Genomic DNA, 282875 nt, shown 5'->3' with positions numbered 1-282875 from the left:
AAATGGTTGCGTCTAAAGAGTTTTTAACTGTAGTGTATAGTCAAGAAATGATTGATGCTGTGCGTGTGTGTGCAACTGTGCATAAGTGTGCACGTGTGTGCGCTTGCTTTCTTCTTAGCTGTTCCATCCACCCACCTCTAATTTACTGCCACGTCTGGCACCAGGTCTCCCTCCTACATGCAGTGCCAGTAAAACTTTATGACGTGGACTGGCAGTAGCAGACATATGCATAAACACACACACACGTGCACACAGCACCCACTTTCAACACAGCAGAAACGACACAGATGCATGACTTCATATCACACTCTGCTCCCACTAAGCTGGCATGACTTGGGTTTGGCTTGATCGAACATCCTGGTGGAGCAGCCCTGTGTCTTTCTGTCACCAGGGCATGAAAAAGTGCTGATGTCTGCTCAGCCATGCTAGCGCCACAGTTAGAGGACCAGTGAGGAATTTAGAGCTTCACTGGAACTCAGGGTGGAGAAAGTGTTTTAAGTTTGCTGTCTTCCTGCCGAGCTTGACCGTCACAGGGAGAGGGAATGAGGGTGTGTCTGAGTATGTCAGACTCTTTCCAAAAAGTCGGCATTGCAGTGGCTTGACAAACCACATCAAAGAAAAAGATTTGGAGAGTGCAGTCGTAAAAATCAGTCCAAGCCAATTAGCAGCCAGTTAAAGTATTTCAGATAATAATGAAGCAAACCAACTCTGCTTTGATATTTTACCACTCATGTCTCCCTTTTCCCTCTTCTTCCCCTTCTGCCGTCCCCTCTCTCTCTGCCTGACCTCACGCCTCACACGTCATCTTTTTCACACTCCCTTCTCTCTTTCTCCCTTCCCACTTCTTTCCAGATGATACTCTGAAGCTCCACAACGGGCCAGCAAAGAACAGCTACATGGAGCAGAGCTTCCACGGCCTCAACCCAGTGCTTAACATCCCCGTCAGCCTGGGCTTCGTGGAGCAGGCCAAGAAGAACGCAGCCCTGACCGGTCCGGAGCTGGAGCGTTGGTTAGATAGTCTGGTGGGCGAGTTGTGGGAAGCGGCTGACATCTGTGCCGTAGGCCCGACCGCCTGTCCTGTCATGCAGGCCTGCCCCAAGAACCCTTGGAGCTCCCTGAGCCCCGACCCCAAATCCCATCTAGGAGCACCCCGCGCAAATGGGCGCATCAGGTAGCAACGAGGCCTCCAGCTGGACGGGAGGCCACGATACTGTTGAATTTCTATTTATTTATGATGCTTGATGCAGACTGGGAGAAGGCACAGTCTTCTTCCTGTGTCTCGGAATGAGAAGGAAACAAAAGAAAAGGTCTTTTTTGAGAGGTTGGTTTAGGGTGTCTGGACAGAAAACAAGCAGAATGATTTTCAGATCCTCCCACGGGGTTCCTCCTTTTAGGGGATTATGCTGGCTTTACTATTTCTGTTTCTCAGTGTATTTATTTTTCCTCTCATGGCTGAGTTCTACTGTGATCAAACATTGCAATTTTTCTGCATTTGTGTTGCTGTTGAATGAATTATGAAGACAGCTTTTAAGGCTGTACACGGGGCACAGCAGTCATGTGAGCGAGGATTGTTGACACTGGCAGGAGACAAAGTTCTGCTGCAACAAGGCCTTAGTTGTCAAACATATTGAAAACGGAAGCCTGCTATTGAATTGAATGTGCCTCATTTAGGGTATGTCAACATATATAAAAAGAAAACTATGTCTGAGTGTTCAGATACGCCAAAACTGTTGAAAAATAATTGTTTTGTAATAATTACAGTACCATATGAAGCAAATTTCCCATTTAGGAAAAACAAAAACTTTGGAGGACAAATACTTCTGCATTACTGAAAAAACAATTATTGAAATGAGTTTCTGATAGTCCAGTGATTCAGCTTGTAGATCAGTAGAATTAATCAGAAACAGCAGCACAACTTCATTCAGTTGAGTGCCTGATCAGGATGTGAAACTGCTGTGGCCGGGCTTACCATCTGCTGCAGTCACAGTGTTGAAATAATAAAAAGACAAATGCAAATCCAGAGGCCTTCTCAGAACAATTAAACATATTTGGATTATAACAGAAATGTAATATAGCCGTTGTAGTGTTCTGAATCCATGAATGCCTCATTTGTGGTTGTGGTACAATAGTATTTAAAGACTTAACATTCACATAGTAGAGTTTTCTTTGTTTTGTTTTTTTAAGTAAAAGAATCAAGATGTAGTGACAGGCAGAGGACAAGAGAGTTGATTTGTTTACCTGCCTCAAACTTGAAAACACAATTATCTTAAGTTGACCTTAAAAATTCTCATTCTTTTTTTTCTACTTTATTCCAGAAATTTTAATGACACTCTGTGTACATGATTATACATGAAGTCTGTGTGAATGGGGGGGGAGGGAGGGGGAGTCCATGAGTCGCTATTTATTTATAAGTTTATATAAATGCTGATATTTTTAGTCAGTGACTAAATAATTGCGACGCTGCCTTGGCAGCATGATACATATTTTTTTGTAAAGAAAGCCGCCTTTATTTACAAAGGCCAACACCCTAAACTTAGACTGTACCTTCAAGGCCCACATCTGTGTGTTATCTTCAGTGTTGTCCTGTCTGAATAGATCCTCTTGTCTTGGTTACTGACACGGCTGTTTGCCAAGTGCATCACAAGAGACAGTCACCTCAACCTGTGAGGTCAGAGGTCAGCTACCTGACAACCTCACCAAACAGAGAAGGTGCACAAAAAACACTCTTCACAACCAAACACCCTGGACAATGTCTGACCATTGAAGGAGGAACTGTGCGGTTAGGTGTTTAACAGTTCTTACGTGTTACAGAAAGATAGTGAGTGGTGGTGAGCTTCATGCTGTGACAACAATGAACAATCCCAAGTGAATATTGTACGGCGACTTTATTGAAAAATGCATCTTATTTTAGTCTGGGTGAATGACACCTTTTCAACGCTATTTACATCCAATGATCCCTTCTGCCATCAAGACAATCTCTGGACAATTCAGATGAGTTTATTATACGGAGAGCAGCACATCCAGAACAAGAAGAGTGGTGGCATATTTGTTTACTTTGAAATAAGTTTCATCTCAAGCCAATTAGGACTTCAATCTGCGATTGTCAACATTGTTTAGCCACCACACGAGCTAAGTGAGTGTTTTTGCACTGGCTAATTAAGAGACATTACTGTTCATTAATGTCAAGTTCACCTTGCCTCTCTGTCGGATGTGTCCATTATAATCACTCCTTCCCTCTCAAGCCCTAACTGTTTCCAAGGTTTGGTTGAAAAGGACTACTTTGTTTTTCACTGGCCAGTTTGTGTTGCCACCTTTTAACTTCTAGTGCCACCATTGCTCAGAACAATTACTGCACATAATACATATTATTATGTAAGCTCAATGACAGTTTTGGAAAAAAGGTGAATAAAAAAATTATAAGTCATTGTGGAAGTCCTATTTTGTAACAAAATAATGAACAAGTGAAGAAGATGTACATAGGTATTTTATATTGAAATGTTGTTTAAAAGGTATTGTACATGTAAATACAGATGTGGTAAAATGACGTTGAATTATAAGAGTTGTTGAAGTCCCAGTCAGTGGACACAGAGTGGATTGGTGGTGTTATTTGATTAAAGTGCATAACCTGTTTGTGTGTTTCTGGACAGCTGTGACAACACCTTTGTCCTATTTGCCTCTCAGAGAAAAATCACATGCCAGATTGTTGTTGTTCTTGCTGGAATGTATTGTTGAGCAACTGTTGCACAAAATTTATCTGAACTGACGTTTCCCCCGTTATTTCTTTTTTTATTTGTTTTTTTCAGGGGAGGCTCTGTGTGCCTTAGCTGACTTTTAGAACCTTCTCTTTTCATTAAGGGAAAATAAAACCTTATTTTGTTGTTTTTGTTTTGATCTTTAAGATTACCATGAGTTTGATGAGTGATTCACTGGTACTGCAACACCAAAAAGATGTCTGCTGTTGTATATATCATCAGGCCTTCTGTCTGTATCAGCTGTTTTTTTCCCTCTTCCCTTTGGGGGATTTGTTTTGTTGTACTTGACTGGCTTGTTTTACTTTTCTCTGACTGCTTTTTGGAAATAAAATTCTATGGAAAAACATCTCATGTGCTCCAGCAGTGGTTAAATATCAAACATTCTGTCTGCTAAAGCATCTTTCCACCAATACTCTTCAACATTATCACTTACTTGCTTACATTCCTTTGTGTGTAACACCATGCCCATATAACACATATATATGTGTGTGTGTTATAATGCATTAACCAGAGTTCATGTTTATTCACATGCAGGGATCACAGAACTCCTCTAATTTAATTAGTTACATGTGTGTGATAATAAAGTATGATCGGCAGTGCATTAACTTTGGCTCCACTCCTTGTATGTTTCAAAACCTAGCTTAAAACTAAAGCTATACTAATCAAGTGATTTATATTAATTGTTAATTAAATAACTACGTCATGTAAAATCACTTTGTCAAACCAACAGTGAGTTAACACCTTTGTAGATCCCCTTTGCTTAAAACTTGGTTGCAGCGCCTTCGACTTTGTGTACCCCTCGTTTCATCACTAACATTGTAATGCATTTGTTTTCAGCAAAAAAAAAAAAAAAAGAAAAGCTTTAAAAATGATCTAACTTCTCAGCAGTGTGGAGCATCTAAATGACAAAGTATTTCCAGCAGGGGTTTGAAAGAATGGGTCTACTTGTTTGTCAGTTTTTTTCTACAAGGCAATTAATGCAGAACAATTCTCATTAATTGGTGTTTCCATATTCACAAGTTGGAAGTGGTACGAGAAAAACAAAACTATTCCATCCAACTTATTTGCTACCCTTCCATTACGATACCAAGTGTACCAATCAAATTTAGACAGTGGAGCTCGACACACTGCAGTCTGTTGATTGTTTGAAGAATTGACACTTCCCATGTGATCACGTTACTAAAGGATTTCAAGAGTTTTATCTCAAGCCTGATTTTTGTGAATAAGTCAGCGCTGAACTCTGTCCCATGGACAACCTCAGACCTCTGTCTGATCTCCTCTATGTTTGCCCTATGTTTACTGTGACGTGTTCTCCTTCTGCATTGAATTTATTGGCAAACAATTGGCTGTGAAAATGCCAGCAGGATCACGTTGTACCAAACTGTACTGAACCAAACCGGACCAGTCAGTGGAAACGGGGCGTAAGTGAGGGGTAATGTTCACTGTCTGCTGGATTGAACACAGTCTTTGCTATGTTAGTGTGACAACTTTACAAGTTGAATTTCTATGACAACACCATTTAAAAAGAGAATGACTATCCAATTCTTACTTGATAAATATGAATGGACCAAATAGAAAATAACACTAAAAAAGCTCTTCCTGTTTTATTCAAAGCATGTGAGACGTCTCATGTTTTGAATAAACATAAGAGTCTATGCAGCTCACAGTTGGAAGTCATTTCGGGCTTTTACCATCACTTCATGCTTTAAGTATTTTCTTCAGTCAAACTGAAGAAGTTGAATTGTTAACTGTGGGTACAGCTAGTTGCTCCCATATGTTTTCCACCAAATTAGCATCAAGAATTGTCCTCTCGCAGGGATTCTCACCCAACAGCCACACTATAACACAGCTCTTAAATATGCAGCCACAGGGAAAGTTTAAGCATTACAAATGAATAATTACTTCCTATAAAACAGAAAGTACAAGGCATTGTGTTCTCTCATAAATAGACTATGGAGTGCAGTTAGGCTACATTTGTGCAGAATCTCTGAACAAAAGCAGAGATGTGTCAAAAGGAAGACAAATAAACCCTCAGTTTTTAAGTTCACTTTCTACGTGTATGTTAGTTTGTGAGTATGTTCCCTGTGGGCTCTCTGCAACATGGCAGCACAGTGAGTGTTTGACATGTCTTGATCAAAGGAACACCGCAGTGTCAACAGATCTCATTTACTGTCCCAAAAGACTCGGGACAGCAGCCTAATTAGTCCTCTCTTTCGGTGTTTCCTGAGTAAGCGAGCAAGTCAAAAAGTGAGAAAGCACAAAACATTGCGTGCAGGTTTCCATGCGTGTGTGGGTGTGCCAGTTAAGATGAACGTGGGAAGATTTGTGCAGCCTTGTGCGGCTCACTTCACAAGGATTCTCATTGTGTTTGTTCGACTATGATGTGAAACGTTAACGGATATCCTGCTGATGTTGGGAGGAAATGACTCAGATAAATGACACGTAAACACATTGATGAGAATGTGTGGCTTTTAGCTTCAGCTCACTAAAACACATGCTGCTTTATTAATAAGTACTGCTGAAACAGAGAGATTATAATAACATTGATGAGCATCTCTCCCCACTGTCACATGTCACCTCTGAATCCCTTTTTATAATTAATCCATAATTGCTGATTATACAAATAATGTCCTGTAAGATGCTTGGTTTTGCTTTGTGTAGCTTACTTTTACACTGTACTCTTTAACCAGGGGGAAAAAAAGATTACAAATCCATTTTTCAAGAGTCTTGTGGCCAATACAGGCAACAACACAACTAGCAGAGTTTCTGACAAATAAGCATACACACATTATTTTACAATACATTAAAAGACACAAAATAACAAATTTAAAAAGCAAATAATTGACAAGATTGCCAACAACCATAAATAAATACATCAGGTAGAACATAAAGATCCAGATATGACTGCGTTCAAGTCATCCTCTTAAAAGCATCCAATGAAAGCAGCTTGTTACGTTTCAGATCTTTTTGTAATTTGTTCTCATGAAAGAGAGCTGCAAACTTAAATCCCTTTTTTTTCCCCAGTTTACTGCCTTTTAGAAAAAAAAGGTAAGAAAGGTCCTGGAGCCACAGATTTTAAGTCCTTGTTCTCTGATGGATGTAGGTAAGAAAGTAAGAAGAAAGCAGACCTAAATTAGCCTTTTAGATCAGTGTTAGTAGAGTTTGAGTCTGTGATTGGACAAGGTAGACGATCCAACCAAGCATACAGTAAACAGTGATGAGGGCTTAGAATACAATAAGTGATGAACCTGAGAGCTGAGCAGTGTGCAGAGAGTGAAAAGTACTACCAGCTTACTTGAAGAATGTTTTTCAGGGTGTTTAAATTTATTGTTTATTTATTTAACCAGGTTGGTCTCATTGAGATTAAAAACTTCTTTTCCAAGGGAGACCTGGCCAAGCTGGCAGCAGCCAAATAAAAAAACAAAGTTACAGACGGAGACACAAAGAGATGAAAAAAAGTTCACAAAAGCACAGCACGGTGGATTAAAATAGACCCATCTACGAATCGTAAAATCACATAGAATCACAAATAATGCTCATAAATATCATAGATAAATATATATGTTAAATATATTAGAAGATTGGGGTTAAAGGAAAAAAAAAACAAGTAGTCCAAAGCAGTGTTTCTCAGCTGGTGGGTCAGGACCAAAAAATGAGTAGCGGAGCCATTTTCAGTGGGTCACTAACATTAGTGCTTGGAAAAAATATAGCATCAAAAAAGTCTATGAAGCTCTTTTCCAAAAGGTTTGTTTTGTTTCTTTTTCTTTCGTGTTGAGGTCCAAACTGTACAATTTCACATACAACACAAACAAATCTGACTGGTTGAAAAGTATCTGAAATTCAGGTCACTATTTTTGGTGGTGGTGCTGAGGCTAATTGAGAACCACTGGTCTAAAGTTCCTTACTGGGGCAGCAGGGCAGCAGACAGTCTTCTGTCCTAGAGTAAGACAATTGCTTTGAAAGTAAAGTAAACATTTGAAATGTATAGGTTACTAACTAAACATAGTAGCTCATGGCTCAGCACTTTTCCTTTTTCAGTGTGAGCTACATTGGTATACTGTGATTTACTGCCTTTGTTACACAGCAAGTCCAACAAATTAAACAGCAAAATATATCAGTGAGTCATACAGGCATTTCCTGTATCCAGCAGTGATATCTGCTGGGCAACATGGTTTCCCTTTGCCCTACAAAAGACAGACAACAAATGTTTGAAAAACAAACATTTTTTCTCAACACAACACATTTTGATTAAGTTGAAGGCATACAGTATGAACAAATAGGTGACATATTTGTTGTTGTTAGTTTGAAATGGTTTTTCTTACACTTTTTTTCTTACACTGATTAATAATGCTTTCAATAGGCTTTCTTCCTTTTATTACTCAGTTGCAACATTATCTAAGTTAATGGAAGAAAGCCATGATTTTTATGGTTCTTTTCTTCGCTCCTGACTATTTAAAGTGTCTTTGGGTCCCGTGTCAAACCTACCTGTTCACACACTGATGAAAGTATAATAGAAGTAATATTAAGCATTCATACGAAGCAGCTGGAGCAACTTGGTGCCCAAGGACACATTGGACATTTGGCTGGAGATCGAACCCTCAACCTTCCAATTGAGAGACTGCCGACTCACTAACTGAACGGCCCAATAGAGATCTTTGTTATTTACAATACTTTTCTCTGGTCTTCAAATTCTCTCCTTAACTCATCTCTCAGCTTTCTTTCCTGTATTCAAATGAATAAATGGCTTGCAATTTATCAGTGTGCACAATACAGCTCTTTTCCAAAGATATTTGTTTGACTTAATTTGACTTAATTAATACTTGATGGAATCTCACCCTTTATCTCAGTGGCCTGTAGTTCTCAAATCATCAATACATATTAACTTCCCTAAAGCTGCTTTGCCTGCCTGCCTGCCAGTGCAACATCAGAAAATATCATTACAAATTTTTATTTTAGCGTTCTTTTCAGCAAAGAAAAAAACATGCGTAATGTGATATTTAGTGTGAAAAATGGTAATAGAGCCTTCTTATTCCATGGGAAAGCATATTGGTAATTTCAAATAGACAGACTGAATCTGGAAATACAAAGGAAGTTATAGAAATGGTTACACACACCAAAAGAAAGAATTTTATGTCCATGCCTTGAAAAGCCACTTCACATTTGGAAACAAAGAAGACTTTATCAGTAAAGCTTCTGGAGACCTAACTGTGAAGCTCACAGCCAAGGCAAGTGTCAATCCGAGAAGCTTTAAGTGTCCATCTGGCCACTACTACCAGCTGGCCTGCTAACACACGCACACACAAACACAACCAAACACACACACACAAACGCAGAAGCCGATCCATATTTGAAGAGTCAATCAACTGTTACTCCAAGCCTGAACTGTTTCTAAAAGCACATTAGAGCCATTTCAATCTATCTCTTGCCAATCCAATGTGTTTTGTTTCCTCATTCTTTGAGCCTTGCATTAATTCAGGCAGGTGTGACCACAGACATAATATACCTAGACGCCTCATAGACAGAAGCTGCCAATTGGAGCTGACGTATCGGGGCCGCCATCTTGGATGGGTCTCCGATTTTTTCACATGGTTTGGTTTGTTACAAACTGTAGAGATTTAGCTATGACATCATATTATAATTGGTAAAATAACCAAAATAAATTTTCAATATGAAAAAGTAATCCTACGTGATCTGCCGTCATCAGTCTGACTGGGAGCACCTGGACCCGTGCTGTCACCTCAGTCTGCTCATGGTGACTTTCTACATGCTACCTGTTTTGTTACTTTGTCTTTCTTTTCCGTCCAACACATGCTCAATACACTTTCACACATCCTCTCACTTACACTATTGATTCTACTGACAGCCTACTTCATTCCTTTTGAAATTTAATTCATATTTTTTGTAAATAAATGATTTAATTAAGATTTATTTTGGATGTCTCTCCCATTATTTGCATTGGCCTTTGAGCCGGTTATGACACAGGCCACAGAGCTAAGTTCTTTGATTGTTCAAGAGTCCGTGTTCAAGAGTCCGTGTCAGCTGATGTCATGCAATCCTTGTCAGCTGATGGCCAGCTGATCTGCTGAAAGCATCTTATTGGCCAAACAGTTCTTATGCCGCCTTATTGAAACTGCTCTTTTATATGCTTCTCTGTTCCCTCTGCATGCCGCATTTGCAAACGCATTAGCATCCCTCCTCCTCCCCTGCTCCTCCATCAAACAGCCAAAGCTCAAAGTCAATAACTCCTAACAAATATCATATATTTGAAGATGGAACTAAATATGTGTGACATGTTTTAAGAGGTTCCGGAAGAACAAAATGGCTTGGTGGTGAGTTCATTGGATACAGGCACGCTCATATTGTTGGTTTTGGTCTTTTCATGGTATTCGTTGATTTTCACTTGAACAGAGAACGTTGCAAGCCAGTTATCAGAAGAATGAACAAACAACATTGTTTACATGTATTTTAATTTAAATATTATGACAAATACATCTACTTCCTGTTACATATTACTCCATTTTAGTCTTAAAATGTACCCCTCAGTCACTTTCAATCTAAACAGTTTTTAGGCAACACCTCCATTGATGCATCCGGGAGGTAGAAATTTAATCTGTTTGTGAAGAGTTTGTGAAAGCGTTAGCATGCTTTCTTTCATCTGCTACAGCTCCAATGACTTTTTGTTTTTCATGGTCCTACCCCGCTGTTCTGCCTTTTTGAACAATTCCTCCTTCAACATCCAGCAGCACCACTGAAAAATGTTGTTGACTGTGACCAGGGAAACACTCAAGCAGAGATGAGAATCGATCTGAAACCCTGGGTTGGGGAAACTACCATTTGAAGCCACAAAGAGATTCAAACCAAATGGAAATGGTGAGATTTTGATCACCAGCTGGCTGGTAATGACACTTATCGCTGCTATCTATTTTCTATCACACATTATAATGACATCATCTCTTACAGTCAAATCCGATTTGAAGGACCTAAACACTGCAGCCCCAAATTATACTGCAGAGCCAATATATTTCCAGCCAGGCAGAAGAAAGGCAATACATGCTTGTGAGTGGGTGCTAAATATTTCAATAACAGCTCACTGACAGTGAGAAAGAGCGGGAGAGCAGGAGGTGCGGCAGGGCTCGCTGTGACTCTCTGTGGGAGCAGCAACCAGAGGTGACAGGTCGGTGCTGGTGTTACATGAGGAAGTGTCTGAAAACATCAGCAATCAGATGGATAACAACACCAGAAACGTTAAGAGCAAGAAGCGGGCCAAGGACACTAGATCAAAGAAGCGAGGAGGAAGTAAGAGGGGAGGCTCCATTTATACACCTGCTGGAACAAGGTGTTTGTGAGTATCACAGAGGTATGATGAGAAAAGCTTTTATGCTCCCAGACATGACTACACGTGAGGAAACCCAGCTGAGAATTGTCCGTTCATGCACAATTTTCCATAAATATATGTATGTAAGACGAGTGGATAGTGTCTGCCCTCTGCAGAGATCTACAGCACATAAAGCATATACAACAAAAACACCAGAATAGGTCTACTGATGTATTCCTATTCTATGAGGAGTCTATAACTACCCCAACTTGACAGGAGTCAGCCTGGTTAAGGTCATGTTTTTGTTGTTCATTCAGATTTACGTTTCCTTTTGTGATACTTACCCTTGTCTCTGTGTTACAGATCCTCCTCTCGTCTCCACCGTGTGTGTCAAGCTCCGCCCCTGATTACCCGCACCTGCATCTGTGTTACTTAAACCCAGTGTTTCCTCCCTCATGTTGTCAGTTGTTTCCCTTGTGTTACCTAGTCCTAGCGTTTCCTTGTTCTTGATCTCGTGTATGACTCCTGCCTGCGTTCCGTTACCGACTTTCCTGCTTACAATAAAGGACTGATTATTGAACTCTCCACCCACGTCTGCATTTGCTTCCATACTATACCTGGCCTCATGTCACAAAATAAGAGGGGGAAATTGAACAGTAACTTCCTTTCACATCCCCATGGTCTTTTTTTATGCTTTCCAAAGCAGGGCTGGTTAATCATTATGATAGCTCTCATTCTTACTTATTACAACAGCAGTTAAACAAAATAAAAAATACAGTGCTTTGTCAAAAAATACAGATACACACTGTTCACCATCAACACTTAAGATTTACCATTAATCTGAGAATTAGTTCATCCATGTTTCCTGACAAACCAGCAGGTCATGTGACAGTATGGTTCGTAGTAGCAATAATCCATAGCAATGCACAGAGAGGAAAAGTTGAAAGGATGGTTTCTTTAGCTAGATGTGTTAGTTTCCATGTCATTGTGATTATGGCACACTTCTGTTTGGGTCCATTCGGTCATGAATGCTTCATTTTCATGTCACCAGTGATTTTTACAGTCATGGATAAATAAATCCATATTTGAACACTTTAAGTCCATCTCTCGTCAGTGTAACAGATGTGGAACACAGGACATGGTGTAATATTATTCCTGTCTGAAGTTTAATGAGCTGTTATATTTTTTGTTATTTCCAGGCTTGTAAAAATAACATCACACTTCAGAAGAATATTTCCAAATAAATCTGACACTCCATAAATCTGTACAGTAGGTAATGACTGCACAGTTTTCAAACATTATAAATCCGAAGCATTAGTTAGCTTGGCTCGTCACACACTAGCTAGCTAAATAGACCCATTTGTGCATTAAATCTGATGATTAACATTTTTTGTGCTTGTGATATTAACAAACTAAAGGTCAACCGGTGGGAAGATGTTTTACTTTTCTTCTTGTGCTGCCGTATATGATGCCTATGATTCAGAATATGGTGTAAACAATTAAAGAATCAAGTCATTTGTAAGAGTAGCCTATTATGGAAGTGACAGGACCTTTCAATATTTCCACATTTTTTTAATCAGTAATCTTTTATTAAGCACAAGTCAGTCTAGCACTAAATGTGCTCTTGTGCCTGACCAGCATGTTGTGGAGTATAATGTGGGACATTGTCCAAGATTCAACACAACTTTGACAGCATCAGCCTCTCTGGATTGCTAGCCTTAAACTTATCAGACCAGGATTGGTTTATTGTATGTACCAGGCTAAAACACAACTATTTCTGCAGTAAAAGATGACATTTTAGTACAGGGTGTGTAAGGGACTGCCAGGTCTTTTGGAGCCAGCCACAAGAGGACACTCAAGGAAATGTATTTTTTGCACTTCACACACTATATATTTTCAGAACAGCTTGCTACAAACCTTCAATTCACCAGCTCCATCCAGTGAGTCATGGGAAAGTTGGGGTGTCATTGTTCAACTGTGTCTGGCGCACATAAGTTGTGTGATTTTGTGATGTCATAAATCACAAAAAAATAGCTTTTAGGTTATAGGGGTTATTGTTAATTGACTTATTATAGTGTCTTCTAGTCTTATTTCAGAGTCAAGACATTTCTCGCCGGCTGTTTACCAACTAATTGAGCGAATGAACTAGTTTCGCTTTTTGGATTTGTTCCTTGATCAGTACTAATCATGGATGGAGGCTGTCATGTCTGTGGGCATTACAGCTTTGTACAGGCTTATATACAGTAGTTAACCTGACAATACAGTAATGCAGTAATATTCTGTTAATATAATAAAAGTATAACATCAGAAAAGACTCCAAAATATAACACCTGAACAGGAGAAAGAAACTTAACTGATTTTGTCCTAAAACAAAGCAGACGTTTTCCCCAAACCCACGCTGTTAAATTAACATATCAGGATTATTCAGTCCCAGTCTAACTCAACTATTGATTCTCTCCGAGCAAAGAGCTGGAGGTCGATTTTAAAATGCTGATCAGCTGTGTGTTCGAGTTAAGATGTACAGTGGAAATAAGTCAGGAGGGGGAACAGCAGGAGGGAGGCATAAGAGAAAGAGACAGAGAGAGACAAGGAAGGTGTGCATGTTTGTTGTGTGTGTTTGTGTGTTTGTGTGTTTGTGTGTTTGTGTGTTGTGTGTGTGTGTGTGTGTGTGTGTGTGTGTGTGTGTGTGTGTGTGTGTGTGTGTGTGTGTGTGTTTTGAGGAGGAGAGTAAGGCAACGCAGAAAGAGACAGAGACAAGGAGACAGCTCCCAGCAGAACTCTAAAACAACAGCGCGTCTTGCTGACGGATGATACTCCAAGGCCGGCTGGCCAACCATGCGAGCAACCCATTCCCTCTCGAACAACCCGCCACAGAACAAGATCCACATCAGCAGTGCACAAGAGAGGAGCAGAGGAGCAGAGGAGAGGGAAGAGAGATGAGGATTGGAGGGAAGGTCAGAGGGAGGGTAGAAGGTTGCATTAGGAAGGAGGTGAGAAGGGAGGAGATGGAAGGATAAAGGAGTGATGTAGTTCAGGAGGAAGAAAGATGAGAGGGGAGGAGACAAGGTGGATTAGAGAGGAAACGAGAGGGTTTGAAAAGGGCAGTTAAGCCGACATTCTTAATTATTCATTTGGAGATCAATACATCCCCCCCATCCCCCTGCATCAACCACGGAGGTTAAAGAAAGAACATCAGAGGTGATGATGATAGATTCAGTTTTTCATTTCACTAATTGTTAGCTTTGGATGCTTTTGATTTCATTGCCTTGCTGTACTGTATCTATGGTGGGAAATGTTGTAGTCTGGCAGGTAGCACTGTCCTTATAGCTGTTTTATAACAGAGATTGAGTTAAGCAACTGAAAGACAAGTCAGTGTTTTGTGAGGAATGTGTTCTTAAATGGCCTAGATAAGAAAAAGGGCTGTAAAAAGGGAAATAGTGGTAAGAAGTAACAATAAAAATGTGTCAAGGGAAGTCATTGATTTATGTGTTCTTATTTTTAGCTGAGAGTTAAGCCTGCAAAGAGTGGTGGTACAACAAGAAAACACACACATTAGGTGAAGGCAATAAACGTTTTGTTTGTGATCAGATCAAACCATAAGCCCCCCAGAATCATCAGGTTCCCCTCAGCTTCCTCCTACAAACTTTCCCATTGTGTGCAGCGACCACATGGATGGAGGGATAGATCTCTTAAATGTCATGAAGACTGATGGCGGGTGTGTTAAAGTGTGGTGACATTACTGCCTCCACTCTCCCTCTTCCTAAGTCAGGGTTGTCTGCTTTCCGCACTGACATTTCACCGGCCGTGTTTACGTGGGACTCGCCGGCCAAAATGCCACTCCAAGATTTATAGCTGTGAACACTGGCCACTGGAGCAGAGAGAAGGTGTGTGCAGCCAGGTAGAGAGAGGCCGAGAACAAATGAATTTGAGCATTTACTGGTTCTCCGTCACCTCCCTTTCCTTTTTTTTTTTCCTTTTCATCTCCTCCTCTTTCACTTGATATCCACTGTCATCTCCTCTGTACTGTGAAATTCTCTGTTTAGCCAAGTTGTCCGGTTTCTCTCTTTTCTCTTTGCCAGAAACAACTTTAAGCTTGTTTCCTTTTTGCCTTGTCTGATAGCGAGAAACTTGCAGGAGAGACATCAGGGATGATATTTAGCAAAGGGCCTTTGGCTCATGTGGATGTTGTTTAGACATATAGATTGAGTTTTATTGTAAGACTTTAGTGTAGTATTACTATTTCTTCATTTCTGTATTAAGTCCAATGTTTCTTTTTTAATCCCAAAGTCTATCTTGGAATATGTGTAGTAAGTATAAAATACTTCAAAGAAGTAAGAGCCAAATCTAATTTGGGCTACATAACTTAATAGAGACACGTCATAGAAACAGCACCTCTTGTCAGGAACACTGAGGGAGGGATGGGAAGGAGGGGAGGTAATGTACTTACTGGGCAGCTTTGTTTTGGTTTGGGAGAGTGGTGCTACAGCGCAACATCTATTCTGAAAATCACATAATACCTTTAACATACTGAAACACACTGCACGACTCTGTCTTTTAGGACTTTCAGTGTTTACTTTTGGCTGCACAAAGGTGACATGCAGGTTGAATAATGAGCCAAGTTGTCAAGCTTGTTGGGCTTAGAGTTCTTCGTCAAAAGCTGTTCATGCGTTTCTTTCTTTCTGTGCATGAGCGTTACAGGCAGGGTAGGTAATTAAAAAAAAACTAGCTTGATTTTGAAAGAACCATTCTCTCAGCGCTCCATCCCCCTCCCCTCAGTGCTCTCTCAAAAGCCATGCCTCTCTCTCACATGCACAAGCGCAATCTCTCCAGAAGCTTACCTCCGCTACTCAAATAACATTGTTTCAAGTCTCATTTCCCGGTAATAAACACTAAACTTTATTATAAATCAAAGATCAAAACAAAATCAAAGTATAAACTGAGTCATTGGTGACGCGCTTTATGTGTGTGCTAGTGCACGCAACAGGTAAAGAACAAGCAGTGAGGCATTAATGATTCATCACATTAGTATTATTTACGCATTACATTTTTACATGCTTACAACTGCTACAGATGACAGATGTTCTTCATTTATATCTCAGGATGAATAATTAACAGCACGTTAATTATTAATTTCTGTCAGGACCTAAAGACCATTTCAACCAAACTCTTAAAAAATGTACATGGGGGAAATTACCAGCCTTTCCTTTAACGACCACTTTGTATTTTGCTGTTGGCATTTTTTACTTTTATTTTTAAATAAAGATACCAAAAAGCTATTCAAGCTGTTGCTTACTTTTCCTCAGCTTCTTAATTAGCTTGGATGATAACTCAAAAGACTCATTTGTGTCATCCACCCCTATCAGATAAATGCACAAAAAACTATTAATGAACTATTGAAACTGAAATAAAATGCTGGATTTAGATCAGCCCCTCAGCCAGGCCTACAGATGACACAGTGAAAGCATCCTCATCAGTGGCACCACAGTGTGGTTTGGAATCCCTACATTGGCAAAGACGAAGTTGCATTAAAACTGCACATAGGATCATCTGCTCTAACCACCCCACCTTGGACACAGTGCTGGAGGAGAAAACACTGAGCCGCCTGAGGGACAGGCATCACCCAGCTCGTGCTCTGTTCAGATGAAAGGCTAAACTGAGACACCAAAGGCCAGAGAGCAGCACAAGAGCCACTTCCACAACTGCTTCTTTCCTGCATTGACGTGGGAAGGAAGTGCTTATTGCTTGTCCTATTCTATTCTGTTTTATTTTATTCTACTCTATACTTTTCTGTTCTATTTTTGTGTTAAATTTGAGCTTTTTAAAGGTGAGGCCGAACTTAAACTGCTTGGTGCAGTTTGGACTCTCCCTCAAAGGTCAGGTCAGCCATCGGTTATTGGTCTACCACTTAAACGTGTGTCAAAGCACAAACAAAACTAACAACATTTTAACTGAATTTACTGTTGAATGTTTACATACACTATAATATAATATTACATGATACTGAAAGAGTTTTTTTTCTTTTCTTCTGTTATTATTATCTCTCATTTATTTCCTCTTGCTTTTTTGTTGTTTTCCTGACAGAGTATTTCTGTGGTTTTGGATTCTGTAATCTTTTTCTTTTTTTTTTAAATCCAACACATTTTCCTTGTCCTTATTGTAAGTTGCCTCTTTCATTTCCTCCAGAGAACCACAAACAATATGGCAGGAAATGTAATGCTCACACTGAAAATTCATTTTCATTTCTTCGATTCTTTTTCCTTTCTTGTGAAAGATACTTGTAACATTGCTATTCAGTAAAATGAGATTCAATAAAAAGGGGAAATAGTCAGGAAATGTCACAGAATTTAGGGTATAAAAAAAGAACATGTACAAGACTTTTGTCACGGCTCAATGTCACCGGAGTGCACCACATAGCTCTGCATGATGATTTCCTGTGAGACAAGAAGTCACATCTCAAGGGCATTATTTTCCTTTCTTTATAGGTTGCATGAAAAACGTCCTTTCTCCCCCGCTGCGCCCCACTACACCCTGTGTGACCCACATAAAACCGTCAAAAGGAGCAGCCGCAGCGGCCTGCGTGCTTACTGTTTGTACACACATCATATGTCACAGCACACCAAGCGTCATCATGGCACGGTGGGGACATCAACCTCCTCTGTGGGAGCAGCTCTGCTGTAAAATGTGTGGGATGCATCATTCCTCAGTCGCTGCGCCAACCTCCAACCAACACCATCTCTCAGTGTGAAGAAGTGATCTGTCAAGCTGGCAAGGTGGCACCCAGAGTCCCACTAAACATGCACTGTGCATTGTGTCGGTATGGAATGAACTACATTTCACTGACACCATGTGTGCCTGTGAATATAAACAGATGTTACCTTAATGCTAATTGTAAGAATCTGGATTTTTGACATTTTTAACAACCTTTGGAAAGATTTTACAAGCACAGTGGGTCATTCAAAAATCCTTAGTTTGCTCCTATAAAATGTGAAAACCTGAAAACAATTAAGGAAACTGAAAAACAAGGTTTCAACACACAGCACAATGATGAGTTAATATTGGGAAAGTATAGACCAAGGGTTCGCAAACTTTGCCATGTTAAGGGTTAGGGTTATCAACCCAAGGAATCCACTTTATTTATTGGACAGATGTTAGATTTTCTCTCACACACACACACACACACACACACACACACGCGCGCGCGCGCACACACACACACACACTCTTTCTTTCTTTAATTACTGTTTTACTTGTAAAGCAGCATTTGTACAGCTACACGTGCATATTAAGTCTCCTCAAGATATCACATATGTTTTTTTCATCAATTACATTAAAAGTGTATTAAATAATGGACTTCACAGTAGCTATCATACCTTACTCTCATTTCCCCCAAGATCCATTAATTCTTGTCCTTGCTCCAAAGCATTACAGCTAACTTGAGAATCCTTGTGACTATGGAAGCCAAACATCGTAATCCTCCTTCATCCCTGAGGTTTCTTCTCCTCTGTCTTCTCCTGCATGCCAGGTTGTACGGGTCTCTCAGTGCTGCCTACTCTCCAGGCACACACACCAAACCACTAATGATGAATGTGGAACAGAGCCGACCCAGGCTCCTGCCATTACCCCATGACAATTTATTACCCTTTATCTGTAGGCACAATTAACCCAGGCCCAGGAAATAGGGACTTATCAGTCCTTCATTACCAGGACCTGCCCATGTTCCCATCCTTCCCTGTCACCTGACTCACACTCTCACACACACACACACACACACACACACACACAGACACACACACACACACACACACACACCTCAGTCTCAGTTGGCTTTCAGTTTCTCTTTCTGTGTCTGGCTTGCGGCTTCTTTCACCGTGTCTTTTCAGCACATACAGACTCTCTCTCTCTCTTTTTCTCTCTCTCTCACACACACACTTTTTGCAAGTTGTTCACACACACTTCCTTAAAGATCATATTTAAAAAAAAGAACGGAAAAAAAAGGATTATGAACATGCAGAGCGGCATGACAGTGTGATTGTGCTTCAGTTTAAATATCTATATTATTAACCAAAGGCCTATAATCTAAAACAGAAAGGTCTTCACTGTGGATCGTTTTCATCCGTTTTTCACATAAGCAGTATAGTTCTTGTGATATGTGTTATTGATGTTTTCTGTGGATTATCCAGAGAGATGGAGACAGTGTTTCTGAAAACAGATGTTTCGTGAGATTGTTTTTCAACGCAGTGAGCATGAGAAACTAAACCAATTTCTGTTGTAATGGGTATTGGAGTGGAAGCAGAAAGCTGGAAGCCTGAGCAAATTAAACCCAAGATATCTTATTTGCCAGATTCCACAGCAGCAAGTGGGAAAACTGAATTTTGTTTTGTTTTTTGACATGAGCTGAACCTTTGTGATACAGGGGAAGCGCACATATTTAAGAGCTCTGTGGTTCCACATGTAATGGTGTTGACTGAATTGATTGATGTTACTTAAGTGTACATTTTTCACATTAGGTATTTTCTGAGGTTATCTTGAAGAGAGTAAATAAAGCTTGTGTAAGGAACCTTTGGTTTGTGTTGATTTTGGCATCCCATTTGGAAAAAGCTGTATTTATTATCACATTGTTAATTGGTCCTATACATGTGAAGCTTGTTTTTTCATAAAAAGAAAAAAAAACCTCTCTTTCTTTTAACAGTCACAGAGGAAAAAAAACCAAAGAAGCTGTTTTTTTAAGAATACAGCGACACAGAGCAGATTGTCTATTACTTTAAAAAAATACTGCATTATTACTGCTGTAAGTGGTAAGTCTGTCACTTCATTTTACACCTTCCTGGAAGCAGTTGCAGGCATTTAAATAATCAATCTTGTCGCTGATGGTCTTATTTGTATTTGTCAAGCGGCATCCCTAATAAGTCTTTAAAACTATTCACAGGAGCCAGAAATTATCATTTTGCATATTTATTATCAAACCAATACAGAGTTATCTTATAATAATACAGATTCACTTGGGCCCAGTGTTGGGACAGATTGTTCCAGATTCATAACATTGTTACAATTACTGACATTTAAAAGCACTTGTTAATCTATGTGAAACAGTCGACAACAACTTGGCTAATATACTAGCGTTAGCGCAGTAGCAACGTGGAAGAAAAGACGAGAAAACAGCTCATCATTTAGCCATGAGCGTTCTGTCTCTTAAAAACCCAAATTAATTTTGCGCTGCTTGAGTTAAACAACAAAGATATAGCAGTGAGTTGTAGTCTCGGCATATCTTCAGGAAGGAATCAAATGAAGTGATTTCCAACTTTCCAAGTTGTTACTTTCGTAATGTAGTAACTCAGACAGTAACTAAGTGGCTTTTTTATGATAGTAACACAGCTAAGACTTTAATATTAAGTTTATCAAATGTTCTGTTCAACTCAACAGTTGATGCTGCATTTTGGTTTAGTTTGTCTGCACTCATGAAATCCTTTTCCACCACAGCAAGCTGCATTATTTATAAAGCTGTTCAATCTAGTGTTCACCATATGGTTAGCACACAACAGAGAGACAAAGTGAGCAACAATTTGGTGAACATATTCGAGGAGACGTAAGAGAGTCTGTAAATTCTCTTGTGAGATGGTAGACCCCCCCCAACAAAAGATAAAAGAGAAGAAATGTTGGTCAGAGAAATTCTGTAGTTAGCATATAGGCTGTAAATGTTACAATGCTTGGCATTGTTTTAAATGTTTCCTAAACCTGAAGAAAATATATTTATTGCACTGTAAAAGACGACTGTTTAAAGAAGTCACTGACAAAAACATTGGCTTAGAAAAATTGTTCACATTTTAATTGAGATAATGCTTTAACGGGGACATAATGTGTTGTTATGATGTGACAACACAAAGAGAAACCCAAATACAAAGCCCTCATTTAAATTATAAAGCATTGTTCAAACTTTCATATTTTTTTAAGCTACATCAAGCGAAGTATATAGTTTTAAGGAAAAAAATGCAAAGGTGCTTAACAATAAGAAATCATGACACTGAAAGGTTACATATTATGACAAATACAATTTCAACCATATTTTTCCAACATTTTTTTTTTTTTTTTTAAAGATTTATTTTTGGCCCTTTTGCCTTTATTGATAGAGTCAGAGGACAGTGGATAGAGTCGGAGGGGGGGAGAGAGTGGGGAGAGGCATGCGGGAGGGAGGCCACAGGCCGGACGCGAACCCGGGCCGCCCGCGCGAGGAGCAAAGCCTCGCAACATGGTACGCGCGCGCACGCTGCCGCTGCGCTATCGGCGCCCCCATATTTTTCCAACATTTTTATGTGTCCAGAGTCTGTCAACAACCCAATTATGAGAAAAGTCCACTCCATCTTTTGTCTGCTCCACTTCTCAGAAAATGTGCTCAAACAGGCTGTTTGGAGATTTTCCCTATATGACATCACAAAGGGCAGTAATCCCTCCCCCAGGAGGGAGACTTCCACAGCTAGGTGTTTGTTTTGCCCTCTGAGTCTGCAGTCTGCCTAAAGCATGGAGCGAGAAATCCTGAGCCACGCAAGCCCTTTCAGAGAGGGTCGTGATCAGACAGCCTGTTCTGAGCAGGGTCTTAAAAATTGAAGCCTGCAATTCGTTGAGTGTCCTCTTGAGGCTGGCTCCAGGAACACCTGAAGTCACATACACTCAACAGGCAAAAAAGCAGTTTTTACAGCATAAATAAATGTGTTTTACAGCCTAGTCCAAAAAAAAAAAAAAAAGAAAGTTCTGAATAGTTATTATTTTTGATTTCGAAAACAACATCCACAGTAAGACCTGTAACTGACATGACTGAAAGGTTTGACTCCTAGCCTGTGGTTAGGTTGACTGAAAGTTAGGTTGAGACTGCATATTTCCAGCAAGGTGGCTGCCGCCAATGAGCCTCTGGAGCACCATGGCTTAACAGATGATTGACGTCACTCAGGCTTCGTCCATTTATAGCTACAGCCTATAGTTCTGAGCAGGGCTAAAACATAGAGGTTTACAGGCAAAATAAAATACAGATGGAATGGATTTTTAGCAAGAAACTTTACAAACAGGGCCGCTGAGACTTACTTAAACTTTTTGAAAGGGAGGATAATGTGTGACCTTTAATCTACATCACAATGTTATGATGAGCAGAATCTCAGATGACACATGGTTTCACGCCACGGTATGGATAATATATGGGTGTAATACTTTTGTCTTTGCAGGTGCAGCATGGTAACATAATCTGCAGGAGTCCTTTTGTATGAATGATAGGACTAATCTGTCTACATTATCCATGCATGTCAAGGGGATATTCTCCCAGTGTTCATCCAGGCGTCACACAATAGCCCACTATGTACACCACAGAGCATGTTGCCATTCAGGCTTATTCAAAGCTAATCAGTGCCAGCCTATGAGCGATTGCCTTTGGCAGCCACAACTTGTGACTGCTGACATTTTAGGTTGTGCTGCTCTGCTGTGAAATGGAGGAACGGTATAAAAACCACAGTATATCAAGGTCTGAGGTAAGCTAGCTCTCCTGCAGTAAGACGCCAGGCAGAGCAGACAGACTTTTGCTTGTAAATATTATGTAAGAATATGAAGTTGCCCAATGAATGAAGCCCTGTCCAGTTTGCCAGGAGGACGATGATGGCCAACAATATGGACTTTAACAGGAGCAGTTCAGTGTTTGTGTGTAGGTTTGAGTTTAGGGAGGTGTTCTGCATTTAGCAGCCTAGCCGGTTTGAATTTGAGGAAAATTAAATGTACTGTATATCTTACATAAACCAGATATGGTGGTTAGTTTATTAAAAAAAATCACCTCTTTTTTGCTCTGTGACTAATACATTCTGTTAGTAACAGAAGACAAAAATGGTATCCCACTGGAAATCTCTAATAGCTCTGCTTCCTATAGACAGCATGTGTGCGCCTGTATATGTCGACATCCATCAGAGTCACATATGCTATCTAAATTCGTTATGACAGGGATAACTTTCCGCTGTTAAAGCTGGTGGCGAGCTGACGGAAAAGCCGGAGTCCGTGTGGGGGTTGACTCTGGAGATGCAGAACTGCTGGAAGCAAAGAGTCAGAAAAGCCAAGACTCCTGCTGTAAACCGATAACAACATGAACAAATAGTCTCAGTTATATGTCCCTCTTGCCTCCTCTCCGCATCATGTGTTTGACTTTATGTGGTTTATAAAATACACTGACTGGAGGACAAATATTTCAAACATTAGAGGGGTTTGAGTATGCTTATGCATCTGTAGAAGAACATTGGCCCGATTCACTGACTTCAAATAATCTTTTAAAAATAAAAATCATAAGTTATCACAGAGTTTACTGTGTCTTTATCTCTGTATGCAGCAAAAAGACACAAGGATTTCTGAGAGGAGGCAGGTAGTCACAAGGAGCACATTCAACCCCAGAAAGGACCTTGAGAGCCACAGCTTATTATTCTGACTGAGATGTTTCCTCAAAGATGCTGTTTGTGAGAAATACGATACCTCAAATATTATCATGAAATGAGCAGTATCAAGGCAGGAATCTCCTGAGAGGAAACAGACTTCTTAATAGAGCACTTATCCTGTCTCCAGACCTCTGAAGTCGAGTGTCTTCACAAACATTAAAAAAGGATCCTAAAGCTCATAATGCCTTCCCCAGAGGCCCCTCACTAACACGGCAACAGCTTGTGTGTTACTTGGTTGTTTCGCCGGAAGAAGAAAAGAAAGCAGGCATCAAGGTGGGCTGGAAGCAGCATGCCCAAACAAACGTCCGCTGCTTTCTTTACAACTTACAAACTGCATCTTTAAGCAAAGATTAGTTCAGGGATTACAGGGCTGGATGCTTCTGGCTCCTTGAGAGTGCTCGATCTCTTCCCTCAGAGAGTTCTCCTCCCTCCCTTTTCACTCATCCTTTATAGTCATTAAACAGAATGGAGATGTGTGATAGAGCAGGAAGGGAGAGGGAGAGCAAGACACGGGGAGAGGGTGAAAGAGAGAGAATTAGAATCTCTGACACCCAGCTAATTGAGCGATCTCCTTTGAGCCCGGCCCAGCCTGCCAAGTTTTAATTAGCAACTAATCAAATCAATATGGAGGCTGCCAAGCGAGGAGGAAGGTACCTCGATTGTGTGATAGCGGCCTGGATCTCTGCTGCAGCTGACCTTTGCACCTGTAGGTAGTTTTCCAAGGCTGTGGAAGATGAGGGCAAGCAGCAGTTATGGTGGACAGTAGATCTCTTCAAGAGAGAAAGATGAAATCACTCTGAAATGTCCATGGCTAAAGCTGCTCCTTAAATACAGCAAAATGGGGCGCGATGACAGTTGCGGCTTTTTTTTTAAAATGCAATCAATAAAACAAACGTTTTTTATCTGAATGAGATTTTTTCTTTTTTTGTACACTTATATTTTTATCTATTTTAATTTTTTGCACTGTGTGATTTTCTTCTGCTATCCTGCTTTGCTGCTGTAACACTGTAAATTTCTCCGCTCGCGAGATGAATAAAGGTTTAGCTTATCTTATTTTAGATTTCAAAGATGGGGGAGGATGCACATTTACAAATTGTCATCCACTTTGACACCAAATGAAGACACCTTCCCTGCCTTTCCTGCACATAGACACCCTCCAGACACACCTACCCTTCAATAAACCCTTGACAAGTGTTAATTACAGAGGAGCCTGATGTGATGTGTTGTGCCATCTTCAGATACAAGCAGATAAGCTGGAGATGAGAGGCAGGGCCACTTTTGCTCTTTCCTGAGCCCCAGGAAGTTGTCAACACGTCCTGACCTCCCCCCGAGGCTTCCAGCTGGGGCTGACGTCTTCTACAGCTCTGGGGGGCCCCGAGCTCTTCCAGCTGCTACCAATCTCCCACTGTCAGACACGCACACATGCATAAACATCAATTCACGCAAACATGAAAACACACAAAAGCACAAACGTTCACTTGTGCCCAAGAACAAGAACATCCTTCCAGTTGTCCTCGTGCTTGTTCACGGCTGTGTCTTGTCAAACAGGCCCTGAGAGCACGAGAATTCTTCACTATAATCAAACAAAGTCAGTTTATTTGCTGGCGACATTTATGTGTTTCCTGTGCCCGCAAAGGCAGGGTGATGTAATAGGGAAGTGATGTCATTTCAAAGTCTTGGTGTCAGCAGTGCAAAGGCCAAATGACAAAAGCATCCTTGGTAAAAAAAAAAAAAAAAAAAATCTTACCACAAATAGACCTGTCAACAAAGTTCCGTCTGGCTAAGTGGTTAGTTAGAGAGAGAGAGAGAGAGAGAGAGAGAGAGAGAGAGAGAGAGAGAGAGAGAGAGAGAGTCCTGTGAGTCTATCAAATGCCAGCCTGGAGTCCAAATGTCCCTGAAAGAGACACCAGCCCACTGTGAGTTATTCTGTATAAAAGTGGTAACAAATCAAACAATAACTGTCATCACACCAATGACAAAACAGCATCAAGTTTACCCGTAGCATATTGTTCTAAAGAAGAAAAAAGATTCAAGCAAGAATGAGACGTCAGACTGGGAAAAAATAAGTTTTCCTATCATGACCTTTAATATATGATTGTAAGAATTTGATGCTGTAATAACCCAAAATCGTACAATTGCTTTGAGGAATGCTGAACCCATTCAAATATTTAGTGAAATCCTTAGGATTCTAAAAGCTGTGTTTAATTTAAAGTGCTAATCATGATCTGTGTAAAAGAAATGCTTGTGTTCAGTCAGCATGACAGGAAGAAGGTTTCAGATCTGCGATGCAAAGAATACAGAACCTTAAAGACGATGATTCACCACCTGCGAATAATAAACTGACTGTGGTATTGGCAGATGGGAGCCTGCGGCTGTGACTGCACAGAGAAATGTCCATCAAGTATGTGATGCAAATAGAAGCTGAGAACTTGCAGGAGGTGCAAAGAACAGCTTTCTGACTCCTCATCCAGATTTTATGCAAACCAAAAATAATACAGAAATCCTCTGGTGTATTTAAATGGATATTGATTGTAATATATATGAGGGTGTAATGAGATGCAGAGACCAGGCGCAGTGATTTATGATTTGGTGCTATAGGTACTTTGTTCAAAGGCTTGAAACCATGTCACCATCTCCTTGAAAAATACCTCTTGTGTCTGTGAGTTACTCGTGTGAAGTACTGTAAGGAGCTGAGGTGGAAATAGTGTGATGTAGCTCTAACCCTGCAAAAGCTTTTAAGGCAGAGGTCAAGACGAATGGTCTGAGCACAAAGTGTACGACATGCACACAGGAGACCAACCCACACACTCCTTCTGCCACCAACTCTAGAGACAAGCAGCCTGTGACTCAGTGCACCGCATTGGTCCAGACTGAAATATATCATCGACTGCAAATAAAAGTGGGTTCCAGTTGTCTTGGTCATGTCCTGTAAGGCCAGATGATGATGACGTTTGGTTTCGAGTGAAACGTTTTATGTTTCAACATTGTTTGAGTTGCTATGAAATGCTGGCAGGGTTGTACGTCAAACATCAGAAGAATAAGGGGAGGCTGGTTTAAATGGGCTACATAGCAGAGCAGACGAAGTACACCACAATACGCTCATGTCAGAATGCTGGTTTAGATAAGATTGTGAGCATTGTACATGCTTGATAAAAGTCAGGATATATATTTTGAAAAGAAAGGCATTTAGATAACAGAACTAAACAATTAAGCAGCATGAATATAGACCACAAGTTTAGTTTTCTCCCCTCACGCAATATTTTCCCAACATTACCCAGCTGCTTATTGATCAGAAATCAGTCAAATTATTCAGAACAAGCCATGTGACATTAATAAATATGTAGTAGTGCTGTTAAATCAGAGAATGTTTGCTTCAAAGCAGATTACGGTACAAGGCATGTTTTACTGTTTTGTTTGAGCTAATTGTATCATGTGATATTTTAAGTATGCATTAAGTAACATCGCATGCTCATTTATTATTCAAGCCTGAACGGTAATCACGTCGAAGGCTGAGATTTACTGCGGGGCATACTGTACATCATCCACATAAGGGGGCCACACTGCTCTGTTACACTCAAGGTGATCTATAGCGAACAAATGAGGGGCCTAATTAATAACGGCAGCTTCTCGCTGGGCCCTTTTGGCCTCCCTGTTATTATATGTACATTAACAGCTTGTGCTCATTGCCTGCTAATTTACCATTACTTAACATGCCCTGGGAGGAGGAGGGGGCTGACTGGCTGTTGCTGGTTACCTGAGCAAACCAGACGTTCCCTCTGTAGCAGCAGCAGCAGCAGCAGCAGCTGTGGAATCCCCTGTTAGCCCCCCAAGATGGGACCAGGAGGAGCATGGTGCCCTTGAGGACAGCCACAGATTGCAGGGCAGAATGGATGGCTGCATTCATAGCCATAAATTCACCACCTACTAACTATCTAATTCATCATCTGCACGCAAGACTCCTCCACAATGTGAAAACACCAACACACGTTCACACCGTCCACCCACCACTTTACCCTCCCTGGTTTGTCCTCGGAAATAAAGCAGACAGAGAGAGACAGGGCACAGAGTGAATAACATGAGATAAGTGTATCAGTGAAATGACCATATGACAATGAACACCCCGCTATTTCACCTTGGAATGTGTGAATTCATTCGTAATGGCGGGAACAGTTCTCCTCTGTCTATCCTCACAAAAGAGACATTTTCATATCTTCTTCTCAGCCGGTCACCATTTATTCCAGTATTTCCTCGGGTCTTTGTAGATACGGCGTCTGTCAGAGCTGTGTTGTGTGCAGGAATAAATCACATGGCTTGATATAGAAGTGCGATGCAGAATAGGATCTTGTGCAACAGCAGTATGGCAACATGAACAAGATGTTTTTGCTTTGTACAAGAAACAGTCCTGTTTGTTCTTTAACACTGAGATCACTTTAATCATGTTGTGTACGCTAATGCAAAGAGTAGTCTGCTTTGATAGCTGTGCAGGATTCATGGCAACAGAAGACAACTCTAATTAGGGAACTCAGAAGAAAAGAAACTCTGCTTCTTTTATCACAAACTGAACTGTTTTTGTTCCTCACACAGCTCAGGTTTAATACCCACAGACATGCTTTCTGGGTTTGATTCTTTATATTAATATTTAATAAATACATTTATCAGCCAAGAATTGCCTCAATTCAGCTTTTGCACATTCCTTCTAAATTTTCTAATCGCCTCTGTTTTCCCCCTCATTTCACCATGACCCACTAAAGAGGTTCATGGCAGAGGAAGACAATGAAGAGCTGAGCTGCAAGAAATGTCTTTTCTCTTTAGACTGAATGCACGTTTTATACTTTTACTGCTTTTCCAATATTAATTCTGTTATCTCTGGATCAATCATAATTAGTCTTGCTGCTTGCCAACCAGCCTGGCCTGAATGCAATATGAGGACCAGAGGATGATGAGACATAACTCTACTGCCCTCAAGTGTCCAGGGGAGGAATTTCAATCACAGTACCACCGCTTGAGTCCTCACTGACCCCAACAAATATCGACAGCACAGCTACACAAAGAGGCTTTATGAAAAGTGATGCAACACTTGCATGCAGCTAATAACTTTCCAGAGTCAAGCGGTCGGTCAGTGGGTTTTCTGTGGTAATGAGTGTGATGTTTGCACAAGACCCTCCCTGTAAACTGTAGAATGCATTCCTCCTGCCAACAATTTGCAGCTTGGAGTTGGGGTTTCTTTTTGCGGGCTATGTCAATAGACCCTTTAATATTTCCCACCATTTTTATTTCATCTTACCAGCAGGCGAAATGGTTTGTTTCAGTTTGTTTCTATGTCAAACACATACAATGTGTCATCTTGTTTTGGTAAGAATGATCTACAGCAGACAAGCAACAAAGCTCCTGCTCTTCTCCGCCTCTGGTTGTCTCTATCAAAAGGGGCCAAGCATCATACTTTTTGTTTGGGTATTAATGTATTCTGTTTGTTTCTAGAGTTGCTCATCTCCTCCACAGCGCTGCTTTAAAGCCTTCAGGGGAATCCAGCTGACAGATGGTGAAGACTGGAGGAACATGTTGGTGACTGCCAGGCTTGTGAACTCCGATGCCCAAATGTAGGCTGGGATGTTGTCTTCAAACACACTCTGTCACTGGGGCAGACACTCTGAGAGGTTTGGAGCAATGAAGGACACATTGAAAATGCATTTCTAACTTGTTACGTTAATTTTACATTTAACACAGCTTGTTAAACTTCATTCTCTCCTGATTCCTATAAAATAACTCCTTTAGCGCCTTCTGACTGTACCTATCATTGTTTGTACAGATGACTTTAAAGTGTGTATATTCTGCAGTACCGTCACATAGTGTGTGCTAAGTGCTAACGGAACCATCACTCATTAGCAGAATTCAGGTGATGTTACATGAGGGCTTAAAACAAGCTGTGAGTCCAGGAGCTTCTGTGACTATGCTAGCTCTTATATAGCTATTTTAAGCACTCCATCAGCCTTCCTAAGGGACAAAGGTGTGGAACCTCATGGTAAATGGATTTGAGCTTGCACGGTATACACATTCACACCCAAACACAAAGGTTGCTAAATACAGTGACCATCAGAGTTAAAGGTAGGGTTGGGAATTTTCTCCAGATGTTGAAATTGTCTTTAGGTCCTGACAGAAGTTAATTCATGTGCTCTGAAAATCCATCATCCGTAACAGTTGCAAACACTTGTCTGCACTCGGTGCAAGTTTAATGAAGAAATCATTGGCACCCTGTCTCCCTGCTCGTTCTCTACTCCATGCATTCATGAGCCCACACTCACAGCACAAGATGAAATCCGCTTCTGGACCAATGGTGCTAGTGCATTTAAGTGAGGGGTGTGGCTTTTGAGGGAGCACAGAGGGGAGGAGGTGGGTGATAACATAGATACACTGTATATCTAGCTATGGGGGTAAAGACAGAGCATGGAGGGAATGAATTGTTTTTAAATCCCCAACTCTGCCCTAACTAATCTATTCATACACATTTATACACCACAGATGAAGCAGTGGGAGAAACTTGGAGTCTTTGCCAAGGATACATCGGACATGTGTATGCAGGAGCAGAGCATTGAACCAGCAACCTTGTGTTTAAGTGATGACCAATGCTAACACAGTTGCCCCACAGAAAACAAAATGAAAAACTATTTTAGTAAAAACAAAAGTGCAAGATAATACAAAACATACTGTAAGTCAAGTGTGTTTGTGAAAAAGAATCAAGTCAGTCACGTGAGGAGTATAACAAATGTCAAAAGATTGAAAATAAAAATGGAAAGAGAAAGGACACAGAAAAGACGACTCAAGAGAATAAAATAAATACATTTAGCGTTTCAAGTTAAATAATCCAAACTTTGGAACAGCAATTGTTAGAAGTTTAACCCTACACATTCCCAGGTATATATGCTGTAGGCTATACATTTCATTTCAGAAAATTTAAATTGCTTTTATATTAATCGTATGGCAGTGTTTATTATTAGATTCAGATTTCCCCCCTAACCCACAAGATCTAATTAATGTAGATTTTATCTGTATAACTTTACATCTTTTATCTCTGCGGTAAAAAAAAATTGCCTTAATCGTTGAGTCCATCTGTGTCTCATCAGGAAGTTAACCAGAGCACGGCCTAGCAAGTACAGTTAGCTCAGTGTGCTAATATACATCTACAACTTTAGGTTCATCAGCTGTGCAGATTAAGGTTTGAATTCAAGCAAACCTCAATAATTTCTGAATAGTCTGTGTTTCATTAGTGTGATTAGAATGTTGGAATACACTTTTAGAAACTAATGAGAATTTTTTGGGAAAAAAAGTCCCCTGACAGTTGTCAAAGTTTTCACAAACCATGTAAAGAAGAATGCTTCATTCTGTGAGGTTTACAGCATGCTTTGATTCCAGGCTGAGAGTAAAATGTTCATTTCACACTGCTTAAAACAAATTGTATATCAACTAAGGATACTTTTTAGAGGTCAAAGTAAACAGAGTAATGTATTATAAAGCCAGATTTTAAGTACTTTATAAAAATGTTTAAACCTTTTTCAGTCAAAATCCTGTTACCGTAAAACTTCAGATAAAGGCTCATCCCAATTAAAGGCCCAGTCCTTTTTTACTAGCCTGGTGTTGCTGCACGTTTTGACCTGAGTATGAATGCAGGTCTCCATGAGAGGCCACGATGTGTTAAGTGTTGAAGTAAATTGCAGATCAGAAATAGTAAGATAAAGGAGCAGGACACACTAAAACAAATATGAACAAAAACATGTCCTGTATTATTGCAGAAGTTTTCTGTATGTCATCTTTTTTTTTCTACTTGGTTTATTTGTGTTCCCGCTTTTATGCTACGACCTCAACTAAATGATGTCTAAATGAGATTTGCATACTGTTCCATAAAACTAGATCAAACCTGTGGTTAATTCATTTGTGTATTGATATGTTTATTTTGGACAACAATATTCTTTCTGGTGTGAATTTCCCATCTTTGCTGTGAACGAGATTTGTTTGCAAATAATCAACGGCCTGTCTCTAATAAAGATGACATAGACTCATATAAATTAAAGACATTTTACAGTAGTATGTATGGAGGTTTTTGTCCAGTCTTAAACTTACTGGTTAGACCCTTTTATCAAATCAAGTGTATGGCACCGTCTCTCTCAGCAGGTGAACGCTCAAGAAGTCCTCAAATTGTTTACAAGTTATGTGAACATTTGACTTACTTTTAGCATCCAACATGTCAAAAGGCTCAGTCCTATCAGAGCATGAAAGCTCTTCTGAAGTCCCATCTCTGTTTCCTGGCTGGTTTCCATAACAGTCAGAACAAGCAGCATAAGAGCTTGTCCCTTACAAGGCAGCGCTGTAAGTGCTGTTAACCCATTAGGGAGGCAGGCAGTCTGTACTCTCAGCCCACAAGGAATATTTTGGACAGAGCTGTTGCATTAGCAGGCTGTTACCTTTCCTCTGCGGAGTCTGATACGAGGTCAGCAGCCAGACTCTAAAGAGTTAGGGGACATTACAAAATACACAAGGGGACCCCAGTAAAGGTCACACTGCAGAGACAGAAAGGCAGCACATTTCACAAGCTGGCAAGTGTGTCTTCATATCTGCTGGACACACGGCTACAACATGGATGTGCTTATTAAAGAATTTGTGCAGCTCAGAAATGAGCCAGGTTTTGTGCGATGGATAAACCTTCTGAAGGCTCGGCCAAGGTCAAGACACATGCAGGGAAGTGCATGTCGAATGTCAAGTGTTGAATGTCAAGTACCATTGACATTCAACAGCATTCATTGTTGAGTTGACTGGCAAATTGTGGACTTTAAAGAGCCACTTCAGGCTTTGACAGACAGGTTGAATAAGATTTGCTTTATTGATTGTCCTTGAATGAACAATGAATATGGACACATGTACCTCTGTTCCTCCATTCACACAGCATCAGAAGAGCATGATTTTACATGAACCTTCATCAGCCTTTTGCAGTATTTGAACCATTGTCTCAGGCTGCTGTTTAACACGTCTTATAACAGCTAGTAGTCCATTATTCCTCTTTAGTTCTACTTTAACACATCTTTGCTCATTTTAAAATTCTTTTATTATTCAGTTGGGGACACTGTTGACCAATGGGTTCTTCATAATTTTACAATTTCTGGTTAACTTGGATTTCAGTCATTCACAGGTTAGTGTAGGAAACGGCTGCGCACTGAATCATGTGAGGCCTCAAACAAAGATTTGTGAGATACACGAGCGCGTCTAGAGGCATGACCGTTTCAGTCTGGAGACCTGGTTGGTTGACTTTGGCACAATAGCTGTAAAGTTTAGTATCATTTTTTAAAACTTCAGTCCAAAATCACTGCAGTTTGTCATTTATCAGTGTTCAAGCTGAGCAATGATCGGTCCTTCATATTGCACTGATTTACTTATTTTACATGTGAAATGATGCACATGCAACCATTGGTGCAAGGACTGTTCTATAGCAGTCCTCCGATTGAGGTTTCACAGAAACTAAACAGATACCTGGTGACCTAGCTGTCTGAATGACTGCTATTGAACAAACCGTATACCCATAAGAACCCATCTCCCCACAGAGACCCGTTTGTATGAAATAAGTCACAGCAGACAAGCAGCTTTCTCCTGGTTGTTTTTTATTTGCCGTGTTACATTTTAGAAAAAGAATCCAAGGATTTTGCCTCCTGTGTGTTTCCGTCTGGCCTCTTCGTGGTCCATGATGCCAGCTGAGGTGGTCAGCACAATGTATCTGTGAAAACAGAATCAGCAGGTCAGAACAGAAACCTTCACTACTTTTACTGAGAAATGGCCTTCCTTCTAAAAGAACATTAAGAACCACTTAAATTATAGGATTTCAAAAATGTTGAAGGGAACAGACGTGTTACATGTGACTCAATGCTTTATCTGCAGACTGCTGAGGCAGGCGTTTACTTAGGCAGTGTGTAGTGATAGACTGAATCAAACTTTTTCAATTTTAATGCGTGACATCTTCACGCTGCCTCTTTTGCGGTTTTTTGTTGTGCTACTCAAACTGCCACACATCCCTCACGTAGCAGCCTGCTCTTTGTTTTACATGCTGAAATTATAAAGTTGCTTTTCTGCTTCAAGTTGACAAACTTTAGACAGCCACTTCTTTAAAGCAGGCCAAATGAGGAGCCTTTATCTTAGCAACATTATCCTTTTTCGCATTAGCACAAGCTGCCATGCTGGAATGAAAACAAAGCGCTCAGGTAAGGGAGGGTCGTTGTGCAGCTTGGTTGAGTGAGCTAAAGTGAGAATGGAGTTTGAACATTGTCCTGAAACAAGAAGTCTGTTGAATTGTTAATATCCAATTTTCCCTCAGCTCTCCTCGAGTCAGACAGCCTTCATTGAATCTCTGTCGCATACACCCCGTCATAACAACACAGCCGGTCAATTAAGAAGTCTGAACACGAGAGTCAATAGCCGTACAAGCGGTACAGTTTGTTTTGGAACGGCACACATTTTTGTCCAGACTCAAGCCGAGAGATCCCCAAATCACTGACCGTTACTGTACACCCTTCTGTTTGGGTGCCAAGTTCATCGATCGACCCTAAAAGGTGGAGCTAAACGCTACCATCTGTTGATTGGTCGAAAGAAACTTCACTTCCCGTGCAACAGCAGCAAACAACCCTGCTGTGTTTAAATACACTGTCGATTGTTTACGTTTATCTTGCCTCACACATGCTTCTCTGGAACAAAGCTGGACTGAGCTTAGTAATAAAGAGTCACATGCCAGTGATAAAGCAGATGAACTGCTGGATGTCTTCCATTGTTGCCATTTGTTTACTGTATCGCGGTTTTCTCCTTTGTTAACTCTATTAGCGAGGTAGCCGTTAGCTGCTATCGGCATCCAGCTTACACACCGCTGACCAAATAAACAGGATCAGGCTTTACCCAACCATACTGGTCCACAGCAGTGGATTGGTGGAAATTGGGCTATATTACAGTGAGACAACACAGATACAGAGCAACTTAACAAGAAGCTGGTCAACCAATCAAACAATATTTATTTGTGTAATCACGAGACACTACAAAACGCAGGTAAAAGACCTTACTCTTTCAAGTACAACAGTCTGCCTTAAAATAACAATCTATTAGTGTTTAAATCCAGTGTGTGACACTTAGACCGTGTTCTAGAAGCATCAGGCACAAAATCAACTTGATTCTAGTCAGGCGTCCTAACAGCTGATGAGCGTCTCAGTGTGTCCACACATCCCGTTTCTATTTTCCAGTCGCTTGATTCGACAGACGAGGAAGGAGGAACTCTCTTTTCTCACTCAACAGAGCATGTTAGCTTCACAGCACACCTTTCAGAAACAAGGCAACAGTGAAAGACTAACGGAACACAGTTTGAGACTCAAAAAACTGCACAAATACCACAGAAAAAAAATATTTTCTTATGGTAACTAAATTCCCTGCATGAAATGACAAAACGACTGAAACCTTTAACAAAGTTCTTATGAAACAGGACACAGCACTGTAATAAACATTTGAAGGGATATAAAGTGTCCAGCCTCCGATCCTTTGCAAAGCAAACGGACTGAAAACAAGGACTGAGCGCAGTGTTTGAGAGGGCGAGCACTTTGTTACAGTGCATCAAGCTTACAGAACCACCTTTACATGATTACAAACCTAAACAATAGAAAAAGGACAAGAAAACAGTTGGTCGAAAATCAACCTGCACCGTTCGTCTATGTCTGGGAAAAACGTTTTCAATTCAACTTTTAAGACTAAAAATAAAGCTCAGGTTATCCATCCATTGTGTTTAAAGTAACTGAACACAAACTAAACTTGGACACAGTCACTAAAAATGACTAAATATAAAATCAGTGATCACTGCCTGCACGTGAAGGAAAGCTTCATACATTTACAGGCAAGTTTGGTTTTTGGTAGCCATACACAGCAGCACTCATCATGATGTCTTTGTACACTCATATTGACTCTATAACAGCGTAATAAGCGTGTCCCAGTCTGGATTCACATTACAGCCTTGCGAAAGCGCCGAGTCTAAATAAATGGCAAAAACTCCACAGCGTTTCTCTCCCCCCCCCCCCGATGAAGCTAAAGAGGTGTGATCACTTCTCTCCCTAATACACCTCAGTGACTTTAAGACCAAGTCAAAGATGTCACAAAGACATGCACATCACACTTTGAACAGGCACATTGTGTAGAGCCACACAAGCAGAGATTCTTCATTGGCTTTATTCTGAATGTTTTGGTTCTCAGATAAGTTTGTTTTGGTTTCTAAGTGATGCAGAAATTCACTGCCCATTCTACTTTGTCAGTTAATATCTTTAAAGAAACAATGAGCCTCCTTTTAGATGCATAATGTTCACTTCATATTCACTTGACAACTGAAGGAAACCTTAAGCCTCTTAATTTTAATTTGAAAACCATCAAACATTTATGTAAAGTTAGGTGCAGATTTTATGACTTGAACTTCCCTGAAGTAAACATTAAAGAAATTTTATAAAGTAACGTCATTCTTGGCCAGTTATGAAGAGTTGTTCTTCCTCAATGCTACTTTTCTAAAGTTTGAATGTGATTCTTACCCAAACTGTCTTGAAGGCAGCAGGTTGTTCTGCCACTTCTCCAGGTCCTTGAGCTGGAGATCAAAACGTGGACTAATCACGCCGCACTGAAAGGGAAAACAAAACACTATTAGATACTTTGTTGATCCCGAGGGAAATTCAAGACATGCAGTTTGTTCCTGTCTTATCACTGAACTCCATGACTCTCTCTCCCCCGTCTCGTTTGAACCAGATTTATGTTTTAGAAATGCATCTTTTTCATACGACTTTATTTTATAAAGATATTACGAGGGAAAAAAAAAACAAGAGTCCACTTTGGAGTAATAGTTGACATCTTTTCATCCCTGATAACAGATTCATTGTAAACTGTTCATTCATATGACATCAATGTTTTCGCACTATTGATTGACAATTGATTTCGCTTCGTTTGCCTGAAAATAATAACAATGCAGTGTTGATGAATTAATACAGCCTGATTTTAAAGAGGCAGCATGTCATTCACAGTTATTGTATGTTTACAGTTGATCATTAATGCCAGTAGAATGTTTAACTCAATAAGGTCATGTTTAGACAATCAAAGCCTTTAGAACATGAACTATAGCATTAAGTCAAAGCTGCTCGAAATGGTTCAAATGTCTGAAAGGTGTGTATATTACAAAGTCTACATTATTTTTAAACCATGAGGAAACATCTCCCATTCTCAGGGTGTAAAACAAAAGCAGAGTTGTTGGAAGTTTTTACAGGTAATTTCTGATGATTGATTACGATGGTCTGCACGTGTCAGAATACTTTTAATCGGATTAAATGCTGATGCATGAACACGCACGACAATCTCATCATGTTATTTTAGCGTCCACGTAAACAGAATCTGATTAATTAATTGGTGTTTTATTCTATAACATGTTGTAGAGTCCATGATCATGAAAGGACTTTACCTTATTCAGCCTGCCTGTGAGATTGACGACAATTTTTCCAGCTCTGTGGTCGTCAATGATCTCAAACTCACCAATGTAACCTGCAACCAATGACAACAATTTAATTGAGTTCAACAGCCACGAACACAAGAAGCACCTCTTAACCATCAAGATACGATTGTGATCACAACTCAATCAACAAGTAACTTCCCTGCAACTTTATACCTACAGGTATAAATGAATATGCAGTCACTCACCGTGCTTCATCATGACGGTTAGGAAGCGCACAATAACCTTGGAGCAGGGCCTGATGAGGACCTGGCGTTTCCCACGCTTCTCAGCATTGTTGATGCTTTTCAGAGCATCTGCGAGAACGTTCATGCGCACCATGATGCCTGGAGACAGACAAAGTCACTTATTAGACCATTATTATTGACACTTCATTTTCAGGACACAGCTCTGTAAGCCGACTGGTGTTCACATAGTTGAGACTTCCTGTCAACTACAGACTATAAAGACAATGATCCTGCTGTATCAACACAAGACTTCCCATCATTAACAAATAGATTATGCTTTAAAAAAAAAACTCGCTACAGCACACGCGTACAAACATACATTTGAAAAGAAACCTACAACACAGCTACCGTACAATACAATGGTTTTTTCACCAATTTCCAGCTAACCGTTAGCATCTTATGCTATTCTATGATACTAACACCTTAGTCAGTATTGTGGGTTTACGAGGCGATTACTTCGAGTGCTAGGTTCACATTTTCTCGCAGCATTGATCCTAACGTGCAGTTTAGTAACGATGAGTACGAGGACTCTCACTGAAGCATGGTCCTCTACAAACTCACAGATAGCTACTTAGCCTAGCCTGCTATACGAGCAAAGCGTCTCTCTACACAGGCAGTACAACACCGCGCCCACTGCATATGAAAAAACAAAATACTATAAGTAATAGTAAACGTGCAGTTTTAATTACTTTAAAGCGATAATGTGCGCTATTAGTCGTAAACAAAGTAGTTATCAAGGCGCCTGAAACGCGCTGAAGCCCAGGCCGGGCTGACGAGCCGCAACAGGATATTTATAGCTCAAATGTTCTTTCCTCGTTTCATTTATCACGACGATAATGAGCCCAAATCATTACTTTGTACCTCCGCTTACAGATGATCACAAAAATGTAATATTTAAATAGCAGATGCTTAAGATACTTTGAGGATTGAAGTCTACAGTGTAAAAAAGGCACCTTACCGGTTCTGCAATATGGCGGAAAGAGGAAGTAGAAAATTCCGCAAGTGCATTATGGGAGAAAATCAAAGACTTTTTCAAATGAAGATGACCGACACCATCACGAAATAATGTGTTCTAAATATCAACGTTGTGCCTTCCTCGTTCCTCTATAAAACTACATTTATATTATTGATACATCCAAAACCAGATGGTATTTATTTTTATTTTTTGATAAGGTTTGTATCATAGTTTAATCCCACAGGATATGTTTCTGATATTTTGATTGAGCTAAAGAAGGTCAGTCTTCGACTGTAAATTGAGCCTGGCGAGCAGTCTTCAAAACTGTCTTATAAAACTCAATTTAATATTGGCCTATATTTGTTTTTATTGTAGTCTACTATCACTGTCACTAAAAATACAGACAAGAACACGATCAAAAAAAGATCAGGGTCAGAAAAACAGCTTTGATTGAAAAAAAAGTAAAGGACAATTTCTCACAAGTTTTTTTTTAACATAACTCCAAGTCCAATGGGCAAAAATGACTAAAACACAACCTAGCTCTTTAAGTCATCAGTCAAGTTTAAAGCAGCTCACCCTAGCGTTCTGGATGAATAACTGCATGAATTGATAGCAACCTTTCAGTTTAACATTGCTTGAAGTAGATGTGTGTGTTTTGCTGAAAATAAAAACAACTTAACATTTTTAGCACTTAAACTAAAGTACTAAAAGAAACGAAAATGTTTAGAACTTAAACTATGCACAAAGTGCATCTGTGTCTATATCAGATCGGATTTGGTTTTTAATGTAAGCTCTGATCTGAATAACAACCTAATCAAGGCAGTATGGCTGGATGTTTAACTACCAAAACCTAAACACATCTTATTTGGAGCCTGCTATCATCCACTGGACTAGTATCATTTTTACGAGCTGTTAGAGGACAAATTCAAAAACTGGTGATTTTACAAAATCAGAGGTCATAATTGCTGGGGATTTGAATACAGACGTTCGAAAGCAGGACAAAAATATCTGTAAAAGCTTTAGAAACTTTTGTCTGATGTTTGGCCTTCTTCAGTTAATTTCTGATCCCATAAGGGTACATATACTATAAACAACTATTGACCTAATTCTTCTAATTATGAAAATCTGTAATTGTGTAATTAATGTTCTCTAAGTGATCCTTTTCTTATCAATGCCACTCGTAAAATTCAGAGAAATTTTTCAATGTCCCAATTCTATATCAATTAAATCCCTTAAAAATTACAGTCCTTCTGCTCTATGTGAATATAAACTGGTCTGAAGTTATGAATTGTGACAACATTGACATATTGATATTTTTAAATTAAGCTTTCTATAAGCTGTAAAAAAAAAACATAGCAACCTTTAAGACCACCACAATAAAGCAAAGAGCTGAGCCTTGGATGTCAGATGATATTCTAAAGGTCATGAGATTTGACCTGTAGCTTTTAAAGAATTTCAGAAGAACCGGAATGAGAGTAGTTTTATTCAATATAAAAGCTTGTGAAATGAAGCACACAGGCTTATCAACAATGCCAACAAATCTTACTTTAAAGATAAGATAATTGAACAAAAACACCTCCAGTTTGGAGGTATTAGTTATCTCAGACAAAAAAGTGGTTGATTATTTAAATATATACTTTACTGCAGTATACTGTCAGAAATATGAAGGGTACATTTATGTACCTCCAGGTACAATTTTCAGTATTGGACCCACTATGGCTAATTTTTGGACTCCAAGTTGATTTTTTTTACCCTCATTAGGTACATTTATGTTCTCCAGTAGTACATGGTACATTTCTGTACCTTCTTTAAACATTTAGGGTACAATAGCTTGACACAGTTTTAGTTAGGGCAACATTTTGATAAATGGTAAAGTTAAAGAAAGGAATATAGTCTTAGATTTAAAGGCTTTTTAACTAATCAATGTAAATGTTATTTTTGTAAGATATGGTTAGTGTTTTTATGTAAATAATAATAAAAAGGAAATAAATTATCAAGTAAAAAAAGTGTGATTGATTCCTACTTTCAGTAAAAAGTAACACTAACAAAATGCATTTTTATCTATATTTTCCAGCCACTTGTCTTGAAGGTTATCACTTAAGTAGCGTTTTTTTAGTAGTTTTAACAGCAACTTTACAGGTTAAGAAAGTCACGTCACTGAGGGGTGAATGAAATATACTGCTAAAAAAATAAAGGGAACACAATGTAATTCTAAGTCCATTATACTTTTGTGAAATCAAACTGTCCACTTAGGAAGCAACACTGGCTGCAGTTACATGTGCAGAATTTCTTCAATCTGATTGAAATCATTCCGATTGGGCATTCCAATTTCACTGCTCACATGGACGCTAAATAACATGATCAGATTATGCCGTGCGTGTTCATGCATTGGCATTTAATCAGAATCAAACCCTTGTGACATGCGCAGACTGGTCCTACCTGTCATATCTGCTGGAAACGTCAGAAGAACAAGTGACATCTCAGTTTGTGTTTGGAAACAATCATCACAAATGAATCGTAAAAATGTTAAACTGTGCTTTGTTTTACACCCTGAAAATGGAAGATATACAGTATTTCCTCATAGTTTAAAAATAATGTAACCTTTGTAATATACGCACCTTTCAGCCATTTGAACCATTTCCAGCAGCGTTGTTTAACTTTTTAACTTGTTATAGTTCATGTTCTCGAGGTTGTGACTGTCTAAACGCGATCGTATTGGTTAGATTATTGAATTAAACATTCTACTCACATTAATGATCAATTGTAAACATACATTAAATGTGAATAAGTTGCTGCCACTTTTCGACATTAGGCCACTTTAAAATCCGACTCAGTTTTTTTAGGCAGACATAGCGGAATCAGTTTTAATGCTGATGTTGTTTAATGCGCGACAACGTTGATATCATATGAATGAACAGTTTACGATGAATATGTTGATACAGTGGTATGCAAAAGTTTGGGCGCCCCTGTAAATTTTCATGATTTTCATGATTTTTCATTGGTTGTTTTGATAAGAAATCTCAGTTAAATATATCATATAGGAGACAAACACAGCGATATTTGAGAAGTGAAAAAAAGTGTATAAGATTTACTGAAAGTGTGCAATAATATTTAAACAAAATTAGGCATGAGCATAAATTTGGGCACCCTTGACATTTCATTGATTTCAATACCATTAGCATTAATTATTGGAACTCAAAATTGGTTTGGTACCCTCAGTGAGCCTTCAGCTCCATACACAGGTTAAACTAATCACGAGAAAGGGTATTTAAGGAGGGAAATTGTAAGTGTTTCTCCTCTTTGCATGTTCTCCGAAGAGTGGCAACATGGGAGCCTCTGCTGCCATGGGAGCCACAACTCTCAAATTACCTGAAAACAATGACATACCACTGTATCTGAGATGTTACTGTAGCTCGCTGGGAAGACACCAACTATCGCTCCAAAGTGGACTCTTTTTACCGCAATGTAATATGGATCCTGATCTGGACAACGATCGGCATAAACCACCCCTCTTGATCGGAATGAAATTTGTTTCGGAATGAGCCTGATCGGATCAGTCTGTTCTGATTGACATGTTTACATGCAGCGTTGTAATTCGGATCAGGCTTTTATTATGATTATTTGTGTCATGTAACCGCAGCCACTGATTGACAATCAATTTCACATGCTGTTGTGCAAATGGAGTAGACAACATGTGGAAAATATAGGCAATTAGCAAGACACCCCCAATAAAGGTGTGGTTCTGTTGGTGGTGACCCCAGACCACTTCTCAGTTCTGAGCTGATTTTTTGGTCACTTTTCAATGCTAGGGGTGCTTTCACTCTCGTGGTAGCATGAGACGGAGTCTACAACAGACACATGTGGCTCAGGTAGTGCAGCTCATCCAGGATGGCACATCAATGCGAGCTGTGGGAGGAAGGTTTGTTGTGTCTGTCAGCGTAGTGTCCAGAGCATGGAGGCGCTACCAGGAGACAGGCCAGTACATCAGGAGACGTGGAGGAGGCCGCAGGAGGGCAACAACCCAGCAGCAGGACCGCTTTTGTGCAAGGAGGAACAGGAGGAGCACTGCCAGAGCCCTGCAAAATGACCTCCAGCTGGCCACAAATGACACAGACTCCATGAGGGTGGTTTGAGGGCCCGGCGTGGGGGTTGTGCTCACAGCCCAACACTGTGCGAGACGTTTGGCATTTACCAGAGAACCCAAGATTGGCAAATTCACCACTGGTGCCCTGTGCTCTTCACAGATGAAAGCAGGTTCACACTGAACACGTGTGACAGACGTGACAGAGTCTGGAGACAGCGTGGAGAACGCTCTGCTGCCTGCAACATCCTCCAGAATGACCGGTGCATTCCGATTCCCTTATTTGCATCGAGTGTGCTCCAAGTTGTCTCCTCCACTTGCATCTTAATCCCGCCCACCAGAGATGCACAGAGGAAAGGAAGTTGAGGAGAGAGGCCCGAGGAAATCAGTTTTAAGAGACATGGGACGTCTCTATGTGTTCTATATATAAATATATGGTCTTTTCCTCGACAGCGTCACGTGACGCGACGTCCGTTTGTGATGCCAAAACCCCATAATTTCTGAGCGTGAGATGCTGCTGCACATCGGATGACAACATTTATTGGTGATTCTCCCAGAAACTCAAGTGTGGTTGTGTGAGGAAATAAAATAAAAACTGAAGTTGTGAGAGGCATTTGTTTTAACCAGAAGATGATGAAAAAACTACAATTTTTTCGCCTTCCCAAATCCATCCCACTTAGGAATTGTTGAGAAGACAGCAGTGTTTGTGTGTGTACAACAAACTATTCACAGTGCTTCCAATAGTATCACTCACTCCAACTGTATTGCCTCCATGCATTTAGCCTCTGCATGCAGTGTGTACAAGATCATAACTGAATGAATTGTGTCACACTTTGTCACGCTCTGAGCCATCTGTATTATTACATAAAATTCATTCATGTGAATCACATCATTCTTCCTGTCCTCATGTGCTGCCACTCACAACAGTTGCTAAACACCTTTTGCCAACTCTTTTGACAACTCAATGACAATAAAGACTTTTCCTAGATACCGATCTTTCAGCGTGTCTGCTGTTCAATCCAACCATGTAATTCATGCCAGCTGTGTCCTGTCAGCTCATTGAGTTAATTAGGAAAATGAAGCGCCATACCTATATAAGTGTCAGATAATGCTTTACCCAGATAGTGTGAACTATGGAGGAACATCCCACAACCACGGATGCCATTGCGGCCACCAATTGTACAACTTCATCAAGAGCATCGTCACAGAAGACGAGCAAGGCTGCGACATGCAATCCAGTGTTTTGAAGAGGTAAGAATCAAGCAAACTTCTGAATTAAAATCATGTCACTCACATGCATCACACACACCGTTACCTGTAGCCAGAACAATAGCACATCATGGCATTTGTGAAAACATTACAAAAGTGCATGCTCAAGCAACATTAGCTACATTAGACATTGGCTATGACTATTTGTAGACTTTAGGCCATGGAAGGCCCGGGACACTGACCACCACACTGCATCATAGGCCTTTTTATTTTCCTTTTTTCGTCAACCAACTTTTGTTATATTATTATTAATATATTAATTTATTTAATATAATTTAATATTATTAGTCGATGAAACAACAAACAAACCATACAGTCAGAGTATGTGTGTGGCGAACTATATTTACTGTCCAGGTTATTCAGATAAGTGTTGTAATTATTTAAAGGCAAACATGAACATTAAACTTGTATCCTTTGTGTACTGCTCATATAGGCTTTCAAGGCCGTCCTTGGAGGCTCTAATGAGGATCCTGCTATCAAAGTTCACTGGTCACATGAGGTCAATATCCTCAACAGTGTACTTACTGGCTGGCACACGGCCTATCGTACAGTGTGGTGTCCCGGGCCTTCCATGTCCCTAAAGACTACCGACTGGTGAACAGTGGAGTGGAGAAGATTGCAGCCCTTCGCCAGGAGGTCATCAGGTTGCCCACCGCTGGAGAACTTGATGTGGTTGGACTGGCGTTTGCACAGCTGGCCAACTCACAAGTGTTCTCCAGATGTGTGGGCTCCAATGATGACTGCCATGTCCGCATCAAGACCCCCCCCCCAGGACCCGGGGGCCAGGATTACCTCAACAGGAAGCTCTTCCCGTCCATATAGCTGCAGGCTGTATGTGGCGGGAAGGGCTTGTTTATTAATACCTTTGTGGGGTATCCTGGCTCCATCCATGACACGAGAGTCTTGAAGAACAGCAGGTTGTACATAGAGGCTCTGTATCCTCCCCCAGTTAAGACTAATACATTCTACTAATACTATTCCCTATTCATGCTAATAATGTTTTTTTCTCTCTTTCGGCAGGGTACTTTATTGTGGGTGATGGTGGCTACCCCTGCACAGAAACACCTGTAGCCATCATCATCCCATATAGAGAACCACTGCAAGGGAGGGTGCAGAGCCGCTTCAACCAACATCATGCCAAGGCCCGTTGTGTGATAGAGCGGGCCTTCGGCATGTTGAAGACACATTGACGATCGCTGTTCTTCAAGGCTCTAGAGGTCAACCACACCTTTGTCTCCACAGTCATCACCGCCTGTGCAGTCCTGCACAACATTTGCCTGACAGCAGGGGACATCCTTCAGCCTGTGGAGGACATTGTGGACATTGGTGTGGTTCCACCACGTCCAGTGAGGGGGCCACGAACCGGAAATGGCCAGTGAAACTGACTGGCAGGGCTGCTCTCTGCTCCTCTTGTGCACCCTGTAGCACTACAGGAGCATGACTATTTGTAGACTTTAGGCCATGTAAGGCCCGGGACACTGGCCACCACACTGCATCATAGGCCTTTTTATTTTCCTTTTTTCATCAACCAACTTTTGTTATATTATTATTAATTTATTTAATATTATTAGTTATGTAATTCCTGAGTTATTATTTATATTACTTTAGACAAGCTACATATCATCATCTGGCTAGAATCCTTGACAGGCATTTAAATGTGTTTAAATGTTACAGTGTTTAAATTGTTTGAATCGGCAAGTGTGTATTTATATATATATCAAGGGTGTCAAACTCCAGTCCTCAAGGGCCAGATACCTGAGACTTTGGTTTTTTTTCAAACCATCCACTACACCCTACCCCTACCCACTACCCCTCTGTTTGTGCGTCCACGCGGAGGTCCCGCCATATTAAGTCCGTCCCAAACTGATTAGCGGGGAGTGGTAGTGAGAAACCATGATAACACACAGTTCCTGTTTCTGCCTGAGAGAATGAAGTTTGTTCCAAAGCCTGCCGCCGTATTTCTACCCTACACCTGGATGGAGAGGACTTCATGTGACTTCTGATGGAGTGCACTCCGTCACGAAGGGAGAATGTGTAGGGGTTGGTTTGAAAAAGGCCCTTTTTGATGTCTCCCTGCTCCAACACACCTGCTTTAAACCAGTGTGTTGTCATTAAGCTCTACATAAGCCATCATGAGTCGCTCATTGGATTCAGCTGCGTTGTAGCAGGGAGCCTTCTATGGCCTTGTTCACATTGCACCTCCAAATCCAATTTTTAGCTCATCCAGATTGTATGTGGTTTGATTTTTTGCCAGTCTGGACACAATAAGTCACATGAGATCCTATTTTTCCAAATCAGATTCAAACCACTTGAGGAGGTGGTTTTGAATCTGATTAAAATCTGATTCCTACAGATCCGACTCAATCTGAATGTGTCGGTCAGACTGCTCTGTAAAATTGTTTGCATCAGAAATAATCACAATTCTCTGTCATCCATTTTACTGTTGTTTTTGCTGGCCGTAACCTGTTACCATAGAAACCAATGTGGATCGGACCACGTCAATATGGACAGGCAGATCGGATCTGGTCGCTTGCAATTTCTAATGTGGACAGTCAGTTAGATCAGATTTGAAATGCATCTTCTCATTGCATCGTCTCACAGATAACAATTGCATTTAAGCTGATTAAGTCTGGAGAATGAACACATTGAGTTTGAAGAACCACCGAAGTTTACAATTTCAGATCCAGTAAATATTTTTACAACTGTTTTGACGTGCAAAAATTAATTGTTATTAACAGTAGATACATTTCTGGTCAAATCGGCTTCTGTTGACACCGTATAAAAAGTACTTAAATGAAATAAAAGACAGGATTACCTGTGAGAAACGCAATAAAGGATTGCTATATAGTCTTTATATATGTATTTAAATTAATAAATATTTTCCAATGCAAAGGATGCGTGATAAATAACCACAAGGTTGTGTTTTTCTCTTGAGGTTTTTTTTTTTAATTACAGACTTCATATTTTAAATAGGCTAACACTTGCCAAACTACATCAAAACATATTATCCACTTACACTTCTATTACATGCACAAAAAATATGTTCTATACAAAATGTATTATGTTTGTATAAGTTACATATACATACATCATCAGGAGCTACAGAAAAAAAGAAGCAAAAATCACAGTCTTTGGAACTGTGTGTGCAAAACAACCAGTGACAAAGTGTGAGTGACATATTTGTATTTTCTTTTAACATACAAACCAGAATATGAATACTCATTCATCATAAATGTTCGTCTGTAAAATATATGACTAGAGGGAGAAAATGAGTCTTGATTAAAAGTAAATGCAGATGCTAACAACTACAGCATATGAAGTGCAAATGTTACACGGTAAGTATCCAACTCTACTACCTTAGTCCAGAGTTTGGTTTCATATAGAGTTATCAGGATAAAAGTGTGTGACAACAGGTACAGTGTGTCTGCTGGTCACTAGAGGGACAGCTAAACCACTCAGACTCAGTTAAAAAGCATGATGGAACGCTGAGCAGCATGAGACATAGTTATCAGATTTCTGTACTATTTCTGTAGCAATATTATAATTTAAATACATTTTTCCACCATTTAGCCTTTGCTTGCTATCTCTTCAGACGCAATCCACATTAACACTTAGCCACCATTGCTGACTATGCTAGGCAAAGAATGTTCAGCGCCTTGAGTATCCAGGCCTACTTTCTGGAGGTCAAGACCCATCGCTACTAGCATCTGGAGCAGGGTGAGCTCCTGCTGTGTGGCCTGGTCCACCAATGCAGGGCAGGTGGGGTTGCACTGGGGCCACTGGCAGGTGTCCAACAGGTGGAAAGGACAACCTTTAGCAGGGGTTCTGTTGTTGCGGGAGGCCTCCAAACTTCTGTCCCAGCAATGCAGAGCGCGGGGCAGAGAGTTGCCTCTAACTTGTAAACTTTTCCAGTTACTTAAAAATAAAATAAAAGACAGGAATTCAAGTTTTTTAAAAAGTCAAAGTTAGAGGTCACAAATGAAGCCCAAATCACACATTGGCTCTAAAAACTAGTTAATCCTGGTAAAAAAAAAAAAACTGGTTAAAACCATAGCTTTAATCTGACAATTACATAAATCCACTTCGCTGCCACTACACATGTCACTATGGCTATATTCATAATGTGTACAGTCTATGGTCATTTCAAGTCATGTCACTTTTGGCAAACACTTTTGCTGAATCAAGTGAAAGTTTACAGAATTACTGAACCAATATTGATTTAAATGATCGTGGCTTCTCTAAAAACAGTCACCATCCAAACTGAATTAATGGTCTCTGTAAAGCTAGCCAAAACTGCAGTGACACTTCAGTGTTCAGTCTCAGAACATTGACATACTGGGTATCTGGTGAAATGAAGAATGCTGCTGATGACAGACGGATAAATGTTATATATATGTTTCTTACCTTTTGGTAATCAATGTGTGGGAGAGGCAGGACGGAGCAAAAACAGCCCTATAAAACCCACAAAGGAATACAGGGTCCATCTTTTATATCACTTGGTGGTCTATATTACATGTATTGCTATGATTGTAGGATTAGAAGCTTCTCCTTGAAGCATGTTTTCAGACACTTACGTGACATCTCTCAGTGAGTTCCTGAGCAACCTGCCCAGGTTCCGTATGTACTGCCACTGCTCCTCGGACAGACTCTGTCCTCCCATGTATATGTTTTCAACTCTCAGCTGCTCCTCATCAAACAGCCACTGCACAACAAACAGAGGGGCTACGGGTGGGGGGTAAAGATCATAATTTTGATCAGCTGACTTACAACTGAACAGAAAAATCAATTTTAGAATTACTAAATTGACTTTCACTTTAGAATAAAAAATTTGTTCAAGTTGAGGGTATATATATATATATACATATAATAATAATAATTTTATAATTTACACTTTATTAATCCCACGAGGGGAAATTCAGTTTTTACACTCTGTCTAACACACACATAGGCCGAGATACACACTCATGCACAAACAGGGTTCTAGTGACATGCATTAATGGAGAGGTCTCAGAGTGAGGGGGCTGCCCACAGCGAGCGCTCCAGAGCAGTTTTGGGGTTCGGTGCCTTGCTCAGGGGCACTTCGGCAGTGCTCAGGAAATGGACTGGCACCTCTCCAGTTACCAGACCAGTTTCCGGACTTGGTCCGTGCCGGGACTTGAACCGGCAACCCTCCGGTTCCCAACCCAAGTCCCTACAGACTGAGCTACTGCCGCCCATATATACATATATATACAATTTCAATCACATAGGTGTTTCCCAAACCTAAATATAACCAAGGAAATTTCTAAATGTTAATGTCCGGAACAACTGCCATGTTGCAAATCCTATCTCAAGCTAACTTCAGTCGACCTAGCAGCCTAGCAATAGCTGGAGCTGAGGACAATAACTAATTTGACCTATTTTGTTTTTGTACCAGGCTTTAACTGGGTTAATTTCTGCTGCAATAATCAGTCTTTTTTTTAACATAGCGTGTATTGAACCCCCTTGAGCCAGCCTCAAGGGGGTTCAGCATTGGAGTTTGCCACTTCAAACATCACATTCCATTGCTAATGATTTTTGTGGATTAATAAGACACTAGCTAGTACTCACAGGTCAAAGTAGAGTACAGTTTCTGACCAAATAAGCAATGCCACTCCTCCCCTCTCTTATAGAGCTGCCGACATCTATCAGGAACAACCCCGTTCCACAGCCTGAAAGAACAACTCACTGTCAATACACACAGATCAGACTCTTCAAATAACACAATTCCAGCCGCATCTAAAACACAATTTGTAAGTCTAAGTCCATCGTCTAAAAAGGCTTTTTTTTCATAAAATCTGTAATCGTTAGACAAAAGCAGCACAACTTTACCTGAGTCCTATCTTGATAGCATCTTCAGGTGAGCATGAAACAGTCTCAGGGCAATTGGGAGATCTCTGCTGTTGACTTTCGAGAAACCATCCGGAGTCCACAAGGCCTCGGACCTGAGTCTCTGCACCAAGCTGTGCCAACTGACTGGCCAGCCTGTCAATGTTCAGCAGAACACCTGTTCCACCAGCGCTGCAAAGACAGCCAAGAAACTCAATAATAAGTGTGACTTTTGTCGAGGAAATTATCAAGAGTTGACTCCACACAATAAGACTCTTTAGACTCAGATGGCTCACGTTGATGAAAGTTTATACATCAGATGAATACTCGAGGAGACATGATTCAACATCACACTTGTGGTTAAGTGCCATGCTCAAACATAACTGCCAGACACTTCCAAAGACTCTGCATATATTCAAAAGACTTTACCATTATCAGGGTCATGCCACATTGACCCACCTAGACTAATCTAGGACATCAAGAAACCTGGAGCGAACAACAACTCTCCCAGACATCCTTGCAGATATCAGGAAGAGCCAACGACTCTCTCCGCTGTCCTTGGTGTCTAAATAAAGCTGAGCTCTGACTGACATCAGTAACAATGAATTAACATTACACATCAACTGAAGAATTAAAGAAATTCCATGACAACGTCGAAAGGGCTATTCTAATAAGGGGTAATAAAATAACAGTGCATGCCCTCTAATGGCTGGAAAGAAAAAATAACTCAGCTGCTTTGCCATCAATGGATCCATTTTTTAAAAAAGGGTACTGTATGTCAATAAAAAGTTTCTATCTTGAAAGGAATGTTTACCATTACAAGGCAAGAACCTTCAATAGATATGTACTTTTCATTGTTGACGACAGGATGCATTCACAATTGGTTCTCTATTTTGTCATGTTTGGCATTTTGTTGGTGCAGAGAATAGGGTGGCTGTTGTTCACAAGAAGTCAGTGACAGAGCGCAAACAATAAAACTGGCAGTATGTAATACTCACCTTGTGCCAGCAAGCAGGATGACCTTAGCCTGCTTGATTCCTTTTGGAATGAGGTCTTTGATGACCTCCTGGATGATCAGGGATCCCATAAAGGTATACTCAGCTGAAAATAAAAATGCACACATCGCATGATTGAAGGCAACAGACAAACAGAACAATAGATTAAGCAGAGTTCATAACATTACCAAGCGTTTAAAAAAACACTGTAAATACTAAAGGACCTGAAGAAACTCACTAGCATTAATATTTCTCTCTCTCTCTTTTTCTCTGCCTTGTCGTGGCCTGGGAGGAGGAGTTGGAGCAGGCCCAGTGCCACTCCATACATCGCTGGAACAGTATGGGATGAATCTGCACAAAAGGAACAATCAAACTGGTTCGAGTGACCCAGGCTGCAGTTGGCCTCTTCCGTTGTTAATATGAAAATAGCATGCCTGTGCTCAATAAGATATTGATCATATGTACAAGACCAAGGGAGGCTGAGCAGCAAAACCCAGCAGTGCATCAGTGAAAGAATGCATTTCATAATGTCAGATAGTACAGCCTACAACCTTAATGTTTCTGTTCAATCCCTCCATTCTCATCAACCTCTTCAGACACAGCCAGCAGTTTCTTTATGGCAACACACACAATGCACTGTGCTCGATCTTATGAGCACCCAGTGGCAGGCAGGAAGAGTTAGAACAATGAAGATAGGGAGCAAAAAGCAGCTCCAGAGAAAGATACTTCACGAAAAGCTAGTAGACACAAAAACAGGGCTAAATATCAACCCTTTAACCATATCGAAACGCAAATGATCAAGTCATTGTAAAAAAAAATTAATAGATAGATTAATTAATAGATATTTGCATATCCATATGCAACTATCGGTTTAGGTTTATCTCAGATATATAACGATCTTACTGGATTCATTACCAGTCAAATATAATTTAATTGAAATATTGTTGAATTACACTAGCAGTTGTCTTTCAAGCTGTATCCAGCAGAGTGTGCTGTATGGATTACAACAAGTGTTATCACTCTGTGATGTCACAGACTCTGAGTGTCAAGCGGTGACCTGATACGTGCACAGTTACTTTCTAGGAGAGTGATCTTGTCTATATTATACTGTATATCCTCTTCGCAAGTGTTAATAACTGCATTTTAGGGAGAACTTGAAGCATTCACACTAAAAATACAATAAACGTAAATATCTATCTATGTTGACAGATCGAACATAGCTTTAATACATTTATCGGCCAATATATCGGTATGCACAAACAAAACCTATTTACTGCTGCTTTTATTCTGCAATAATGTGACGTGAATTAAATTAGGTTCCTTATTCAATCTAATTCAACATGGATACAGAGTCTTTGTGCATGTGACATCTCAAGATGTCCTATTAAGACAAACAGGATAGATAAGTACTTACACAATATTTGCATTATGCCAGTGTGGGTTTTCCTCTGCTTGAGAGGACAAAATTCCAGTTCCTGTAAATCCAGCATTCATAAATGAGACAGACGTCCTTCAAGTTTATGTAAAACAAGTAGCACATGCTCACACAAGGCGCTGTCATTTGATAGCATGGCAATCTGACCTACCTCTTTTTGTTTGTGGCCAACTTGATGAGCTCATTAGTCGAGGTATATTTTGGTATCTGGAATCGCAGGTCTCTTTGCTGTAACAGCACCAACCACCTAAAAATAATGGAGACTAATATTAGACTTTCACACCAGGCACAGCGGGGGAGACCCTTGTTAGCTCATCATGGAGGACTGTGTGGAATGGCGAGGGAAAGGAATGTACCTGTAGCCTGGACTATATAATTAGACCATGTAAAGAAAAATGTATTGTATTTATTTGTAATTGATTCGTTGATTAACTGCCAATTTCTGAAAATTTGGTTTCTCTTTTGAATGCAAAGAGAAGTTGCATGTCAATTCTAACAGGACAACAAAATTTAAAAAAAAAGGACTCTATTGAAATTCAGAATGATGTGTTTATTAATCAAATTTCTTGTTGGAGAAAGTTATGTTAACCGGGTAGAATATTTTTTGTTGTGGTTATGCCCACCTCTTCCATGTTCTCAGAATACAAACATACATGTAAGTCAACCAGGACATGTGTGTCTGAAATCTCTCAGGGTGACATGCAGAACCCAAAAAAGGAGAAAAACAGAAGATGACGGTACAAGATGACATCCCCATCAAAATTCCAGTGGGGGTGTCACTGCCAAAACAAGCTGACCTTTGGGGACTAAATTAACCAGTTGAGTTTTTAAATACTCACCCTCCAGAAATAACAGCCATCGGCGGCTTCCTCTGAACTCCTTTAGGTAAAACCTGTAGAACCACAAATACACAGGAAGGAGAAGATGGTGGAGGTAAACATCCATGTATAGACAAACTGCAAGTTTATTAATAATAAAATGATCAAATATGGAAAAAATCACAATAACATTTCTTGTTAGAGTTTAGAGAAAAACCAGTAAGATAAATATGATATTCAGGAAATCTCACCCAGCAGCAGTTCCATCATTGCATGTAACCTGTGTGTTCTGAAGGAAGTGCAGCCTCATATCATCCGTCTGTTGTCCAGCTGCTCGAGCTCCTGCAGCACCTTCCCGTCCTGCTTCCGCTGAGCCTCCAGTGCCTCTAGTATTTTCAGTGCTTCCAGGTGTCAAATCAACAGCAGGTGATGACTGGACAGACTCACCTCCTTGGTTCCCACCAGATTTCTTGGCAGACTTGCCACCTGCTTTAGCATTACGGTTGTTCTGACACCAGATTCCCCCTAGCAAAAGCAAGACAACAGCCTGGCCCAGTAACTTCATATCTGAGAAACAGAAGCAAAAGTTTTATTACTCACTCGTCGTGAACAATCCATTTAACTAGGACAAGAATCTTTCTAATCTTCTCCTAATTTTCAAATGTAATCATCAATAACTCGTCTTAATTGAAACCATGACTCCAACCTCTGGAAATACACTTACCTTAATCAAAAGAATAAACTTTGCTTGTTGATGATAAACCCTTGGGTCAATCAGATTACTAAAAGCTGCAGGGGAGAAATTGAGAAGTCAGAGCGCAGTGACAAGGTGTGAGAGGAGGGTGCCAGTCATGAGTACGGATAAAGCCTTGACCAGGTTTTGATGAAGCCAGCAAATCAGCAGTGAGCTTTATAGTGCTGTAATATAGATCCAATTCCCTCCCATTTACCCATGCAGCTCCTGCCAGGGCCTGAGATAAACTGCTGACGACACAGCGCAAGGGGAGGTTCTTGATGGTAAGTAGTGAGGAGAAAAGATTACATACGTGTCTCTTCTACATATCTGAAATCTTTGCTCACACCCACCAACAAGCTCTCTCCCATCTGACCATGACTCAAGAACCAGCTCTCCTTCCCCCTATCCTCTCACTTGCTTTTCCCTCCCTCCATCCATGTCTGATTGCCCATGTTTTGATTTAAACATCGACATGGTCAGCATAACTGTATAGCCTCTTTGTTTGGCATTTGACCCTCAGGTCATTGGAGCACACACCTTAAACACTTTCTGCCATGGGAAGGAATAGTAACGTAAGGTTCCCACATGGTCTACAGCTTACTGAACCCTCTCAATGAAGTAGACTCTTTAGTTGGCTGTTATACCAAGCAAAGTATGCATGTTCCCAACAATTAAAATAAGTTTCATAATACAAGTTTATGTTTTAGTCTACTGGAGAATTGCCATTACATGGGTAGTGAAGAAGTTTTTTTAGAGATATGGTCACTGTCTCTGTTTGACAAGCCACTGGGTACTGTAGAATACCAATTATTGCAGAATGAAAGGTTTTGTGTAGTGCGTCATATGCACCATTGTGTCTGTCCATGTGGCCCACTGCAGACTTTGAAATGATGGGTTTGGTTGGTTTGTCTCTGGTGAGAGAAGACTATTTGAAATGTATCCATGGTTGACTCCATGCATAGTCTAGTATTTCCTTTTTTGCCCAGAACACAAACACAGAATTTGATTAATTGGTTAGTTGCTTTCAGTGAATGCAATATTATGTAAGAAGCCTGAAATCAAAAGAAAAAAATATCTCATTTAACATATGAATATATTGTTTGTAATACGGTTTACAGCGACTTGACATAAATGCACCAATAAGATTGAAACTGACACGGGGACAAACAAGCAAAACTTTTATCTGGCAAAAAACTCAAGCAAGTCAAAATTGATTTGTCATCAGCCACCTGCCCCAACTGGATGGGCCAAAAGGGGGGATAGATTAGTGAGGGCAGAAAGAGAGGGATGGGGCTCACATATTACAGTATTACAGTGGCTTGCGAAAGTATTCATACCCCTTGAACTTTCCCACATTTTGTAACGTTACAACCACAAACATAAATATATTTTCTTGGAATTTTATGTGAAAGACCAACACAAAGTGGCATACAATTGTGAAGTTTGATTTAATTTTTGTTTTGTTTTTTTACAAATAAAAACTGAAAAGTAGTGTGCAAAAGTATTTAGCCCCGTAAGTCAATAATTTGTGGAACTGTCTTTTGCTGCAATTACAGCTGCAATTCTTTTGGGGTATGTCTCTGCTAGCTTTGCACATCTAGAGACATTTTTTCCCATTCTTCTGCAAAACAGCTCAAGCTCAGTCAGATTTGATGGAGAGCATTTGTATCAGATATTGCCACAGACTCTCAATTGCATTTAGGTCTGGACTTTGACAGGGCCATTCAAACACATGAATATGTTTTGTTTAAAACCATTCCACTGTAGTTCTTGCTTTCTGTTTAGAGTCATTGTCCTGCTGGAAGGTGAACCTCCCACCCAGTCTCAAGTCATTCGCAGACTCCAACAGGTTGTCGTCCAAGATTGCCCTGTATTTGGCTTGGTCCATCTTCCCATCAACTCTGACCATCTTCCCATCTTCCCTGCTGAAGAGAAGCACCACCAGAGAATGATGCAGCCACCACCATGTTTGACCAGAGTCACCATTGGCCTCTTGGCTGCATTTCTGATCAGTGATCTCATTGTTCGGCCTGTAAGTTTAGGTGGAGTGTCTTGTGGAGTGTGGCCGTGTCTTGGTAGGTTTGCAGTTGTGCCATATTCCTTCCTTTTCTGGATGATGGCTTCAGTAGTGTTCTGTGAGATGTTCAAAGCTTCAGAAATGTTTTTATAGCCTAACCCTGCTTTAAACTTCTCCACGACTTTATCCCTGACCTGTCTGGTGTGTTCCTTGGACTTCATGATGCTGTTTGCTCCCTATATTCTTTTAACAAACCTCTCAGGCTGTCACAGAACAGTTGTATTTGTACTGAGGTTAGATTTCACACAGGTGGACTCTATTTAGTCTTTCACATACAATTCCACAGGAATATGTAGGACAAGCGCGCACATTTCAGGGGACGATATGTTGGTTTAACTCATTAGAGGCACATGAAAGTATTTACAGTTGGAAAGTGAAAAGGGCAAACTTTTGCTTCATGTAATGCTACTTTGTCTATTGCAGCAAATGGAGAAGCTGAGTTCAAGTATCAAAAAGACCTTTTTCCTTGCGACTTGACAAGGTTGCCAAATATTTTCCTCATGCTTCACTTCTTTTCGGACTATTTAAAAAAGGTAGTATCTTGACCTGCTATTTTTTTAAGCATCTCAAACTCAACAAATTAATAGATCAGTCCAAGTTATGCCTGAGACATCCAGAAATGTATGTTTGATAGACATAAAGTTGTCATTAACTGTCCAATCCAGTCTCATTTTTGTATTGAGACACACACCATCCCAATGTGTACATTACATTATTCATTATCAGTAGGAAAATGTAGTGTCAAATTAGGGGAGATCCATACTCGGGCCTTGGCCAAAAGCAGCTTAAAGTGGGACTCCAATAAAAAAAATTAAAAAAAAATTCTCTGTGTCTGAGTTGTCATTTAGGTAGAATCAGAGTCTTCAAGGTTTGCACAGTGTTGCTCAAAGTCAGGACCAGAAGACAGCAAAGTCTGTGATTAAATAGCTTTATTCATATATTACAGAGTCAAAAAAGCTACGAGTTGCCCAGCTGGAGAACTAACAAAATCTATAAAAACATCCCTTTTATCATCCCAGTTAGTTTGGCGTGATTGTTATTGGTGGTCTAAGATGTCACTCTATTAGGCCATCCTACAAACTTGTTATTTTGATACATTCATAGTGACTGCCTGATTTATGGCTTCATTATTTTTCCTTAAAACTCAATTGAGTCCATCGTCGAATTCATGTGTTTTTAACAAAAGGTCTTATCAGTCTCTCTGTCCAGGTGCACTCATTTTGGTCCTAGGTACTTTCAAGTAGAGCTGTCGTCTTATGCACTTGTTGCTCATCCTTTCAGAGCTGGGACTCTACAGGCTAAGCTGTCTCAATGTCATCTTGGGGTGTGATTTTGATCTCAAATAGGTGCAGATTACATTCCTTAGCCTTAGTGGATCATGGTAACTGGTAACATAGGATTTCTTGTGAACACACATTACAAGTATTGATTACAATAGAAGTTTGCACGTCAACAGGGCACTACAAAAGCAAAGGCTGGAGTTGAATTGATGGCACAGTGGCCTCCAGTTTAAGAATGACTTAAAATTAAAGAAGAAGACGAAGAAAAGTATCAAAAAATGACCTAACAGCGCATACATCCTTCAATGTGAATGAAATGTTAAAGAGATAAGGCCCACGTAGTGGTATAAACTTGAAAGAGGCACTTAAAAATATTTTGATTAGACCCATGGTAATATGGACAGTGTGTGACAGTTTATATCTGATTTTGGAAAAGAGAAGAGGACAAAAGACTGTGCTGTAGACAATTATAACTGAGTAAAGACATACAAACAAGGCAGACACAAGGTTTGTCTGACTCCTTTGGCTGACAAATATGGTATTTTTGTCACATTTTCAAGCATTTCATGCTTTTTTTAGATACTTTCAACTACAGCCAGAAAGAAAACAAAGCTACTGAAAATATGTGAGTGAGACTGTATGCACCTAAGCGCAATAAAAATATAGCCTTAGGTCATCACTATACGGAATTTGATCTACGGAGCTTAACAATTCTTCATTCCTTCAGTTGTCTTGAAGCAGGCACATCACCATCTGTCTTCCCAGAAATCAATGCAACAATCTGTTTAGCAGATACCTCAAATAGCTGAAAAACCAAAGAAAGTGCTGTAAATCTATCACCATTTTTGCTAGAATGTCACGAACACAGAGATGGCATTGCTGCTATTTTGTTTTTCTTTGATATGAGATTGGGCAGAATGATACATTTCACACAGTGGGCTTCAGATCAATGGAAAAAAAAAGTTAAATTGTCTTCTACATTTTCAGTGATTCAACTCCCACAAGGATTAACCCGGTCCTGTATACAGCAGAATTCAAAATACACACTTAAATCCCACCAAACCCATCCATTTGATTTGTCTTTTCACCTTTCATTAACAAACTATTTGCATTGCCCCTAGAGAGCTCATCAGACGCGTTCAACTTCTCTTTATCAGGCAACACTTTGACCCCTTGTGCAGCATAGGAGGTATTATTTATCACTTTAAGTTGTTATTTTTCATACCTAATCTCCAAGGTCGGGACACCTAAAGACTGGGTGGTTCGGGCACTTTGTCTGCTGAGCATGTGTGTCATCACCGGCTTCAAGACTGAGGGCTGAAAGCTTTAAAGAGCATTGAGCCATGGAGAGAAGTCGTGTGTTGGATTCTTTTGCCTGGGCCACAGCTCAGAATTCTTTGGGTTTAAAGGTTAAATCCACAAAATCCAAACATATGAGCAAAAGATTCAATTCAAATAGTGGATTTGTTTTAGGAATGAACAAACACCTATTGGCCACAAACTCGCCCCAATAAGACCTTCAATAGGGTTGTTATCTATACCAATAGCATCTTTTGCAGCTCCCCTTGTCATGTTACATGTAATTTGACAATCTGCAACAGCATCACTCCAAATCTATGTTGTCATCAGCAGTGGAGGGCATAGTTGGGAAAGAGGCCCATGATTAATAGGAGATAAGAGTGGCATCTTTACAAGCCACATGAAAACAAGCCTCAGGCGGTAGATATGAGACCTGGCTTGAGCTACAATGCCAGTACTCTCCACTCAATCAGTAGAGATGACAGACTGGGGTCTTAGTGGGATCAGTGTTAAGTGTTGGGCCGCTGTATTATGCCACATCAGTACCAGGTGGGGTGAGCAGAACTATCCCTACAACCAGGTGTTAAGCGGCCTTGCGTGGCAACCTTCTGCAGACTGCCCAAATATCAGTGTGATAGATGGAGAAGGGGTGGATTACAGAAATACATGGTGTTGGATTCAGGAGGGCTGGAAGGGTGGAGGGTGATGTAACAACATACAAAAGCAAGGCTGACAAGTGAAAAGTCTGCGGCTCACTCCGCTGAACAATCCATTAGTTTTCTCCACCGTGCCAGACACACCTTCATCCACACAAAATATATTCAACCTCTAGTGTCAATGCCACTGACATGACCCCTTACAGCCAAAGCTGCATAAAAGACAAGCTGTATATCACAATGTGTTCAATTACATATTACTTTACTGCAAATTACAAATTGGCTGTTTTTTCCCCACAAATAATTGTCACAGTTTTTCAGGCAGAAAACAGCGAGGAGGACCCATGTGCAGAAAAATTAAAAACCAATTCATTTAAACAAAAGGCAAAAACAGAAACTTACTAAGTAATAATCGAAAATCAAAAACAAAAAGACACAGGAGCAGGGAACGCGAAGAAGCATCTGAGTGGCACAAAGAACACGGGACAATGAACAGACAAGAGGGTAAGAAAACACAGAGACTAAATAGACAGGGGTAATCAGACACAGGTGAGACTAATCAGACAGGTGAGGACAATCACTAAGTTCTTGCAGCAAAAGTGCTGAGTATTCAGAAAACTAGAAGAGCGCTATACAAGCACAAGTCCATTTAGCAATTAGTAGATGTTGATTGTTCTTATTCTAAAGGACTTCTGATGCTGCAGAGTGAACATGTGGAAGTTTGTGAACAATTTAAAATGTTGGGAGGGATGCTGGTTTTGCTCAGTTGATATAAAGCAGAAGCCCCATTGTACAGGAACTCCAGTTATTACACTGGACACAACTTCTGTTCCTGGCTTTATTTGGTTCATTTATGTTTCACATTTTTCCAGTCACCCTAAAGCTGTTTTATCAAATGAAGGCAAACATATCCCAATGTAATCTATAGACAAAAAATGTGTTCAACAAATCATACATTTACATCACAATGGTTCTGTTTCAATCAATCAATAAACCAACCAGTCAATTTTCATTTGTGTAGCACCAATTCATGGGAAATATTATCTCAAGAGAATAAACAAAAAGAGAAGTTCTAGATTGTACTCTACCAATACGTCAGAATTTGTTATGAATATTATCTGCAGGGATGTACAATCTGCCATTGGATCCTTGTTGTCACTCTCTCTTTTCTAATCTAAGCTTCATCTGTCCTATTACATCTCTAAACCTCAGTCATTGAATCAAACAATAAGGAGATGGGCTAACTAAGACTGGTTTCTTTGTAAAACTGAAGGCGTCTTGCAAGATGACCTCAGCCAGCCGCCAAAGGTACAAAGGTCTATGGACATCAGATAGAAGCCAGGCTCAGGGTAAACAGCCATCTCCTGTAGACCTCAGGTCACCGCATTTGATACTGTTCTCTTGCCTTTTTGAAACATGATTGTATTTTTCTCTTCCCATCTTTAAAAGTACTGGCAGAATAAATATACCTTAATGGGACCTTTATGGATAAATAAAGGATTTAATATAAAAATGGTCACTGGCTCTTAAGAAGCTTAAAGACGCATTCTAAGTTCCTTTAAACAGCTTGACGTTTCTTTGAGCCTCATGACACAGTGGAACAGCAACTCAGCCTTGGAGCAATACTGACCCAACCCTTCCCTGCACTGAACCTGTCAGCGCAGAGATGGATACCAGTAATGAGGTAATGCTATGCTCAGCTCACACACTTCTTGAGTTCTTCACATAGGTTGTCACAACTTATCAACAAGTCAACTATTCCACAACAAAAAGTGCAAACAGTTGTGCAAGCCTTGTCTTATAAGAGAATGTACATCAAATATAACCTTGGTGCTCATTATCTATATATTATGAGGAGGATTATAGAAAAGCTCTATACAAGCTCAAGTTTATCCAAGTGCATTTGTTGATTCCTCAGGTCTTAAATCAAAAATATATGATACACCCAACACCTCTTGGGCACTGAATCTTGTTATGTAGTGGATTTGTAAGTTTGCAGTAAGGGAAAGCTGTGTGTTTAGCAAGTGTTAATATAGTTTAACTACTGTAGTTCAACATCTTAGTTCCGTGTGAAAACATGTTTGCACAAGGTGTTTGGTCATGAAACAAACTTGTTCAAATGAAAGTTTAACCTGATGTGGCAGAAGAAGAAAAGCCATTAAGATCTTTCTTGTTGGTTCCCAGCAAAGTTTCCTCCAGTAAACATTGTGACATATGCTAGATAAACATAAACCTTATGCACTAGTAGAGTAAGAAGAAATCCTAGGATCATGATTCATGCCTGTACAGAATTTCATTATAATAGAATACATCTTTATTGGGCTCTTCAGATATATAAAATTGTTGAAAAGACCTGCCTTTCAATAACTGTTGAAGATACTTGCCTGATGTGTATTGAACTGGCAACATCAAAACAAATAGGAGCCCTGATTTTTTTAAAACAATGAATGAGAATTGTAGTTCTATATATACATTTAATCCAACTTTTAATAGATGCTAATTAAGCATTAACCTGCCATATATTTTAATCTGTATAACAATCCTGTGATTGTCCTTCTGCACATGGCCTCTGAAATGGCATGTTATTTTATGGTAAAATTGGTGCAGAACGTTGTTTGTTATCACCAAATTCAATTTTGTAAATTTGTTCTATTAATCATCCTCAAAGACTGACATTGTGTTGATTCTTTTCTCCAAAGCGAAAGGTATTTAGCACAGTGCGGCAGGCCGTAAATATGAGATTCCAGTTGAAGTGATGTCAGCCCTTTGCATCATGTGCTGTTGCTCCACACTGTGAAGACATGTGGACATGTGTTCACAGCTCAGTCAGGCAACACAAACCTAAATCATACCAACGATTTATCGTGCTTTAAGTAGTCAAATATATGTGAACATGCACATGTGCATGGTATCTCTTTCAGTGCATAAATTCAAGCCAGAAAAAAAAAGGACAACCATGAGCACATTTTTCCCAGAGCATATATGACAGTATTCTAAGCATAGTAATATCACTTTGAATGTATTTATAGGTATACTCATACCACAGAACAAGAAAAATGTTTACTGTTGTCTATTTATAGGAGTGTGGTTGATTTTCAACCCATGCTGCTGTATCTAAACGTTTGACCCGGATAACTAGAAGCACATTAAAAGTGAGTCAGTTCGAGTTAATGATCCCTCATTCCTTGGAACCCCTTGTTAAAGGGTCAAGGCGATGCATTCCCTAATAAGCATGCAAATGACATTCACATACAATTTATGATTACATGACAGTAAGCATCTGTGTTAGTTTTATAGCCCCAAGCAGTCAAGTAGGATGAGCTCATCAGCCAAATCATAATATAGTCATGTTCCCAGGAGTCAGGTTAGCACCATGCTAAGCCATATTCAGTCAGGATACAAACAGCCAACAGTCACTTAGCAGACAGCTACTTTTTCTGTTGCTGAGGCTATTACAATAGTTAGACTAGAGCCTAGACCCTTGGGTTTCCAGGGGCTTTAACATTCACAAAGCTGTTACATTTTCGGGGACATAATGGTACAACCAAAGAAACAACATATGACTGGCATTAGTTTCAATGAGAGTATAAATACCCCAACATATTTATCAATTTGGCTTGAAGGAGAACGTTTTTAGGTGGGTTTTTTTCTTTCTAATATTTCTGATTTGCCTGAAAAGACAACTATTTTGTTTGTGTAAAGCGTAAAACGTCTGTTTTCCCTTAATCGCCACTGAATATCAGGACATTTTTAAAGGATCTTTACATTGATTCAGTCTCATTAAAGGCGATGCTGCATATTGAAATGTTTGTGTACAAGTCTACGACTACTTATTGGAAATATTATTTTAAGACATTACGTGAATACTATTTCTACAAGACTGTCAGTAATGTATTAGGATGATTCAAAAAGAACATCTTCACAATGCTATACTTCTCTTTATTCTACATATGGGTCTTGTGCTATCTATTAGGTCTTAGATTTATAATTTCCAGTAATGCCTGCAGGATGACAGCGGGCACATATTGTAGCCAAGAACACATACTATCTGTATCCGAAAGCTTTTATAACTCACAAGGATTTGTAATATGTGTGCTTCGGAAGATTTACAATCACAATTATTCACGGCTAGCAAGACAGTCCCAGTTATTTTTTATTGCTCTTTTCAAATTCTCGTTGCCAATATCTTAGTCAGTGACTCAGCAAATTCCTCTGGAGTGTGATTCGTAGAAAAGCACCTAAACAGTTCACATGAACTGCTGAAGAAGGATTCAATGAAACAAAAACATTAAACAGTGTCTAAAAGTTTAATTCTGTTTAGTTTAATATATAAACAGTTAATATATTTGTTGTCTGACCGTGTTGTCACTATACTTATTTTATCAACTGTTAATGTTGTCAGAAACAAAAATGCTACAGCTGAAGCTTTAGTTTTGGTACTTTATTTTAAACTGTTCCGTTTGGCTATAAAACTGTCAGCATTATTAATCTAGGTCAGAGTAATTGTATGATGATCCGCCTTTGATTGCAAAGCTGCCAACTGTCTCATGTTGCTTATGTAAAGTGGATGATCTCCCATGACTCTTGGAAGAGAACTTTATGACTGTGTTTTTATCATCATATAAAACATGAAAATACTCGTCTTGATTATTTAGTGCAGGTCGGCTCATGACATTGATTTTATCACCTGGAAAATGTAGCTTTCAAGTGGGAGTAAAGGGACTCATTGTGATCAGCAAAACTTGACAAATAAATCTATTTTCAACAAAAAGACAAGCTCTTTAACCACAAAGAAAGGGGTTTAGTAATAACTCAATAAGGAACTTGGTTGTCATATTGTAGCACCTAAACAGCCAATCTACAGTTAAACAGTAAAAATGACCAATGAATTCTGATTAGCTGACAACCATACGCAGAAATTCGAAAAAAAAAGTTTAATCCTTTCCGTAATGCACTACAGACTTGATACAATCATAACAAATACAGCGGGGACACCATTGTTTCGCTTAAGATTTTACTCCTGTTGGAAGCTATTTTTATTGAACTGATGTCACATGGCACATTAACCCTTGAGGTCAGGTCTGATGTGCAAACCAAGTCCAGCTATAATAACTCCTCTGACCTCATGCTTTGCAAAATAGATCAGAGTCTGTGAACTGAGGGAACAGCTCAACTCTTGGAGACACTAGTGCAGATATTGATTCCTAAGAGATGATATATCAAAGGAAATATTTCTGAGAATATGGTCATCTTTATAAAAAGTGTGTTATATAAATGTCAGGATAAATTGTCCATTTCAGGAGCTTTAGTAAAGCCTGTTTGACTGTCTTAGACTATCCGTTGTACAGCTATGCCTGCAGCTTTATGGAACCCTATAACAGCAGAGCAGTGCTTAGTAGGAAAATGCTAACATGCTGATATTAGGCAGATAACATTATCGCCACCTTAGTTAAGTATGTCAGCATGCTTTAAATTGTGCCTGCCTCCAGGATGAATGCACTTTGCATGTTGTATATGAAGAAGAATCCATTTTCCAGGAAAATGATCAGATAAATAAAATATGGCACCCTTATGTAACATTCCTCATATCCTTTGTGTGACACAATACCATCACAAATCATTTTTTGTTTTAACTTTAAACATTTTCTGAAATTTGACAGCTAACATTACTAAACTTGAGATTACAGATGACATTTGTTTATTTCATTTTACTTATTCATTTTGAACATCTAAAAAAGAGATAGAACAAAAAAAATATGCAAACGAGAGCATACTTTCTATAATGTCTCGATTTTTTTTCTTTTTTCTTTTTCTTTTTAACTATTCCATGTTGGAAAAGGCTGCAGGAAGAAGTGAATAAATGTATCCAGTGCTACCCCTTTTGTCTTCATGTACATGCTAACTTGTTTTAAATTGTCATTGAAGAGATGATTCTCTGAATCGTCTTCAGAAGCCATCATATGAAATATCTATCAACTAAACCAGCACAGACACAGAAAGAGCCCTCTACTTTCCTGGCATTTCCTTTTAGTTTGCTAGTCGTAGTCCAGTATGTTCAGATTAACTTGTTATATGGTGTTGAGGTTATTTAATACAGTATGTGGGATTTTCACTCTGTGAAACAGGGTTTTCCATGTTTTCCATGAAGGCACAAATATTTAATTAGTTTGGTGCCTATCTGTGCTCATAAACCTTGTCGAGTCTTCAATCTGCCTTTCTGCCTGACAAAATACCATCAAAGAATATCATGCCCTGTCCTGTTCGCTTGTACTACAGTCTATAAATTACTGCCTCATCTTTCCCCAATACATCAAAAGGCTACATCATGGGTACAATGGCCCTCGGTCACTCTGTGTACATTGAGGAAAACCTGATATCCACTCGGAGGGGAATGAACACTTTGCTCAAGCTTCTGAAAGGCCTAATAGATTAGGGGCCCCTCGAAAAGCCTCCTGTCAATCCCTCCTTCAAAGTGACCTAATGTACCCAGAACAGCTGTGTGAGGGCGCTTAGCATTTAGGCCAGCATGACAAGTCATTGCTCAGCTTGATCGATGAACTATAACATGAGAAACAGCATCGTTTGTTGAAGGGTATGATGGCAATGCACACGTTACACTGTGTCCTCATTACATCTTTTTTTAGGTTTATGCTTCCTGAAGGGCAGTCACACAAACCTTTGATAATGTCTTTTTTTTCATCGCCATGCACTGGCAGCTACGTGATCACTTTTTTTTTTAAAGGTCATTACACAGATGGTATGTAAGTTCAGTTTGTCATTTCTTCTTTTAACTCTCATAATTTAATTTTGAACAACAATGCTCTTGATGCTGCAGTTATTCACAAATATTTCCACCTGCCTTACTGATCTATCTACAGCAGATATTCCGTTTTTTTCCCTTCAGACCAAAGTTCAGCCTTTGAAAACTGAGAATCATTATATTATAAAGAGTCCATCAGTGTTTACTGCTCCATTCATATACACATTCATATGACTTGTTAGCCCCCTTCACTTTTTCCTTGACTTGCATACTTGTTTAATTGGTTATGTTTATTTTTAATAACTACGCTTCCAACACTTACATTTAACCTTGATTCATAAAGGTCCTGATAAACTTAACCCTCAGTTAATGTACATCAGACAACACAAGCAAGGATGTAGAGAGGAGGAAACAAAAAAAATCATATTGTTGTCCTTTAAATGTCTATGTCTCAGTCTTACATCCTCAAGGGCATTTTAACTTTCCAGACTCAAGGCTCAGGACTAATGGTGGATACTATTATACCTTAATTGTTAGGGCACCAACACTAAAGAGCAGCCTTTCACAGTAATAAAATCAGTTTCAGCTTGTATAACCGTACTTTTCTTTTTGTAGAAAGAGGTTTTATTACTCTATCCATCTTTGTTCTCAGTATTTTTTACACTGTAAAAGCAACCACCTGCTTTTTAAGGAATGTGTATTTTGTCTTCTAGTTGTAATTGCCTAGTTTTTTTTATTTGTTAATGGTTGTCTGGTTGGCTGGGTAGGTACTCAGCCATCCAGGTCATGGTCAATTCGAAGCGTGATCCAAAGACAACTGTATTGATTGAAGATCTTGAAGATGTTTTACCTCTCCTCCGAAAGGCTTCTTCAGTTCTAAACTGTCATGTGGGCAGAGCTAGAGCTCAGACAAAGCTGTGCATTGATTTTTTTTTTAAACATTTTTTTAAAGTGGTTCACAAATTATACCATTATCATAATTTGCATTTCTAGCACTCAGGGAACCAATCATGAGACAGGATTTACAATAAGACAAACGTGTAAATATATGCAATTTTATTCCAAAAGGGTCATCTGCAGTCCATGTTAAAACCTGTCCTTGTACAATGTAGGTTCTTGTGGATAATATATTGCAAAGGAAGAACAAAGTCAGGACACATGGAAATTCATTTACAATGAGAGTAGAGTTTGAAATAAAATATAAATTTATAAGAATATATTTACACAAAATGAGTTGATATATTGTCATAAACCAAGAGAAAAATGTGTCTTTCTCAGGTCGTTTTTGCCCGTTCCCATTGACTATGATCAACAAATAGAGAGAACAGAGAGAACTCCCATTAACTCCCATGATTCCCTGCAAGCGTCGGTATCATCTTTTGTTATTGTTTTGATTGAGAGCTCATTACAGTGGATTTTAGATACTATGCCTTTATTTAACGTACGTTAGACACGTTGTGAAACATAAATTGCAGCTTTGCAGCCCAGTTGTATAGCATTTTTTAGTAGCCAAAATCCAGGTACCTAAAACAAAAGAGAAAGAGGTAAACATAAGTAAGTATGAGCACTTTTAATGGCACTCCTAAAAACTGGAGGAAAAAAAGAAGACATATTTATGTGTTTGACATTTTATTTATTTTTATTGAAATCGACTTAGAGAGCAGTATGTAGATATTTGCAAAATTAGATAATGAAATAATTTTACGATATCATCAGACATGAAGGAAACTATGTTTATGTGATGGCTTCTCTGTCAAAAACAAAGCAGATAGTCTATTCTGCGCTGGAATGGTTTGTCTTTGTTTTGACCATAGAAGTAAGCAGCCACCCCATTTGTTGCTTTTTTTTTTTGCCTGGCAAACGACAAACCAACACCCGTTGCAGTGATGAAAGAAGGTAAGCAAACTGTTTTAGATACAACTGACTCTTCCCTGCATTGTTCTCACAGGCTAGAAACGTAGCAGGACTAGGGTAAATATTAGACATACTTTAGAACGCAGAAAGATTTCAAGACCAATGTACCGCTGATTAAACAAAAAAAAGAAAAAAAAAAAAGCATCCGTGTCCTCGATGGCGTGCCTGCACATGGATTCTAGATGTTCTGAATTTTGGACCGCAGTACCACTTTTAAACACTAGGTGTCAGAGTTACCTATTTTTTGTTAAACTGAGCCCTTTGAACAGCCCGTTGCAGTGATGTAGGAGAGTTTGTGTAGACTTTGTGATAACACCTAGATAAAACAAGCTAAATGTAGACCACCACCAAAAGGTAATAGACATATCAAGTACAGAGCTAAAAGTTATTGTTAACTAACCAATAACAGATTAGGATTATAAAATATACTTACTGCTTCTGCATCGTGTTCCAATCCAGTGTCATGATGTTCCATCTCGTCATCTCTGAATTCCTTTATTACCTATTGAAACATATCACAGGATAAGCTATTAAAATTAATATTACTTATCATTTCAAGAAAGTCAACATATTTTATTGTAAATGATTCTTTAAAAGTGAGGATTAAACACTTTGATTGACCCTCCTTTTGAGAGTATGTATCCTGAAGTGATCAGTGGGGGTTTTAACAGAGACACATTTATCTTGAACACCTAGTCCCTCTTGAGGTCTGGTACTATGGCCAAGCCCTTCCAATCAAGAAATAACAGTGACTTAATAAATAAGAGACTATTAAATAACAGATTTTATCCTGCATCCAGAGTGCCACAGACTTTCACTTCAGACTGACATTTCTTCACAGTAAAGTTTGTTTGTTAGGACAGTCACTTATTTATTAGTCATTTGACCTCTTTGCCCTATCCTTGAAAACAACTATTTTTCGACCCAGACCAGTGCGCAGCACTCGCTTCAACCTCTTTTCTCCAAATGATAGTGTTTCCAAATGATTCAATGTGTTCAAAGTTTGGGCTAAAGCATGGTACGAGTGTGAGTGTGCTCTTATATAGAATACAGTGGCTGACTCACTTGTAACAGTTCAGTGTATCTCTCAGGGTCCTTCTCCATCAGAGCTCTTATTTGGCTGTTGTAATGTTCTGAAATACTCTCTTCCACTGCCACAGTGCAGGCCATGGCCCCCTCTTTTCCCAGTAGTGCGCTGGATGCACCTGAGGTAAATTCACAGCAAAAAAAACCCAAAACATTTTGATGTGCCTTTTCAGAAAGTTATCATAACATTTTAAAGCTGTTACAGACTACCAAGGGAGAAAGGACTCAAGAGTCAGTAACCTGCAATAACCTCTTTGTCAACATCAATTTCTAACTGAATAGTGGATAAATGTGACGCACACCCTGAGGATTTTTTCGCATTCTCCTATAGCAGAGACATCTTTAACTTTTTGCATGTTTAATGAATTAAAAGACAAATAAGCTACATTGCAGAGTCATACTGTACAAAACTGAAACAGAACAGATTTTTTCATCTTATCTTTGAAATTGCTAAAGAGAAGTACTAACCTAATACAAACCCAGCAATGTTCCAGAGCGGTAACAGTGCTGTGGGGCGAACTCTGTTCTCAGACAGAATTTCATTAAATTTCTCAAGATGTTTCTTTTCTTGATCCCACATTTGCTGTAAAAAAAAAAAAAAAAAAGACAGCAGAGTCAGAAATCCCAGTAAAACCTGTGTCAAACAAAAATACAAGTTTATCTTCCAATTGTATAAAAAAAATGCAGCCAAACATGCTACTGTACATAGAATATGTTTGAGCTTGACGAAAGTCCAATAATGATAATTTGTCATATCATAAAACGTTTTTAAATGCATACACACATTTATATCTTACACCAAAGTAAAGTGTCATATGTATCCACTTCACAGACCTGAATGAGAGGCCCAGTCCTAGATCGACCCAACACTGCCATCTGACCGGCGTAGATTCGGTTGGCCCCGTATTCACCTGCATGGTCGACCCGCAGCATCCGGTCCAACATCTCCTTCTCCTCACTGTCGCGTGCGGGCGGGAGCAGACTGTAAGCGCGTGAGCTCAACTGCAGGGGCGCTGTAGATATAGTGGGTAGTTAGTTTTCGACTCAAAGCAACATTTAAGACATAAATTAATTATTTAATTAATATATATATGGCACAAATCAACCTATGCAGGACGCCCAAGCTGTTGTTGCTGATAAAAGTGACTCAATCCTTATTCTGGGTCATATTTGTCTTAAAATAACAGTGGCTTGCGTGTTTCAAACACAATTCTAAGGGCAGTGTACAGTCGCTGCATAACTAAGTACTGACATCTGTATCTGCAACCTGTGATGAAGAAAAAAGCAGTGCAACAAAATTATAAGTAGTGTTAGCAACCATCAGCTAACTCAGTGTTATGAAACATGAAATTTTAACTTGTTTTTCGTGGCTCATGCTGCAATAAAAGAAAACGACCAGTAGTTATTGTAAAATATTCACCATGACATGATGGCAACATGTTAATAACAAATATAAGATGAGTGTTTTTTGCATTTTTGCAGAATAGCCATTAGCTTTCACTGCTTCAGCAAAATATACAACTTGCTAGTGCTTACCTCGGCATTTTGAACACTGGCGAATCATCAGTGGACCAATACAATTAGACATGTTTGGAAAAACTGTGTTCGTGACCCTTCGCAAGATAGTCACTTGTTCTATAACCATCTGTTGGCAAAAAAACGTGCGAAAACTGTCATTGAAAATTTTTAGAAGGTGGACTTGTCGCAGGCATATGACGCAATAGTGTTAAGCCTTTCACAACACTGCCCCGCCTCCTTTATATAATCTCTGGCTGCTCTCTTGTCTCTTCATGTGTAGACTCTCTTCCCCTTGTTAAAGATGTTATGCGTCTCAAAAATGCGGACCATTGCACAGCATAAAAAAATACATGCTGCCTCTTCATGTAGGCTGACTTACTTCGGTAAGCGCACTGCATTGGGGATGTAAAATGGGTTTATGTGTCACAGTTTGTAAAATATACACATATAATAGAATTGCCTTTAATATGGAGTTAGCTTTATAAAGTTTTGAAATGCAAGCTTCAATACGTCTTTTGCCAATGTGAAAGGAGTTGTGCTTCTCCTTAGTGTGTTAAAATCCCCTTGTCCACAATGTGGCCATTGATCTGTTTTCCCAATTTTTAGCTTAAGCAGCAGCATTTGCAATAAATAGCAATCTGTTCTCTAATCTTCGCCTTAAAGATTTGAAGATTTTTTCAAAGACTCATGAACATAGTTGTTTATGTCAAAATACAAACAAACAAAAATACATTCCTTATACTTCTAAGTTGTCTTGAGTTGGTCAAATAGGAAACGCTATTCTTTTTTCTTATAACATATTCAGTAATGTCTTAAAATATGCATTGCATTGGTCCGGAGAATCTATTCTGATCGTAGTCTCCAACTGCTTATGGGTCACAAGATTAGGATGCTGGACAGGTCACAAGTCTATCACATTTCTCTTATGCAACACAAACAAACCCACACTTTGCAGGCAATTTAGATTTCATGTAGTCCACCTGACCTAAATATTTTTGGCTTGTGGGAGGAAACCAAACTTGAAAAAAAAAAAGTAAATACACAAAATTACCTTTTGGCCAGACATTTTGCTTCTCTGTGTCAAACAAATCAGACGTGAACATTTTGTGTAAAGTTGTTACGTAAGACCAAACCTAACAATAAGGCAATAAAGTAAAGAGGTGAGGGAGTCTGAGGAGCAAACAATACATGTGGATGGTCTACAGATGGCAGTGTTGCATCTATAAAAACCCTTCCAAAATTCCAGGTCCTAATTTTCACAAGCTAATTTCAACCCCTCCCCCCAACCAAAAACAATCAACAAAAACAAAACACTGTCACAAAAAACACATCCCTAATACAAAAATAGTTTACCTCATCTGATGTGTTTCAGTTGAGATCGTTTTCACTCATCATTTACTCATTTCATTTTTTGATATTATTTAGTTACGCCTGTCTATGCTATGTCCTGTTTTTAAAGGGATACTTCACCTATTTGCATGTATCATTAGAAACATGGTAGTAGTGTTGAATGGTCTTGAATCCAACCCTCATTTTGCCCTAAGACGAGAAAAATATGTTTTTCTTTGCCTGGAAGTTTTCTTTATGTGATGAAATATGACGCTTTTTGCATCACATGAAGAAAACTTTCAAGCAAAGAAAAACACATTTTTCTCGTCTGAGGGCAAAATGAGAGTTGGATTCACGACCATTCAACACCATGTTTCTAATGATACACAGCTTCATGCAAATGGGTGAAGTTTCCCTTTAAAGAGCAGAAAAAGCACATGTGTTTCAGTAAAGCATTTATAAGATAGTGGCTGTGTCGTGGGTTGCAGGAATCTGTGGAATGATGGGGTTGACGGCTGTAGAGCTGTGATGGTCATAAGTTAACAAGGCCAGGACGGTGAATGACGGGGTGTGTCGGTTTCTCTGTGTGTGTGTTTTTGTGGTGAGACACCGGTTATGTGTTTCCCTATCTATCTGTCTGTCTGACTGTGGGTGGTTGTGCTTAGGCGTCTGCATATCAGCTCACTCAGGTTGCCTTTTTGTTTTCTACAAGTGTATAGGTCTAAGGTATAAGCATGGCCTGCTTGATTCATAACTGCCTGAGGGTCATTGTGTGCCATAAGGTTTTATGTTTAAGAAAATATTGTAAAGGTCTCCCATGTCACAGTTTAGCTTTAAAGGGTAATTAATTAATAACCTAATTTAATGCAGAAATTTAGGGTACTCTTCATGAGGATTACCAAGTTCAAAATAATAGCTTTTTGGCACGTTTGTAAGCTCTTTTGGGTTAAAGAAAACAGCCCTGACATATTGGAAATAAGAATCCAGGATTACTGAAAGTATTTGGTCTCAGCCACTTTTTTTTAACTTTAAAACCATTTAAATATATATATATATATATATATATATATATATATATATATATATATTATGATTTGTGGACGTGAACACAACATAGAAACAACAGAAGTTATATAACCATAATCTGGAGTTATGTTACTTACTTATCATCTGATAAGTATTGAAAATATTTGTTGTTCTTTTATTTGCAAATGTTCCTTTTTCATTACTTCTTGTTCTATGACTGTATAAAACACGGATGTAACCTCAGTGATTACGTTTAATGCCCCCTAACAACAACTGTAGTCTCATTCATTAGCAAAACACCATTTTAAGTATGCGTGAGAACTTTAAAATTCGCAAGTGACGGTCTTAGCTAACGTAGTTTATTTCATCAAACTTCTTAAGCTTGTTTTAACAACAGACCTTATTTCAGGTGTCTAACCACAAACCCATTCAAAATTCCCATTGACTTTTGGAGTTTAGAACCCATGGCACTAAAACGCTAACTTCCGGGTTTTTGGACTCATTCCTGTGTCACTATACTGTTTGTTGTGAGTTTAATGTGCTTAAAGAGCTGCCTGCTGCGGCAGAAAACAACACATTGACTCTGAAACAATGAATCAAAGTAATAAAGTTACAGGCCAGACAGTTTAACAATGACTTGAAACTTGCTTTAAACACAGAGGGTGGCTGAAGTTCTAGGTGATAATTTTAGGTGGGTTCAAGATTACAATTGACCTCTTTCAGACATATCACGTGTCAACTCTCGATATTGGCCTCTTCTCCGTTTGCCTCCTGGAACTCTGTTGATGGTCAGCCTTAACTGATTAGTGCTGGATTATTCACTGTGCTCACATGGAGCATATTTGTAATTATGTTTGGCCCATTTTTCACAATTTAATAAACAGAAAACCTTGGCACAGGTAGCTTTATTCCAACATAGAAATGGTGTTTATGGGTGGCATTAAATCAGCTGTTAAGACCAAAATGTAAGGTTGTGATATGTTGGAAGTCCAATGTGTGTGAGATATGTGTGAAAACATACCTAAACATGAATTAATTCACTTTGTATGAGGTTGTGGCTTGGTGTCTGTGGACATAAAGAAGTGAGTGGGACACTCAGGACACATGGTTTTGGAGGGAAAAGTGAGCCGTTAAACAAAAGTGGCCTTGAGAAAGCCTTCGCATAACTGACTGACAGGTGCATGTCCCCCTCAAAGAGCAAATACTTGACTAATGAGATTAACAGATATGTAGTATCCCACAGTTGGGTTGAAATTGTGGTGGGGCAACTAAAAAGGAAAAAGCCAAAAGAAAGTGCAAGTGATCTGACTCATTATGGTGTTTAGACTGATGAGTGGATACAGAGAAAACCACAGAGCTGGAGAAATAGTGAGACTGGCATGTATGTGTCTATGAACCTGTATGTACTGTATGTGTCAATGACTGTGTTTGTGTAAAGTTTGCATGCATCCATGGACCTGTGTGTGTCTGCACACCCTTGCTCCGAGGCTCTGGTCAGACAGTGCATAGCTGTGGTGGGATCCAGGCTAAGCGCCTCTAGACTACAGTGAGTCAACAATGTCTGCTCTCACAGAGAGGAGACATGATAGGTCTTGTCTCATTTGGTCCCCGACTGCTGTGGTGGGATACCCAAGATTGTGTTTGTGTGTATGGTGCATGATTTTTAGTTTCTGTTTTTTTTCCAAGAAGCAGAATAAATGACAGCGACATACGTCAGTGACTGTGTACACACAAAATATTGTTCTTAAAAACCCTCCTCAAATGTCAATTTAAAAATAATGTTTAAAGCTTGACTAGCAGAACTGGGCTCATCCTCTATCCAGTCCTGGATTTTTTTTTGCTTTGGGATAAACATCTGTTTCACCTAAAACTGGAAACTTTGAACGTCTTTGTGGATTTGGTCATTGCATGTGTGTTCTTCTCACACAGTTATTTTATCAATTTTACCACTACTTTTAACTGTATTTTGAGATTTTAGTTCTTTTGTATGGGACCAGAATAGTTAGGCACACATTTTCAACTATGCATGTGTTTTACAGATTATTATTTTTAAAATGTTTGAACTTCAAGATCGGTAGCGAAAGTGTCCTCTTCTAAAGCTGCATTTGTGTTTCATTTTAGAGCCAGAAGGAGCTTAGTTGATATAGATATACAAAAATGGGTTTGGCTGCTCTTGACAGTATAAATTCTTTAATTGCATGGTATTCTCCTTGAAAAACAGTTAATCATCCCACATTGTTCAAAAACTAAGTTGAAAAAGAAATTAAAGTTATGTAAGATAGTTTGAAAAAGCAAACAATTTTATGGTTTGGTGGTATCCCTCTGGAAAAGGCAAGATGTCTCGTAAAATTTTACCAAAAAAAAAAACAGAAAAATTAAATTCACCAACTCTCCAGAGAAAAAGAAACCACCTAACCCTTTTTATAGATAGTAGTCCGAGATTGAAACCAGAGGAAAGTGATTTCTCCTCTATTATTGAATTGTTTACTCTCACAAATCTATCTTGTGAACCATACAGGCCTAGTTTAATCACACTCTAAACCGCCAGTTTTCATGGACACTGGAGAGTGTATTTAGCTGCGTCTGGTACAAGTTAAATGGCCCTTGTCTGTCTGGTACTATTCCTTGCAGTGATATTTTTTATACCAAATAGATGGGAGATAATGTTTAAATCTGTTTCTTAATGTGGGGGAGTTGAAAATCTATGCATGTTCAGGCACCTGAAGACACCGAGAGAGATTTCTGAATGAACTATTTTTTAGATAGGAAGCCAATAAAGAAAAGGCATGCAGGTCACCTGACATAACACTATTTAGAGTGAGCATGTAAACACGTTTAGGAAAATGAGTTAAAAGTACAGCCTAGTCAACAGAAATTAGATTCAATTCAATAACAGGCTGAGACACATCAGCTGGTTTATATAAAGTAAGTGTGAGAAGTAAGTTAGAGAATTGGAGATGCTAACTTTTCAACAAAAAAAAGGGTAATTTTGAAAATCTAACAAAATATCCCAGAGTGAAGAAATCATGGTTTTCAACATTTTTACTGATTCTAAATGCCAACAGCAGATACATTTAGGGAAACAATCCATTTAAAGGGTGTGATGACAAACCAAGCAGCCTTTCATTTATGAAACCTGTCATTTAAATAGTGTTTCCTGTTAGCCACAGGATGTGGCTTTGCCATCCAAATCCTTTGCTGTCCTATATGGATTTCCGGAAGTGGCGTTTGTAGTCTCTGATTTATAGAGGCTAAACTGTTAGTTACCCATGGGTGTGTACATAAATGGCCTTGAAATAGGAAACACTACTGTAGTGTATGATGCTGAATTTAAATCAGGGATACATGTGATGACGAGTATAATGTTTTGTACATAATGTCACAACCTTGTTATATTTTAGCAAAATGTTAACCGGTTTAGTTTTTTTCCATGTTTAAGGGTTTACATTGCAAATGGAGTCCAAGTACAAGCAAAAATTAAAGATAAATGGATTGGCTCTATCACCTGGGTGGGTTGGCTTAGTTGGCTCTTAGTTGATGCCAAGAATTATATTGTTTTTATTATTGTGAAACAGCCAAGAGTCCAGGCCGGTAGCAAGCTTAAAGTCATCAAATCAGAAGCGAAACAGGCAAGCATTAAGTTGTTGTTAAATTCTGTGGTAGTCAGAGCACTGAAATATTTTATAACAAAAGAGCAGGACGGAAAAAAATCTGCTGGTCATCACTCATCATTTTACCACATTGTACTTATCCCATTTGTTTTCCACCTTGGAAAGGACAATGTTTTTACAGCATGCAGGGAGTGTATGATTCCATTACAAATGTCATAACCACAATCTTGGCCTCCCCCTCAGTTTTTTAGGGGTTATTTTTAGAAGGGTTTGGTCCACAATCCTCAAGTTAAAAGGCGAATGTTGTTTTTGTTGATGCTCTTCTTACCACTTCGGTGTGGTGACTTGTGATGAGCTGGTGCCTTCATACGTCACTAGAGGCCAGAGTGAGTAGGAGTAGGCTCCGAGCTCTATTAAGGGGAGTGCCAGTCACCCGAGTTATTGGGCAATGAGTGCAGGGGACCGTCCAATGGATTTCACTCTGCTATTTTAGGATTGCAGCAGGTCTGTTTCGAATTAAAAGAAAAACCACAGTATCCTATGAAGCATTGCAAAGTAATTGGGCAGTGTTCACTCGGAAGGCCTGCAGTGTTAAACAGGGGCTCCTGAGTCTCTGCAGATGCTTAACTAGCTGTCGAAGATAGAAGCACATAGATTGAAGGCTAAAACCACTGTTTATGTTTGCATGAATGGATCATAAGACATGACTGATTTGTTGGATGGAAGAATATGGAAACGGACAAATGGTTGTGATTTTAATTCAATTCAAAAAACTTTATTTGTGCAGTAAATGAATGACAGTGCAGATGATTTCTTTATTTAAAAAGGGAAAATGTACATAAGGAACCATTCTATTGGCAAGATAGTGGAACATGTGTTTGTGGTTGAATGAATGGATAACAGAAATAGGGATGGATGGGTGGATGGATGGTTAGAAATCCCAGTTTTGGGCGAAATTCATTATCCGCACTATCTGTGTGTTTAAATTAAAAGCAAAAACTGTTGTTTTTTTTGTTTTTTTTCAAACAATATCACTGAACATAAAATAACATTTAGGAGTTGCACCAGAATCAGAACTGATTGTTTAGCTATGGTTTCTTGTCTGCAGTGCAAGAGTCCATCCAAGATGTGGTTCACTGGCTCACAGCCAGCATGTCCATTTTATTTAGAGGCTATCCAAACCCAGTTGGACTGTGGCTTGGTCAGCTGTGAGGCACAGGCAGGTCAAACCCAACCAAATCTCAACACTGACTGACACATGAACTACAGCTACCCAAAGCTGTGCCTGTAACCTGAATTTAGTCTTTAAAAATAGGTTCTCCATACTAAGAATGTGCAAGTTTTGCGGCATCATTTGTTTTGTGCTTTTCTGGAAGTTAACACTGATATTTGTCATCTGCAACACCTTAAGACAACATAAATAAGAATCTCATCTACTTATTCATTTTTGTGTCTCATCTACTTATTTATGTATGTGTGTGTCGGCACACTTTTACAGACGTTCATGCAAATCCCATGATTGCTTTCAATAACCTTTTGCTAAAGAGGAACTACAGTGGAATGATCTATGACAGCAAACCCGGCATGACCTCATCATCATTTTTAATTCAAACTTGTGACACATTTTGAAATAGTTAACACATGGGCAGACATCTCTGTCATGTCAGTCTCTTTCCTCGTCTTTATAGTGAAAATGTCACAAGAGGTCATTGGACTCATAACCAAGACACAACCATGTTTCATGGTATTATTTTAAAATGTAGCTTGATGAACAGATTGGGATGTATTTCAACTGTTTTCTAACCACAATTTCATCTCAGAGGAAAGCATTAGCTGGTGTGATATTTGTTTAAGAACATTTAAGCATTGAACAAGCACACAACAATATTGCAAAAAAAAAAGAAGATAACATTGGTTTTACATGGTTTTACTGAGAGTGGGTGCGTTAAACCTATCCAGCACAACCTCTGCCTTTCCTCTGGCTGTCTGTGATCACTTATGGTTTTTCTTCTGATGGGTAATCAGAGGACAATCTCATTCAGACACCTTCTAGTTCCAAGACAGTAAAGAAAATGTCGGGAATCTGCTGTCTGAGAAGAAAATGAGGATCTTTCCTTTGTCTGAGGTTTGGAGATGTTTGCTTGAGATTAGTCATGCAACCAACAAAAAACAGCAATTGTCTTATTGTCTCTAAACTGGTTATGTAACTATGGTCTGCCAATGTACAGAAATACATACACGTTTCCATAAAGAGTCGCTTGTTTTAGCCAAATTTATACCTTTTCTGTTAGGCTTGGTCCTCATGTTATTTTAACACTTTTGGTTATTTCACTCTCGCCCCATTGTAGTGATGTGCTTTAAGGTTAAGTCTTAACACAACAGTAGAAGTGAGTGTCGGCCACAAGAAATGGGAAAATGTCTTTTTTATTAAGATTTAATGCGATGTGAATCGAGCTGCTTCCTGGAGTATCAGGGTGCTTTGTTGTCTAATATTAATAATGTTGTGAAAGCAAATAATGTGCTTTTGTTTCAATTCCTTTGGTGTGTATCAAGCTGAAATATTTGGACTTCTTATGAATGAGTCCTCTGCCAGTGCAGTAGGGTGGTAAATACTTTTACACTCATATCACTCACAGCGACATGTGAGACGGGTCTGAAGTCTACAGACAGAGAGAACAGACACAGATACACACATACAGTCCTAACCAGGTGTCTTCCTCTTAATATCTAGAGAGCTTGCACAATGCAGCAGTCCTGCTGACAGACAGGAAGCAGGTCTGAGTCAAAGGTTAGTCTCGGCTACAGAGAGAAGCGGTGGGCACAAACTAAGATGGCTCTTTGGATAAAAGAGGGAAGGAGAAAAGCGGAAGAAAAAGCCCAGTTATAATTGCTTGCGTGGGCTGACACATCTGAATTTACAGGCAGCACTGGGACTGCTCCACTCATTTAAGATGTTATTTAAGAGCTAAGAGAGAAACAAACATAGAACAGATATTTTGTTCTCTTTTTTTCTTAATCTGTTTTTGGCCCCTCCCTTTTGCTTTGGTGTATCTAAATTTGTCTCCTGTTGCTCAAACGTATAAGAAGCCAAAATGACACCATTATTTTGACTAGACTGTTTTTCCTCCCAGGGAGAGAGGCCAGAGGAAGTGTAGGTGACCCAGACTGGTTTACCGCCACAGCCACCCTCAGCATCCAATGCCTGCTTGGGCAACATTACTACTACTATACACCATGACCACATGTGGCCTCGCTCCAGAGCGAGCCGCCCATAGGAACCTCGCAGGGTGCCTCCATCCCACCCCGCTGTAAACAGTCTGGCTGTCGTCTGGCACGAAGCTCATTAAGGATCATATTTACAGGCCAAATGTTTATGTTTGTGTGTGTTAACCCATCTTAGGCCTGTAACAGCCGTTTTGCACAGTTCTTGCTCTTTACTGTTCACAACTGTGTATTTGTTTTGTTTTTGTGCTACTTTTCTCCATAAATTGCAACACCTCTGACCTCAAGCTGTCTGGGACTAATCAGCTGAAGAGACTTGGCTTAGAGTGTGCAATGAAGTTTATTCTTGAGGCAACACAGGAGATACCACACGATCCTTCCTCCTATAAAAAAACGACAACATAGAATTTGTTTGCCCATTTACCAACAACATTGTTCCTGTTGAGACCTCAGTGCACGGGGCCCATTTTGAGAAAAGTTCTCACACAAAATAAAAATGCCCTACTGGATACCAGCAGCAGATGTTGACATCCTTCTTAAGTTGACTAGAAAACACAATCACCATCTGCCATCTGCTTGAAATTACACTGTATGTTTGGACCAAGAGTGTTATTGGGGACACAAAGGGGAATGAGACATAACATAACATCAGTGGGTCAAACCATGGAGGTTTACAGCTACATTTGGGTTTATAACATAATTTATTTTCATTTAATCTCTCATTGGTTAATGTTGAATTCAGTCAGACAACGTTTTGGGGCAAAAAAAAAAAGTTTACATTTCTGACCTTCACACCACAACTCATAACAAAGAACACCCACCACACACGATTTCAGAATATTTATTTCTTACCAAACTGCTTACCATAGTAACAGTTCTGTCTCTTGTCTCAGCATCATAACACATTTAGATCCAACTTCAGAAAAATAAATCACATTCAAATGCAATCACGTGTCAAGTTACATAATTCATTTTGCACCATGAGGTAGCTGAAATGCTGAATAAAAAAGCCCTCGTAGTAGGAGCCTGGAGGAGAGGCCTAAAGTGATGAGTCATGTTTTAAAAGAATAATAATCTAATATTTGCACATGGCGAGACACAGGACCTGGTGGTGGTCTGCCTCTCTGCCGAACTTTCCATGTTTCTTCTCTGTGGTGATGATGGAGTTGGTGTACAGACGGTGTCATACTTTCCTGCACAGCTGCAGCACGGGAGTTTTCCCTTGCGTCTTTACCAGAGGAACCATCATTGTGATTCTTTTCAGCAGACAACAGAGAACTTTATGCAAACACTCACTGTTTTTATAGTGTTGGGATACTGGATGTCCAAAAACCTTTTTTTGTGTGTGTGTTTTATTAACACTAGTAATATGTCCCTGTTAATCCCTGTTTATGACCTTGTCAAACTTGCTCACTTGCTGCTACACTTTTGAACAGCACTAACAATTTACTCTAAGTGTTACTGTCCTCCATCATTAGCCTAACCATCAAGTCCCTCACATTGCTATTTCTCTAACTAAAAGGCCACAGAGTTTCAACTTTACTTCATTTTAATTCAACGTGGCACTGTGACAAAGTTGCATAAGTTTACATTTTCCACTTACACTGCAAGTTTCAATCCAATAGGATGACTAATTAACCCAATATATTCTCTTTGCTTCCTGTATCAGCAAGTTTTTTTTTTTTTTTTGCAATAGTTAGAAAAGCATGAGATGATTTGCACCAATGAGGTGGCTTAACATTTTCCAATGGACAAAAAGAATAAAATGACTGTAATACATATGTCTGGACCGAAGAATACAGTTTTGTGCCTAAAATGATCATCTAGGAATCACATTGGGTGTAGAAATGTATACATTTCTTACAATACTTCTTACGGTAACCAATATCTTAGATTTGAGGACAGAGAAGGCCTTTGAGGCAGATGTGAGTGTTGATGGTCTCAGTTTAAGAGGTATGTCTATGCACAAACAGACGCAGTGTGGTCAGACGACGGGTGGTTTGGGATGTGGGGAAAGAAGGAGCAAGAAAGGAGGTAAGGGGGCAGTGAGTGAAAGTGGGCGGAGTGTGTCTGGGTGTGGGACTGTCATCCCATTGAGGGGAGTAACTGTGGTGTTTTGATCGAAATCCAGCAGATGTGGGGAGAGAAGAGAGGGGTGTGAGTGAGAGAGAGAGAGAGAGAGAGAGAGAGAGAGAGATTTCCACCCACCCAACAAGGAGACACACTCATAAACAGCAGACAGACTGAGTGAGAGTCAGAAAGACACAGGATCTCAGGGCAGCAGCAGTTCAAACAGCGTGGCAGACAGAAACAGAGTTTCATTGAGAGAAGATGATTTATTAAAGCGGAGGCAAAGTCACACAGACACACTCCAACACTAAACACTAATAAACAGAGCAGACAGACGAGCAGGAGAAAGTTAAAAAAAAACAACTAAATATTCTATGACTAACTGAAAAGGAAAAATCTAATAAGGAAACACTCAGTTCACTCTTTGCCCCACGTCTAACACACATACACTATTGCTGAGTGTGTGCTACCCAGTCTGAGGAGCCGGGCTGATACACCCCAACAAGTGGAACATCAGGGAGGAAGGAGCAAGCAAGTGGATGGATGCCTTTTGCAGACTCAGCGGCCTGGACCCTCTGTGGGTGAGTTTGTGATGTGTTCACTGACCCTGAACTCACAGTCTTAACTTATGTTTGTCTTCTCTTTTTCCAGGGAACAGTAAATGTAACACCATGTCCAGTTCAGTTACAAAAACCTAGATTTGGGGTACATTTGGGTGAGACTTGGCTACTTTCGGTTTAAATATATTTCTGTGGCATTTTGACGTTGTTTTTCGAAGACAAAATGATAATAATTTGATGTTTTATTGTGTGTACATTTGAATGCATAACGTCTCAGCATTGAAGTGATCAGATGATGCATGTCATTAGTATTAGCAATATTCGCATGCTGCATTAGACAGGGTTTGACTTTTTATTAATAATTGGTAGGATGAAAGCAGTCAGCTTGTGTACAGGAAATGTAAGTTGGCAGCACTTAAAAGTAGTGGAAGAAAATCCCCATGGTACACACTGACCTTCTCAGTTTGCAGCCTGGTATGTGAGTGCATTAAAATCTAACCTACAGCAAGAGTGAATGGTAGATTATCTCTAATGAATATCAGATCTGCATTTATCGCCCTGCTCTGTGAGTCAGCACCGTGAGATGCTGAGAAGTAAAGGTGCGTCACACTGACAGAAATGTTGCTGTTGCTGGACAGGTTTTAAAGTCTTGTTTAGTAGCAAACCTCCACATTCTAAATCCCTACTCGAAAGTCAGAGTATGGCCTCGATCCAGCTGGAATTCCAGAATTACTGAATGCACTCACTCCGAGCTCGCCTATCCCCCCTTCCCCTCCTACTCTCTCTCTCGCTCTCTCTGTTTCTGGTTCTCATTATCGCTTTTTTCTGTTCTTTGCTTCTGAAAAACCTCAAAACAACAGTCAACAAACATGTTGAGAAAATGAAAGTAGACTGTATATCGTCTTCTTCAGTTCTCTTCGCAATGAAAGTTCAAAGAGTACATGTAAAACAAAGAGGATGTTTGAACAGTTGTTTCTTGTCTTGTGTTGGCTGCAAAGAACATTCAGTTATTACGTGTGGCAATCAACCTTTCACATGCTTTTGGTGCAGCGTCAAGGACATAGGGTTGCAGCAGGGATTTATTTGGCACTATTGCAGAATTGAACATGTACAATCCAGCTAAAAGTTGGATGCAGTAATAGATTGCTTGTAAGTTTTTCAGAGTCTACAAATTTGAAAGGGGCCAACATGGCCATACTTTAATTTTAGAAACCGGACACATCCAACTATAGGGAGGCTGTCGGAAAAGCGACCAAGGCGACTAAAACGATTATGTTCTTAGTTCATTCAAAACAAATACTCACATCACTGTTTAATACATAACCCTCTGGTCCATACCTGGTTTACAAGGTAGTGAATTACCAATGAAATCTCTCCAAATGGGATATTTAGCAAATTTCCAGCACAGTCAAAGTCTGTACTACTTTCACATTTTAGTGTGTGTAAGGTAATAATAGACAAGTGCAACTCCCAAGTTGTCGGCTTCGACCACTTTATTGCGTAAACTCCATCCAAGTGTGAGAAACAGGAACTATGCAGAATGCACAGTAAAGCACTTTGGAGAGAGTTTGACATGATGGATTTCCTACATAAAAGCGCCTTGTGCATTTGCCTGCCACTGACCACAGGACTCAGAAGGGTCTGTGAAAGTAGCCTCCCACTCACTGCCTCTCAAAAGATTTATCTCTTAAATGGGTTTTGGAGTATCAGTGCTTAAAAAGACCACCAATATACTGTACGTGCAAATATGGTGTATTCATTACATAATCATAACCACCTTTGCTGTGAAGATTTGTTTTTGGATTTTTGGAACCCGAAAGCAGGGCTGGCAAAGATGTTTTATTTGAACGAGTCACCTCCAGTCAGGCTGTGATTCAAACCGTAAGTGGGTTCAGAGAAGGCAAACAGTAGCGATTGATGGTAAACTTGAATTAATCACTGCACATGCTCAGACATGCTGCCCCCCAGAGAAGTAGCATCTCTCTCCATGTAGGCTGTCTATCTTGCCCTGGTTTATCCGCAGGGCTGCAGGTGGACAGTTGCCATCAATTGTTGACTCTCTCCCTTACACCAGCGTTAAGTCCAGCAGCAGGGCCAGACATCTTAAACCATGCTCAAAACCACTTCCTGTGGTGACTCCACAGGGCAGCCCCATTAGTACGGGCAGACACCCTGCCCCTCGTTAGGCGAGGGAGGTGATAAACAAGGGGTACAAGAACAACAACAAGCCACGAAGATTCTGGAAGAGGACTTTTTTTTTTTTTAGTGTAAGACAACCCGCTCCTGCTTCTGCTGCTGTTACATAATCACAAACTAATGACAGTATTTGTGTAACACACCTCGTCTGCAAAACCATTAATAGTTTACTAGCTCATTATTTGTATAATCCTTGACCTCACTTTTTAATATGTTGACGGTGTACATCGTCCAACTAAAATTAGGGAACAAGCTGGAGACATGGGCAAACATTTTCCAAAACTGACTCAGCTTTGTAGCAAATGAAGGCCCTTTCAGCTCACACTCTCAGCCCTGGTCCTGGACATAGATGGATGAAACACAAGACCCAAACCAAGTCCAGATTCTCTTGACTTGCCCTTCACCTCCTCTATCTATCAGATGATTGATATAATGCCACCGTTTTTATTCAAGAAATTACTCTTTAGCATATGTCTGGATCTAAACCTTTGACTTTCTCTTTGTTACAGGACTGGAACCGTACATGGTACACTGCCAACCCAGACCTGACCCAGTGTTTCCAGAATACAGTGCTGGTGTGGGTCCCGTGTATCTATCTGTGGTTGCTGGCCCCTTTCTACTGTCTTCACCTCTACTGCCATGACCGCGGACGCATTCAAATGTCCTGCCTCTGCACCGCCAAGATGGTGAGATGTTACACAGACATTGGCCAGGCTTCAATTCATTGTTTAAAATTTTCTTCAAAAAAATGGGAGACACCAAAGCCAAATGTCTACAGCCTCTTTACAGAGGGATGTTAAATATCAGTAAAAAAAAAAAAAAAAAGTCAATTGTGACTATGACCAAAACGTTTCTCAAGTTCAAACCCCATTACTCTTTTGTCCTATTCAGGCGTTGGGTTTCCTGCTGGCCTCTTTTGGCTTTGTTGAGTTCTTCTACATCCTGCTGGAAAGGAGCCAGGAGATCCAGCAGCACATGGTCTTCCTACTCAGCCCCATCATTCGCAGTATGACAGTGGTAAATACAGCAACTCTTTCCTGACTTTTCTAAAGTTTACACATACATCTTTCTGTCCAAATAGGATTTTTTTCTGACTAGAATAAGTTTAGAGTCCATTATTTTAGCTGTAAAGGTAAATGTGGGCCCTCTTCTAACTGTACATTTACATGAGGCTCGGGTCAATTTGTGAACTCATTCGCACATTTTTAAAATATTTCACTACTGCATATTGTGGTGTGATATTACCAAGCAGCAACAGCTGGTATTGAAAAATGAAGCCAATTGCTTCTGCTGCTATAACATCACTCGTTCACTTGTGGACTACCATTTTGCCTCAAAGTATGCCTTTTTTTTCTTTCCCATCATCTTTATCTGGAGGTAGATATTTGAACAAGAGTTTGCATACTCTATGTTACATCTCTATGCTGGTTAGAGGTGTCAGTGTCAAAGTAACTTGTCAATACACACACATATGTATACTGTATATACACATACATACATACATACATACATACACACATATATGTATATGTATGTATGTATATATACAGTATACAGTTACTAACAGTAGTAAAAAGTTAAGCATAAGGCACTCACAAATTTTGAATCCAAGTGCTTGAGTTTACGATAGAGCTATGCCTCTGATTTGTGGCTAAAATAACACACCTGACATCCTCCCTGCGTTGCTCAGGGTAACAGAGGAGTTTTGGGAATAATTCAGCCTGTGTCCCACTGGCTCTCATGTCAAAGTGCAGAGAAATAATATAATATATAGCCCCTGTACAGTATGTTGGCCAGACACTGAGGTGCTAAGATGCACAACAGGGGATAGTTTTACAGTGCTGCAGGCAGTGCAAATATTACAGAACCATGTGAACATAGCCTTTATTTGACCATCAGTCATCAGAGCGCAGAGTACATGTAATGATATCAGTTACTATTTGATGTTCAAGGAATTTACGGCTGTGTGTGGAATTTCCAATACAATGAAAAATGTTGTGGTATGTGTTGTGCATGTGAGAGACCAAAAGTAATTTTTAATAGAACAATACAAAGAGCAATAATTCAGAAGTTTGTAGAGGCCTTTCTTTTTTCCCCTAAAACAAATGCTCTTTGATTTCCCCTTAATCTCTGCAGATAACTGGTCGATCAGACATAAGTGTGGCCAATGACTACTGTAAGTCAGGAACTCTAAGTGGATGGTCATTGCTCGTGCATCACTAGATGAAAATAGTTGATGCATGTCCAAATATTTACTTGAACATAAACGAGCTGCTCAAGTTTGTAAGTAATCCTGAGTAATCCCATACACTTCATACAGGTTCACTAAAAGGTCTTCCAAACTTTTGGTTCATCTTCAAGAGCACCAAACCGCCAAATACAAAAGTGATGATACACAATTGTAGCTTAAGTCAAACCTAATTACATAGAAAGGTTTGGTCTTTATATAGGCTTCAGGTGTGCTGTTGGACGTTTTGACGCCAATTTTTTCTTTGAGCGCCATTGTTCTTACCAAAACTGTATTTAAGGTGCTACGTGTTAAATTGTAATGCTGCTGCATTAAGGAAGAGAAGACAAAAGATATTAAACCTTCATAAAATTGGCTTAGGAATAAGAATCTGAGGTTTTAAATCAAAACAACAATAACCAGAATTCATAGTATGCACGTTTTTTACTCAGGTTTAAGGAGAAACAGCTCTTAAAATACAAGACTTGTGTCAGTTTTTTCAGCGTAGAGGAGATCTTTAATCTCTCCAAATCTTTTCTTTTCATCATTCTAACTCTTCCGTTGAAATGAAGAGTAACCCACAAGGATCAAGGTGGCATGAAGGGTGGGCTAAAGAACATTGGAGAAGAAAAGGGCTGGTTTGTAATCAGAGAATGTTGTGAATGACTCATTCTGATGAAAGGCCCTGGATGTTTCTCAGGACATTGATCCCACTCATTTTCGTCAGATTTTAAATTATACTTCACTGAGTCGTAACAAACAGAAAAGGGGTGCAGCTCACAGCACGGGTGGCATGGCAGGAATCAAATGCTGTTTATCCTCTGCAGAAACGGTGTAACATTACAACACAGTAGCAGGTTGCTTTGGTGTTGTACCCCAGTCTACCTCTAAAGCTATCCAAGTTTAACTTGACTTACAAAGCTTCTTCTCTCAGCAGCCTCACACAGCTCCTGTTTAGACTCACTCTCTCCAAGTCAGACAGCTTTGCCCACCTGTGGTCTTTTCAGACTCCTGAGTAAATAGCAGCAGGTTTTTGGGTTAAAATGCACTGAGACGTCTCTTATAGACAGGGATACATTTCAAAAAAGCTAACTTATTTTGAGAGTATATTTATCACTGCAAGAGCATCCAACAAACATCTGCCAAATCATATTAAGTGCCGTCATCAATCTTTAAAATCTATTTGCCAGAACTCTCTTTAACAAAGGTTATAATTTTCTTGATGTTGATTGTAGCCACCCGTCACCACCCAACCCATCAGGAACATTGCACTCTTGTTGCTCTGACCAACTTGTTTTGTTGACTTTCAACTCCAGTTAATGTATTGAATTCGTTTTACTTCGAGTCAGCCAGCCCAGGAACAAATCGTGGTCACGATTGATGAAAAGTACATGCATGATGCTGACTATAATCAGCAATACCATGACGTAAAACTCTGCTCTTCCCATGTAATTATAAGGTAGGGTTTTGATTCAGGGCTTAGTGATAGACTTAGTTCCACCCACTGACTTGTACAAACAGATGGGCTGATGGTTTGCAGCAATATGGCAAGTCAGAGCGGAAGGCTTGGAATAGGAAGGTCCTTGCCTCTGGATGCTGAACTAAGGGCATCTTTAAGTTGAAGGTTTGGATGGGGGCTGATGCAGCCTCTGCCTCTCCAGTTCAGGGCTCAAAGTACTCAAAGTACCAACAGAAGAGCACATGAAGTTCTCTTGGTACCACTTACTTAGATACTGTTGCTCTTACAGGAGATATGCAGTATAAAAGACTTGAGAGCTCTTTATTTAGCTGAGGACCTACAGCACTGGAAATGACATTGATTTTGTAAAACTGGGTCAATATTTATACCAATTGACTACCTGCATGGAGAGATCCACTACTACAGGTCCACTAATCTCTACAAAAGTTTTGCTCATAAAACCCCCCCAAAAAAAACATGTTGCTGTATTTGGTCACCTTTTACTTTCATAACATCTGTAGACACACTGGAAGCTATTTAACGAAAGATAATCCAGCAAGCGGATAATCATGAAGCAGCTGTGTGGTGTAAGAGCCAGCTTTTTCCCTCACTAGTTTTTGGAGACCAAATAAGGGCAAAGAAGAGTATTAAGTATGTTTATTTGCAGTTACACTGTAGAATAAAAAAAATCTTTTTGTTGTCTAAGTCAGACTAAAGTGGACATTTTAAAAGCTTGTAAACATGCAGCTTTAGCAGACAGCTGTTTCGTCGTGAGCCAGTTTTTTCTTGTCATATATGATGGAATAAACTGGGCCTTTGTAATATAGTAATGAGGCATTTACCTGCTGTTTTGTAATGTTAACAGACAAAGAGTAAGGTCCTTTACCTCCTTATTGTAAAGTATCTTGAGATAACGCGTGTTATTAATTGATGCAATACAAATAAAGATTGATTAATGTTAGTCTGACTGAGATTATGCTAAACTGAATTTCTTGAAGTGGTGGGACTTCCTAGATGTCTTCCTTGTCGTTGTTGTTGTTGTTGCGATTCATTTACATTTGCATGAATACGCCTTTACCTGACCCAAACGAGGACTGGGCATGCTCCATAGGCATAAATGCATATTCAAGCAAAAGTCGCATTGAAGTTTGCCAGCCAATATCACCATAAACTAGAAGGATCACATGTTTCCCAAATAAATTCAAGCCAGGAGCCTCTAAATTACAGGTCTAGTTGTGAGTACCTGTCTGTCTGTATTAGTCCCTCAGTAGACTGCAGGAAAAATGGCTGAACAAAAGAATGAATAATCAGCATGCCACAACAGCAAACAGCCTTGATATTATTTACATAAATTCTCCCTCTCAGCCACCACACAGAGTTGTGTATACACATCTTTCCATAGCATACATCAGTTTGTTGATGTGAATATCTTATATAACTACCAGACCGCTGTAGTTTAAAAGAGGACAGCACTGTGGCTCATCCAAAAGTGAACAACGTGGTACTCATTATAAAACCTAAACCCATTTCTCTCAGTACTTGATGATAAGCTGGCATGACATAGTGAGGTCTCACTTGACCAATTACTCAGAGAAGGGCCATTTATAGTGGTTTAGGGACACATGCACGACTCCTTTGAGGACAGACAGCCATTTACAAACACTGAATCAGTCTGTTTTGTTTAGTTAAGTTTTGCTTTCCAAACTACACTCGATTATAATGTTAAGTAATGTGTGCTTTTACTTTGATGAAAAGGTGTAGAGACATGAACGTAAGGAGAGCGAATGGGGAATGAGCTATATTAAACAGCGTCACAATGGGAAACCGACCTACAACCTGTGCAACAAGGCCAGTAACGTCTGTGCATGGAGCACCCGCTCAATAAACTCAGCTAAACTGGTACCCCCATGCAACATGTTTTGTTTGTCTGTAAAGGCTGCGGCCAGGGAATTCCCAAACCCAAGTTACTTACTTACTCCAAACCACCATCAGCTGCAGTCGATTAGAGTAGGAATCTGATCAAAGCCTCTATGCTTTGGGGGCAACAACAAAAAACATCATCAGCTGATATTCAGAGATGATGCTTTATTTTCTTTAAAGGAATCATACTGGGGCAACACTGATTAGAAACTTGAAAAGAAGTTTCCTTAGATATAATTGATAAAAAAACACAAACGTAAAAAAACAACAACATTGATTTATATGCTATTTATTTTTTAATTAAAGTTTTGGCTCTCAGCCACTCTGTAAGGGATGAAAGTTTTTTTGTCTCTGCTGTGCTGCCAGCACTTGTAAAATCAAAAATTAAGTGTATTTGTCTCTCTGTGCTTCCTTTTTTAGATCTTAGCCTTATGCATCATCCAGTTTGAAAGAGTTAGAGGTTGTCGTTCCTCTGTTTTCCTCTTCCTATTCTGGGTCTTGGCTGTTGTCTGTTCCCTGGTTCCGCTCAGAGCAAAGATCCAGCTGGCCATGGACGAGGTAGGTTTTCAGCTTATTTATTCATACAGAATATTCACACTTTCCCTTATTGTTTGAGAGAAATGCAAACCTAATCCAATCCTTTATCTTTAAACACTGGGCGCTCCAAGCATCTAAACTCTTACTTACATGTTCTATATTTAGAATAAAGAAAAACTCAGAGCTGAAGCTGAGGTGAAGGTGTCTGTCAGATTGAACTCAGTGAACCTGCGGTGTCAAAACAGTGTGGGATATCTAATCAGGTCTAGTCCAACCAATCGTCTAGACGCAAGACTCCAGCAGTCCAGCTTGACATGTGCCCAGTGTCAGCAGAGAGTTTTATTTAATCCCCTATTTTAACCAAAGTAACCTAAAGTTAACCAAGTGTTGGAGGATGACACTGCCAATTCTGGTCAAGCATGTGTGTGTTTAAGTTTTCCTTTTCTTCCTGTGTATCCTGTTAGACACTGCAATCATTGTTGTATGGGGTAAGTTTCTATTTCAGCGCTCACTGCCGTGGGGCTGTCGCATTTGCATTTCTATAAAAAACACACAAACAGACACACACATCCATATTTCTGTTTTATCGTCTTCAGTGTGACATTCCCACACTGCTTGGGGGAGAGTAATGATGGCCCTGGGATAAATGCTGGTGAGACATGGCAGCCCAGGGTCAGACCAGAGGAACGTCAGCGCTGCATTTATGGGCCGACACTGTTGTAAACACAGCCAGATGGAAATCTATGCATCCACACATAATGTGAAGCCATTAACAATCCAGACAAAGACAGTTTCATTTATCCCGTTTAAGATAGCATCCCCCACTACAATACTGAGAAACACATTTGGATTTACCATATTGACATGCGTAGATTATTTGACCTATTATTTAAAATTAATATCATTAGGCCTAAGGAGATTTTGTCAGTCCTATGCATGAACAGCATACTAGATACTGTATCAGGTTAAGATTATTTAAAGACAGAATTGAATTTGTCTCCATGCAAATTAATGTATAAATTGGACAGGTGGTTTTACTGAAGTGAACAAGCACCTTACAACCAACAAAATCAAGAAAATTGTTGCTGACTTTGATTGAAAACATTATAATGCAGCTAGAGTTATAGAAAAAAAGATCAACATATATATATATGGGGAACTATTCTGTATTGTAAGTTCAATAACAAGAAGAACCTCACTGTTTTGTTTTTGTCTTCAGCAAAGCTACTGTTAGCTAAATAACCTGATTAGCTAGCCTGAAAAGGACACATAACTTATCTACGTTGGTGAACTAAAACTCATAACTGTTATGTTCACATCTTCTATGCAAAACATTGAGGTGTAAAACCATAACTTTTTGATTTTGGGTAGGGTTTATGTTCAAATACAGTATTTTTTCTCAACAAAAATTGATATGCTAATATGTCGCTTATCAATGCTGGTAAGACCATTTCATAACCCTGTGTAGAGCCAGGCTATTTGTTCCCTCTGTTTATTCGTAGTGCTAAGCTTAGCTTACTAGCAGCTAGCAGAAGTAAGAACAAATTGTCATAAGAGTGCCATCAATCGTTATGTCTTCTAGTCATAACTTGTGGCACAATGGCAAAGCTTGTACAATACAGTTCCAATAACTCCTTAACAATTCATTTTCAATTTCAAATTGTGTTTATGCTTTTCTAAACATTTTAAAGCTTAACTGATCCCACTTTAGCAGATTTGCTACAGTTAAAAGTTTTTAAAAAAAATGAAGGCTTAGAAGTGCACCTTATTTTTTTCCCTTACTAAGACATTTTCTACATATTTATAAATAAAGTGACTGATTCACGTTGGAGCGCTGATGGCTTGAGTTGACAGGGTTCGTTTGCGGACCCTTGGCCATTCTAAGTTACTCGACCTACATTTTTCCCACCCACTCTCCGACCATTCTGACCCAGTTTTTCACTTTGTGGCCGGATCCATTTGGCCCCTTGATATCTTTTTTTTCTGGGCGCTGCTCCACACTTTTCATAGAAAGTCATTTTACTGCTTACCATGGCTCTTACTTTTATTCATACCCGGACCGCTGAACAACACACTGGCTGTGGCAGTGGCAAAGACCCACTTGTAAACAATGCGCCTTGCCAAAAGCCACAGTTTCTGTACGTCAAGAATAACATGTGAGTCCTACTTTTCACAAAACGGTCTGAGTGGTTAATATTGCAGCTGCTGCCTTGATGAATGTAAGGGAGCTGGTTTGTAAAACCACAATCTCTCTATTTACAGATACAAGCTCTTAGCGTGACTGAGAGGCAGATTTAACTATTGCTTCATTTGTACGAAGTATACCCTTAAAGACTTGGGTTTTCACTCTGTTTCAGCTTTTAGTTCTATAATACTTTTTATTGTGTCTGTGATCGTTGAGTGTTTTAAACTGTATCCTCTGCTATACAATGTTTAAGCATGGGAAAGGCCATGAAATAAATTTAGCGTTGTTGTGAAACTGCACACGGCGCCAAAGATAAATGACATTGCTTCCCACAGGATGTTGTGGGAATTGTTTATTAACATTAAAAATAAAAGCAAATTGCATTTTGATCTTTATGACAACCCTGTCTCTTGATGGAAAGCAATGTTATTTTGCTGTTGCCTATGCCTATGACTATGATTTGTGTCTCTTGTTTTAAAACAAAGGTAACTTACGCAACTTGTCTGAGTTATAAATGAATAAAATTGAAGAGCTCTAAGTAGAGATTCTGCTAATTCTAAACCTGCAGCAGCTCCTAACTTGTTGTTTTCTTATTCCACAGGGCATTGCCTCTGATATCGTACGATACCTCGCCTTCTTCTCCTACTTCACAATCCAACTTGCCCAGCTCTTCCTGTGTTGTTTCGCTGACCAGCCTCCCGAGGGGAAAACCGTGTTGGAAAAGGTAGGCAGAGGAGAATGTCTCCCACTTCCGCTGACTCAAATCCAATACCCAGGAAAGAAAATATCTTAACAGCTATCTTGTGGTTTTCAACTTTTGTTGTGAAGACACTTTTGCCTTATGGAGGATATGATGTGATTCACATCCTAACTTCCTCTCCCACTCTCTCTCCATTGCTCTGGCAAATCCTGAGGGGTGTGTGAAAGACCGTGTGTGTGAATGACTGTGTGCGTGTTTGTGTGTGTTTGACGTTGTCCTCCTGCATTCTTTAAACAGAACTCACTCACCTCAGCTTTGGATAACATCATGCCTGCAACTTAGAGTCAATGACCAAACAACAGCACAGGAATTACATAATACAGACATATAATCATTAGCCTGACGGACAAGTTTCCAATATAAAAGTGGTTGGTGACTCAGGACTGCCGACAGGTAAATTAAAATGAGCCCCATCAATCAAACAGATCAGTGATGTCATATTTCCCTGGTGACAAACAATCAAAACAGCCGGAAAAGTCCCTAACAAATTCGTGGCCCGTGGTTAGAAGGTCGAGGGTGCAGAAGCCACAGTCTGGCGGCGTGGACACACCCATTGGTCGCTCCCTGGTGTGTCTTCCTCTTCACCCTCCACGTCCTCCTCCCCTCAGACCCACGCTCTGGTTAAAGTTACTCACAGGAAGAGAGGAAGTGAAGGGATGAAGAGCCAGAGGGCTTGTAATGAAGAGCGAAAACACCATGGTGAGGGGGTGGCAGGGCGGAGAGATGCCATAAAGTATGCGTGTGAAGACAAACTTTCTGTGTATGTACATGTGTGTGTGTGTGTGTGTGTTTGTGTGTTCACTTGTACGGTTTCTGATGACACATTTCCCCTTCGTCTGCTCTCGACCTCAAAACGTCACAATTCACTCTACGCTAACACTGAACTCTATTTATTCTGTCCTGTGGGAGTTCATGGCCTTTGCTTTCCACAACGTACCGACAGACTGAAAAACACTGTTTACACACATTAGCATTCTAAAACACACTTCTCACAAATGCACCATTTAACCAAGAACCAAACGTCTATAAAGCTGTTTATGATGCAAAAGCCTTTTAGCTGTGAGAGATTTATTGGGAAAACAAAAGTGAGTCTGGTATTTAATCTGTTGCAGAATCCCTGTCCCGTCAAAGATGCCTCATTCCTGTCGAAGATTCTCTTTTGGTGGTTCACTGGGTAAGATGGTTCTTCAAAACCCAGTCATTTTTAGTCTCCTGTTGACTCACTGCAGCAACAGTTTGTACTTGTTTACAATCATGCCTGTGTGTTGTTGATGATTATGTACTCACATAATCTCCACGCTCCCTCCTCAGGCTTGTTGTGAAAGGATATCGCACCCCACTGGCCGCTGAGGACCTGTGGACCCTGAGGGAGGAAGACACCTCAAACAAGATCATCTCTGAGCTGCAAGAGGATTGGACTGCCGAATGTGCCAAAATTCAAAAGTGAGAACATCTGATAATTGGTGTGATAAGTAATGAGTATGCTTTAGTACTTTGGTAAAGTGCAGTGTTAAATTTCATAATTTAACACTGCACTTTCATGAATTTCAGAGACTCATTGACGGATTACGCAAGACTACAGACATGCAAGCTGCTCTACATGAGGCTGTAATTTGTGGGGTTTTGACCTACATACCAAAGTCAGAATACAAACGTGTTGTAGTTAACGCGAACATACTAAAGTTCAGTTTGAATCATGCATACCAATTTAACAATCCTAGCATTTACTAATTAGCATACTTAGTTGTTTTTCTCTCATTTAGCAGAAAACAAAAACAGCTGAGGCAAGTTATTTGTTTTGCAGGAACTTAGTCATTTACCTAAATATTTAACCATTTGAAATTTGACCTGATGATGCTTTGGGCTAGGGAAAATTTAAAGGATTGTCAGAGTTATCACAGGTCATCCTAGAGAGGTAGAAATATGAACACAAACTATCCCTACAATCAATCCAACAAGGGTTAAGAATGTTCAAACTATTTATTAGGATTTATCATCTGAGGCCCAATAGTCACTTTTTATATTATGCCCATGTCTGATGAACCTTGCAATTAGAATAGTCATGGTCTATGTTATGTTCTTCATACATGCAAAAAGAACCCAGACATCTACCATCTTTGGTTTCTGCAGCTTATTTTTTTATGTCTTCAATCCCTCCTCCTGTCAGCCAGTGATTCAAGTCAGATAAATGAAAAAACAACTCAGATAGATTTCAGGGACAGGCTGTCCTCAAATTGTCTGACATTTTTCAGGAGTGTACGTGTGAAACAACTTTAGGAAGCTAAAGATAACTCACGCATTTTTCACATCTATTAGAAATGAGTGAAGATACAGACAGGAACCAGGGAGGAATGCTATAATACAGCTTTTCCCTGATTGGAACTAAACCAGCATATTGAGGTTATATTGCATGTGTTGTACCCACTCAGTAAAGGCGTTCAGCAAGAAGGAACATGGTGAAGCAACCAGTCTTCAAAGTGGAAAGACACGTGTTGGATATAAACATTTATACTTTCATGTTCCCTCTGGCGCGTGTGGCTTATTCTTTTTGCCACATGCTTGTGATTTACTGCACAGCTCTCACTATTGTCACAGCAGAAAAAAATCATTTCTATTTTATTGCAATGTGGCCAAATGTCAGCATTGTGTTTGTTGAGTTAATGACTCAAACAGACCATGACATAGCCATGATTGCGGTAAATTGAAATGCAGGGTGTCTCATCACCAAAGGCCTAGAATAGTTCTGAAGGCGTCCCCTGAGGACATCCAGTGCCATAATGTCAAGAAAAGGGCAATATGTGTCATTTCAAAGCCTGTTAACAAGTTGCAGCTCTTTGAAGATCTGTAGTTAAGTCCAATAATTATGTCAACAAGTAATGCCTTTTACTGCAACTGGTGAATTCTTGAGTCCATCAGTGATGATACCAATAAAAACATCTTTTTGTTCTTCACCCCCTGAATACATTAAAAGAATAAACTGGCGCCAGCACCATGTCGAGGCATCCTTGACACAGATGTCTTGTCTCTAACTTTGTTCTCCCCTCTGGCAGGCAGGAGAAGGAATTGGCTTCTGGTGTAGCATTGGGAAGCAGACTGCCAGACCAGGCTCAGCTGCTCAGGAAGCTGCAGAAGGAGCAGAGCTCTGGCTTCTTCCTGCTCAGGACGCTTGCACGAAATTTTGGTCCATACTTTCTGACTGGCACCCTGTGTATCATATTCCATGATGCATTCATGTTTGCCATACCCCAGGTGTTAAGGTAAGACCTACAGAATAAGTACACAAAAAAGCCAAGTCTGCTTTCAACATCAGTTACATCTGGGAAAATATATGGCTTTCAATAAATCCAAAAATATGATATATCCCTGTAGATATTGTTTATTCAGTATGAGGCCGTGAATCAGGAGTTGGTGTGCCTATGCAAAGGTATCTGTTGCAAGATGTGTCTTTTAAAAAGTTGTATTTTTGTTTAGTTTTTCGAATGTAACTTATTTAGTGGTCAGACACCCACAAACCAAATAGCATTGAGTGTTCTGTCTGAAGGACAGCTCAAGACAAAGTTTTCCAACCTTAAAGCTTGGACTGAATTTACATTTAAGGACTGCAATCTGGGCTGCAGTTTGAATTGAATTAATTGTCTGTATTGGAAATGAGCAATCCAATAAAAATAATAAGAATAAAACATTATATTTATGTAAAATAGATGACTTATTCCTGGTATGGAAGTTTAAATATATGTCCCCTACATTGATCTATTTTTAATGAGTTGTGACACAGACAAACAAATAACAACAGAAGCTGGCAGTAGTGAAAAACAGGTCATGGCTGAAGCACCACCAGCCGCACCATCATCCCACTCGCCAGACTGGAATGTTGTTGTGATGCACAGCACAGAATCAGTGGAAGTGTTAATTACGGTCATGAAGCTGTGAGCATGAAAAGTAGACGGGACCGCAGCCCTCTGTGCTCCAGTAAGAAGGACAGGCAGAGAGGGAGAGGAGTCTCTAAATGGCAGAAATGTTGTCGCACCACAATAAGAGCACCGCCGGCCAAGTGTGAGGGCAGCACGGCCACAGGCTGAGCTCTGTTGTGCAATGCGAGCTGCTTTGTGTACACCAGTCAGCCAGTAGCCGCAGGAGCACTCCAAGACCACAGGTTGAAGACCCAAACTGAAAGTTAAATAATGACAAAAATGAATGAAATCAGTTTAAAAAATCTATTTAAAAGGGGTAAGACCAACCCATGTCTAATTCTTTCCAGTGAAATTCATGCATAGAAACAGGGTGTTAATACAGACATGGCCCTGATGTGCAGACATTACACTGAACCTCCTCCTAAAATTTAATGATTTGCTTTTCTTCTTCAACAGTCTTCTTCTTGGTTTCATGAGAGATGAGGATGCTCCTCTGTGGAAGGGCTACTTCTACGCCACTCTAATGTTCCTGCTGTCCTGTCTCCAGTCTCTCTTTAACCATCAGTACATGTATACATGCTTCACAGTGGGAATGAGGGTGAAGACGGCAGTTATGGGCTTAGTTTACAGGAAGGTAAAAGTCAATCTTTATTTAGGGACATGTAACCAGATGCAAACACAAAGTTACAATATAAATTATTAAAAGTCTATTGAGGGCTAACATGTCTTTGCCTTGTTGTCAATCCAGTCTTTAGTGATAAACAGCGCTTCAAGGAGAACTTGCACTGTGGGCGAGATCGTGAACTTGGTTTCAGCAGACACTCAGAAGCTCATGGACTTTGTGGTCTACTTCAACGCTGTCTGGCTGGCTCCAATTGAAATAGCTCTTTGTCTCTTCTTCCTCTGGCAGGTATGCTGACATGTACTGCACTCAAAATACAGCTCAGCCATGCTCAGCTACACTTTAACTAAAAAAACCTTGACACCATTTTATCCACTCTTTTGCTCAGCATCTTGGACCATCAGCTTTGGCGGGGATTGCAACTGTCATTCTCATTTTTCCGCTCAACGGATTCATTGCAAAGAAAAGGAGCAAGCTACAGGTAAAGAGCCGCAAGAGTAATCCTTCACAACTTTCACTCCAGCAGCACTGACATCTGGCGTGTTAGGTCCGGGATGCCACAGCTGGTTTAGATAGTGGCCGAGGAGCCGTGTGGGTGTTTGGCCTGCATGGTACATTCTCTCTTGTCCTTTTGATGTCTGCCCCATTTAAAATGTTTGAAAAACAATGAAAGGAAAGGGTGGGCAGTAGGAAGACATAATTTTTTAATTTCTTTGGAAAAACAACAGAGAGTTCTATAAATGTGGATGCCAGTTTAATCGAACTTGAGTCTTGAATGCAGTGACCGCATCCCTTTGTTGTTTCCTTGTTATAAAAATTACTAAAATGTAACAAGCTATAAATTCTGAATTAAAACAAGTTCTATGATGTCCAGGAAAACTACTACAAGTGGCATAATTGCAGACAAGCCCATGTTCACAAAGGAATGTATTTCATTTGGTATGGCAATTGACACTGTCCTAAAGTTGTAAACGTGGGATATTTTTTATTAATACACATCAAATGCTCTTTGTCTGGTCAACAGGAGATTCAAATGAAGTTTATGGATGGCCGCATCAGATTAATGAATGAGATTCTTAACGGAATAAAGATCTTGAAGTTCTACGCCTGGGAGAAGGCCTTCCTGGAGCAGGTTTTGGGTCAGAGAGAAAAAGAGCTGAAAGCCCTAAAGAAGTCTCAGATCCTCTATTCCATCTCCATCGCATCGTTCAACTCCTCTTCTTTCCTGGTGAGATCACTTAACTGCAAGACATACTTGCTGGCATAATGTTTTTAATGTTCACTCTATTTATTAGCGCGTTAGCATGTGCCTTTTGCTAATTCGCAGATCTAAATGGAAATGTTAAACCTATTTCTCCAACATTTTTGAAACTTTAACTCAATGGTAGAACTCATTAAAGAGTTTAGGCATCAACAGAATTTGAAAGGTGATCATTGACTGTTTGTACCAATATGTGGCAACAGTGTGAAAGAGATAAGACAGAAAACTACAAATGGAAACGGGATCACCAACATCATTACGGTTTTTCTACTGAATACGACACATGTCTGTTTTGACCTCAATCTAGTTGTTTAGAGAAATTTGTCTAATTCGTCTGCTGAACCAATTTAGAGATAAGAGTATGAAATTACATACTTCTAACCAGTTTTCTAAGACTTCAGTGGGAATAAATGGGCTTTGGGCTGAGTGCCACAGACAGGGCGGGGAAGTATGATAGTTTTCAGAGACAGACTAATGCATTGGTGATGGGTTTAGAAAAACACTACTCATCCTTTCAAGAGCTTGTTCAATATCACCATTGACACAATCTTTGCCTTTTAAGTTAACATTTAGTCTCCTTTTCCCCCCCAAGATTGCTTTTGCCATGTTTGGCGTCTACGTGACGCTCGATGACAGGAACGTTCTGGATGCACAGAAAGTTTTTGTCTCAATGGCGCTGATCAACATCCTGAAGACCCCACTAAGTCAACTTCCATTTGCAATAAGCACAACTATGCAGGTAGGTGACATTTGACTTATATACTGCTTAGAGTGGATTTCTCCATCGTTGGTGCCAGTTGGAGTGTGTACTCATGGTCATATATGGCTATAGGTCAGTTTACTAACCACTGACTCTGTTTCAGGCTATGGTTTCACTAAGACGACTGGGAAAATACCTGTGCTCGGAGGAACTGAAAGTGGACAATGTCTCAAAGGCACCATTGAGTTCTGGTAAGGGCCCCACCCATGTATAAACTATTATATAGAATAAATAAACTACTATCCTGCACATTCAGATTCAACAATTTCCATAATGTGTTACATACTGCATACGGCGTGAAATCATAGGCTGTCATAATCAATATACTGTACGCTGCCCACAAGATTTGTTGTTTATATCTGTGGAGTACCACAGCCTTGTATGGATCATGTGCACTGTCACTTCCTGGGTCTCAGGCTGACTGGTAGACAGGGTAATTATAGGATGTTTCCATTTAGTGGTTGAACGTAAATCACAGCATGAATTCAGACATACGTATGAATCATAGAGGAATAAAAAAAATACTGCACTCTTCTGTCTGTAATCTGTCAACACTTCCTAAGACAGCTTGTGAAAAAGCAACAGCTCTGTAATTTGTGTGATTAAGCAAATTCACTTGTAATTACGCCCAGGCTGCAAACTGACGACTAACTTCAAGGGGGAATTTTGTTTGTTTGTCGCTCAGGTGGACCGAACATGTGCTGTCTTCATTTTCTATTGAAGGTTTCGTTCATTATACTCCACTTTTCTTTTCTGTTTAGATGGAGAGGACGTGGCAATCGAAAACGGCACTTTCAGCTGGTCTGCAGAGGGCCCTCCATGTCTTAAAAGGTATGAGCATGGAAACAGTAAGAATTAAAAGAATACAATACTGGGCCCGGGTTCACATTCGGCCTGTGGCTCCTTTCCCGAATGTCGATCCCAACTCTCTCTCTCCCTGACCACCACCTCCACTGTCCACCCTCTTTAATTAAGACAAACAAGCCCCAAATAAATCTTTAAAAAAAAAAAAAAAAGAATACAATACTCACAATTAAAAACAAGGGAAGACTTATAGGAAAATGTCCCTCTTTATTGACAGGATTAATGTCCACGTGCCACGAGGTTCCCTTGTTGCTGTGGTCGGCCATGTGGGCAGTGGAAAGTCCTCTTTGTTGTCGGCCATGCTCGGTGAAACAGAGAAAAGAAGTGGCCGTGTGGCTGTTAAGGTACTGAGCTTTTGTTCAACAAGTCAGTTCTATTCACAGTTTTGGGTTTCCTTGAATAAATACTGAATCTTTCTTCTGACACTTGTCTTCACAGGGCTCTGTTGCCTATGTGCCCCAGCAAGCCTGGATCCAGAATGCCACAGTCCAAGACAACGTTATATTTGGTCGTGATAAACTGAAGTCATGGTACAATAGAGTGCTGGAGGCCTGTGCCCTGATGCCTGATCTGGATATCCTACCAGCAGGAGATGCTACAGAAATTGGAGAGAAGGTATGGAAATGAATGAGAAGGGGAGTTAAGACAGTTTCCATGTCTCCAGATCATATTAGTGTAATCTAAACACAATTGTATGTCCATGCAGGGACTGAACCTCTCAGGTGGGCAGAAGCAGAGGGTGAGCCTGGCCAGGGCTGTCTATAGAAAGGCTGATGTATACCTCCTGGATGATCCGCTGTCTGCTGTTGATGCACATGTGGGTCAACACATCTTTGACAAAGTTATTGGACCAAAAGGAGTGCTCAGAGACAAGGTAATACATGTTAAAAAAAACACCTGCATAGTGTAGCTTAGTCTGTCCAATGTAGTTGCACAGAGACATAGTCTTACAACAACTAAACCACTAACAAGAATGTGACCTGCACTATTGTTATGATAATATGGAAACCGCAACTTAGCTGACAGTTTTGTTTTCAAAAAAGCCTCAATTTAGCGTTGGATTGTGCTTACATCCTATTTTTTTCTGACCTGTGTGGCTTGCTTTACAGACCCGCATCCTGGTGACCCATGGGATGAGCTTCCTGCCGCAAGCTGACCATATCCTGGTCCTGGTCGATGGAGAAATCACAGAGAGTGGCTCCTACCAGGAGCTCCTCAGCCGCCATGGCGCCTTTGCTGACTTCATCCACACTTTCGCCAACACTGAGCGAAAAGAGAGTGCCATACAAAGAGGTGACGATACATTTTTCAATTCAGTTTTTTTTTTTTTTTAAAAATCTAAAATGATACATGATAAATACATTTTAATAAATGCACAATCCATTTGTATTTGACATTAGTGTATTTGACATTTGAAAAAAGTCACAATTAATAAATACTGTCCTTTCTTTGCAGCTGGTTCCAGGCGGTCAAATGCTCGCCTTAGCATGGTCGACTTCATGCCATTCTCCAGAGACCTATCACAGGAGCAGCTCATTGGGTGTGTAAACAAACATTTACCGTAAATTCCGTACTATTGAGCGCACCTGGATATAAGCCGCACCGGCTAAAAATAAGTAAATAAATGTATTTGTACATATATAAGCCGCACTTGATTATAAGCCGCAGGTGTCCACGCTATAACAAGAGCTATTTACACAGACGTAGGCTACCGGTAACATCCGCAAATACTGTAGCGTCCGTACAGACGTTAAAGGACGAGAGCGTTCAAATAATAACTTTTAATAACCCGATCACTGTCGGCCGTGACCACGCCGTTTACAGCAGAGAGCAAAACCATAACTTGCCGTAACAATCCAACTCTCTCCCCCAGCGTTCTCTCATACAGCCACTCAACACGTTCTCGCTGGTGCATTCACTGACTCTCCACATAATCGGAATTATGAACACATTATCAACTACTGACTTTACAACATGAACCTTTACAATACGAAGCCTAGCCGACGGTGTCTGTAACACGGCTGATGAAAAAGATGACCGTAATATATTTCACAAGAAAAAGTCCATCCATTCACTGCCTCAGAATGACTTCATTACTCACTTCCTCAGTCTCTGTTGTCGCTGTCAGTGTCATCTTAACGTGCAGCAGCTCTGTTAGCTTCTTTGACAGCCAGGTCGATCGCCTTTAACTTGAAAGCTGCATCATATGTATTTCTCCGTGTGTTTTCCATCATGAGGGTGCGTGCATGAAGCGCAAAATGACTGATATTAAGATCCGACGTGACGAAGTCAAATGTTTTTGCGGCAGAAGCTCATTGTCCCCCATAAAAAATCCATGCATTAGCCGCACCGGAGTAGAAGCCGCAGTGCTCGAAGTGTGAGAAAAAAGTAGCGGCTTATAGTCCGGAATTTACGGTAAATTGTGAAACTTCAAAAAACAGTTTGGAAGCATATTTTTTACACAACTGACCTCTGGTGTCTCTTCTGCCTCCAGAGGTGACACCACTAATACCAACCTGCAAAATATGGAGCCTGTGTCTGAAACAGACCAGGAGCAGGTACCAGAGGACCTGGGCAAACTGACTGTGGTTGACAAGGCTCGCACTGGAAGGGTGAGTCCAAAACTGCCTTTGACTTCTCCTCACCTCTAATGTTGTAAAAATGTGCTTTAAAGCCAAACCTTTGATTATCAGACTACTTTTAGTGGAAGGGGAAGCTTGTTGTAGTAAACCCACAGAGAATAAGCTTCCCTTAGTTTGGAATGACTTTTTTTTTTATTTTATTTTTTTACATCCTTTAATTTTCCGTAACTTTTTATGTATTCTCTGCTCTTATAGCAATAGCTTCTGACTTAGTAGGTAGCTGAGTTCAGTGAGAAAAGTTCTGCTCTCTACAATCACTGCACATAACCAAACAACAGACAGGCTTGTTGGAACTTCCTTTCACAGAAACACTGCTTTAGATTGGCTTGATTCCTAAACCCGATTCTTCTTTGTAGCAACTTTGTCAGAGCCCTTAAATGTGTCTTCAGGTTGCTTCTGCTGCCTCCCAGAGGCCAAAACAATCAGTTATTATCGGTTTAATGTGAAAAGAACATTAAATTTCAGATTTAAAGAAAATAACAAAAATAAACCAAGGGCGCCAGATAACCTACTAGTTATATGCACCTGCACCCCATGTCGGAGGCGTCCTTGTCTTAGTGGCCCTGGGTTTGAATTTGACCTCGGCCCTTCTGCAGGTCGCTCTTTCCTTCCAACATTTCCTGTCTCCCTTTAGCGGTCCTATCCAATAAAACGGGACAAACAAATGAACTAATGAATTACATTCCTTGATATTAAACTGAACTTTTTGCAATCTTTTACTACAGGTTAGGTTGGAGATGTACAAGAAGTACTTCAAGACCATCGGCCTGGCCATCATCATTCCCATCGTCTTCCTGTACGCTTTTCAGCAGGGCGCCTCACTGGCCTACAACTACTGGCTCAGCATGTGGGCTGACGATCCTGTTGTTAATGGCACTCAGATTGATACAGACCTGAAACTGACTGTTTTTGGAGCACTGGGCTTTGTACAAGGTTAGTAAGCATCATATTTATAACATGAACTCTATCTGACTGTTATGTTTCTAGGTGTTTTTTTTTACTTGTGCTAAATAGAAAAATGTGATTTGTCGCTCCCCTGTCTTCAGGTATCGCCATCTTTGGTACAACTGTCGCCATCTCAATCTGCGGCATCATCGCCTCTCGCCACTTGCACATGGACCTGCTGAACAACGTGCTGCACTCTCCGATGTCTTTCTTTGAGTGCACGCCCAGCGGCAACCTGCTCAACCGCTTTGCCAAAGAGATTGACGCCATTGACTGCATGGTCCCCGATGGTTTGAAGATGATGCTGAGCTACGTTTTTAAACTTATGGAGGTCTGCATCATCGTGCTGATGGCTACACCTTTTGCTGCAGTGGTCATCCTGCCTCTGGCCTTCCTTTACGCCTTTGTCCAGGTACATTTTCTGCAATTTGCAAAATCCGTACTTGTAACTTTGATCCTCAAGTTTTCTGTGAGAGCTTCAAGTTGAAGGTGGCTGAGAAAGAGCCGTTATCCATTACAGTGTGTTATTGGAAAGGTCCAGCCTCCAAAACCAAACCTGCTGATTTTGCTGTTTGCTTGTGTTTTGTTCCCCACCTGCTGACATAGATGTTACTCACATTCACTATGAATTATGGGAAAATCCTTCAAATTAAAGCTGCTGTTTTACTTTTCCACTGCGGGCTACAGAGCTTCTATGTTGCCACATCCTGTCAGCTGCGGAGGCTGGAAGCTGTGAGCCGCTCACCAATCTACACTCACTTCAACGAGACGGTGCAGGGCGCCAGCGTCATCAGGGCCTTTGGCGAGCAGTCCAGGTTCATTCTGCAGGCCAATAAGAGGGTTGACTTCAATCAGACATCCTACTTCCCTCGATTTGTGGCGACTCGGTGAGATGATATATGATCATTATGTATATTTATACATTCATTTGCTGAGTTAGAATTCAGGAAGGATGGAGTTGATTTATACCACCAAGAGTTACACTCATTGCTTTATGATACATGTTAAAAAAACGTTGGCTTTGGTAATGGGGAAACATTCAGGAACTCTTCAGCATACAGCTAAATTAATGTTACATCCATAGGTGGCTGGCTGTGAACCTGGAGTTTGTTGGTAATGGTGTGGTCTTAGCGGCTGCTATTCTCTCAGTGATGGGAAGAAGCACCCTGAGCCCAGGCATCGTCGGTTTGGCTGTGTCACACTCCCTCCAGGTAAGAGGCTCTGCCAACAAATACACACACACACACACACACAGGCGCACATTCTCACTCAGTTAACCTTGAGGTGTTCCAGTATAGGGCTTAAAAAACGTCATATACAATACTCAAGGCATTTAAAAGGTTAACAAGAGGAAACTTAAATGCATTGCCTCGATCCATCTTTGAAATGGATTCGATTAATTGTCGGGTAAAGAAAAGGATTTGCGGTCTTAAGTCTTGTTCATTGAAAATTGCAGGTGACTGGAATCCTGAGCTGGATTGTGAGATCGTGGACTGATGTAGAAAACAACATTGTTTCTGTGGAGAGAGTCAACGAGTATGCTGATACTGCTAAGGAGGTCAGTGTTCCCAAAAATAAACATGTTCAAAAAATGCTCTGCATCAGTAACAAATCGCTGCAGTGTTCTCGGGATCCAACTCTGAAAAACAAGAGGGCCTTTGTTGTTCTTGACTCACTCTTTGTAACTTTCTCGTTCAGGCCAGTTGGAGTATAGAGGGCAGCTCCTTACCCTCCGCCTGGCCCCAAAGAGGCACTCTAGAGTTCCAGGACTATGGGCTGCAGTATCGGAAAGGCCTCGAGTTGGCTCTGAAGGGAATTAGCTTACAGATTCATGAAAGAGAGAGAGTGAGTCTACAGCCTTAGCTGTTTGCAGTATTAACCCATCTTCATCCTGTATTGAATAAAAGCAGAATTGTTGTCATGGACAATTTTTAACTTATGACTTCTTTCTAAGGTTGGAATTGTTGGTAGAACTGGAGCAGGAAAGTCCTCACTTGCCCTGGGAATCTTCAGGATCTTAGAGGCAGCAAAGGGAAAGATCTTTATCGATGGAGTCAACATCGCAGAAATTGGACTCCATGACCTCAGATCTCGCATTACAATCATCCCTCAGGTACGACAGTAATAATAACAGAATTCAAGCCATGGTTTTCAAAACATAAATGTTTTTTATTAGTTCTTCTCGATATCCAATATCAAATGAGTCACTGTAAAATTATGATACTGTTTACAATCTCAGCAGTTTTGTATTTAAAAAAAAGCATCTGCTGTTCTCTTCCAGGACCCCGTTCTGTTCTCAGGCTCCCTCCGCATGAATCTTGACCCCTTTGACACCTACACTGATGAGGAGGTGTGGCGTTCACTGGAGCTCGCTCATCTCAAAAACTTTGTGTCCAATCTTCCTGACAAACTGAACCACGAATGCTCAGAGGGAGGAGAAAACCTCAGGTACGCAAGTACACTGATATGATGAATTGCAATGCAGATACACTGTAAACCGCTCACCATTGTTACGCCTGCATAAATATTATGACAGGCAATCTACAGGCGGTGGTAACTTTTGATTGTATCCCTTTCTCTCCAACTCTTTGTCTGAGTAGTCTGGGTCAACGACAGCTGGTGTGCCTGGCAAGGGCCTTACTGAGGAAAACCAAGATCCTGGTTTTGGATGAGGCAACAGCTGCTGTCGACCTGGAGACAGACACACTCATTCAGTCAACAATTCGCACACAGTTTGAGGACTGCACCGTCCTGACCATTGCTCACCGCCTTAACACCATCATGGACTACACCAGGTACATACCAGTCCCCTAGCAACTAACAAAAAAAGTACAATTTAAATAGATAGTCATCTTATTCTTCGAGTAAAGTAACAAATGTACTGTATAATGACTACTGCCTCTGAAATGTGAGAGGCAGTAGTCATTTCTAAAGGAAGGTGTTTATACTAAATTTAACAGAATGCAAATCAAATGCAAAGTTAAAGGCCAGGACGCTCCAGAACCAGCAGTTTCATTTCAAACTTTTAAAAAAGGTTTGATCAATTGTGATGAGAAATGCTGGATCTAAAACCCATCCTCTTTTTTGCTTCCCACCAGAGTGATCGTCATGGACAAAGGCCACATTTCTGAAATGGACTCCCCAGCCAACCTCATTACACAGAGGGGACAGTTCTATCGGATGTGCCGGGAAGCTGGGCTGGTCTAGGTCACCTTTGTGCTTCTTACCTTGGAGCTGGTGTTGCTATACATATGGCACCTTATTTGTGTGGCTTTAGAACACACGTTAAATCTCGCCATTCAAAGCTTTGTGGCAGCTCAAACGCCTCTCCGTGAGGGCATTGTCAAAGAATCTACAGAGCAGCTGCACATTGCAGCCCCTTTTCGTTGGTTTTCAACACACAGATATGCTGTTTTTAACCTCAGATTATGAAGATTCAAAAGAAAGCCACAGTGGACAGTTGAGAATCTTAAAACGTTAACGATTGTATATAGAGCAGTTGAGTCCATTTATTTCATGAAAGGATTTAGCCAGGAGCTGGAATGAAATAATGCCACACATTTTAAAGATGTTCATTCTCTTTTTGAATGGGAGCTATATTATTTTTGTAGTTTTTGTAAGTTTTTGAAGCACATGACATATTTTTGATGTTGTCTCAGGCTTTACAGTGATGTTTACTCTTATTTTTAGCCTTGTATACCAAAGAAAAAAAAAGAAAAAAAAACGGGCAATTTATTAATTGTAAATCGATTTAAATTTGTTTTGTCTTCTTGTCCCAGAAACTGGGACAAAATATAGTCTGACACACTAACCTTTAAAAGGTTCACCCTGGAAAACACAGGGGAAGAGGTTTTGGAGGGAGCCAATATGAAGTTTTCATAAGTCAGGGAACGGTGAAGTGAGCCAAGACACTAGCAGCTGTCCAACTATGTTGTGGCTGTTGTTTATTTCTGTCAAAGTCAATGAAAAAGTCAATGGAGACCTTGCTGGTTAGATTTAACCTGACACCGGTAGTGAAAGCCACAATGAATGAAGAGAATGCATCTTCAAAACAATGGAGATAAATCTCTCAGTGATTGTGTCTCGGGCTCCACCGCACAGCTCAGACCATACACACATAAGGAGATTAAAAAAAAAAAAAGATTTTTTTTTTTTTTGGTGCTGACATAACAGACTGTAAATAGTCCACAATGAACTTTACTCTCAATTCGAAGGAAGAACCCAATGAACTTTCAAAGAGAAGCGGCATTTCCTGTTTTTTGTCTTACTGGTTTAGACAATATATTCAAAGAAAAACCTGAAATTTTATTTATGTTATGTGACAAAATGTGTCCTTAGAAAAAAAAAGGGATTGTTTTATATTTATACTTTTTATAAGAAACTTGTTCATTTTTCATTGACCATTTATTATTGATGTACTGTCTTGATACATTCCTCATGCTGGATAATAAAATTCACCAGAATCTACTGTGTTATGTTTTAATTTAGGTCATTTTAGGCTTTTAGCTGCTGACGCTGGCAGTCCCTCCATTTTGGTTCTCCTAGATCTTAGTGCAGCTTTCGATACAGTTGATCACAGCATCCTCTTGTCCTGTTTAGAGCAATGGGTGGACATCAGTGGCACTCCCCTTTAATGGTTTAAATCATACCTGATGGACAGGACGTTCTCTGTTGGGATAGCTGAGTCGAGGTCTTCCACCTCTAGGCTGTATTGTGGCATTCCTCAGGGTTCAGTCCTTGGCCCAATTCTTTTTACTATTTACATGCTACCACTAGGACATCTCATGCGAGCACACAACGTCAGTTTTCATTTTTATGCAGACGACACCCAGATTTATCTCAGCTGCAACCCCAATAACCTCAATGAAGTGTCTTTGCTTACGAATTGTGTGGGGACGTTCATAAATGAACTCACGAGCAGACTAGGTCCATTCCCCCTTCTCATTACTCACCAGTGCAGGAATCTGTTTTATTTGATCAAAATCTTACTTTGAGCAGCCATATCAAATCAGTCATACAGTCATGCTTCTGACAACTTGGAAAAAAATTCAAAAATTAAGTCATTTCTGTCAATGATTTTCTACAAATGTGAGGCCTTAAGTGACACGCACACTCGAGCTGTATTTCCACCCTGCAGCAAAAAAATCTCTCTGCTCCTTACAGCTATTACAAAATGCTGCAGCCAGGATTTTAACAGGCACCAAGAGACACAAACACATCACACCCATCCTTGCATCGGCTCATCCAGGGCACTGAACACCGGTTTTAGAGTTGATTTTAAAATTGTACTTATTACTTTTAAAGCTCAGAACGGTTTTATTTCTGATATTTTAAGTCCTCATGTGCTCATCATCACAGACTTTGAGGTCCGCTAATGCTGCTCTCTTAGAAGTTCCAAAATCCAAGTTAAAAAACAAGGGTGACAGAGCGTTTGCCTCTAGGGCCCCCGGACTCTGGAACAACCTTCCAGAGGAGATTAGAATGGCAAACCCTGTTTTATTATTTAAGTCACTTCTTAAGACACATTTTTATAGACCAGCCTTCCCATGATCCTCTGTTTTATTCAACCACTCCATCTGGTTTTATTATTTTTGTTTTATTCTTCCACTCCATCTGTTTTTATTGTTATATTATTTTGTTTTATTTATTTTGTCATCAACCATCAGGAAAAAGTCCAACTTGAGTCTTAGAAAAGCACAGCACCATTTGAGAATGGATTTTTTAAAATCTTTTTTTTTATTATTATTATTTTTTACAAAAGATAGCAGTTATGCACTATATCAAGAAAAAAATAATGGTAAAAAAACCAACAACAACAACAACAAAATGTGGCAAGGTGATTTACTATAACTCATATATATTCGTTTTGAATGCCTCTTTTTATTAAGGACAAGCTGATTGTCAAGAAGGTGATTGTTACTGTAACTTCTGATTGTCAGAATATGCATTTCAGAGCTTTGGATGTAAAAGTTTAGGTCTCGTGAAACTGTCAATTGTAATTCCACAATTCAGTCACTAGATGGCAGAAGTCTACAACATGATCAGTCAGACTGTCGTTTGTTTACACTTGTTGCAATGGCGACTATCACAGAACTGAAGTGTGGTAAGAGCTCGCTACACATTGTAAATGTGGCTCCATAGTCTTTAATAATATATATATTATATTTATATATAAAAGGGCATGACCGATAGATCAGTTTAGTGACTATAGATATCTATGGTAGTGACCACGTTAATCCGATTGTGAGGCTGGTTAGCTAAGGTAGCGTTATTTTACAATAACATATCTTTGTGTGTTGGCGATGCTGCATGTCTTCGTTCAGAAATATTATCGTAAGAAATAACAGACTATCTCGGTGTTAACTTCTGCAGAAATTGTCAATACCTTTTACTTTCCAGAAACAATGTGAGGTTTTACTCTTTTAACTTCTTTTAAAATATGTGTATTTACAGAGTGGTTAGCATGCTAGGGGGTTAAATTGGCTAGTTTATGTTTTTTTAACATTAGACCGAATTTGTTATTAAGTAAATGGTCCCAATTCAATGTACAATGTTGGTGTTTAATAAGTGGCATAACAAGTAGCCTATCCAGATTATAAGTGTGATATTATTTAGAGTCCAGGATGAAGGGAAGCCTACCTTTGAATAAATTAGCTTAAAACTATTGATAAAGGAATTCAATTCAATTTTACTGCACATTTCATAAACGTATACTCAATACGCTATACAGAAGAGTAAAGTTAAACAAACACAATACAAACTCATTTAAAGTGGAAAAAAAATCTATTCAAGAACTGACTTTGAAATAAAACACATTTGTTAAAGCAGGATGCACCATTCCATACAACACACAACTTCATACACCTGTTCCTATAGTGCACACAGGGACCATACACTAACCACACACGTACCAAGATAAAAGAAGAAAAAAAAGCAATCAAGGGCACAAGAGAAAAGCAATATTTTAAGGCTGAAAATTGAAAAATCTGAAAGAAAAAAAAAGCTGAAAAATCCATTGTTTCTACAGTTTTCAGGTCAGCGGGTAGTTTGTTCGATCTACAGATGAATCAATGGACTTTGTCTGTTTTGGTAAACGAAAAAGCAAAGCTGGAAGAGTCAGTTCACAAAATCCATTGACAAACTTAATACCTTTCTCCTTTCTGATCCACTACTGTAGCTGTGCGGGAAACGTTGGAGTCCCGGGGTGTGCTGGGCCAGCTCAAGGCTCGTATCCGGGCAGAGGTGTTCAGCGCCCTGGATGACAAGCGTGAACCTCGTCCGCCGCTGTCCCATGAAAACCTGCTCATCAACGAGCTCATCCGGGAGTACCTGGAGTTCAACACGTACAGATACACTGCATCTGTGCTGACGGCGGGTGGGTGAACACAAACATGCACAAACTTTATTTTCACCAACTAGTAGGAACACGACCACCGATTCATCATTGCACCAATGCATCCTTGTTTACTGACCCTTTAGTGTCACATAACTGGCATTACTGGTTCACTGTATTGAGTACTGTATTAGTATGTCCTTTAAATGCTTTTAGTTGCTGCTGAAACAGAAGTATTAAACTCTTGTTTTGGAAACGAAGCCAATTTATATTATTTAAAAACTCACATTTGTTTACTTTCCCAGAGTCAGGCCAACCTGAAATTCCCCTGGACAGACAGTTCCTGGCAAATGAGTTAAAAGTCACTGAAGATACAAGTTCCAAGTCTGTGTAAGTACACTACAGTAGACTATCCAACACAGTTGACAGAGAAAGACTTGAGCTATCTGGTTACAATGGCCTCTGGGAGAATATTTTATAGTGTGAATCACTACTGTTGTTGAGGATGTATGTGTTATAGAAGAATATTTTCAATAGTGCTTGTTTTCCTATTCTATCATCATTGAACGATAAAAGAAAACTGTAAAACACATGATTAAAAAATGAAATGCTGGTTAGCCGTTTAAATATATATATTTTTTTAAACAGTGCAGGCTTTACTAGCTGTGTATGGTTCTCATCCAATAACTTTTCATTTAACCTCACTTTGCACTTTGGAGGGAAAAAGTGAGACAGAATAAAAAGTCTTTCCTCTTTCAAATTTGACTTTCAGACCTCTTCTCTATGGCTTAATGTCGCACTTTGTGAACGGCAATGACAAAGGTGGAAAAGTGTTTTTGCGGGGAGGCTCTCTGCCGGCTGCTGCTCCAGCAAGCGACACAGTACCCGGACCTGATGCCTGAAGTGAAAACAAGGAGTCAGAGACGCTCTTACATCCTATTAGTTGACCTGAAGTTTTGCAGCTTCCTGTTGGATGAAACTGACATTTTCCAGTTTTTGTCATTCCATGATAAAAAATTAACAAAACGATTCTTTCCTTTGTGTTCTCAGTGGCCAATGACGCTAGATGACATTTTGATCATTACTTTTTATTTTTTGCTATTACAACTGATTTTGCATCAGTCATGGTGACATTTCCTGCAGTTATTCTCTCAATAATTTCGGCACAAAGTTGAGATACCATGACTTCATCTAGGCCCGGTTTAATACGTTTGTATGATTTTTTACCTGTTATGAAATGAATGTTTTATATTTATAAACTACATAGAATAAAACCATGTATTGAAGTTTGTTTTATTTACTACCACTTGATGGCAGTCTTAGGTTATCAGGGACAGAATGTGTGGCGATGCTGTAACTTTTGCTCCTCATTTTCTTATCAACATCAAACAAGATACATATAATGGGGAATTTTATAGCTTACATATTCTGATTACATTGATCTTACTTATTATATTGTATTAGCTCAACAATTTAAAAATATAAAGTTAAATTGTAAGACTATTGTAAACTTAAAAGGAAATTCTCTTATCAAAACTGTAATTGCTGGTACATTGCACCCTTGAACAGTTTCTTCATGTTGCTTTAAAAACAACCTGGAGAAAAAGTGCAAAACAACAATTTAATGTTCACTTACTTTCCTGTGATTGTTCATGGGTATTTTGGCACTCATTGTGTTGCTCCATCTCGCCGAACACACCCATACTGCCCCTGCACTATTTAATTTGAGTCGGTATAATACTGTTTGCTCCGAGCAATGCTGCCTAACCCTTGTTTGTCTGTATTAACACCTTATTACTGCTAAGATGTTTATCTTGGTCTTATATGCAGCGGCTGATAACTTCATGATTATTGTTTAGAAAAAATGACACAGACAAATTAGGTTTTTATGCACCAACTCTCCTGAAGTTTTGGAACCAGGACCCTGGAATCCTTAAAACCTCTGTGATAGTAACTTAAGGCCCCTATAACCCTTATATTAATCAGCACACTATGGCCATGAGACATCAGCTTTTTATTTTGTCTCCAAAAGATTGAATTTGTCAAAGAAACATACCATCAAAACCCCGTGCAGTACACACAAACAACAAGCTGCATTTCACTTCCTCTCACCATTTAAAGGAACTTGACTTTCTTATCTCACACAACTTCAAACCCTCAGTTCCTGGAACTGATGATCTATAGTCATTTGTTATTTGGCTGATGCTGAACTCAACAGTTGCACCACTTTCTGTTACAAAATCCATACATGGATAATTTTACGGATGAGAAGACATTTTATCCTGTCTCCTTTACGATGCGTCTATCCTGAGTGCTGAGCTGTAGAGCCTTGAATAAATGAGATCATAGTGCTCAAATTAGTTCTTGTAAGAATGAGGTCATAATACAGCACTGAGAGCATTTAGTTAACGGACTCATGGCCGTGTGAAAATGTCACATGACGTGACGTCACCATTTACCATCAATGCAGTTTGTACAGCATGTTTCTTATTCTCATTAGAAATAAAAATGTATAATATAATAAAGATGTGCTGAGAACAGAGTCAAAGAGGGTGTTATCGGGGACATTTGAAGTCCAACTTAAATCATTTCTTTGAACCTTTGTTTGCCCCTGCAGGCTGTGGCTCTGTGGTAAACAGTTCATAGGCAGCAGATAGGAGTGTTCTCTTGAAATGGCTATATAAGTAGAGGAAGTTGAACAATGGCATATGACTATTAAATTCTCAGAGATCTGCTGATAATAGGTAGCATTGCTCCTCTACTGAATAATATTAGTTGTGTGATAGAGACAGCTGTGTAAATAGTGTTAAATGCAGCAGTCTTTTGACTGCAGCAGAGTGGACTGGTGTTTGCCCCTGAGCTCAAATTAGAAACCAATTGCATTCCCCGAGAGTCAAACATATCCATAAACATATTTTCTCTCTGATACATAGCCATCTATGGACATGAGGTTGGAGAGAACATTAAACATGCTTTATGTTAGAGATGTTTGCTTTGAGGTTCATGTTTTAATTGTTTATTTATTTTTTGTGCTAAATGATGGAGCACAGTGCACATTTATGCTGACAACAGTTTGTGTGCAAAAATTCGAGTCATGCAACTGCGGACGTAATTTTCAGCTCAACAGAGGAGATTAAAATTGTATTGTGCTTTTTTTGAATCCTTTTTCTGCTATGTTTACCGTCCTCTCAGTTTTTTATGCATATACATTGCAACTGTCTCTTCTTCTCGTTGTCACTGCTGACTTTCTTTGTTGTTTTATTTGTTTAATTGAGGAGTCACATGAGACTATTCTCCATCTCAGACAACCCAGGGAGGATGAATGTGCTGGCTTCAGTTAAGTAAAGCCTCCTCTTGTCAGCACACAGTGCCCTCGTACTTCCACTGTAAGTTTTTTTCAGGCTCCACTCCTCCCTTCTCATGATATAAATCACTTTACATAACTTAATTTAAATAAAAAAAATAACTTCAATAAAAATACAGATCTGACCTTTTTGCTGGTGGCATCTGTTTGTATAAAGTAATGATCATGTTGGAAAAGCTTGAAAAGCAGCATTGAGTTCAATGCAATGATCATGTAAACGTGTGTATAAACTTATTTTATACTACAAGGAGAGGAAGGCGTATCATGTAGTCCAACAGCATGCTCTCTTAATGGCTCTGTGCACTGTCAATCGATAAGCTATAAAGCATTTTTCATAGCAAATTTCCTCATATAAAGAAACAACGTAATATGTTTGATCACTGCTATTGTTGCTGGACCATATTTAGTCACTGGGGCTGAGAAATGTTTGTCTGTGCTAGACTTTGAAAGTAACACAGAAAGCTCCCGAGATTCCATCCAGACCCCACTGTCCTTATATGGCACACACTGCAACCTCTCTATTCAGTGCTTTGTCTCCATCTCTCCTCCTCCTCTCATTCTTCATCCCTCCCTCTGCCTCGTCTCTCACCCAGACTCCCTGGGTTTTCAACCAGGGTTTCTTTATTAACACCACCCCTCCTCATTGATGTTGGCCAGAGAGAGCCCCCGGGTCCTTCATGTTGTTCTTGAGTTTGTCATCAGCTTTTACAACAGCCAACTGGATGCTAGCGTTTGCTTCTCGTGCACAAAACAGGCCCTGGCTGTCAACAGGAAGGTTGATTTATTGGAGCAAATGGATTGGTGTCCTTATATAGGAAGTTCCATTGGAAAGAAGCTGGAAACAGGGGGGATGCGAGAAAGGGATGGTGGAATGTGATGTGCGTAACGATAAGACATCTGTGGGATGTTCATACACACAAACACACGCACACAGACTCATATTGAATTATGTGTTTTGTGTTCTGGGGGAATCTCTCTGGAGCTGTTACAGCAAAGGGTGATTCCTGGGCTGGGGACACCTTATAAGGAGTGAGGGCAGATTGCATCATCTAAAAACCCTACAGGCTGCGGGATCAGAGAAGGTAGTTAGTTGTGATTCTATGTTATTATTGAGATGCCTGTTTAGTTTTATACCATTTTTATAACCTGGAACAATGTATACTGCACAGCAAAGAAGACCTGAAAATGACGCTGAAAATGCATTATGCATGAATTAGAGGCACATTTTTTTTTTTTAGAGGCAAGTTCTACAAAACGTCTTACTCAGCAGGGAGGGTGGCTTCCATCTCAAAGGAAAAAATAATCATAAAACCTTTTTGAAGTGGATTTTTTAAAATATCCCAGTACTGAAAGCACATGTAACTCATAATATTAGTCATCTTCCTATACAGTCTGGCCCCCAGTCAGTGACAACAGCCATATCTTGCTTTGATCTTGATTCAAAATGTACTCCGCAAGACATTTAAATAAAGTTCCAAAATAAAGTTACATTTAATGTGTGTATTTTTAAATACCAAAAATAACCAGCGAGAACACTGCAGCAAAATTAGCCTTACATATCTTATTAAACTTTATTGTGTAGATGCATTTGAACAAAGGAAATGGAAGATTAAGCTAATTGTATTTTGAATTCTTTACCCCTTTATTATACAATTAGCATTGACTATAAATTTATATTTCTTCCCACAACTTGGATGTGTACATCACATTTCTACACAAAATATTTGAGAGCTGGTTTGTCTGATCTCACTTATTGTTTGTCCAAATTACTTTTTTTTTTTACACTTTGTTTTTCTTTTTTTCTTTTCTTTTTACATTTTTGAAATGAACTAAATTAAACTGTTGAATTCTATGGCTATAGACATTTGCTGTGAGAATAATGTGTTCAATAGAATTGATGTAAGATTTTAACATTTTAATCAGCAGCATTATGTAACCATTAAACACCTTATCCCTTCAGTATCACAGTGCAAGCACTCTCTCCAGTTTTACCATCGTTCAGTAGTGAAATACGGGAAGTGGTGCAGCAGTTAAGCTCTGTAAAAGGTTTCTTGAGCTAATGCAAACTAGATTGTTCAAAAGTGTTTTTGCTGCCTGGTTGATGATGTCCTAGAGACTGTAAATACATTCTTATGCCCTGGAATCTTTCTGACATCTCTTAAATGTGCATTCATCCATACAAATAATCTGTTAGCTGTCTTTCAGTCTGGTTTCAGAATTTATCATAGTACAGAACCTGCTCTGGTCAGAGTCATAAATGAGCTTAAAATTACTACTACTACTTCCAATAGGCAGCTGACAATGTCTGCAATCCACATTCAATACAGAATTCCTTAAGGTCAATTCTTGGTCCTCTGAATTTCATTTCATATATGAATCCACTTGGGCCTATTATTCAGCAATTTCCTAATATTCCTCAGCTACTGTATATCAACCAATCAATTAATCTTTACTTGTATAGTGCCATTTCATAACAAATGTTATCTCAATGCACTTTAGAAAAACAGCAGGTTTTTGTTTGTACAATTTTTTAAGTCTCATCATTAATCCATCATGGGCCCAAGCAACATTTAGCAAAGTTATAGTTGCAAGGGAGAGACTGCCTTTTAACAAGCAGGAACCCTGAGCAGAAGCACATATACTGTACATATCTGTCTCTGCCAACGAAATTTGTCCAAACAGTTATCTAATTCAGTGCATTACAGAACTCAAACATTGAATGGCAACAAACATTGTACAACTGCATCAAAAACCAGATATTCTGTTGGTAAATCCCAAGACTCTTAGGGACCAGATTATTTCTTTGCTAACCCTTCGTCCGTAAAACCATGGGCATCCCAAAAACCTATATGTGTTATTCTAGATGCTGATCTGTTTTTTTATACGTCTAGCCAATGACAGTCTTACCATCTCAGAAACATATTCAAAGTTCAATGTTTCTTGTCACAGTCAGACTCTGAAAAGCTGGTTCATGCTTTTATCTCCACCAGACTTGATATCTATGTACTTTTTTTTTTTTTTTTTTACAACAAAACTGGATTTACAAAACAGGTGCTTCATAAACAGCATTCATTCCTAAAGCTGCTGCCAGGTTTTTTACTAAAACCAAAAAGTTGGAACACATCGCTCTCTGCATGGATTTTAAAACATTTATTATTGTTTTTAAATCTATGAATGAATGAAAGACACACCAGACACAGGTCCCTAGTGCAGGTCACACAAATAATTAAGGTCCAGCTCTCTGGAATTCCTTACCACTGGAAAAAAGTTCTTCTTTTAAAAGCAGACTTCTCTTTGCACAAGCTGTTACCTAAACCACAAATGATTGGTGCTCTTAATTAATTGATGTTCTATTTTCATGTCGACCTAAATATGGATACTCCTATTCAGGTGTTGATGTCTCATTATATTGCATAAATTATAATGTTTCGCTCTTGTGTTTTAATTGTTGGCTAGACATAAGAAAACGATTAATAAACTTTACTTGACTTAAATTGTCTTGCCTTTTCTATTCACGTATCCTTCCATGGTGTCCAGCCTCCCGCCCCGATGCTGCCGCTGCCTGCAGCTGGACGATGCTCGAGGAGGAGAAGGAGGAGGGCCAGCTCGTGCTGCTCCACCCTCGCTCAGCAGTCCGCAGTTTAAATGGTAATGCTCAGAATTGGAAGGGGGTCATTTGGACTGTTCGTTTTTGGAGTACCTCGTCAACACAAGACGCTCCAAACCCTGACTCTCCAAGTCCACAGCTCCCCTGAAAACTACTTTCTTAATAATATGTAAGTATAGCCTGTCACTTACTTTAGAGGGAAGATTCACGAATGGTGATAATGTCGTGCACTTGTCAAACCGCATCCTCTTCACACTTCAACTTATCTTCATCTGTACTTGAGGAAGAGACCTTTACAAAAACGTAACCATGTATAGCCAAAAGCCTTCGCTCTAAACGCTATCCTGTTTAGACAAATAGTCGTCTAACTTTAGCATGGAAATGATGTGTGTTTTGTGTCTTTGTATGTAGTTTGGAGTATTTTTTTTTTGTTGGCCACTGATGAGTAGTTGACCGTTTTGGTTCCAGACAGGTGCTTAGGTCTAGAAGGTATTATTCAGCGAGTTTATTCATACATATCAATCATGCAGAATTACATTTGTGCATTGGAAAACTGGTTTTGAATACAGTAAAAAATAAATAAATAAATAAATAAAAGTCAACGCACCACCCTGCAGGGGAAAAAAAGTTAGGGGAAGTAAGTCTGAAAAGCCTATCAGTAAAGATGCTGGCATGAGTCTAAGCATGGAGTTTCCTCTTTCCTAAATAGGGTTTTAAAGCTGCCTCCACAGCCAAGTGCTGAAACATATTATTGAAGTCTTTGATATTTTGCATTTATTTTGTGGTTAATTGCCTTTATATTTTAGTTCAGGTTAACATGAATAATAAACATGTCTCATGTACCATGTCAAAGAACCTTTTTTTTTATCATCAATGCATCTATGAAAATGTAATCACTATATTGTGATGTAGTGATTGCGTTTATGTTTTCAAATGGCAGTTTTAATATCTAGTAGGACTCTTTATCTAATCTGACACATCATTAGTGTATTATAATTTAATAACCCTTATCACTGTGCAAAGGCCTTACATTCCTACTGTGGCAGGTTTATTAAAGAGATGATTACAGGAAGGTTGTTTATGAAACAGCAAAGAGAGGAAATGAGTGAAATCCTTCACAGGCCCCTCAGACCAACTTTGACCCATAACTGGAAAGGTCATGCTGTCTCCAGTGTGACTCCAACTTACTGATATTTGAATAAAAAACATTGATTGTTATTATCACATGGTGTGTGATGTTTTAATCGTGGTGAAGGATCATAAAAGCATGAAAGTAATATGATATGTCTTTAAGTTTTCACTAAACTAAGCAAGATAGTGTCAGTTTGAGTTGTGCCTTTGCTGTTCCTGTGGCACCTCAGAATATCCTCTTTTTATCCACTATTTATATTCAGTATTAAGGAGTATGGATAATAAGATCTTCTGTCAGTATGCATGGTGACACTCTAAGCATAGTGATGACTGTGAGCTCCTGTCATCCTTCAAATTGTCAGTCAGTCTGTATCGGTTAACCTGTTAACCACACAGCAGACAGGCGTCTTAGATACAGTTTGCATAACAGAGAGAGAGAGAAAGGGGGAGGCTTTGGAGGGGGTTTAATTAGACTATTGAGGAAAGTTAAAGGGGTTAAGGGGATTAATCTGGATTGGCAGCACACACTTAAACACAAGGGAGGGGTGTGTCAGGAAAAGTATGTTTACTTTTATCTTCAGAAAAAAAACAAAAAAAACAGATGATCCAAGAATCAGCTGGTCTCCTCCTCGTTCCTTCAGAAGTATGCTCAGCTCATTGCACTTATCCACTGGCTCTTCACTTTTTCACAGATAGGAAGTGTCTGTCTCTGTCTCCAGTTAAAATGTTGGCGATATCTTACAGGAGTTCCAGGGTAGTTTGGTTTGGCTGCTCCCTGGGGTACATTTTTTGGCTTTCTCAGGAGGCTCAGTCAGTGGCTTTTTTTTCTGCACATAGTTCCCATTGAAAGCGAGTGTCAGTCTCAGTGTGCAAAGGGATGAGGGGAAGAGAAGGAACAACCTGATTGACTCAGTGTCTGTAATCCATGCACCATTAAGTTTTATCCTCAGTAGTTTAAAAGTCTGATTCACTTGACATAACATGATACTGTATGTTCTAGTATTAGACTCACTGGACACATTTTGTATGGTGGCAAAATAAGACATTAAATATAGTATATTGGAGTATGTTCCAATATTAGTAATAAATGCTACAAAGCTACATTTATGTTTTATTTTGAAACATAAGGTCGAGGGAACATTTCTTCACCTCTTCATTTTTACTGTAGCTTCTACTGCAGGTAACACTCCCAGTCATATCTGTGACCCAGACACTTGTTCATAGTTCAGCCACAGCCTATTACATTTTTAAAAAAATGCCGATAGAGTTCAATGTGAAGGATGATTGTTAAAGCCCCTGGCCCCCCTTAGCATCTCTGCCTAGCTGTTATCATTTTGGAGTAAACGACGAGGCCAGCAAGAGACATACTATTCCCTATAAGGGCTTTGTTTGGGAGTTCACTTGCCTTGCTGTTTAGGTCCACAGAAAAGAGTCCTGCTCCAGAGAAGGAGCCCATATATGGTCATCACAGCACGAGACAGGAGCCTCCTAGCAGGGAGACTGGGAATGGGAGATGGAGGGGGAAAGACGTGGGAGAAATGGATGTTGTCAATTAAGCACTTACTTAACATTTGACCATAAGTAATAGCCAGTGAGCCTTAATGGGTTGGGAAATAACATATAAAGCTGTTGATAACAATGTACGGTTCTTTTTTTAGTGTTGATAAATATCAACTTCCCAGCCTCAATCGTGCAATCTAAACTAAGACGGGGAATTGTTCATGCATCTCCCATGTGGTGTGTGTGAAAGTGTGGGGTCAAGAGGGGGTGGAGGTCTGTGAGAATGACTGCACTCTGAAACTCTGGGATGGATGAAACATGTTAACTCTTTGTGTTATCATCACAGGCAGGAGGAAACTGTCGTATCATGTCATCTTTACCAAAGAGTTATCACTTACTGTGATATTTAGTTTACTCTGTGCATAAACTGTCTGTAACACCCCCCCCCCCCCAAAAAAAAAAAAACACAACATATTATGCACAACAGTATTCTGATCTTTTTTGCATCATTGTAGGTTTATGTCCTGTTTAATTAAAAAAGGAAATTACTTAGCAATTTCTTGCCCTTGCATCTTTATCTACTTCCTGCATTCCACCTTTATTTCCTCTTACCTTGGTTCTTTCCTTCTTTATTTCCTTCCCTTCTTCCCCTCTCCCTTCTGTCTTTGCCTTTTACATCATTGACTTTTTTTAAATATGCAACATTTGTGTTCCCTCAAACAGTTGGCCCTCCACCTTAACCAAAGATGTCCAAGAAGGCCCCGAGCGAGGACGAAAAGTTCCTCTTTGTAGACAAAGACTTCTTGAACAGCCCGATGGCTCAAGCTGACTGGTCGGCCAAGAAGCTGGTGTGGATCCCATCAGAGAGGCATGGCTTTGAGGCGGCCAGCATCAAGGAGGAGCACGGTGATGAGGTGCTGGTTGAGCTGGCTGACAATGCCAAGAAGATGACAGTCAACAAGGATGACATTCAGAAGATGAACCCTCCCAAGTTCAGCAAGGTTGAGGACATGGCCGAGCTCACCTGCCTGAACGAAGCCTCCGTGTTGCACAATATACGTGAGAGGTACTTCTCTGGCCTTATTTATGTGAGTATACAGAAAAAAACGTGAAATGCTCCCATTGTCATTCACTCATATGTGTGACATGTGTCCACCAATCTTAACAGTTAATGTCATTGCTCGTGTCAGTCTTTACACATGTGCATCTCCCCCTTGGTTGTTCCCCTCAGACGTACTCGGGTCTGTTCTGCGTGGTGGTGAACCCCTATAAAATGCTGCCGATTTACTCAGAGAAGATCATTGAAATGTACAAAGGCAAGAAAAGACACGAAGTCCCCCCTCACATCTACTCCATCGCTGATAATGCTTACAGAAACATGATGCAAGGTAAGAGATCTCTAACTCTCCCAGGTTTCATATCTACCATTCTTATAATCTTCTGATGGAAAGACATGTAAAGTCTTTTTTATTCAAGTGTTCAAGTGCACATGACATGAACTGTATCAACAAATAAACTGAATAACCTGTCAAGAGGAACTCTCCATCCAGTACATCACGTTACAGACAGCAGCTTCCAATAACTGAAGCTGAATTGATTGAATTAATAGATGATTGTTAGTGAGCAACATGTGAACTGTTGCAACTGAAGGACACCATTCACACTAACACAAGTGAGATGAAGTGTTAACATGTTCCCTTGAAGCTGCTATTCTTCAAGTGTTAGCTGAAAACTGTCAGTTGAGGTTTTGCTGTGCTTACCGCTGCCAGTAGTCTCACAGTCTAAGTGATGACAGCTGTCTCCATTTAGCTCCATCATGTTAACAAAGTGGTTAATAAAAGCCACAAACTGGCCCCCGCTGTCAGGCTGACAGTTTAAAATGCAGAACTGTGTTTATTATTCTGCACAATCAAAAATCCAACTCAGAGCTCCACCTGCTTGCTGCAGGTTGGAAAATGTAAGTTGGCTACCAGAATGTATTCAGATCTGAATGAGTATCGTATGGCCTGTTGGAGAGTCAGTGTCTCGTATAGGTGACAACACTGGCCCTGGCAGAGTTGTGCTTACAGTAAATGGCTCTTGGAAAATCCTGGAGTGGTACGACTTAAGAGCGGCCGCTTTCCCATGGAATCCGTTTCTTGTGTTGCCAGGGGGTCGTGCCCACTGGACTTCATGTCGAAATGATGATGTAGTCTCAGAGGAGCTGACATCTGGATTGAGAGATGGGTGGAGGGCAGTAAAACATTTCCTGTTTAAGCCCCTTACACCCGCCCCCCCTCCCAAAAAAAAAAAAAAAAAAAAAGACAAGTACTTATTTTCCCTCATGCATGACAGAAATCGCCTATTCAAGACTGAACTGATATTTTTGTTTTGTTTTTTCTATGAAGGGGGATGTTTGGACAGGACTTAAAGTTAAGTTAGGAAGCAACTGTTTAGAGAGTGTTGCCTTTCCAATCCCTGTGGCTGTGAAGAGCAGACACAATTAACTAGTGATGTTGCAGAGATTAGATAGGTAGCTCAAATTAGTATTAATGCTGCTAGTTTTAGCTTTAGATGTTCACAACATAAGAGATAAATGAATTACTTCAAACGATGGTTTGATGAAATTCCTTACATGTTGTCGTGATTATTCTAAATCGATTTTGGGTTTTGGTTAATGTGTGTCCATAGCAATGAATGCATCTGTTGCCAATCTGTGTGCGAAGGCTGATTTTCAGCTCCACCACTTCAGTCAACAGGAACTTATTGTATTGACTGCTGCAGCTGTTATGTCACAAGTAAACAAGTAAAGGGAGGGTTCAGTGGTTTGGGTGGATGTTTGGATTACCTGTCTCCAGCAGAGGAATCCATACGGCTGAGAAGTGGAGACCGTTTTCAGTTTATGGTACAATCAAACACAAACACACACACCGAGCGCACTTGTCTTATACTAAACTAACAGAAATGTGTTTAGGCTCATGATATACAGTAACATTAAGCGTGTTTACCATCTCTAAAGTCGTACAGTTTAAAATCACTTCTTCAAGCTGCCTTTAAGAACAAAGACAAATGCAAAACTGTTTCTTAACAGACAAGTCAGCTTTTTCCCCCCTTAGAATAATATATATCCAAGAACTCAAAAGCGGAAAGATGGGATAAAAGTCTTACTGTCATAAAAATACTAAACCCAAAGGTTAAGTCTTAAACTAAACATCTCTAAACTCATATCTAAGCCTTCATTATACAACCTTGTAGATGAAGAGAGTTGTTATTGTTGATGCTTCAGTGGGATTTCCCATGAAGTAGTGACTAATAATGCAGGCTGTTCTCCACTGAATGTAACAGCATCAACAGTTCACACATTAGCGTTGAAGTGAGGCATAACTACAGCAAATCCGGATAACTCTGCTAAGCTTTAAAAACATTCCCCCTGCAATCTTGGCTGAGAGCCCATTCCTCCAAAACTATGCTTCAGTCTTTGATGTTTTTTAAGATAAAAATGTGAAATTCCCACAGGGAGTTTTTGTCCCATGCAAGCCATGACTGAGGTGTTTTGTTTTTTTAGTGCTCTGAGTGTGTTTACAGTGTTTCCTACAGGTGTAAGACACAGACACTCCCATGTGGTCTGATTTTGCTTAACATGACTAAACCAGCGTCACTAACATATTATCAATGTTGTAAAAAAAAAACTCTCTCTCTCTCTCTCTCTCTCTCTCTCTCTCTCTCTCTCTCTCTCTCTCTCTCTCTCTCTCTCTCTCTCTCTCTCTCTCTCTCTCTCTCTCTCTCTCTCTCTCTCTCTCTCTCTCTCTCTCTCTCTTGCTCTAACTGCCTTAATTAGGAAGTGTAGAGAGGGAATGGTCTGCATTTTGTGTGTGTATATAAGGAATGAAACAAATGGAACAGCAGCCACAGCCAGAGTCCAAACAGAGAAAATGCATCACAGCTAATTGACAGTTCAGTGAAGGCTTCATACATTGACTATGTATCACAGTATGCATTTGAAATGATCGATGGGATGGTCTGATATGGTCTTTTCTCCACATTTGATCACGAATATGTGCAGTTTCACATCGTCATTCTCAGGGAGGTTTTATGTGCAAAAGTTCTCTTTTCTACCAGATGTACTCGATGTACTCCCTGAGGGTAGGTTTTTTTTTGTTTTTTCTTTGATTGGAGGATGCTGTTACAAAATAGCCTTACATGGGCTCAATGTATTCTCCCTGGAGTATTATTGGATGACTCATTGCTCAGCACGTTCAAAGTTGATTCTGAAGTTTGAGTATCTAAGTTTTTTTTTGGAAGCTTTCACAAATAACACACCCTCCTATAAACTTTACACAGATTTCCAAATGGTTGTTTAATCGTAGCAACAGGTTTATCTTTATTCCTGGAGAATGTGGTTTCATATGTGACAAATCTTCCGTCAGTGAAACACGGCATGTTGACCCTGAGGGAAAAAAAAAACAGGATGCTCAATCATAATACCTAACCATAGGATGTTTATACTGGGTTTTTGTTTTTTTTTAGATGTTTTTTAATTCCAACATTGTTTCCCTAAAGGTATTAGTAGGCTGCTGCACTTTAACTGTATATGTTTGAATGAACTTGTCTCACAATGTTAACTTTCTTTGTGTCAACAGATCGTGAGGATCAGTCCATTCTCTGCACGTAAGCAAAAAAATCATCACCTCCACACTACCACTCTGTCTTTTCCTTGACTCCTTGTGAATACTAGAAAGAAAGTGTGTGTCTGTGTGTGTGTGTGTGTGTGTGTGTGTGTGTGTGTGTGTGTGTGTGTGTGTGTGTGTGTGCGTGTGTGTATGTGCATGTGTGTGAGTGTGTGTGTATGTGTGAAAGAACAGTTACATAATGCTTGCATAAACACTGAGTTGAACAAATGAGATACCTCTCCAGTCTCTCAGCACCCAGAATCAACATGTAAATATCACTGAGGAGTAACAATTTCAGATGTTGCTGCAGGCTAAATACAGTAAGCTTTAGTTTGTCACATTATGCTGCAGTCTTGTTATATTCAAATGGAGCCACTCTGGATGAGTACTCCCAAAGGGTTGTAGCCTCGCTCTCCTCTTCGACCCTTGGTCAGGAAGTATGCCCCACATCCTGATGGGAGAAACAGATAAGCTTCCCAAATGTTTGGGCTCCATTTTCTTTGTTTATTTATTTAAGCAAATTATTTAGAGCTTTAACAGGGCTTTCCTACAGTCAGTGATAGGGCATCTGTTGTCTGGCAGTATTTGTTTGTCCTTTAATCTTTATGTGACCTTACAGTTGCCAAACTCCTGTTGTAATTCTGATTTTAAATCCTCATTTCTTTCCAGGAAAAACTTTGTCTGTTCTCTGCAAACTCATTTTCCGCTTCCTCATATTGTACATCCTACTGGCTTGTGTTCTTTATCTGTCTCTGTCCAGTCTTACCCGAAATGTGCTTCATGTATTCTTCTCTGAAGGGAAACTTCTGGAAGAAGTATAGACTAAATATAAGTATAAGTTATAATAAGACAGCATTCATGTATCATCAGCACCTTACATGAATCTGCTGTATCTTTTTCCCTCCACTAAATTGATTGCAGATTGCAGTATTCACTGCAAAGGTTTTGAGTCAACAGAAGCAAGTTTGCTGCTTGATGATCAAGTTGTTCCAATAAAGAAATTGAGAGAAAAAAAACTTCCACCCTGAAGGCTCTTTCTACTCAAAGTTTACAGAACAGATGGCAGGATGCAGCCAATTGTTTGATTACATCAGATTATTTCCTCAACAATCAAGCTTTCATGATCAAAATTCTGGATAAATTCAGTAGTATTCACCCCCTTCATTTGGCAAGCAGTTAGTGGTTTACAGTATCTTACACAAAGTTGTGAACAAAAAGAACGCTTAATGCCAACATTCGAAGACATCAATAAGGTGTTATTTAAACAATCCATAGCATTAGTCAGGTCCACACAGACACCTTAAGATTTCACTTTGAGCTACAGCTTCTCTTTGTCTCTGCAGGCCTCCAGTACCATATATGGGAGAAATATTTCATGGAATGTCATGCATGACATTCTCCATCTGCATGTGTGTGTACACGTGTTTAATTACTTAGTGTGTTGTTTTTTGTTGAGAAGAAGTTCAGTGATGTTGAAGTTAATGTGCTACTTGTGTAGCAGCATTTTGATGATTTCCTGTCTTGACTTCAGTGCTGGGAAAACATGAAGTTATTTTGACGGTATACTAAAGGTAAACATGCAAAGTAGTTGTTCCGAGTATCCTTACTTAAAATGTGAGTGCATAAGGAGCAACTTCCATCATGTAACTGTCTGTACAAGTCTTTGATGGAGATTTGAATCGTTCATCACAAAGATAGGAAACCTATGAATGACTTTTTTGGACATCACCACTCATTGAAATTTTAAAAATAATCATAGACTGTGTCCACCAAACCAGTTTTAACAAAAATATTAATATGTTGCACACATTGCTGAGATCTTATACCGCACTTCTTTAGCCTATAGCGTGTTTGTAATATTTATATTTCTGAGTTTATTCTCTTAATCCTCGCAATGATTATATTCCTCATATTTCTCCTACCAGTAACAAGAATTTGCCCTGGGAAACAGCTAGGAGCCGGCTAAATCCACTCTTGAAATGTTGACTTTGCATCTCAGCAGGGTCACTATTTTCCGTGGTCTAATAATCTTTGTGTGTGTGCGTGGGTGTGTGTGTGTGTGTGTGTGTGTGTGTGTGTGTGTGTGTGTGTGTGTGTGTGTGTGTGTGTGTGTGTGTGTGTGTGTGTGTGTGTGTGTGTGTGTGTGAGAAACAGACTGCACTGATGGAATGGACAGAGCGCCTATAAAGTGGCAGGATGTTGTTCAGATTCTCAGTCTTCACTGACCCTGTTGTGGGCCACATCACTTTAATTAAGAATCATCTTAATTTAGCTTCCTAGAATGTTGGAATCTGTCAAAAGACTGGCAGAAAAGTTGTTTGTTAATTTGTGTCTAATGATTAAAAAAAGCCTGTTCCATCACGGTCACAAAATCTTCATATACAGTATGTATATACAGTATATAGGTTTTGTTTGTTTGTTTGTTTGTTTGTTTTAAGCACAATATTTTAAAACTGATTGTTAGCGTCTGCACAATATAATCGTATCATCTCTATAGTTTTTTTGGCAGTAAAAACTGTATCACACAGGAAGAGACAGGTTGATAGACCATCTGGAGAGATAACTGCTCATCAGAACTTGTTGTCAACAGCTGACTACAGGAGGATTCTGCCTGTATTATTTTCTGACTAAACCCGAACAAGATAGAGTAATTAGACTCCTCTAAGAGCTGCCAAGCCCTAACACAGGGAGCATCCCAGGCCTTTTATGGACCGGTGTCTGAGGATATGTCTGTTTGTTTGACTGCTGGCTGGTGGCTCTGGTATCAATCACGTTTGTCTTTCTAAATAACCAAGATTGTTTTCTCAAAGGAATGTGTTCCTGTCTCTGCTTGAAAGAAATTGAGACATGAATTTCTTTTGCACCAAGGAACATCTTTTACTTAAGGCACTAAGTACTCACTGAATAGTTTGAGGGCATCCATCACAATATCCCTAATAATTATTCAAGGTAAGACAAAGTTTATCAAAGTTAAATACATGTGGTTGCAATTAGCTGTCAGGCAGTTAGTTCGGGTCTGCTGCCATTTAAGGATTAAATCCGAGTTATGAGGTACTTTCTTAAAGACGGTTAAAAATATGAGAAATGAAACTTCAGCATATCTTAGCTTAAAGAAAACTTGCCTGAATGTAGTGTGAAAATTAAGGCACATTCCATCTAAGATGGATGTAATGCATCCCCTTCTCTCCACATTTCCAGTCTCTGTCTACAATACAAAATCATAAAAAGCAAGACGTGCAGAGACAATATTCAAATGAAAAGCCAGGCCTGCTGTCTGCATTTTGTTTTTGTTTTTTTAAGCCTTAATGTAAGAAAATGGGATTAATGTTAGATTTGTTCATCACATTCTCACCTAAAAAACTCAGGATTTTGATAGTTGGTAAGAGGATCTGGACACACATGGATCAGTGTTTAGTACACTGATAATGAACAATAACATTATGCTTAGTGTCAGGCGTTGGTGCAGCTATCTCTGCTGCACATGTTTTCTATTCAATTAAACTGGCTTATTGAACTGTGAACAGAGCACCTGTCTTTGCTTCTTATCTTCATGTTCCCTTTCACTAGTCTTCCTCTGAATCGTCTAATCCCCCTCTCACTGTTTCCTCTGCAGAGGAGAGTCTGGTGCAGGCAAGACAGAGAACACCAAGAAGGTCATCCAGTATCTGGCTGTTGTGGCTTCCTCACATAAAGGCAAAAAGGACAGCAGTGCTGTAAGTAGTATGTGTAAAAAGATGATGTTTTATAAAACATTTGGATCTGTCCGCCAGTTCCCTCACTCTTCAACATATATGTAGGTAACTGCTCAGTTTAATCCTGTATATCGCCATTTCCTCCAAATAGCAACAATCAGGAGCACAGTTTGCCTACGTGAGTAAAGGGGAAACCTGGAGTGTGTTTTTGTGTGTGGTGTTTGTGTGTGATCTCTCATTAGGATAGAAAAATGCATGAAACAAGTTTCACTGAATTATCCCAATAAACTTTAGTAGTTCCTTTTAAATGAATGTCTGACAAAAAGGGTCAAGATCCTTGGATCTTACTGTCCTAGAGTTAGAGAAACTACACATCGACTGCATGACCATGATCATTGTACTTTTTAAACCTGCCAAGTGTTCAATGAAGGACATTTAGTGTTAGCATACTCCTTAGCCGGTTTGATATGTTGAGTTTTGTGTTGTCAATCTTCTCATTATCACCCTCTCACTGCCAGAGGAGATGAGCTTGAAGGCTCCCTGGCAGTAAAAGGGTCTCTCACAGAATAAAGAGCACAGTGTGAGCATGCCCATCTCCTGTTCTTATTTATGAAACACAACAACTTCCTCCCTCTCGCCTTCCCTCCCCTCCCCTCCCTCCTCCACCTGTCTCTTACTGCAATATAGACTGTCTGGTCCGGTAGTATTTACGGGAAAAACAAATTAAAAAGCCTGAGACTGTTTTGACCCTGAACATGCTAAAATGTGCTCTTGGCTCCTGAATACATGTGGAAGGTTTGTTGTGTTGCTCAGGTGTGGGTGAAGGTATCAGAAGCATCCATTTGGGGGCTAAAGCAAGGCTCCCTCTTGTCATTGAACCTACTCACTCTCCAGACCCTCGAGGAAACTCTGAGGCGTTTGCTGTCCTCAGTAGGACCAAAGCTCTCCCATGGACATCACTGAACAGAAATAGCATTTGGATGACCCCTTTTCTTGCTCTCACTTTCTCTACTCCAAAAGCACTATTTTACTCAGCGAGCACCTTCTTAGCTTTGTTCTTGTGTGTCCTATTTTGAAAATGGCCTTTGAAAAAATCTTCCCTATCAGGTATCACTTTCTTTCCATTTCTTTGCTCTATGTCTCTCCTTCTTTTCTTCTGTCTTTTCCTCAGTGGCTCAAATGAACAAGACCTTCCTCTCTGCTCTGCCAACTCTCAACTGCACTTCAGCTGGTCTGTATCGTCAACGTTTAGAATAAAATGGACCTTTTTTTTACCATAAAACTTTGTGTTAAATAACTATCTTTTTCTTAACTTAACCATCCTTAATAATAACTTTAAATCAAGCTGGGTAAATTCACAGAAGCTAGTTAATGCCTGATCACGTGCTGATTAATCTTACCCTTGCTTTCATCTGCTTTCATTTCCTTTTTAAAGTCAGTGTTGACACAAGTCGTGGCCTTCGCCTCTTTGTGGCTTTAGCTCATTTACAGGGTAGGTGAAGGTAGTTTTCTTTAGGGAGAGAGTATTTAAGGTAGAAGTCCACAGCGCCTGACCTTGATGCTAAGCTAACACAGGCGTCTTTGATCAGTTGGATTAGCTCGGTCAAAGTGACAGGGTGTCTGCCTCATTTACCGACCTCCACCCACCGGGCTCTGCAGTCACGCTGGAAGCCAAAAAGGACTGTTTGTGAATCCAAATCATTTTCCTTTTCTGACATATGAAGTAACAGGACTCTTCTTCTGTCTTTATTCGTTTTAGATTTTGATGATGCCTCACCCAAACCTCAAATAACCTCACTCCCTCTCATACCTCATAATCAAAGGAGCTTTTCCTCATTTACAATTTCTAGTCCTTCTTCGTAACAAAATAAAAGAAAGTCAAAGAAGATTACTGAGGAATTATGCTGTCATCTTAAAGCTAATTATAGATGTACTTTTTTATACTGATCACTAAGAAGTGGATTTAATTTTTTTCAATGTTATTAAATCCTTCATCTTGTCCTTCACACATCAATGATAATATTCTGATGAACCTCTTTTAACTAATTTTAACCTAAACCACGTTATCCCCACCAATCACTACCTACTTCCCCCCCATGCCAAGCAACCTGAAAGTGTATAGTCACGATGTATATGTACGTCACTGTTGTCACTAGGGGGAGCTGGAGAAGCAGCTCTTGCAGGCCAATCCCATTCTGGAGGCCTTTGGAAATGCCAAGACCATCAAAAATGACAACTCCTCCCGATTTGTGAGTTTGCAATTTACTGTATCAAAGCCTAATTTTTTCACCATATCAAACAACTTCACCTAATCAATATTATTTGTTTAATACACAACTGTGTACTGTAACATCTTCTCTTCTGAAACCTCTTACAGGGAAAATTCATCCGTATTAACTTTGATGTGACTGGCTACATTGTTGGAGCCAACATCGAGACTTGTATCCTGACCTTATGTTCTCTTTTGTGTTTCTTAGCCCAGGAAAACTTTTAAATTAGAGCACATTTGTCAGGCCATTTACTCCAATATTTCTTCTTAAAAACATTTTAACATTGTAGTCTGATCTTCATATGTGACTGAAAATGAATAAATATCATCAGAATCAAAATCGTTTTTTATTGCCAAGTACTTTTACATATACAAGGAATTTGTCTTGGTGTTAAAGGAAAAACAAGGCTAAAATAACACGTACTTGAATTAAATAAAATATGATAAGCAATTACCAATATATAACATAGAATTTAAAAAAAAAAAGTCAAATATGTGTTAATATGAATAAATATGCTGACCCTTTTGACAGATAGTAAGGTTTGTTAGTGTCTTTAACAGTTGCATTTGTCAGACCTGCTGGAGAAGTCTCGCTGTATCAGACAAGCAAAGACAGAAAGAGCTTTCCACATCTTCTACTACATGATTGCTGGTGCTAAAGACAAACTGCGTGGTGAGTTCATACATGCACTCTGCTTTCCTCTTTAATACACTCGTTAATATAAAATCTTGCTGTACAGTTGCTGCAAGTTAACTGGCCATATGTTACTATGATCACTGTTATTAACTTAAGACAGCTAGTCAGTCTTCATTTAAATTTGACCATCATGGGTTATGGTTATGATGCACGCTGCATGTAAAGAGGATATAAATCTTTGCTGCAAGTCCCCCCCACTCTCTCTCCTCCCCACATTTCCTGCCTCTGCTCAGCTGTCCTGTCTAATAAAAGCAAAAATTGCCCAAAATAAATAACAAAAAAAAAAACATTCTCGAGTTGTAAAGAAGAATGACAAGAATAATTATGAAAAGACATTAACTCATGCATGTTGTGTATGTTATTTTCAGAGGAGCTTCTGTTGGAGCCATTCAGTAATTACCGTTTCCTGAGCTCAGGCCATGTCCAGATCACAGGCCAGGAAGACAACGAAATGTACGAAGAGACCATGGAGGCTATGAATATCATGGGCCTCACTGAGGAAGAGAGAATCGGTATCAACAACTTTGATCTTGGCTAGTAGGATAGAGTGCTTGAAGTTGGATGAAGTAAGGTGTCTATTTCTCTAACTTTCATTTGCCTTGGTGTTAGATATCCTGAAGGTGTGCTCCACAGTCATGCAGCTGGGAAACATCGAGTTCAAAAAAGAAAGGAACCAGGAACAAGCCACAATGCCTGACAACACTGGTTAGATACCAAAACTTGTCACTATTAGAAACTTTCAAATAAAATAAACACGCTTGTGTGAAGTGCACTAACATGTTTGTTTTTTCTCTCTGTCTCTCTTTAGCCGCTCAGAAGGTCTGTCACCTACAGGGCATCAACGTGACAGACTTTACCCGTGCAATCCTCACCCCTCGTATCAAAGTGGGCAGGGAGGTGGTGCAGAAGGCTCAGACCAAAGAGCAGGTAGTAAAGGAGTGTAAAAACATATGAACAAGTAACACTAATCTGATGAAACACTTCCCAACTGTCTTAACTGGGTTTTAACAAAATACATAAATCTGATCTCTTATCAGATATTTCCTGTGTTTTGTTTCTATTCATTAGGCTGACTTTGCTACTGAAGCTTTGGCTAAAGCTGTGTTTGAGAGACTGTTCCGCTGGATTCTGGCCCGAGTCAACAAGGCCCTGGATAAGACCAAACGCCAGGGAGCTTCCTTCCTGGGAATCCTTGACATTGCTGGCTTTGAAATCTTTGAGGTATGAACATGCTGATCACTGATGAGTCAGAAACTAATACAGTGCTTTCAATCAGTGAATCCATCAAAATATTTATCAGTCAATCAATCAGTTTTAATTATTCAGCGACAAAAGAGCTTCTATAGAACAAAGTGATATATATTATGACGCCTTTTAAATACAAATTATCTCTGTTCATGTATTTAACTTTAGTTTTTTTTTATTATGTTGCAGGATAACTCATTTGAGCAGCTGTGCATCAACTACACCAATGAGAAGCTTCAGCAGCTCTTCAACCACACCATGTTCATCCTGGAGCAGGAGGAGTACCAGAGGGAGGGCATCGAGTGGAACTTCATTGACTTTGGTCTGGACCTGCAGCCCTGCATCGAGCTCATTGAGAGACCCGTGAGTTGTTTTGAAAAAAATATATATATCTCATTTTTATACATAAATCAATTGCCCTGTGTGGAAATTTTGTTTTCATGAATTTCATGAAATTGTCAAATCATCACTGCTTAATTTCTGCAGAACAACCCTCCAGGCATCCTGGCCCTGCTGGATGAAGAGTGTTGGTTCCCTAAAGCCACTGACGTCTCCTTTGTGGAGAAACTTATGAACACCCAAGGGAGCCATGTGAAATTTGCCAAGCCTAAGCAGCTTAAAGACAAGACAGAGTTTTCTCTTTTACATTATGCTGGAAAGGTGAGTATGGTGCAACATGTATAATATAAAAGCACAATATGGTCTCGAAAATCTCTCACATGCTCGTGTTGAGTAATAGCTTGTGTTACATGATTAAACAACATCACAGTAATGACCGCTTTAGTATTTAGTTTCATTGAAGATCAAACTGCATTGGCTTGTATATGTTTCTAGGTGGACTATAATGCCACGTCTTGGTTGACAAAGAATATGGACCCTCTGAATGACAATGTCACAACGCTGCTCAGCAACTCCTCCAGCCTGTTTGTGCAAGACCTCTGGAAAGATTGTGAGAAATCTGACATTTCTGCTTTAACTGATCACAGCTAAAAACAAAGGTCGCATTAATATTTCAATGAGTAAGGATCACCCTAACAGGTTTCAGCACAGGGACAGGGCACCATGTTGGTTTCTAATAATTAACCCTTTAATTTAGTTTGCAAATTAAATATACCATGATGGTAAAGAAATGATGTAGTTGGTTTTTAAATTAAATGTGCATACATCTTGCTATGGAGCTAGAAATAAACATTTCTGACTTTAATTACTCCTCCAAAAACATCACAACCACAACCGCAATCATCCAGCAGATCTAACCAGAGAACATTTACATCATTAGGCTCGAGACACAGCACTGATTTTCCTCTTGATTTTCTTGTTTCCTTAGAAACAAGATGTGGTTCCATCAGATTAAATTGTGTACACTTAAAAATTGTTAATTAGCTATAAGTATCCAATAATGTGTTGTGTTTTTCAGCTGACAGGGTGGTGGGTCTTGACACTCTAGCCAAGATGACAGACATGCCGAGCGGCTCAAAGACCAAGAAGGGAATGTTCCGCACAGTGGGACAGCTCTACAAAGAGTCTCTGGCTAAACTCATGACCACACTGCACAACACACAGCCCAACTTTGTCAGATGCATCATCCCCAACCACGAGAAGAGGGTAATGAAAAGTGCAAATTCAACAGTCCCATCTTCTATATTTTGCTTAAATCATCTAGACTATGCAATTCTACATAACATAAATTAAATAACAGGGGGGAAAGCATTATGCATTAATTCCTGAGTATTTAGTGGTTTACAATATGTGTATTTCTTAATATAAAAAATCATGACCTCCTCAGGCAGGGAAGCTGGATGCTCACCTGGTCCTAGAGCAGCTGAGGTGTAACGGTGTGTTGGAGGGGATCAGAATCTGCAGACAAGGATTTCCCAATAGAATTGTTTTCCAGGAGTTCCGCCAGCGGTGAGTAGATAGGTCACCCACTACCTTATACATTTTGTGCTGCTTTGTTATGTTTCTGTGAACCTTCCTCTCTATCTCTTCTCCTGCCTGATAGCTACGAGATCCTGGCTGCTAGCGCCATCCCCAAAGGTTTCATGGATGGCAAACAGGCCTGTTGCCTCATGGTAAACATCTGAGCTGATAATTAACCTCAATGATAACTGATAATTGACATTTACATGAAGTGTGAATATTTTATATTTGCATAAGCCTCTTTTCTAAACTGATCTCGTGTCGATTTAGATCAAGCATCTAGACTTGGACCCCAACCTGTACAGGATCGGACAGAGCAAGGTGTTCTTTCGCACGGGAGTGCTGGCCCAGCTGGAGGAGGAAAGAGATCTGAAGATCACAGTGGTCATCATTGCTTTCCAGGCCCAGGCTCGTGGCTTCTTGGCAAGAAAGTATGAATATATTATGTTGTTGTCTTTTATCGTGCATGTTGTGTGGAACATTTCATAATTTCTGTAAAGCTTACTTTTAGGCAGATTAGTAGCCTTGAAGAAGTTTTTTTTTTCTGCTCTATATTAAATATTGTACATTGGTATCATCGTTGCACATTTAAAGGGCATTTGCCAAGAGACAACAGCAACTTACAGCCATGAAAGTGATCCAGAGGAACTGTGCTGCCTACCTCAAACTAAGGAACTGGCAGTGGTGGAGGCTCTTCACAAAGGTTTGTAAATCCTTCAGCATAGTAAAACATGTTCAACCTTGAATTTGTTTACAAAACATTCGTAAACACATTATATAATACTTCACTTTACAAAATCACAAACACAGCGTTTTCGCATTCTGAAAATGTGGTGTTTCCCATCTCTCTGATCAACAGGTCAAGCCTCTGCTGCAAGTGACCCGACAGGAGGAGGAGATGAGTCTAAAGGAGGAAGAGCTGCTGAAGGCCAAAGAAGTGGCCGTGAAGGTTGAATCTGAATTGAAGGAGATCACCTTAAAGCATACATCGGTAAATAACAAAATCTGAAACAGTCATGACATCTCTGATTACGCTAAGTTTACAGTTAAACTCTGTCAAGGTATCCGTTTTATATCACTTGGCAGTATTTATCTAATACAGGAGTGAAAGAAAGCAAGTAGTAGCATCAAGAAAAACTCTTTATAAGGCCAACTGTAAACCTGCACACAATAAAGCAGAGCCTGATGGTTTCCTGTCTGTCTCCTTCAGGTTTTGGAGGAGAGGAACGCGCTGCAGGAGCAGCTCCAAGCAGAGACAGAGCTGTATGCCGAGGCTGAGGAGATGAGAGTCCGTCTTGCATCTAAGAAGCAGGAGTTGGAGGAGATTCTCCATGAGATGGAGGCGAGGCTGGACGAAGAGGAAGATCGTGCTCAGGCGCTGTTGTTGGATAAGAAGAAAATGCAACAGCAAATGCAGGTCTGCATATCTATTCATTGCTGTTTTCCATGCTCTGCCCTGTAAGTCTTGATAATGGGATGAATTAGCAGCATTGACTGAAGCGACAGTTTTCTCCTAAAAGGAATTGGAAGAACATTTGGAGGAGGAAGAAGATGCCCGTCAAAAGCTACAGCTGGAGAAGGTCACCTGTGACGGGAAAATCAAAAAGCTGGAGGATGACATCCTGGTGATGGAGGACCACAACAACAAGCTGCTCAAGGTAGAAAAGAACAAACATAGTCAAAGAAGCTCTCATAAGATGTGGGAAAATAGCTTACCTGTTCAGTGTTTCGTAGGAGAGGAAGCTGATGGAGGAGCGGATTGCAGACTTCAGTACAAACCTTGCAGAGGAAGAAGAGAAGTCAAAGAACCTTACCAAGCTGAAAAATAAGCACGAGTCTATGATCTCTGAACTAGAAGGTACTCTCTTTTCAATGTTTTGTCATGCATCAACACTGTCAAAGCCATTACCAATGGCACAATGCATGCAATATATTTAGTTCAGAAAATACTTATGCAAATTGTTCTCTCTCTCTCTCTCTCTCTCTTTACTTTAAGTCCGCTTGAAAAAGGAAGAGAAGGGTCGACAGGAGCTTGATAAGGCCAAGCGCAAGTTGGAAGCAGAATCCAGTGACCTCCAAGAGCAGATAGCCGACCTGCAGGCCCAGATCGCTGACCTCAAGGCCCAGCTAGCAAAGAAGGAGGAGGAGTTACAGAACGCATTGGCCAGGTGAAGTGACAAATACAGTTTACAGTTGATCTTAAATGCACTTGAAAGTCCCTTAACTCAACAATTGTGTCCATACCAAAAAAAAATCTAATAGTCTATTAAAAAGACAATGCAGACACAAATGTGAAAACTGATAGTTTAAAACATCTAATGAAACATTGACCCTTGTGATTTTTTTAAACAACAATGTCTGATGCTTCTTCTTCGTCCTCTCAGGTTAGAAGATGAGACCGCTCAGAAGAACAACGCTCTGAAGAAAATCAGAGAGCTGGAGGGACACATCTCTGACCTGCAGGAAGACCTGGACTCTGAGCGGGCGGCTCGCAACAAGGCGGAGAAGATCAAACGGGACCTTGGGGAGGAGTTAGAGGCTCTTAAGTCTGAGCTAGAGGACACTTTGGACACCACTGCCACTCAGCAGGAACTAAGGTCAGTCAAGAAATTCTGACAAATCAAAATGTGCATTGATTTATTGATAGTATGAATATAAGAGACATGATACTTTGATTAAATGTCCCCTGGTTATGCTGACTTTCATACAATCAAGGTGGAAGACAGATGTGTCAACGTTGTATTTGTAGAATGGGATAAAAGTGCATATCATCCATTGATGTAGGGCCAAACGTGAGCAAGAGGTGACACTGCTGAAGAGAGCCATCGAAGAGGAGAACCGGACCCATGAAGCTCAGATACAGGAGATGAGACAGAAACATACTCAGGCTGCAGAGGAGCTCACAGAGCAGCTGGAGCAGTCCAAACGAGTACGCCTGCATTGAGTTTTACAGTTTGTAATGTTAATACAGAGGTGTTATTTTACATTTTTATTGAACTTGATGCTGTTTCTTGTTCTTTCCTATAAATGTGTAGGATAATAGTCTTGAGTCTTCTCTCTTCCACTCAGGTGAAGTCAAATCTGGAGAAGGCTAAACAAGCTCTTGAGAAAGAAACATCAGAACTGACCATTGAGGTGCGCTCACTCATTCAAGCCAAACAAGATGGAGAGCACAAGAGGAAGAAGTTGGAAGGCCAGGTGGCAGATCTGCAGTCACGCTTCAGCGACAGCGAGAAGCAAAAGGCGGAGCTCGGAGAGCGCTGCTCCAAAGTCACTGTAAATGAGTTATTACATCAGTGCTATACAAAATACAAAGTGAAGCGCAAATTGTTTGCTACCACACTGATATGCAGGAATATAAGTTTCTCAGTGACGTTGTGTTTGTCTTCTTAAAGATCGAACTGGAGAGTGTGACAAACCTTTTGAATGAAGCGGAAGGAAAAAACATCAAACTGAGCAAAGATGTGTCCAGCCTTTCCTCCCAACTCCAAGACACACAGGTAACTGGACTGTTCATCCAAATATAATGCGCACGCGATGTTTTATGACAAACAAATATACACTCACAGTGTTGGCTTGCAATCATTTAAAATTGGAGCATCGATTAACCTGGTACGATGCTGCAGGAACTGCTGGCCGAGGAGACGCGTCAGAAACTGCAGTTCTCCACAAAGCTGCGGCAAGCCGAAGATGACAAGAATAGCTTACAGGAGCAGCTTGAAGAGGAGACGGAGGCCAAGAGAAACGTGGAGAGACACGTGTCCACCCTTAACATTCAGGTCAGAATCATAGGGCTTTCATATGTACTGGTTCATTTTGAAGTAGGTAGGGAGTTCAAGAAGAAAACATAATGGAATAATAGAAAGAGAACAGTGAGGTTTCGCTGTAGGTGAGATGCACAGAGATTTGGACAACAAGTACACAGTGTGCATGACAGGATGACAAAATGCCAAATAAACAGTAGCTGTGTTTTCTCTTCTTAAATTCTTTTATCTGCTTGGCAGTTGTCGGACTCTAAGAAGAAGCTGGAGGAAATGTCCGGAAACATTGAGCTGCTGGAAGAAGGCAAGAAACGTCTACAGAGAGATTTGGAGGCCGCCAACACCCAGTTTGAGGAGAAGACCTCCGCATACGACAAGTTAGAGAAGACCAAAAACCGTCTGCAGCAGGAGCTAGAGGACACACTGATGGACCTGGACAACCAGAGACAGATTGTGTCAAACCTGGAGAAGAAGCAGAAGAAGTTTGACCAGGTCAAAATCATACAGACATAAAGCTGCTATATGCAAGATAATACACAGTTAAAACATTTTCCACTGATAAAAAGAGTATATTTATCGGTCTTAATAAGACTGACATAAACACACTCAAACTGTTCAATGACTTTTATCACTATTACCTCTATTACTACAGAATACTAATCATTATTCTGTGGGCATTACTGCATCATTAGAATCTAAAATGGACCTGTCCTCTTTGGTCAACAGATGCTGGCTGAGGAGAAGAGTATCTCCAGTAAATACGCAGATGAGAGAGACCGAGCTGAAGCCGAGGCCAGAGAGAAGGAGACCAAGGCTTTGTCCCTGGCCAGAGCTCTGGATGAGGCCCAGGACTCCAGAGAGGAGCTGGAAAGAGCGAACAAGGCCCTCAGGATTGAGATGGAGGACCTGATCAGCTCCAAGGATGATGTGGGGAAAAATGTGGGTTCTGCTATATAACTCCCTTGAAATATCACTGATTGTGCCACACACATGAATCCTTACTGTCTCAACTGACTGGGGGATTTTTAATTAGAAAGGTTGGAATGGTCTCATTCCTGTATGGTATTTAAACTAAACATACTGTAGCTAATTTATACTGATGGCAGGTTCACGAGCTGGAGAAGTCCAAGCGAGGCCTGGAGGCCCAAGTGGAGGAGATGAAGACCCAGCTGGAGGAGCTCGAGGATGAGCTGCAGGCGGCAGAGGATGCTAAACTCCGTCTTGAGGTCAACATGCAGGCCCTGAAGGCCCAGTTTGAGAGGGACCTCCAGGGAAGAGATGAGATGGGAGAGGAGAAGAAGAGACAGCTTGTCAAGCAGGTGAAGACACATGACGGAATGTCCCCCAAATAGAATCATTATATCTGACGCGAAAATCACAAGAGGTGCATCAGTAATGCAAGCAATGATGTTTACTGACCGCAGGTTCGGGAGCTGGAGACTGAGCTGGAGGATGAACGTAAGCAAAAAGCTCTGGCAGCAGGAGCCAAGAAGAAGCTGGAGACAGACATCAAAGATCTGGAGGGACAGATGGAGACAGCCAGTAAGGGACGAGATGAAGCCATCAAACAACTCCGCAAGCTTCAGGTGAGAGTGAAGAGAAGAGAAATGCAGCAGTAGGTTCAGAGCAGAACAATTCGAAACATGGAATTATAGTTTGCACAAATTTGAAGGCAGGGTTGGTAATTTCTGAAAACTAGCAGAATTTTGAAAGTGAAGTAGCATTCTCTCAGTGCTCCGTCTGCACCCTCTTCCTCCCCTCTGTGCTCCCTCATATGCCACGCCCCTCACTTACATACTCAAACGCCATTGGTCAAGAAGTGTGGGCTTGTGCATGCAAGAGGCAGAGAAAGAGCAGGGAGGCGTGATCGGTTCATCAAATTGGTACCTCGTGGCGGACATTGGTAAAAGTTACATTCTTACAACTGCTCAATGACAGGTTTTATTACTTCCTTTTTTCAGAGCACATGAATTATTCATTTCTGTCAGGACCTAAAGACAATTTCAACCAAAATCAACCGAAAAAATCTATCTGTAGAAAATGACATACACTGCCTTTAAACACCTTTAGAGCATCTTCCAACCAAATAGAGACTTAAAGCTCTGTCCGAAAAAATACTAAATGGAAAACTTTGTCAAATAAATAAAACAAAGATATGTATGTGATGTATACATGGAGCTCTGCTTCAATAGTCAGCTGTAGCCCCTTACCTACTGTAGGCACTGTTAGTAGACCGGGTAAAGTCATCACAGTTTGGCACACGGTCACTGTGCTCTCTCCATTGCTGCCTTTGCTTATCATTTTATTCCTCCTCCAAACCAGGCCCAGATGAAGGACTTCCAGAGGGAGTTGGAAGATGCACATGCTGCCAGAGAGGAGGTTCTGGCTACTGCAAAGGAGAGTGAAAAGAAGTCCAAGAGTCTGGAGGCTGAGCTCATGCAGCTACAGGAGGTAACACGTTTAATTCTTAACAAGACCGCAATTTGATTTAAAGCAGAGGCTTGAAATAACTGAGTAACTTCTGATGTGTTTCCAGGATCTGGCTGCAGCTGAGAGGGCACGTAAGCAGGCAGAGGCTGAGAGAGACGAGTTGTCTGATGAGCTGACCAGCAACTCCTCTGGAAAGTGGGTAGAGATTCTATTCCTTCTCACTTCCTCTGTAAACAAACACGGTGGATCCATTTGTTTTCTGCTGTGCCTCCTCCTTGCAGGTCTGCCTTGGCGGAGGAGAAACGTCGCCTGGAAGCTAAGATCTCACAGCTGGAGGAGGAGCTGGAGGAAGAACAGAGCAACATGGAGATCCTCAATGACAGACTGAGGAAGAGTACGCAGCAGGTGAGCAGAAAGCATCAGCCATTTGAGCTTTTGATGGATGAGAGGGTGCAGAGGCCTCACTCCTCTCTTTCTTTGCCTCCTCTTTTCAGGTGGATCAGCTGAACAACGAGCTGCAGACAGAGCGCACCACCTCCCAGAAGAACGAGAGCGCTCGGCAGCAGATGGAACGCCAGAACAAGGAGCTGAAGGCCAAGCTCCAAGAAATGGAGAACCAGGTCAAGTCCAAATTCAAGTCTTCCATCTCTGGTTTGGAGGCTAAAGTAGCACAGCTGGAGGAGCAACTGGAGCAGGAAAGCAGGTTGGCCAACAGAGGAGAAGGTTTGTGCAAAATGACCCCAGTTATAGTTATATGGACCCTCCCTGAACTCTTTGGTCCCTTTTTAGAGAGAAGCAGGCGGCTGCAAAGAGCATGCGACAGAAAGACAAGAAGCTGAAGGACCTGATGATGCAGGTGGAAGACGAGAGGAAGCAGGGAGAGCAGTACAAGGATCAGGTGACGTTTTGTACATTTTTCTCACATGCATTAGAAGATCGATGTCATGGGCTGATAGGTTGGATGACATTTTAGTCTGAATTTTGTATTTAAATACTCTGCCCCCTTCACCAGGCAGAGAAGTCAAATGTCCGCATGAAGCAGCTGAAGAGACAGCTGGAGGAGTCGGAAGAGGAGTCTCAGCGCGCTACAGCCGCCCGCAGGAAGCTGCAGCGGGAGCTGGATGAAGCCACTGAGACAAACGACGCCATGAGCCGTGAAGTCAACTCTCTTAAAAGCAAACTCAGGTAGGAGAAGGACACACGGGTCTTTCTTCTTACATAGGTGGAGTGTTTTTGTATGCTTGTCTCAACTTTGTTCCAGTGTGCCAGCAGCAGACACAAACACTGCAGTAATAAACAATCACAAAAGGGTGAAAAGTCAGTGTGGAGGACGTCTGTGTAAACATGGAGAGGTTTACACACCTCTGAGGGTGGCTGTTATCATATTGCAATCATTAGCGCTCAAATGTCACATAAGACAGCTAGATCCCCTATCTGTGAATGTTAACAAGAACATTGTCATTACAGTCCTCTTTGAGGTGTTGTTGATCTCTTATTTTGAGCTTTTAATACGCTGGCCTTAATGAGCACAACCAAAACAATGGTGTCCATCTCTATTTCCAGAGGCAATCCTGAACCCAAGGAGTAACACAGCAGGTACCTCTGCGCTTAAAAGTTACCCCTTCACCATTTCTTATGTACTTACCATAACTTTGCATTCATCCGTGCACACTCTTGCTGCTATAGTTTCTTTCATTTAGCCTGACTTAGAGAAATACGGCTCATCAACTACAATGAAGAAAACACTAAAATATCCGGTATCAAAAGACCCGTCCATAAAATTGATTTGAAAGTGGTGGCCGTATTTTTCTCAGTGCTTGGTTTAACTGCCATAAACCAAACTCATTCTCCTGAGCTAGGAGTCACATGAGTTACAAAGACAAGCAGCGTGCTTTACCTGCAATCAAAGCATAACCTGAACATTCTGTCTTTTAAAAAACACCCGAGTGGTTTTCAAACAAAAGTTGACACGCTCAGAAACTGCTTCACAACAACTCTTCTCACTGTGCAGATTTGTTTTTCTGTTTCTTGTCTTGTTTTTCTTTGTGGCATTTCAGGCGCGGAAACGAGCCCTCCTTTGGCAGCACACCTCGCCGCATCGGCGGAGGCCGAAGGATGGTTGAGGATGCCTCAGAGGAGGAGACTGACTCCCAAATCGACTTCAATGGAACAAAGGCTGCTGAGTGAAGGACGTCAGACAACCAAAAACCAGAACAGCCTTCCAGGATGAGGACTGCCACTAAAAAACAATCACTTCAAAGTCTGTTATGTTATCCAGTCCTTCCATATGTCTTTAATATATTTAAAGTCTCCCATTTCAAAGAGTGTACTGTTCTATATTCTTGACTCAGAGCACCTTTTCTCTGCACAAAATAATCTGGACTCGATTTCAAATAGGGGAGTTGTTTTGTTGGCTCTGCTCGTGTGATTTGCTGTCATGTATTTTTTTTAACTCACACCTTTTTGTACCGCACTGAATGACTGATCCTTTTTTGTGTAATATTTTGTACATGACAAAAGGCTCCTCTAATTACCACGCTAAGCTGCCAGAAAGTCTGTCTTCTCCTCAACAAGTCACCGAACGAGTTTTAGAAGAAACGTGTAAATCTGTTAGGAGAGTCAGCGACTGTTGTCCTGGTGCCTGTGACTGCTGTCAGTGTTTCAGAGCAGCGCTGAAGCTGTTGGACAGATTGAATAAGGAGGATATTTCTGTTCTCAATCTGCCACTCGGCCAGTGCTGCTGTTTTTACTCCAAGTATTTAGCTGTTCAACATTTTCGGGTCACAGTTTGATAATACTTGCACTTTTTATTGCGCTTAGGCGTTTTTCATAACTTTTAATCAAGCCAATTAATATAAAGATATTTTATATTAGAGACTTTATGTAGCCTTAATAATGAAATCACAGGGCAGATATCACTATCAGGCAAAGAGATGCACCCCCCCTCCCTTAGTCCAGGTTTATTGTACATGTTGAACATTACCCTAGACGAGACCATTCTTATTTGATGAAGTTAAATATGTAATCAACTCATGTTTACAAAACACTTGTTCTATTATTGTGAACCACCTGCACAACAAATAAAGATGTCTAAAAAGCACACACACATATACTGGATATATATATATATATATATATATACTCCTTTTATTGTTTCTGTCCTTGTCACTAACTGCAGAGAGCAAACTGGAATCATCACAACAAAACATCACCATCACCTGTTCAGGCAATAAAAAAAAAAAAACAGTCGGAGAAAAGTTGGTCTGTTCTCAGGCACGTACAGTTTGAAGTCCATATACAGAAGCAGTTGCAAAAGTGCTGCAAACTAACACGTCACCCAGTACACAGTGTTTGTGGATATCTATTTCTGTTAACTCTTGTCAATTATTGAATGCCTAACAAGAAAAAAAAACAACGCAGAAATTCTAGTCCTAAAACAAATGAACAAGTTAATTCCTTTGTACAGTGATGACTGCTGTTGGAAGGTGATATTTGCACTGTAATATATGTGAAATAAAGCGCTGCACGGCAGTAGTGACAGTGATGGATTAAGCAGAAACTTTTCAGGGAAACACTTATGGTCACTTTATCGACCCTTTTCCCCCATTCAAAAAAAACATATCAGTCACTGAAAAGGCAGGACAAGATATCTGATATCAGCTCTAGACCTACAAATATACTATGTACTGTGCTTATCTTCAACGACTTTGATCAAATCTATTATTGCTTTGTCTGTCTCCCATCCATCCATCCATCACAAGCCCCCTGCAGCAGTCAGGAGATGTCACACTTAAAATGATTACTATACATTCAGTAGTGAACATGTAACAATCTAACATCATCAGTCAGATACAACCTGTAGAAAAGTTAGTAACAGGATAACAAATTATTCATCTCCCAGGCACAAAACTTATTCTATTCCCAATGTTCACATATACAAGCATCGCTCATTTGCAGAAACAAAAAGCTCTGTTCAATGGCAGAAGGAATATGTTTAAACATACAAAAAAAAGACCAGGGTCAAACTGGAGAGCTACGATATCAAACCATCGATCCATCATTTCCAGACGTCTGGCAGCAGGAGGAATAGAAGCCCCGTTTCATTTACTCAAACCACTACAGCAAAGCAGAGTCTAAAAGCTAAAGAGGTATACAGATGGTGAAGGCAGCGATGGCTAAAATACTATCACCAGTTTCTAGCATCCACCGATTTGCTTTAACTTAAGAGCAAAGAGCAGTGGAGCCTTTCAAGCAAATAATATTTAGGGCATCTGTTGAAAAAGCGTACCGTGTTTTTAACCAACGATTTCTGACACACTCCCAGCGTAGCTCTGTGCTACATGAGTCAAGCCCAGGGCTTTGTACTAACCAACCTCTGAGATTTTTGGTCCCTTTATCAGCGTCATATTATATCACTGGTGGTTTCATCTGAGGTCCACATCTCATGACAAATGGAAGATTGCAGATTGCAAATATTATGTTGGAGGGGCCATGCTTTTAAGATCCCTGATGGACTTGAGACACAATAAAAGCTCATCAGTAGATACAGAAGAAGAGGAATATTTTTCAAGAAGCCACAGTGTAACAGACTGAGGATCATCTATGAGCTTCATCCACGCTGTAGTGCTGCTTCCAATGATAGATACGGTGTGATACTCGTCTAAGGCCGCAGAATTCCTTGTGCTGATAAAGTGGGGCACGGGGAGAGAAAGAGAGAGTGAGGTGTTCTCGTTCAAAGAGTTCAGCATGACACGTAGCGACACGGGAAGACGGCACAGTTTGAAGTCCCACTGCTGTAGTTTATTAAGGAGGGAGAGTGGACAGGAGGTTGTTCTTTTGCTCTCATAGCAGGATCTTGACTCCTCCCTGTGGAGACTGGGCACCCTGGGAGACTCCTCTTGGGGGAGCGGGTCCAAACTCTAACCGCTTCACTAAACTGTAAGACAAAAAGGAGCACTTTCAACTCGTGAGCAGACCAGAGGTTCAAATCCTTCTTTAAAGTAACTTACTGTTTCCCTAACAAATATACTAAACATAAAATATCACCATTTATATTAAAGGTCACATATTATGCTCTTTTTGGGGTTCATATATCAAATTTAGGGACCGAGCTTTACATGCAGCTACTGCTAACACGAGGACGTAAGAGAAGACACATTTCGTGGAGTTTGAACTTGTGCACATAGATGTGTCTAATCACACCTGAAAAACACACTAAAGAGCATCTAAAACCAAAAAAAAGCTAAATATGGGACCTTTAAACAAAGTAAGTGATAATAAGAAGAAATTATTACTATTAAATTTATTTGTAATCAAGATCAAGTGGACAGCAGATTTCCGTTTACCTGTCCCACACTGGCCAACTTCCTCATGTCATAAATTAAACGACATGTCTGCTCATGAATCGAACATTTACATTTTCTTTAAATGTAGCTTTACATATCATGAAGAATCCACTGAAGTTATTCAATCTATATTTATAACAGTCTCGAAGTTCGTTTAATTTTAACACTTTGTATTTGTAGTATCAGTTGCAGATAATAAGACATCCGTCCCCTTTAAAACCTCTTAAGTTCAAACATTTAGTAGCTATGTGAAATGAAGGAACCACAGCAGGTTTTTTTCCCCTCACCTGTCGAATTGAGGAGGGGGGCTCATGCTGGGAGCGTGGTTATCAGTGCCTCCTTCTAAACAAGACGGACTACCTGTGGCTGCTGGAAGTGCTGCTCTGCTGACTGAAGTGTCATATACAAAGTCTCTACAGGACGCCAGCTTTGACTCCAGATTCTGTTGGGTAAGCCAGAAGAAAAAAAGAAATCAATCAGGTAATACGTGGAAAATCTGAATATGTAGCAGTGAAAGCCCCTTTGTCTTCAACTGTGCAGACATCATTTTAAATCTCTTACTCCAACTTTTCTTAGCAGCTCTCCAACAATGTTGAGTGCAGATATTCTAGCAGACGTGGTGAGAGGAGTCCCAGTTAATCCATCACCTGAAACACAACAGGTGTTAGCAGGGCAACACTCATGTACTGCATGTGTTGAGGCATCGTTTGCCTTTGCAACATCACCAACAGTCAAAGGTTCACCTCGTCTGATACTGGAAGCAGGGGGCGTGGCAAACGAGCTGATGGGTTTGGAGGGTGTGACGGGGATGGACGAGTTCGTGGCTGAGGCGCACGCCAGATCTAACCGCTCCGTGTCTTTGCCCAGGCTGCTGGACGGCCGTCTTTCCTTGTGGCGTACAGCCAGCTCCTGGCGAAGATCTGACAAAAACAAAAGTCAGCTTTGAGTCATGACAAAAATCCATCACAACATAGTTTAAGAACGACAACATAGTTCTCCATATAGCATTAAACACAACTGGAGAGGCCTTAAACTACTAAAAAAGGAACCCATGAAGTCAGGCTAGCTTTGTGGTAATAAAGTGCATATATAGAGTTAAAGTAAACTATCCTTTAGCAGTAAAAGCCTTTTCTTCTAAACAATGATACAGGAGTCTGTGACACAATACAAGCTGACTGCCAGCATACACATTGAAAACTGATCGAATTGTCACAATACCAGAAGATAAAACACTAGACTAAACCAAACGATGTATTATACCCGTTTACTCTGGGTTTGTTAGTGAGAAAAAGTTTCAATTCAAACTACAAATGTTTGTGTCCTTTCAAAATACACACTGTATCGTACACTGACTGTATTGTAGTTTTTTACTTCTTTATCTACCTAGTTAGGGGTTAAACGGCTCTTTCAGGTGAGGAGACATGAATAAGCAGAGGCAAAGAAAGTCCGACTTGTCTCATCACTGATTGGCTCTACCATCAATGTAACACTCAGTCTACAGCGCAGCGACCATTAGACGACTTCTAGATACTACTGACCAATCAGAGGTCTGTGAACGACTGTTGAGAGATCTGTAAACACTCTGATTTAATGAAGCACTAACAACTGGAGTTCATATTAGAAGCCTTCGGGGCGCCGACAGCGCACGCGTCACCATGCATTCAGGTTAGAGTCCTCACGCAGGCGGCCTGGGTTCGACTCAAGCCTGTGGCCTCTTTCCCTGTGCATGTCGTCATCCTCTCTCTCTTTCTCCCTGGTTTCCGACCCGATCCACTTTCACCCCAACAAAGGCAAAAGCCCAAAAATAAATCTTTAAAAATATATATTATAAGGCTTTATTTTCGCAGTCAGTGATTTATTTTCTCCCTACATGTGCAGCTGTGTTTATTTTAAATGGACTAAATGATAAAGGTTACATGCCTACTCAAAAGGCTTTTACACTGCAGGTCACAGCTACACATTCACACACACGGCAGTGGCCATTACAGTGTAAGACCTGCTGATCTGCTGATCGTCGCCCTAGTTTTTGCAGGGTGTCCTGCTCTGCCAGCCTTTTATTCAGCCAATTGGACATGTTAAGTTACTGTTGGTCATCGTCACTGCGGTTGGTGAGAGGAATCTCTCTGATTTGCTGTTCCAAGGTTTCATTTAACTCCACGTCTAGTTCGGGAAAATCCCTTTGAACATGCCACTCTAGATTCTCTGTTTTCAGTCTTCGTCTGAGGTCTTTGCGGTGTGTTCAAGTGCAGCTTTTTGGCTAAGAAACGACACAACGGCATCATGAGTCGACGCCACAGTCAGCCTTCATCACCACTCGCTGTTTGCAGCCTGCTTGGTGTGTCCGGGCCTTTATAGGTTTAACCAAGTTGAAGTTGATAACCCCACGACGCTGTGACGATTCAGATCCTGTTAGGTTTGATGAAGCCAAACAACCAAAAGCTACACTTGGTATGTTGAAAGTGCTTCACAGTATTGCCTATAGGGCTCTGGTATTGGCAATAAACACCAGAGTCATATATTTACTGAGTATTACATTTGCTCAGAACTGAAAACTACAGTTTCAGCCCTTAAAATCTCCCTTTATTTGAGCAACAAAATAAATAAAAAATAAAAATCGGAGAATACAAATACACAAGATCAGAAACTGAATGAATAGGTAATAAAAACCAAGCTTCAGTCAGCTTTTTTAAGCAGCTATAGTCCATGTTCGTTTGTGTGCTCACCTCTGGCTTCATCCTTCAGCCTCTGAACAGACTCCAGCAGGTTCTCTTTCTCATCCAGTTCACTCTCCAGGAAGGCATTTCTCTCAATGACGTGGTTCATCCGCTGCTCAAAATCCTCCAGTGACATGATGGTAGCCCTGGGAAAAGAAGAGCATCAGCTGGTAAAAGTTGTGTATCCACCTGACTTGATGTGTCCATGTGTGCTCAAGTTAGTTAGCCGGTGAGATTGTCATTGCATGATGCAGCCAATGAGTTAATTACATAAGAGCTCTTAGACACTGACCTTTTGGTCCTTTCCAGGTCATCATTGGATTGCTCCAGCTCTCTGATGTATTTCTGCAGGTGATCTCTCACTGCTTTGGTTTGTGCCAGATCTTCCTCTAACGTGGTGATGTGTCGAAAAGCATCGGAATGCTGAGTCTCAAATTTCTCCTAAAAAAAGCACACGGATCCTTCAACATTAACAAATGGCAGCTTTGCACTGTCGAATCAATTAAGCCTCCAGCATCTTAAGGATGAACCAATTTTTAAACTTCTCCTTCTCGTCACAAACAACCTTCAAGCAATCAAGGGTTTATAACACAATCCAGCATACACCTCGTCTATTAATGCTCTTTTCCCCATGGACTGCTGAACAAAAATAGAAGTCAGCTGCCTCATAGCTAGGTCGAAGTCTTCCATGTGGTATTCTAAGGAATTTAAGGCAGTCTGTGTTTGTTTTGTGTCAGACAGAAGGAACAGCAGCACCGTCATAACTTGTAACTAACAGTAGCACCCGATCTTGTCCTGTTCTTTGGGGACAGCGGCCCATTTATATTCAAGGTGCTCTACCTTTATGCCCTCCAGTTCCATGCGGAGTCTGCTGTTGTCTACAAGCAGGTCTTTGTTTCGACTTTCACACTGCTTCAGCTCGGTCTCCAGTTCTGCTTCATAGTCTCGACTCATTTGCTGAAACTCCTGCAGCTCCTCCTGAGCCTCTTCAGCCCTGGTGACAAACAGCATTAAACATTACCAACAACCCACGTTGTGTTCCATTTTAGTGTCCACTAATACAGCATGTAGCAACAGATGCTAATAAGAGTATTTATGCACACTGTTACCTTTGATGATGTCTTTCTGCCTGCTCCTTCCAGAAGCCCAGCTCTTCTTCTAATGATGCAAACTTGCGTGTTGCTGGCTCAACCATGTCTGCTAATATTAGGATGGGGGGGGGGTCTAACTGTGAAAAGAAACAGCAAAGCTTTAAAGCTTGTCCTGATCTGCCATGAGTAAACGGGTAAACTTCCCATTAAAATGATGGTCTTTGAATGCTAACGAGGTCAGCTAGCATTAGTCCACTTCGCATTGTATAAAATACGTGTTATTAAATATCTGACAAGTGATTTACTAACAAATACTTGTGCTTCTACTTTTTGTTATCCGGTATTAGAAAGAAGACAAATTGACGCTTGTGTTACTTTTTAAGCGGTGGTTTGAAGTGTATACAATGGCTAAGCCTTTTAGCTAAGCTAGTATAGCTAGCTTGCTAAGTAACTCGGCCTGATTGTGTTTATCTCCTTCTACACCGAGTCAAACAGAAAATACAACCACTCACCTGCATGAAATGTAATTATTTAATCATTCCTTAGAGGTGTGAGTGTTTTAAGATACGACAATTTATTCTCGATTTGAGCAACAGCCGACGTCTCAAACTAATCTCTCGTTACGTTGAGATCAGGACGGGGTCTGGCCCAATCCAAATACAAACCAATCTTCGATTCTCGATCCCAATTGGCCGATGTTAATGACGTTTTTAAAATATTGTCCAATCACATGACTTAAAAAACTTAAAGCCTCTGAAGGAGAGCCCCTACAACCAACCCAACAACTAAAGTCTGCCACCTACTGAGCGATGTGGTCATTGATCATTTCTCTTCTATTATTAGTAAATCTGCGAAGAAGTTTTATCTCTATGATCATGTTGTGAAGCCCGTCCGCGACTAATTTACAAAAGTGATCATGAGAAAGAGCATTATAATGCTATATCATCCTGCACTGCTACAAAAGTGCTCTAATTAATACGCAGTAAAGTTTATACGTTTTATGATACAGGGCGGCAGTATGAGACTCTGACGAGATTGACATAGTTTACTGTTTACAAAAGCTTTAGTGTGTTCGATGCATGATTGAAAAAAAAAGTTGAAGTCCACTAGACTCTATTAGTGAGTGCGTGTGCGTGTGTAATTAGTTGCTTGCACTTTGTTTTAATTGAGGAAAATGAAAATCCTCATAATGAAATAACAAGGGATTAAATACTTAAAAAACAATTTATTCTACTTACCAATATTCATTCATCTTCATTATGTTATTATCATTCCATCCATTCAGAAAACACATCGTCTTCTTAACTTTTACCATGAATAAACAGTGAACAGATATTTTCAAAAAAACATTTGTAGACAAACAATCAGAAAATCAAGACAAAGTTTCTCCAGGAGTTCTTACCATCCCTAACCATCCCTGTCTGCTTCGTTCTCCAATTAAAATTAGAAAAAACTTTCTCCAACCACCACTTCTTTATTACCCAGACTCAACTCTCAGTAGCTACACCTTAATTCTATATTCAGTAACTTCAACCTCACTCATTCTTAAAGGGAAAAACAATAAAAAATGTCTCAGTCTAACATGGCTTATACCTAAAATTATGTTTCAATAGTAATTTAGGATCCTGAGAAAAACGGTATAAACTGAAAAATCATTTAAAAAAAAAAAAAAAGAATACAAAGAAAATGCCTTTAAAAGATTTAAGGTCAGGAGTTAGCAGTATATCACTTCAGGCCTATATACTTGTCATGGATTCACATTTGAAAAAACGAAACATCTGAGAGGTAAAGTGTTCACTGCATCGCCCTGTGTTCTGTCAACACAAAGTCAGACAGAGGTAGGTGCTTATCTGGCCCATTTCTTCTTCTCCACAATAACAGTAGGCCTTCTTATCCTCATCAGGCCAGCCATTTACTCATGAGTAATGATGCAGAGATAAAATAAAACACACTGAAGTTTAAGATGACTCATAATGACTTTCATTTCAGTTTGATAGTCAAAAAGCTTCCTCCTGACCTCAGAGGAATCATTCTTCAGCTTTAGTTTCCTTTTTGTTCTTGCGTGGGCACGTCTTCTTACTGTCCAACACGTCAGTCTTCACCTGACCCAGAGTTCGCAGGAGGCACATGGTGTCGAACCCCTCATCTCCAGCCTCCTGCAACAACTCGAGCACCTTTGAAAAAACACAGCCGACTTAGTTTACAGCAGGAACAAAGGGACGCCTCGTAACCACAATACTTGACAGAGAGCATTTTTTGCTGTGACCCACCTGCAGGCACTTGAATGACTTCAGTTCGCTCAGGTTCTCCTGCAGGAACAGCAGATAGATACTGAGGTCATTGTAAACAGGTGTGACAACACCCAGAGCCCCGAAGCCCGGCAGCAGCTCGTATGGCCGAAGAAAACCAGAGCTCTGGTGAGCTGGTCCAAGAGCAGCATACACCACCAGCGGGGCAAGAAGCACGTACACGCCCAGGTTAATGTAGCTGAGCAGCCTGAAGACACCCACCGCCACAAGCTTACACTGCACAGCGGATGGCACCATACTGTCATTCTTCAGCACCCCTGTACGCAGGTCACAGGGAAACTCATCAGTGAGAGAGGCCAGGCGGATGTAGTAGCCGAGATAAATGCAGGCCAGCAGTAGGATGAGCAGAGTCAGGCCACGACATACTACATACTTGACTACCAGGCAGTGGGAGAAGCGCTTGGTCTTGAGATACTGCTCCACTAAAGGGTATTTGAAGCAACCCTCTGTTAGGTCCAACGCACTGCAGCACAAAAGACACATGAGCATTTAGCATGAGGTGCAAAAGAATGTAAAAGCCAAAGTATTCCATCAGCAAGAAGTACAGTTGTTCAACATAACTGGAAGATCTGCTCAAAATATATGAACAAAAATATGCACAAACCACTTCTTTTTTTTCTTTTTTTTTTTACCAGTGATCCAAACACTTCCCTTTAAAGCTGTGATATTATTTGCCACACAAACAGATGAATGGTTAATAAAATAAAGCTTGCAATTCATTGACCTTAGTAATCATAAATAATCAAACAATTTTGTACACAATCTTGTTTCCTTCTATGACCTATATTTTCAAGATGACATAACTGTAATTAAAATAACAAAAAGTACAGTAAATTAAAGAGCATATTGCTTGAGAAAAAGTTAAGTGCATATTTATTCAAACAAAGTTGTTTTTCTCATTCAGTCACATTGTTGGAAAAAGGACCAATGAGGGAGTAGATCTGCAGGTGGCTGGTGAGAAATGGGTACTTACCTCTGGGTGTCCGCAGGTGCATCTTTGTTATCTAAGGATGCTACATTCTTGGCTAGTCTGATGGCACGATTATAAAAGCGATCCAGTTCCTCCATGATGAAGTTCAGATCAGAGGAGAGGTGCGGGGCTGCAGTGAAACGCCAGAGCAAGGCTGGGATGTACAAGAGGATGGCCACTAAGAGCAGGATGTATGGGAAGAACTGAGGGAGGAAACAGATCAGAAAAAGTTGCATTTGAAAAAGAAGCACAAAAAAAGATTTAATATGTATGAGGCATGTACAGTATAGTCAGTTTCAAGCTTATCTTGTTGATCAAATGAACAATTTACAGTTGATAGTTCAGTGCAAATAGCTATTCAAAGTAACAGGTTATCCCCATAACCTTTGATCCCCCTTATTATAAGAACACTCAGAATTATGTCTGAACCTTCCTTCATTAATCAAACTGCTCATAGCATTTTTAAGTCTGAAAAGAAAAACCTGTGTATGTGTGTGTGTGTGTGTGGGGGGGGGGGGTACCTTGTGCAGCCATAGTGGTGAACTGTCAGCTTGTTGCTGTACTGCTGCCCAACAAAATGAATCCACATACGCAGCCTGTCTCCAAGAGAAGTTGGTGGGGGCAAAGCAGCTGATCTGAGTACCTGATTGAAGACGGGAAATAACAATAATCAGTGCCAATAGGTGTTTGGTGATTGAGCAAAAAGAAATGGTCAGCCCTCTCTCCTCTGAATTCCGAACCCAACGCTGTGTTGGCAGGTTGTTTTCAGGACGCCTTCCCCTATAGGATGGGTTCATGGGAGGTTCAGTCAGGCATGGACAATTTGCAAATGACCCAGATAGTCAACAGATAATTAAAGCAGCACAAGGGCTGTGATGTCCATAACACAGAATGATGAGCATAGTCAAGTACCATTCAAATTAATAAAAGTATTAGCTAAAGTAAAGGTTACATAAAGATAATATAACTTTGTTTTTTTTTGTTTTTTTTATTAAGAAATAAAACTGCAATCATTTAAAAAATGCAGTGCTTTCAAATATAAAACATTCACACCGGTGCAAAGGGATATATTTATCAGCTTAGTTTCTATTGAAATTAGTATTTCCATAACATATTTTAATTAACAAAATAATTACTTTAAATAGGCTATCTAATTTGTAAGTTATAGCTGCTGAAAGGTAAGGAGTCTCTCCGGGTTCGCTGTGTATTTGGATCCATCAATAGAAATATTTGCAGATAATGCTAACCATAACAGACAGTGGGCTTCATGCTCTAAGAAGATTATGTTGTTGTTGCGGATGGTGCTGTAGATGTCTGGTTTTTCACTAGACATAAGCTGTCTGTTTCGTCATTACAGTAACTGAGTCCATGTGGTACTAAAAAAGGAATGATTATTAGCTCAGTTGAAAAAAAGTCCGTCAGTTTCAGAGCTCATCATTGCCGAGTGTTACCTTAACAATCACCATCATCACCATCAGTGTATGACAGCATGATGCGTCGGAGCGTGAGAAAGCCAGAAGGGTGGAGACTTGAACCACACCTTCTTCAGTAATCGCACCCCTCTCCTCTTTTATTCTATAGGCCGTCTACCTATTCATGGTTTTCACATTGTTTCACCACGTGTAATTGTGATCATCAAAACAAGTGGGTTGCAGCAGTTTTGTGAGGTAGAGGAATAAAAACAAGAATGCATTATTCTAAATATGAATTAAAATGATTGCATCAGACGCATCAATTCAACGACTCACCTACGGACACCTCTTGAGCAAACGCGAGCGAGATGAGGAACAAAGGTAACCCCACTGCGAGAAACGTGACTATTTTGTCCACCGCCAGCTCCAGACGCATCCCTTTGTACTTGGCCTCCGTGGGGTCCTTCAGCAAAAAGTCGGAAAAAACGTACTCGGTAGCTACATGAGCAATCGCCATGACTGGAAACAAAAAGCGGGCTTGTCTAATTGATGGAATAATCTCTGTACAATAATCTAAACTCGAACTATACTTTTAAAAATGAATTAGGCTTCTTTGGGTTTATTTCATTAAGCACTGCTCCTGTGAGAATAGGTTGTGAGACACTGCACCGTTATAGATAACTCATCTCCAGTCACCAGAGCCTGGCTAGGACTGATCGTTGAACCTGCTGTCCCGTTACCGTACCCTCTAAAGCCAACAGGGAACGTCTAACACCCAGCCACAAGAGGGCGCTACAGAGCCGTGGCGTTCACCTGTTTAAAAGAAACCCGCAGTCAAAAATGTGTAACCTGTTAAATTTGAGAGATTTTTTTCTCATCAAATATCAACAAGTTTTCAATGTTGGTATAGTCTAAAAAACTACAATTCTTAAATTGCGAAATTTAAACTCAGAAAAAAATAAATACTTAGTTTTTGCATATATTTTTATTATTATTATACCAAGACTATAATGGACGTCTCGGTTTGGTCTTGCATTCAACGATGTGTTTTTTTTCGAACAAAGAATAACATGCTGGTCTGGTTTTAGAGCTTCAGATTTAGGTCTACAATGCCCATGTGTTATCCAAAGTTATTATAGAGATTTACATTTAATAGCCTATCCAAAATCATTGAAATTTCATTTAAAAAACACATCTTTAAACATAGACTGTCCGTATTATCAAAGTCACACTCATCGTTCACTTGTTTATTCATTAGTCAATTTCAATAATAACGTTTGCGACAACTGTTCTTGCTTTCTTGCTAAATTAACGAGCATATTTCCGTTTTTTGGGAGACAGATAGAGGAGAAAGTCTTTTGAAAAATACAATACTTCTCAAAGTAAGATGTGAAAGGGGATATCTTTTCGGGTAGCAAAATAGCCTCATTTTTAACGTGCTTATTGTTAACCACATACAACAATAACATTTTGCGACAGTCTCGCATGCTTTCCGGCAAAAATAGGTTACAAAAAGGTGCGGGTATCTGGGCAGAGACAGATAGGGGGAACAGTGCTGTAAGAAAGATGTGACAGAGGAGACCTTTCAAGGTAGCAAAACAACTAACTCTTTGGAAAATGTATCATGTCGAGCTACAGAATAAAAGTGTTTACAGATAAACAGGAACCGTTCAACAGTTAGAGGATATAGTTTAACGGTACATGCGACTAGCTTAAATTCAATGCTAGCTCCAACCAGCTGTTTAGGTTCAATTAGCTAAAAAGGTAACTCGCAGTCCGGTTCGCTAACTAGCCAAGTGCTCAATAAATAGTGTCTAACGACACCTGACGAGACTTAGCATTTAGCTAACTTTACAGAGTCCATCGTTCAACTCGCTCAATTTATGAAACAACCACGGCACTTTTTTCGTTTTGCTTTAGTCAAACATTCAAAACTTGTGAAATATGTTTTTTCGTGTAGTTAGGACACTATCCCTGTGTGGGTTTAATCTGCCTTCACGAAGCTGCACTGAGCCGGGGTCGCTTACACGAACACACCTGCGCGTTCATAGATTTTTTGTTCTAAGATTTTATGCTTTAGTTTTTAACTCCCCATGAGACATGCACACCCACCGAGTCACATACAAATCACTCTTTACCTTTGGTCTTATGTTTTTTTGGAATAGCATGAGAGAGAGGAGAAAAGAAAGTGCCGTGAAAGACCTTTCTGGCATGTATGATGGAAGGACTGGGAAAAGACTCATTGACGTGCAGCTCCAGAGCTCTCCCATGCGCCAGTCAGCCCAGAACAGAACCCTCAACCCTGCTGTGGAAGCTTAAGGACTGCTTCTCCACCAATGAGCCAAACTCACTTCGGCACACGGATAAAGAAGTGAGTATACATCTATGTAGTGTACATTCACTCAGCTCAGATATGTGATCACAGAACCAGCGTACCTCCATGTAGAGAAGAACCAATAAGATGAATCAGGTGTCATCAAAATGAGCTCTGGGATAATAATTCAGCCTTATAACCAGATATGATATTCTGGGCAACATTGCAATTTTTTAAGATCTTTAATAGTGTTTTTATCTTTTTATAGAAACAAATTTAGAGCTATTGTTAATGTAAGATTGGAATATAACGATGCAAAGTAAAAAGAGAAGCTGAGGGATTTGCACTTTACAAAGGCGTTTGATTGTTGCTTAATGATCTGCTGGTTGTTTTGTTTCAGAACAATTACATGGACGGCAGAAAGGCCGTTTTGGAATTGAAAGATGTCCCTCCTCCTCCACACCACACTTCCTCTTCCCATTTATCCCAGCCCTTTTCTCTGGTCCCTCTCCCTTTGCCTCCTCCCTGCTTGCCTCCCCCTCCGCTTACACAAGACTCTCACCAACAGCAGCCGCCACCACATCAGCAACAAGAGGGGGCTAGCCCCAAAGTAAGACCTCAAGTATATTCTCACTGTGACTATTGCAGCACAGATGGTTATGGGTTATCAAGTGGTGGAGGTGTTGTTGGTAGCAGTAGTAGCATTGCTGGTGTTGTCTCACTCTATATGGACCCAGGCTCTTTGGGAGCACCTGTCAGCAGCAGTATTGGCAGGTCTGGCCTTTGCTCTGTAACTTCATCTGTCCATCAGTATAAACGTAACCTGAGCTGTGGAAGCAGAGGTGACGTTCTTGATCCTTTGTTGGGTCTTGATTACAAACCTCAGTCGCTCGCTAATGTTGCTACCTCACAGCCTATTTCATCACACCCCTACCTCTCCTGCTGCTCAGGGATGCTTCACACAAACCCCTCTGTACCTCTTCCATGTAGCCAGCCCAGCCTGTTTCCCTCCTTTGCACCTCTGGCTTCCTCTCTGCCGTGTGTTTCATCTCTCGCTGCTCCCTTGCATAGCTCTTGCCTGGCCTCTTCTGGTTACTACCCCTGTGTAGACTATTGCCCATCAGCCAGAAGATCCCAGAGAAGCACACCCTGTGATCATCCAACAACCACCACCATCACCACTACAACCACCTCAGCACACTTCTGCTCTAATCCTATTCACCTGAATGTAGAACGCACTGTTTGTGTAAAGGGGGCACACTTCTGCCAGGAGTGCTTATTAAAGGTTGGTCAAGCCTTTGTCTTGCATTTGTATGCCATGGAGATCACTATAGGACATTTTATTCTGCAAGAATAGATCAGTCAACTGAACTGAGATTGAATTTGTGTTGGTTGAAGTATTGCTTGACGTTAATGATTTGTGCCCGTTTTTAGCCCATAAATGGTCTTGCAGTGTCAGAGTCCGACACGGCATGGCACAACGTTCCTGCATCCCAGACTGCTCCTATCCCCATCCCTATTTGTAATGGCTGTGGCACTTCCTCTGATGGCATGATGCTCATGTCGTCCACCAGCCTCGGCAAGACTGGCCAGAAGTATGGTTAGTGGACTTTATCAAACAATTTTGAATATCTGAATGTGTTTATTGGATGTATTAATAATATTGTCAGACAAGTGTTGATGCCTTTTTATTGGATTTTTTTTTTTTTTTTTTTTTTTTACTCGAAGCTCTTTGGAGGAAGAATGTTATAAGACCTTGTTTTATCCAATCTGCGAGTACAATTAAAAAGTGTGAAAGTGTTTTTTTTTTTTTTTTTTTTTTTTAAAAGAGTAAATGTTTGCTCAACTGTCTGCTAGGTTCTCCTGAGACTTCTGGCCCGGAGAACATCCCTCCAGTAGGTGTCTTCTGGGACATTGAAAATTGCAGTGTGCCCAGTGGACGCTCTGCAGGAGCAGTGGTTCAGCGCATTCGCAGCAGTTTCTTTCAGGGACACCGCGAGGCAGAATTCATTTGCGTCTGTGATATCAGCAAGGAGAGTAAAGCTGTCATCCAAGAGCTCAACAACTGCCAGGTTCCAAAAATAATATTTACCCTTTCATGGTCATGCTGTATGTGGCTTAATCAAGAGAAACCCTTAATGAGGGCTTTGTTGGCGTGTCTAACAAGAGATAAGATATTTTTACTCCAAATAATAATCCTAAAAACGAGACGAACATGTCAAGTGTTTGCTTCAAAGCATGTTATAATATGTAATGTAATATAATTCTATCTCAGGTCACTGTTGCACATATCAATGCCATAGCCAAGAATGCTGCAGACGACAAGCTTCGCCAGAGCCTACGGCGCTTTGCTGAGACTCACACTGCACCTGCAACAGTTGTACTGGTATCCTGTAAGTTCAACTCTGATTTTCTTATCTGCGTCCAGTCTTGATGCCTCAAAGGATCTTGTGTAGCCAAGTGTCATCTTTTTCCCGAACAGCGGATGTAAACTTTGCAAGTGAGCTGAGCGACCTGCGTCATCGCCATGGTTTTCGGGTTATCTTGGTTCACGGCAACCACACATCATCAGCCCTGCTCCAGCACGCCCACTGCCACGTGGCCTTTCAGGAGATCACAGCTGATCTGCCACCACGTATACTTATCAAAGAACAGGTAGGCTTAAAAAGTGCTTAGTTTGGGACTTAAAGTTGTTTTGTATCTACATGGTAAGTAAGTGTTGGCAACAGCAGCCATGGTGAGATGTATTTTAGAGTGAACTTGGAGAGCAGTGCAGTACGTCAAAGTGATGATCTTAATATTTTATGTACGCAATTCTCTTTTGGGGATCATTAGAATTCATCCTGATCCACACCCCTCTAAGCCATTCTCCAAAATGTTTATCAACCAAACCAACGACTTCTGTTGTCATTTTTTTTTTAAAGTGTTATTTATACAAACCAGACAGGCACACTGTCTCTTCCTCCCCTCCCTCAGCCCAGTTTCAACCTCCTCTATGTGCACAACCTTCCTATCAACTGTGACAAGAGCCTGCGGAACGCGGTGAAGCTCAGGCTCCGCCGCCTGTCTGACAACTGTGGTGGCAAAGTGCTGGGCATGTCCCAGGGCACAGCAGTCCTTCGTTTTGGCAGCCTTGATGCAGCTGCGCGTGCCCGCAAGCGAATGGAAAATGAGGATGTTTTTGGCCGCCGAATCCGCCTCTCCTTCTCCCCACACCCCCGAGACGATGCAAGTCCCAAGCCTGAGCTTCAGTCTCGGACCCATCTCTCGCCTCAGCCTCAGGCTCTGCCCCAGACCTATCAAAACCAGGACTCAGTGTTCCCCCCCACCCCATCCATATCCTCCTTCTCTTTTCTGCCCCTGGAGAAGCCAAGGTCACCTAGGAGGCCACGGCGAGCAACCCGCCCCTACAACACCCCAGGCCCCGTGCCTGAACGGCCCTACAGCCCCAGGAGAGGGTGCAGTGGGCCACCCGGTGGTGCTCCAGACAAGCCCCATCAGGTCAGCAGACTATATCAGTGCCTGCTTCCCCTTAACCATCGTTGCCCTTTAATCATGTTTGGGCTGCTTTCCTAATCATAATCGCTTTTCCCACCCCATGTCCCCTTTTTTTTTATTTGCTGCTCTGACTAACAGCTAGTAGCTGCTTGCTTCATTTGTCTGCCTGTGCAAGCATGTCGTAGTCTGCTTAGTGCTTTATGTTCTCCCTGCTGTCCTGCATGTTCATGAGTCAGTCATCATTCATATTAATGCATGAGTCGTCATTGCTGTCTTTTCCTGTTTTTGTTTTTTTCTCGTTCATCAGTTCTGTTATAGTGCGTCTGTGTTTTCTCTGTCCCTACTTTTTATTTTTGTATGAGTTTTGGCTAACTGCAGTTTTTGGCTGTCAAACGACGACCTCTGGTGACTGGAATGACTTGCTTGGGTTGTCTTTTCCTCCTTGATTTTTATCGAACAGGCCAATGTGAAAAGATGAATCACCCATAAATGGATACCTTGTTTTTAGATGGACTCTAACAAAGCATTTACATTTTTATGCAACGATGCATTGCAAAGTGAATTTGATGAAATATTTCTTACCCCTCATCAAAACATGAAAACACAAAGAGTAGTTCTCAGATTGTTGAAGAAAAAAATTCAAATGACCGATGGCACATTCAACATATGACTAACATTTCAGCAAAGGCCTGGCTCACTACTATCACTTAAATGGGATGCACACCCTCATGAGTCAGCTGTTTGCTGTGGGTCCAAAGTCCATTTACTTGTCAATTAAAACATGATGGCGAACAACTAAAACAAATCTTGGCCACAGAGCTGTAAAAAGTGTCCTGTTAGATAACTATTTGGCCTTTTCCCTTTCAGTGAGCTCCTTAGTTAAGCTCAGAGTACAGTATATTTTTATCTACATTGAGCTTCACATACATGTGCATAGATGCAAACATGACAGTATCCTGCAGCTCTGTCACTCCTTGACTAACACCTGGAACTTGCATCTTGTCCAGGAGCTGGGTAGCTTGGAGTGTAAGCCAAGAAGTGGATTACACCACCTGGAGAGAGGACGAGCCATCTCCTCTTCCCCCAGCAGCAATGGTGAGACGGGATCTGTGGAGAGGCTGTCCAAGCCTGGCCTTGCTGGAGAATCCATGTACAGGAGAAGGTACACACGAGCACGCAGACATGTAACGTTTGAGAACAACATTCAACGTGTGTGTGTGTGTGTGTGTGTGTGTGTGTGTGTGTGTGTGTGTGTGTGTGTGTGTGTGTGTGTGTGTGTGTGTGTGTGTGTGTGTGTGTGTGTGTGTGTGTGTGTGTGTGTGTGTGTGTGTGTGTGTGTGTGTGTGTGTGTGTGTGTGTGTGTGTGTGTGTGTGTGTGTGTGTGTGTGTGTGTGTGTGTGTGTGTGTGTGTGTGTGTGTGTGTGTGAGAAATGTTTCTTTCGTACACTAGTTTTCAAAGTGACAAACATTAGTGAAGCACTGCAAGTGTTAAAGTTTGTTAACCACGAAGAGCCTTTAAGAAATTTCATTGAATTTGTTATTTTTCTGAATGGGAATAGTTCTTGTAAATTAAAGGTTAAAATAAAAAAATACTATTGTATTTTCAGGACTTAAAGTCACACTTTTTTTTCATAGTTTGGCTGGTCCTGCGACTTGTTTATCAGAATATAGGCTCAGTATGTACCGGCTGATATGAACATTACCGTCTACAGCCATGAGAGGGCGCTCCAGCAAATGTATGCTGCTCCTGTACCACTGGAAAAATGAACTGAAACATTAACCCTTTATAGGGCAAGTGACTGTTTTTGGTAATTTCCACAAACATTACATATGGCCACCCTTCTGCACCTCAGTAAGGTCAAAGTTCTGCTTATATCTTTAAAATATTAACATGACATTGTTTTGATTTTTTCTTTTTTTGCCAAAACATTAAGCTAGGCTGCACTGTTGCATCTGTTTTTAAAGCGTTGTCTATAATTGCAGCTGTTTTAGGTTTTATCAGAAAGATTCAACAACAGGTTTGTCATTTTTCGATGTAGGAGAGAAGGTTCCAACCCGTGCAGTGTCACTGTGTCGTCTGGAGAACAAGGAGACAAGAGCTCAGCAGAGTTTCAGATCAGCACACCCTCCGCCTTCAGCAAGTTGAACCTACACCGGAGCTTCAGTCCCCTCGCCCTGTCCCAGGGCTCCTGGTCATCCAGGTACCATGTTGGTTTTGATTGGTCATATTTAAATTGGCCTAAATCAGGATTTGTTTTTCTACTGTTTTCTCAACCCTCTTTATGAATTGGTATCATCTTGAATGCGTCTCTCTACTTTCTACCAAAAGGAGCGTGTCACCGTGCCTTTCCAGCCGCTCCTCGCCCCTCCTGGCTGCACCTCGTAGCCCTCATCCCGATCGTCCTCCTGAGCCTTTCTCAGATGGGGCAGAGATTCAGGTGGCCAACTTGGACTACAGAATGTCCCGCAAGGATTTGCAGCAGACACTGCGTGACACGTTCTTCCGTTATGGGCGGGTAAGTGTACTTCTTTGAGGTGATTTTGTTGAATAGAAATCTGATTCTAAAATGGGGAAAAGTCGTTGGATTATATTTACTCCTGTTAGTAAATCTCTTCATATAGAATGACTTGCTTTGTCCAGGTGAAAGCCGTGGAGCTGAGCCCACACACTGACTATCAGCTGAAGGCCACGATCCAGATGCTGTCCCTTCAGCAGGCCATAAGTGCCATCAGTGGCCTGCACCGCTATAAGATCGGGGGGAAGCGCATTCAGGTGTCCCTGATCACCGGGGGCAGCAGCAAATCCCTTGCCATGCTCGGGTAAAGTGGATTTTATAGTTCAGCTTGGGGAACTTTCAAATTGAGGTGCCAGAATATATTCAACTGTTGGGGTTCAGATTGTAATGGTGCATTTCAACATTATCTTCATTCAGCACAGAGATCATCACCATTCTTCAGGATGCCCCTGCCAATTGCCTTCCCCTCTTCAAGTTCACAGAAATCTATGAGAAAAAGTAAAGTTCTCAACTCTTTAATGGAAACCATTCACTCCAGTATTTTCTTAGTCACTGCTCTTTAACTATTTAATTACGCAATCCGCTTTTTTTTTGTCTGTCCTTGCTGCTTTAATGCAGTAGATAGTAGTTGTCCCTCATGTCCTTTTTTCCACTCATTTAGATATTCTCGTAAGCTGGTGGTTGGTGATCTGTACAAAATACCTGAGGTGGTGGCTGTGCGGGAACAGGGAGGCTCCAGGCTTGTGTGCCTTCTACCCAGCAGTCAAATCCGTCACAGTCCACTGGGATCTTCCCAATCCCAGGAGGGCTCGTCCTCCGCTAGTGGAAGCCCTGTGGTGTTTGAGGAGCTGGAGTACCATGACCCTGTGTGCAGACAGCACTACAAACAACAGGACTTCAGGTCAGTCTTTCGTAATGACAGGAAAATATCTGAGAAATCTCACAAATACTTGATCAATGATTTATTTTTTTAATGTTCTACTTACACTAGTTTGGGCAATAATCTTTTGTATAAGACTACTTAAATACCTATTTTTCATGATCATGCGTCAAGTGCAGCTGCAGCTGCTACCATCACCGTCTTCACTCGACCTGAAAAGATTGCAAATTAATTCCCATTCATTATGTATTCAAAGATGATTGCAGGTTATGCTGGGATAGGCAGCGACGCAGAGCAGGCGGGCTGTGCGACTTCTCCGCCAAGTGATAATCTCATATTTAAAGAAAACAGTTGTGTAATGTTCAGTAAATGAACCATGAGGAGTGCTGGATTGATTGACAGAGTCCTATATTAAAGGAAACGAGTGACCTGCCGAGGTGGTCTGCACGTCACGTCTATTCCACAACTTTCATGTTAATTTGAGAGCTCAACTACCGTTCTGTAGGTTCAAACTTTACAAAGTGAAAACGGTTCAGCTGTACACAACCTGCATGTTATGGATTTTAATGAACACAATAGAAGCTGTTGTGCTGTAAGGCAGTAAAACATTTTCCTCCCTGGTTTATGAGACGCAGTGTTTCCCACTGTGTCTTATAGTCTGGATTTTACGGTACGTATTGGGTTTGCTGTCAATCACTTGATTTGATCGCGGTTTAAAAACATGAACGTTTTGCTTAAATAAACTCTACCAAATGTACTTCTTTTTTCTTTCTTCATCAATCACAGCTTTATTTTCTCAGCCACATAATTTCTAACAGATTTGCATAAAACCTTGATAAATCTGCCCTCTACATATTTAAAATGTTATTAAGGCAGACTATTTAATGTTAATTGACTAGCATGCGCTAACAAAGAAAGATCTTTGCTATGAAACCACATTTACAATATATTGACATACAATATTTTTCCCCACAGCAGCATAGTGCATGTGTAAAACATGACATTTTGGCCAAATGTAAAATAAACTGAATAACAAATTACACTTTCTGAGCTCACAGCGACGTCTGGCTTGTTAAATAAACAGTGTTTCACACACGGAGAGGAATACCTAAGGGGCCGATACATCTGGCCTATTCTTATTTAATTGTTTGTGTATTCATAATATTCCTGCCTGCACGAGAGAGCGAGAGAGTGCAGACACACACACACGAGGACTTCACGGCTCTGCAGAACTACAGAGTTGCGTTCTGACCACGATGAGTATGAAACTTGGCGGTGGCAGGGACTGTAGCATGGATCCGTGTGTTTAAAAAAAAATAAAAAATACTCACATGGCTGCAGCTCCCGATGCGAGTAACGGTGCGTCTCTTTCATACCCTGCACCGTTCGCCTGTGGGTTCTTGATGACCACTTCTCCCAACTCAACCAGCTCTGATTCTGCGTTTGTTAAAAACTCAACTGTAAATCTAGTGAGTTTTTCCAGGTCGAGCAATTTCTAAATGGCCAATTAATTGTCCGTGGATTAATTTTCATCCCGAGTACAAATGAAAAATCTGGTGTTAGTAGTAGATCTGTAATGCTGGCCACTTGGATACTCCTTTGAGCATCCTGACCTGCTTATTCCTGACAAATGAATTACTTTCTGTCCTCTGGACTGTACAACTTAAGATGTCTGTTGGTTCTATTTCATCACTGAGGTTGACTCTCCTCTCCCTCTTCTTCTAGTGAGGCTGACTTTGACCCTGACTCCTACACAGTCCCGTTTGTGGGGATATCTCTTAACACTTTGGCCTCTGAGGTCCACAGCCTGCTGCAGTCCCATCAGGGAACTCTTCCATTACTCAGGTGATAACAGTTCTTTAATCGCAGTTCTCTCTCTCTCAAAACAGCATTAGGATGTCAACAATGAGGTATGTTTTCCATTCAGTTTTCCAGATTGCTATGCAGCCAAATTCAGCACTCTGCAGCTGGGCAGTGAGACACTGAAGGGTGGCGTTCCCCTGGAGCATCTCATCACCTGTGTTCCCAGTATCACAATCGTCACAGCTCAGAATGGCTTCAAAGTCATCAAATGGATCCACAACAAACCACCTGCACCAAACTCAGGTTGAAGTACTTCTATGCTTTTATTGACACTGCTGTCGCTCCAGCACAGTGGTATCGTTACTGCTCCACTGTGTCTCATTTGAGAAATGATATCTTAACATGCAGAGCCATGGATCCAGCGCTGCAAGAGTCCAGTAGGAAACCCCCAGCTCATACAATTCAGCCGTGAGATTATTGACCTGTTGAAGAATCAGCCCTCTTGCATCATGCCCATGAGCAAGTTCATACCCTCGTACCACCATCACTTTGCCAAGCAGTGCCGTGTCTCTGACTACGGTTACTCGAAGCTGCTCGAGCTTCTGGAGGCCGTGCCTCACGTCCTGCAGGTATTGTGGAAGATAAAGAATTTAATTTTGTTAACCAATCCAAAGTTGACCTCGTTGTGATTTCCACATATTGTGTTCGCAATTTTTATTCGCTTTGCTTTCAGATCTTGGGTATGGGCACCAAGCGTTTACTGACCCTGACCCATCGTGCTCAAGTGAAGCGCTTCACTCAAGACCTGCTCAAACTGCTGAAATTTCAAGCCAGCAAACAAGTTGCAATCAATGACTTCATGCAAGCCTACCATTGGTCAGTCAACATTACACTGCTTTTAGTTGTAGATAGGCTGGTTACATGTTTCCCTTGTTTATTTTCATTATTAACGGTTAAACAAAAAGCTTTTTGTCTGATGTGGATCATCTCTGTTGTGGATTTTAAGGAATGCATTTTTATACTTTGAATTTCAGGTGCTTCTCCAGAGACTGGAGGGTGGTTGACTATGGCGTTTGTGACCTGATGGACCTGCTGACTGAGATCCCTGACACCACCATCACTATTACTCATCAGGACAAAGACACAGTCATCTCTGTTCCCAAACGAGGTCAGTGCAAGCCAGTGGATGTTAAAAGTTAAAATGTGAGAAAAGACTGCGAGATAGAACTAATGATTACAATAAAAACCTCACAGTATGACAAGTTGTTGACAATTTAGGGTATTTGTCATTTTCCCTCTTTGCCTGTAGAACGAACAATCGATGAAATGGAGCGCACAAAGCAGTTTGGGAAGGAAGTGGTGGACCTCCTTCGTCACCAGCCTCACTGCAGGATGCCCTTCAGCAAGTTCATCCCCACCTACCACCATCACTTCGGTCGTCAGTGCAAGCTCAGCTACTACGGCTTCACCAAGCTTATGGAGCTCTTTGAGGCGATCCCTGACATCCTGATGGTAAGTGTGGCACACGCTGTTTACAGTGTTGGTCAAAGCAAGCAAACGCATTTCTCTGGTTCTGTTTGTGTGGTTCACTAAAATGAACAAAACAAAAAAAAAACTGTATACGGCACTTCTCGTAATTTCCCCCCAAAACTGTTTTGGCTTTTTATTTACATAAAATGACTTTAAATAAGCAATATTTAAGTTAATTTTATATAGAGCTGCAGCTATCAAATATTTTAGTAATAGAGTATTCTATCGAATATCCCGATTGATTAATCGAATAAATCATACTTTTGCTTAATTAAGGTTTAACTCTTCTTGGGTCGTCCCTACAAACCTGCTTCTTTGCAGCTACCATGGTAACACCTGCTTTTTACAACCATAGTTACAGCCAACCACCTCTGCTCTACAGCTGCTGACACTCACCATATTACTGACAGGGTCCCAAATTAACTTTTGGATTCACCGGTCAAGGCGGCAGGTAGATGAAAAATACAGGCCAAACACGTTTTAATAGCTGAAATAACAAATAGTGTTTTGTGTAGCCTACACATCTGTTACAGTACATTTAATTGAGAAAGCATTATGTTCTGTTGAATCAATCACAGAATCAATCATTATGTCAGATCAGGAGATTGAGAAACTTTAAATGTATATTTGCTAAATTATTATTCATCAAACAAGTTCTCTCTTGATTTAGCTTTGATGACATCAGATATTTAATATAATCAGCCTGTTCATTATTAGAAGTGTGCGTATCTCTGTCAGCTCCTGCAGCGCGTGCATTCAGCGCGCTCTCAGACTACAGAGACCATAGACGTCTACGTCTATGAGACTGTGAGAGGACGTTGCTATCGTTATGTTAGCTGCAAACACGGAGAGAGTAGACGGAGAAAAGCCGACCGTTTGACCGGATCACGTGTTCCCGACTCGGTCGTATGGATCACGGATCAACTGTGTAAAAGGGCGCGCCGCACTTGTGTGTGTGTGTGTCAGACTCAGCGTGCAGCAGAGAGAGGAGCAGGTAGCTGCAGCTACATTTAACGTGTTTTATACTCATACCAAAGTTTTGATGACGCAAAAAAAAAAACTTAACGAAGCCTCGAGGCAGCGAAAATACCTCAATGAATTTTTGTAATCGAATTATTCGAGGAATCGTTTCAGCTCTAATTTTATATAAACCATAAGAACATAACTTCAGAAGAGTTTACAAATCAGTACTTAAAGTTTCTATAGTTTTGAACGAGAATGTTCGTGCATCTTTGAATCTTGTTTTCTGAACCAGCTGTCATTTTCTGCAAATAAAAGAAACTACCGGTACATGAGATTTCATTCATAAGTTGGGAGAAGTGTTGTATACAGTATAAGTGTCACTTTGTTTGAAACACAGACCTTTTTTTGCATTGTTCTGTAAATGTCTAAATTAAAAGGACCCTGAAGAATTGGTGACAGTTTATTTGATGTGTGCGCTGGTGCTCCGTCTGTAGTGAAGATCATTTCTATCATGTTGAGTTATAACATCAGTGGCCAATATTACACATCTGATTTGGTCCCAACAGCTCACCAGCATGGTGCTGTAGTATTTGCTTCTTAGTTTAATGAACTTTCCGGGTCACTTGTCCTTGGCTTTTTTCATTTGTCGTAGACGTTAAAGTTTTCCGTTTAGTTTAGTGACGCGTGCCTCTTTTCTTCTTTGATTACTGACTGAAAAACGGTGCTCTACCTGTGACAGGTGTTGGAGTGTGGCGAGGAGAAAGTGCTGACTCTGACGGAGGTTGAGCGCATCAAGGCTCTGGCAGCTCAGTTGGTCAAGCTGCTTCGAGCTCAGAAAAACTCCAGTCTTCCTGTCAGCCAGCTTCTAACGGAGTACAGCAAGACCTTCGGTTATGGTCTACGCCTGCAAGACTACGACGCAAGCTCCCTGCCTGCTCTGCTCACCAAACTGTGCCACGTTGTCAAGGTAATAAACCGTCTCTAGCTCCCCTTCCTTTCCTTTCCTTTCCAGTCTGGCTCTTTCTGCTTTGCTTCCTACAAGCATTTTTTTTATTTAGATCCCCATTAGCTAGCCATTTAATGGCAGCTAGTCTTCCTGGGGTCCTCTGCTTCCTACGAGCATTTGTAGTTTGGTCTTGAAAACAAATGCTTCCTGGTTTTCTTTGGACAAGAGTTTTTCAAATGTTCACGTAAAGTAATTCACTGGTCAGAAAAAATAAAGCATAATTACTAGTAAACATTTTGTCAATGTAAATAGATCGACCTATACCAAATCTATAAAAATACCAAGAAAAAAATGATGAGCTTCTTCATCCAAGGATCGAAGAAAACGAAAATATTGAGTTGTTCCTGTGCTGATCAGTAAAACTCCTGTGACTATATAATATAATCACAGACCTGAAGCTTCAATACAACCTGAGGTATATTTGACCTTCGTTTCCTTCAAACTTTATTGGAGAGTGCTCGTTGTTATCTCAGACAGGTTACAATAGAGAGGTTCCTTATTGTTATATTCTCCATAAACATTAATCCAACATGAGCACTAAGCAACGTACGCTTCCTTTAAACGGAAAGAAATCTCGAGCAGGCGACTGATTGATGTTTTAAGATTCACTCTTACAAATAGTCATCAGTCACTTTCTGTTCATTTCAAGGTGGTCGATGGCGCCGAGGGGCGGGAAGTGCAATTGATCAACAGGAAGTCTCTGCGCTCGCTGACCTCCCAGCTACTGAATCTGCTCATGTCCCAAGACGGACAGCAAGTCTCCAAGGGTCTCAGAGTTGACGTGCTCAGCCAGCAATACCTGTCGGTCTACGGAGCCTCACTCAACCCATGTGAATATGGGTTCCTCTCCCTCAGCGAGTTGCTCAAGAGCCTGCCGTATCTTGTTGAGGTGAGTGGAAAGTTGGTTCTCTTTGTCCATTCTGAACTCTCTCTAGAGTCCCAGTCATGCTGATTAACAAACACACAGGTTTAACAGCATCTTCATCACTTGTGTTTACAGTTGTACCATGAGGAAAGTGATGAGAACAGCCAAGCTGCTAACGCTTCCTGCGGCCGTGGTGAGGAGTGGGTGAGGCTGACCTGGCTTTACCAGTTTGCTCGTGACGTGCGTGCCCTGCTCCACACCTATCACTACAACCAGATCTTCCTCACAGAGTTCTCGGGGGCTTTTAACAAATTCACAGGCTCCAGCCTCGAACCTCGTTCCTACGGATATGCCAGCAATGATGAGCTGCTTGGAGCGATTCCACAGGTACGAAATGCATGAAGGAGATGGTGTTGTCAGAACATTTCTCTTGTTTCTGTGTGTTTCATTGTTGTGTGATGTCATCTTCAGGTGGTCTGGATCAAAGGACATGGTCATAAGAGGATTATCGTTTTAAAAAACGATATGAAAGGTAAAGGTGATGAACCTCTTTCTTATAGTAAGTTTATTTAATTCAAGCGTATGATCGCTACACCATCGGCAGTTTTAAAACTCATTGTTAAGGAGAGTGAGCTGAATTGATTTGTCATTATGATCTGAACTGTTGATGTTCCTGCAGAGACTTGTATAACGGTGTTTTCACATATGCACTAAACTTGTAAGATGTCCAGGGTGAGCTGCATGTGTGAAAGCAAACGGCGAAAGTTTTCACTTTTCCTGCCTGCGCCTTCGTAAAAGTTTCATGTGAAATGAAGTCGGATGAGCAGAATCCAGGGACAGCATGCCAGAGAAACTGTAGACGTTTTACAGAGTGCAACATTGTGACTGGCTGAATATGGATCTAAGAGTGATTTATTTATTTTCTCTTTTTTTTTTTTTTTTTTTTGTCCAGCAAGGGCAAACTGTTCTGTCCCCACCAGCCCCCAGCCAGGGGAGAACCCAGACAGTCCAAGAGACAGCCCCGTTAGCGTCGCAACATCTGGAGCTCAAAGTCCAGGTAAGAACATATGAATGAAGTCATAAAATACATTGGAAAAAGAGATCAAAAAAAAAAGTGTTGGATCCTCAGTTATGGTAATCATGATCTTTGGACTTCCAGGTCTTGACGCAGTGGTGGATTCAGAGCTGCTGTGTCTGACGTCACCAGTCGACCTGCTGTGTGGTCCTGTTCCATCCTGCCTGCCTTCACCTCAGCTCCACCCTGACCCCGTTCTCCTGCAGCAGACGGACCTGATCCACTTTGAGGAGAAACCTCCGACGACTCAAACATCAGGTCTCTCTTAGGCTATTGCAAGTCATGTGACCCATATCAGGAAATGCTAAAACAGTGTTCTGTGTAATTAGGATGTCACCATAACGGTTATAAACGGAGCTCTTCTAAAATGACTAAACTGTCAGTGAGGATTTAACAATACACTCTCATTATCCATAAGAATCAAGATCACGGCTTCATGGTACGAGTGTATCATGGTTTCCTTTTCTTTCTTTTTTTTTTTATAAATGTACTACTGGTATTTGTCGTCTTTTTGCGCTCGTGTTGCTTCTGCATTGTCGCCTTGAAACAAGACGGTGCATTCTTCCCTCCCTTACAACCACGTCTCCTGACATGCAACAGGAGATCTCCCAGAGAAGCAGCTGGTGCCTTGTCACTTAGAGAGTATTTCTTTTCTTTTTTCTCATTTAAATTTAAAGTAGATTTAAAGTTCTCTGTTTGTATCATTTTTCTGAATTACTTGCAGCCCTACTGTAATTTTTTTTTGATATATTTGTTAAGATGAGATGAGATGAGATTCAACTTTATTGTCATTACACATATACAAGTATAGTGCAACGAAATGAGGTTTGGCATCTCACCAGAAGTGCAAATAAGCAGAAAGTGCAAGAGTTCGTGCTAAATATGTACAGTGATTATAACATTTACAGATGTGGTTAAAGAAAGTGAATTATTAAATATGGCTGAATGGATTATTGGGATGCTATAAATATAAATAAATGCTATAAATATAAGTGTATACAGAGGATTAAATATACAGGTTAAGGTGCAGAGAAAATGAATATCCTAGTGTACAGATAATATACAGAATATGTACATATTATACAGATCAATAACTTACAGTGGTGATATGAACATACTATAATACAATAATGTGTGTGTGACCAGGAGGAGTGGTGGGGGATGATGGATGTGAGGTGATATGCAGGGGAGGGGGAGGGGGGGGGGTGTCAGGAGGGGGCAGAGTTCGAGAGAGGGGCGGAGTTTGAGAGAGAGACAGAGTTCAGAGTTCGGGGGGTAGAGTTCAGTAGGGAGACAGCTCTGGGGAAAAAGCTGTTCCTCAGTCTGCTGGTTCTGGTCCGGAGGCTTCTGAAGCGCCTACCGGAGGGCAGGAGGGTAAACAGTCTGTGGGCAGGGTGGGAGGAGTCTTTAAGGATGCCGTGAGCTCGCCGCAGACAGCGCTTCCTCTGGACATCCTCAATGGCAGGAAGTGGACACCTTGTGATGCGCTGGGCTGTTTTAACCACCCGCTGTAGCGCCTTACGGTCCGTGACAGAGCAGTTTCCGTACCAGACTGTGACACTGCTGGTTAGGATGCTCTCAATCACACAGCGGTAGAAGTTCCTCAGTACAGCTGAAGACAGGTGGTGTCTCTTCAGTGTCCTCAGGAAAAAGAGGCGTTGATGAGCCTTCTTCACTAGACTGGAGGTGTTAGTGGACCAGGATAGGTCCTCTGTGATGTGGGTCCCCAGGAACTTGAAACTGGAGACGCGTTCAACAGCCATCCCGTTGATGTGAATGGGGTTGTGCGTGCTTCCCTTTTCTCTCCTGAAGTCCACGATGAGCTCCTTCGTCTTGCTGGTGTTGAGAAGCAGGTTGTTGATGGCTGACGCACCTGCTTATCAAGTTATTATTTAAAAAAAAAAAAATAATCGGAATTAAAAAGATGTGACTGATCGCAAAGCAGCGGGGATCAAAAATGCACTTTAATAAGGTTGTTAGGTGGGTGCTGTTTCTGCAGCCTAATGATAAAACAGACTGGATTATTTTCTGGTTTATTTTGGCCGAGGTCAGACGATCACTGACAAAGTTTCTATTTTAAAAGACTTCCTGTCCACTTGGATACATCTCTATAAGGCTCAACTGGACTTGTACATGTCAGACATCTCGGTTTCTTCTGTCTCCTTCACATTTCCTGTTCAGCTCACAACATAATATCAAACGTATATCCACAAGATGAATGAATCCATGAAAAAACGAACAAATGAATGAAATAACACTTTAATTCTCTTCTCATCTCTCCAGATGTTGGCTCAGTAAGTACCTCTGTGAGTGATGATCCCGAGGTGGCTGATGCTGATGGCACTTCTCGTCCACCCGAGCCTCCTGCCTTCATAGAAGACTCTGTGGTGTCCAACATCCCACCGCCACCTGACACCAAGACGATCCTGTCCATGGAAAGTCCCAGCAGACGAGGCGCACGCAGCAGAATTAAGCTCGCTGCAAACTTCTCCTTCCCTGCCGGCCTCTGATCCTTTCCTCTCTCACACACAGGAAACCTGAGTTCACTTCCAATAACTTGTTCATAATAAGTTGACCCACCACACCGAAAGCACGACACAAAACTAGCCACTAAAATAACCGCGGTATCGTCCCGTTACATTCTTCTGCCGTCGCTCTCCTCATCCATTAATCTGCCATCGTTCTTCCTTTGCCTGAACCATCAGTAATCTTCTTCCTGTGATGTTCACCAAGCTGTGATTCTCTTCTTGCAGATTTTCTGCAATTTGTTTATTTGCCAAATCCATCTCTTCTAACCTGTTTGATTTCATCTGAAGGAAAGTTGAATTATATTTTCACAAGTGTGCATATTGAGTTCAGAGCCACAGTGGCTAACACTGAATGCGGAGCCTAAAAATGAGTTGTCACTGTATACAGAGTATATTTAAACACCGGGAGAAGAGTTCTTTGTTAAATCCAAGAAATTAAGTTAACTTCATTCAGAGTTTATAAATGACAGGTTTATACCGTCGAGCTTCCATATTTAGAAACCTTCATGTATGACATTAAACCCGAAGACGGAGCATTTCATTGAGGACGTTGATTATGAACTCATTTCAGAATTGTAGAGATTTTTCTTTGATCACTGACGTCATGTCATTCAAACTGGCCTCTAAAGCATTTTCCAGTTGAACTATTTTCTCAACGTTAGTCTCAGTTAGAAAAAAAAAAAAAGTAGCCCAAGGACAGTAGTTTAATTTCCCTTAGTGTTACTCTGTGGAGGAGCCTGGCCTGATGTGATGAACTTTAGTGTTGTCTGTTCAGCTAGTGGTCTTTGTAAATGGAATCCAACAGTTTTGCATGGTTTGCTTAACTGCTATTGCAATTAGCACAACTCTCAGGATATTGTATTCTTGTACTTCTTTTACCTAATTTAAAGCAGAGATAGTTTCCCGTCTCTGCGGGGCCGCCGATTATATCCGAAGGGAGAAATGATCTTTGAGACTCCAGCCGGGCTTTGTTCAGGCAGCAGGAACTGTGATATACTTGAATGTTTGGCTTCAGCCAGCAGCCAGTGTGTTTTTCTTTTTGTCTGTGTGATTTACACTGCAGTAGGTGGTGTGTTATAGGAACGGTGTGCATAACTGAGTTTATGCATAGTGTAAGCCCAGGATGAGCAGATAAGACATTCTTTAAGATCACGCTTTTTTATTTCCACCACGTTTTAAGGAGGTTACAGTTGGCGTTGTCCATGCAGTTGCCGCAGAAATGCTCAAGGTTTTTTGAGTTAACCTTGTTGCTGTATTTGTGGCGATGTGAAAACTGGCTACGTTGAAGAGGAGCTGCGAGCACTCCTGATTTTTGATTTTAATGACGAGGTGAACGGTTGTGAGTTTTTTAGGGACAGCAGTTGGGGATGGGAGGCAGTATGCTGTTTGTGAAGCACCACGGGGGCTCTAAGTGGCCTCTGGAACAGACTGTGACGTACACACAGAGGAGCGATGAGGCTCTCTGGACTCCGCCGGGCTTTTACAATAGCTTGTATTTGCCACGGTGCCAAAGGAAACGCTGTCATACCTCCGCATCCCTGACATCTCCCACGGAGGCGTTTTTACTGATGTGTGCTGGTTTCTGTGTTTTCCTCTGTCTTAAGTGTTTACAAGACTGCTGGCTGCTGACGTGCCATTCAGTGATATCAGACGCAGCTGATGTTTAACACACTCACTGAAGTCTAAAGAGGTTTGACTTGTGTTAATAGTGAATGGATATGAGACCATTTTATCAGTTTCTGTAGATTGTGTTAAAATCTTAAAACTGCGATAATTCCCCAAGTTGAGTTGTCCGACTTGATTTTGTCTTTGTGTGGAAAAAGCTGGGAGACTTCACCTGCCACTGAAATGAAATGTCTGAGGCACCAATCAAAATGTTTTTAAAAAGGATGTTTGGGTTAAAGTCTCTCCTGCAGTGATAACCTGGCTGTTTAAACCTCTGTAATCAGGGAGTGAGTATGTATTAAGAAATAGGCAGGCCTCAGAAGGATTATGGATCGGTGATGAGAAAAGGCATCTCCCAGGAAATATCTAGATTTAACTTTGGCAGTAAGAATGTATTACTTTGTGAATTTGGCAACTAACTCACATGAAAGTCTTCAGTTTGCTTTCACTTTGTTTTGGTAACATCAGTGAGAAGCCATCCGAAATATGCACTTTTGCATAGTTTTGGTCTTTAATATCTCCAAATGAAAATCCAACCAGAGGGGAATGGAAATGTGCTTTAGTTTAAATGTATCTGACTCTGCCTTCTTTATTCTGTTTCAGTGTTGTACAACAGCTGATCTTTATTCATCAGTGTCCTTAAACTCTGGCCTTGTGATTTCCTGGTCAACAATTGTCTCACTGATGTTCCTCTCTATGTAATCCTTGTCAAACGGGTTTAATGCCTCACTGCAGCAGAACTGGCTGTAACAGTCTCATGTTGTTGAAGGGACCAAAATGATTTCCGTAAATAAATTTCACGAGCATTACTTCTGCCTCGTCTGTGTTTTTGTCGTCGTCATAAAGATTAATTTGACTCGATGAAATGACTCGGCGTGTTCCTGAAAGATGCTCTTTATTCAAACATGTATGTACAGCGAGTTTCACTTTATTTTCTGCATATTTGTTCAATATTCAACATTAGGACCTTCATAAACTCACTACTACTACAGAACGCTAAATTCTCAGAATAAAGGGAACGGGACAGAGCAACACTTTGCTTTACATGAGTCACTAATGTCCTAAATACAGTCAAACATACACTGTCTATTGTAGGCATTTACAAGAGAATTGCATTCATTTCCAGTAGTTAATCATAAAAACGACAGACTAAATTCAGAGGATGCAAGCAGTTTGTCGACATTATTCACAATAATAACCATGAGCAATGTTCTACCACCAGTCTGTGTTTCCTGGCAGCTGATGGCTGAGAGGACATGAGTTATGCCCGGTGATGATGTGACAGAAATAAAATGGCACATTTGAACACAAAATTTAAAAAAAAAAAGACGTAAATTCATGTTTTCGGAGGTCATTTAAAAATAAATGGAAATCACTCCTGTAAAAATGAGTCGTACAAAATTGCGTGCTGGGTAGCCTGCCAGTCAACATGTCTGATCATGTTAACATAAATATAGAATTTCTTTAAGAATAAAGGAGTATTCTGCCTCTTACAGACTGAAATAAATACTTTCTTTATTAAACTGATACGTCTGCAGCTGGACTCTTCGAAGTTCTGTTCATTGTCTCGTATTACTTTGTGAATTCAGATGAGTGTTCGTGGAACACCTTGTTTTAAGCGTTCAGCCTGATATGACACAATTTAGTAAAAACATTTCAGTGGCAAATAAACGAGGTAAGAATTGAGGTTCTTTTCCATCTGGAATGTTGGCTGTTAATGACCACCATTTTTCACTTGTTTATAGCCGTGTACTTTTAATTTTTAAGCCAAGGCAGGAGGTCAAAGAATTGCTGAGGTTCGGTACAGAAGAACCCATGAGCTATTTAGAAAGCCATGTTGTTTTCCCACCTTGGAGCAGTGATAAAACGAGTTTTCTAAAAGTAAAAGAGGATCACTGTTGGTGTTAAACTGTTGAAATAGAAAACCAAATACCCGTCATAACTATGAGGGCAAGGTCACAATGTTCCTGTTAGACCACAGCATTGTATTACAATTACCTTACATTGTGCTTTTAGTTCTATTTTCATACACTTGATAGCATATCATATAGTCAACTCAAACAGACTAAACGGATGAATCTAGTTCAAATGTTACATTTGTATTGAGAAAATTTTCTTCATGCGCCTTTAAGTGTCGTCAATAACAGAAGCTCCGAAGTTTTCGTTCGAGCAGTGAATGGGGGCATTTCCCAAACTTCAAGCCAAAACCTTGTAGCTGAAAGTATTTGAAATAATAAAAACCTGACTTCAGAACAGATTTGAGAAACAATAACAGAGAAACCAGGAAGGGTTTATGGCATGTCATGTGGCGTGAGTGTTGTGGTTAATGACTCGTGGACAGCATCATATTGAGGTCCTTGTCAGTTACATGATGGCACACTGGGTGGCTCCACAGCAATCCTTGATGATGGCTGCTCCTGACTTTGTGATGGATGGTTTGTTGGGAGGCGGCTCCAAGATTTGTCTCTTGGGCTTTGGAGGATCTTGACATTATAAAAGAGCAAAAGAGATCAGGTAAGAGATTGAAATTCTTTTCTACTACACCCCGGCTGTGTTCATTGTGCGATCAGTTCAAACGTTGTGACTCACTTTGTGTGACTTTCAGCTTTTTCTCCAGAGGTATCAGCTTCAGTCTGAGGAACTCAGCCATTTCTTTGTCTTCCTCTCTCTCCCTAAGAAAATGACACACAATCAGTTCACAACTTGAAAAATTGTTTCTGTTTTCCATCAGACATTTGGGGGGAGGGCATTTGTTTAGGCAGGTCGTCCACCAACGAATCGGAGAAACCTAAGAGAGCTGAAGTCTCAGGAAAAGATGTGCTTAGTAGCTGAGATTTACAGATAGGGACATGCAGTAATATGTGAATGCACCCAGTTGAGAGATGAGAGTTCAAGGTGCCAGTTCCCCCGGCAGTCTAAGCCCACAGCGGCATTACTATGAGCTGGTCGACACCTGCGCCAGCCTTAACTATAAGATTTATCAAAAAGGATCGTTTTAAGTCCATTCTCAAAAGTACAATGTCTTGACTCCCGGACCCTAGTAGATGACTCCAGAGGAGAGGGGCCTGATAACTGAAGACTCTACCTCCCATCATACATTTCTTCTAACTCAAGGTGTTGCTTTCCATCCACAGAGTGCTTTGTTGGATTTGTAGTTTGTTTTACTTGTCATTACATTTCAGGATAAAGAGTAACTGTAAGATACCGTCACTTCTTCACGAGCACCATCTACAGGTCAAAATGTTTTGTTTAATCCAGCGCTTCCAATCATGACTTTAAATCTTTTTTCTTTTTAGGAGAGTCTTTCTGAAAAGCTGTCTCCTTATCTGTCGTGATAGTAGAAGAGAAACCACTGCTAGGGCTATACTGTATGTGGCCTTGATGATAACGACAATGATGATGATGTAATGAATGCTCTGTTTTAAAAGATAAAAATAATCCATTCTTTAAAGTCTATGTGATGTGCCGATCACTTAACATTGCGTACATAATTGTGATTTTTTTTTCCATCCTTTGATTTTAAACCAGTTTTGGATTGATATCTTATGAGTTCATATCTATGAGAAAGTTATCTCAGGGTCGCACTGTGAAACTAATCTGTGGGAGTAAAGGAGGAGGAAGCAGAAAATGACAATACAAAGCTGCACACACAGACGCGCACACAGACGCACGCGTGGGCAGCAGTGCTGTGATGATCAAACGACTCTGTCCCCTGCATTCAGTCATGCTCCAAACATTTACCCTAATGAGTCTCCTTCCTGCTGTTTCTCTTTCCTCAATCAAACACAGCAATAAATGGTGAGTAAAATTCAACACAGAGTAAAAATAACTAAAGCTCTCCCCTGTATAAACTGTGGCTGGATGTGAGAGGGCTCTACCTTAATCTCTCCACCTCAGCGTCATCAACCAGGAAATCCCTCTTCTGCACCAGTTTATGGATTTTCAGGATCAGCTCCTCTTCCCGCTGCCGGTGCTTCTTGTTTTTTTCTTTCTCTGGGGAAAAGGAAGAAAGAGAATGAAAAGATAAGTAATAAATACAAACATAGATGGCTTGAGGGGCATGCAGAGTTAACTTCAACAACAATATTATTTCCCCTCACAGGAAACAGAAAAGCAGGCTTTGTGCATTAAGTTAGGGTTCTTTCAACTAGCAGCGACGAGCTGCCCTGACAGCAGATTCTTCACAAATAAGACACAGAATTAATTATTCAAATGCTTCAGAGTTACTTTATTTTTTTGCATTCTGTAAACACAAACAAACTGTTCCTGTCTTTCTTAACCTTCACACTCCGAAACACACACACACATGCACAGAACGCTGCAAAGCTAGGATGTCTGGCAGTGCTTGTATCGAGGCTAGGTGGGGAAAAAGGGTTTGAAAAACGACTGCAAACATCAGCTCTTTTCTGCCATCCAGAAACCTAATGCAGCAGTGCAGTAAGTGTGTATCCTCCTGAGGGCGAAACAATTAGAGGGGTGCATGGCTACAACGCATACATCTTAATGTCAGAAGAGCAGAAGAGACACCACAGTCTTTTTATTATGTGAATCATTGCTGGACTTCATTTAAGCAGTGCAAGAACTGCAACAATTGCACATGATGCAGCAGCAGCAGCAGCTCATGGTACAGACGGTGAGAGACAGTTTGGTGTCACAGTGTGCAGCTCGTGTGTCCAGGAAAGAGAGGGGACAAAACTTTAAGCAGGCTTCACAATGACGCAACACCAAGTCCTCTGGATTTATTGGCTGCATATTCTTAAGATATTACAATAACAGACCAAATCAAAGAACTGTCCAATATCCAAGTCTTACATCCAGAGCTGTAGCTTGGACAACAGGAAGTAACGTGACACACTGTACTTGTACTTGGTCTGTTTGGGGTTTTTTTTCTTCTGAGGGGATTTGTGTAGGTCATTCCAGATGTGTTTGTTCACCACCCACTGCCCAACAGAACTGTAGTATTACTTAATATGTAAATTATGTAACCTGAAACTCCTTTTTTTTGGCTGCTTTCATTATTTTGAAAAAAAGCAAATCAACACCAGAAATTATTCTGACTTAACCACAGAGGTAACTAACCCTATTTGACAGCTTGATTATATTATTATTATTATTATTGTATAACAGTGTTTACTGCAGGACTGTTGTTACATTCACTATCTTTACTGTCGTGTCTCAACGTTTGAAGGATTCCTACATGGTTAAAAAAAACGCCCTTTGATTGATGGGTCACTGGTTTGTCTAAAATAACAGCTGCTGATCGTGTGTGTGTGTGTGTGTGTGTGTGTGTGTGTGTGTGTGTGTGTGTGTGTGTGTGTGTGTGTGTGTGTGTGTGTGTGTGTGTGTGTGTGTGTGTGTGTGTGTGTGTGTGTGTGTGTGTGTGTGTGTGTGTGTGTGTGTGTGTGTGTGTGTGTGTGTGTGTGTGTGTGTGTGTGTGTGTGTGTGTGTGTGTGTGTGTGTGTGTGTGTGTGTGTGTGTCCTTGAACATGAAACCAGCCCCTCCTGCTCTCAGACACTAACACACGATGTAAATAATCAGTGACGTATGTTTTGCGTGTTCTGTTGCCATGTGCAGAGCTTCATGAGTGTGTTACTATGTATAAAGCGTCTGACGTCAGTGAGTCACATAAGCACATCCACTCTGCCTTACAGACAGAGAAGAAGCTGGACCTGACTGAGGACTTAAAGCAATATTATTTATTTTTTTACTCTGCCTCACTAACACACCACAGAAACACCTTGGAAAACAAACGAGTGTTTATTGAAATTCATTTTGGACACACTGCTAAGAAAGCTTCCCTCTTTGCTTTCAAAGCGATGATGTGTGTTTGTGTGTGTATGATCATCTCTCCCTCATAACTGCAGTATGTGTCTGAGACAATCAATCCTGCATAGTTTAGTGTAATGACACTTCCTATAAATCACTGTGACATCTGCTGAGCTTATGGGACTCTGGTGGCCTGCAGACAGAAGCACTTTCAGCCAAGAGTCCAAACAGGGATCATTGAACACAAAGGATACATTCTGGGTTGGTTTTTTTCTTGATATACCTACAGCTGCTTTTCCTTATGTTGACAGAAGACAGAAGGTATAAATGTGTTTAAACTGTACCTGGTACTGTCACAATCTGCCTCAGCTCCTGCTTTAAACTCATGATGTCTTTGCAGAGCTGAATGTCATCCATCCTAGAGAAAGAAAGAGAAACAGTACATCACTGGTTTCCATCGGATTACAAAATGACAGATTTTATTCGCTGCTTCCACTTGAGTTGATATTGGGCAGACATACACTGGTCAGTGAACCAAGGAAGAAGGGGAAAATGTGCAGGCTGAAACTATAACATTATTTTAATATCATATGTCTAATGCATATTAATGTGTCAAGGAAGAATGATCTAAGAAGTAAATTTTAAAAAAAGTATGAAAGACAGTCATCCCTTTCACAAGTAGAACACAAGTGAAGGCAGTAGGTCCGGGGGAAAAGATGATGTGATTGGATATGTTTTCATTAGTCATTCAAAGTTAACAAAACAATGATTGGTCTAACGTGCCGTCAGTCCACGTCAGTCTCTGTACTTCCCAACAAACAGACCTAACCCTCGTAACGTGTTGCTATGGTGATCCCATCAGCTTGTGCACTTAAGAGTTTGGTCGAGTCCTATCTCCTTGATGGGGATGAAGGACTTTCTGTTTTCTGTTATTGATCTGGACTTGAGGATGTTAAAAGATATAAATGTTTACACTAATAAGCCATCTCTGTAATAAAATAGTCTTTTTGAAACCTTTCTAGATGTTTTACATTTCTCAAATCTAATATATCTCATATATTGATTGATAGAAGTTACGTATGGAAGATTAATAGTTGAAAATACTAATAAACGCATCCTCAAGATATTCAATCTACATTTGAGGTAAATCAGAGAAAAGCTGAGGCTGGTTGTTTGACATTATTGATAATAAATAAGTTAATTGATTGATTAATTAATTACTAATTGTTTTACATTCCTTTCATAGCAAATGTGTTCATAGACATTTTTTTCACCTTTCCCAGAGCTTCGCTCTAAAATCTACTCTGAATGTGTGATGAGGAGCTCAGCCTCAGGCTCAGATGTGTTTTACACCAGGAGAGTGCGCAGAATTCAAACATGCAACATAAATCCATCGACGCTGCTCTGTGAGCCTCCTGCAACCCTGACATGTCACCCACAGGACCTGAACATTTTCCCCCTCTTCTTCCCTAAATCCTCGTCTCTGTCCCTCTCTGCGGAGCTCTGACAGCTACCACAGCTTTAATTCTCCCTGTGATAGATCAGGCTGGTGACTCATCCATAGCCTCCTCTTCCTCCTCCCTCTGTGTTTAGCACTGTTGCTCGGTTTTACACCTCCCCCTTTTTCTTCACTCACCCTTGACCCCACCCTTCAGCTTCTTTCACGCCTGTCTGTTTCTCTCCCTCGGTCCGTTTTGTGTTTCACTCTTAGTGAAACGTGTATTTTAGCAGCTTTTGCCCTCTGATGCTCCATCTGTGCGTATGCATGTGAGAGTGTTTATTCGACATCTTGAGTCACACAGAGCCTGTCAACAGAGACGTAAGCAATAAGAAGTAGCAGCTTAATGAAGCTTTTCAAGGAGGCGTGTGAACTAACATTATCAACTGTGTGAATTCCCTAAGATGTGTATGGGCTTCAGCCCACTGCTCAGGCGTCACACTGCAGATGTTCGGTGTGTAATGACCCTGAAGAAGCACGGCTCAGTTCAGTGTGTACGCTGACAATCTCATGAGGTTCTGATTCTGAAAAGTAAACAGTGCAGAGAGGGGCTTGCATTTCCTCTTTCATAAAAGTTTATGATTGTGTAATATTTCACATTTAGAATTACAGCTAACATGTATTTTTCCTTGGTTCGAGTAGAGAAGTTTTCGCAGCATCTTTTGTGTAATAAAAAAACAACTTCATAACAACATAACAGGTGACAGTGTTAACATACATCTTACATCTGATACATGTTCTGTATAATTCAGTTAAATAAAATTTATACATTAGCACACTTGGCATTCTGTTTAAAATACATTAAGGAAGATTTGTTCAGATTGTTCTAAAATGTTAAAGAAGATTTTTAGTTTTAGTCTTAGCCTGTATACAGCTGGAGGAAAAGACACCAGACGACTACATTCCCAATAAAGTATAATACTCTGGTTGTATTTTGATCCTTTCTGATTCATCCACCATGTTTTCATTTTGCACAAAAAAATTCATACACAAAAAGAAAGCAAGGGAAGGGTTCAGTCATGTCATCTTAAACATTGCTCCATAATCCTCAAAGCTAATGTTGATGACGAGACAGTGACTTCATCATGGTGACTCATTCAGCTGCTATTGGCAGCCGCCCTCTGCATAATCAATGGGAAAATGTCTGCCTCTCTCAGAACGCCTTATATCACAGGAGACACACTTGAGTGTGTTTTCAGTTTGTCATGATGACAGTGTCCACTGTGTCATGACAACCGAGAGGACTTGATCATCAGCTCAAGGGCGGAAGTAGGACTTGTTAAGTTTCATGTTATCAAGATTCAAAGTTCAGGAGCTCACATGAAGCGCAGCTCCGACTCCCGGCGCACCAGGACCTCTCGCAGGCGCTGAATACGAGTCATCTCTACCTCGATCTCCTCTGGAGCCATGGTGCTCTCCGCCATGGACACGTCTGAATGACCTGGAGTGACAGAAACGAGAAAAAAATGTATCAGAAAGGGTAAAAATGTCAAAGAAAAATGATATTCGTGAGCAGGAGTCAATAACCCAGCAGAACACATCTGCTTTAGTCCGCGTCGCAGCGTCAGAGATTTAACTTCTTTATTTTCAAAGACAAATCAGGAGGTATTTGGATTGTTTTTCCCCACAAGCAGAGATATGTTTGACACATGTTACCCACTTCTCGTACCCTTACATTGTGCTTGTAAGACCATTTCAAGGTGAGACATCACTGCCCATGACCTAAATCACTTCCAGATCTAATTAGACATCAGTCTTTGCATGTTTATGGTATATACTTTCAAATACTCCTTATTTCTATGTCTGTCTTTCTCTTGGTGTCACATTCTTGACACATATCCATTTCTCACCTCATCATGCCACGACATTCTAACTCACAGCAGCCAGGAAGTGATATTTACACAGTAAGCGGCAGCATGTGTTGATGAGAGATGTGGCGATGTCACAGCACTGCTGCAGGTGCAAATGATTCAATCCATCAACAGGCTCTAAAGATCAGAAAGATCAGAAAAACATGAATTCAGTATGTAATACAGCAAGTCCAATGTTTCCAAGGACAAGGTTGGAGGGGAGCTCCTGAGGAGACACGGGGCATGGATCAATAAGCAGGACCACTGACCTCAAACTCTCTGTATCAACCACTAAATACTTACTACACTGATCCATCACTTACCAATCTGGTCAAACACATTTCTACTTGGATTAATGCTCTGACCAAAGCAAATGCTGAAGACTTTGCAACAGGCAGGCCTTTTGCTGCGTTCCAGTTGAACTGGGAAGTGAGTTCCTAGTCGGAAGTGTCAACTGGAAACGCCCCCCTGAAGTCTTACACTAGTCGAAAAGTTTGAGAAAATGTAGTTGTCTGAGTTTGAATCCAACATGGCGGCTACGTTAAATCTGTAACTATGGTGTTTGTTAGCCGCTTGCTCCTCTTTTTGTGTGATTAAATCAGTCACACCGATAGTATCATGAAAGTTCTCTCTGTGGACATATTGTCATCTTGTTTTTGTGCACAAACGATCATGTAGTGTGATGTTATCGTCTGGTGTTAGCTGACAAAACAAAGGTACTCTTGGAGGTGTCCATGTTGCTTTTCCGACTTGCAAATGGAACAGGCTCAACTCGGGTGGGACGTCATTCCCAGCTCCAACTTTCCAGTTCTGAGGCAAAAATGGTACGCAATATTTATGGCAGCTTGCAACATATGACCATTAGTGCTACGGCAGATCATAATTTGTTTATACAAATGTATTCCATTGATTAAAAACGTTAAAGATAAGCAGGTTTTCCGGATTTTCTTCATTTTAAGATCTTGGTACAGTTCAGTTGATCACTTGTGCGTGAGACTTTCAAAACAGTTTTAAAATCTAATGTGGCTCTGTAAGAATCTTAGCAAAGTTTGAAATAAAACTGAAACCGACAGGAAATTGTTATCAATTGTTATATTGTAATTGTTATATTTCTGTCATGGTTATCTCAGTGCTTGTAATTACACTCTTACACTCTCTCTCACTCTTTAAAGACAAAACTGTTTTTTCACAATCTGGGGGTTTCAGAGTTTGAAAGACAAAACAGTTGCTTTAATGGAAATGTAAGGTCCAGGGTTTTGGGTGTAACCCATCCAATGTTTAAATATCCTTGCCTTCACTGACTAATAAAATGTCCATATTAGACATTATCCAAGGTCCCCTCTTCAAAGTCTAATTTCATCCTCACCAACATACCAAACAGCTGTATACTCAAATATGTCCTTCAGGTGCAGAATATGAAAACAACCATTTAGATTTTACAAACAGAACCAGACTGTTCAAATGTAAGGTGATGGTTAACAAATATGTATACATTTTGACACAATCATGTCTATTTCAATAGTTGCTGACATACAATATGTTTCCAGTCTGTAAAGGTATTTCTTTTCCGTCTACACATGACACAAGCATAGTTCAGTTCGGAGGTTCTAAATAAAAACAAAAACAAAAAGACTATTTTCATCTTAAATGCAGAGCTGTTGAATATGATCCACAACATGTCACATATCATAAGAGGATGGATCAGCTTGTTGTCCTCCTGCAGAAACAGAAAGTGTACTTTGTGTGTGTGTGTGTGTGTGTGTGTGTGTGTGTGTGTGTGTGTGTGTGTGTGTGTGTGTGTGTGTGTGTGTGTGTGTGTACTTTTCCTGGCTGCTTGCTGAGGACAGAGCTGACTCACCACAGCAGACAGAAGTCTGCACAGTAGGGTTCACTTTGTTTGTGCATCACTGATATTGAATCATCACCCAAACTTGTCTGCTGACAAAAGAAGCTGACACCAAAATCCAACTTTATGTCACACACCTGCAACACAATGCAAACCACAGCAGGAGCCTCAGTTTGAAAATTAAAGTCATTTTCTGTATCCCCTTTGATTCATCCTAGGTCTCTTTTTGCACACTTCTCTGTGTTACCCAGCCATGTGAGCACCATCAATAAGACCACGCTGCATTTAGTCTCATATGAAAAGAGCCATAATGTCTTAATAGCTCCCTCTCATCTGAACAAGCTGCTCACACACACACACACACACACATTTACAAGTGATGTATAGCATTGATACTTCCTAATTAAAAGCAGAATGTTCACCAGGGACGAGTGAGGTTATCGCTTCAGATTCAAGCCAACACAAGAAACACTTTTCCTAACATCACTTGCAAATGTAAACCAGTGTCCTCACAAGCATAATTAATCATCTTGAATTCGCCCTGTTTGATATTAAACACACAATCTCATAACTGCTCTAGTGGATGATGATTTAATGAGGATTAAGTGTCTGTGTCGGACAGCCACATAAGGGCTGACTGACAGAGAGATGTCAGCATCTGTATGACACCCAATCCAGATGCTCTGACACATCCTGCAGTCAAATTGTATAAACTGTACATTACTGCTGCTGTTACTGCTGCCTTTAAAGCCCATAAAAAGAGTGACCACAGACTTCATAAAGCAGACAGAATTTGTCTTTGATTCAGAAAAAGGAGAGGTTTCACTCCACATTCCACTGTCTTGTTTTATGGCTGTGTGTACATGAGGTACAGAGAGGGAGAGACAGAGACAGAGGGAGGGAGCAGGAGAGGGAGAGTGTGATGGTTAGATCTGTCTAAAAATAACTGCTGATTATTTCTCTTCTTCTCTGACTTGAACTGGAAGTTTATGCACCCCCTGCACTCCAGCAATGAGTAATCCTCAGTGGCATCACCAACTAGGACACATCTTAAAGGACGTTATCACTTTGTTGCATCGGTCAACACATGCGTCATTCAGCTCCCTCTATCACTTTTTTGATAAGGGGGCAAATAATTAAAACTAACCGCTAATAATGTTTATTCATTTTTGCTCGTTTGTTTGGTTTTACATGGTCATTTTTTAGGCCTGACTTTTAACAGATAACTAATAAGTCATCTGAAAGAAAATTAATTACAAATAAATATACTATGCTTATACAAAATAAATAATATTTCAATGTGAGAATTTGCTGCTGCTTTATATCACTGCAAAAAGGAAATACAGTATTTTGAATTAGTGCTACTGCTAGATCAAATTACAGTATAAAGAAATAGCCCACTTTGTTTTCAATCTGGTATGTTGTACCAGCAAGTTTGGTTGGTCAATTACTGACCAAAACAATCATATCATTGCAGTCCTTCATACAATAAGCATCATAGATAAATGGTAAAATATCAAGACATCAAACTGAGTGGCTCAGAAGTTGAAGATGTTAATTTTACCTGGAACTGTGTTTGTTCTTTTTAAACTGCAGTTATTGTTTAGAAAGTGTTTTGTGTTATCATCATGTAAATGAAAGTGTACATACCAATTGTTCAATTTAAAGTAAGAACTAAAGATCATGTCATTTTAAGCCGTCATCTCTCTTTCTCTCAGAGTAGCCTATTAGAGCAGAGGACCATGGGATTGACTCATACCCTCTAATACTGCCTTCTGCATTGATCAGCCTTGACTCTAACAAACCACTACAAGTTTTCAGATGCCCTGGGCTAGCTGTATTGTCTAAGCATATGGTCCTCAACACAAATTCATTCACAAACCGTGTAATACCCGTAGTGTGCATGTGGGGGGATTAATAGGCCTTATTTAAGCACAAAGGCAGCGTTATTGATACATCCCAAAGCTCTGTGAGTCACGCATTAACCGTTTCAATGCTTACTCCTAACCGGGTTTATGCACAGACTAAAACAAAGGGCTGACATGGGCTACTGGTGGGATAAAATGCTATCTTTAACCACCAGACGGTAAAACACCCTCATGTTTGGATGCATGGCGCTAACCTTTGTCCGTTGTCCATGCAGTTTCCGACACGGCGCCGTAGCTCCTGAGCGCGCGCTCGGTGTCCGAAATAGATTTCTTCAGTTCCATATCGGTGCCCAAAGACATAAACTAGGATATAGAGTCTTTCAACTATCTACAAGGCTCCTCTCTTGTACTGTACGTCCGTCCAGATAACTCAGTTTCACCCGGTAACAAGGCTCCAGCGACCCGAGACGTTGAGCATCTTTATTCAAGCTTTCAAGTCCCTCGACGTGTGGATGGAGGTGAGGATGTACGGAGCATGCGCAGTGCGGGCGGGGATGAGAGGACTTGGGAGACACCCACTGGCAACGACATACGTTTAAAAATAACACACAGGCACACAGATACACTGAAGTTTTATACTGACAGCCTTTTCTAGATTTGTCTTTCCATAATGCCAGTCATAGATATTCTTCATGTATTTATCATCAATACATTAATATGACATCTGGCAGGGAGTTATTATTGAAGCACTATGTCTCTGAAGTGTATCACTGGTTATTATTTGGCAGACAGGCATGGGACAGGTGTTTACACAAAAAGGGTTTCTCGTTGCATAAAATTAGATGGATGCCATCTGCTTGTCTGTTTCAAATTGGAAAAAAAGAAAAAAAGTAAGGTGCCTGAAGCAATTTTTTTAGTCTTTGAAGCAGGGGGAGACAGTCTTAGGAAAACACTGTGAAAACACAGACTGCCTTTCACCACAGTCAGGAATTTCAGAGTACAAGTTGTGCTCAATATATTCCCACAAGAGACTGAGACGGAGTTGCATTTGCATCTAAACATGGATAATACAGAATATTATATCTGTCTCAGTAAGATCCAAGGCATACACAGTATTAATTTCTGACAGCATAACATCAGAGGAAGCCTGCTTGTGATATTTCAATAAATAATAAATGGGTCTGTTGTTAAATATACAGCATATTTTATAAAGTAATAAGTCTACTCTCCATGCTTCTTAGCATATTGTACAAGTTTACTTATACCAGACTTATCTTGTGTCACAATCATTGAAAACTCAATAAACAGGCGCACATTCATTAGATGTTTTTAATTTATTCAACAATAAATAATCATTCTCTCTATCTGTTAATGCAACTAAAGTGCAAAATGTGAGCAAATAATTTCACAATAAAGTCAACAGCATTGATCACATAAGATATTTGATATAGTAAAACAGGTCAAGAATTGCAACAGAATAGTCAGATGGTGATGAAATAATATTAATATTAATAATAATAATAATAATAATAATAATAATGAAACAGGTCAAGAATTGCAACAGAATAGTCAGATGGTGATGAAAGAAGCAGACTAACTTCTGAATGAGTTTGAAATATACCCAGTTCAGTTGCTGATATGAACAAATAGTTAATTGATATGATTTCTAATTTCAAGGATACAACATAGCATAAATATTATAATAAGAAACAAGGACTTTTCTATGTCCAACCACATCATGTAATTGCACAAATGCAATTTAATGGTGTCTATTGAAAGGAAACAAAACATTACAAACACTTCAGAACAGTTAATCTGTTATCAACGGAGGTCAGGTCTGTGAAACTGATCAAATATATGAGCATATAGTAATTACAAAAAAACCATTACAGTCAATTACAGTTCAGACCAATGAAAAAACCAACAAAAACCATTCTCACCACGTTTATCGGTGACTGATGGAAATGCAGCAAATAAAAAGGCTGTTTTGTTCATAATTGCCTGAGAAGACATTTGACCTGAACTTTTAAATTCTTCAGTGAGCTCGCACCCAATTATAAAGTGAACTCTTTAAAAACTGCCAGTCAGAGGGGTCTGACATTTACATTTCGAGAATCATCGCAGGCGAGAAAAACATGGGCTAAAAATGAGCTAACTTAGGGGTCAAATGAACAAAAGGACGGCACAGTGTTTAAAACTTAAAAATGGTGCAAAGAAAAAGCATTCAACAATATGATATCGCAATGAGGTGTGAAAAGAGGAAGGCAGTATTTCCACTTTCAAGTAAATGGATGTTTGAGGAAACCTTCATGGATCAAAATGAGATGAACTCAAAGCGATCCTTAGTAGTGTCACATTTTCACAACATTCAGATGTAAAAGGGATATGAATTTAATTCTGTACATTAAACATTTATTTTAATGATATGTTTAATGTTTCTGTTTTATAATTAACACTTAGCCCTAAGTATATAATGTACCTACATGTAAATCAAAACAGACAGTTATTGATACACTGTCTAGGAAATAACAGATTAAAGTATCCATCTGAATCTATATAACTGGAAGCAAACCGATAGTCCTTAGAGATCAAGCACTCTGATTCAGTCACACTTAACAGGAAAACCACTTTTAGTAATAAAGAGCAGGTTATAATAAAATATTTTTAAATGTACCAAATGTATGAAGTTTTAAAACTCAAGCTAATATTGTAGCTGCCTGTACACATTGTGGACACAAATATTTCCCTCTCTCACTCAACTTGTTCACACAGATGTCAAGCAGAGGAATGTGGGTCATTCATGCAATAACACGGCTTCTGTATCAGTTAAAGAAGTCCTTACAAACCGATGCAATAACATTAAACATGGTCCAGTCAAATAATGAAACTCTTTGTTTCTAAATGAGAGAACACAAGACAGCATTTAGGACAAAAACAAGGGACCCTGACAAGAAATTCCTCATGATGACGACTTAGTGTGGAATAGTCGGAGGACTGAATTTTCTCACAGAGATGTGCGGTATAAAGATCAAACAGATATGATATGATCCATTCCAGTTGCTGGACACTGTTTTCGGATCCATCTTACAGCATCATCAGGAAGCACATACTTATTTAACCCAGTGGACTGAACTGAAACCCTGCTGGCAGTGTATCAGCCTCTGGCATGACTGAACTACATCCTGTCTCCCTCCATTACACAAAGACCCCCGTCACTTCTGAGCAGGTTTAGATGCTACGATTGCCTCTTTGGGAACAGCCACCTTTTCCTTCGAATTTGAGTTCTCCTTTGTGGATTCTGTTTCACTCTTTTCTGGAGGGAACAACCATGCTAAAGCAGCACCAGCTGTGCCATCGCCACTCTGACGAGAAAAGCAAAGGAAGGTGGCCCATACAAACGCACAGCAGCCGGTGAAGGTGGTCCGCACATACAGAGGCACCAAGGCAAAGTTCAGAAACTAAGAGAGACACACAAACAAGTCCATATGAGTACACTAGTAAATAGTTTTACTCTAAACTGTTTGTGCTTGTTTTTAGAAAATGATATGACTATACAAGTGTTGTTGTTGTTGTGACAAATCATAGTTGACAGCTGCTGATATTTAGTACAGAAGCACAAGTAAAACTATTTCTTCAACTTTAATGCAACTGGAATGTTGTCAATGGACGCAAACATTTTCATTTTTGATATATGTCAAATTAATCAGTTGGAACTGACTGTTTTATGACAGGTTTTTATTCAGTGGGGCTCTACTGGTGTGTCTTTGACATTTCATTATACATGAAAATATCGATACCAGGTGATTTTTTCATATCCTAACAGCTATTGAAAAGATCATAAATTGTAATAGTGGATATAATCTATATTAAAGTGTCCACATATACAAATGAGGTTGATGAAGAGGATGTTAGATTAAATTGAATATTTGAGTTTGTGAGTATGAGAGCTTAGACTTACTTCACCATGCATTTGTTCAAAAGTTAATAATTAACATTTGAAAATGAATATTTACCTGCATAAAAGGCCAGAACATTAGCCCCGTCTGAAAAGAGAAACAGACACAAAAAGCGCATCAGTTAGATGCACAAAATGTAAGGACACCTCTACAGACACAGCTGAAACATTTGTGGACAAAACTTAACCTGAAGAGGAAAGTGGTACAGAGTTAGATAACTTCATCAACAGAGCCATCAGTGTGGCTCTCCAAAAGCAGATCCAAAACTACCACTTAACTGTCTCCATACTTAAAACTGTACGTATATAGTCCTGTAAACTGTTTTCAAATAAATGGATGAAAAATACATTGAAAGTTTTTAAAGTCTGTGTATGCTCCTACTCCTCACCTTATAAGTGTTGAAGAACTTTTCTCTCCAGTCTTCTGTTACGTCGTCTTTACCCTCTAAGAAGCTGACACCTGGGTTACAAACAGGGATGACAGTTCATTGTGTGACTGGAAATTGATTTGACTGATTGAGAGTTTGTGGACAGTGTTAGAATCTAAATCAGATTGGGTTTTTTTTATTGCCACGTACATAAGTTCGATTTAAACTTAATCGAACTTTTTAGACCCGATGAACACAGTTTGTATTTCTTGATGGGAAGAATGCTCAATTTGGCAATATGGCATGATGAGATTTTGGCAAAACAAAAAAACTGGTGTAACTTGTCTCTTAAAGTGCAAAAACACAATGTACATTGATTTTAAGCATTAGGACCTCTAAGCCAACCTGCTTTTGCTTGTTTATCCACATTTCAGTTATTATAATTTAAAAGAAGGCTTGCCTTTATTACAAACTAAAACTTTTCTCACTTTAAGTGGTAGAAAAATGTTCAGAAAGCATTTACTTCACTAACCAAACCCCCCATTTAATACAGGTGATTTTTACATTATCTTCAAACGGAGTCACTCTGTAAGGGACGTCTTTCATATGACCTCCGCCAGGACTACGACTGCTGACCAAAGTAACAACACAGAAGCACTTGGGTCAAGTTACGAATTGACAGACGTGATCTGTTGCCAAGTTAACTATTAACTATCCGGCAAGTAAACCGTTTGACGGGATATGGAAGCAAGAGCCGGCTGTCAGCGGCCGTCCTGTACCACCCACCAACCTGTGTAGAAGACGCTGGTAGCCAGGGGCGCCGCTGTGGTCTGGTCCAACAACAGCTTCCTCATCACCATCCCGGCAGAATTCCCGGGAAACCTTCGCTCGAGGAACCGCATCCAAAAGAAATTGAAGTTGCCATGGAAACTGAACGCGACCACAGCAACATTCCGTGTATGGCTCCAGTCCATTTTGTCCCTGTGGGAGAACCATTGGTGGACAAAGTCCCCTCCAGCGAACAGACAACCGTACAGAGTAACGTTTGTGACCCACGGGAAACGTCGGACATGCCTAAGAAACGCCGCTCGCATTTTTGTCCGTTATGACAAGATGTTTGTTTTTTTCTTCTTTAGTCTTAGCAAAATATTACACTTAGCTTTATGTTTAAGTAAACGTAGCCTAAAATGACAGTCGTCACCTCCGTGGCATCACTACTCTACTTTTCCGTCCAGTTAAGATGAAAAATGTGTGTAAGGCTCAACAGTAAAGGTTGTATCTTTCTCTCATAAAGAGCCTTAACACGTAATACAATATCAGACAGGATACTTGCATGTCCTGCACCAGCGACTATGGACTCCACCGCTGCCCGGGTCCCTTCATTCTGCGTCAAATGAATACGCCCCTTTTACGTAAAAAGTCAACGCAGTGTACAGTTAGGGGTGGAGCAAAAATAAACCAGTAGCTCAGTCTGCAGCTTCTAGAAATGTTAGACAGAGAACTTGGTTTCTTGAGGGTAATATGTGAAACATACGAGCAGTGTTTTGAATGGCATCGGATCAGACAAATAGCTGTTAAAACTCTGACAACAATGCATCATTTTACGAAATTATACACAAGGGCATGTGGAACTAGATTGATCATTTACATTTATTTAGCAACAGATACAGCATTGCATGTTGCAATAAGTTGCACTTAATGCCATTTGCACCTTGCAACCTTGAGAATAACACGTGATGAAGGCATTACATTACACTATGGATGGTGTTTCCATTTTTTTTTTTTTTACATTTTCACCAGAAAGCAAAACCATATTTTGTTAAATTTAACAAGAATACCCTCCTTTGCAGAAGATTATAATACAATTTACAAATGCACGTTTCTATAACATTCATAGCCCAGTATACAGCAGTATATACAACCATGTTGTAAATCAGGAAAGTGCATTTAAAGACAAATAAACTTTGTTAAACTCCATAACAAAGCTGAATGCTAATTATTGTCCCTACATTGGTATGAACATAGTGGATAAATGAATAATAGATTCTTTAGTTTTATTGGAGTGAGTTCCCCACCAGTTCTTAGTCCAGCACAGTAAATGATGCTCTACATATAAGGACATGGCTTTACGTGTTTTGGCCAATTAGCTTCATAATACACCAACATGAGCATATTTAATGATTCATTTCAAATGTCAAAGACGGTTTGCATTAACAACATTAACCAACTGATTAAAACTATGAAGGCAATTTAATGATGTTAGAATTATGCAAGTTTGAATGATTGATGGATGCATGCAATATATTAAGATAGAAAAAAATGTTTGTACTTTTTTTTTGCTAAAAATGTTACAGAATGATTGCTATGACCTTAGAACTGGGTATAAGTCAATGTTTTTTTCAATAGTCAGACAAGAGTAGTAGGTAACCACTTCCTCGTAACCTGGACCAAAGTTGATGATAAAAAAATGGAGACTTAAACCACCTTACAAGAGTAGAAAAAACTAACTGTGACAAAACTGAACAGAATCCCTTTTACTTCCTCAACTTTTCCAACTTGACCAGCAAGACAAGTCAGGAAAGCCATACAACATACAAACAGTCAAGACGGCATTTCCCTCCACGTTAAGACACAATGAACAAAAAGCAGACACTGGGAGGGTGGCTCACAGTGTATACATTGAACGGAGAGGCAAAAATAGGTATGCTCCATGTTAAGGTTGAGTAAAAGAAAGTAGTAGGGCTGTAGTCTATGACGAGCCAACCCTCTCCCAATCCCCCCTCTCAGTCCTGTGGTAGAACTGTGGCTGACCGCCAGGGAACAAGCTATCAGAGCTGGGGTGTTCTAAGAGGAACTGGATGGTGGACTTCATGTGCTGGACAAAGTGTGGTGGCTCAGCCATCGGAGAAGTTGACAGATACTGGGAGGGACAGAGAAATAACCAAGTAAATGGATGTATTAATGTTACAGGTTTTTGGAGGAAACAGAGGCTTTCTATGAAGCATAAAGATGAAGAAGGTCACAGGATTAAGAACAATAATCACAATAAGTTAGGGATATTGTATAATGAATGAGTGCTTTTCCTATTTCGTCTGAATTTTAATTAAATAAGTAATAGTTCCCTTTGATGTTAATATTAATGAATGAGAAAAGCACCTTTTTTGTTAGTGCAATACTTATTACCCCAACAATTTCCACAAAAAAAAGATAGCTCCAAATAACCAAAATTGACAAAATCAGTAGCGGGTGTTTCCACCGTTTGCTGCAATGACAATGACTCCTGGGTCTGTCATGAACACTATCAATAGTAATGTGTCTCGCACGTCTGCTGATGACACTTTGAGACACGTCAAGTTCACAAGCAACATCTGACCGCCTGCTACCGACCTGAAGGTGGCGCTGCTCATTTTTAAAGTGACACTGTGTGTTCATGGCTGCTTGAATGATGAGCTGGGAATGACTTCCTGACAATACCAGCTTTTTTCACCCCCAGAATGTTGAAATTTATGCCACATTGAAAAGAGTTGAATTTTTGTGTTTTTTGGTATTGGCCTCAGTATGTAAGGCATGCTTGTACACAGTGAGACCAAACACAAAATGAGGAGTGTCTGTCACCCTAATACAATTGCCTCCCAAAAATAAGTGAAGTGAAACAAACACCTTATGTATGAAACCCACTGAGGACCTCACAACATCCCTAACTTACTGTGAGGAGTGTAGATCACATATATGGTAGTACATTTTTCTAGAAATTACTGTACCTTTAAAATTGTGTCATCATTTTGTGACAACCAGAAGGCAATATCCAGATTTGGAGACCACTTGCAAGGGCCTATTTTAACAAGTCCCCGACTTGAGTCATATATATCAGCCATCTGCAACGTAAAAAAAATGTTTAAAAAAACAGTATTCAAAAGGGAGCACTCGTACTTCTATATTTTCCTGCCAGACTGACAAAATAAAATATCTGTTTGATTGGGGTTCTCACGTGTTTTTTTTTTTGTTTTTTTTTAAATGGCATTAAAAAGACAAAAAATTATATTTTCTTGTTACTCTTAGAGTTTTAACATAAAATGACCAACATATATTGTCCAGGACAATCAATTGTAAATGACAGTCTTAACTGTCCTTGTTCTTTTATAACTCAGACTTATTGTGTGTAAAATGAACGTTTTTATACATTCAGTTACCTGAAGAACTCCAGTATTTATTCTTGTTCATGTTTTATGTTGTTTCTATTGTTTGTGTCTTTGTGTCTGTGTTTTCTATCAGTTTGTCTGTTGTTTTCACCTGTCTACAAACCCAATGTCTGCTTGAGGACAATAAAGTTGAAGTTCTTCTGGTTAAATAAGAACAAAAAAAATATATATATATATTAAAGCACCTGCCCCCCGGTGAAGGTCCTTGCTGAACGCAACTGTTCTGCCGGTCCTTTATGGGAGAACAATGAAGGAAACACATCTCCTGTTTTGACATTCACACCTGTGCAGAAAAAGACAAAATATATATATATACAAGATGTCATATGCCTTTAAAAAAGCCCACCTGTTTTTCTATGATCCATTCATCACTTACCTATTCCATATACAACAGGCCTATGTGTTCCATCAACAATCATGTCATTCAGTTCTATGAAAACAGATAAAAGACGTGTTGATTGGTTACAGGCATGAACAGAACATGACTCGAGTAAAAGAAGAAAACGGAGAATAAAGTTATGAAAGTTACCTGTGACGCAGCATGTTTCCAGATGAATATCTTCTTTCTGTTTCTGGAACGCTGCTGTAAAGTTAATGTGTTTTTTTAACAAAGCTCAAATGCTGACAGCATGATTTCAGTAAGACATGATATGAGTTAAAAGACTATACCCAGGATGCTAAGGCTGAGTTTATCGGATGTTTTTGTCTCATCATTAAATCCTCCGACGAGGTGGAGCTCAAATCTGCAAAATGGAATGCAAAGGAAACAAATTAATTGTAAATAATAAATGATTATCATATCTTAGATCTTCCACTACAATATAACTTTCTTCATGTATGTATACTTTAATTTCTCATACCTGCCCTCCTTATAGACGTTACTCAGTGACGAGACAGTTTTCACGAGGAGCGGGACTTCAGACCAGGTGCTGGAACCATCACAATGAGCAAGGCAAACTGCTCCACTTCCTAGTAAATAAATAAAATCATGACGGATTAAAAATCTCACACATGACCATACACATGATCAGAATATAAAATCAAATAAAAAGGAACATTACCCGTGTGTCGCAGCACAACTAAATGGCAGGTGGTGGCATCGTCAGATCCAATCACTGAAACACTGCCTGGATTTGGTACAAAAACAGCCTTTCTTTATATTGACGAAAAAACTACTTATCCTAATGTACTATCTGGGTGTAAAATGCAAACAAAAGTTCTAATTTCAGGATTTAATAAAAAAATCCCCCATTAAAGAGGTCCCCCTACAGAACTGTAGAATATCAATGAAGAGAGCTGGGGCTTATATTTTAAATTACCAACCTGAGGGCATATTAGTCCGCTTTGAAATATGGCAACATCAATATGTACTCTGTGTGTGTGTGTGTGTGTGTGTGTGTGTATCAAGAACTTAGACACCGTGGTTGAGAATATGTATATTTTTTAGCAGTCTTGAGTTTACAATAATTTCTAGATTATTCTAAAGGCAGTTTCCTTCCTGATCTAAGCAAAATGTAATGTCTGCATTCAACTGATCCTTCGTTTTGATAGCAGTCGGCAGTCACTGTGCATGAACCAAGGACTAGCTCCAGATCTAAACTGTGCTTGGACAAGAGTCCTGACAGAAAAGTTCAGCTCGCAGAGTGGAGATTTTAATGCAGGAATTGCGACCTCAGGGATTAACTCTGTGTTTTTTGGATAAATGATTGGAGTCCACACTTTTCTTCTTCAAAAACCCCATATACAGTTTTTAATTGAATAAATTCATAAGGTTATTCTGAAAACTGGACCAAATCTGCTGGGTCAAAAAAATAAATACATTTAGTCGGTGTCCCTTGGCAACACACTGTGTGTGCACTGACCAGTTTAGCAGTTCCTCATTCACTGAAGATCTGCTTTTTGGATGTTCTTGTATTTTGGCCACCCTGAACAGTTCTGTTTTTCTAGCAGCAGGGGATAGCTTGAGTTGTTCCAGATTATGGGTGATTGTACATCATGTAAAAAAACAGCTTGTACATAGTAACAATTAGCTGCTTGGAGATGGTGCCAAGTGCCAATCATATCGTCCCAAAAGAAGAAACTTGAGAACAACATCCTACGAGATTGCCAAAATGAATAATTCAAGCAGCTGCGTTTATTACATTTATTATTACTTTTTATACAGGGGATTCTGTCATAAGCCTTTTAGTCATTATCTGTCCAGAAGCCTACTAATATACTTAAAGAAATTGCAAAATACTTTGTTTATTAAGAACAAGAGATTGTTTTATTTACTCTCATTTCATACTGAGTTGTAGAAATCATAACTAAAGACTGCCATGATATACTGTACATGTTGTTTTTTAAGTGTTTATATTTGGCCCACAACTTTCTGTGAATATAGGTATGTAGTATATTTAGAAAAAAGACAAACTAATGTTGTATTGTAATCCTGAGGCTTTACTCACTGTCTGATGGTGTTGTTGCAGCAAACTCTCTTTGTTGAACATACAAGAAGCACTTTGGGTCGACATCAACAAGCGGCCTGGACCGAAACGTTCTGGCATTTTCCTGTGACAAGTAAGTAATAATGTTTTCTTTAGGAGATAAACAAAAAAGGGAAATTGATCCTACACCTTATTGTGCCAAAACACTCAGCCTATAAAATCAATTAGTGTTAGCCACAAACTGTAAGATGTGTTAACTCATCATCTTTTAAAAACTAACACCTGTGTCGGCTCATTTAAATGGCTTTTTTTACGTTAGCCAACAACAACTCACACTTATTTGAAAACAATAAATCAAACTTCTGGGCTATAGTGAAAATGATTGTTAATAGAAAGGATCAGTTAGGTGTGGATGGCAACTAGTTTAACAAGCTATATTTAAGCTTACTTTGAGGAAACAAACCTTTATGTGTGGATGTTTGTCGAACAGTTCCGCTGTAGAGCTAATGCGGCCAACTCCTCTGTTTTGAATTAACAAAGGCATTTTTCTAAAACTACACGATTTACCCTTTAAAATCAACTCGTTAACATAATAATACTTCCATTAAGACCAGTAACTTTATATTTCCGTCATGCCATAATAACTTTGCAAACATATCGCTGTAGCCATAAAGCCTTCACAGCTTCCTGGAGGAGGAACGAAGAAGACGAGACTTCTTCTTCTTCTACTTTTTCTATAGAGAAAGTGCTTCACCGTTTCTGTCATATCGCCATCTAAAGGTAAAACACACACATGGGTCTTTGAATCCTATTCACCATTTATACTTAGCAAGTGTTTGTACGCAGAGCCCTATCCGTGAAAAGACGTATACGTAGAGTTACTAGTTGAATCTACGTAGATAAAGAGGGCAGGGTTACGCTGTGCAGCCGTGTAGCTTCGTGACGCATACAAGTATTGTTTACCAAAATCCCAATTTTAGCTCAAATATTGTCTGAAATATCGCTAATATTAATAATAGTGTTTGCGTAAATTGAGCGTATTTTTTAGTTGACAGCAGGGAACATCGTAAACCAACCTGTGTGTCAAACGCCGAAGCTCACTGCGCACATATTACAGAGGAGAGTTTAGTTTTCTGTGAAAATGAGAGGAGGTTCCTCCTATGGCGACAGAGACAGAGACCGTGGTGGAAGAGAAAGGTAAGATGGTTCAATGTAGAAACAGCGCCCACACACACACACACACACACACACACTTTTGGATAGTGTCTCTGCTGTAAGTTTGGTACAAAGCCAACAGTGGATGGTCTTCCTACGTGGAAACGTATCACCTCTTAATTGTTTACATTGGGGTTTCTCTGACACTAAAACTGAAAAAGTTATAGAAACAAGTGTACGTTTTTGGTAAATTGATTAAGATGGCGTCAGTGTACAGGTCATGTTTTGGCTCAAGTCTGTAGCCAAAAGCACAAGCGTTTCTTTTCAGGTCATGAGTTTGAGTATTACATGTCTTTTAAACATTAACCATTGTCGCTATTATAGTGTGGAAAATATATGGTGTACAAATCCTCATAGTTAAATGCATATTAGATAAAACTCTTGACCATCTAAATCTGTACATTCAAACATGTACAGTATCTGTACATGTTTCTGTGCAGCATCAGTCTTCCGTTACTGGTTTGGTATGAACACTGTTCTGAAACACACTGCATTGATCTTGTATTTCTGTGTAATTTCCCCTTCACTCTTGATCCTTTACCCTCAGGCCACGGTTTGGGGCCACGAGTAGTCGCAGTGGGCCCCCACCAATGAAGTTTGGCAATCCTGGTGAGCGTCTGCGCAAGAAGAGGTGGAACATCGACGAGCTACCAAAATTTGAAAAGAACTTCTATTCTGAACATCCTGAGCTTCAACTAATGAGTCAGGTGAATTAAAAAAATAAATAGATTTGTGACATTTTACCGTTGGTTTCAATCATAGCTTTATTGGGGTCGTTTGTTATTGCACCATTAAACAGTAGTCTTGCAATTGCAGATTTATTGATTTTACAGCATATTAATAAGACATGCAACGCAACTCCCCACTCACCAAAATACAGTATATCCAAGAGAGGAGCAGCCATACTTTAAGATGCAAAGCATTTTCTTCTTAAAAAATAAAAAAGTATGAATATACACTGCTCAAAAAAAAAAAAAACTATATATATATATATATATATATATATATATATAGGAAAAACTAAAACATCCTAGATCTGAATGAGTGAAGTATTCTTATTAAATACTTTGTTCTTTACATAGTTGAATGTGCTGACAACAAAATCACACAAAAATGACCAATGGAAATCACATTGATTAACGAATGGAGGTCTAGATTTGGAGTAACACTGAAAATTAAAGTGGAAAAACACACGGGCAGATCCAACTTTGATGTAATGTCCTTAAAACAAGTCAAAATGAGGCTTAGTAGTGTGTGTGGCCTCCACGTGCCTGTATGACCTCCCTACAACGCCTGGGCATGCTCCTGATAAGGTGACGGATTGTCTCCTGAAGGATCTCCTCCCAGACCTGAACTAAAGCATCCACCAACTCCTGGACAGTCTGTGGTGTATTGTGGTGTTGGTGGATGGAGCGAGACATGATGTCCCAGATGTGCTCAATTGGATTCAGGTCTGGGGAACGGGTGGGCCAGTCCATAGCATCAATGTCTTCATCTTGCAGGAACCGCTGACACACTCCAGCGACATGAGGTCAAGCATTGTCTTGCATTAGGAGGAACCCAGGGCCAACCGCACCAGCATATGGTCTCACAAGGGGTCTAAGGATTTAATCTCAGTACCTAACGGCAGTCAGGCTACCTTTAATGAGCACATGAAGGCTTGTGCGGCCCCCCAAAGAAATGCCACCCACACCATTACCATCCGGTCATTCAGGAGGATGTTGCAGACAGCAGAACGTTCTCCACAGCGTCTCCAGGCTCTGTCACATGTGCTCAGTGTGAACCTGCTTTCATCTGTGAAGTGGAGGGCACCAGTGGCCAATTTGCCAATCTTGGTGTTCTCTGGTAAATGCCAAACATCTTGCATGGTGTTGGGCTGTAAGCGCAACCCCCACCTGTGGACATCAGGCCCTCATACCACCCTCATGGAATCTGTTTCTGACCATTTGAGCAGACACATGCACTTTTGTGGCCTGCTCGAGGTCATTTTGCAGGGCTCTGGCAGTGCTCCTCCTGCTCCTCCTTGCACAAAGGCAGAGGTAGCGGTCCTGCTGCTGGGTTGTTGCCCTCCTGCGGCCTCCTCCACGTCTCCTGATGTACTGGCCTGTCTCCTGGTAGCGCCTCCATGCTCTGGACACTATGCTGACAGACACAGCAAACCTTCCTCCCACAGCTCGCATTGATGTACCATCCTGGATGAGCTGCACTACCTGAGCCACATGTGTCTGTTGTAGACTCCGTCTCATGCTACCACGAGAGTGAAAGCACCACTAGCATTCAAAAGTGACCAAACCATCAGCCAGAAAGCATCGGAACTGAGAAGTGGTCTAGGGTCATTGCCTGCAGAAACACTTCCTCTATTGTTGGTGTCTTGCTAATTGCCTATAATTTCCACCTGTTGTCTATTCCGTTTGCACAACAGCATGTGAAATTGATTATCAATCAGTGTTGCTTCCTAAGTGGACAGTTTGATTTCATAGAAGTGTGATTGACTTGGAATTACATTGTGTTGTTTAAGCGTTCCCTTTATTGTATATATATAGAAGTTGTTCACCCTGGACCATAAACCATATTTCTTCAGCAAGTCAGAGTAACTTCAACAGAAGGTATTCATAAAGGTTTTATGCACCATGTTTAAAGTGTGTTTTTCTGTACTTCCCTTTTTTCCGACGTATGCAGTTTGAAATGGAAGAGTTTCGCAGGAAGAAGGAGATCACCACCAGGGGGTCTGGCTGTCCAAAGGCCGTCACTGCTTTTCACCAGGCTCATTTTCCCCGTAAGTAAAGAAAACTTTTCTCTAAACTTTAGCACATCAAAAAAATAATTCAGTTACCCCATTACAAGACTTTGACAGATCATTTTAATTTTAGCCAAATAAATGTTAATTTAAATGAACAAAACGAGAGATGTGTGCACAACAATTTGAATGATGGTGTTGTTAGTAAAGTTAGTCAGTCAGCGTTTTACAGGGATGGAGGCGTATTAAATTAAAGACAATACTTTCAGGGGTGATCCTTGTGATGGCATGACAAACAGAAATGTACCCCCCCCCCTTTTTCTGGCAGAGTATGTGATGGATGTGTTGATGCAGCAGAACTTCAAAGAGCCAACAGCCATCCAGTCTCAGGGCTTCCCTGTGGCGCTCAGCGGCAGGGACATGGTGGGAATCGCACAGACCGGCTCTGGAAAAACGCTGGCTGTAAGTCTGCTCAGCCATGACTCGGCAAATAATGACTTGGACATTGGTTTTGAAAAGTTAATGTTTATTTAAAAAGTATATTGACTAACTGACTAAACATTTGCGGTCTTTACAGTATCTTCTTCCTGCTATCGTTCATATCAACCACCAGCCCTATCTGGAGAGGGGAGATGGTCCAATAGTGAGTCGAAACACCTTCATCTCCATAATCATAGTGTGGGCATGAATCAGTCTGTGAGACCTTCCTTATGCACCTTCATCCTCTCTTCAAAGTGCCTCGTGCTGGCCCCAACCAGAGAGCTGGCTCAGCAGGTTCAGCAGGTTGCATACGAATATGGCAAGTCTTCACGTATTAAAAGCACCTGCGTCTATGGAGGAGCACCCAAAGGACCACAGATTCGAGATCTGGAGAGGGGTGGGTATGGTTGTAAAATGACTTCTCATAGTAGTTGACATGTAAGAATTGGGTTTGGTGAGCTTTGGGGCTCACCGCAGGTTTACTGAGTACAAAAACAAGGAGACAGATGCTGTAACGCCGAGCCCTCTTACACATCTTTTATTTACAAGCAGAGAGGGTACCAAGCCAACAAAGACAGTGTGAAAAGCTAAACAAGCACGTCGACTGACAAGGTTCAGTAATACTTACCAGATTTAGCTCAGATGCCAGCTGAGAGAGGATAATAAGGTTCCAAAGTTATAAAGAGTGACAGGAAAGTGACAACTGTTTGGCAAAACATATTTGTTTATTTATTTATTTGTATGCAACCGAAAACATGCGTTGGGTTATGCAGCTTTCTGCACCCGGTAAAACTGCTAATCAGGAGACAATTATACAGCCTAACATTATGTCACAATCTGTTATGATTTTTGCTCCATCATTTTCTCTTCTTTCTAGCGTCTTCCATCACTCTCCTCTTATCTTATCTCTTATTCTCAGTCACTGTATCAAAGCTTACAGAGACGGGCTAACAGGCTTCTTTTTATAACTAAACCTGGTGTGTGAACGAGGTCTGTAAAGCCTTATATGCTCTCCTCTTGAGATATTCATGACCTGCTGCCAAAGTTTGAAAGTGCAGTAAACAGGCTGTGGACATTAAAAGTTACTGTGCCATTAAATAGACAATCAAAACGACAATTTTAAGGTGGGAAAGTTTCATAAAGTTGCTTTAAATGAAATTTTTTAAAAAAACCTCAAAAAGCATTAATGAATATTTGTACCATGTTATCATTTTGTTAGTTTAAGTTAACTTAAAATCTTACTCGTTAACAAAATGTTGTGCACACGCAGGCTTTGTGTTGACATTGAACAGTATTCTTTAATGCTTTAAAAAAACACAGAGCTGTATCCTGGTATGCAAATGATTAATCACATACAAACACAGCTACTGCCTGGCATTGGGGTCCACACTGCACAGGTGTAGTTTTTACAATGCTTGCACAGAAAGGGTTGTACATGAACAACGCCACAATCAATCAGAGCACACACCCAGTGAAATGTTTTTTTCCTGACCATCAATAATGTGTTTCTCCTTTTCCCTCTTCTCATTTTTTGACATGATTATTTGGACGGCTCTAGGTGTCGAGATCTGCATCGCCACACCTGGTCGCCTCATTGATTTCTTGGAGGCCGGGAAAACAAACCTCAGGCGCTGCACTTACCTGGTGCTGGATGAGGCTGACCGCATGCTGGACATGGGCTTCGAGCCACAAATTCGCAAGATAGTTGAACAAATCAGGGTAGGATAAAAATGCAGTTACCAGGACTGATGATTTGAAAATCACTTTAACTGACTAATGTGAAAAAACTTTCCACCTAAAGAGGCTACATGTTTTCTCTCTGTCCATATCCCAGCCGGACAGACAGACTCTCATGTGGAGTGCTACCTGGCCCAAGGAGGTTCGGCAGCTCGCAGAAGACTTCCTGAGAGACTACATCCAGATTAATGTTGGCGCTCTGGAGCTTAGTGCCAACCACAACATTCTGCAGATTGTCGATGTCTGCATGGAGACTGAGAAGGACCAAAAGTAAAGAAGCCAGTTTGAAATGATCTGACCTAAAATGAAATCATATCATGGTATTATTGACTGCTGTAACAGTGTTTGGGGTTTTCACGACAACATGCTCATGTCTTCACAAAGTTCAGACAAAGCTGTGTACCGCTGCTGTGGTGTAACGGTCTCTCCTTGTCTAAAGACTTTTCCAGCTGATGGAAGAGATAATGGCTGAAAAAGAGAACAAAACCATCATCTTTGTGGAGACAAAGAAGCGCTGCGATGATCTCACTCGCAGGATGAGGCGGGACGGGTGAGGGATTACTGTCTCTTGAAGCGAAACATAATGATGGGAGTTTCAAAAGAAATTGTGCAAATTGTGGATAAACTGAAGCTATTCAGAGTGATCCATTATATTGTTGGGGCTTTGTTTTTAGGTGGCCAGCCATGTGTATCCATGGAGACAAAAGCCAACCAGAAAGGGACTGGGTGCTAACAGGTATGAGTGTTTGTTATAAAGCCTTACAATAACCTTCAATCAATCTGCACTTTATAACAAATGTTATCTCAGGACACAAAACAAAAAGCAGGTGAAAGACGCTACTCATTGTTCTATTATCTACAAAAACCCAAAATGCACCCATCATGAGCACTAAGCAACATTTAGCAAAGTTAAAGAGGCCTGCCTTAAACTCATCCTTCTTTTCTGGACCGAACCCGAGTTCAGCGTTCTAACGTGACTTGCAGGTTAACAATTCAGAAAAATAAAAAAAACTGTTGCTCCGCTGATCAGGCTTTAGTTTATCTTTAACTCCTGAGTTAAGTGTGAATTTATCTAAATCTTTATCCTCTATTTTTGTCTTTTTTTTTGTCTTTTTTTTTATCCAACAGAATTTCGGAGTGGTAAAGCTCCCATACTGATTGCTACCGACGTGGCCTCTCGTGGTCTGGGTATGTCTGCTCTCACACACACAGTGAATGCTGCACATTCTCTCACTTCATTGTCCCTCCTCTCTGTCTTTCTCAAATGTCACTTGAATTTCTATATATTACGGCGTGACAGACACAGTACATACATATTGAGTAACCCGAGTTCATTTAACTTTTACATTACAACTACGACTGTTCCTTTGAGCCTGTGTTTTCAAAAGATCTTTGACGAGTAGGTAAGTATACATCATCTGAGACTAACTGAATCTTGCCAAACTAGGTCATGAAATGGGATCTAAAATAACAATTTGTTGCAGAACTGACTGTTGTCTGGAAGATTCAATGGATACATTAAGTTGATGCTCTAACATTTGGGTGTGATACGTATCCTAGGAATGTCTCGACTCCTGTTTAAAATATTTAGCAGTTCATTCACCTAGTCGTTAGAACATCACAAAGAGGATCTGATCCCTTATTATACAGTGTTCCACACAAAATAAATCAGAGTGATGTATTAAAAGAAACCCCCTTCTATTATAAGATGACAGATCCAAACAGTAGTTGATTCCAGGATGGAGGTGTTAGCCCTCTAATCTGCTGCTTTTATAGTCTGTTTCTTGTTACTGCAGTTTAAAAAGCTGTCTTCAACCGCGGGGCTCTCTGGCACGCTGCATGAAAGGAGGTGTTGTTGGGGTCGATGATCCTGCGCACCTTTTCTTAGCTTCCTTTTATGGTGTCAACACAAAGGATATTAAGATTTTTTTTTTTAGTTGCAGTTTTTTTTTTTTTCTTTTTTCCAGATGCATAAAAGTGACAGCTGAGTAATCTCAGGTCCGCCATCAGGAAGACTAAGACCACCGATTCTGATCGAAATTTGTTGGCAGGATAAATGTGAGAAGAGGGGATAATTGAAGAGCCTTTGACTTGACTCCTGTCCTTGTTCTTTTTCCCCTCTTCTCTCTCAGGGTTTGGCAGCACACGGCAGCTGTATCAGTCTGCGCCGCTGTCACTGCCCACTCAGTCACGTTAAAGTAGAAGCTCAGCTAGTGTTAAAGGGATTAAAGTCCCTCTTGCTTCGTGGGTTACTAAAGGTCCCCCTGCCCTGTTTTGTTTGTAAATCCAACGAGCCTTCCTTGGGAGCAGCCTGAGGTGCCTGTTTGTCTGCCCATCAGTCCGTCCCAAAGAGCAGACAGACAGGGGAGAGAGAGTTAGACGGGCTCGTCTGGATCCAGTCCTGGCCAGGGTCTGAGGAGGGCCCTGCAATGCGGCGAGAGCGACAGAACCATCGGTTGCGTGTCTGTCTCTCGAGGTTTAACAGTTCTACTCTCGTCTGACGTTGCTGGACGGGGTGAATCCTGTCTCCCTCCCCCCTCAGCCCCTCCCTATTAACAAGGACTGATCGGGGGGGACTGACTACCTATGTTAATACAGCATGACGGGGGTAAGTACTTCACCACCCCTTTCTCTTAACTCCTCCATAAGCTCAAAAGAAATCCAAGTACTTTTCATCCTGCTCATACACAAGCCAAGGAACAGTTTTATGTTAGCTCATCATCATTCCTTTTTTTTTGCACAAGTTTATGGTGGCTTGGTTCCCTCTGTAATGACAAAGGGGAAAGGGTACTTAATGAACAGCAGTGCTGTCAGAGCCCCATGTCTCTGTAATAAGAAACAGACTTCTGTCTTCACACATTTTCAACTTCAGTGTGAAGTTTATGACACCGAAACACTCTCTGCACACCTCAAAGACATGCTGACTACATTGCAAGTGGGCATGAAAACCTTACTTTAAATTCACTATATAAGACAATATAGACAGTTATAGTGGTGATTTATTCTAATGACTCTTTGCATACCTGATAAAGCAGGTAAGTAATAAAGACTTTGTTTAAGTTCTATCTTCAAATAAAAGTCTTTGTCTGGCAGCATTCTCGTCCTTGTCTTCCCTCTTTGCTCTAACATTTATTGCTCTTTATCCATAAAGATGTGGAAGATGTCAAGTTTGTCATCAACTATGACTATCCCAACTCCTCTGAGGACTACGTGCATCGTATTGGACGTACTGCACGCAGTACAAACAAGGGCACCGCGTACACCTTCTTCACCCCAGGGAACCTGCGGCAGGCCAGAGATCTAGTTCGGGTGTTGGCTGAGGCACGGCAGGCCATCAACCCCAAACTGCTTCAGCTGGTTGATTCAGGGCGTGGTGGAGGAGGAGGGGGTAAGCGGATTTTCAATCACATCAGGATATCTTAGGACTCAAAAGACTGGTTGAGTTTTTTGATTATTCAGATTTTTAATTCGATGTCCGTTACAGGCGGCAGAATGCGTTATCGTGGAAGCAGCTCCAACAACCCTAACCTCATGTACCAGGATCAGTGTGATCGCCGCATGCCAGGCGGTGGCAGCAACAGTAAAGACAGCCGCAGTGGCTTCAGCCGTGATAGTCGTAACAACCGCGATGGAGAGCGCTCGTCTTCCTCCTACAGGGACAGAAGCCGAGATCGCAAGGATAGCTACAACTCTGGCTCCGATCAGTATCAGAGCTACAGCAGCAGCGGGGGCTACAACTCGCGCAGCGGAGGCCAGTCTGGCGGAGGTGGAGGTCGAGAGCAGTCTAACCAGCAGGCTTCATTTGTCCCGCCTCCTCCTCCTCCTCCTCCCCCTCCATCATCGGGGGGGCCACAGCCTCTGATGGCTCAGCAGTTTGCTCCACCACAGCCAGCGCTCATGGGCTTCAGAGGGCAACCGCCTTATGCTTTTAACTCTCCACCACCTCCTCCAGGACCTCCTGCTCCTCGGAAGTAACAGAAGACAGAAGTACTGAGTTAATCTGCAGTACCTGTTTTCAAGTGTATTCGCTATGTCTTTGTTTTTTGTCACAAGAGACAGGGGTTTGATATGGCAATTTATCTAAGGAGCTAAGAGCTTATAAACTGTATATATTTGTTTTCTTCTTCTTTGTTAACACACCTTTTACCTTTTAGATTTCAAATGTTACTTTGGTAATTACAACTCTTCTCCATGATTTTTCAACATGGATTGTTACTCGAACAGTCTCTCTATAGTGTAACATGGAGGAACAAGTTCCTCAAGTTTTTATATCATTAAAATAGTACATTTTAAGCGGTGTTGTTAATGAGCCGTGAGAGTGAGCAGTGGACCCTCCGTGCTACATGATGGAGAGGACTGGTCGTGCAGAAGAGTGATTTCTAATTCTAATCGATACCATCACATTCCACAGATATGTCGGGTTTCAGTTTGAAAACAAGTATTGTTGAATTGGACTAAGGTTTTGACAGGCTCTATAATTCAATGTCATCATATCAGTTACAGTATGGGTATTGTCCTCTCGCTTTGATATTACTGCATATAAACGTTTTTCTTGTGATCTGGACTCCAGCAGGATTTAGATACCGTCTATAATGCTTGCCCATACGCCTTCCTGTCCTTTAGCAACTAATATCTTTATATACACTTGTGACTTATCGCATATCAGTTGATTTATATATGTTCCTTCTAGGCTGAATTTTGATGTCTCCTTTTCCTTCCACTGTGATCATTTTCTAAAGTTTGCTTCATGAATAAATGGATCAGTGACTGATAAATAATATGAGAAAGATAAACTCATTTAAAATCAAAGTCATTTTCTGGTCATTTTTATTTATTGGTTTCAATGCACTTGAACATTCTCAACTTGTACCAAGCAGTATATACATAAGCATTTATTTGATTGGTAGCAGGTACATATACATTATGTATATGTGCTAATCTATGACAATGATTTTATTTACAGATGTGGCACACATTTCCCTCCAACAGACATACATCTGTGTAGGCTTGTTCTGCTGTACCAGTCGTGTATCAATCCTTCATCGATTTGGCTTTGACATTTCTTGTTTTTTTTAAGTTTCCTTTTTTATTTTTGCCAAAGTGGGAGGACAGGCTCAGATTGTTGAATTTCGAGGCAAGTGTGACAGCATTGCATGCAAACGACTTGATCATGTTTATCTGACTTCTCAGAGTTTAAATGTAAGTTTTCATGCTTTAACAAAAGAAAAAAGCTGGGGCTCCCAAGAATAGTTATCTGTGATGTATTATGCAAAGGAAAAAAACTGTCAGCTATGAAGCAAAACCTCAAGAATGTCAGGGTTCAGAATATAATATGGCTTTGGCTACCAAACACTGTTCACCTGCCACATAAAGTTTCAGGTGTTTACATGATTGGATTGGCGCTGGGACCTGTGCATTACTGAAAGGTACGACTCAAGGTCAGTCATCTTTATCCCCATGTTTTCTGAAGGTAGCATCCTACTGTGAGGATTTTATTGTGGAGGGGCCGGTGGCTGAAAATTCCTTTTTTTTTTTTTTTATCAATTATTAGGAAACTGTTTATATACGAATGTAATGCTGTCAAACTTGTCACAGATCACTCAATGCATAGATCACAATACGTCATGCTGGAGTGCAAAACGTGAAATATTTACAATTTGCTTGAGAAATTAAAGTATAGAAGAGAAGTTACTGAGTCGATTTTCTCGTCAAATTATTGCTTTTGTACTCACGGAGATGGACAAGGAATTGCTGAACTATTTGTCAATACATACAAACTGAATTCTCAATGGAAATGAAATGGCTGATTTATAACGCAACCTTGTTCCTAAAAAAGTTTGGGATGCTGTGTGAATTTCTCCTCAGTTCCCAAACGCTAGCAGAGTGTTAAAAGAAGAGGGGAAGAACGTGCTGCTGGCTCTCAAATATGGGGTTTCACTGTTTTGCAAGTCATCACATTCTATTAGCATTTTACGCCATGTGCCAACTTTTGGAAAAGGGGTTGTATTGTAAAGCAGCTCATCACAAAGATCAATATTACATTGTGATGGCTGTTTACCACTAGAGATGAAACGTCTGCATTTCTGCGTAACAGTCCATAATGCTCAGAGGGCTATTCTTAAACGCATCCCTCTTTACATTATTGACCATATCAGCTCTCCACATACTGTAGTTACACAAATGTCAATGTGTGCCTTGTGTGGAATCAGTCTGCCACCAATCACATTTTCTTTTGGTCTTTATGATTCTAACAAGTGACCGAAGACTCAAGCTCTAAACACCTCAATGGCCGTCGATATGAGGAGGACTCTGGAACATCGTAATTAATCCTTTCTGAGAAGGATCTCAACATATGAAAACAGAAACAAAGATCAAAGTAGGTATTTGCATACATATATACAGAGTGAAAAAAATCTTCAATTTCATCCCAGGCACATGTGGTAGAATCAATCTGGACTCCAGCAGTGTCACCCACAGACTTCAGATGTCCCTCTTTGGGGTCAATAAATAGTAAAAAGGTGAGAAAGAAAACAGACCATGTATTGGAGAAAAAGTGCACAATTTAAACAAAGGAAGTGTATGTAAGTAGTGTAAAATAACTTAAATCAAAATCCTGAGTGAAAAACGTAAAAAAGAAAAAAAGGGTCCCATTGTTAAAAGGATAAAGAAAAGTGCTGCAATTAAATCATGTTCACGTCATTGAAATTTAGCAGGGGCAGAGGTTGAGTTTCCTTCTTCACAGCCTTTTTCCACAGAGCAACAGAATGACGTGTAAGAAAAGCACAGGTGTAAATAATGACATGAATGATGGCTGGATTCCAGTTAGCTGCTTCACTACGAGTGTCCTGGTATTCATCGGTCATGGCTGGCTTACTGTCACATTTAAAGACAACATTGTGAGTATTTATGTGGTCAGGTGACCCGTGTGCTTTTTTTACAAAGACGAGTCAAAATGTTTGCTGTGGAAAAAGTCTTGCCACAATTTAGAAACGCACATTGGCCAACAATGACTTTCCAAAGCATGACGCCGAAACAAAGACAACACTTGAGACTGTACGGGTTCACTATGTATGCAACAAGCTCGGTTCTCTAAATGCTTTTCCATTTATAACATTTCAACCTACTCCCATTTCATAAAAAGGAGAAACATTTTGATACTGATACAATAACATTACGTTTCATAGTTTCCCTCTGTGTGTGAAAAAAAACCTCAGTTTCCATAGCAGGGTAAAGCGAGGGGTTGTTGCTGGTTATTCAGCATGATGCCATCTTCATATTACATTCACTGAACTTATTTCACAATTAACCAGTTTGTCAATTCAGGATTTGATAAGAAATTAATTCAAATCTGATAATCATGTTATTTATCAGGTAAAAATATAAACCGCTTCATATCATGGATTGAATACATGCGCTGTTTTGGCTATTGGCCAAACTGTAAACATGTTTAAGAGATCCCTTTAAGCATTTCACTGGCTTCAAGTTGGATTTATTTACAGAATGAAAGGAAGTTATGATCTCTTGCACCCCAACTCTGAACACTCCCTGGCTGACTATCTTTGAATGTGCAAGTTTCATTTTAAATATAAAAGCTGAAACAATGCAGGACACCAGCTGTAACTTGCAATATAAATTAACACATTCAATTTTTCCCTACGGTTCACTGCATCCAATTAAATTAACAGTAACTGACTGTCTGCTCTAAAGTGTTTGTCGAACTGATTGTTGGAAGAAGAAAAAGTAGCCGCAGGACAAAGAAACGATGATTGAATAAGGACAGGAAGGCACAAGGTAGAAACTGGTTCCCACAACAGCTCTCTTGTCAGTTTGTGTGATTAAACTGGGGGAGTGTGGCTGTCGAGCAATGGATTACTTTAACCTAAATGGAAAGGAAACAGCAGCAGGTCAGATGACAGCGGCTAGGTCTCTCCTACTAAAGGTTCCCCCAGGTGTTTGGAGGTGGGAACTGATCCACATCACCAGATTCATCGTGAGATGTTTCCCCTAATTTGAATGTCAGCTTGTATCGTAAACGTACTTTTTCCTGAAACAAAAAGAGGGGAAAGGTCAGTTTAGTCTTTCATCTAAACAAACTGTTTCTGCCTATAAAAGGTGCAACTTTCCTCGAGAAGATTTCTTGCGAACAAACCCGGAGAGTTTCTCTTCACATCACCATGAAACAACACTTGAATGAATTCTAGATAACCCACTGAATGCATCTTTGATTTTTTATTTTCATGTTATAAACTTTAAGATGTTTTGTTGGTACATTGCCATTTGGTTGCATGTTATTGTTACTAATGGTTGATTAGCAAAGAAATTGCACCACAGAGCTAACAGTAGTCAAATATTCCTTCAACTACCTTGTCATTTAAAAATCTGCTGGGAATTCATCTGGTAGCTGGAGAGGTGCCTGTTAAAATCCCTGAGCACTGCCGAGGTGCTCTTGATCAAGGAACTGAATCACCCTCCCCCACTAGTTCAGAAGCACTCACTGTGGGTAGCCCACACGCTCTGACATCTCTCCATTAGTGCATGTCCACAGGACCCTGATTGTGCGTGTGTGTTTCCCTTTGTGGGATTAACTAAGAATATCTTTTCTTCTTCTTCATGAGGGATGTAAATATCTCAGAATGATGGGTAAGGTTTTTATGAAACAATACAAAACTGTACCTTGTTTTCCTGAGTTAAAAACAAACCCGGACCTTAAATGATCAACCAACGCTCTCTCTCACTTTAACTAGCAAACCTTCTCAGACCGTTTCATTTTACAGTTTTATTTCGACACACAGAGATACTCGTGTCTTTGTGCAGCCATGTCGGCTCTATGCAGACACAAACCCCCTCTCTGATCTGTCAGGATCATCTTTGCAGAGAAGACGTGCTTCACTGATATAAGGTGATGCATCCGTGTGTCTCGTTCACAGGTTTTTAAATTATCTTTAAACTCTTAAGATTTTCTAATTCTCTACACGTCAGAGACAAAAGATGAGAAGTGGGTGGAAGGGTACCTTGTGAGGGTTAGCCAACAGCAAAATCTGTGTGATGGCTGCTGGAGGCAGGATGGGATTGAAGGCTGGGAGCTCAGTGTTAGAGGGAGGCTGCAGCTTTACTTTCATCACCTGCGATACAAAGACGTGCAGCAAACATTTTAACAGATGAGCTCAGCATATATTACTGTATTTTCTGACAGAATGTTAAAATGGCTTATAGGATTAAAAAAAAAAAAAGAGATGTTTCAGCTATGTGACGGTGTCTCTTTGCTGACCTGAGCAGACAACATGAGCATACCTTTGGCACTGCTGCCTGAAAGCGGATGTTTGTTGCAGGAATGGGAGCGGAGGACAGCATGGAGATGATTACCACGAGCACGTCCGGTCGGGATGGAGGACAATCACGGGCAAAGGTGAACAAAACCCGGAGACTGTGTTTGTCGAATACAGTAACTGGTAATAAGCTGCCTAAAATAATTTGCAGAGAAAAGGGAAAGAATGTAAAGCATGATACAGACAATTACAACTATAGCCATTAATGTTTGGTCTAGTACTATTGCTTACTTGGTTTGATGGTTTCAAGAGGCACAGTAATGTCAGCTAAAGAGATGTTGTCATAGGGGTCAGCGGCAGCCAGGGAGCTTTTCTCAGCAGCTATGAGACTGAGATTGGAGAGTAGGAGAGTGTCAGGCTGCTCTGATTGGACGGCAGGGGTGGGCGTTGGCCCTGTAGCAGCAGCAGCAGGACCAGAGGAGTTAGTGTTTGCATTAGAAGCAGCTCTAGAGGTGGCGCTGGATTTCTGCAGATCTCGTAAGGTGACTTTGGATTGAGTTTGGAGTTTATCCCTGCATGTAGAAAAACACAAAGCACCTTGAGACTTCAAAAAAAAAAAAAGCGTGAAGGGAAAGTGCATCAAACAACACAACACATCCTCCAGTGTGTTTACCATTTGACCTGTTGGCTCTCTGGAGGTAGAGACTGCTGCAACAAGGTCTTCCCCAACATGTCTAAATGGTCAATGGGTTTACTAGGAGCAATGGGGCCCCCTACTGGTGGAGGATTAAGCGTTTGGACCACAGCTGGGAGCATTACAGCAGCAGGCAGCGATGGAGCAGATGATCCTGTGTTATCAGAGGACTGAGAGAACAAAGAGTTCAGGTTTTCATGTCAAACAGTATAGAAATAAGTGATGTAACATGCATTGATGAAGTAATAGTATAACATTCGCATAATGTTTTAATTGGGATCTTTCAGGTTGTATTTTATTTGATATAGAGGAATGCGTTTCTTTTTTTATTTAAACAGTGTTCTAATAATATGTAACAAAGAGTCACCAAAGTAAGAAATCCTGAAATTCAACACAAGCAGGATTTCTTTATAAAGAAAGTGTCGTCTTACAATTTGCACCTGAAAGGTGTTCTGGAAGTCACAGTTTTCCGTCACATTCAGACCTAAAAGAAAAGCAGAATCAAAGGTGAATTGAATTCATCCCATTATAGAAAAATGATAAGACATTATGAAATGGAGTGCTATTCAAAAACTCCACCAAACACTCCCTGATCACGATGTAATATTTTCAGGATCCTTTGCTCCTCTCGAAGTCTGTCACATGTTTAGCTCAATAAAGAATGTCTGCGAACGTGTGCAGCTTTGTTGTGGTTTGGCCAGATGTGGCCTGCCTCTGAGGATGACGGCTTTCAGACAGCTAACCAGTAGGAGGGCCAATGGAAACAAAGTGTAACTGTGCTGACTCGACTGTGTTGCGCTTAGATTGCTGACTTGTGATTAATAGCTCATTAAGTGGTTACGAGTGGTAATCTACCTTTATGTTTACAAGCCACATGAGTTTTTGTGCTTACCCAGCGACATGAGCTCATCATCCAAGAGGCTGATGCCCATGTTCTGAGTCAGGGTCTGTAGGCTGGACGGCTCCGGGTTGGATGCCTCTGTGCTGGCTGATGCATTGAGTCCCATCAGGTCGACAAGAGCTGAGCTACTGCTGGCTGATTTAGACAGAGAATGCACATCTGTGATCATACACAAATTCATCCAGTGCAGTAAAACACTTTTGATCGCTGAGCTCAGAAACAAACACACATGCAAACACTTACTAGGTTTTGAGGCTGTGCTTATGACGTCTTTAGCCACATCCTCTCCCTTCACCAGCTGTCTGTACAGGTTGATGACCTGTGTCAGGCTGTCATTGGCCTGTAAAATGTCCGCTGGAAGCAGAATAACGGCTCCTTAGCAACAATTAATCATTTGTTTGAGTTGTACGTTTTGTTAATCTTTGGATTGAGCCATTTTACAGAAAATGTGTTAAAAGCATGTGACTTCTTCAATGTTTTATTCTGGTCTTCTATAATATAGTGTGCTGATAAGCCATGTTAACAGGAAGCATACCAAGGGCTTCATCACTGTCCTCAGTATCACTTGCTAGTCGGAATAGTGTCGGTCTCATCTTTTCACAGCGCTGGTAAAGATCCTGCAATCACACACAGTATATGTTAAAAACACAAAAACTATGACAAGCAGCTTTATAAAAGTGTAGAGCAGCGACTGTCGTTGGACTGTGCTGTGCTAACTTTAATGAGCTCCTGGTTGCTCTGGGAGCAGCTCTCCTTGCTGTAGCCCTCCAGCAGCTGGCTCAGCAGGCTCACACTCTCCTTCACCTCCTGGATGGCGTTGACCCGCTTTGACACTTTCTCCACACGCTTTTGGTCCTGGTTGGAGCAGTCATCAACATCAGATTACGTTTACAGCTGTTTTTTTTTAGTTCTTAGAATATTTTCATCATGTTTATCATTCAGACAATAATGTTATTGTTATAAATATGAAAATACAGGTCACAGTAAACGTTAGGATATGTAAAGATCGCCTGAGTTTTTTCATTCCTAAAACTAGAAAAAGGCATGTAAATGATGAAATCGGGTAATATTTCCAATCACTTTTGAATAGAAATTTAAAGTATACTGAGGATTAGTGCCCTGTTCCTCTTCTGGATCTGGAGAAGTTGTATTTTTTTACATTCCAAATGTCTGTTTTCACATATTTGAGAGCATTAAAGATCACTTAAATTTGCGTCTATGATTTTTCGAACTTATCTTTATATTCTCAATTTTTTGGTTAAAAAGAAGAACGTTTTGACCACTAGAGCAACGTACTAATAAAAGCCTGGTGCAAGATTTCACCCGGATCTAACATTAATTATTCATCTGGTTATTGAGCTTTCCAAATATGCTGTCAATGTCGGTGGAGATAAAACAACTGACACATGATCGTCGATCATTCTCATAATCAAAGAAATACTATACAAGTCCTTCGTGGGCTTTTGTCACAGTTTTCATGCATTCATCTGAATTTCACATACCTTTATCTGGACTGTATTTTGTAAAAGAAGTGGATAAAATAAGGTAGTTGACATGTGAGGACACGCAGTGTACAGCACATTTTGTAAACACTTCTAATGACGCACCTCCTGGACCATTTCCTTAATGAGCTTGTTTGCTGCTCTTAAATCTTCAGGGTGGGTGCTGTTCAATAAGCGAGACAGCATCTGCAAAAACAGGATAGGACAGAAGAGGACAAGGAAAGAAAAGAGGAAGAGAACTTTGTAAACCATTGGTCGCAAAATATTTTTTTCCTGGAAGACCATTGCATGAGTCAACAAGTATAAAAGGTTTCATGAAGAAAAAAAAAAAAAAAAAAGACGGTGATGATTGGACACGCAGGTCCTTACTTCTGCAAACTTATTCAAAGAGATTGGTGCATCTCTTTCATCAGCTGTTCATCATACCTTGGATTTCTCCTCATCTTCAAAGACGGCACTTTTGGCTCTGGATGGAGGCGGAGGGACGGGCTTGTCCTCAGGAAGCACAGGATCCAGCTTGACAATGCCTGGAAGAAAACAAGGACACCTATTAACCTCACATGTAAACAGAATAGATCCTTTGTATATATTTTGACTGTCAGTGTGTTTAAGCACATAGAAAATGGTCCTCTCTGTCCAAGAGCATTTCATTCTGGTGCCATAACATTGTACTTACATTGTGTTTTATATATATATATATATATATATATATATATATATATGTTAGCATCAATACAAATCCAACAGCAACCGATCAGAAGGATACACCTCACCATCCCATAGGAGCACAGACTGGATTGTTTTTGGCAATAATATTAAACTTGGCAGAAACTGCATTTCAAAGAACAAACAAGTTTCAACTTTGAAGCACGGCTGTCCATCTCATGCCTTCGCTCATCACTGTGACGGGGAAATTGATACTAATTTAAAAAAACAAAACATATTTGTTCAAAAGGAAGCAAAACAAATCAGATCTGGGGAAATGGAAATTATACAAATGTATGGAACAACACACTATGCAGTGACAACAACAAGGCTGTTAGAACGCTGGGAGGGGACTTGTCAAGTATATACTGTATCTTGTTAGTTTGTCACATTCTCAAGCTTGTGAAGTGGCTCACCCTGTTTCTTCAGCATCTGATAGGCTTCTGCTATCTTGGGCTCATCTGGCAGGCTCACTGTCCAGCTGTACACCATTTCCAACACCTTCTTCTTCACTGGCTCTGGAGCACGAGTGCCCAAATACTGCAGAGAAGAGGGTTAAAGCATTCATAACTACATGAAGACAGCGACAGCTGGCCTTACATTTGGTTACAGCTTAACCCACAAAGCTTGTGAAATCATTTAAGGGCTGCTTTCAGTGCTTAAAATGTGTTCAAACTGTTGTCCAATTGCAGCCAAGATGGATTGAATTGAAGGGGATTATTACCTTGGGTGAGACCACCTTGATGAGCTCATTGAGAAAGCGAAACTTTCCCACTTCAGTGTGAAATCGCTTTCCACAGTTTTTCATGCATGTCTCAAGAACCTGCGAAGAGTTCAAAGTTTTATTTGATTTTTTTGACCTTTGTAAAGATAAGCCTTCCCATTAAAGTCTTTGCTGGTAAAATAATGACAAGTGGACTTTTCTAAGAAGGCATTCATAGGCGTTTAACTGGTTAAAACAGAGCATACACATCTGTGCCTTGGAATTGAGATTTTGAAAGAGCCATGGGGGTCAATCATTTACCGTAAGTGCCTGCATAGCTTCCCACTCCTGGGGAGACTGGATTTTGTGAGCCAGCAGTCTGGTTGCAAGCTGGGGACTGTTGGATAGAAACTAAATTCAGATTTCACTTCAACATTAGACAAAAAAAGGAAAATATGTTTCATTAAATCAACTTGAATTTTAAGGAAGGAAAATAATTACTTTAAAGTGTAAGAGGCAAAACAACCATGATGTTCAAGAAAACATGAATAGTTTATAGAAGCATTGATGATATTATACTGCATAGCTTATTTGATTACACGTATTTAAGAAAGCAGCAAAAACCCAAAGAACTGAGTGAAAAGTCAACATCTTGCGCTGACTTGTTTCTGCATTTTGTTACACAGAGAAACAACAACTGCTCCAAAATACGGTGATATTCTTCATCATCTCACCCTTCTGGGTCATTGTTTAGATGATCACAAAATCCCTGGATGATGTCCCAGTCAGTTGTCTTATTCAAAGGATTGGTAGCCTTGTCTGTGGAAAAGGAAAACCCAATGGACTCATTTCAGCATTTGCACAAATCAAACTGCTTGTTCAGCAAGTGTGAGTGATGTCTGTCTCCTTTACCTTACACCAACAACTAATCTAAACATCAGTGTCTTGATAGTCTCGGTTTAGTGTTGCTCTTTATTCATTCATGGGTGCAGGATTCAATAAGTCATACGAGGACGTCCGCAGTCCACATTTGAGAGTTAAATCAAAAGCCTTGACTCTTTTAAACAATGTTTACATCGTGTAAACTCGCTTGTTAGCAGAAGATTCAAACAGCTGTCCGTGTTTTTAGAAACAAACGCGTGACTGTCTCTAAATAATATGGGAAGTGCTGTCAGGTTCCTGTTTTAGAGTTATCTGGCTTGTCATCCTGGTCCGTCGGGAAACGGCCAGACGCAAACAAGCTAGCATTTAGCTGGACGTTCATATATTTTTAAAATTAAGATGTCATTACGGAAGCCTCACTTAACTAAAACTGCCGAAACGAGAAGCAATGTGCGTCCATTTTCTGGGATAATCATCGCAAAGATAGCCGAGTCTGTTCCTTGTCGACATCTGTACTTTTAATTTGATGTCAAAATAATCTCCTCTCAGGGGATCATATAAAGATCGACAGCGGACATTACAAAGAGTCATCGGCTCTGCACTCTTTAGAAAGATGTTCGCTCACTGCTCCACGTTCAAACGTTACTGTTTTATTTTTAAGTAAGATGACTTACTGATGCGAGACTGCAGGCTAGCCTCGTCTGGAGGCGCCGCCGCCATCTTTCGGGAATTCTAAACAAGTGGCAACTTCCGCGTGATTTTAGTAACATATCGCGTGGTTTCCCTTTCGGCGAAAGACTCTGTGGCTCCCCCGATTGAGCGTGATGAGAAACAACAACGTGACACCCAGGAGGACAGCGGCAGGCAGGATGCCAAGGCTTCTATCACTGCAAAGAGGATGGCTTGGCACCGGCTCTGGACTACTTTGACTAACATTAATTCATTCACTTTACACAGACTACGTTGATTGTGTTGAGCTGCTGATAAGAGCGTGCTGTGAGTCTACGGTATCGACCCACATGCATATCCATCTTTTGGGTCTTTGCGTCAACTCACAAAAGCCAGGTCAAGGAGAGGAAACTGTCACCTCTGCCTCGACTTGAAACTGCACCATCGAGTTGAACTGGCAAGGACACAGACCGTCAGTCGACAACAATAACCGGGAGCAAACTACAAACAACTGCAAACATTGAATTACGACAGGCTAATGCGCCGTTGCTAGTTAGCTACGTTGGCGACGTCCAGAACTTTGTTAACACGCTGCTGTTATCAACTTTGGATATCAGTCGCATTAGTTCTGGTCAAAGTCCCAGGTAGATGTGATGACTGCCGGGACACCACTGCACAACAGATAACAGGGGAGAGGATGTGTGTGGTTGCAAAAGTTAGCTACCATTCAGCTAACTTGTGAGCCATGCTAGTTTTGACTCAGTGGTTGGATCACATCATCGGGTGTTGTCTGACTGTCGCCCTTCATTGAAAACCCTGCCGATTACTCGTTTATGACTCAAGAGAAGACTTTGTGTTGTCCTCTTTAAACTGGTGACAAGCAGAAACGCTCTGACTCGGATTATTTGGTCTCGAGTATGATGGGATCTCTGAAGGCTCTCCAGGAGTGGTGTCGGATACAATGTGAACATTACAACGGTGTGGAAATAAAGGACATGTCCTCGTCCTTTCGGGACGGTTTGGCATTTTGTGCCATAATCCATCGTTACAGACCAGAGTTGATGTAAGTAACCAACAATAGTTAAAGTGATTACTGATAATGATATAAAGTGTATTGTATACGGGTCCAATAATAGTGTTGGGACACCGCAGCTGGCTACATTTGTCTCCAGTTTATCTTTTTTTTTGGAGGGGGGTGGGGGGTTAAGAGACACATAAGATGTCTTTATTGAAAATGTTTTGATATGTAAACCTGTAATATAATCCTCTGAAGTCATGGAGGCAGATCCCAGCAGCTAAATGAATCTGTTGTTCCCTTGAATATTCAGTGATTTAAATTGGTCCTTTATAACACAACGTTAGGATTACAGAGTGCATATTATGTAAGAAGGAAAAGACCACGTTTAACTCTGTATTAGTCCTGCTGAGTGTGATATATATAGTGGTAAAAACACGTTTCCCAAACATGTTAGTTATGTTATATATTTGCACTTGTTCATGTAATTATGTTACACTTTTGGGTAAGAATACAGCACACTGTCGTTGACTAAGACAAGTCAAGCCATGCCCTGTCTGTAACAACACCCCGCCTCGAGCTTTACACATACAGCAGAGAAGCCACAAAAACAACACTGCAGCATCAGTGTGAGCAAAATGACTTACAGTTATGTTTCTAACAGACGCAGGAAACCCAATCCTCACTCTTTAACTTACATTTGTTAAGTGAGATGTTGAAGGCTAATTTAATGTCTGTATTAAGATAGGTAAATCATGTTATTTGTTTGGATAAATTACATTGTGACGTTAAATAGACATGGAGTCTCTGACCTTCATATGACTCACATTGGGCATGCACATTTGTGACACAATGTGGCCCTTCACAGCTCAGTTGTTCAGTGCACACGATTTACAGCATCAAGTGTTTAAAACATGTCAACCACCCATGTTGTTGTTGGTGGTGGATTGTGTTACAGCATCCAGTCAATGAGACATTATATCCCTCCTTAGTGTTAGGGGAAAGAATTTGCTCTGAGGAAATGATTTTCAAAGCAAGCATCTTGCCAAGCCAGCCTCTCAGGTGGTCCAGACTTGTGGGCAAAGCGGACAATGCTTGAAAGGTAGCACAGCAAGCGCTCACTGTACCAGTCAGTGAAGGACAAGCCAGTGAAGTGGAATATATATGCACACACAACCAAACAGTGAGCTGAAAGTCAGTGAACAAATCTGAAAAAAACGCGTTGGTCACCCGGCCTGCTCAATTTCTTGTCCCGAATGCCTCCCAGTTCAGCCCCCTGTGTGTCTGTAGTAGCCCAGCAAAAACAACCTCTGATTCACACAGACAGTCCGCCGGGCTAATCTGCAGCTGAGACCTCCGCCTGTCAAACTGCATTTAGCTCCAGTGTCGGGCCATTGTAGTTCTGCCTGCATCCTGCAGCCGATGTATTCTCATCAAAACACGACGCGCTGGTACAGAGGAGAGACACTGGCAATGAAAACTGTCTGATCTGTGTTTAAGCATATACTCAACTGTCACTCAAACATGGAGCCAGAGATCTTTGCTGACAGAACTCCTCAAAGGCCTCGTTGAGTAATAGATAGTGCATTCAGTGCTGCTGTATTTAAATGAAGTTGTTTTCGCATACTGGTCGAACTCAAACATGCATAACAGTGACACTTCATCTACATGTTCTACATCTCACACTTTGTGCTCTCTATGTTAACATGTGTGACCATAATGTGCCTGGTACGTGTCACCTACTTCCCATCTTAAACTTCAAACTGTTCAAAATATCGAGCTGTATTTTTCTATTCGTTGTTGTTACCAAATCCCAATCCTGCATGCTCGAGCACAAACGTTTCCTTCTGACTGAGCCAGATTTAGCAGCTATACTGGCTCACCCAGGTTTTAATCATGAGGATTTTAAATGCCTGACAAGCAGGAGACACACACACAAACACGCACACAGTTCCTCAGCAGTCCCCTTTCCCAAAATAAACCTCAGAGTCAGACTTGAGTCACAGTGGATTAGGTTCACACATGGCATATCAGTACTTTGTTTGAACTCTAGAGCTGCAGCTATCGAATATTTTAGTAATCGAGTATTCTATCGAATATCCTGTCGATTAATCGAATAATCTAATAAATCATACTTTTGCTTAATTAAGGTTTAACTCGTCTTGGGTCGTCCCTACAGACCTGCTTCTTTGCAGTTACCATGGAAACGCCTGCTTGTTACAGCCAACCACCTCTGCTCTACAGCTGCTGCTGACACTCACCATATTACTGACAGGGTCCCAAATTCACTTTCTGATTCACTGGTCAAGGCGGCAGGTAGATGAAAAATACAGGCCAAACACGTTTTAATAGCTGAAATAACAAATAGTGTTTTGTGTAGCCTACACATCTGTTACAGTACATTTAATTGAGAAAGCATTATGTTCTGTTGAATCAATCACAGAATCAATCATTATGTCAGATAAGGAAATTGAGAAACTTTAACTATAGATTTGCTAAATTATTATTCCACAAACAAGTTATCTCTTGATTTAGCTTTGAAGACATCAGACATTTCATATTATCAGCCTGTTTATTATTAGAACTGTATCTCTGTCTGCTCCTGCAGCACGCTCACAGACTACAGAGACCATAGATGCGTCTATGACAGAGACTGTGAGAGGACGTTGCTATCGTTATGTTAGCTGCAAACACGGAGAGAGTGAACGGAGAAAAGCCGACCGTTTGACCGGATCACGTGTTCCCGACTGGGTCGTATGGATCACGGATCAACTGTGTGCTGACTAAAAGTTAAAAGGGGCGCGCCGCGCTCGCGTGTGCGTGTGTGTGTGTGTGCGTGTTAGCGCTGAAGTGTCTGTGTGTCAGAGAGAGGAGCAGGTAGCTGCAGCTACATTAAACGTGTTTTATACTCATACCAAAGTTTTGATGACGCAAAAAAAATAAAACTTAACGAAGCCTCGAGGCAGCGAAAATTCCTCTATGAATTTTTGTAATCGAATTAATCGAGTTATTCGAGGAATCGTTTCAGCTCTATTGAACTCCCAACAGTTTTGGTGAGGAGAAGTAGTTGCAGTTCAATCAGAGCGCAAACAGAGCAGGCTTGTTGTGACATGATCTTGACACTGTAGCTGCTGCTTTCTGTTTGTGGCCATGGGAACTAGATTAGAGAGAACAGAGGTCACTTTGTCTTGCTCCAATACAGAACTCACTTACAGGATTTTTTGCCTTCTTGAGACTTCCACATGGTCTACTCAGGATCTCACTGGGGTCATAGTACTTCTTCTGCACACGGTTGCCCTTGCTGCTGCTGCTACACACTTTAGTGCATAAACACCAACCACACTTTCCTTTCCAGAAAACCTCAGATATTTTCCAGTTTTACTGCAGGATGTTGACTGGTGAGAGGCCTGCCTTCACTTCTTCGCTCCAGGCCTTTCAAAGCAGGGCCTTGTAATTATCAGCCCATCTCGCCTGTTTGATGCACAACCTTGTTTCCCTTTTGTCCTAGCAGTTTTTGCACAACAGGCATCATGTTGTGGGTGGTTTGGGACATCGAGGAAGCTTTGCTGTTCACCATCACTGCCTCTCATGGTGTCAAGCCAGTAATAGCTTCTTGATGGTTCATAACATATGTGGAAATGGGTCAGCAGGCTAAATGCAGTGCCAGCCTGTGTCAGCATGATGTGTAGACAGTAACTTCTTTGTTGTCTTCTTCAGGAGCTCCGACATATAAAATGAAACCAAAGATTTTCAGTTGATGCAGGCAGTCTATATACAGGATGTGTACTGTATGAAAGCTTTATCTCCGATGTTTTGATTGAACCTGTTTTCTGTCTTTTCTTTTCAGAGACTTCTGTTCGTTGTCTAAAGAGAATGTTTACGAGAACAACCGACTGGTGAGTCAACTTGAAGTTTTGACACGTCTGTCATCTCGTATGTTTTTTTTAATCTTACACTTTGTTCTTTGAGGTTGGGTTACATCACCTCATGGACAGCTTAAACCGAGCACTTAGTGACGGATGTAGCATCTGTTCATGACTGTTCTCCTTTCAGCCGGAAACTTACTGCAGTCATGGTGGGTGAGACTTGAGTGTATTTGACTGTCACTGTGGAGAGAAGTACTATTGGAGCCTGATGAGGGTAAAAGACCCACAGAGCAAGCCAAAGCATTCTGGGTAATGGAAAAAAAAACCTTGACCTAAGCCTATGCAGGGACTATGTTAAGAGGATTGTAAGTGCAGAAGTGCTACATTTTCAGCTTTTAAATCAAAAGGATTTAATCCAACAAAGAAGCTTTTTTTTGTAACTTATTTCCCTTTTTGGGGTTTTTGCACATCTTAAAGTTAACAGAATGTTAAAGGAGGAAACCGGAGTCACCACATTTTCAGTCTGAGCCAAACTTTGGCCGCACTTTGATGCTTTTTACAAAAGCTTCAGGGTGAGTGGGGCTGCTGGTTTTGGCTCCACAAATGAATATCACTGTGGACAAGTTGTCATTTGAGTTTTTATTTTTCCAACTACCAACTTAGATTTAGTCCTTATGGATGCAGCGAATTAATCTGTGATAATAAATGCGAGAAAAACTCAAATCCGATTGTGTTTTTAAGGAGGCTGATGTGAGCGCCTTAAATGGAGCAGGAGTCTCCAAACAGGTAGCTCGGGAGCGAAGGGTAGCTCGTGGGCAGGTTTTCAGTAGCTCGCCTGTAGGTTGACCTACAGTTGAAAAATAAATAAATAAATAAATCCAACGACAGTAAAGTAACCTCTTTCCACTATTTATATATTTGGCTCATAAAAACTTGTGTAAAGTAGTCATGTTTTCTTGGAAATTAATGTGAATTTTCAATTACATAGTTACTATGTTGAACAATAAGAAGTGTAAAATATAAGTTGTCTTTTTCTTGGACCTTGATGTGAATTTAAGATTATTGATTAGCATTAGCTTGTCACACGTGTACAAACAGTAGCCTGTTTCAGCTGATGTGCGTTATGTGTGAATAAATGCAAGCGTTGTGATGCAAGTAGCTCGTAGTCATTTTCTTTTTGTTAAAGTAGCTCTCAGGTGAAGAAAGGTTGGAGACCCCTCTTCTGGAGTGTTTTATTCAAACAGACATCACTGGTCCTGAAAGGGAATCGTTTCTGTATTAGTTTGAATAAAAGAGCTCAGGCCTGCAGGTGGAGAAAGTCTCATTCTAAACAGGGAAAGGGTTTTTTAACAAAGGGTCAGACCTGAAATGAAATGAGGTGTAGCGGAGGGTCATGAAAGCAGGCGAGCCTGTCATGCTAGTTCATACTTCTGTCGCTGTTTAGACCTGCTTCACACTATCTGACTGTAAAGGAATGTGACACACATTCTGATTAGATTAGATAGACTTTATTTGGCATCACAGACACACAGCATGAACCAGATATATTGTTGAAGTGTGTTAGCATACATGCTAGTTCTCATCACCTGTCCAAAGGAGGATTAGACTAACTGCAAAGAGACAATAAACACGTGACTGACTTGAGAATCATTAACATGTCATCATCTTCTAGAACATGATTTTATTTTCATTTAACTTTAAGAAAGTGAGTTATTGTAATTAAACGTTATTTAAACCAGGGGTTTATTTATATAAGTCGTTTGAATAAGTTCAGGTTTAGTTCCACTTTAGCCGGATTATTTCAGTCTTCTGTGACTGCCAACGATTGTGTCTGTGTTGTTATGTGACCTCAGCGGCGCTCTCATTTCTGGGTAATAACAATGTTAAGGGAAATATTTTCACGGTATGTCGATGCTTAACATCTTGATCAACCATATTTGCACTCCCTCCCTCCCTTGTGGTATAAAGCCGTACATATACCAGGTCGAGACATCTTGATAAAGTCGGGGCATTTGTCCATATTTGCCTGGTAAGTTTGTACACTCGTGGGAACGCTTTCTGTATCTGTGGCAACAATAACACCAGAGCACCCTCTTCTTATAAATAATGACATGTTTCTCTGCTGTGTCTCCTGATGATAATTTAGTTTATTTCTTGTTTCATTCCAACAGTTGGACTCGTAGTTTATTTATCAAAGCAAGACTGACTGAAGGCACATGTTGTGCTCTTTATTTATTTAGTGATAAAGTATGCATGAATAAGACAGCTGTGATGTGATCAGTGATTATCAGAGTGTGAAATAGTATGTTTTTTTATACTTTGATGTGAAGATGTGCCAACAGACAGTTGTCCATCTGTATTTATTCTCTAGTTTACAGGGTGATCCATATATCACACTGTCGACTGTTGTCAGTGTGGCTACTTTAAACTCTAATCCACAGCATATGTAATAAAATGAGTTTAGCTTTCATACTCGTATGTTACTACCTTCCTCCCTCCTGAACTCTTTGTCTCTCTTTTCACCGTCACAGGCGTTTGAAGTGGCCGAGACACAGCTGGGTATTCCAGCCCTATTGGATCCCGAAGACATGGTTTCCATGAAGGTTCCTGACCGGCTCAGCATCATCACGTACGTCTCCCAGTACTACAACTTCTTCAACAACAAGTCTCAAGGTGGGTACAATAATGAAGATGGATCGTATTTGAAGTTAACAGAAAAGACGGTGCAGTTGCAGTTAGAGACCTTTGGTGGGCGCCAGAGCGCACAAAACCCAAATCACGAATGTTCCATAAATGGCTGGTTATTCATGTTTGAGGCCAAGAGTGGTTTATTATCTTTTAATTGTTTATTTTGTAAAGAGGACAGTTTAATAAGTGTTTCTTCTTCCTAAACCATTTAGTTCTTTGTGTTATTGTAAAAAGAAAGGAAGCCTCTGCATTGTACTGCTTAAACAGAAAGAAATAAAACCGGTGGAATTAAATGTTGAAATTATTTTTCTATAATAGCTGTAATCAAGGATTGTGATTCTATATTCTATAGAGTCATAAAATCTATTACCGTAACCCTCTGCACAGCCGGAGATGAGATAACCTTTTGATGTTGCAACAGCTTAAACGATTCGTTGACACAATCAAATGATGATTTCTTTCCTCACAGCAAACCCTCCTTGTATGAAAAGGCTGAGTTCAGGTGGTCACAATGAGCCAGTGAAGAAAAGGCCTCCAACTCTCTTAGAAGACAAAGGTGTCGAGTCAGAGGTAAGACAACACTTGGCAACAGGAGAATGTGCAGAAATAAACAGGAATTTAGGTTTTGGTTCTACATTTGCCCTTCACTCTGGGCCCGGATAATACCTGTTCGATCTGAATCACTTGACTGCATCATATTTACATGATACTGCATGTTGATAGGTGCTTAGCTATTGAGTTTATGGTGTTCTTATGAGGCCTGAAGAAGCCCACTGAAGCCCTCTCAAATCTTTTGCTGGTAGTATATTTGTGTTAAGCTTTGGATTATCTAAGTATAATTCTGCATGTGCTCTGTGAGAGTATTAAGTCATCACATCTGTGCAATACAAATCCCATCCTGCCATTGAAGTCCCAACAATGCACCATATCCAAATGTTTTATACGTACCACTTCCTCGTGTGGGCTTTGTGTTGCACAGCAGGGAGAAATAGAAGCAACAGAGGTAGAGTAATCCTATAAAGATAGCCTCTGTATCCTGTCTCTCTTTTCTTTGCATGCCCTCAACTTCTTTCCTCCATCGCCATACTTCTCTGTGCTAGCATCCTCAACGTTCAACCCCCAACCCCCCTCTTCAGATGGAAATTCATCCCACTCCCTCCTCTTCCTGCTCTTCTTCCTCCTCACATCTGACCCCCCCTTCACTCTCTAGTCCTGATTCTAGGCAGTAGGATGGGGGGTGGGGCGGGGGTGGGTTAGGAGGTAAAAAGCTAAACAGTTAGGTCAGTCTTTTGTTTAACCATCGCTTTAATCCAAAATACTAACAGTAGTGCTACAAACCCCTGTGTGAACTGTTGTGGAATATGCTGTTGATTACCTCTTCTACTTACCAAAATAATGCCTCAAGAAACGTATTACTAAGGATCAATCGTCTTCAAATTTTACGATTCCCCGAGCCACTAACCCAAGCTGTTTGGAGTATTTTTTCTAATCCTTTTTTTTGTCACGATAAATAAATTTTGTGTCGATCAAATGCTGTTAACAGAAAAAAAAAGAGTTGCAGGAATGAACCGTGGGAATCAATGAGCAGTAGATATTAAATTAGCAAAGTAGATGTAGCTAGCTAAACAAAATGAATAATCCACATCCTGAAATCCTGACTCCGTGTTTGATCTCCCCTTCCCCCATTACTCCTTCATCTTCCCCCTGTTCCCCTGATGTCTTCTCCCTGTCGCCCGCCTGCAAACGACAACCCGGCCGCTTGCACTAGCCAAGCGGGCCCGCGCAGACGGGTGTGGCAGCGTTTTCAGGAGCCAATCGCAGCACACTCAGCAGCACCTGCGCCGCCTGCCAGAAACACGTCCACCTGGTGCAAAGATTTCTGGTCGACGGCAAACTCTACCATCGCAACTGCTTCAGGTGAAAACTGCTGCCACAACTACAAATACCAGTTTGTTAAACACACATTCAAAGCCACGAGTTGACTATGTTGTGTGATCCTCGCACATCTCTATTTACACAATTTAAAAAGGCACTTCTTTGAGGGTTTTGGTGATAACTAAAGATTTTGTCTTGAATATAACTACTGGCAAGAGTGATTTAACACACATTTTACCTTTACTAGTTTATACATTGACACATTACTGTATGACATAGTTACTGTTTAATGGGATTGAAGAGATCAGATTACAACCATTTTTTTCTTCCATCAGCATAATTATATGAAATGAATCCTTTGGAGGCTTATTTATGTTTATAATGTTCACTGTGCTTTGTTATTTTCTCTTTCAGTGTCACTTGCTATTAAGAGGAAAAATGACACAATTTTCAATACAAAGTTAAAACTGCATGCAAATGTATGACTTCTGATTCTAACTCAAGGAGACGTTTAGATTATGAAATTATCTTCTTTTTTTTTTATAAATAGGAATACCAGATTACCCTTTTTGAATAATTTGACAGACTTGTGTAAATCAACTTTTCCAGTCTTCTGACCACTCAAAGCGCTTTTACAACACAGGTCACATTTCCCCTTTCATACACTGATGTCAAAGGCTGCTTATTAAAGTGTCTGTCAATATTAACTAATGCATTCATACACATTCGTACGCCGCTGACGATGCAGCAGGAGCAATTTGGTGTTAAAGTATCTTGCCCAAAGACACAAACACATGTGGCTGCAGGAGCTCGGGTTCGAGCTGCACCTTAGACTTAGACTTTTTCAAAGCTCTTAATGTTGCTCTGTGTCATTGTTGTCTCAGGTGCACAGAGTGTCACAGCACTTTGCTTCCTGGATCCTACAAATTAGGAAGCATCTCTGGGGCCTTGGTCTGCACACATCACCTCACAAGGAAAACTTTAGCCAATCGGAATGGCCGGCCAGACCTCAGCAAGAAACCAGAAGTGGTCCAGTCTGCCAGGGTTGGCCGCAGCACAGTTCCTCACACATCCCCTCGTGACAAGGACCGGCCAAAGACTCCTTCACCAGCGAGGCAAGAGAATGACACTGACTCACCTCAATGTGACTCCGCCACAGTCTCTGCTGCTACAACGCATGAATCCGCCTCTTTGGAAATAACAGAAGAGGCGGAGGGCGTCGGCGAGCCTGAGAAGACGCCACGTTCTTCTTCTCCTCCCAACCCATTTGATGAGAGTGATGAGGAGGAGGAGAAAGAGGAAGATACCACAACACCAGCCACATTGACGACTAATGGGGACCTCCCTTGCACACCCATCAGTCATCATGAGGGTGCCAGTCGGCCTGTGCCAGCACCCCGCAGGGTTTCCGAGCCCACCCCTCCTCCTCGCCCTGCCCCTCGGGTTCGACTTCCCCGGGCAGGAGATGGTCTGACAGTTGGTGCGTCATCAATCAAAAATATAAATGATCATCGATGAATAAAATGATAATCATTCTTACATTTTCAATTTCAACCACAGGGGGAAACCAGAAGCCTCCTACTCCTCCCAAACCTCGAGAAAGATCTCAGTCCCCTGGAAGGTAGCTGAGCTTCTTTTTTGTTAAATAAATCTTTTCCTTTCGTTGACCTTCATCTTCATGTGTCTGTATCATATCATTAGAATGTTTTTCCGCTTGCAGCACGCATCGCAGTTGTTTGCCCTTCCGTGCCTCCATTTGGCTGCATCTTTTTGTCTTCCTCTCTGTGACCCCTTCCATCCTTGTCTGTGTATCTCACTGTCCAGCCTGTCCAGTGGCACCCATAAACCCAAAGATCCACCTTGGCTTGCTCTGGTCAAATCAGAAACCCGGAAGAAGAAAGCCCCTGTCCCCCCAGCTGGACTGGCAACCCCTCCCAATACAGGCTCTATGTCCTCTCTTAAAGGCGAGGCTTCCAGACCAAGCACGCCCCCTCCGCCCTCCAATCCCTTTGAGGATGATGACGATGAAAATAACGAGGAGGAAGAAGAGGGGCCTGAAGAAGGAGCGGTACCAGCCACTGTTGTGGCTAGTCACCCATGGTACAGCATCACCCAGCCAGCCGATACAGGAGAGGCTGAAACTTCTCCGAGCAGAGGGAGCTTGTCACGCTCCGCCAGTCCTGGGAGCAGCAGGAACAAGAAACGACTGGCACCTCCAGCTCCACAACCACCCGCAGGTAACCAGGGTACGTCTGATCACAGTCACATTTTACCAACCGAGAACCGATCTCTCAAAGTCAGGAATAAAATGCAAAAACAAGTTTGCTGCATTTTTTTTGTGATTTTGTGTAGAGGCTATTTCTCGCGTGTTACACTTCAGGTGAGTTCAAACATTTTTAAAGGTCAAATATTCAGCTCTTAATGGTTTTATCTGCTCTTTAGTTTGTCTTCCAGGTGTCTTGTTTATGATTGGACACATCTATGTGCACAAAATCAAAGTCCGCGGAAACGTGTCTTCTCCTCCGTTCTCATGTTTAGCAGTAGCTGCATGTAACGTTCGGTCCCACGTTTTCTCCATGCTGCCACTACCTGTCAGAGTATAGCAATGGTATGTTTTCGACAGCGAGTCAAATTGGAAACGCCTCAGGTGATTGGTGCGAACAGATATGTTTGAGATGAAAGTGTCAACCTTTGTTGTCATGTAGAGGTGTCGGCACTCCCTCCTCCACACAGCTGTTTGTCACAACTGCAAATATCAAACACAGCGTTGGCTTCACACCTTTACCTTCTCAACTCCACCCTGAATAACACAAAAAAACAGATCTCAGTCATGATGTTGTTTATTTAAAGGGCTTGAAATAAATTGACCCTGTCAAATATGAAAGTACTCATCAGTGAAGTTGTGAGACAGAGCAGATATAAAGCGGGATGCTTTTTCATGGATGCTGATTTAGTTTTTTTGTTTCGTTTTTCCCCACACGATCAATTTCAATCTGTCCAAACTACTTTGGTCTTGTTTCAACCTTCCCCTTTCAGTTTCCTCCCACCCTCAGCTTTCCTCTTGTTCTCCCTCTGCAGCTCTCAGCACAGAGAGCCTGTCCTCTGGCTCCGACCACAGCTCCTCTCACCCCCCGTCAGGTGGCAGCACCAGCAGCGAGCAGCTACACGCCTTCACCAAAAGTGTCTCAGAGCCTTCCATCTGTTCACCGTGTGAACCTACAGCCCCTTCTTTCTCTTCTAATGAGCTGCTGCCTCACTCCTCGCCAAGTCCCTACCCCTCTCCCATGTCATCAAATGCCAGCTCAGCCCCAGCCACCCCACAGACCAGCCGCAGCACGGAGAGCAAAGGGACCGGACCCCCTCCGCGACCCCCCACAACCCCAAGCCCTTTGGCCTCAGGAGGCAGCAACTCAAACAACAAGGTAAGAGGCCAAACTCCTAATAGAAAGAAATACTTCCGGTTACATGGTATATTAGAGCTGTATTTCTTTTCTCATTTTAGCGGATCTGCAAGGAGAATCCGTTTAATAGGAAAGCTTCTCCTTCCCCTGCTAAATCCAAAGCAAAACCGCCAAAAGGCCCTCGACCTGCAAGACCCCCGGCGCCAGGACACGGCTTCCCTCTCATCAAACGCAAGGTACCAAGACACGTCAGTGACAAAAAGAACGGATGTCCCCACTTCTGTGATTACGCAGAAGAACTCAAATGATCTGTCCGTCCGTCCAGGTGCAGTCGGATCAGTACATCCCAGTAGAGGACATCCACGGGGAGATGAGTCAGCTGGAGAAGCAGCTGGATGAACTGGAGAAGAGGGGAGTGGAGCTGGAAAAGAAGTTGAGAGACAACCCGAATGGTAACATAACCCATTCTTTTTCTCAGAGATTACTAAAGAAGAAAGATCCCAGTTACTTCATGTAAAGTTATCTCATCATGCAGTACATAGAAGTGAGATTAGAATCAGCTTTATTGGCCACGTGTTGACACAAAGGAATCAGACTTCTAACGATGCACTCTATGCACACGTCAAAAATTCAACAACACTCAGAAGTTCCTCTTTAGTTAATGTTACCAGAGAAATGGAAACAAAAACATGAGTACAAGAGAGCGCAGGATCGAGGCGATGTGGGTTCATTTAGAGTTAAACATTCAGGAAAATAAAAGTACAGGAATATTAACAAACATCCTGAAAAAATTTATAAAAATGAAAGCGTTGTTATAACAACAACATTAGAATAGAGTCATATTTGTTTCCCTTTTGGTGTCTTCAGATGAGGATGAGGAGCACCTGTTGGTGGACTGGTTTACTCTCATCCACGAAAAACACCTTTTGGTGCGACGAGAAGCTGAGCTGGTCTACACGTAAGTGATGCATTGCTGCAGGTTTAGTGCTTAGTGGAAATGTGTTCCCAACAGAAGCTGCTCCTTCCAAAACCTATGATTTGAGAAATCATTTTTACATAAAAATATGAATGGTACATTTTAATTATAAAGCACTTTTAAGGAAGTCAAAGACACTGCACATTCGCTGTACATGTAGAAGCATTCAAAGGATAAAGGAGATTGCTGGACTACTAGCTTTTTCTAATGCTGATTATATTAATTTGTAATTCTGTTTAACGACAATTCAACATCATAAACCTTTAACGGTATTCTGATATATTAAGTATAAAGTAATTGGTTTTAAAAATTCAGAATCTTCTGTTTTTGCACATTTAGGCCCAGATTCCACCCAGCATTTTTTCAGGACAGGAAGTGTGCTGGCAGTGCTTTTGGAAGTGCTCGCGTGAAGTGTCAGCGCGCCGAGAATAACAGCACATTATGTGCGTCCTGTCTTTATAACAGTCTGTTATGAACGGCTGCTGTATGACCGACACTGCTCCATTTTGCTTTTTACTTCACGTGTTTTTTTATTTGAGATTAGTTTTTGTTCTTCATGATCAGACACGGAGCAGAGATGATGTGGGTACAAGACATGATCTGTAGGAGGCACATACACGGGGAATATTGTTTATATTTAAAAGTGCAGCAGGGACATCAACAGCTGAAACTCAAAGTGTTCTGCTGCTGCAAACACTCCTCATTAAAACCCTGATTAGACACAGGACGTCATGGTGCATTCATCGAGGTGCTCGTAGCTTACTTGTTGTGCTAACTTATGGCAACTAATTCTAATGATCAAACTTCCTGTGCTTTAAAGCATTGCTAATTAGTTTTTTGGGAATAAGCACTGTTTATTGCCCTGTTGCCATGTATATGGGCTAATTGCTTTTGATGTTAAGACTTGTAAAAAAAATGAAAAGCACAGTTGTAAATGGATGTGACTAGTAATTTATGTACTGTGTTATTGTTGCACTCTACAGAGCAAAGCAGCAAAACCTGGAAGAGAGGCAAGCAGACGTGGAGTATGAGCTGAGGTGTCTCCTCAATAAACCAGGTATGTTTGGTGTCATCATGTTAGCAGTGTCATCAGAGAAGCATTGAGCAATATGAACTGCAATGTATAGCAAGCCAAAAATCACAGCAAATTATGCTAAATTAAGACAAAAGTATCATCCAATGAAGAACCTTTATTCACTCTGATGATAATGTAGGAGAACACACCAGAAGACAGAAAAGAAACGGGATAAGACAATTTAAAAAAGGGGGGGGGATTAAATTTGGAAATATATTGTCATTCTCAGTGAAAACTCCTTTCTTTAATCTTGTGAATATTGAACGTGTTCAACACCTTCTGTAGTCTTCTGCACACTGCTCTGACATTTAGTGTAATGGTTCCCTGACAGGTCAATGAGATCAGGAGTGCATTTATGCTTTTCACTGATGATCTACTGCGCCATCAATAATCCCAAAACATTTCAAAACAATTAAAAGAAATAAACTTGAAACCACTCATTCTAAACTCTCTGTCAGAGAAAGACTGGTCGGAGGAGGACAAGAGTCGGGAACAGGAGCTCATGGCCGAGCTTGTAACCATCATTGAACAACGAAACCAAATCGTCAACAACATGGACCAGGACAGACAGAGGTGACTGATGACACAGTTAGCTGTGTTAGCCTGCAATGACCTCGAGTCTAACGATCATAAAAACTCTGCAACTACTAACAGCGTGTCTTACACAGGGAAGAAGAGGAGGATAAACTCATGGAGGCCATGCTGAAGAAAAAAGGTAGGATGAAGACTCCAGTGTCGCTGGATAAGGACTCTTTAGATAAACGTTTATGTTCACGTCTTTCATTTAGATTAAAAATGTTGATGTTGTCTTTTGTTTCTCACGTTAATCCTCTTCAGACTTCCATAAGGACCCTGAGGCTGAGCAGCAGAAGAAAAAGGGTTCAAAGTTCAAACCTATCAAGGTGCTCAAGAGGCTGAGCCATAAAGGAGAGCCAGGAAAGAGCCACAGCCCCCGCAAAGAGAAATCTCCATAGAAAGGACAAGTTCTCCTCCAAGAGGATTCGATAGCTATTTTTTAAGCAGACTGACGACAATAAAGGATGTAAGGAAGAAAGAAATACATCAGGCCAGGAAGATGAGTTCTCCTTTGATTCTAACTGACACATTCATGACTTAAAGTGCAGCCAATAGTCCACTTCCTGCTTTCTGACTTATTTTAAAGACCATTTTCAGTTGTCTACCTTCAAGAGTTGACATGTTTGTTCCCTGGCCTTTTAAACAAAGTGCAGAGTATTTAATGCTCTGATGCGGTGCTTCACTATCATTGCATTGCACAGCATCACGGCCCTGTAGAGCTTTCATCACATTTTACTTTGGATGAAGCTGGTTGAAAATTCTTCCCTGATACCTTTTAATATTTCATGTTTTTACTCGGCTTCTGACTTCCGCACCTTGAATAACTATGTCCTTGTTGATTCCAAAGGTCAGTAGATATTTTAGATGGTTCCATGTATTGCTTAATTTAATTCTGTGGTACTCTTGAAAAAGTCAAGTTTTATAAGTGAACTTCGCTTTAAACCTTTGCAACATCTACGCTTGAAAAAAACCCACAATGGATACCGGAGCTCTTCTAGCTGCTACGTCATGATTGTTGTTGGCTTGCTTGTTTTTTCTTTTTGTTGTTGAAAGTTTTGCTAAAACTGTCACTTGAAAAGTGTCACTTGTGTGAATGCATATCATCCAAGACTTGGTTGAATGAAGCTATAGTATTTATGTGTGAATGTGCGTTTAAATGAGGAAAAAAAAAAGAAGACTCCAGCAGATTTGTTAAAGAGGAGGTGAAGTCTGGAAGAGAAGAAAGTTTTTAACTGTCAGGCAGAGAGTTTGTGACATGTGAACGATCAAACATGCATTCATGAAGTTAAGGCAAACATACAGTATCTTAACAGCTGTAGAAAAACAAGTTTTAACAATTGTTAAACATATGCAATCACTAATTTATATTTCATTCTGCCTTTCTGTTTGTTTTTTTTGCCTTATAGCTGGATTTCTTTTGAAGTTGTTTTTGACCATACAAGTGCCATTTATTCAACTGTATATCTGGCGGAGCATCATTTGTTTGAGCTAATGTAAATGTCGACATGTTTACTCATCCTGATGTTTCTTTAACATTGTCTTTGTATTTCTCCCGTTTCTCCTCCATGCCTCTGTAGGCGCCTGTAGCATAACATTTCTGTCAGCTTACCTTTGTCCTACAAACAGCATCAAGTTTATAAAGAATACAGACACTGGAAGGCAGAGGAATTAAATAACTTCATGCAAGTTGTGTACTCTTTATTTCATGCTTTTACATAGTCTTCATGGCTGTGCTTATACATTTAAAGTAAAGTGCAGCAGGTCAGCTACCATACTTGTATCACACCACACTTCATTGTAGATATATATTGCATGCACCAGATTTCTTGGTAATTTCCTTGAGCTCCAGTTAGTGTCAGTGAATGTTGACCATCTCTTTCATGTCCATGGTTTTTGTTCTGCAGTCTCTTCAGAGGTCATTCCTTCTTTCTCATTTCTTTTTTTCTTGTCCAACAACGTCAGTTCCCGTATTCTCTGTTGTTAAACAGATCAGGTTGAAGAGCAATTGAACAGGAGAAAATCATTAATATACCTTGTTTTTTTATGAAAAGCCCATTATACATAGAGTGCATGATCATCAATCAAGTTTAAAAAACTTTGTGTATGCTTTCTCAACCCTGGACTTCACAAAAACAAAAGCCAATTTATAAACCAGTGCATATTTACCTGTGATATCTCAGCGTTGATGATGTTAATATACGGCTTCTCCTTTCCCAGAGCAGCCATGTCTGCCAGAAACTGTCTTCTTTCCTCTATCTCATCCAGCACTACAAAAGAAATGAGCGGTTTAAGAGTACCCTTTTATTTCTAGGAGTTCTGACTTTATTTAGTCAAGCAGAGCAGAACTTAAATGTTATCCTGTGGTTCCCCTGTATTGTTTTCCTACATCAAATGTTACAGTGCATTCAGCCTCACCTTCCTGATATCTGTCAATCTCCTCTGGGTTCTCACATGCAGGAACATTTTGGTTCACAGGAGTTTGGGGCTGTTCTTGTCCTGTTTCGAAAATACTCTGAAGCCTTCTCTTCTCTTTCTCTAAGTCTCCTTGGGTGAATTGGAGAAAAGTGTGTTGAATATATTCCAAGACATATCAAAAACGGTTGTCAACAGTTCCACAATGTAAGCAGGCTATATTCCAATTTCACATTAAAACATTGGTAATAACTGTATTGGCTTCAAAAACGCACTTGTAGGACCAGGACGGAACTTTTCTCTTGTGTAGCTGTCCCCAGAACGACACGTTTCAGCACTCCGCTTCTGAGACCTGACTGGTAAGCATTTCTGAGCAGATTTACAGGGTTTCGGTTGAGCAGGGGAAGCTGACCATGTGGGATCAGAGGTCAGCGGTAGAGCTGCTCCGTCTATGGGGGAAAGTAAAAAGTCAAATGTTACATTGTTTTTAAATATTGTGTTGAGGGAGAAGTGATGCAGTGACGTCAACACAAAGATCATGTCATCCATTTGTTCTGCAAATGAAGGTCAGATGATACATCTACAATATACAGCTGTAGAGTTTTTTCAGTTTATAGTTTAGATGACAGTATATTACTTCTAGATTTATATTTTATATCGTTGTAAAGTACAATAAATGATCAGCAAAACTGTAATATAAAGTCTTAAACTTACTCTGGAGGCAGTGGTTGATTTTTTTTGTCTGCAGGCTGTTGAGCCTTGATTCTTGCATCATTACTGAGCATAAAGCGAGAATATAATTGCCATGTTAAAGATACTCTATATATGTAGATAAATGATTATTTGTTTCATTTTTATGCCATCATATCAGCAAGCACAGAATCTCACATCTCAGCATATCCTGGGTCTTCTTGCTGTACTGGGGGGTTCTGGGGTTATTCCACAGTCCCCCACCAGGCCTACTCTGTGGGGAGGCCTCCATCTGCAGCCTAGACACTAAGACACAATTGTCAATGTTTTATCTATTGAAAGAAGATAGAACTATAGCTTAGTTTTAGTTAATGACCATGGAGAGAAAAAATTCTGAAAATAAGCTTTTTTTTGCAGATATTATAAGGGGAGATTGTCTGAGTCACAGAGGTAGAACAAAACGAATTGGTCATGAAAATATCTGACACATACTGTAGGCATTTAAGCACAAACCTAAAGAACCCCTAGTTTGACCCCTCACAAGCAACCAAAAGCAAAGGTTACATTTTTTTCAAAATGTCATCCATAAGTATATCATAGACATATTCCCAATAAGGTACTATTCCAGGTACCCTGACTTTGAGCTGCTCTCACGGGTTTTCCTACAGGAGTTGGATTTAAATGTTTGTACATGTGCTAGAAAGACCCCTTTATGAACACGTTTGTGAAGAAACCTATCGGTAAAGAATTTATCCCCAGATTTTTTTGCAATACTCCCTTACTTTTGTATTGGCGTCTCAGTTCAAAACAACACTAAAATAGTGTTTAGTTACAGAAGAATCTTGCTGATTGGTCATCAGGCGTTAAGAAACATTGGAGGGTCATAAGTGTAAGAACTTACATGAAAAGAAAGAATATAAAATCACAAACAAAGAGAACACTTACTCACATAATTCTCTCAAAGTTAACACAAGCACTGGTTATCTTGCTCCTGTGTGGAAAACGACGGACGTCTGTTTCTATGGCAACATCGTAAACATCAACACTTCCGTAATAATGGGAGAAATAAAAGGCTTTTCTTACGTCCAATGGTTTTTAACACTACACGGTGGTATAACATCAGATTTTAAACGCGTGTTGTATAATTTACAGGGACTTTTTCCTCAAAACGTAGCTTTTTTTATTTTCTTCAACAAACCGATACAGTTACAATATGTGGCCACTAGAGGGAGACAAAGTCATGATTGCGCCAATTGTGATCTCATGACACAAACCAGTAAAAAACCTGACCCTTTGTTATATTGTGTTACAAAAGAGAAGGTAAATTACCTTTTTCATTATATTAGCCTAGATTATATTACAAAAGAGTAGGTTAAAACCTTGCTTTTTATGTTATTGAAAAAGACCCAACATTAATCCACCATGAGCACAACATAAAGGAACCCTTAAGTCACAGTGGAAAGCAAAACAACATTTAAAACAGCAGAAATAGCGAAAATTTAGAGTTCACAGCTATCGTTTTCAAGTTCAAACAAGCTATGGCCTTGACATGTTATACAGGGGATATTTCTGCTGTAGTCTTATCACATCATAAATGTCTAATGTTTTAATATGTACAATTACAATTGTTCATATACCCCACAGGGCTCATAATAAAATATATTTCATATACCTAGCCCAAAAAGAAACTGTAAATAAAATATCTGGATGAATAATGTTTGGAAACAAGGTTGTCATAGTTAAATATTATAGGATTAAAATTTAACAAGGAGAAAAGTAATTTGCATATAGGAGGGGATTGTAAGGCTCAGTGTTGATAACTTTGACAAATTGATTTGTCATGGTTTCTAATTGCATTAAAGGGCATTCAGTCTACATTGCAAAACTCATAGCCTACACCTATGTGCACATGTTTTTTTGTTGTTGTTTTCAGAATCAGAATCAGCTTTATTGTCCAGGTATGTTTAACAAACGGAATTTAACTTCAGTAGACTGTGCTCTCTCTGTACAATGTAAACATTAAATATTAACAATCAACTAAAAATATAAACAAGTAATTAAAGACTAATATGTACAAGACTAGACCAAATTAAGATAAGTCTTGTGTTAACATTATACTAACTTATATACTCATTATACTCTTATGTTAACATTATACTCACACAAGTTACTCTTAGGAAAAGAAGAACACACAAGGTGAAAATGAACTTGTCTTATGTGTTTAACGCTATAAGGGGACTGTTTTGTACATTGGCTACTACACTTTTCAGTCTTGTGTAGATGTCTCTCTGATGTAAAAAGAGTGAGTGTTTATCATGGTGGGCAAGTCATCGACGATCAGCAGCAGTCAGGAGTCCATTATCTGTATGAAGACAGCAGCCTGCCTCTTACTTACATCAACAGATAAACAGCAACCAGAACATAATCACCGTCAACACAGCTCTTCTCAGAAGTCAGAGCTGCACGTACTCAGAGAAGACAGAGGCCTGTAAATGTGTGTTTAATAATAATAATAAGGAGAAGAGGTTTGTATGGCAGACTTCTAAACTAAAGCTTGATTGTCTGGTATGTAGGTGAACAAGTTGTGCACTTTCCATGTATTTAATCATTTTAAATATCTGTTTGAATTCATGGAATGTCTCTTTTGACCCCTCTTATAAATAAATAAATAAATAATACGATCTTCAAAGTCAGAGCTTGTGATCCTGAAACATTGTTTCTTGTTATGTGTTTTATACACTTTGCTCTGTTTAAGTGTGCTTTTTTAGATGTTGGTTGATGTGTAGCAGAATTCCATAAAACGTCTAGTATGTCAGGATTTGACTTATCATTTAATTGTATCAACATTATGACAATATTATATTGTTATTTTCAACTTGTGTTATTTTATCACAAATGGATATTTATAATCGTTTTGGGTTTTTTGTCTGTCCGTGTGCAGAGGCACAGAGTGCCTTGGATACCTTTCTGTTTTCCTACTTTACTCCTCAGAGGACTTTTTTCATGCAATAAACAACTATGGTTTCATTGTCCGACTGATGATTTGTTCTCTGTCGCATACAAAGGCTACTATAGCAACATTTAACTATGGTCATGTCGTCAATGTAATTATTTTAATATATTTACTTATTCCAATCGATCTAACTTAATTCTTTATATTTTTGTTTTGATGTATTTTGTTGTTTCCTTAAAAGGACTTTGAATCTAATACCTTTTCAACTCGTCATTCATATTCATATTATGATAATAAAGCAATGTTTCAGTTATAGGTACAAATCAGTTGAATAACTTGGTGGTCTCAACAAAAAAAAGGTTGTAATAGTTTCAGATGAACAGGTGCATAACTTGTGTGCATAACTTGTACACCTAATTTTAGTGTAACTACTTTTTATTTTAGGTAGGTTTTAGAGGATATTGAATCGGATGTACCTTTAAAGTTAATACCAGTATACTACATACTGTGGACACTGAGACTTGAGTAAACCAAAAAGTAAATGTATGGTAAATGCGCTTGTATAGTGCTTTATCTTATCATTAACATTTTAATAACTTAAAGTCTGGATCTAAGGAGAATACATTTAATCAGACAACATGGAAATGACAGCTCATTCATTTTTTCAGATTTATTTTTTATGTATTTTTTTGGATGGGGGGGAGAGACCCACCAAACAGGAAGACAGTAGCGAGATAGGAGAGTTTCTAAGTGATTGTAAGTGAACCATTTTTAAGGGACATAGAAAAGGAGCCAGCGACGTAAGTCATGTCTACGCTCCACCTCCTAACTGTCAAAACCTTCATGAGAAAGAGAGATTTGAAGTTAGACCTCCAGCTGAAAGAGATAGACAAGAGAGGGGAGACAGAGATAGGGGATGAGAGAGCAGAGGAATGGAGAAAAGAGAACAGTTTTAGAGAACTACTTCTGCAGCCTTTTAGCACAAAGTGGATGGCCTGACCTCGGATTTTTACTTTCTGTTAGCTGTACATATCATTGTCTTGTAAAAAAAAAAAATCTTTAAAAGAAAAAAAAAAGAAACTACATTTTTCAAAATTTTGAGGTCAATCTACAGACACATCAAACTACCTGATGGCTGTTACACAGGCTGTGCTTCCATCCTTCAGCTCCTTCTCTAGCCTCGCTCATTCCTGTGACAACATGAAGGTGAGTATGTGGTTGAAAAAAGGTTTACTCCTTCATACTGATTGAGACAAAACATGAATCATAGAAGTGTCACTCAGGGACCCATAGGTTGAGCTGATTCAGTTGACAGATATCTCAGAATCACCTAAAAGTCGCAATATCCTTTCCCATGTATTGTCTTTATTATTTTGCAGATTATTTGTGCATGGCAGTCTTGGATGCTTAACTGCACAGAATCAAACCCTACTGTACTTTTATCCTTGCTACTAATGTTAGTCTCACACACAACTTTTGTTAAAAGAGTTAAGGAAGAAGACTGCAAATGGACTTTCCTTTAACAAGTCTTGCATTTAAGTCTCTGAATATAATGAGAGTATGGGTGTTAAGGTTTGTAAAAAGTCAGACTTGTAGGAATCTTACTTTGTGAAAACTCCTCCACTTGTACTGTAATACCAAAGTTTTTCAAATATCTCGGTTTAAATCATTCTACGAGTGTCACGGTATGAATTAAAATGGATTTAATGTAAGCATTGTGAGTTATTTGTCATAAATGCACTTTCAACTATAGCTTAAATCTTGCTCTTTTTCCAGCGAACATTACTTTGGACAAAAGTGTATGTTTAAAAATGTAATGCACTTCATAATCAAAAGAAGGTCCTTCAAAATGACATTCATAGTTTTTTTTTAAATCGTTCTCCTAATAAAAAGTCTGTCTGACTAGCATGTGTAGTAAAAGTGATAGTGTTCATGTTATTGGTCCTGCAGTCCATACTGACCACATAAAATTCACATTTTAAAGTTGTAAATGATGGAAATTTATGTTGATTGTAAAGTTGTGTTGAGAGTTCAAGTGATACTAAACTTTAGTAGTCTGAAGTAGAAAGAACCATGTTGGTCATCTTTGAAGTTATCGTCTCTTAGTGAAAAGTTCCCTGACTGTATTCCTGACAGTTTGGATAACACAGACAACTTAAGCGTCATAGTAGCTTTAGCAGAAAGTTAATATAATTTTGACAGTTTTATTTTTGGGCTTTTGGGCTTTGACTGGCATTAGTCAGCAATCAGAGAGAAAATGAGGAATGACATGCATTTGAACACAGACATAACCTCATGCCTACATGGGGCACACGCACTAGCTACTAGGACACCGGTGGAAGTAATTTTTATACAAAAGAAAGATTCTGTCCATCACTCACATTGGACATTTGTTGAGAACAATTCAAGTAAACAAAAAAAAAACACTTCAGCTTACATATTAAATACATTTAAATGAATAAAAGAAGTTAATTTGCAGAATTCTTCTTATCACAGATACTGTATGTATTCCTCTATGATCATCACCCCTACTTCTCAATTCTCTCCAACATCATGTAGGTATGGAAGTCTGAGGGTAACTTTCTTTCTCTGGACCGTCTCAACGACAAAATGTCACCAAGCAGCTCTGAGCAGCTGCATGTCTCTCAAAAAATGACTGAAGAAGTCCTGGATGATGACAGCCAGGCATCCTGGGACATTGAGTTCCTGCTGTCTGATTGGATCAGCCCATCACCGGACCTCAACCCATCCGTGGAAAACAATGATCCACAAATCCCATATTTAGACCCACACAAAGCGTACCAGGAAGCACCCATGTATAAAGACCCAACAAGACAGGAACATGTGCAGATGAACTGTGGAGGCCACATGGTGGAGCTTCTGTCCCCTCCTGAGACCACAGCAGTGATACAGCCGGAGCTGTTCCTCCATGGTTATCATGACGACCAGAGGGGTCTGACTGCATTTCCAAGTTTTCCCAATGGGGATTACTTTGGCTTCACCCAATGTGGCAGTGTGGAGAGGCACAGCGGAGGAAACCACAGTACAGTCTTGTCATGTGACTTTAACCCTTACTATGCCACGCCCTCCATGGTGACCTTCCCTGACAACAGGTTCACACCAGATGCTGTGACCTCTGACCCCCATCACTACAGCTACATGCCTGACTTTAACCAAAACAGCAACCTTTATTGTGATTACACCCACTGTCAGGCAACTGGTCATCTGCCCCTGCTGATGGGACCACAGATGCCCCCTGGTGGCATGGAGGGGAAGCGTGGAAAGAAGCCCACAGGGAAAAAGAGGCCCGCCATCCACAGCTGTGACTACCCAGGCTGCAGCAAGACCTACACCAAGAGCTCACATCTCAAGGCTCACCTCCGCACCCACACAGGTACACCCTTTTGACAAGAGTGACAGCAAAAAAGCCTACAGCAAATTCTGAATAATTTTCAGGTCCCTGCCAGGTAATAGTAATCTGCTTTATTGTTTCCTCTTTAGGGGAGAAGCCTTACCACTGCTCCTGGGAGGGGTGCAGCTGGAAGTTTGCCCGCTCCGATGAGCTGACTCGCCACTACCGCAAGCACACAGGCCAAAAGCCTTACCAGTGTCTTCTGTGCCAGAGGGCCTTCTCTCGCTCTGACCACCTGGCTCTGCACATGAAGAGACACACCTGATGCACATGCTTGAAAAATGCATTTGAAAAGAGAAAAGTGAACAACATTTTTTAAGTTTGGTTTTAAGAAAATTCTTACCAGAATCAGAAAAAAAATATGGTTTTATTTGGGAATTTGTGTTCTCAAGTTTTTACTAAACATCTTCTCAGTATTATCAACTTACTGGCTGACAATACAGACAAATGGGCCATGAAAAGTGACAACACAATGAGAAGTAAAACGTAGGAGTTTTCATTGTGTAAGTCTTCCTTAGAGGATTTCTTTTTTGTTTTTGCTTTTGTTTAACATTTATACTTTAAAGATTTGCTACTGCACAAAGATACTTTGCTCAGAAAGCACATCAGTACTCTGAATGGATTAAATATCAAGCTGGTCATTTTAAATTAAGAGTGCTTTATTTGTTCGAGAGACATCCACAATGTAGAGTTAGTTTTTTTGCAATATGGCCCCCTTACACAAACACTGTAGCCACAGTGAGCATGACCAGCAAATATTAACACTAATGAAAGACCTACAAATAAATGTGTGGAATATGGGTTATAAAACAACATCCTGTATGATCTCATGGCATGCTGAACTAAGTCAGGACTGCTTGGCAACAATGCTTGGTTGCATAACTGCAGATGATCAGATATCTTTTGTCTTAGCCTATCTGTATAAGAACTATTAAGAATGTGTATTATATATAGACAACAAAACACAAAGTAACTATGATTATTCAGTGTAGCAGGTTGCTTTTTATGGCACTTAACTTTATTTTTGTTTGTTTGTTTATGGCTTTTAATTTAAGAAAAGCTAAGCTTTTGTGTCTCTCACTGAGTATAATTCAAAACTGTAAATAATTTGCAGCTTTGGCAGTTCTTTATTTTTATCTACAATTAGCAACATATTTATTAACATATCCTTTTATATAAACAGAATTTATGTTTGTGAAATGTTTTCTATTTTGAAAAGTGTGTTTTTAAGAATTGTAACTGTTGTTTTCATTGTCATTACTCTAATAAAGACCTCTCACGCTGTAAAATGGATCTTATGCACCTCATTGAAAGTTATGGTGTAGTGAACTTATTTGGCCTTTAGGTGGCAGTCTTTGTTAAATCAGCCACACTGCCAGAGCAGAATGGTGGCTGTTGGCGGCTTTGTTTCAGTGTTTCTAATCTGGGTAAGGGTGAGCTCGGGACAAGAATCTGTTTATGTAAGTGAGTTCCCACTGATTCATTCCGATTATGTCAGCACCCTCTCTTTCTCTTTTACACACACACACACACACACACACACACACACACACACACACACACACACACACACACACACACACACACACTGCTTCTGACTCTGGAGAATGGAGAAACTAAAAACCCAGACACCCCATTCAGTAACCAAAATAACAATAAATAACTGCTCATGTTTTTACCCATGGTTATGGATCTGTCTATGTTCTTTATACCACAGGAGACATTTCTGTTGCATATAACTTAACCAGTGAAACCTTTTTTGCTGATTTTTTGCTAAAATCACACAGAAAATGTCTCAATATAGTTTACCTTTTTCAGTCTCCAGAAATGTTCTTAATATGTTCTTAATTATGAGTGTGACATAATAAAATATGTGTTGCAATATGAGTTATAAGTAGTGTTAAGATATTTGTGTATTAATCATTCCTGGGAATACAGCTCTGGACCTCTGCTTACTTGATGTTAACCTTTCATTTTTATTTTGTCACTGAAAGGACTCCCAACTTTAGAAACATGCAACACACTATTTTACTAGAGTGCCCTTCGAAGAATTTCTCAATGGTTTTACAGCAAATAACTTAAAATAGCAGGAACAGTGTCTATTCATTACTACTTGAGAAAAGCAGGGAATTATAAACACCCTGGTCTGGAGGTGTAGAGATTAATTTTAACTTCAAATGCACCAACATGGCTGTCCTGAAACAATTGTAGACTTGTGAGAAGTTAAGCTTGTGACCATCACGCGGCCTACTCCGCATCAGCGACACTTTAGCTGAAAAAACACACCAGAATTTCCCCTGATAAATATAAAACCTTTATGAAAGGCTGAAGGGTCCAAATGCAGCATCATTTCTAATGAGGCTAAGTGTTTTGGGATTTAGAGGTTATATGAGGATGGAGTTCTGACCTCCAGAGCCCCCAAAAAACAAACAACTCTTTAACAAATCCCCTTTCTAGTTCCACTTTCTGGTTCCTCATTCCTTGCTTATATAACACTTCACCTCGAGAGAGGTCACTGTAGTCTTTTTGAATTATGGCAATTTTCAGGTGTTAACAAAGTGAGAATAAGTACTGAAGAGGATCAAGGTGATTTTAGTTTTTTTTTAAGATTATTTTTGGCATCTTTTGCCTTTATTATATAGGGAGGAAAGTGGACAGAAGCGAAAATCAGGGAGAGAGATTGGGGAGAGACATGCAGGAAAGGAGCCACAGGCCGGACGCGAGCCCAGGCTGCCCGCATGAGGACTATAGCCTCAATACATGGGGATGCGCGCACTGCCGTTGCGCCCCCATCAATGCCTTTTTTTAAGACATCATTTCGGGGTTGATGGCTGCTGCTCTAAAACAGATCAACTTCAAAAAGTCAACAATTCATATTGTGGGTTGTTCTGCATGTGTTTGCTTTCTAGTAGCAGATTACAAATTATTGGTACAGGTTGTAATTTTCTGAATGTTCTGGATTTGATAATGAACATAAATTATTTAGATTGACCGTCTTTCCTCAGCCACTTCCAGTTACAGTTTCACCTCCTTACTGCTTACACATGATTTTTAGGTATGTTGAATTAACTTATATTTCTCCACCTTACCCCGAGTGTGAGTCTGTGTTCTGTTATTGGGTCTATCTTCAGATCAACAAAACACACCACATAACAACACATCAACACATGGAATGAAAATGAAGAAAAAACCATGCTATTCAAATTTATATTTAGCTACATTTTTATAAACATTCTGCAAAAGTGAATCTAGCTGTGCATTGTATCATGCAGGCCTGCTCGTGGTGCCTATAGTCTCTAAAAGTACTATGGGAGGTAGAGCCTTTAGTTATCAGGCACCGCTCCTTTGGAATCGTCTACCAGTCGGGGTCCGGGAGGCAGACACACTAGGTACTTTTAAGAATAGACTTAAAACTTTTCTTTTTGATAAATCTTATAGTTAGGGCTGGCTTAGGACCAGCTCATAGTTATGCTGCTACAGGCCTAGACTACCGGGGGAACTGGCTCCAGGATCTCTTATCTCTCTCTCTCTCCCTCTTTCTCTCCAAGCTTTCATATCTTATTACTGCTTGTCACTATCTTTATATTCTAACCTCTCCTTTTTTCTGGGAGCTCCTGAGCTCTCTTAGGTTTCTTGGGACTGTTGGTAAGGATGGCCTGCCCAAACAACCCCCCCAAAACCTATCCTATCCTATCCTTCTTTCTGCATCTTGTCCCATCTCCCCCATCCCATTTTCAAGCCCAGCACAGTTTAGCAGATGGCTGTTCCGTCATGAACCCGGGTCTGCTGAAGATTTCTGCCTGTTAGAGGGAAGTTTTTTCTTGCCACGCTGTGACGGATTAAGCTGGGCTCTTGTAATATAGCCATCAGTAAGGTCCTTTACCTGCTTTTTGTAAACATAACGATGAGCATGGTCTTGTTACCTGCTCTTTTGTTAATGTTAACAGACAAACAGTAAGGTCCTTTACCTGCTTTTGTAAAGTGTCTCGAGATAACGCTTGTTATGAATTGACGCTATACAAATAAAGATTGATTGATTGATTGATATCAAACTTAGTTATATAATTTCCTAATTTAGAAGCCTAGTTGTTCTGCTATATTGCTGCTATAGTGTCAGTTTGACATTTCAGTTTGATCATTGCAACTGTCCTCTGTCCTGGTCACCTCCAGGGTGAAGGGCTAAATCTAAATTGATTTTTTATTTTGTACTTTGAGTAACAGACGTGTCATACTAGAAGCCAGGTTTAAACATCTCATTTAAACTATCTCATCAGTGTCCATCTTTTTTGACCTATTATTCGTAATCTACCACTGCTTTTAATCTATTATTGTTTTTAAGATATTAATTAGGGACTTCATGACCATCAGAATTTTAATGTGTGAATGTTGTGTGTGTTGTGTCTTATGTTTCTGTACTGGCGCTTTCCCTGCAACGAAGTTCCTAACGGATAAATAAAGTTCATTTGATTTGATTGATTGATTTGGTCTTCTAAGTTCATCCCTCATCCCTCCTTATCCCAACCACCAATGGCATCAACAGAGGATCCTATCACACGCTCAGCCTCACTAGCCCTTTGAGTAAATGAAGACGTCACAATGGGGTCTAATCAGCAATAACATTGCACATAAGTATGATATAAGCATAAAAAAAACTGTATTGGATGCAACAGGTCTAACTCTGACTTCCTTTCAACATTGTATTGTTCCCTCGTCCTGCAGGAACAGACGTGCTGTAACATCCAGTGACAGGCAGCAGTGAACCCAGCAGAACAACAGAGGTACTGAGATGAAGAAGAAACTTCTCTGACACAGCAGGGCTACTTCAGCTTACCAAACAAACATCTGTCTCACAGTCTCAGAGAAAGACAGACACTATTCACTAAACAGTACACTGTAGCATTATTATCAAAGGGCTTTGTATTCTCCATTGACCCAAACTATCTATAAATTTGATTTTTTTTTTTTTGCACTATTAACCAAGCTACTTAGGGTAGCACTGATACCAGTCTTTCAATTGAAATTTGAAGGTATTTACATTTGGACTTGCATGGAGAGAGCCATGAAGGACGTTGCTTCTGTAGGTAGGAGAGGTAAGGATTTATAGATGTAAATAAACTTGTTCAGACTGTTACTTCTTACTCCCAGTACATTTATTACATAAGTAATTTCTTGTACAGCAACTTTGTGTAGATGATTGTTTGTAATTATACAACCTTACGTAACAGGGATCTTGGCTCGCTGTCCAAAAGCAGGATGAGGATTAGAGTGGTGAAAGCGGCTGCCACACTGACGCTGTTGACTTTGGGTCCAAGTGGATTGAGTGATGTAAAAAGGATAGAAAGAGAGAGAGAGAGAGAGAGAGAGAGAGAACCTGGGAGAACAAGGCAGGGAGGGGTGTGAGCTGATTCACCTAATTTGAACTTGAGTGAACACACAAAGGTTGTATGGGGTTGCTGCTAACTTTTACACTATCAATCCCTCTTTTTTAGCACTTTTATGATGAGATGAAAATAAACAAATGTGAAAATATACCTGCACATATTTACTATTCTGTTAATTAAGTATCCTTGTTCACGGAATATATCAATATCATATAGCAAATAACCCTGGTAACTTCAAATAGTATTTGAAGTTAATAATAAACTGACTTTGGTAGTTGCTTTGATTGTGTGGCCCTTAAATTATCATCAGAAGTTAACAAGATACATAACCTAAAGCTTGCCTGGATCCCATTCTTACATATTCTTACATATGGTCTGACCCATGAAACAGCCATTTGAAGAATCAATTCCTTTATCCCAGCTCACCTACATTGAATGTTGCATGTACTTTTGAATAAGCACTGTACAAAAACACATACATTTACCTTCTCATGCTGACCTTTGGTATGATCTATATGAGAAATAGAGCCTCCAGGTACAAAGTATCATATATATACCATTCACACCCATACCAATAAAGATAAAAACAAAAACATCTATTAAGACTGACTTATCTGGAATCAAGAAACATTCTGCAAAAACAACATAATTAGAAATGCCTATCTTTTGTCAATAAAGCTACGACGGTGTCCTTTCTATCAAAAGCAAAAGATGTCCTTCCCTTTCTGCCTTTACTTTCAAGGCTTAAATCCAAGTTCACACACATCAATGCTTTTGGATTTTTGCAACATAATGAAGTTGTGAGTGAACATTGTCAACTATGCAGGTCCATTGACCAAGGCAGTGTTGACAGTTACAGCATCAAAGTTCAGCACAATGGCCCTATAATTATCAACTATTAACAAACATGCATGACTGACAGATGTTGTCGGCTGCACCTTCACGTTGGTACAGACTTAAATAAGTTACTAAGATCTGAAGAATTGTTGTGAAACTTTAAACAGATTTCATTGCTGACAGTTCGGATTTTGGATTTGGAAGAACTTTTTTTTACGACTAAATAAGTGTAAAATCTAACATTCCCATCAGCTTCTATTGCACTTAGTGTTGTGAACATGTTAAAACCTGCATTGTCAAGCTAACAGAAATGGGTCAATAGTGCTTTCGAAACTGCCCAACAATAATCTGCGCAAATTAAAAAATGACAAGTTAACTGTACACTTGTTTTGAAAAAAACCCAAAACAATTGACTGAAATAGATACAGAAAGATCCACTGTAAAGAGTTTTCATATGCATGCACATGGAGATTACTCAGGGAACAATGTGCCTTTTTTCCTCTGTCCCCCTCACCCCTAGTGAACTGTCAGCACTGAGCAGTCCTCAAATGCTCTCTTGCATTGCATAAGAGCTTGTTCTATTCGCACAGTCAACTGGCATTGCTCACTCTCTCTGTACAGGTTTAATTCTTTACATTCTTCAAATACAAATCACTAGAATCTCTGAAGACACCTACATATTTATAGGGTTTTTTTCTTTGAAAATACTTTATAATTTGACTCACAGGTGCACTCACCTGTAAACACATTGATTGTTTTGTTTTTAAAACAGTGAGGTCTCCAAAAAAGAGAAAAAACTAGTACCAGTGAAAAAACTAGTGAGTACTATGTGAGTGGCATTACTCGAATGATATGGTGGAAATAAATCAATAACCAGATGAACTACTGGTGTTTTTCTGAGAAAAAAACATGACACTGACACGTGGGATATTTCTATGTACTGTAGTTGTGGTACCCTGAATCTGCCTACTTGTTATGGGTAGTCACCTGCGGCAGGGCAATCGAGGACAACTCAAGCCACCATGACTCCTGTACACACATGGCTTTTGTAATGTGGATGACCTCACTAGCACTGGGCTGTGAAAAAAATGATAAAAGAACACTGTTATAGAGGTATTTAACCTTTGCAGTTTGAAGTACTGCCTGGTTATTAGAACATAATATGTTTGAGAACTTAAGAATTGAAATAGTTCACCCAAGCTTCAGACTTTAAGGATTTCCTCTTAAGCTTTAATGTAATACATTACATTATAGTTGGTACCATTATATAGTTGCCTTGCAAGGAAATCATTTTTCTACCCAACCCGTGAGTTCTAGTTGAAGGGGCCACACATTTTCCGCCCCCAGGAAGGCTGAGAGAGAGAGAGAGAGAGAGAGAGAGAGAGAGAGAGAGTGTGTGTGTGTGTGTGTGTGTGTGTGTGAGAGAGAGAGAGAGAGAGAGGAAGAGAGTGTGAGGAGGAGAGAGAGAGAGAGAGAGAGAGAGAGAGGGAGTGAGGGGAGAGAGAGACAGACAGACAGAGAGAGAGTGTGTGTATGAGTGTGTGTTTGAGAGAGAGAGAGGTAGAGAGAGGGAGGGAGAGAGAGAGAGATGCGGAGCTTTTTAGTAGCAGACACATCCAGGCGCCCTGTGGAGTAGCACGTGCTCCTCTCTGTCTCAGAAGATTTTGATCTAAGTTTTACTTCGTAAGTAAGATGTACTTTATGTTTTGTGAGACTAATCGCTGATTTTATTGTCGCTTTATCTTTCAAGGGGACATGTTAGGCTAAGTTAAGTTAAATAGGCTACTTCTAAAGAAAGTTGGCTTAGCTAGGCTATTATGTAAAACTTATGTTGCATAAAACATAAATAAACTTATGAACTATTTGTGTCTATCTTGTAAGGTTTAATAAACGTATTCCGGTATTGATAAATATTAAAATGCCTATCTACCAAGACTTAGCGGTAAATGATTCATAATCACAACTGATAGCCTAATTCGTCTAAATCAAGCTAAAATAAGATTTAAATACACAGTCTAAGTGCTTGGATCTATTTATTAAATTAAATGTCCATCTTACTGTTGTGTGATCATTTGGTTCCTCTAAACGTGATTCCGTAAGCTGTGACAGCTGAGTTAAATAAATTCCCGTAGCCTAATTGTAGGCAATCAAAGATAACATAATGTTAGACTATTAGTCTGTAGCGACAGTATATGTTATTTTTAGACTATCCTTTTTTTAGAGTTTCTTTTTTAATGTGCTGTGTGTTTTTTCATGTATCCTACTGAGGATACAGACACGGTATTGCTGTAAATTACTTAAGACCCTCCTCCGATAAACAATATGTCGATGTAATGTTTATGGAGGTTCTACACTATGAACACACCGTGCCCATAATTATACTGTACTTCTCCCTTTTTGCCACTAGGTGGTGCCATAACCACACGCCTCACACCAATCAGCGAACCTTTTGTTGGGCCTTAAGAAGCTCACTGAACTGTCAAATCTGAGTGAAACATGACAGCTCAGAATGCAGGGTCCATGAACCAGGACCTGGCTTTTCCCTCTCTGCTTGTTATGGAAGGGCATGAGTCTGGGCCTTTGGGAGAGGCCAGGTCCTTCACTGATGAGGCTGTTTCCATCCTGACCTCTACAAGCCAGCTGGCCCAGACCCTCCTGGGTCACAACTTTGCCCTTAAACACAAAGACAGCCTTGCCAACACTGAAGCTAAGTCTGGTAGCAGCTGCGATGAAGAAAATGGCAACAGTGCTCGTCGCAAACGAGAGTTTATCTCTGAGGAGAAGAAAGATGAGGGTTACTGGGAAAAGAGGCAAAAAAACAATGAAGCCGCAAAGAGATCCAGGGAGAAGCGAAGAGCTAATGACATGGTGCTGGAGAATCGAGTGCTGGGACTGCTGGAGGACAATGCCCGCCTAAGGGCTGAGCTCTTGGCCCTTAAGTTTCGCTTCGGCCTGGTAAAAGACTCATCTGATGTGTCCGTCCTACAACTGTCTACTCCGCTTCATGCAAACCTGAGTTCAACCCATGTCTACCAACCTCACACTGATGGCTCACGCCTTAACACACAACCCATAGGCAACACAAGCAGCATCCGCCCTCATCCACAACAGCAGCAATCAATTAATGGCCCCTGGAAAGCCAGGCGTCTTACAGTTCATAGTGTATCAGAGTTGGGTGTCTCAACCTCATGTTCCTCAAATGTTAATGCTCACTCTGTGTTTCTGGATGACACACTGAATGAGCAAGGTGGACCTTCCCCAATGGAGCTGGTAGGGGAGCAACATGGCTACAGCTCCCACATATGTTCCCCTGAAATCAAAGAAAGCCAGTATGTAAACAGACAAGATGCACCTGAGGGTTTGAGAAGCCTCCCGCATAAGCTCCGCTTTAAGGGCCCTGGAGGGGAGCTGTCTCCATCCTCTGATAGCAGACAAAGTGGGCCACCGATAGCCACTGTGGGACCAAACATCCAGGAAAGGAACCAACAGCGTTTGGGTTGGGTTAGTCAGACGCAGAATCTGGATCAGTGGTCCAGGGAGGAGGTATGTGGTGGACCTGGGCTGCAGTATCAAAGTCTGTCCTCTGGATTATATAACTCTTTGCAGAACTCAAAGGACACCAATCTTTCAACAGAGGACAATCTTAGATCTCAGATCAGCTGTCTGTCTCAAGAAGTGGCTCAACTCAAGAAGCTCTTCTCTCAGCAGCTGCCCAATAGGATCTGAGATCCTGAGCATAAGAGGTTCATATGAGTTACATTAAGAGACAGATTTCACACTCATAGGCGCTACTGGTCAACAGGCAAGACAGGCAACTGCTTTGGGGCCCCAGGCAAGTAAGGCCCCCCCCAATGGATGACAAATTTTAAACCATAGCATTGCCTCAAAATGTGCAAAATTTGCATTGACAGTATGAAACCTCCCTAATGGGTTCCTGTCTGACAGCACTGACTCTCAATGCCCTGTTAAGTGTCATATATGCATTATTTCTATGAAAATAATAATGGATGTGGGTTGGAGGGGACCCAATGAATGTTTGCCTAGGGCCCCAACAGACCTCAGAAATGACCCTGTTCACACTACATCTTTCCCAGCTAATGGTCTTACAGAGTGCAGTGCTTAATGCCCCAGATAGGTCTGGCCCCAGCATTACCACAAACCTGTTTCACTCAGTCTGAATGTGCTGTGATGATCAGCACATTACTACAATAACACCAATTCATGATAAACTCAGGGGGAGTTATGTATGTTGATATGTCTGACATGAAAGAGGGCTCTGTACACTTTTTAGTAGACTGTCATACAATTAAAACAACATGTTAAAGAGACAACTCAGAGCACATTTTAAAAAGTGTATGTAACACCTCAATCTTTCAACATTCACTGATATGGGAAAGGGTCATTTTTTCTTCTTTTGGACAAAACACATTCTCAAGGCTTCTTGACACAAAACTGTAGATATACAATGATGTCAAAACGAATAAATAAATGTCCCCAAAAAAAGTAAAGTTGAAAAAAAGAAATTTTCTGGAATAATCTATACGTTTTGTTCGTTATTTCTGTGATCTGAATTTGTTTCTAAGCCATCTAATTAAGCTACCTATGTCTGTGTTTAGAATGATAGTTGAGGTGTACTGAATTTTAAATAAAAATATATTTTATATAATGACTGATGAACATTTATAACAAATGGCATATTTTAAATACAAACCAATACTAATTTTAACTCTACTGGTGGAGCATACATTATATTTGAAGGAGTGGCGTATAGTGCACACCAGGAAAAATAGCTGAACTGAACTCTTGAGTGTAGTTAATGGGTATAATAAAAAATAAACAAATGTGACTTAATATGGCTGATACCAACACAAAAAATAGATAAAATAGTTTCAGGACTTACTTATACTGTTTAATATGTATTTACGAAACAGCTTTTCAACAGATAGGCAGCAGAGGTTGCGTGCGGTTTAGTAAAGGTAAAACTAACAGATGTGTGCTGTGAGGTGATGCACTGCAGACAAACAGTCTCATTGTCTGCTAAACGTATAACATTTTAATTCAAAAGTCTATCTTCCCTTTTGAAGTTTAAATACCATCCCGATGAAAATATACTACAAACCTTTGTTCCAAGAACTAAGGTCACTTAAATAAGCTGGGACAGTGAGATGTAGGACAATACCGGGGAGAAAGGGGTGGTGTATGGATGCAGGGAGAGAGACTCTGCATGAGTCATCTATCACGTCAGCAGTACGAGAACTATTTTTAGCACAGAAGCAGCTGCAGTGGAGACTGATTGGTCCATATGGAAGTGAAGGATAAATTCAGAATAGGCCTATGCCTACATTATAGAACCTGGAAAGTCTCCAGTCAGAAGAAGTTTCCGGAAGAAAAAAGAAAGTCTGAACACAGTGGGGAGTTGCTCCCCTATACCCTCACCGCAGTGAATGCACTGTGTTAAAATCCATCAAGGATTATATTGCATTCAGCTGAATGTTTTGGTTATGACCACATTAACGAGTATTCCAAATTTCAGCAGCCTATTTATTTAATTAACACCAGATGGCGCTAAATTTCCCCGGCAGCATTGGTCACGAGCCTCATTCATTCATTCATTCTTCGTTGGGAGTGTTATTAGAGAGGTCCTCTTTTCTCTGTTGTGCGCACACTAGAACCACATGGTGCGCAATGTGGGATAAGGATGTGTCTCCAGTTGGAGGAATAGCATTCCCACTTTAAAATTATACGCCTTTATTTTTAAAAGAACAATGCAAAAATGATCATTTAGCTTTATAGCCATAGCAAAACTCAATGTTAAGTTGTGTAGCTAAAAATACACATTCTTTAGGTGACATCAAGACCTAAAAATGCAGAGAATGTATTTCCAGCAATCAGTGTACAAACCTCGGAAAAACGGGATGGCCTTCTGGTTGCTAGGCAGGCACCACTACACCACTGTTGCCAAGGGATTGCCTGCATGCAGAGATGGAGGAGCATGTTGGGGGTTGGTGGAAATAACACTGAAGACTGGTGGTGGTTGGGCTAGACAAGTTCAAGGCCACCGTTCATGGAGCGTGTGTGTGTCTATGTGTAGTGAAAGAAAAGCAGGGGGAGGGGATTTAAGTGAGACTATGGGTTGTTGGAAAACGGGGATGATGTAAGCTAAACAGTTGATGGAATATGTTGATGAAGAAAACCAGTGTTGAGGGACAATAGAAAAACTGAAAAGGGTGGATAGTACATCTAATTTTGAAAAAAAAGCATGCAAAAAATGCTATCTATCTATCTATCTATCTATCTATCTATCTATCTATCTATCTATCTATCTATCTATCTATCTATCTATCTATCTATCTTATCTTATTACAAATAGCCTATCTGCATGTATGTTATCTGTTACAACATAAACTGTGCTTGCATAAACCAGACTATACAGTATGGCATAAACACATCTGTGCCCTCGTTATACACTTAACCAATCCCCTGAACGATATGGCATTACACTTGCAGGGAGAGAAGGACGTATCTGTACACGAAGGGGTGAAAAAAAACAGAGAAAGTCATATAACACACGAATTGAGAGAGCGAGAGAGAGAGAGAGAGAGAGAGAGAGAGAGAGAGAGAGAGAGAGAGAGAGAGAGAGAGAGAGTCTAGCGCGGAGGGATAGAGGACAAAAACGTGACTAGGCAGCCTAAGAGCTGTTATGCAACCACTGACCTACTAACACATATTTCTAGAAAGGGAGCCGAGAAACTAGAGCAAAGTGTCCAGCATCGTACCACACACAACCAGCCCGAGCCAAGAGACGGAAACAGCAATCCACCCGACTCACTGACTCAACCACAACTGAACGAGCAACGACAGGAACAGGAGACGAAACTTTGTCGTTTTTTGGGAAGCTTTCTTTACGCGGAATTAAAGGAAGAAACGAGGAGCCAGACGGCTTTTGTGTCCGGAACGCCTGCATTTTTCCTACTCCAGGAAATAACAAGGTAATGTTTTGCTGAAGGTTATACCGGCATTTGTAAATAAACATGTTTATAATTCTATAGGTGATTTATGTGATGAGTGTTTTTTTTGTGGTTGGACAGTGTGTACTAAAAGGGACCGCAATATCTATGGCTGGTTATTGTTCACATGGCGACTCTCAGCTCTGCCGACAGATCTGCGAGTCCGTGACTTTGAGATGGTTGCGGCTGTTTTGGTCACATTTAACAGAGAGACATTTCTACTGGTTTCTTTGCATTTTCGCCTTTATTCTGGCGTGAAACGCTTAGTTTGATTGGAAAACAGGGTTTAACAAATTTACACAATAAGTGCTCAATGTCAAGGCGAGGTTGTTTCCCTCATGGTATTTTCAAGGGACCGGGGGCAGCTGCTGCTTTGGTCTGTGTTGTCTGGTTAATGCAGACACATAGCCTACTACATTAGCTCCTGCACGTGGCATGCTGCGGTCTCTGTGTGTAGACTATGCTGTTTTATAGGTCACTAGTTCACTCTTCTTACTTGGATAGTGATTCATAATTTTGGCTATTCGTGATTTATATTTTAACAAATAGGACGGAAAACTGTAATGAAGTAAAAGGAGATTGAATTAAAAAAAAACATTTTGAAATGGACATAAAACCAAGGTTAATTGTTTTGTAAAAAATCATTTGAGTATGGAAGTGGGCCCATGACAGGAAATGTTACAATTACCAACAGAATAAAAATAAGGTTCATTCTAAAAAATAAAACATTTTGTCCACATGTGTAAAATTCAGTAACATACCACATATTTTTAGATGTCCATATTTAATGAGCAAAACAGAATAAATGCATGATTTCCATTTCCGCGAGGTTTTTTGTTTAAATGGAGAGCTTTGCTGTGAGCCGGTTGGGGAGTATGACATAACCAACACGCAGCAGGGAAAGGCAATAAACAGCAGCTCTCTCCTGGGACAGAGACACCTGTAATTGATTCCTTTTCACACTGTGCTCTATACCCGTTATTTAAAACTTAATTTTAGATAAACTGTCATACTTTTAAAAAAATATCTTAGTTTATGCAGGTAAACTTAATGAGTGTGTTCACTTTGAATCATGTGAGACAGCTGCTCACTGTCTATGAGCTATATTTAACTTATTTAGAAATGTTCCTCAACCACACACACGGGACAGAAAAAAAACAGAATTAAGTTTGACCCAGATTAAATTAGCTTTTATGTCTGATACGCAATTTGCCTCGAGGTCTTGTTGGGACAAAATTAGAATAACAAATGATCATTCAGGATGTGATGCAATGCATGGAAAATCCTGTCTGGCAAAGCGAGGCAGAGTTCTGGTGAGCTCTTAGTCTGCCTGCTGCCAGCTGGTCTGCTCTCAGAGTCATCTGCATTGCTCTGTCCCAGCCAAATCTTTAAATATAGGTCAGACCTGAATCTGGGCTACGAGACACTAGAGGTATACAGGGCAAGCAGTGGATTACTTTAGTCACCCGATCCTTTGCTCTGAGGAATTCAGACACTCAAGCAGAGTTCAGCAACTATAGCTTATTGTGTCCATTTATATTCCTTAAATATATCTTTGTCATGTGTAAGCAGCTGATCAAGTAGTACTGTGAAACCATGTCAAGACTTATAATAACTTCACTTAATGGATTAGCTTTTAAAAACATGTGTAACCCTGTCTCCAAATGTGCATTTATCTGTAAAATGAAGTGATATATCACTTAGCCTACAGGGAATGCAGGAGTGTTTATCACTAGTCTATGGAAGTGTTGGCACTCAGACAGGAGTATCAATAACTGACCTGGAATGTCTGAATTCCTGTCTCGTAGTTTTCTTTCCTGAAACAAAGCCGTGGGGCAAAATGGAGGCTTCTTGCTGGGCCCCTTCACGTGTGTGGTGTTGGATCACTTAAAAGATGGAGGAGGGGGAGAGGACGCCATGCGTTCCTCACACTTGCCTCAGTAGAGGTCAAAAGTGAAGCATTCCTCCAGAACAAGCAAGTGCTTGGGAAAGACGTCAGAATTGTTCAAACATACTGAGAGCAACAGCTTACAACGATTCCCCCAATGTTTTATACTAATTGTACATTTTTAGGTTTACAAAGCGCCACTTGCATAATTTTTTTTTTCTCATAGTGCCAAGCAGCACAGTAAAACAGGGGAGTGTCTGCCATTAACGGCCAATAACCTGTAGCGAGTGCTGCTATGTTATATGCATACATCACACAAGCCTTGCCCTGCAACAAGAGAAATTCAGAGCACGTACGTTACGAGCAACAACAGCAGCCCCTCCCCCTGCAGTCCTCAGAGAGAGCCTGTTATGCGTGAATTTGGCTGCAGCTATGGGTGTGTGCTCTGACGTCAATGCCATCTCCCTATTTCTCACTATTGGTTTTTTTTATCTGCAACTAATGCACATTATGACAGGGGTGTCGGACGGTTTTTTAGAGCGAACCAGATTTAATGTTGCTCGAAAATCACCGGGGCTTTTGTAAAAAGATTTTGAGGCAGATGACGTGTTTCGTTCCTCTGCTGTTTTATTCCTCCCGCCGTAGACTCTGTAAAATTCCTCTTGTTCGAAACAACTGAATTCATCATGACAACCCAACCCCTTTCTGGTTCCTCCCTCCCTCACCTCTTTCTATCGCTCTATTTTTAGAGTGCACTCTAATACTCTCTTTCCCTCTCTTGCCCTCCCTCCCTTGCAGTCCTACTGACCTATTTTATGGCGCAACGTCAAAGACAGGAGGAGTGTTTACTGCTTAGCGTCGTTTCTAGGTCAGTGGGACAGCGCAGACGTATGCATGCTTCCTCCCTATCCGCCTTTGTTTCACGCGCACAGGGTTTGGGGGGGGGGGGGGGATTTTTTTTCCCGAAAGAGAGAGGGGAGGGAAGACTGTTGGCTCTACTTTTTTTCCACATCTGTTGGTGGTTGTGTCCAAATTCCACCCTGTTCAACGAAGCTTTACTCCAGTTCTTAAACAAGAGACGACCAAGAAGTAGTAAAACTCTTTGTGTGGCAACATAGGGGCGGGATTGTGAGGAATAGGCTGCAAAGCATATAACATTTTACAGCAGACTTTGACCTTGAGTTACAACTCCACAGAGGAGGATTAATTAATGAGTAATTATCCAGAGCAGAAGTCAGGCTGTTACAAGGTCACAATGGTGGTCTTGTGGATGTTAGATAATGTAACAGAGTCACTGAGAAAGGAGGATTGAAGTTACCTTGGGTGGGGGTGCCACACCTTAAAGTAAATAGTTATAATAGTTTCTCAAAGGGACAATCAAAACTTTTCCATGGGTCTTCAGTTGTGTACTTCCAGTTTTTACAGTTTCTGAAGTACAGACATGTAATGTACATAGTTGTGCTTCTTGCTTAGGGTAAATGTATTCAAGATTGAAAGTTTACCATATATAAAGTTTATTAAAAAGGCAGGTTAATGACGATAACGTTAGCAATCATTTCAGAGTTTGCTGTGAAACCAACACAAGAGGAGTCATTTTTACCCACAGGCACACTGACCTAGATTCTCACATTCCCACTATGTGTGTCATCAAGAGGTTTTCATGTTTGTTGACTCAAGGGGTTTGTGTAATGCTGACTTTATTTCAGCTGTGTGATGTGGTGCAATGAAAGAACCAGAATGATCCAGACCTGAAACAAAAGCAGCAGCGTCTAGTTATTACATAACACTAAACTCATGATCTGTCTGCGCTGCATTCAGCATTGTTGTTGTTTTATGGTGTAGTTAAGTGGCCAAGGCTTACGTTTGAGCGTTGATGTTGACACTGAATAGGGAAGTTCAGCAGCTTGTGCTGTTGTGTAATCTCAGACAGTTTGACGGCTACCAGAAAACTGCGACATTGTTGCTGTGATGTCGCCCCTCCCCCACGGAAACAGACAAAACAACAGAGAAGCGCTTTGACTCCCATGAGCTCACTCCAGCCCATCCTCAATGAGTTTCTTTCTTTTGATTCAATCCAGCATTTATAAGTCATTCTTGGTGTAGTCTGAAAATAAAAAAAACACTTTTTATGGCACATCTATATTTTTTGCCCTTCATCTGTCAGTCTATGAAGGGCTGGCACTAGGTCAGCTTGCCTCAGACCTCGCTATGCGACTATGACAGATCCCTGTCTTACATAAGAGCTCTGCAGAAGCAGCAAATACCGCATTTTTGGTCACAGCCACAGCTGTACTCTTTCATGTGCTGCGTCTCAGACTTTGCGTCTGACCTTCCTTTTTCGTCTTAATTCAAGGAAACAAAGTCCAGGAAGGAAGTGCTTTGTATACATTTTGGGGTTATGTCATATATTTTATGCACAGGATGCACTGCGCTATAAAGAGGATACATTGATCTAAAGCCATAGATATTACAGTAACAATTTTTGCTTTGTATCTCAGTCCATGAATCTGATCAAAATTGACTGAAAAGTATTGTGTGCCACAATGAACTGCAGTGGTTTGACACATCATCTAACTCTCTCTTCCCTCTCCCTCCTTTTGTCTTTGTCTCTTCAACATAGTGGTCAACAAAGAGCAGCACTGACTCTGGATCCTCAGGGATCAGCAAAGTAGTCCTCCTGACATACTTCCTCTGAAGACGCTTTCGGAGAAGGAGGGCAGCCTCCCGACAGACATCACAGCTCGACGAAAGATTGCAGAAAAATTCTAAATCCCCTCCAGCAAGACAACAGAGACCGCTTTGAACCAAAGGCAAAAAAAAAGAGAAGCAAAGACTTTTGGTATAAAAACAATCTTGTATTTTTGTTTCTTGTTCAATACACTAGTTCAATGTCTGAGGTTTTTGTAGAGTTCCACCTCTTTTTAATCTTCTTGGCTAGTTTGGACACTTGAGCATTTTCCATTTGAAAATAATAAACGGAAATCAATGAGGCCATCCCTTCAAGGAGCACAAATACCTCATCAACAAGTTTTTGCTGACCCTGCGACATAAGTCAAGCTCCTAAGAACAAAGAAAAAGGCTGTTATACTTACAATTTTTCCCTTTACCCCCTTGCCCTTTGCTAGAGTTACACTCTGGCCCCCAGCTAAGAAGATGGAAAGTCTGAGTTTACACCTACCATCCACCAACAACAAAAATGCCATGGAGATAGACAATTTATCCTCCTACAGCGGAAGCCTCCCATCACCTAATCCTGATGGTGGAGCACGGATCAGCCGTCAGTCGAAAGGATCAAAGAATAATTTGAGCTGTCGTCGCAAGAGAGAGTTTATATCCGATGAGAAGAAAGATGCTTCCTATTGGGAAAAACGGAGAAAGAACAATGAAGCCGCTAAACGCTCAAGAGAAAAACGTCGCCTGAATGACATGGTGCTAGAGAACCGTGTCATGGCACTGAACGAGGAGAACGTCCGACTCAAAACTGAACTCTTGCAGCTGAAGTTGCGCTTTGGCCTCATCAGTACAGCTTCCTACATGGAGAAAAGTCAGCAGATTGCCAACAGTGCTGCTAATGCCAACAGCAGTAGCAATGGGAGCAGCACCAATGGCACCCCGAATAGTCATGCGTACCACTCTAGCAGCGGCTACTCCAGTGCATCCCAGGTCATGCTGAATTCTGACTCTTCTGAAACAGAGCAGTCGAGCCATGGAGAGCGCCACAACACGCTCCACAGCTACTCTCCTCGGGGCTCTGTTTCTGACATGTCTGACGCCTCCTCCAGGGACAGCCCAGAACCTATGGGCTACAGCATAAAGACGGAGCCCTCAGGTTTGGAGATGGCCAGACTGGAAAGAAATGGGATGCCTAATGATATGCCTAGTGAGACTTACCATGGCAACCACGCTGATCCCCAGCAGAACACGCAATTGGCTGAAAGTGCCATGGACTACCAGCAACATTGCCACATGGAGGCCTCCAGCCCAGCCCCTCAGGCCCCCTCTGCACAGAGGAGTGTCATCCTGTATCGCTCCAGCAGCGGCTGTTACCCAATGGAGAGCCAGAGGCTAGAGGACCAGCAAACCCAGCAGAGCAGAACTGTACAGCACACCTCCAACACAAAGTTCTCCGACTGCTCAGTGACCATCACAGAGGTGGCTGAGAAGTTGGAGAGGACAAAGACCATGGACTCGCCTCAGTATGAATACACAGATGATCATGTAGAGTCTGCAGAGGAGCTTCAGCAAAGGTACAATGCCAATGCTCAACAACAGTGTGAATACAGCTACCAGGCTCATGAAAGTAGTCTTCAGCGTGCAGGAAACCCCCAGAACCCCTTTGCCCCCGATCTGATCCACAACACTGAAGAGGGCAAGTCTTCCTTCCCACAGCACAATGGCTACCTCAACACACTGGATGAAGAGCCCCCAGTTCTTACCTATGAAGGAGGCTCCAGAACTGACGTTTTTTACCAGGAGAACTCCTCTGCAAAAGACACCTCTTCCAGTGACGTAGACCCTCGTAGCTCTGACAAGGAAGGCTCCACTGATGATGAGTCACCCTCCTCATCCTCCTCAGACATTGGCAGCTATAACCAGAAGGCAGCAGAAGCTATCAGTGAGTGCCAAGCAGAGGTCAAAGCCACTGCCCTGCCTCACAAGCTCCGCCTCAAGTACAGAGCCCTTAATAATGGAACAATGAGAGCGCTGTTTGAGGGACAGGTGAACACCTCCATGTCCCCTTCTCCCAATCTGCCTCAGCATCCTTACTTGGCTCTCCCCAGCAACCCTCACAGCACCCAGGCCAACGGGGAGAGCAAAGAGGTGGACAATGACACTGAGTATGCAGAACAACTCCAGCAACAGATGAATGAGAGGATGGAGGCCAAAACGGAGTTGGGGAAGAAGGGATCCAGCAGTAGCAGGCGCAATAAGAGGCGCGATTAAGAACAAATAGGAGCAGTTTTATGCCACCTTGTTGTTGTGTACAGTTTATAGAAAATTACAACTACGATTCGCATTCTCTACCTTTCAAAGACTAGAATACCTGTGTGAGGTGTAGTTTGGATCACATTTCACTGTGTCATCTTTTCCCTTTTCCTACCTTCCACCTATCCCTTCAATCAAAAATAATGCATCAATAAACCACAGAGGGGACAGAATGAAACTCTGCAGAGCTGGAGTCTGGGGTATTTCCCTTGAAGAAATTTCAACATTATTCAATTTCATTATTGTGATAAGCCTCAGTGGCTGGCCAGCACTTATTGTGGCATTATGCGAACGTTCCTTTAACCAAAGAATTCGCATCCTTCCTTTAGCATCTCCTTTTTTTGTGTTGAGTCACATTCTTCCTCTCAGTAACTTTCATCTTACACCTTCTGAAACATCTGCACACAAGTTCCCTTCACTTCTGAAGCACTTAGATTGTATATTACTGTGACATATAAATTTGCATATATGGAATATATATTTTAAGAAAAAAATGTGGCAAAAAACAACAAAAAATCAAACGGTTGGATTTGGAAGCGGTAGACTTAAAAGACGAGTTTGTTCCTGTTAAGATACATTGTACAGTCCTTATTTGTTTAAAAGTTACTCCATTTTTTTTTCCAACTAAAACCGAGAGCCAGAACTTTTAAGAAAAAAGAAAAAAGAAAAAAATAAAGCCTTCAGATTTATGAATCTGATCAAGATCTCATTAAAGTGATCTGAGCTATTTGACACTCAAAGCTGTCAAACAGTCAAGGCCAGTTAAATGCATATCAGTCCAGGCTTTAAAGTCACATATTGCTGTTGGCAAAACCTGACAAGCACAAGGCAAGCCTAGTTTGCCCATATAATCGAAACCTCTCCATTTCCAGACAAAAAAAAATTCTGTCTAATAAATGAAATGGTCCTCTAGATGCATACCGGCAAAGCTGCTCTCTACATAAGGTGCCTCTTTTGTTGTGTTGTTCCTCGTCCCAACTTTGGCCAACGTCTTAACAATTCCACTCATGTCTGCACTGAGTTGTTTTAGCTACAGTAGATCATACAGTCATTAAAGCTGAACTGTTTCACTTCCTGGTGCCTGCTTCTGGCCACTTTGTATAAATGTAAAATTGTCTCTATCTCTTGTATACTGCTGTCATTATTTTATCATAATTTTATTAATATTATTTTCTATTATATTTGGTTATTATTTTGTTTATTTTTGTTATCATGTTGTCATTTTGTGCTTTGCTCTTCCTGGTTGTGCTGTGTATTTTCCCATTGTCCCCTGACCCCACCATTTGTACTCTGTGTTGCCGTATAACCTCTGTTGTTTGTCGAAAGGCTTTTTGAAAATGGAAAAAATCATGAATAAGGCTTGTCAAGAAGTGATAATGTTTTTCTATTCTTCATGTGGATATGCAAATGGTTACAAAAAACCTCATCTTTGATTGTTTGAGAATCAAAATGGGGGGAAAAATAAAAGATTGTTGAATTCATATATGTCTCGTGAACTTTTTGAGTTGTATTTTTTTAAATGACAAGTACACAAACATCCAGACCAGAAGACTAAACAGGTGATTCACAGCTCCCATACAGCAGCACAATGTAGACCATCACAGCCAGAAAATCTTCAGCGTCTCATGACATCATTACAGAATGCAGCCTACCGGCACAGATCACTGACGGGAACAACAAATCAGCACGGACTGTTCTGTACAGCAGTTCCGGAGGGAATCCATCAGCTTAACTTAATATGAATACTGATAAAATATATATTTATATTAATATTAACAACTTTTATTTTTAGAGCTCTTTCTAAAATTAAGTTCAAAGAACAGTGATAATAAAACAAATGTAAAACAGACAAGTGATACAATCAAGCACAGGAAATAATTTAGAAATAAAAAGTAAAATTTTTAATTTAAAGTTTTATTTAAATAGGGACAGATGCGAAAACATAGACGAGCTTGAGCAGTCATCTCATGTATGCATCAGTGTTTTTAGCCTAAGGTAATTCACTGCACTTTAAAATTAGGAAATAACAATACAGATTAACATAGTAAAATTGGATAATGAAAAATGGAAGTAAGAAAATGACACAAAATGATATCCTCATAATAAAGACGACTGTAATGCAAATTAAAATGCTACCCTTACAAAGTCAATGAATTAAATTTACAGTATGTTATCTACATGACACTGACTGACTGATGAGATATGACAGTTAGTACTCAGTCATTTTATTAATTATGATAAATAGCCAATTATTTCTCTATCTGCTTGTTGCTTGCAAAGACAGTCACAATTGTAAATGAATAGAGTTTAGAATAATATAGCAACTTAAAGGATAAGAAGAACGTTGTGTAACATCAAGTCTAATTTAACAGATTGTTTGGAGTAGTCCTAAAAAGTAAGCTGCTGTAGTTAAACTCTTATTCATACCAATGGATGACTTTTATTTGTACTGTAAAAAGGAGCTGTTGTAGCGATAACAGCGTTATGAAAATGGATTATCCATAACAATGGATGAATATAATGTGTTAGGAGGAGTAGTAGTAGTGATAACAGTGGTATTGCTGAGTTTGCTTTTCTCCTCTGCTCTGAGCTGCTGAATTTTCGAGCAGTGATAACTGATTAACCGACTCTATCTGACTATCACCAAACAGCTCACAAGTATATTGAACTATTGAATGTTTATGTGCATCATATCTCTTCAGAAGAATTAGGTTAGACTTAAAGAGAGGTTAAACAACATACTTGATGACTTAAATTTGACAAGTTGGCAGAACAAATACAAACTTAATACTCTACATATCTGCTGATGATGTAAATATATAGCACCTGTTTATAGCACCTTTGTAATAACTTGAGTTGTACTTTGTCATATAAAAAAAAAAAAAACAATAATGTTTTTAAAGGCAGCATAAAATAGAGCACTTTATTAGATATAAAGTATCTAATTATTTTATTTTATAGATATTAAAGTCTGGTTCCAGGTTGTATTTAGGATCATCATAAGATAAGTTTTTTTTTAATTCTCAGATGAAGAAAGAAGAAGACTCTATTGACAGTAGTTACATCAAAAAGCTGTTCAAACATAAGCAACGTAACATACTTTGCTTTCTGCTTCTGATTTCATTTGGGATTGAGCAACACTATGAACCTTAGAAGATGTGCTGAACTCGGAGAAAAGAAGGGGGAAATAATCACACAATGTAACAGAGGGCAACAAGCTGAAAACAAAGTTACGCAACTGCAGTGGAGAGAGAACTGCGTCAGACTGTGAACGGTGACTGAGGTCTCTTTCTGACCCTCCCGTTAATAGAGCAAGATCCGATGGGAACAACAAGTTGGCAATGGCTGAGTATGCCATGGTGAAGGTTACATAAGAGCTGTTACGTCATTGAGATGCAGCTACGCATTATTTTATTTTATTTTTTTATTATTTGAAGAAAACACAAAAACATCATGAGGAACTCTGGACACAGGTTTTGGTCTGAAAGTACAAACAGATTTATTGACAGATTTCATTCAGAGTTTTGAGCAACAACAAGGTGACACTACCAAGAACTGCACTGCTTTTCTTCGCACTGTCCTTTTCTTAATTTTTTTTTTCTTACACAATCTTCCCCCTCCCTCCCATCTAAGTATCTCCAGTTCCCACTTATCCCCTTTTTTTATTTCATGTTTGGGCTGTTAAAGATGCTTTGTATTGTGAGGAGGCTTGTGAAAACGGGCTGGGAGAGAAAAAGTAGGTCAGTGAGGAAGGAGAGGAGAGGACAGAGGAGGGGGTGAGGAAAAAGCCAGAGAGAGAGAGAGAGAGAGAGAGAGAGAGAGAGAGAGAGAGAGTGGGGTTATTCAGAGTGAAAGACCGAGAGGAAGAAGGGAGGGAGGGAGGGAGGGTTACATCACATGCCTCCACAGTGTAAACTTGAACAAACTAATCAGAAAGAAGCTCTCTCTTGTTGCTGCCTGAGGGAGGAGGTCAGGAGCTCTGTCTTTCTCTCTTTCTCTCACACACATACAGTAAGTATTTATGTGGTGAATGTATCAGGTTAGCAAATCAAGTACACATTTATGAGAAAAAAAACAAGGGGACTTAGAATCCTTTAAGCAAATACATATGTCAGTATATATTAACATTTTCATATACTGTACCTATCTCTCTGTTATCACACGTTCTATGGGTTACCATGGATCTTCAGTGACTTATTAAAGATTAAAGTTTCTAATTCAGTTCATTAAGTAGCCAGGCCTGGGTTTATGAAAACTAATAAGTTCATAGCAATGTGTGTGTGTGTGTGTGTGTGTGTCAGAGTTATATGTGTGTGAGAGAGAGGGGGGGGCGGGGGTGTTGGCCCTGCAAGGCCTGCAGTGATCAACAGCCTAAGCAGGTTATGTAACTGTGATGCTGCAGTATGTAGGTCAACAGCACAGGGAGAGGCAGGGATGGGGTAACGAGGATCGAGCTGAGGATTTGAGTTAGACCTAGTGATGTTAGGTATGAGTGAATGTGTTCACACATTTCTGTTTTCGGGTTTGAGTCATTTTTGACAGTTGTCCTCAAGCAGAGGATGTACATCTTATATAACGCTGCAGAACACCACTCACTGCACAGATCTCTGCTGAAGGGGACTTAGATCCACAGAGTGAGAGGAGAAAAAGCCCATAAGAGCTCAATGGTGTAGCATTGTACAATGACGCTAACGTGACCTGGCTTACATTATAGATCCGTGTGCAAAAGGTAAATAAAACAAAATAAACCTATTTGTCTGTAATCGTCATAGAGATCAAATTTTCTGCTTGTTTGAAGCAAATTATAATAATGTTGAAGTGATCAGGAATAATCAGATTTTATTCTAAAATTATAGACAGTTTTCCAATATGTGATTACGGGCTACTGAGAAGTACAAAAATATTGTGTATTCCAGGAAATCAGTTATCAAACTGTCTCTGAGTTTTTAAACCTTTATATAAAGCTTTATTTAGTCCTTCATTGTTAAGGGTAATTACCCAAAACATGACATTTGATTATATTATTGCTTTGGTTCTAATTTTTATATGTTTTATTTTTTACCACTCCATATGTTATCCATTTTGATTGCTTCTCTAATCAAGCATACCTTTTAGTCATGATATGTAATCTGAAAAAGCTGCCTTGCATGTGCACAGTCAGGTCTAGGTAGGTCATAGTTTACTGGGTCGACTCTTAGTTTCAGAGATCAATTTATTACTCACATTCCATTCATTCGTGTTTTTCCTTCTCCTTTTTTCTAAACATCCCCATCTGCACTCTTGAATCAGAAGTACATTCCCATGAAATTCTCAGATTTATGATCATTTGAATTATTATTCCTGAATTATAAAGGACTGAATCATTTTCTTCATTTTCAATGATGAAAGGCAATAACATGCTTGATGGAATTGCTTTGGCTTCTTTTTGTGAATATTCTTAGTGTTTCCAAATGATTCTTATTATTCCTGCTGACCCTCATTATCACCCTGCAAGCCTTATCCATTTCTTATTTAGCCTCTTGGATTTGTGTGTTATGATGATTACATAAATGAACAGAAAAATAAAAATTCCCCCTTTTTGGAAACATGTTAGAGCTAAACCAAGACTTTGAGGGCAACAGGGATGTTGTAAATCACCTGATGCATCTTTTCTTTGATGACATCATAGTTCAAAGGTTTAAACAAGGTTTGTACAATCTTTATTTACACTCTCTGATATTATTGCGTAACATGTTTGCGTTAACCGTCTCCTTCTTTAAACATTTCTACCAAATGACATGACAAGTTAAAAATCTAAGTTGATTTTATCAAGTAGTATTGCATGACAGTTTTGATATGGGATAAAATAGTAAAAGGTATTCGTGTTTTTATTAGCAATATGAGAAAATTGGGCTAAGATTGTGAACATGCTAACAGAAGTCCTGAAAGAGGAAACAGGGTGAAAAAACAAAAAATAATCCCCAGTTGATCATGCTGGTTGGCTGCAGTTCAGGAGTGTTATGCTGCATGCCATGACCCATTCAATCCACATTGCACTGTAAACTAGGTCAGCGCATGTCTGTGTATGAGATGGAGAGTGTGTGTGCGCTGAACAGCTACATTTGTGTGTACTACAATAATTTGAGGATTGCACACTTAAATGAAAAACCCCCCACATACACACAAAAACACACATCACTGATGTAGTCACATCACAATGTGAAGTAGGTCATAAGAAAGTGCACTTCTGAAATGAAAGTAGGCCACCAGGAATAACTATGTGTGTTCATGCGTGTGCGTGCGCACAGATGAATCAGCTCCATGTTATGCAATGCTAAACCACCCTTGGGTCCCATTACCATATCTTGTTCCTGTATGCTAAAGGAAGCAGTTTACTGACTTCCATGCGTGTGTTTATATTTGTGTAGAGAGACTATTACCCTTTTAGCTACCTTACAAAATCTTTAAAAATGGCTGAGGCATGTTTGAGAAATATTTAATTCAAATGTATTTTTATATTAATGTCTCCCTTCATGTTTTCTTTTCTCACTTCTTATCTGCACTGCTGTCCTAAGGGTCAGTCTCTCGTTGGACACTTTAATGCATATCTGACAAACACTTTATTTTTGCACCATTAATGTTTGTAAACTTTAATGACAATCACTTTAATTTGCGTCCCAAAGGTCTGCACTGACTGTTTAATGTCTTTTTTCACACCTTTTGCAGACTGAGCAACTGCTGCCCTTCAGCAGTGGGAGCTCTAAATCCTCTGGCTTCTACTCTATGGGGCTCTTGTGCTGGCCATTCTTTATGCAGTCCTCTGGTCAACTTTCCCATATAGCTGCTGGAGGAGTCTAACTAGGGTGAATGTCCCTCCCCTACTTGTGCCTTATCCAACAAGCTCCAAATGTTTCATTAATCTATTAATGGATATCAATACAGTTAATCAGCATGGAGAGTTAGTCTGCCGCCATTGTGCTCTCTGAAGTTGTTTCTTCATAAAGCACTATTACAATTTGGTGTGTGCTCATTCTCCTGTTTACATTGTCTGTGTAGAAATTATTTGCTAGCCAACACTACTGTAAAAGTTAAAGGACAACAATCGGGTGTCTCTCAAATATATGCTCTTTTGAGAAACTGATTACCTTATTATGTTACATATTATAAACTTACTCTGTAATGCTCACAATACTCTGCTCAGAGAAATATACCAAAGGACCTATAAAGATGGACATAACGCTCTTGATTTTGTTAGCTGAGAACTAGGAATCAAATTAGCTCACACTTAACTTTAGTCTTTGATTTAATCCATTGCATGAGATTATTTTAGGAAGGGGGTCATATTAGAACAAGTATTGAGGGGACAAATAATTACAGCACTGAGCATGCATGTGAGTCTTGTATTGGGATAACATGTTTTTAACAATCTCAAATTTGTCAACACAGATATTTATCAGGTAAATGCTCCTCTGCAGATACATTACTCACAGCTGATACAGTGCTGCTTCATCAGGAATAATGCACAGTCTGCATTTGTAGGTAAGCCTTAGGGGACATTATTGGAGTTCCTGCAGCCAGACGGACAAACAACATGCTGGAGCTGTGTGAGGTAACCTGCAGTCCTTTGTGGTGGTTATTAAGTGGATTAACCTCCTTAGATTTGTCTCAGCCATTTCTCCCATCTGTCTACTGTTAAACCACAGATCTTCAGCTGTGCAAACCCCACAGGAAACACATGAAATTGCATCAAAAAAGATTGAACAAGATGTTACAATGAGCATGTCAGCAAATCCTCTCCCACTGACCTACTGTACCATATAACTGCGTGACTGAGAAGGCATGCGGCTCAGTCACACACATACACATGCAAACACACAGTGACTTTTGCATCTCATGCAAGAAAATGCACACTAATTTGTGATAAATCGTTGGTTATTAATCTCAGTTGAGTGAACAGGAGACATGCAACTCGTGTAGAGTATCGACACAAGAAGGGGTGTGTGTGTGCTGGGGGGTTACAGACACATGACTTTAGACACAGCTGTCTGTTTGGACGGATTTAGGCTTAATGTGTAAGTGTGTCAGGGCATGTGTGTGACATGGTGAGGTTGCAAACTTGGGTAACCGGGGCAAGGTTATCAAGACACAGTTGCATCATACAAAAAGTTATTTTGTATTTGAATATATTTTTAAAGGGATTCAAATAAACAGCTGTGCAAATATCTGACTTGAGATGTACACATGTTCAATAGATAACTTTTCTGTCTTTTAAGACACCAAACCCTTGGGTTTTTTTGTTACTATATTTGGTCTCCCTTTTATTTATAAAACTGTCCTCAATTAAAGATCAATGGTTGCTGAATTCTGGATTTTTTAAATGTATCCTTTAATTAGACAAGTAGACCAGTTGAACACGTCATTCTCAAGAAAGCCATTGTCCAGACAGTTGTAGTTATAAAAGGTCTGATAACTTTGAAAATGGAACCAAGTCTTGATTTAAATGGCTTCAACAATTTTAGACACATTATTTTATCTTAATTGTTAGCCAATGTCCTGTAGAAGATTGGTGCATATCAGCAGTTATACCCTCGATAAATTATAATTAAATGTTTTTAGCTTCCAAATCACCTTTTTCTGCTCACAAATGTACAGAAGTTGCGCTTCTCAAGATCGTAGGTGACCTATTTAAGCTGCTGACATTGGCAGACCCTCAGTTTAAACAGCCCTTTGAGCTCAGTGCAGCTTTTGACATAGTCAATGATGCAATCCTCTTGTTCTGTTTAGAGATATGGTTTGGAATCTATGGCACACGTTTTAAGTTATTTGTACCATTATTCCTGCAAGGCTTAGTGAGTGGTTCCTCTGGCTTTGGGGCTCAGACTAATTTTGTCACCATTTAGATTCCACAATTGGAGGAAGACACTTCATTAAAAATTATTTTCTGAGTTACTTTCAAAATATGAGATAGATAGCTGGAGAGCACTGCTGAGGTACCCTTGAGCAAGGCAGTGGGGCAGCCGCAGCACTCTGACATCTCTCCATTAATGCATGTCCCCTGGTCCTTCTTGTGCATGTGTGTGATTCAGGCCTGTGTGTGAGAAGCATATCTCCAAAATAAGACAAAATGTTCCCCCTCTAGGATGAATAAAGTATACAAAATAAAAACAGCATCCAAGTAGCAGCTTATAAGACCTAACAACACCTGCTGCAGACCTTCCTGTATGTATAGAGAAAGAAAGAAAGCCCCACAGAGATCGAAATCTAAGTATTGCCTAAAATAAAAAAATAGACTACACCATTTGTCACACTTAAAAGAATCAAAACCTTTATACAATGTAAACCACAAAGTAAAGGGTAGACCTCTATTACAACTAGGGGCGGCTGTGGATCAGTGGGTAGAGTCATCGTCTCTCAAATGGAAGGTCGAGGGTTCGATCCCCAGCTCCTGCGAGTAACATGTCCGATGTGTCCTTGGGCAAGACACTTAACCCTGAATTGCTCTACCAGGGTCAGTTCGCTGAACGCTTGGTGCACAATTGCCCCACAGGGACAAATAAAGGTTAAAAAAAAAACAACCAAAAAACTGCTCCTTGGTCAGTAACTACGATGAAATGTCTATTTCTCAGAATAATCAATAAAATGGAGGCAGGAGAAAGAGTGTTTTTCATTCTCAGTTTATTAAATTATCTCACTCACTATCCATTTCAGTATTGTAGGCCTACATCATGCATCTCTCTCTCTCTCTCTCTCTCTCTCTCTCTCTCTCTCTCTCTCTCTCTCTCTCGGTCTGTCTGCCCATCTCTCATGTTTCACCAGCCAATCAGAGACAGAGTAGGGTGGGTCTTTTAAGAAAATCATGTTTGTTTTACATTTTTTTATTATTTCTTCACGTCTAGTTGCATTAGATGTGTGACTTTTGCATCATAATTAAGGTTTGTATTCATGATTGATTTTGAACAAAGCATGGAGATGAGTTTTATGATCTTTTTTATTAATATAACTTCACGAGTGACGTGAGAGCGGAAACTTACCTGGTTTTGACACAGATAAACTGACAGTTAGCCTAGTCCAGAGCAGACTTGTTCACCAACATAAGTTGCCATGGTAACACAGCCAGGACTCATAAACTAGTTGATGGAACAAAGCTCCCACTTAAATAAGTCAGTTCGAAATAAGCAAGGATTCAGCTTTATCCTGCTTAATTCACATCTCTGATGTCTGTAAGATGAGTGAACAGTTTGATCTGCTCTCAACTCAGTTAAAGTTTCATTTTTCTTTAAAGATTTCTTATTTATTTATTATGCCCTTATTTTTGTGGCTCGAGTAGCTAAGGAATGACATGCAGCAAAGAAACGACGGGTAGGACTTGAACCCGGGCACAACACACACACAAAACATTTGAGTTTTAAGTCTTAATTTATTATGAGGTAAGGAAAAGGAGACAGCTAGACAGGTAAAATCAAAGCTTGTTTGTTGATTCATATGTTGGATCACACACACACACACACACACACACACACACACACACACACACACACACACACACACACACACACACACACACACACAGACCAAGGAGTTTCTTGATGTAATATAAACCATCAGAGAAGAGCAGCGTGTATCATCTTGCAGGGGTGCTGAAACTCTATCAGTATAAACCAATGTAGAGATAGTCACACGCAGACATATGAGAGATGACCTTATTAGCAATTTGATGCTAATAAAATCGTCAATACAAACCAATGATTAAACAATATAATGCAAATGCAGTAAGTACGAGATAGATGAGCAAAATTACTCTTAAAAAGCATAAAGGGAAGGATTGGATTAAGTGGTTCAAAAGGATAAGCAGAGGAGCAGATAAAATGATCATATTTGAATCATAAATGCATTAAGCTATCATAAATCTAACCTCCCCTCTATAGACAATTAAAATGTTAATGAGTGAGTGAAAGACGAGTTTTTAAAATACAGAAATAAAAGCAACATATAGTAAAACTGACCACACAGGACCTTTCAACAGCACACGCACACACACTCTCTCACCCATCTGGCCCTGTGAACTTTAACCTCCCGCATTATGCAGTGTTATATTAAGGGGCAGAGGTCAGAGAACGACCTCACTGACCCGGTTCTCCTCACTTTCGGTATTTGCATTTCTGCTGCTGAAGTGATTTTATTACTTCTTTCATTTTAGCAATTTAGCAATCTAATTTGTGAAGAAATAACATTTTCCTTCAAATCTTTTATGTGAACTTACTTCACGTTATGTAGGTCACGCCATGAATGACTTTTTAATGTTTTTATTTCTGAAAGTCAAGGCAAATCATAGATGTTCAGCTTTGACATTTTTATATTATAGTTGAACTGATAGTATAATAAAACTAAAAAGTTATGTTATAAACAATAAAAAACATAAGATACAAGAACACAAGAAGAATACAAGAATTAGCTGTTCGAAAATAAAAGATAAATGCAAAGTCTATTATAACATTAAAGTGAAATAAACAAAATACATTGATTAGGAAGAGAAAAAAAAAAGACTTGATGTTCAAAACATTTACCAGTTACACATTTTGAATATGATGGAAACAACGCAGTTGAAAACACTTGAAGTATTTGTGTTTAGCGCCACCTTGTGGCCACTTTCAATCATAAATTTGATCCAGTTTCAGCATATTCAGTGTCGTGCCAAACAACAGAAAGTTTATACCACTGTATGTACTAAAAGCTTAACAAAACAAAGGCTTGATCAAGTTAAGTTTTTGGAGAAACAAATGAATTGTACACCACTGAAAACAAAGACTCATGATAGATGTTAAATTGGCTTTATTTGTGGATACTTTATAGTGATAATAAACATTAAATGCTTAGATTAACTTTAAAAAATAAAAATTCTGTTTAAATACAAATACTATCTCTCTTACAGGCAGAGCTTGTCATGTTGATGACTTCTATTTCAAAGCATAGTGAATGAAATAATGTTATGTAACCCTGTAATCCTTCATACTTTATTTTGCAGCTGCTTAGCCCTTTGTTAGCGTCTTTGACAGAGGTTTGACAAAAATAAAGGAAGGCCTCTTTTAAAGCTATTTAAAACATTTTAACAGGGATATGATTAACTGTGTGGGCATCGTCCAAACACTGAAAACAATTTTATTCCAACCAGTTTTTACATTAATAATGCTGCATCAAAGGTTTTGTAGGAAGGGGTTTGCAACGCTGAGCTGATGTTATGTAAAACATAAAATTGTCATCCTCAGACAACTCAATTTGACATTTAAAAATAAAGATGAATTAAGATGAATCTCTTTGACAATATCACCTGAAAAAGCTACACAGCACTGTAAAAGGGCTGTTGGTCTTTATTTGACCTCGATAACAAACTGAAGCCTGGAAAACAAAAACGGCTATCAGGAGGATGACTCTCCACTTCTCAGATATCAAAATCAATTTGAGGGGGAAGTCCACTGAATATTAACATTTGCTCAAATACAATATATCCTTCATTTCATAACAAGAGAAAATAAAAGTCTTCTTTCACTTGCTTTTTAGACACCAAAGAAAATAATTCATTAAGGGTCCAACATGGAGCTTAAACCCAAACAAAACAGAAACATATTAACATGCTACTTTAGTGTTAAAAATGTAATACTGAAAAGCAATAGTTATTTAAATTAATAAGATTTAAGTTAAATTAGAACATTTACATCTTAAACTAGCAGACAGCAGAATTTAAGCAGGATTAACAGTGTTTCAAACACTATCATTCTTCTCGTGTCCAGCACGACTCAAATCTGACTGATGTCACATCCAACGCCGGTTCATTGGGAAATGCTTACTCATCAACAGACAGTAAGCCTCCCTCCTTAGTCACTGGCTGTGTGGTTAGAGAGGTTAGTCATTGTGCCTCACAGGCTGGGAGCCTGCTGTAACCATCCCCAGAACATAAACCGCAGAAAGTCTGTTCTCTGGACTCTGCAGCTGAGTGTCTACCAGCTACTTCTCATATTCATCGTTAAGCAGCAGAAAACCCCCCCAAAAAAACATGCCGTTCAGTTTATGGTGAGTAATTATTCATAATGTGAGCTCAATGTGTCCAAAACATGCGTGTATGAAAGGAAATGGGTCTTTCGTGGATTGTGGTTCATGTATCCAAAATATGGCATTATTCAACAACACACTGAAAGGTGAAAAAATATTATATCCAAAGTCCTTTATCATTTCTTTGCTTTTCCTGATGTCTCTTTTTCTGTATACTTGGCAACTTCCCTCTCATTTCACCTCACCTCCTGGTATAAAATGTTTTAGTGTTGTTCCTGGTAAAGATTTAAACTTCTTGCCAACAGCAAATCAATTCCAATTTTCAGGCAAAGTGCAGTGGCGAGCGGCTCATGTTTGCAGTACAGTGATATGGTGATGAGTAGTTGCAAAAGGCCACAGATGAGTTTTTTGGCTGTTGTCACAGTTGAGCAGCTTGTGTCTTCCCGATATAAATCCTTACTAAAAGCCAGTCCAGATGCTTTTTACTTGATGTGTCGACTCCTGTGCTGAGCCCCAGGACTGGAAGAGGAGCCAAAGTGTTTCCTCCAGCGTGGTCGTAACACAAAGTCATAGTTTGCAGAGGTGTTCATTGCATAATAAACGTTGGCATTGTCAGGGATCTGAAGCTCTGGGGAAGAAAGAAAACAATCAGTGGTTAAAGGGAGAAGTCTGAGCTCTATTATCCTATTGGAACTGCTAACATGTCATGTTGAGACATTACAATTTCTCTGACAGAGGCTGACATTCATTTGTGAATTGTGTGTGTGCTTTAAACTTATTGTATCTTTAATTTGATCACAACTGGCAGGTTAGACCTGAGAGCCATCATATTGACAATATTAACCTTTTCCATTGTTGAGCATCTGGCAGAGGCTAAAATCACGACAGCTGACATCCTCCATGTTGTGTTTTTCGAGAGCCCTCTGAATAACTTGAGGCGTGTGGTCCTGACTGGTCAGCTAGAGAAGGACCAAACAGCCACATGTTAAGGTACAAACAGGATAATCCAACTGTCAATCTGTGGAAGAATTAAAAAATGTGACAATCTCCACTTCTTGACAGCCTGAGCATTTATTTTATTTTATAGGGTTTCAATTTTTTTCTATACTTAATGGTCTACATGAAGAAGAATCACAGAAGATCTAAGTAAAACATGCTATTTAATATATAACTAAAAAAATAACTACTTAATAACTAAACTAATAAATTAATATTTAACTCAATCCATGATAAACAAAATCATGGATTGGATTGTGACCAGAAAAAAAACAACTTTTTCTACACAAGAATATAAAATAGCACATAGCACATCAAGATACATCAACAATAATAATAATAATAATAATAAAACGATAACATAGACAATAAACTATAAATAAAATGTTTGTGGATGTAGTAGGAACATGTTAGTGCCTTATATGGAAACTAAACCCAAAAGTCAATGCAAAAGAAAATCAGTCACCAATTTAAATTAATTTATATTATTAAATCTTATTTTAGGCAAGTTACATCTCAAATGGAAATATTTGTTCGCTTCAACCTTCTTTGATAATATTGTTTAAGCAGTGACCTCCTATTTTTCTTACCAGTATGCTCTTGTAGACGTTTCCATTGATGACACAGTCGACACTGATCCTGATGATACACGAGTCAGCAACCTGCTTGTTGTAGACAGGCAGAGCAGCTGGAGGAGAGCTTGATGTTGAGGACTCATTCAGGACCAGAGAAGAAGAGCTGAGGTCTGGCTGTGATGAGCTGCAAGACGAGGTGGACAGACTGGGAGAGGAGGATGACGACATGGAGGTGCAGGAGAAATCCTCTGCAACATTGTGAAGAGAGCCTGAGAAGGACTAAGGTTGGGGAGGAGCAAAAGAAGTGTGTAAGTTAAAAATTATGTTGGCGTTTTTAAACATTTCCCTTGCTGACTTCCATACACTCAGACTGTCAACACATGAGACTGGAGACAGTTGGGGCCTCATACCTTTAGTTTTAGTCTGAGAGGGGAGGGCTGGAGGGCAGACAGATCCTCCATCTCTGAACTGCTGGAGCCTGAAGACGACACACTGATCTGGTCAGCGTGGGTCTTCCTGAGAGTGCAGTCATTTAATGTTCGCACCCTGCACACACAGCAATTTAGTGGCAATACGTTTCATATCACAGAAAGCGAAATCAGTTTTAAAAGTCACAAGAGCTTATCTTCAGGGTACAGAATCTGGAATCTTTCAAATATCGTTTGAATATTATATATTTTGTTTGAAATATGTTTTTTTTTCTCTTCCAGATTGTCATAGAGGAACAGATTAAAAACCTTTTTATTCAAAATATCAACAAGTTCATTGAAGAGGAACTGTGTAAAATTGCAGAGGATGGAGGTGGTTTTTCTGACTTACGAGGCGACTTTCTTGTTCAGTAGTCGGCTGCTCCAGGAGTTGGGAGAGCTGGGACAGGGGTCGACCGGAGGCTCTAGGTCTCGAGACAGCTCATAACTTAAGAAGACAAAAAAAGATAAATTAGTAAACAAAGCTCCAATCCATTGGATTTTAATCTTATCACAGTGGTGTTTGTGTGTTTTGAGTCTCACCTCTCTTGATCTGTGAGCAGTGTGTGTGCCCGTAGCCAGTTGGTGATACAAGTGTTGACTGGGAGCTTGTATTGGGAACAAGAAGCCTGAAACTGCCGAATCTGGAAAAGAATCTCAAACTCCTACAAGACATAAGAGGGGAAAATATCTTCAGAAACCATGAAAATATGATGTTCTCTTCTGAATGCATTTAAACTATGGTGATGTTTTTTACATGGACAAATCTGTTTTATCTTACAACACCTGTTCACATGTAAATATTAACCCTAACAAAATAAAAACCATCTAATTCAAACTAAAATTAAATTATATTCATATATCTTGTTGTATGTTACTATGTATGGCTGCTCATTGTTTATGGATGCTGTTTGAAAAGAGGTTTATTCTTATTCTCAATGAGTTTTCTCCTGGTTAAATGACAAAAAACCCTGTCTATTAAAACTAATAGCACGCATGTGAGACACCACTAGGAGGCGACACCTACCCGTCTGCGTTTCTCAAAGTTGATGAGTCCACCCTGCCAAAAAAAGAAGCGTTAAAAGTTTCAAGTATTAACAAAGCCCAAATGTACAAAGAAATGATTCGACTAAAAAAATGGAAAAAGAGTGAGGTAGTGGCTGTGGTTTGTGCTCACCTCCACAGTGTCAGACAGAGCTGTATCCAGCATAGTGAGGACAGTCAAGTAAGTGCCAAGGTATGGCACAACTCCACTGTTTATGTTCTGAGCACACAAATAAGGCAACACAAGAAATAGTTCATTCACATAA

At 40.2% G+C, this 282875-nt stretch overlaps 21 protein-coding genes across 36 annotated transcripts in view; 10 read left to right on the top strand and 11 right to left on the bottom strand.

The window, feature by feature from the left end:
* Positions 1 to 2178, top strand: part of xylt1 (xylosyltransferase I) — a 79333-nt gene extending 77155 nt beyond the window's left edge. The window contains exon 11 of the mRNA XM_079337353.1: positions 853 to 2178. Within this exon, the coding sequence (XP_079193479.1) occupies positions 853 to 1175 (323 nt within the window). The 3' untranslated portion in view covers positions 1176 to 2178. The remainder of the gene's footprint in view (positions 1 to 852) is intronic.
* A 30962-nt stretch (positions 2179 to 33140) lies between these two features.
* rps15a (ribosomal protein S15a) lies at positions 33141 to 38347 on the bottom strand. Of its 3 annotated transcripts, none has more exons than XM_079338544.1 (5): positions 38242 to 38347; positions 37245 to 37382; positions 37009 to 37088; positions 36095 to 36180; positions 33141 to 33270 (listed from the first exon to the last, which is right to left on the bottom strand). In XM_079338544.1, the coding sequence occupies exons 2-5, from the start codon at positions 37375 to 37377 to the stop codon at positions 33177 to 33179; spliced, it is 393 nt and encodes a 130-aa protein (XP_079194670.1). In that variant the 5' UTR covers positions 37378 to 37382; positions 38242 to 38347; the 3' UTR covers positions 33141 to 33176. The 3 variants fall into 3 exon arrangements, with proteins under 3 accessions (XP_079194670.1, XP_079194672.1, XP_079194671.1); XM_079338546.1 differs by lacking the exon at positions 38242 to 38347 and adding an exon at positions 38145 to 38229; XM_079338545.1 differs by lacking the exon at positions 38242 to 38347 and adding an exon at positions 37973 to 38111.
* An 8219-nt stretch (positions 38348 to 46566) lies between these two features.
* Positions 46567 to 53486, bottom strand: notum2 (notum pectinacetylesterase 2). Its single transcript, XM_079338131.1, has 12 exons — positions 53408 to 53486; positions 52935 to 53250; positions 52705 to 52757; positions 52017 to 52112; positions 51845 to 51905; positions 50669 to 50781; positions 50434 to 50536; positions 49439 to 49627; positions 49178 to 49278; positions 48163 to 48310; positions 47993 to 48040; positions 46567 to 47503 (listed from the first exon to the last, which is right to left on the bottom strand). Exons 2-12 carry the CDS (start codon positions 53246 to 53248, stop codon positions 47200 to 47202), a joined length of 1530 nt encoding a protein of 509 aa, XP_079194257.1. The 5' UTR covers positions 53249 to 53250; positions 53408 to 53486; the 3' UTR covers positions 46567 to 47199.
* A 6726-nt stretch (positions 53487 to 60212) lies between these two features.
* On the top strand, positions 60213 to 108647 carry abcc6a (ATP-binding cassette, sub-family C (CFTR/MRP), member 6a). Of its 2 annotated transcripts, none has more exons than XM_079336966.1 (31): positions 60213 to 60415; positions 84533 to 84709; positions 84915 to 85040; positions 90050 to 90187; positions 92953 to 93075; positions 94224 to 94285; positions 94423 to 94554; positions 96162 to 96368; positions 97479 to 97656; positions 97771 to 97932; positions 98033 to 98125; positions 98669 to 98872; positions 99498 to 99644; positions 99769 to 99856; positions 100427 to 100496; positions 100747 to 100873; positions 100968 to 101144; positions 101236 to 101403; positions 101639 to 101822; positions 101985 to 102069; positions 103024 to 103141; positions 103897 to 104104; positions 104218 to 104528; positions 104804 to 105003; positions 105201 to 105327; positions 105573 to 105674; positions 105815 to 105961; positions 106071 to 106229; positions 106398 to 106564; positions 106717 to 106911; positions 107215 to 108647. In XM_079336966.1, exons 1-31 carry the CDS (start codon positions 60398 to 60400, stop codon positions 107321 to 107323), a joined length of 4509 nt encoding a protein of 1502 aa, XP_079193092.1. In that variant the 5' UTR covers positions 60213 to 60397; the 3' UTR covers positions 107324 to 108647. The 2 variants fall into 2 exon arrangements, with proteins under 2 accessions (XP_079193092.1, XP_079193091.1); XM_079336965.1 differs by lacking the exon at positions 60213 to 60415 and adding an exon at positions 81446 to 81848.
* coq7 (coenzyme Q7 homolog, ubiquinone (yeast)) lies at positions 66533 to 70213 on the bottom strand. The gene is made up of 6 exons (XM_079337319.1): positions 70028 to 70213; positions 69326 to 69504; positions 68960 to 69074; positions 68471 to 68610; positions 67839 to 67907; positions 66533 to 67015 (listed from the first exon to the last, which is right to left on the bottom strand). The coding sequence occupies exons 1-6, from the start codon at positions 70134 to 70136 to the stop codon at positions 66938 to 66940; spliced, it is 690 nt and encodes a 229-aa protein (XP_079193445.1). The 5' UTR covers positions 70137 to 70213; the 3' UTR covers positions 66533 to 66937.
* Positions 108648 to 110115: 1468 nt separating the features above from the next.
* On the top strand, positions 110116 to 112735 carry cep20 (centrosomal protein 20). Its single transcript, XM_079372028.1, has 4 exons — positions 110116 to 110219; positions 111294 to 111491; positions 111755 to 111839; positions 112222 to 112735. Exons 1-4 carry the CDS (start codon positions 110192 to 110194, stop codon positions 112349 to 112351), a joined length of 441 nt encoding a protein of 146 aa, XP_079228154.1. The 5' UTR covers positions 110116 to 110191; the 3' UTR covers positions 112352 to 112735.
* Positions 112736 to 118450: 5715 nt separating this feature from the next.
* On the top strand, positions 118451 to 144814 carry LOC306842074 (myosin-11-like). Of its 3 annotated transcripts, XM_079372115.1 has the most exons (43): positions 118451 to 118589; positions 121775 to 122139; positions 122283 to 122439; positions 125671 to 125698; positions 129314 to 129413; positions 129544 to 129570; positions 131549 to 131641; positions 131770 to 131833; positions 132236 to 132334; positions 132727 to 132870; positions 132968 to 133063; positions 133167 to 133285; positions 133427 to 133579; positions 133793 to 133966; positions 134090 to 134263; positions 134438 to 134552; positions 135021 to 135208; positions 135390 to 135511; positions 135606 to 135675; positions 135794 to 135954; positions 136118 to 136226; positions 136383 to 136514; positions 136734 to 136940; positions 137044 to 137181; positions 137258 to 137381; positions 137520 to 137691; positions 137908 to 138120; positions 138308 to 138452; positions 138593 to 138799; positions 138919 to 139023; positions 139150 to 139302; positions 139528 to 139776; positions 140011 to 140223; positions 140391 to 140603; positions 140709 to 140870; positions 141607 to 141735; positions 141821 to 141909; positions 141996 to 142119; positions 142209 to 142417; positions 142504 to 142612; positions 142727 to 142899; positions 143278 to 143310; positions 143772 to 143909. In XM_079372115.1, the coding sequence occupies exons 2-42, from the start codon at positions 121798 to 121800 to the stop codon at positions 143300 to 143302; spliced, it is 5826 nt and encodes a 1941-aa protein (XP_079228241.1). In that variant the 5' UTR covers positions 118451 to 118589; positions 121775 to 121797; the 3' UTR covers positions 143303 to 143310; positions 143772 to 143909. The 3 variants fall into 3 exon arrangements, with proteins under 3 accessions (XP_079228241.1, XP_079228239.1, XP_079228240.1); XM_079372113.1 differs by lacking the exon at positions 143278 to 143310 and having other exon boundaries at positions 143772 to 144814; XM_079372114.1 differs by lacking the exons at positions 129544 to 129570; positions 143278 to 143310 and having other exon boundaries at positions 143772 to 144814.
* A 27-nt stretch (positions 144815 to 144841) lies between these two features.
* LOC306842140 (nuclear distribution protein nudE homolog 1-like) lies at positions 144842 to 151561 on the bottom strand. 2 transcript variants are annotated; one of them, XM_079372241.1, is made up of 9 exons: positions 151377 to 151559; positions 150883 to 151001; positions 150614 to 150767; positions 150066 to 150214; positions 149783 to 149919; positions 147803 to 147979; positions 147621 to 147706; positions 147347 to 147501; positions 144842 to 146650 (listed from the first exon to the last, which is right to left on the bottom strand). In XM_079372241.1, exons 1-9 carry the CDS (start codon positions 151380 to 151382, stop codon positions 146557 to 146559), a joined length of 1077 nt encoding a protein of 358 aa, XP_079228367.1. In that variant the 5' UTR covers positions 151383 to 151559; the 3' UTR covers positions 144842 to 146556. The 2 variants fall into 2 exon arrangements, with proteins under 2 accessions (XP_079228367.1, XP_079228366.1); XM_079372240.1 differs by having other exon boundaries at positions 147621 to 147979; positions 151377 to 151561.
* Positions 151562 to 152827: 1266 nt separating this feature from the next.
* LOC306842155 (pannexin-1-like) lies at positions 152828 to 156328 on the bottom strand. Its single transcript, XM_079372253.1, has 5 exons — positions 155892 to 156328; positions 154665 to 154786; positions 154147 to 154346; positions 153135 to 153636; positions 152828 to 153038 (listed from the first exon to the last, which is right to left on the bottom strand). The coding sequence occupies exons 1-5, from the start codon at positions 156070 to 156072 to the stop codon at positions 152892 to 152894; spliced, it is 1152 nt and encodes a 383-aa protein (XP_079228379.1). The 5' UTR covers positions 156073 to 156328; the 3' UTR covers positions 152828 to 152891.
* Positions 156329 to 157037: 709 nt separating this feature from the next.
* marf1 (meiosis regulator and mRNA stability factor 1) lies at positions 157038 to 177007 on the top strand. 4 transcript variants are annotated; one of them, XM_079372148.1, is made up of 27 exons: positions 157038 to 157145; positions 157721 to 157926; positions 158270 to 159154; positions 159304 to 159469; positions 159727 to 159941; positions 160145 to 160262; positions 160352 to 160524; positions 160846 to 161370; positions 162375 to 162529; positions 163407 to 163568; positions 163697 to 163883; positions 164009 to 164187; positions 164301 to 164381; positions 164545 to 164784; positions 166489 to 166608; positions 166691 to 166869; positions 166975 to 167195; positions 167300 to 167442; positions 167601 to 167734; positions 167876 to 168078; positions 169799 to 170026; positions 170715 to 170954; positions 171066 to 171317; positions 171402 to 171462; positions 171883 to 171987; positions 172102 to 172263; positions 174289 to 177007. In XM_079372148.1, exons 2-27 carry the CDS (start codon positions 157771 to 157773, stop codon positions 174513 to 174515), a joined length of 5517 nt encoding a protein of 1838 aa, XP_079228274.1. In that variant the 5' UTR covers positions 157038 to 157145; positions 157721 to 157770; the 3' UTR covers positions 174516 to 177007. The 4 variants fall into 4 exon arrangements, with proteins under 4 accessions (XP_079228274.1, XP_079228272.1, XP_079228273.1 ...); XM_079372146.1 differs by having other exon boundaries at positions 172090 to 172263; XM_079372147.1 differs by having other exon boundaries at positions 171402 to 171468.
* Positions 177008 to 177106: 99 nt separating this feature from the next.
* bmerb1 (bMERB domain containing 1) lies at positions 177107 to 189577 on the bottom strand. The gene is made up of 6 exons (XM_079372338.1): positions 189282 to 189577; positions 184784 to 184904; positions 182310 to 182383; positions 180077 to 180191; positions 178788 to 178870; positions 177107 to 178681 (listed from the first exon to the last, which is right to left on the bottom strand). Exons 1-6 carry the CDS (start codon positions 189385 to 189387, stop codon positions 178563 to 178565), a joined length of 618 nt encoding a protein of 205 aa, XP_079228464.1. The 5' UTR covers positions 189388 to 189577; the 3' UTR covers positions 177107 to 178562.
* A 1861-nt stretch (positions 189578 to 191438) lies between these two features.
* Positions 191439 to 194728, bottom strand: mpv17l (MPV17 mitochondrial membrane protein like). 2 transcript variants are annotated; one of them, XM_079372322.1, is made up of 5 exons: positions 194684 to 194728; positions 194141 to 194331; positions 193372 to 193442; positions 193041 to 193070; positions 191439 to 192485 (listed from the first exon to the last, which is right to left on the bottom strand). In XM_079372322.1, coding segments are annotated over exons 1-5 (540 nt in total). In that variant the 5' UTR covers positions 194686 to 194728; the 3' UTR covers positions 191439 to 192239. The 2 variants fall into 2 exon arrangements, with proteins under 2 accessions (XP_079228448.1, XP_079228447.1); XM_079372321.1 differs by having other exon boundaries at positions 194141 to 194728.
* A 259-nt stretch (positions 194729 to 194987) lies between these two features.
* ntan1 (N-terminal asparagine amidase) lies at positions 194988 to 200675 on the bottom strand. 2 transcript variants are annotated; one of them, XM_079372279.1, is made up of 10 exons: positions 200439 to 200673; positions 199997 to 200099; positions 198611 to 198676; positions 198410 to 198518; positions 198219 to 198292; positions 198079 to 198132; positions 197926 to 197979; positions 197735 to 197832; positions 197112 to 197225; positions 194988 to 196270 (listed from the first exon to the last, which is right to left on the bottom strand). In XM_079372279.1, the coding sequence occupies exons 1-10, from the start codon at positions 200517 to 200519 to the stop codon at positions 196100 to 196102; spliced, it is 924 nt and encodes a 307-aa protein (XP_079228405.1). In that variant the 5' UTR covers positions 200520 to 200673; the 3' UTR covers positions 194988 to 196099. The 2 variants fall into 2 exon arrangements, with proteins under 2 accessions (XP_079228405.1, XP_079228404.1); XM_079372278.1 differs by having other exon boundaries at positions 197926 to 198132; positions 200439 to 200675.
* Positions 200676 to 200811: 136 nt separating this feature from the next.
* Positions 200812 to 210953, top strand: ddx17 (DEAD-box helicase 17). Its single transcript, XM_079372230.1, has 13 exons — positions 200812 to 201172; positions 201738 to 201897; positions 203870 to 203966; positions 204256 to 204389; positions 204505 to 204570; positions 204663 to 204804; positions 205966 to 206126; positions 206242 to 206414; positions 206584 to 206694; positions 206819 to 206880; positions 207273 to 207332; positions 209296 to 209532; positions 209629 to 210953. The coding sequence occupies exons 1-13, from the start codon at positions 201117 to 201119 to the stop codon at positions 210117 to 210119; spliced, it is 1950 nt and encodes a 649-aa protein (XP_079228356.1). The 5' UTR covers positions 200812 to 201116; the 3' UTR covers positions 210120 to 210953.
* A 1-nt stretch (position 210954) lies between these two features.
* On the bottom strand, positions 210955 to 221561 carry gga1 (golgi-associated, gamma adaptin ear containing, ARF binding protein 1). 2 transcript variants are annotated; one of them, XM_079372204.1, is made up of 17 exons: positions 221472 to 221561; positions 220650 to 220734; positions 220237 to 220312; positions 219937 to 220035; positions 219629 to 219752; positions 218934 to 219034; positions 218613 to 218693; positions 217723 to 217860; positions 217541 to 217622; positions 217249 to 217359; positions 216997 to 217140; positions 216536 to 216588; positions 216084 to 216274; positions 215702 to 215982; positions 215436 to 215605; positions 215156 to 215266; positions 210955 to 214188 (listed from the first exon to the last, which is right to left on the bottom strand). In XM_079372204.1, exons 1-17 carry the CDS (start codon positions 221515 to 221517, stop codon positions 214078 to 214080), a joined length of 2004 nt encoding a protein of 667 aa, XP_079228330.1. In that variant the 5' UTR covers positions 221518 to 221561; the 3' UTR covers positions 210955 to 214077. The 2 variants fall into 2 exon arrangements, with proteins under 2 accessions (XP_079228330.1, XP_079228331.1); XM_079372205.1 differs by having other exon boundaries at positions 216545 to 216588.
* An 821-nt stretch (positions 221562 to 222382) lies between these two features.
* On the top strand, positions 222383 to 238624 carry micall1a (MICAL-like 1a). Of its 2 annotated transcripts, none has more exons than XM_079372181.1 (16): positions 222383 to 222529; positions 226329 to 226377; positions 228879 to 229020; positions 229505 to 229605; positions 230804 to 230952; positions 231795 to 232390; positions 232471 to 232531; positions 232735 to 233147; positions 233989 to 234332; positions 234413 to 234547; positions 234637 to 234763; positions 235179 to 235269; positions 236271 to 236344; positions 236821 to 236935; positions 237031 to 237077; positions 237200 to 238624. In XM_079372181.1, the coding sequence occupies exons 1-16, from the start codon at positions 222384 to 222386 to the stop codon at positions 237334 to 237336; spliced, it is 2727 nt and encodes a 908-aa protein (XP_079228307.1). In that variant the 5' UTR covers position 222383; the 3' UTR covers positions 237337 to 238624. The 2 variants fall into 2 exon arrangements, with proteins under 2 accessions (XP_079228307.1, XP_079228306.1); XM_079372180.1 differs by having other exon boundaries at positions 232735 to 233156.
* On the bottom strand, positions 238607 to 241096 carry cUnh22orf23 (chromosome Un C22orf23 homolog). Of its 2 annotated transcripts, none has more exons than XM_079372300.1 (7): positions 240990 to 241096; positions 240239 to 240372; positions 240065 to 240127; positions 239626 to 239799; positions 239354 to 239482; positions 239105 to 239205; positions 238607 to 238912 (listed from the first exon to the last, which is right to left on the bottom strand). In XM_079372300.1, the coding sequence occupies exons 2-7, from the start codon at positions 240330 to 240332 to the stop codon at positions 238817 to 238819; spliced, it is 657 nt and encodes a 218-aa protein (XP_079228426.1). In that variant the 5' UTR covers positions 240333 to 240372; positions 240990 to 241096; the 3' UTR covers positions 238607 to 238816. The 2 variants fall into 2 exon arrangements, with proteins under 2 accessions (XP_079228426.1, XP_079228427.1); XM_079372301.1 differs by having other exon boundaries at positions 240239 to 240346; positions 240990 to 241089.
* Positions 241097 to 243763: 2667 nt separating this feature from the next.
* On the top strand, positions 243764 to 247822 carry klf1 (Kruppel like factor 1 (erythroid)). The gene is made up of 3 exons (XM_079372266.1): positions 243764 to 244199; positions 245553 to 246387; positions 246495 to 247822. Exons 1-3 carry the CDS (start codon positions 244125 to 244127, stop codon positions 246668 to 246670), a joined length of 1086 nt encoding a protein of 361 aa, XP_079228392.1. The 5' UTR covers positions 243764 to 244124; the 3' UTR covers positions 246671 to 247822.
* Positions 247823 to 254202: 6380 nt separating this feature from the next.
* On the top strand, positions 254203 to 257203 carry LOC306820552 (uncharacterized protein). The gene is made up of 2 exons (XM_079338433.1): positions 254203 to 254306; positions 255031 to 257203. Exon 2 carries the CDS (start codon positions 255120 to 255122, stop codon positions 256347 to 256349), a length of 1230 nt encoding a protein of 409 aa, XP_079194559.1. The 5' UTR covers positions 254203 to 254306; positions 255031 to 255119; the 3' UTR covers positions 256350 to 257203.
* A 2059-nt stretch (positions 257204 to 259262) lies between these two features.
* On the top strand, positions 259263 to 267985 carry nfil3-5 (nuclear factor, interleukin 3 regulated, member 5). The gene is made up of 2 exons (XM_079338647.1): positions 259263 to 259612; positions 264139 to 267985. The coding sequence occupies exon 2, from the start codon at positions 264672 to 264674 to the stop codon at positions 266460 to 266462; it is 1791 nt and encodes a 596-aa protein (XP_079194773.1). The 5' UTR covers positions 259263 to 259612; positions 264139 to 264671; the 3' UTR covers positions 266463 to 267985.
* Positions 267986 to 278297: 10312 nt separating this feature from the next.
* The window catches only part of rgl3a (ral guanine nucleotide dissociation stimulator-like 3a), a 14953-nt gene continuing 10375 nt past the window's right edge, over positions 278298 to 282875 (bottom strand). For both annotated transcript variants that reach the window (XM_079337917.1, XM_079337918.1), the window contains 8 exons: positions 282743 to 282829; positions 282593 to 282625; positions 282109 to 282230; positions 281918 to 282013; positions 281509 to 281644; positions 281114 to 281377; positions 280372 to 280486; positions 278298 to 280155 (listed from right to left, as the gene is read on the bottom strand). In XM_079337917.1, coding sequence (XP_079194043.1) covers positions 280010 to 280155; positions 280372 to 280486; positions 281114 to 281377; positions 281509 to 281644; positions 281918 to 282013; positions 282109 to 282230; positions 282593 to 282625; positions 282743 to 282829 — 999 coding nt within the window. In that variant the 3' untranslated portion in view covers positions 278298 to 280009. The remainder of the gene's footprint in view (positions 280156 to 280371; positions 280487 to 281113; positions 281378 to 281508; positions 281645 to 281917; positions 282014 to 282108; positions 282231 to 282592; positions 282626 to 282742; positions 282830 to 282875) is intronic.

The sequence above is a fragment of the Symphodus melops genome (assembly GCF_947650265.1).
Source record: "Symphodus melops genome assembly, chromosome: 2".
Classification (NCBI taxonomy): Eukaryota; Metazoa; Chordata; class Actinopteri; order Labriformes; family Labridae; genus Symphodus; species Symphodus melops.
This window is presented reverse-complemented; position numbering and strand designations above follow the sequence as displayed.

Coding starts and splice junctions, on each gene's coding strand:
- micall1a (XM_079372180.1), top strand. CDS start 222,384: ATGATGGGATCTCTGAAGGCTCTCCAGGAGTGGTGTCGGATACAATGT. Junction 222,530..226,328: donor CGTTACAGACCAGAGTTGAT/GTAAGTAACCAA, acceptor TTTTCTTTTCAG/AGACTTCTGTTCGTTGTCTA. Junction 232,532..232,734: donor AGATCTCAGTCCCCTGGAAG/GTAGCTGAGCTT, acceptor CTCACTGTCCAG/CCTGTCCAGTGGCACCCATA.
- rps15a (XM_079338544.1), bottom strand. CDS start 37,377: ATGGTGCGCATGAACGTTCTCGCAGATGCTCTGAAAAGCATCAACAAT. Junction 37,089..37,244: donor AACCGTCATGATGAAGCACG/GTGAGTGACTGC, acceptor CATTGGTTGCAG/GTTACATTGGTGAGTTTGAG. Junction 36,181..37,008: donor TCACAGGCAGGCTGAATAAG/GTAAAGTCCTTT, acceptor TTTCCCTTTCAG/TGCGGCGTGATTAGTCCACG.
- abcc6a (XM_079336965.1), top strand. CDS start 81,807: ATGGATGCCTTTTGCAGACTCAGCGGCCTGGACCCTCTGTGG. Junction 94,555..96,161: donor GAATGTGCCAAAATTCAAAA/GTGAGAACATCT, acceptor CCCCTCTGGCAG/GCAGGAGAAGGAATTGGCTT. Junction 98,873..99,497: donor TCAACTCCTCTTCTTTCCTG/GTGAGATCACTT, acceptor TTCCCCCCCAAG/ATTGCTTTTGCCATGTTTGG.
- LOC306842140 (XM_079372240.1), bottom strand. Junction 150,768..150,882: donor GCAGAAAGACATCATCAAAG/GTAACAGTGTGC, acceptor GTTTGTCACCAG/GGCTGAAGAGGCTCAGGAGG. Junction 149,920..150,065: donor GACCTGGAAAGGACCAAAAG/GTCAGTGTCTAA, acceptor TTCTTTTCCCAG/GGCTACCATCATGTCACTGG.
- bmerb1 (XM_079372338.1), bottom strand. CDS start 189,387: ATGTCTTTGGGCACCGATATGGAACTGAAGAAATCTATTTCGGACACC. Junction 184,905..189,281: donor TGCATGGACAACGGACAAAG/GTTAGCGCCATG, acceptor CTGTCACTCCAG/GTCATTCAGACGTGTCCATG. Junction 180,192..182,309: donor GCAGATTGTGACAGTACCAG/GTACAGTTTAAA, acceptor CCTTTTCCCCAG/AGAAAGAAAAAAACAAGAAG.
- LOC306820552 (XM_079338433.1), top strand. CDS start 255,120: ATGACAGCTCAGAATGCAGGGTCCATGAACCAGGACCTGGCTTTTCCC.
- cUnh22orf23 (XM_079372300.1), bottom strand. CDS start 240,332: ATGGAGGCCTCCCCACAGAGTAGGCCTGGTGGGGGACTGTGGAATAAC. Junction 239,206..239,353: donor GATTGACAGATATCAGGAAG/GTGAGGCTGAAT, acceptor TTTCTTTTGTAG/TGCTGGATGAGATAGAGGAA. Junction 238,913..239,104: donor TCAACGCTGAGATATCACAG/GTAAATATGCAC, acceptor GTTTAACAACAG/AGAATACGGGAACTGACGTT.
- klf1 (XM_079372266.1), top strand. CDS start 244,125: ATGGCTGTTACACAGGCTGTGCTTCCATCCTTCAGCTCCTTCTCTAGC. Junction 244,200..245,552: donor ATTCCTGTGACAACATGAAG/GTGAGTATGTGG, acceptor AACATCATGTAG/GTATGGAAGTCTGAGGGTAA. Junction 246,388..246,494: donor TCACCTCCGCACCCACACAG/GTACACCCTTTT, acceptor TTTCCTCTTTAG/GGGAGAAGCCTTACCACTGC.
- gga1 (XM_079372204.1), bottom strand. CDS start 221,517: ATGGCGGCGGCGCCTCCAGACGAGGCTAGCCTGCAGTCTCGCATCA. Junction 219,035..219,628: donor TCAGATGCTGAAGAAACAGG/GTGAGCCACTTC, acceptor GTTTTCTTCCAG/GCATTGTCAAGCTGGATCCT. Junction 217,360..217,540: donor GGACAGTGATGAAGCCCTTG/GTATGCTTCCTG, acceptor TTCTGCTTCCAG/CGGACATTTTACAGGCCAAT.
- nfil3-5 (XM_079338647.1), top strand. CDS start 264,672: ATGGAAAGTCTGAGTTTACACCTACCATCCACCAACAACAAAAATGCC.
- ntan1 (XM_079372278.1), bottom strand. CDS start 200,519: ATGCCTTTGTTAATTCAAAACAGAGGAGTTGGCCGCATTAGCTCTACA. Junction 197,833..197,925: donor GCCTGTTGTATATGGAATAG/GTAAGTGATGAA, acceptor TTTTCTGCACAG/GTGTGAATGTCAAAACAGGA. Junction 197,226..197,734: donor GGACCTTCACCGGGGGGCAG/GTGCTTTAATAT, acceptor TTTACGTTGCAG/ATGGCTGATATATATGACTC.
- coq7 (XM_079337319.1), bottom strand. CDS start 70,136: ATGGTTATAGAACAAGTGACTATCTTGCGAAGGGTCACGAACACAGTT. Junction 69,505..70,027: donor CCAGTGTTCAAAATGCCGAG/GTAAGCACTAGC, acceptor CTATATCTACAG/CGCCCCTGCAGTTGAGCTCA. Junction 68,611..68,959: donor CATTGCTGGGTTTGTATTAG/GTTAGTACTTCT, acceptor AATTTACCTCAG/GTGCATCCAGCGCACTACTG.
- ddx17 (XM_079372230.1), top strand. CDS start 201,117: ATGAGAGGAGGTTCCTCCTATGGCGACAGAGACAGAGACCGTGGTGGA. Junction 206,127..206,241: donor AGATAGTTGAACAAATCAGG/GTAGGATAAAAA, acceptor TCCATATCCCAG/CCGGACAGACAGACTCTCAT. Junction 206,415..206,583: donor GAGACTGAGAAGGACCAAAA/GTAAAGAAGCCA, acceptor CCTTGTCTAAAG/ACTTTTCCAGCTGATGGAAG.
- marf1 (XM_079372145.1), top strand. CDS start 157,771: ATGATGGAAGGACTGGGAAAAGACTCATTGACGTGCAGCTCCAGAGCT. Junction 159,155..159,303: donor GCCAGGAGTGCTTATTAAAG/GTTGGTCAAGCC, acceptor GCCCGTTTTTAG/CCCATAAATGGTCTTGCAGT. Junction 161,371..162,374: donor CTCCAGACAAGCCCCATCAG/GTCAGCAGACTA, acceptor CATCTTGTCCAG/GAGCTGGGTAGCTTGGAGTG.
- mpv17l (XM_079372321.1), bottom strand. CDS start 194,444: ATGCGAGCGGCGTTTCTTAGGCATGTCCGACGTTTCCCGTGGGTCACA. Junction 193,443..194,140: donor TACCAGCGTCTTCTACACAG/GTTGGTGGGTGG, acceptor TTTGTAACCCAG/GTGTCAGCTTCTTAGAGGGT. Junction 192,486..193,040: donor TGTTCTGGCCTTTTATGCAG/GTAAATATTCAT, acceptor TGTCTCTCTTAG/TTTCTGAACTTTGCCTTGGT.
- LOC306842074 (XM_079372113.1), top strand. CDS start 121,798: ATGTCCAAGAAGGCCCCGAGCGAGGACGAAAAGTTCCTCTTTGTAGAC. Junction 134,264..134,437: donor TTTTACATTATGCTGGAAAG/GTGAGTATGGTG, acceptor ATATGTTTCTAG/GTGGACTATAATGCCACGTC. Junction 138,800..138,918: donor AGCGCTGCTCCAAAGTCACT/GTAAATGAGTTA, acceptor GTCTTCTTAAAG/ATCGAACTGGAGAGTGTGAC.
- notum2 (XM_079338131.1), bottom strand. CDS start 53,248: ATGAAGTTACTGGGCCAGGCTGTTGTCTTGCTTTTGCTAGGGGGAATC. Junction 48,041..48,162: donor AACTCACTGAGAGATGTCAC/GTAAGTGTCTGA, acceptor TGGGTTTTATAG/GGCTGTTTTTGCTCCGTCCT. Junction 47,504..47,992: donor CACACATTGATTACCAAAAG/GTAAGAAACATA, acceptor TTTATTTTTAAG/TAACTGGAAAAGTTTACAAG.
- cep20 (XM_079372028.1), top strand. CDS start 110,192: ATGGCGACTATCACAGAACTGAAGTGTG. Junction 110,220..111,293: donor TATCACAGAACTGAAGTGTG/GTAAGAGCTCGC, acceptor CCACTACTGTAG/CTGTGCGGGAAACGTTGGAG. Junction 111,492..111,754: donor TGCATCTGTGCTGACGGCGG/GTGGGTGAACAC, acceptor TTACTTTCCCAG/AGTCAGGCCAACCTGAAATT.
- LOC306842155 (XM_079372253.1), bottom strand. CDS start 156,072: ATGGCGATTGCTCATGTAGCTACCGAGTACGTTTTTTCCGACTTTTTG. Junction 153,637..154,146: donor GCACCTGCGGACACCCAGAG/GTAAGTACCCAT, acceptor TTTGTGCTGCAG/TGCGTTGGACCTAACAGAGG. Junction 153,039..153,134: donor AGTCATTCAAGTGCCTGCAG/GTGGGTCACAGC, acceptor GTTTTTTCAAAG/GTGCTCGAGTTGTTGCAGGA.